At 37.5% G+C, this 288,358-nt stretch overlaps 3 protein-coding genes across 10 annotated transcripts; 1 reads left to right on the forward strand and 2 right to left on the reverse strand.

Annotated features, from left to right (window-relative positions):
• Positions 1–9,585: 9,585 nt before the first annotated feature.
• CEP350 (centrosomal protein 350) lies at positions 9,586–167,048 on the reverse strand. Its single transcript, XM_078156464.1, is given in 40 exon segments — positions 9,586–13,505; positions 16,381–16,503; positions 18,843–18,989; positions 19,086–19,496; positions 20,547–22,615; positions 23,813–23,895; positions 24,387–24,523; positions 30,329–30,489; positions 33,491–33,635; positions 46,043–46,257; positions 47,494–47,693; positions 56,181–56,338; positions 61,904–62,050; positions 63,884–63,971; positions 67,327–67,511; positions 69,823–70,019; positions 73,864–74,027; positions 78,910–79,032; positions 80,111–80,247; positions 83,314–83,454; positions 84,609–84,719; positions 85,626–85,789; positions 86,722–86,942; positions 90,243–90,429; positions 99,592–99,731; positions 100,851–101,001; positions 105,021–106,075; positions 109,381–109,387; positions 111,192–111,309; positions 111,937–111,949; positions 111,951–112,596; positions 114,104–114,250; positions 123,108–123,221; positions 127,227–127,340; positions 130,245–130,867; positions 135,368–135,530; positions 136,449–136,563; positions 138,070–138,116; positions 140,293–140,375; positions 166,900–167,048. Coding segments are annotated over 39 exon segments (9,402 nt in total). The 5' UTR covers positions 140,363–140,375; positions 166,900–167,048; the 3' UTR covers positions 9,586–13,340.
• A 24,560-nt stretch (positions 167,049–191,608) lies between these two features.
• Positions 191,609–230,692, reverse strand: TOR1AIP1 (torsin 1A interacting protein 1). Of its 5 annotated transcripts, none has more exons than XM_020984341.2 (11): positions 230,239–230,692; positions 226,362–226,439; positions 218,035–218,100; positions 217,455–217,502; positions 212,869–212,907; positions 211,780–211,875; positions 206,468–206,509; positions 205,701–205,769; positions 197,554–197,598; positions 195,352–195,408; positions 191,609–194,044 (listed from the first exon to the last, which is right to left on the reverse strand). In XM_020984341.2, the coding sequence occupies exons 1-11, from the start codon at positions 230,690–230,692 to the stop codon at positions 193,266–193,268; spliced, it is 1,773 nt and encodes a 590-aa protein (XP_020840000.1). In that variant the 3' UTR covers positions 191,609–193,265. The 5 variants fall into 5 exon arrangements, with proteins under 5 accessions (XP_020840000.1, XP_020839999.1, XP_020839998.1 ...); XM_020984340.2 differs by having other exon boundaries at positions 191,609–194,041; positions 230,206–230,692; XM_020984339.2 differs by having other exon boundaries at positions 230,206–230,692.
• TOR1AIP2 (torsin 1A interacting protein 2) lies at positions 230,312–254,649 on the forward strand. 4 transcript variants are annotated; one of them, XM_078156466.1, is made up of 6 exons: positions 230,320–230,398; positions 239,141–239,605; positions 242,455–242,612; positions 243,955–244,458; positions 247,168–247,326; positions 247,722–254,649. In XM_078156466.1, exons 3-6 carry the CDS (start codon positions 242,579–242,581, stop codon positions 248,483–248,485), a joined length of 1,461 nt encoding a protein of 486 aa, XP_078012592.1. In that variant the 5' UTR covers positions 230,320–230,398; positions 239,141–239,605; positions 242,455–242,578; the 3' UTR covers positions 248,486–254,649. The 4 variants fall into 4 exon arrangements, with proteins under 4 accessions (XP_020840005.1, XP_078012592.1, XP_020840006.1 ...); XM_020984347.2 differs by having other exon boundaries at positions 247,168–247,302; XM_078156467.1 differs by having other exon boundaries at positions 239,141–239,601.
• Positions 254,650–288,358: the final 33,709 nt, after the last annotated feature.

The raw sequence follows: 288,358 nt of genomic DNA on the forward strand, positions 1-288,358 counted from the left end.
ACATCCATTCTTTCTCTGGAAGTGAATAGCATTTTTCGTCATTGAGTCCTTTGGAATTGTCTTAGATCATTGTATTGCTGAGAATAGCTAAGTCTGTTGATTGTCATACAATATTTCTGTTACTGTGTACAATGTTCTCCTGGTTGCACTTACTTCACTTTGCATCAGTTCATGTAAGTCTTTCCAAGTTTTTCTGAAAGCATTCTGCACCTCATTTCTTATAGCACAATAGTATTCCATCATACTCATATACCAGAACTTGTTCAGTCATTTCCCAATTGATGGGCATGCCCTCAATTTCCAATTCTTTGCCACAACAAAAAGAGCTGATATAAATATTTTTGTACAAGTATATCCTTTTCCTTATTTTTTTTATCTCCTTGGGATGCAGACCTAGTAGTACTATTGCTGGGTCAAAGGGTATGCACATTTTTGTAGCCCTTTGGGCATAGTTCCAAATTGTTCTCCAGAATGTTTGGATCAGTTCACAACTCCACCAACAGTGTCCCAATTTTCCCACATCCCCTCCAACATTTATCATTTTCATTTTCTGTTAGCCAATCTGATAGGTGTGAAGTCATACCTTAGAGTTCTTTTGATTTGAATTTCTCTAATCAATAATGATTTAGAGTATTTTTTCATATGACTATAGATAGCTTTGATTTCTTTATCTGAAAATTGCTTATTTATATCCTTTGACCATTCATCATTTGGGGAATGACTTGCATTCTTATAAATTTGACTCTGTTCTCTATATATTTGAGAAAGAAGGCCTTTATTAGAAAAACTTGCTGTCAAATTTCCTCCCTAGTTTTCTAGCTTTCCTTCTAATTTTGGCTACATTGGTTTTGTTTGTGCAAAACATTTTTTATTTAATGTAATCAAAATTATCCATTACATATCCCATAATGTTCTGTCTCTTGTTTGGTCATAAATTCTTCTTTTATCCATAGATCTGACAAATAAACTATTCCATGCTCCCTTAATTTGCTTATGGTATTATCCTTTATGTCTAAACCATGTACCCATTTTGACCTTATCTTCGCATACAGTGTCAGATGTCTTTAATTAGTTTCTGCCAAATTGCTTTCTAGCTTTCCCAAATAGTTTTTCTCAAATAGTAAGTTCTTGTCCCCAAACCTTGGATATTTGCATTTATCAAATACTAGATTACTATGGTCATTTGCTACTGTGTATTGTGTACCTAATCTATTCCACTGATCCATCACTCTATTTCTTAGCTGGCACCAGATTATTTTGATGATTACTGCTTTTTAATACAGCTTTAGATCTGGTATGGCTAACCCACCTGCTTTCACATTTTTTCCCTGGATATTCTTGAACTTTTGTTCTTCCAAATGAATTTTGTTACTATTTTTTCTAGTTCTATAAAATAACTTTGGTAGTTTTATTGGTATGGCACTGAACAAGTAAAATTAATTTAGGTAGAATTGATATTTTTATTATATTGGCTCAGTATACCTATGAGCAATGAATAGTTTTCCAGTTGTTTACATCTGACTATTCGTGTGAGAAGTATATTGTAATTGTGTTCCTGTGTTTGTCTTGACTCCCAAGTATTTTTTATTGTCTACAGTTATTTTAAATGGAATTTCTCTTTCTCTTTCTTGCGGCTGGGTTTTGTTGGTAATATATAGAAATGTTGATGATTTGGGGGGGGTTATTTTATATACTTCAATTTTCCTAAAGTTGTTGTTTCAATTAATTTTTTAGATGATTCTCTAGGATTCTCAAAATATATCATCATACATCTGTAAAGAGTGATATTTTATTTCTTCATTGCCTATTCTTTCAATTTCTTTCTTTTATCTTATTTCTATAGCTAGTATTTCTAAAACAATATTAAATAATACTGGTGGCAGTGGGCATACTTGCTTCACCCTTGATCTTATTGAAAAGGCTTCCAGCTTATCCTCATTATTGATAATGCTTGCTCATCATTTTAGACAGAAACTACTTGTCATTTTTAAAGAAACCTCCATTTATTCCTACACTTTATAGTGTGTTTATTAGGAAAAAATGTTGTATTTTGTCAAGAGCTTTTTCTGCATCTAGTTAGATAACTATATGATTTTTGTTGTTTTTGTTACTGATATGGTCAATTATGCTGATAGTTTTCCTAATATTGAACCAGCCTTGCATTCCTGGTATAAATTCTACCTGATCATGGTATGATTTTTTTTTTGATATATTGCTGTAATCTTGCCAGTATTTTGTTTAAAATTTCAGCACCAATATTCATTAAAGAAATTGGTCTATAGTTTTCTTTCTCTGTTTTTGCTCTTCCTAGTTTAGATATCAGCACCATCATATTTCATTCTTAAAATATTTCAGCATTTACAAAAATCTTCCAACCATAATTTGGAAATTTGCAGCAAAGATATTACATTTCAGTTACAAATTTAGTCTCTAGTTTATAGTGCCATAAATTTCTACAAACCAGAAAAAGGTTTTCCTTTCTTTGCATGTCTGACTTTATCTCTGTAACCCTCTCTGGTCAGGGGTGAAATAACAGAGAGTAAGTATCTTACAGGTTTTTTCCTACCTAAAAACTTATCTCTATCTGAAAGTCTAAAGTGGGAGTAATTATCTGCTTACTGGGATGGAGAGTTTAGCATCAGATTACAGAAAGCTGGGAGAACTGTTTCAAATATGAAACTCCATTAATCTTCCCCAGCATTCTGAATTCTCTAGCTGCAGTTTTAAATAGCATTTTCCCCTTAGAAATCTTCCAAGTTAGCAAAATCTATAAACACTGGACATGACACAAGACAAAAATTTTGCCTGAGAAGCTCCTGCAGAGGGTAGAGAGAGAGAAAAAGAGGAGTTCCTTATTGGTGGGTCACGAGCATTTGGCCCACAGAAGTCTCAATCCTGGACAACAGTTTATTTTGACTAATACACATACAAGCTCCCCTTATTAATCTGGTGACTAGCTCTTCTCAATCAATCAACTAAATGGATAAAGGATTTCTTCCTGGAAGGTCACACAGTTCAATTGATGGCCCTTGCATTTGTTGCCACCAGCACACGTTACAGACTAGATATTTGGTTTATTTTCTAAGAGTCAAGGGAGGGTAAGAGAAGTACAGAAAGAGAAAGAGGAAAGAGTGAAGAAAAAGAAAAAGATCTGCAAGAAGACTGGATAAATTAACAGATGGCATATCTTTCCCCCCTCCCCCAAAACTCTTGGTTGATCAGTGCAAAAGAAATACTCATTTCCCCATTAGGATGCCAGGATAGTTCTAACCTTCTCTGAGTAATTCCCCGGGTCAAGATGACACACATCCTCCTGCTCTCTGTACACTTGAAATCCTTAGTTCTGAGACCCAGTCTGAGGCCATGGATGACTTGACAGTGTTTCATCTGAACCACAGGAGTATTCAGTTCTGGCTGTGCAGAATGATCTTATCTAGGTCAAATTCCCACCTGTTTGGTCAACCATCAAAGATCCCATTCCTGACAATTTTTTTTTCCAGCTGAGAACAAAAGATTCCTAAAATGAAATAATTTAAAAAGAAGTTTGTTGGGTTGTCCCACAGATGTGAGGGCTGAAAAAGAGTGGCCTATTTACTCCGTGTCTGTAAGTTATACATTATATAGGATTCAAACAAAGGAAAAGGAAATGGAGACAGTTTTCAGATAAGACCATGAGTTGCTTGAGATGCACTCTTTATGGTCCTTGCATCAGTCCTTGGATCTGACTGGGTTTCTGGTCAGCATAATCTAGGTCTTGAGATAAGCATTAAAAAAGTCTAGTCTTTAAGCAACAGGTCTAGTTTCCCAGCCATGAAGGGCTAGGTTCAAATAATGTAATAAAAATTTCTCACACCATATACCAAAATAAAGTCAAAATGGGTTCAGTACTTAGATATAAAGGCTGATACCATAAGCAAGCTGGGAGAACAAGGAAGAGTTTACCTATCAGATCTATGGAGAACAGAAGAATTCATGACCAAACAGGAGATAGAGAACATTAAGAAAAGCAAAATGGATAATTTTGATTACATTAAATTGAAAAGTTTTTGCACAAACAAAGCCAATGCAACTAAGATTAGAAGGAAGGTAGAAAATTGGGAAAGAATTTTTACAACCAGTCTCTCTGATAAAGGCCTCATTTCTAAAATATATAGAGAATTAAGACAAATGTATAAGAACACAAGCCATCCCTCAACTGATAAATGGTCAAAGGATATGAACAGGCAGTTCTCAGATGAAGAAATTAAAGCCATCTATAGTCATATGAAAAAATGCTCTAAATCGTTATTGATTAGAGAAATGCAAATCAAAACAACTCTGAGGTACCACATCACACCTATCAGATTGGCCAACATGACAAAACAGGAAAATGATAAATGTTGGAGAGGATGTGGGAAAATTGGAACGCTAATACATTGTTGGTGGAATTGTGAAATGATCCAACCATTTTGGAGAACAATTTGGAACTATGCCCAAAGGGCTACAAAAATGTGCATACCCTTTGATCCAGCAATAGCACTTCTAGGGCTATATCCCAAAGAGATCAAACAAATGGGAAAAGGACCCACATGTGCAAAAATATTCATAGCAGCTCTTTTTGTGGTGGCAAAGAATTGGAAATTGAGAGGATGCCCATCAATTGGGGAATGGCTGAGCAAGTTGTGGTATATGAATGTAATGGAATACTATTGTGCTATAAGAAATGATGAACAGGCTGACTTCAGAAAAACCTGGAAAGACTTGTATGGTCTGATGCTGAGTGAAGTGAGCAGATCCAAGAGGACTTTGTACACAATAACAGACACGTTATGCAATGACTAAGATTGTTAAACTGAACCCTTCTGAGCATTATGAGGATCTAAGACATCTCCAGAGGCCTCGGGATGGAAAATGCTGTCCACATCCAAAGAAAGAACTATGGAAGTTGAATCACTATCACTTATTTTTACCTTCTGTTGAGTTTTGTTTCATCTTTCTGATGGTTCCTCCTATTGGTTTTAATTTGTACTTACAACTTCACTGATGTGAAAATATGTTAAATGGGTATGTAAACGTAAAGCCTATATCAGATTGTGTGCCGTCTTGGGGAGGGTGGGGGGGAGGAAAAGGGAGAAAAATTTTCAACTCAAAAGCATGTGGAAAAAATTTTAAAAAATACATAAAAAATTTCTCACAGAATCAATTGAGATAATAATTGTAAAGTGCTTAGCCTTGTAAAGTGCCTGGCACATAGTTTGTTTTAGTATAGTTGTATCCAACTCTTCATGATCCCTTTTAGGGTTTTCTTGGCAGAGATACTGGAATGGTTTGCCATTTTTTCTCCAGCTCATTTCACAGATGAGGAAACTGAGACAGTGTTAAGTGACTTGCCCAGGGTCACACAGCTAGTAAATGTCTGCGGCCAGATTTGAATTTAAGAAGATGAGTCTTCCTGATGCTGGGGGCCAGTACTCTATCCAGTGCACCCCTGTATACAGTAAGCCCTATAGCTATTATTATCGTAATTATTTATTAAGTACTTAGGATATAAACATTAAAAAAAATGGACCCTTCCTTCAAACAGCTTACATTCTACTGGGGATACAACACTTACACAGATAAATTAGTACAAGATAATTTGACTCAGAGAAAACTGATGGGGAAGGCTTCTCATTGGAAGTGACAAGAGTTGAGCATTAAAATGTAAGGGTGGCTTCTTTATTATTCCACACACTTAAAAGTAATTACTTTTGTTAGGTAAGCACATTTCTTCAGTGACTCAATCCATCAGACTCTGCCTGGGGCTTTAGTACCTCTTAGAATCAAGCAAAGACATTATGTGAGAATTAGTCATACTTTGGAACTATAGAGTGATTGATTCCTAAGGTGTGGGCAGCTAAGTGGCATGGTGGATAGAGTACTGGGCCTGAAGTCAGGAAGACTTCCTGAGTTCAAATCCAGCTGGAGAAGGAAATGGTAAACCACCCTAGTGTCTTTGCCAAGAAAACCCTAAATGGGATCATGAGGTCATACAGACCTGAGCCAAGAACTGGCACCTGTCAGGCAACCAGAAAAAGGAGAAAGAAAAGATAGGACTGCGCTGTGGTAGAGAAGGGAGACCCTGAGGAGGTCATCAGCTCTAAAGGCATCTCAGAGCACAAGATCCAAGTTGATCTCTTTAGTGCTTACTCAAAGGCTGAGGGAACTAGCAAGAAAACCCTGCTTTTCCTCCCAACACCCCCTCCACAGTGACGATCTTATACATAGATGTTAAAATAATCATCTGCTGTTTTGTTATCCAAATGTCCAGTAAAATTTTCCTAAATTTTCCTGAATTTTTGCTTCAACTACAGAAATGGCTACAAATGTCAATTTAGACAGAGAGCTCAATCTCTGCCTAAATGTAAGGAATTTTCCTGAGGGCTCAGAACAATTGTATGAAACTCATAATTTTATGTAAAACAAACTAAAGCCACAAAAGAGGACGTTATGCGAGGATCTGAAGAGTCAGATGGAGTACATTCCAGGCATATAGGACAGCTCGTTCAAAGGCACAGGTAGGGGGATGGAATGATAAGTCTGGATGAAAAGTTTGAGAGGAACAAGAAATTTGTGAAGGGCAGGATTATAATCTGATATGAATCTGGACAGGTAGACTGGAGATGTATTATATAGGGCTTTCAATGTCAAATTGAGGAGTTGGTACTTTATTTTAGTGGCAATAGGGGAGTCCCTGAAGATCCCTGAACCCAGAGAGTAACATAGGATAATAACGATCCTAGGTAACATACATACTTTGATTGCAAATGATTTACGTGTATTATCTCATGTGATCCTCACAAGAATTCTTTGAAAGTAGTGCTCTCATTATCCCATTTATAGATGAGGAAACAAGCTGAGAGAAGTTAAGTAATTTGTCCAATGTCATAGTTAGTGTCTGGGACAGGATTCTAATTCAGGTATTCCTCACTTCAAGTTCAATACGTTATTAATTTTGCCAAAGTTCACACATCTGGAAGGGTCCTAAATCTAACTCCTACACTTTACAGATGAGGAAACTGAGGCCCAAGAGAGGTTAAGTGACTTGCCCAAGAACATACAGTTGATAGAACCAGGACCTGAACTCAGGAACTTGTGGTGTAGTGGGGAAGAGCACTGTTTCTGGGAGACAGAATACCTGGGGTTTAAATCTCACTTCTTACATTTTGTATGAGATCTGGGCAAAGTCACAATCTCCCTTGGCCAGTTTCTTCATCTACAAAATAATAGTGTTATACTAGATGGTCTGAATTCCCTTTCAGCTCTAGATCTTACAATTCCAAATACAGAGTATCAGACCTGTGCCTTTGGCAGCTCTATAGAGGTTGTACTGGAGAGAAAAAAAGGAGACAAATTGGGACTCTATTGCACTAATCCAGGTGAAAGGTGATGAGGTCTTCAATTAGGTTGGTGGTCCCATGAATGAAGAAAAGGGATGGAAGTGAGAAGTGATGTGGAAGTGGAATTGACAATACATAGCAACCAATCAGATATAGGGGTTGAGAAAGAGTGAAGAGTTGACGATGACTGTGAATTTGCAAACTTGGGCAGCTGAGAGGATGCTAGTACCTCTACAGAAATAGATAAGTATGGAAATTAGGTATATCTGAGGGCAAGATAATTAATTTTGTTATGGACATGTTGAGCTTGAGATACCCTCAGAACTCAAGGTAGAGATATCCAACAGTCAAACTCCAATAGCCCACCCTATCTACTCTCTGGCCATAAACACTATAGACTATGTGTCAGTTTCACATCCCATTCAGTTTATCATTTCACTATCTTCTTGCTAATCATCCCCACATGGACCAGCACCTTCTACATAAGACCTAGGGTTTGGACCTCTATTTCCAGTCTTCCAGAATCCATGTTCCTAATCCCTGGAGAAGTTAATCCACTTATCTTTGCATTGCAACCTAGTTGATTGGTGACTCAGGGTATGCAAAAGCAGTCCATGTAGCCCACTATACCTAATCCCTTGTCCAGAACTTGCTTCAATTTCAATAACCCACCTAGCCAACTAACTGGATCTACCTAGGCTATCTCACCATTTACATGCCATTGTGAGCATTCCTGCATCCCTTTCTCATAACAAAACCCCCTTCCTTCATCACCTTTCCCCTATGTATGTTGTCTTCTATTAGAATGTTTCTTTTGAAGAAAATCTTTGTATCCTTAGTATCTGGCACATAGTAGACAGTGGGTAAATGCTTTTTCATTCATTTGTTGATGCAGGATTAGAGGCTGGGATACACAGATTGGGGAATGTGCAAAAATGATTGAATCCACTGGAGTTGAGATCATTCAGGATTGAGGGGATGGGGGAGGGAAAGGTGACAATCTAGTAAAGAAGACGTGCTCAGCGTTATGAAAGTCAATTCTTTCTGTACACTAGAATATAGTTGCTCTGAGATTGGTGTCTTTAACTTGAGAAGCAAAGTGGTTATTTCCCAAATCATTTTGGGTTTCAACTCACCATTAAGAATTTTTTTGTTTTTGTTTTTCTATTCTGAAGATTATTCATGACAGAAAGAGCTACAATAGTAGTTTTGCCTTCTTTGTAACATCAGTTATCTTCATATCCACCTCAAGATGGATATTATCCAATATCGTTCTCCCCTCCCCCACCAAAAATGCCTTTAAGGATCAAAGAAAGGACCACAGCTTGAGGTGCAATGGATGAGAATACCTGATTTTGAAGGCAGAATAAAAATGGCTAGTGAAGGGGCATTCCCATGCCAACAGATTTTTTTTCTAAGAATGGAATTACATGAGACCCTGGTTGCCATACACCATCTCTATAACTTTTGACATTTTGACAATGTCTGAACTTTGTACCATGGTTAAACTTCTAAGGATTCATCAAATTACTTCAAGATTATCTCTTTCTCAGAATATGTTGAAGTCTATACTCAGTTAAAAATTTTTTTACTTATGTTTTTTTCCTGAGATTTCTTAAACAGTTTTGATTGTTTATTAGTATATTCAACATTCAAAAATACTCAATACTTTGGTAAGTCTCATTCACAGTTTGTAGTTAGTTGTTTCCTTATTTTTCTCACTGTATTAAAGATGCTTTATTCTCTTGACTTCTCCTGAATTCCCAATCCTGGGGCAGAGTTGTTGTGTGCACTACACCTTCTACTTTCACATCACACATGTTCCTAGGAATATAGATTGAAGGCCAGCAAATTACAGTTTCTTTTCTACCTTCTATGGCTAGTCAACAAACAACTATCTTTTGGTCTAATTGGGTATGACATTTCCTTAATGTGCAAGATGCATTGTGGCTAGAAGTTGTCACATGACTTCTGATTTCACTATATTTAGGGATTGTAAAATGCTTCATGCAAAATCCAAAAAATCCTACACTGCAGCTATATAACGGTATAAGCTGTTAATGGGTATTTGTTTAAATTGATCAACAGTTTGTTTCTGAACTGCTAAAGCACCAGTTGTCTCACACTGAAATAAGTGATCAGAAATTAGTGAATTTTATAAGGAACATAGAAGCTTTTTATAATATTATTCCTTTTTAGGTATGAAAAATGCACAACTTGAATGAAGTTAATTTATAAATCAGTTTATTTACAGATTTTATCTTTTTTAAAGTACATTTCAGTTAATAAAGATATTTACACTGGTATACACAGGGAATCATCCCAGTTATTTTACAGTTCATACTTACAAACCACACCCTTAAGTCGGCTGTGCAAAACTGCACTGGATGTGATGATTGGCTGAAAATGGCCTGAAAACCAGACCTATTTACAAATACACAGTAAACAGGTTTATTTTTTTTAATATCTGCACAATACAGTACACACACGGAGGCGAGGCCCCCCCCAGAGAAGGCTTTGCAATGTGTATCAAGGAGGCTTTGCAAAGCCTGGAAGGAAAAGCTATTAAACATGGGTTAATTAAAATGACAGTACCCCTATTATATCAGTTTACATTTTTCTTGGAATTTTAAAAATACAAACAAAACCTCTTGAATTGTTGCGCAACCAGTATAAGATGATTTGTAAACACGTAAATTCCCACAATTTGCATTAAACATCATTGTAGTTTCTATCATTTCTTTACTTAAAATTAATGCTTCACTCACTAGTCTTCTTAAGGTAGTAAAAGGGAGATGAAAATCAGACTTGAATTCCTTGCAGAAAAGTTAACGGTCTCTACTGCTGTGCTACAGAAATTCTTTTGCAGGTACACACTTTTATTCAAGTATTGCAAAGAGCTAAGGCCACTTTTTTCAAGAAAAGAATGTGTATAGACTTTTTTTTAACAAGCCACAACACTCTAATGAACACCACAATCTTTTCTGAAAGATGTCTTAAATCTGTAGTTAGAGAAATACATTTTTTTTTGTGAAACAAAATCACCGTTCATATTTACTTTTGAGATTTTCTCAACTTTTTCCTAACGCGTTATTATTCAGTCCTAAAAAAGGACTGAGGAACCCTGTGTTGTTTTCTAGAGTTTAACATTATCCCAGATAGCACAAATTATTTTGGACTCAGGAGCCACAGCTCCATTCAATATCAAATTCTGATGGTGCCAATCTTCAAGAGTTTAATTCTAATTTCATGATCTTATTCTCGGAGGAAAGACAAGGTCAGAGTGAAAGAGAGGACAGAGGGAAACAACAAACATTGGAGGGGAGTGTCTATGTTCAATAGAGGCAGGGCTTTGTAAAAAGGATCTAACCCTGAGATGATCAGTCTCTGTGTCTATCAGTCCTAAATCCTAACAATGCACCCATTCCTAATCACCCCTAAAACAGTGGACAGGGAAATAAAAATTTAAGTTTCCTTGCTCAGTTCGATGTTGTGCCTTGGACTTGTCAAAAGAACATAAATGATCACTTCTTTCAAGGACTAAGACCATTATTTCCCCTACTTTCCATCCAGAACCTAGAAATAGGTTGTATTCTCAAGGTAGTAAAGAGAAATTGTGATATTAAAGACAGGTATGGTATTTTAAGATCAAAATGTACAGGATCAGTACTAAATTTTCTTGGCAGTATTTCTTATTATACAGGCCTACACGATATACTTACTCTACATACTCGATGGACTGGCTATGCAGATTTCTCCCCAGCAACAGTACTGTTTTATTTGTAAAAATTAGGAATGAATATAGCAGACTTTATTCTTAAGACACAGTTTTAGGACCAGATGAGAATCTGGGATAAACTGTTTTCCTATTTTAACATTTCCACAGTAGTGCATCAAAAATTTATGCTAGTCATATGTTTCAGCATCATAATAAATGTGTATAAAATGCATGTCTGCCTTCTACCCTCCTGCATAAAACAGTAACCCTAAAGCATACAGAAAACCAACCATCTGACACTCACATTCCTATAGTTTAAAAAAGTTACTATGTTAATAACTCTAACCACCCTTCCCCCTTATTTTCTTCTTGTTAACTTGCCCATTATGGCTAGATGGCCACAGTATAAGGCTCAGATGAGTGCTGATCAATACATCTGAGAACTTCAATGGACCAAAATGCAACATTTCAGTTCTGCTCCTAATGTTCAGGAAATACCACTTACCAGTCATTGTGCAAAATGCAAAGATTCCAATGATTATTTCATTAACTTATTAATAAAGGAAATATGGAATCAGAGAAAGTCAAAATGGAGGTATGCATAGTGAAAATTTTAAGGATTAAGGACAGGTTTGGAGGAAAATATAGAAATGAATGTATATGCACATTTAAAGATATAGCATCTTTGGGGATTTCCTAACATGTTTTGGAGTCCATCAACTCCAAGATGTTTGGAATATTTAATCAGTTGAGGTCTCATGTCATGTTTCTAGTTCAGAACCCTTGAATTTAAGGCATCTACATTCAAGCCTAGGGTTATCTATATCCTAACATGAAGAGGGACAGTATTGAATCCTATAAACCAGTCAAAAGGCAGGGTACTGAGGTCAGAGAAGAGCACCACACATACTCTAACATAGCAGCTGGGTGGTATATAATTCCTCTAGACAAGGTAACAGTTGTAATGAGCAATGTAAGGAGAGGCAGAATTTTACCTTACACACTGTCTTAAATCATTTCTCAACTCCTGCACACTGAAATTTGTCTCGGTAAAGTTCTTTCACCCTATTAATAGCCTCTTCATAACTTCTCCAACATTTGTGTACGGTTTTATTCAAACCTCCAGTTTTATCATATAAGCTTTCAGGCTACAAATTTAAACTAACACACAAAGCACCTTTTGTAGGTTCTGTGGTTTCAATGTCAAAGGTGGCCGTGCAACCAACCTTGCAGAAGACACACTTCAAACTTAATAATTTATCATAAAATAAATTAAGTAAAGTTCTACAAGCGCAATACAAGCACACAAGCAATGGGCATAACTTTTTTTGGTCTTTGGTGCATATACTCATTTCCTAAATCATTCAAGTAAAAGTTTCTCCGATTTCTTGGGTGAACACGGGGATCGAGGGAGGGAAGGCCCATATGAGCAATGTCCACTTCTGCCTGCCTGGATGCCTGAGACAGTCCTGAGTATCCATGATTCTAGGAGCAGCTGGTGGTGATTCAAAATGAGAAAGAAAAGCAGGGGGTGGGGACAAGGATAGAAAGACCTGACCCTGGGTGAGTCTTTTGTGCACAGTCTTCAAGAAGGGCATTTCTTTGTTCTCATGCCCAAAAGTAGAAAACTGGAAAAGATTCAAGGGTTTCAAATTGTCTCTACAGAGAACAGAAAGCAAGGTCACTCATTTTCTTCTGTTAACCTGACAAACCACTTGTGCTCCTAAACTTCAGAAACAGAAGAAAATTAGCTCCAGAGTGTAAAACTGATGTACATTGTTAGAGCTGTCCATCAAAAAGTGGTGAAGAGCTTAACGCTGCTTAAGTACTGTACTATCCATTTATTACAACCAGATTGTGTAGGCCAGTAAGATTCCAAAATATGTGATACTTCTATTTATAACTCCCTCTTGACTTAGAACTTGAGTAAACTGGTACCCTAGTCTAAACTAAGAGGTAATTCTGGTGTTTCCAGCCCTCATCTAAGACCATTTGGGATGCTGAAAAGTGGTGATTAGAAACATGCCTGTGTGTTAGCAGCCAGCGTGCAACCTTGCTCACTGAAAACAACCGATATGTTTAGTGAACAGTATCTAAAGGCAAAGGCTGTACCAGATTGCTCCTGGGATTCCATGTGAGCTGTCTTTAAAACCAGGTACAAGGGCCAGCAGCATTCTTGCTATGATGGAGATGTAGTATATATCAGGAGGCAGAAAGGCCCACAACTCAAATTGTCACAATGTTTTCGGTTTATTTGGAAGGTGTCACACAAGCAGCATTCTCCCCTGTTTTTCATTGATCTGGTTCAGAACATCAATAGTATCCCTGATTAAGGTCTCAAAGATCCCATCAGCTAGCTGCATCTTTACGCAGAGTTCATCTTCATCATAGTTCACCCACTGAGCCTCCTCTTCATGGAGCTCTTGTACCTGGGATTTAAAAAGAATTTTAAAAATTACTATCATATAATTCTTACTTGTTCTGACGTATAGTTCTTTGGGATACCTAAATTAAATTAAAACTGAAGCAGAAAGTGGGAAACAATAGCCAAAGATCTATTTCTCTATGTAACGCATCAAGTGTATTTCTGTGAACACAGGAATACAGTCACCAAAGAAATATGTCAAATTTTAGTGCACATGCCAATACATGCTACCAGGGATATTTTAAGCATAATCCTGCCTTAAACAAAGAATGAACCAGATAAAGATTTACTTTCAAAGGCTGCTGTATATAAAGGATAACCAAACATTTTACAGAAAAGGAAATCAAGGCTCAGAAAGGTTAAAAGACTGGTCCAGGGTCACAGAATGAACTTGTGACTGATGTGGAACAACCTCCAAGGTCTCCTGGCCTCCCAGGCCAGTGTTTGTTTTGCTACAATATACACATTCCACAAAGTTCTGTCCTCAGGTTTGTCTCCTGTTCCTACATTCTCTTTTGGAAATCTCATTTATTGTCACAGCTTCAATTACTACCTCTACTTCTATTAAGATGACTTCCAAGCTCTAGATCTATGTTTCCAACTACTGCTAGATATCTCTACATGTCTGTCCAATTGTAACCTTAAACTGCACATGTTAAAAACTAAACTTAAGGCAGTTAGATGGCACAGTAGACAGAGTACTAGTCCCAGAATCAGGAGGACCTGAGTTCAAATTTGGCTCAGCTGTGTAACTCTGGGCAAGTCACTTAACCCCACTTGCCTCCTAAAACAAAATACTAAACACACTGTTCTTCTCCATCAAAAGAAACTTTCCCCAGACTTTTCGTTAGGTACTACTTTTTTCCTAGCCACCTATTCTTGAAATCTCACTTTTTATTCCTTCCTCTTCTTCTTCTTCTTCTCAATTCTCTTTTATTCAGTTGCCAAGAAGATTCTACGTTCCCAATGTTACTTGCATCTGCTCCCTACTCACCATTGTTCCTCCCCTAGTTCAGGCCCTCACCATCTATCCTGGGCTACTGCAATAAATCTCTTAACAAGCTTTCCTCCTTTCAATTTTTCTTTCACAGAGCTACCAGATTAATCTTCCCAAAACACAGATATTACGTGCATTATTCAACTGGCAGTTGGTACCCAATGAAACAGGAATCAAGCCCCACATTCTTACCCTGGTATTCACAGCTCCACAAACTGGCTCTGACCTGCCTTCTCAGCCTTACGTCATAATGCTGTTCTGCATACTCTAGCCAAACTGGATACCTTTCTATGTTCCTTAAGTATTTGCCGTTTCATCTTTATGCCTTTGATTATGTTGTTCCACAAGTATAGCATGTACACTATCTCATCTCTGTCTGTTGAAATGCTGCCTATCTTTCAAGATTCAGTCCAAATTCCACATCCTCTATTAAGATTAACTCGATATCTTTAGTACTTCATCCAATCCCCCTACCTTAAAGATAAGTAAAAATTTGTTCCAGACAAACTAAGTTATTTGCTCAAGGAAATTACACATATTAAGTATCAGAAGTATCACAACTAGGAACCAAAATTCAGTGCCCTCCTCCCTATATAATAATAGGAATAGCTAGTTTCATAAGTACTTGTTATTAATCTAATTAATCAAAATTACTTTGGCTTATACTTTACTTAAAACATTAATCAAGTGCACTGAAACAACAAGTTGGCTGGGAAGTATACAAGAAACTTTTATACTCAAAGGGGAAAAGTTCCCTGCATATATAAAGCATCCATCACATATTAATGTGATGCAGTGGACAGAGCAAAGAACTTCATGCTAGAAGACCCGAGTCTGAATCCTGTTTCAGACATTTACTAAGCTCCATGACCCTGGGCAAGTCACTTAACCTCTGTCTGCCTCAGTTTCCTCATTATCAGTCACACACACACACACACACACACACACACACACATACACACACACACACACACACACAAATGGGTTAATTTAAGCATGGCCTAAAAACTAACAAAGTTTTTCTTTTTATTGCCTAGGAGTTTGTAAAAGCACAAGAACTCTAAGTTGAAAAAAACTTGTAAGTCAATCTATAAGCCAAAATAAAGTTTGTTTCAGACTTTGGGAGGAGGGGGCCATAGTGTTATATATGTGGAAAGTCCAGCTCAGGTCCAACACGAAGTCTTCTTAATCCATTAGCTAAAAGTGCTTCAGATCCGAAAGCTCCTTGAATTCTTTCTATCTCTAGTGCCTTGCACAAACTATTAAGGACAACTATGGCTGCTGTTTAACTAATATTTGTTCAAAGAACTGAATGAAGGAATGAAGATGGAGAAATTATTTTTAAATTTAAGGATACCACTACAACTAATAGAATATGTACACAGATGATGCACTCAACAAAGGCTTGAAACGACTGTATTACCTAGTTTGCAATGCTAGGATAGATACTCCTTTACTGCAGACGAAGTTAAATCTGGGCTGTAGTTGACAGAACCTTCTGGCCTCAGGGAGACCTGGCATCAAGTCCTTCTTCTGACTCACAAATGGGTCAATTTATTTATCCCTCAGTGCCATAAAGAAACTCTCTAAGAATATACAAGCTGTGGAGCAGGTGCTGATTTCTATCGTTAGAGGAAGTTTCCTCAATGGGAATTCCTTACACAACTGGAATAATTAGTCTAGTTGAAAAAATTTATATACATATAATTAGTGTAAATGAAAGTGGTCTCCAAAATAAGAAGCTAGAAACACAATGAATAGAAGATTTAAGATTTTAGTTAAAACCAATCATTTAGGACCAATTTTAGTAGCCCAGGTCAAAAGTTCATGGATTTGGACAATGTTCATAAAAATCAAACATTGATTGGCTTTGGTCACTAACCAGGATGTGATCAACTCGGTCTCTCTTCTTCCGTCCAAATTTCATCATTTTCTGCCAATCTGTTTTGTGATTCGGTTCCTTTTTAAGGCTGAACAGCTTGAGTACTTCAGTAGCTATAAATTTCTGGGGAAAGGAAAGAGGAGGAATGGATGAAGGAGAAACATTATAGTAATGATATGACTAAAATTTAAGTGTACAATTACTAGATAAATACTATGTTCTGTCTAACATGAGATCACAAAACAAGCCTTTTATTTATAATTTCACTTATTGATTCTGAGTGAAACATTTCAATTAGTCATACTTCAATAAGTTAATTTATATTTTTGCATGATATGTTAATGTATACACATATTGACAATTACCATTACTTCTGACAAAATAATGAACAGTACTGATTTTAACAGTCATTTGTAATAATGGGAACAATTTAAATTGTCCCTACTGTGATTATGTAATCTCAAGCTGGCACAACCTCCCAGCTAAACAATTCTTGAAAGTAAGCGAAAGATGGATCTTGTAATCTGCCATTAAATCACAAAAAGTTTGAGGACAGGTATAATGTTGTAAAAGACAAATTCAAGACTTTGGCTTGGACCAAAAAAAAGCATAACTGCTGCTACTAAGAACCACCAGTGAACTGTCACTTTCCTAAGAAAAATGTATCTATATTAAAAAAAAAGTCATTTCAGTATTAAAATTAGTGATGAAGTTCTGGGGAGAGAAGGAAGAAGGGAGGGAAAGAAGGAAAGGGAACATGTGAAATAGATATGTGGAGTTTCTATGGATAAGCTTCAAAAAGTTTTATACTTTTATTAACTGAAAAAATGGTGCTAGCAGGGCTCTTTTATTCTTATTCTTCCTTGTCTTTTGTATTTTCCATTGTAGACTACATCCTTCAACCAAGCGTATAACTGATTTTCAGTAATTAGAGTAGCTCTCACAGATTGAGAGGATTTGAATCAAGGAGGTATTATTGTAAAAATTTTATGGTCTTCCAGATCTCTAATAATACTCTATACATTTTTTGAACTGGCAAAACTTCTCAAATAGGTAGTAAGGTGTTACGAGTGCATTCCTATTACCATAGGGGCAGCATGGTAAAATGGATAGAGTCATTCTCAGAGTCCTCCTCAACATAAAGTGATTTATGATCCTGGACAAGTCACTTAACTGTGTTCCCAGATAACTCTACACTGTGAAACAGTTTCCTGTTTCAATGGAAGAGGGAAGTTCCTCACTAGGTCCAAAGGAAAGCAAAATAATAACAATTGTATTTTTTTTTAAATTGGTCAAGGACCTTTTAAATTTTTTTTTTTTACTATATTTTTTTGGGGGGAGGCTAGGCAATGGGGTTAAGTGACTTGCCAAGGGTCACACAGCTAGTAAGTGTTATATGTCTGAGGCCAGATTTGAACTCAGGTCCTCCTGAATCCAGGGCCAGTGCTCTATCCACTGTGCCACCCAGCTGCCCCAACAATCGTATTTTAAAGTCTAAAAAATGCCTCACGTATGTAATCTCGTTTAATTAAAAAAAACCAAACAAACCTTGTTTATTGAGGCCTTTTTTACTGCTGAAACCTTTAGTTTTACAGAAGACTCCAGGGTACTTTAGGGTACATAGGTACCACCTATGACTAAAGCATTACAGGGTTTGTTTTTTGTTTGTTTGTTTTTAATGTTTAACTAACCCTTTCATGTGAAGATAACACCAACAATTTGGTCCTCTCAAAATTAGAAATCCCATGGGACCAACTATGGCTTAGATTTGTGTCTACAAACTGATATGGCTGCAAAGATTAGTCTATTGAGAATTTTTCAAAGATAGGTCCCACACATGTTCTGTGTCCAAAATTTGTATTTTAAAACATGGATGCTTAACTTAGGATCTGTGAACATTTTTTTGTTTAAAATTTTGACAACTTTATTTCAATATAATTGGCTTCTTTTGTAGTCCTTTATACTTTATTTTATGCATTTAAAAACATTATTCTGATAAAGGTTTCACTAGACTACCAAAGTGGTCCATGACACAAAAACACATTAAGAATCCCTATTGTAAAGAGGTTACATATCCCCTTAGAAGGGTATAAATAACTGATGAGAGGGAATGGACCCATGATTTTATTGATTATAGGGAACTAATTTATGAGGAAACTCCAACTACTCAAAGTAGGCTGGCACCTTTTCTGCAACTTATAGCCTCAGAGGTTATTGGAAAGGCTGTATAGTATTCTAAAATCACTATTAAGTAAATCTTAAAATTTTTATATGCTATACTAATTAATAAATTTTCTTTAAATTCCCCAATTTTTCTTAAGTGAATGGAATGTCAGTGTAGATACCAGTATAATTAAAAATAACACTTTTTTTTTAAAAAGGGTTCGAAGTTGCTTTTCAATTATATCCCTTCACTGCTTACTAACAAGTTAGAAGGGGATATTTTACAATTTTTTTCCTACCTTGATTTCATCAAGGTCACTTGGATTTTTTACTCTTCGGAAGTAACTGGAGTTCATCCTACATGGTTTCATCCAGATAGGCTGATTCAGATTGGGATCTTCAGCAAATATTTCTCCAAAAATCTCTTTTGTCAAATCAAAGACCGCCTTGACAAAGGGGGGGGGGGGAAACAGCAAAGTTAAGAATCCAAAATTTGGTCAATATGAGATCTTCCCAAATTAGATGTGTCCTAAAAAACATACCTGCTTGTAGACTCTTTTACTGGCGCTTTCCACATCTTGACCCCTACAAGCACTGCCTAGTAGTTTTGTGGGAATGCTTATGCTTTGAAGATCATGGCCCATCTCTTTCCATTTCCAAAGTTCCTCAGCTGCAGCATGAACTAGTGCTTCTACCTCTTCTGCAGTGTGTGGAACAGCCAATAATGTCTCACATGGCTTTGGAGGTAGTACTTTTTTTGATTCTGCCATTGGTGGCACAATTGGTTCTTCTACCTTATTTTGTTGGACCTGGTGGGAGGAACTCAAGCCAAAGTCTTCATCAAACCAGTCCTGGTCATCTCCTAATGCACTTAGGAACTCCCGGCTGATTTCAAGCTCTGCAAGCCTCTTAGCAAGTTCTTCCTGCCCACTGGCACCAAAGACGGGGCTCTCCTACAGAAGATAAAACACCATTTAGCAATCTCAAAACCTTTGACAGAAATATTTAAGGAAAAAAAGCAAGTTTACTTTCAACTACTTCTCTACATTATTCTTTCTATATATGTTTCCAAACAGGAAAAACAGAATAGTGGCTATTAATAATAACTAGCTTCTTTAAACATTCCATTTTAAAACAATTTTGCTTACATGTCTTATGACTAGATTTTTTTAAAAAATTACTGGTTAGAGTTTTTTGCATCACAAATCTTCTGTGTTGTTGTAAATTTGGAAATAGGATGTGGATTTTCTCACCTCTGGTGTGAATCTGGTTCAGGTTACTAAAAAGCATTACTTCTGTTCAATTGTCCAAGAACAACCTAAATAACTGATGGTCCTGATGTATGTCATAGTGGACATATATCCATTTAACCAGACTCATCATCATAATAAAAGCTGACATTTATATAGCGCTTTAAGGTTTACAAAGCGCTTTACATACATTTTCTGATTTGTTCATCGTAACTGGCAGTCTCTGCACAAAAACCATGACTGAATAGCTAGTTAGGCAAATAGCTCTCAAGTGTCTCTTCAACGGTAAAGTTCAGAACCACTAGTAAGGCAATATAGAATAAGCTTGCACAGTGATCTATTTGGACACCTAAGCTGGGAACAGTATGTGAGACAGTCAACTTTGCAGTTTTTAATGTATACTATAATCCTCACAAATCTATCATGTGTTTGTGACATCTCTAAAATAACTCCTTGTGATGTAACAGAGGACAGTTACTTCAGAAAGAAAAAAGCTACAAAGCACTCAAAAACAATGATTCTGTTTGCTTGTAAATATCATGACTTCAATGGAGTAACAAATTCAGAAAACAAGAATCTCCTCTGACTTTCTAAAAAAGATTCCGTGTAGGTAATTCATTAGTTACCTAATAGGGACAATGCTGAAGGGAGAAAAATGATCAGGATTTGTATGTACACAATTTACAGTGTAACATTAGATTTCAGTCTATGGTAACTTACTGACAGTATTTTTCTTATGTGAGAAATACTCACTGGTCTGGGGCACATATCTGGAGAGGAAACTTCTCTTTCTTCATCTACTTCAGCCTTCAAATACAGACTTGGCAAATTACTAGGTGACTGCTCTTCATGATAATTAGATGGGACTGTGGAAAATACCTTCTCTTGGTCATCATCATGGAGCTCCTGGTTGCTAAGTTGGATTTTCTCATTCTTAATTTTCTTAATTTGTTGCAACTGATCAACTGTATCCTTCACGAAGGCTGTTAGCAGGCTATCTGTCAGTAAGCTGACAGTTTCCAATTTTTTTGATTTTTCTTCCACACTAAGGGATGACCTCAACTGAGCTTCCAATTGGTTTTTTTCCTTAGTTAAAAGGTCCAGGAGTGGGGTTGAAGGTTTTCCCAAAACTTGTGGAGATAAACTCTCTTTCTTTTCAGGCAATCCTTTTGTCCAATACTCTTCCTGCCTTTTCAATTCTTCAGAGAGGACAATATCTAAAGTATCTTCCAACACAAAAGTAATGACTTTTTCTATGGCACCAGAAACAAAAGGGGAAATATTACTCTCATCTTTTATGGAACAAACTATAGAATCTACTAAAGATTGCTCTTGAGCAACTGATTCAGTAGCCACAGAAATCTCCTGTGTGTGGTCTACTTTAGATATGGATTCAGTCTTACTGCTTCTCTCCATTGAGGTTTCCACCATGTGTATGCTCACTGGAGATTTCTCCTGGAGATGTTCAATTGAATCTTTTTCCCTATTAGACTCAGGCATCTCTCTGTCTTTCTGTTCTTGTTTTTGATGCTGATTATATTGTTCATTAGAGAAAGCATCTTCATTTTCATCTACAACAATAACAAAATTTTCTGGAATGTGAGAAATTTTCTGTGGGGGAGCAAAAATCCCATACTTCTCTTTACACTTAAAGTATGTAATTCCAGCATAAGTTCCATTGTTATTTCCTTCAGGCTTGTCCAGCTCTACTCCAGCCCAAAATCCTTTAGCAAACTCTGTCAAGCCTTTGAATCGAAGAGTGCCAGGCTGAACATTGCTGATGAGGACTCTATCACCAAGATGGAAATTAAGCAGTTTGTCGGCTTCAGCAGTAGAAGCAGAGGCCCATGATGGTGCTTCAGTGACACCAGGTTCATTCTCCACATCACTCCATTCCTTACTTTTCATAAGTTCTGTTGGGGATCTGAGTTCTAACAGTCTGCCAGAATGGACACTTCCAGAAATGGACAGACTTTTCTCACTAAGGCATTCACTGATTTCATCATCACTACCAAAGCTGGTGGCTTTACTTCTCGAGTTCTTTGTCAGGGGCAATTTTTCCTTCTGTGATTGAGAGTCCCTTTTGGGAGATAACACAGGTGATAATTCACAGTCATCTTTGTACAATTCAGCAGGTGTTTCTTCAACCGAAGTTTCTTTCTTGGGAGAAGACACCTCAAAGTCATCTGAGTAGGACATGTCTCTAAGAGCAGAAAGTTGCTCTGAAAAAGATAAGTCCTGTTCCTCTGCAATCTTTTGTCTGCAGGAGGCTTGTTCTGATTTTGCACTCAGATCCTTCTCCCCATCATCTCTGTCCATTTGTGCCTCTTTTATCATTTCCTCTTTTTTCTGAAGTTTTTCTACGGCTACTAGGCTATGTGAATCTTTTGGGGCATTTTTAGAGTCTAAATGAAGACTTTTCTTCGAGAGAATATCAGGTGAATCTCCCTGCTCCAGGTCTAGTTTCAACAAGACACAAGATTGTCCAGAGAGTTTAGAATAAGTATTTTCAATCTCATTCTCTTCTGATTTTGCATATTCCACCATCTCTTCTTGGATCTCAGATTTATGACTATACTCTTCTTCTAACCTAATATCCAATACGCTGGAGATTCTGTCAGTGTTTAGATCTTTGAAAGGAGATAATAAAGGCACATTTTCCAGATAATCCCCAGATTCTGCTCTGACTCTCCTTGATATTTTAAGGTTTGGAGATGGGTTTGGAGTATGTTCTACACGAATATCCAAGTCAGCAGGTCTCTTGGCAGATGAAGACAAAGATCTCTCAGAAAAAGATTTTTCAGAACTTGAGGGTGAAGCATCTGAAAGACATAAAACAGAAAGTATAACATCAAAGTTATCAAAACACATTCTTTCAGTTACATATTAGCCATGTACAAATAATATTGGTAGCCAAAGCAATTACAGCGAAGAAGAAAAACGAAAACTTTGGCAACAATAGCTAATGAAAACTCTTCTACCAGGAGAGGTTTTTTGTTTTTGAATAAAGGATACCCAACAAGAATTAAAACAAATTTGGAAGAACCTTTGGAAGAACCATCTTAAAAACTTAAAAAAAAAAAAGACAAATAGGCATATACTGGGGGAGACTATTTTCTGTTTACAATTAGAAACTGGTCAAAAGCAAAACTGTACAATGAATATACCATAAACTATTCTTATTTTCAGGTCTTATAACTATACTAAAAGGTAGAAGTTAGGAAGAGATAGAATTTAATGTGAACATCTACAATTATCTGGCAGCTAGGTGGCACAGTGGATAGAGTGCTGGGCTTGGAGTCAGGAAAACTTGAATTCAAATATAGCCTCAGATACTTACTAACTGTGTGACCTTGGGCAAGTCACTTCTCTGTTTGTCTCAATTTCCTCATCTGTAAAATGGGGATGATAATAATAGCACCTATCTCCCAGAGTTGTTGTAAGAATCAAATGAGGTAATAATTTTAAAGTACTCAGCATAATACCTGGCACGTGGCATAGGCACTATATAAATGTTAGTAATCACTATTATTTCAAATACACATTTTAGAATATGTTTCTTTGGTGATCTTAAAGCTCTCTAAAAAGATGAAACCCAAATAAGATTTTTTTCAGCTTTTTTTTTGGGGGGGGAAGCCTTACAACATAAAAATTCCAATTTTACAAATATCAGAATTCAAATAAGAGGGAAAATTATGACCTAAGCTGGCCATTTTTCAATAAATAAAGAAAATGTGGCTCTACGGGCTTGACAGCTCTATGTATGTTAAATGTATACTTTGTCATTATCTTGCCATGTAACCTTTTCCATAACTTAGTTTTCTCATCAAAAGGAGTAAATGAAAATAGCTTCACATGAATGCTATAAATTAGTAATGCACTTCACAAATGAAAAAGAATTTTATAGAGCAGACTATAAAACAGCCATCCATTGTTGCTAAGGTATTCATTATAGAATAAAATTAAGCAGGTATAGACTTTCGTATGTTCTGCACAAATCCTTAAATACCATTACATACCGAGATGTTCAGCAATAGACTCTAGGGATCCTCTGGACCGTTCTGACTCAGTCAGTGATTTCCAGTTCTTTGCTGCTTCAGGCCTGAGGTAGAAAAGTTAATAAATGAAGAGAAGCACAGAGCTCTATGATGGCAGCATATCTAGTCAAACAGAAAAGGGGAATGCTTAGAAGTTCCCAAGAAGGGTGGGAAATTCTCATTCAACTTCTAAAGAACTCTATGAGCAATTCACCTAGAGGCCCAACTCCAACTTAGCACCTCAGTATGTTCTAATCTTTGTTATAAACATTCAGGACAGATTTAAACTGTTCCTACACTCAGTTTCATGGTACGCTTTAATATACTGCTATTATAAAGCTTTTGGGGTGGGGGTTGCCTCAGGCAGAAAAAGACAACTTTAGCAAAATAAGAGAGGCATATTTGTTTTTAGAAAAAATTGTAAAATAAGCTAATATTGCAGTACAACTGTCAATACTTTCCTTTTCCCATTTGTTTCAAACCCTTTACCTCAATCTTAGCATATTTTATTATCAGACTGGACAGTGCAGAAAATAAACGATGAAAAAAGTCCAACCTGTGAAGCGGTGGAGGCTTGATCTTGGGCCTCTCAGTAGCTGAAGAGGGAGTTTTAATTTGAGGTTTAGCTGTTGGTGATGTCTCCAGGTCCCGACTTAACTCTGCTTCTGTTTTCTTGATAAATTCATCATAAGACTACGTTTTGAGAAATTAAAGCTGTAGTTAGTATTCAGAATTAAGACTTTTCAGAAGTCTAATAATCAAGAACTTTAATCACTTTCAGTTTAAATCTAAGAAGCAATAAATTCATATTCTGGCATTATATACATTTTTGGAAAAGGGTTATTTATTTTATCTTTATGATGTGATCTAATGCTGTTTTTAATATTTAAATTCATAAACCTACTCTGGTAAAGTGGCTGACTTCTGGAAAAAAAGCTACCAATGAGTTTAATGCCCCAAGTCTTAATTTTATTTAGTATTTTATTTTTCCCCAGTTCCACATAAAAACAATTTTTAACTTTTGTTTTTAAAACTTTTGAGTTCCAAATTCTCTCCCTTCCTCTCTCCCCACTCCCCTTCCCCCATCGAGAAGGCAAGCAATTTCATATAGGTTACACATGTATAGTCATGCAAAACAGATTCATAATAGTCATGTTGTAAAATTCCCTATTATTTGTTGAGGGTACTAATCCTCCCAGTTACCTAGGCTCAAAACCTCAGTATTATCTTTAACTCTTTTCTCTCACATTTCATATATAATCAACTGTCAAGGCCTGTTTTATTTCTATCTTCACAATATCTCACATATACCCCCTTCTTTCTTTTGACATTGCTACCACTCTAGTCCAAGACCTAATCATTTCATGCTTGGTCTACTGCAATAGCCTGCTGGTTGGTCTACTTGCCCCAAATTTCTCCCCACTCCAGTCCATCATCTACTTAGCTGTCAAACTGATCTTTCTAATACTCAGGTTTATATCACCTCCTCTATTCAATAAACTCTAGTAGCTCTGTATTACCTCCAAGATCAAATGTAAAATCCTCTGGTGCTCAAAACTCTTTATAACTTAGCCCCACTCTTACCTTTCCAGTGTTCTTGTACCTCATTCCCAAACATGTACTCTGTGATCCAATAACACTGGCCTTCCTGGCTGTTCTTTGCACTCCATCTCTTAACTCCAAGTATTTTCGCTGTCCCCCATGCCTGTAATTCTCTCCCTTCCACCTTCCCTAGTATTCTTTAAGTCTCAGCTAAAGTCCCATGTTCTACAAAAAACCTTTTCAAGCTCTCCTTAATCTTAGTGCCTTCCCTCTTTATTATCTGTAATTTATCCTGTATATATAACTTGCATGTTGTTTCCCTCATGAGAGTGTGAGTTCTTTGAAAGCAGGGAACATTTTCGGCCTTTCTTTGTATCCCTAAGGCCTGGCATACAGTAGGTGTTAATAAGTGCCAATTGATTACTAAAATTTTTTTAAAGCTGTATCTTAGGTCTCTAACAGTTCTCGGTATGAGTTCTCTTAAATTAATATACCTGCTGTATAAAATAGTATGTCCTTTAATTCTTCATCTAATTTTAATATTCTAGGACTTGTTGCAGAAGGCTCTTTTTCACTGGATTTCTAGGTCAGGAGATCAGAAAAAAAAAGCTGTGGTCTGCCTTGACTATACAAGACATTTGTCAAAGTCTCTAGAACAATTTTTGTGGGCAAGACAGAGATCTAGGCTCCACAAGAGTAATGTTATATGGATTCAGGACTACATGTAGATATTAATGGTTTAATGTCAATTTGGAAAAGTCAAGTGTCCCAGAGATCTATGCTTAGTTCTGTACAACTTTATATCTTAATCAATGACTTGAGGGTATTCTTTGATTTGCTTATCCAAACTGAAGATAACACAAATCTAAGAGTAATGGCTAATAGGCTAAATGACAGAACCAGGATCCAATTAGGCTAAATCTAAATCTAAAAAATTGAAATGCAATACAAATGAAATGTAAACTCTTACACTTGGCTTTAAAAAATCAACTTCATAAATGGTAAGGAATGGCTAGACAATAGTTTGCAAAAGATCTGGGTGTTCTGGTGGACCAATGGCTTGATACGAGTCAACAATATGGTACAGTGCGAAAAAACTACTGCAATTTTTGGCAGCACTGAGAGGCACCCAGGACTCAGAGGAGGGTAATGCTGCTGTACTCTGCTCCAATCAAACCGTATCTGGAGTAATTCTTTAAATTCTGAGCTATTTTAGGAAGGGCACTAAAAACCTGGAAAGTTTTCAAAGGAGGCACCCAGGAAGGTAAAAGGTCTTGAGGTTATGAAACATGAACGTAATCCTGATGCTGAGGCCCTCTCATTGAAGTATTCAAGAGAAGGCTAAATGAGCACTTATCAGGCATATGGTAGATGATTACTTTTCAGGTATTGGTTGATTGCCACCAAAGTCTCTTCCTCCTCTGAAATTCTTGTGATCTCCCCAGATCAAAATTTACTTCCCATTCTCATATTTTCCTTGGAGCATTTTGCTTGCATCCCTCTCCTATTATTCTCCCCATCACATTCTACTTTGTATTATACTTATCTGTGCACATGTCATATCATAGTATGGGCTCAATGAGGGGAGGAACTGTCTTTTTAGTCTTGTAATACTGATGTGTAGCACAGAGGCTTGCAAACAGGAGGCACTTAAATATTTGTTGAATTAAAATATGTGTTCTTCTTCCAACCTCATTACTTCTCCAAGTGGCACCATAATTCACCCAATCTTCCATTTCTGAAACTTTGGCATTGTCTTTGATTCTTCTCTCTCCATCTCCTTTCAGTTATCAATCAATCAATAAACATTTATTAAGTGCCTACTAAGGCACTGTGCTAAGTGCTGGGAATACCAACAACAACAAAAAAAGGAGCTTGTAAAAGACAGTCCCAGCCTTTAAGGAGCTCAAAATCTAATGATTATCAAGTTCTTGATACTCTATTTCCATAATAACACTTGCACTTGTGCCTTCTTCTCTATTCCTACTGTCACTCTATTATGAACAGGTTCTCATTACCATCTTGGACTGATGCAGTAGGTCTTCCTACCTCTGGTCTTTCCTCCCTTCAATCCATCCTTCACATCAATGAGACATTTAATTTCTTTAAAGCAATTATCTAATTGTGTTATTCCTTTAACACAACTCTTTAAAGGTGCCCTAGAACCTACTGAATAAGGTTCAGATTCTGGCCTAGAACTCAAGGCTGTTTACAAACTGGTACTACCAAACCTTTTCAGCCTTACCTAATGATTGTCTTCTCTTCTAAGCTCCAGTCAAATTATTTGCCATCCTCTATACATTTCTCTGTTTTTATACTTTTCTGTCTTTGCTTTTACTCACTTTGTTCTCTCTGGAAATTCTTTTAATGGATGAACTCCCCCCTAAAGTCCTCCCCAAAGGTCACTTTTCTCATGAAGCCTCCAACTGACAATGACCTTTCTCCCAAGCCCAAACTGGCACTCAGCAACATTTTGGGTACCTAGGTAATTTTTTACATTCTCATTATTTGTCTGTCACATAGAATCATAGGTTCTCAGAGAGTCATCAGGTTAAAATCATACCTCAGTTAAGAATATTCTGTAGTTACCCAACTTCTGCTTGTAGGTCTCCAAGGAACAAAGCATGGACCTTTTTCTGAGGCAGCCCATTTCACTTGTGAACATCTTTAATAATTACTGGGGCCTTTTGCCTTATATCAAGCCAAAATAGTTGCATTGTTCCTAGTTCTGCCCTCGTGGACTAAGAAACAAGGCTAATTTCTCTTCCATATGACATTCCATCAAATACATGGAGACAGTTATAATGCGTCACTCTTCCAAGTTATCTTTCAGGACAAACACTAGTTCATCAACTGGTCACTGTATGACAACATGTTTGCTGAACTGAATCTGAAGTTATTTAGGGCATCACGTAATGTGTATGTTTTCAGTCCCCTCATCAGTCTATTGACACTCTTCAGAACATGCTTAGCTTATCAACTTCCTAAAACATCGACACCAGAATTGTACACAATGCCCACATGTGGTCTTGACCAAAGTGGAACACAGAGTGTTCTACCATTTTGCATACTAACTACATTGTTATTAACTTAGCCTAAGACACTTTTCCTTTTTTGGCAACCACATCATACTACTGACTGATACTGATCCTGCAGTTTACACTGATCCTATATTTGTGAAACTGACTTGTAGAAATTTATAGGTAAATTTCATCTTATCCTATTTGTCTCAACTAGATTCCAATTTTATCATATAACTAGGATTAACTAGTCTTCCCATTTTCAATTATTGATAAATTTGATAATCATGTCATCTATGTGTGCCTTCATCCAAGGCCTCAGTCTATATAACAGGAGGAAATCATGTCTTATTTAAATTTTTTATCCGTGTTCTGCTTACCACAGTCCCACACATGTCAATAAATACTTAATACGTGTTTGCTGAATTGAATCTGAAGTTATTAAGGGCATCATGCAATGTGATTTAGGATGTCTTCTATGTAGACAAAAGTAGAAAGCAAATGAGGTGAAATATATTATAATGTGAACTGTAGTTTTTTTCATGTGTATATAACCCAATAGGATAGAGTAGCAAAAATTCTCTTATTCTATTTTGCTTTTCCAGGATAATATAATTAACTACAAATCTCAAAAATGGAAACTCTTTCTGGGTAATCAAGATATTTTTGTTTATTTTACTTTGCCATATTACAAACTGTGGAAGATCCACAAATGTTTTAAAAAGACTAAATTCTAGTATCTGTAAGTGGGTATGCCCTCAAATCTTCAAGAAAATTGGTGATCTACTTCAAACCTTTTTACCTACCACAGTCACAAAACTTGATAACCAGTTTACACATACCTTAGACATCATCACTCAAAATTACATCAGAGTGATGACATGATCCTTTGCCTACTACTTCCTTGTAACTGAACAGCTAGATCAAAGTTGCTAAACCTTGCATATTTACTAAAATAGGGCACTGGACTTGTGATTTCATTTTGGCAATTCCAAGATTAGGAGATTCCCTTTACCAATGTAAGTCAGCACCTTCTCTTCAATTTATAGTATTAAAGAGTTGCCTTGAACGTTGAGAGGTTACACAGCCTGCCAGCATTATATAGCCAGTGTATATCAGAGATAGGACTTGAATCCACATCTTCCTAAGCTTCAAGGCTAGCTCTCTTTCCATGATGTCATGGAGCTGGCTCTAAAAAGATTTCCTAAAAAATTCTTATTATTGACAAATCTAAGGAATGAGTTTCCATAGGAGAAATTCATTCTGAGGTGGTGATTCTTCTATAAAACCAGATTCTAGTTTTACTATTGGCATGAGGGTAGAACCAATTAGTTTATATACTCTGTCAACTTCATCTCCTGTCATTCTTTAATGCCTATTTTTGCTATTAGGCATTTTATAACACGACAGTCAAATTTATCAAAGATATATCCAGTGAGCATTTTCCTAGTAAACATTATTGTTAATAATGATGATGGTGATCATGATAATAACTATTTGGATAAAGTACTAAGATGTACTTGAAAAACAATAGGAAACCATGGAAGGAGTTGTCAAATGTCTGACTAGTAAATATCAAGGAGCTTTCTGGCATCAAACTCACAATTCCATGGCGGTTTTTAAATTTTTTTAAATGGTGCTTTGTATTGTTTAATTGGATAAAGCACGTTGTTGTTTAACTTAAGGTACCTTGTCTGGCACTACAAAATAATCATTGTCCCTTGCTTATTAAAAAAAAATCATTCAAGTTTAATCCTTTGTACAAGAGCTTAGATTTCCTCAGATTAAAAAAAAAAACACCCAGCATAAAATGCAGTACCAATCAGTGATGGAAAATTTCTAATCAATTATCTCTTTGTTAATATTTTTACATTTTGGATTTCGTGTATGCATTAGCCTCAGTACCATATTACCCCTCTCCCATCCATTTTCTAACCTCTAACTGTTTGATCAGACTGGCTTCCTGGGCTTTCAGCCTCTCTTTCTGCCTTTTTTTCTGTTCCTTTTTCAGCTGATCAACAACTGATTTTCTCTTCCGAAGTTCATCTTTTAGAGCTCTGATTCTACCTTCAATGTCACTCTGGTCAGAAGTAGGTTCTGAAAGAGATATAATTAAAGCAATTTAAAATATATAGGTAAATCACTTTGTATGATCTACACTGGGTGTTTCTTTCATTTTTCCTCAGGTGATAAAGTTCACCCATGGCCCTAAACCATATATTGTAAAATTTTACCTACAAAAAAAAAATTTCCTAAACCACTACAATCAAATAAATTTACAAAACCATGAAAACCTTCATTTTTAAAGTTAATTATTCAAAACAATTCAAAAGAGAACCTCATTTAAACAGAGCCAATATAATAAAATTCTCACAAATTAAGGAATAAAAAAGTGCTACAGGCTAGATATCCTTTCTTTTTCAATGGTCTGTTCATTCATTTCCTTATTTTCAGGTTTCATTTCTGCCATTTGAAACTGCAAATAAAACCCTAGCAGTGGTATTACTAGCTCAAAGAGTATAAACAGTTTAGTGACTTTCCAGGATGGTTGGACCAAGTCACAGCTGCCCTAACAGTACATGAATCACATCCTGCTCACGTAAGGAGACGCTTTAGTTAGACAACAGAAGACAACTTTAAATACAAATCAGAAGACATATTTATACACTAAAAATCTTAACTTATGAATAAGAAGAGTATATCTAGCATTCCAGAATTAATTTTAGAACTGCTGAATACCACAGAACTAATTATGGCATTTCTTTAAATGGAGTTAGAAGGTCATATATATTCTCTCTTTAAAGAGAGAGAGACTAGGACTGATCCAAATAAGCTTTTAATATGGAATGAGGAACCCCAAGTTTAGTCACAACTCCAATGACTTGCAGGGTGACACTGGGCATGTTACATTCATTTATGTTGGCACCCAGAAACTCTTGGCAAAACCCAGCAGATTTCAGTATTTATTAATTTGCAAATCACTAAAATGTTAAGTAATATTATTTTTATCTAACTCCATAAAGATATCATGAAGATAAAGAGAATCTTATATGAATTCCATCTGCTATGCAGGTGTTATGATTAGCCTCTTCTCTTTCTCTAAATAGTGCTTTGCTATGTGTCAGGCACTATGCTTAAGCCCTTTACAATTATTATCTCATTTGATTCTCACAACCACCTTGGGATTCAAGCACTATTATTACCCCCATTTTACAAATGAGAAAACAAAGGCAAATAGAGGTTAAGTGATTTGCCCATGGTCACACAGCCAGTCAATGTCTGAAGCTGGATTTGAACTCAGGTCTTCCTTGACTCCAGGCCTGGCACTCTATTCACAGTGCCACCTAGCTTCCCATTAAAGTTTGTTTTAATGCAAACATTTTTTTTCTTAGCAAAAAGACTTCTTAATATCAAAAAATTTTGAGTTACTCACACAAGACAATAATTGTACTATTAGTATCCACTTGAGAAAATTCATAATAGCAAAATGCTACTATGGATTTAGTACATTTTAAAATGAATTTATATTTTATTAATTACAATAGTATCTATGTAACATTTAAAATTAGTAACACATATATGTGTGAGACATTTAGTTAGGTAATAGATGGTATGTTTATTATTAATTTAGAAGTACCCAAAACAACTCTGAAGCTTCTCAGAGGTCTATACAGCACAGGCTGGGAACCATTGATTTAATAAAAAATAAGGGCAAAAGAATTTATTTCCATGTATTTTTGCATTCTAAATAAGATACTGAAGGTTTACAATCTTAAGTCTTTATTTAATGATAGACTTACACTAAAAGACTAGTTAGTAGCTGATGATTCCAAGCTACTACATTATGAACAGGAAATCTGTGTGGCATAAGCTAAAAACTTATCTTTCTAAAATTTAATCAATATCAATGTTTTTTAAACTAAATTATTTGTTGTGCTTTTTAGTCAAACTACCAAGTGTCTGAAGGTTGAAAAATTATTTTTATGATGTTTTTTATGATGAAGACGACCAATGATTTAATTAAAAGTTCACAAGAAGTGAATATATCAGGCAAGAAAAATCCTATCAGTAGTGATTTTCTAAGACAAAATATAATTATGTTATTATTTTTAAATCACCTGAGGTTGGTAAAAAGCTTTAATGAAATCTAGAAGAAATAATAAAAAATATAATAAGTAAAACACAAGAAAATTACAGTGGCTTATACTCTACTGTCAACTCATAAAGACAGACATAAAAACAAAGTATTTTCCCCTGGCCAGAGAGGCCAAGGACTATTAGGCCATAATATTGTATCTATACTGTCAGATGCAGTCACTCTCAGATCTCTGTGCTTAATTTAAGCTTTTCTTGGATATATGAAAAGGTCTGATCTTAAGAGATGTATATGTGAAAAAATTTTAAAGACATGTAAGAAAATGTATTAAAAATAAACAAAAATATTGAAAAATGAAAAACAAAACAGAACAACCCCTGAGTATTATCAGGGTCAGGCTAAGGCCTAATGAAAATGAAAAATATACTATTCTCTGTCAAATCACAGCAGTGTCACTGAGTATGTACAGATAAGTGGAAATTACGTCATCGTCTATAACTTCGTGATGTTCTATAGTTTTATAGGAATTATCTGCTTTAAGAAAGTTTGTTGCATTTATTAATTCTGAAGCCTTTTGGTCCACTGAATAAAATAAAAAAAGATAATTCAGCAAATAACCTTCAATGAAACTGACAGGAGAAAAATCAAGGCAATTTTGCTGAAAAGATAACTTGATAAGGAAAGTTAAATTACTGGCTGTTTGATAATATTAACTATTACTAACCTAGGTGTGATAGTGGTAAAATAACCATCTCAATTACCCTCAGCTACTTAAATAATCACAGTATTATCATTTAGCTTCGTTGCTTATGGCATTCTTTGCCAATAAAAAAGTACAACATTGTCCATTAACAGATGATATTCTACTCTTTTGAGGGACTTGTAATGTCCCTCAAAAAGAAAAACCTCCCAAGTTCAAGCAAAAGCTTAGAATAGTGAGTTGTTCCTTCACAGAAAGATAAAATTTACTGAAATAATATATTTAAAGATTACTAGTCTTACCTGATTGTGTCATAGATAATGATTCATCTGACCAACTATGAGAGAGTTGATGCGATTTCCCAGATAAGCGAGACTGTCCTCCAGTTCTGTGACTTCCTTTACTGGAATCATGCTTTGATAAAGATGCACAGCTTTTCGAAGGTGACTGTTCAAATATGGAAGCAAAGAGGGTAAATTTACTAATCTATTTAAAAAACTCTTTTTGAAAAGGGAACATTATATGAGGGTAAAGTTCAATTTTGAAAGGGGAAAGGGAAGAAAAGGGGAGCATTTCTAGAAATGATTGTAACAAAAGAACAAAAAGCATCAATCAATCATACACACACAAACACGTATATGTATAGAAAGTAAATCAATCAATAAACATTTATAAAGCACCTACTACATGCCAGGCATAGAGCTAAGCAATGGGGATTAAAAAAAGCAAAAACCAAAGTTCGAAAGGCAAAAAGCAGTCCTTGCCCTCAAAGAGCTCACAATCTAATGGGGAGGGGATAACAAGCAAACAGACATGTAATAAATAAGCTTTATATAAAAATAAATAAGAAATGATTAAGAGAAAAAAGGTGCTAGAATTAAGAGTTCAGTTTTCTTGCTAATCACTATTCTATTTTTGTGTCAAGGAAATCTGTTATCCCTGAAGGATACAGGTAAATGCCAGGGAGTCTGGCCTATGACTTCTGCAACACTGGCTGTCCTTCAAAAAAGTCTGGTCTGTTATGAGTGCAACACTAACTAGTCTTGCAGTTAGACACTACCAATGAACTTTCCAGAGCGACAAGATGGAAGGGGTTGTTGCTAGTCCAGCACCCCAAATTTCCAGTCAATCATATTGTTTCCCCATCTATGATGCTCCATCTAGTTTTTGGATGTTCCTCCTTTTGTCCATAAAGACGTTGGGCCAGCCCTCATTCACAGTCTTTTGGCTTGCTAAGGAGCTAAAGATCCCTTTTATTGGTAACTGCTAATCTTACCAATAAACTGAACATGCTTGGAATTGTATTACCCCAGTTTACCTTAATTTCAATAGCAACAGCTCTTAGAAGGAATCTAATTTTATAAATAGAGGGTCTTGATATGATTCCATTATGTTTGGATGATCTTAAAAGAACGGAAGGATAGGGAAGAGAAAGGCACTGGATGGAGGGAGAGGAGAAAAATGGGGGAAATTATCTACATAAATTAGTTGCACAAGTAAGAGTTTCTATAATGCAGGTGGCAGGTGAAGGGAGTGGACAATTCTTGAACCACACTTTCATTTGAACTGTTTCAAAGAGGAAAAAATAAACATACATACACAACTGGGTACAGAAACTCATATTACCCAACAGAGAAGTAGGAAGGAAAGTGGTTAGGAAAACGGAACTGGGGGTGAAGGGTGATAAGAGGGAAGGTAGATTAAGGGAGGCAGTGGTCAGAAGCAAAATAGAGGGACTTAAAGAGGGACAAGATAAAAAAAGGGAAGGATCCTAAGCACAAAAGAACAGAATGAAGAGAAACACACAGTTAGGAATCATAACTGTGAATGTGAATGGGATGAACTCACCCACAAAATGGAGGAGGACAACAGAATGGAGGAGAAACCAGAATCCAACAATATGTTGTTTACAAGAAACACACTTGAAACAAAAAGAGCTACACAGATTTAAAGTCAAGAACTAGAGCAGAATCTATTATGCTTCAGCTGAGGTAAAAAAGACATGGGTGGCAATCATGATCTCAGACAAAGCAAAGGCAAAAATAGATCTCATTAAATGAGATAAACAGGGAAATGACATTTTACTAAAAGGTACCATAGACAATGAATTAATATTAATACTAACCATAGATGCACTAAACGGCACAGCATGTAAATTAAATTTTTAAAACAAATTTATTATTTATTCTAAGCATTCTTCCTTTTTAAATTTTGAGTTCCAAATTCTTTTCCTCCCTCTTACCCCTCCCCACCCACTGAGAAAGCAAGCAAAATGATATAAATTACACAGGTGAAATCATGCAAAACAAATTTCCATAGCAGCCATGTTGAAAAAAAAAAGCAAAGAACGTGTAAAGAAAGCAAGAAAATCATACTCAATTTGCACAGAGGTTCATCAGTTCTCTCTCTGGGAATATACATTTTTTTCACCATGAATTGTCTTGGATCACTGCATTGATCAGAGTAGCCAAGTCTTTCATAGTTCATCATCATTACAACATTGTTGTTATTGTGTGCTTCCTGGTAAGTCTCACTTCATTGTGCATCAGCTCATATAAGTCTTCCCATGGTTTTTTCTGAAATTACCACTGTCATTTCTTTTTTTTTTTTTTTTTGGCTAGGCAATGGGGCTAAGCCTAGCATCACACAGCTAGTGTTATGTGTCTGAGGCCGGATTTGAACTCATGTCCTCTTGAATCCAGGGCCGGTGTTGATCCACTGTGCCACCTAGCTGCCCCCACTGTCATTTCTTATAGCACAATATTCCATCACAATCATATGCCGCAACTATTTCAGCCATTCTCCAAATGATAGTATACTCTCAATTTCCAATTCTTACCCAAAAAAAGCTGCTAGGAATATTTTTGTACATATAGTTCCTTTTCCTTTTTCTTTGATCTCTTTGGGATACAGACCCAGAAGTAGTATTTTTGTGTCAAAGGGCATGAACAGTTATATAGCACTTTAGACATAGTTACAATTGTTCTCCAGAACGACTGGACAAGTTCACAATTCCACCAACGGTTTACTGGTATACTCATTTTTTCTCATTCCCTCCACCATTTGTCATTTCTGATAGCTGTGAGTTGGTACCTCAGAGCTACTTTAATTTAATGAATAGTTATTTAGAGCATTTTTTCATATGACATATTTTTTCCATATGATAGCTTAGGTTTCTTTCTCTGAAAACTGCCTATCCATATCTCTTGACCATTTATCAACTGGAGAATGACTCTAATGTTTATAAATTTGACTCAGCTCCCTATATATTTGAGAAATAAGACTTTTATAAGAGAAATTTGCCATAAAATGTTTTGATATTACTTTATTACCTATAGTACCTTTTATGTAGTTTCCCTTATTATTGCTTTTAATTAGGTCTATTTTTGCTTTTACTTTGTCTGAAATCATGATTACTACCTCTGCCTTTTTTAATTTCAGTTAAATCATAACAGATTCTGCTCTAGCCCTTCATTTTAATTCTATGTGGATCTCTGTTTCAAGTGTGTGTCTCTTATAAACAACATATTGCTGGATTCTGATTTCTAAGCCATTTGCTAATTACTTCTGTTTTATGGGGAACACATCCCATTCAAATCCATAGTTATAATTTCTAACAGTGTAATTCCCTCCATCCTATTTTCTTCTGTTTATCCTTCTCTCCCTCTTTTTATAATGTCCCTCCTTAAAAGTCTGTTTTGCTTCAGATCACTGCTACCCTTAATCCACTCTCTCTTTTATCATTCCCCTCATACCCACATCTCTTATCTCCTCCTATTTCCTATTGGGTAAGATAAGATAGATTTCTATACCCAACTGAGTATGTTCCTCCTTCTTTGAAAACCATTCCCAGAGAGTGAAGTTTAAGCATTGCCTGCCACCCTTTTCTCCTCCCCCTATTTTACCTTCCACTATAAAAGTTCTTCCTTGCATACTTCTTTTATGTAAGAAAAAATTTTCGATTCCACCTCTTCCTTCCCCTTCTCCCAATGCATATCTCTTTCCCTTTTTGGGGGGTAGGGGGGAAGATCATCCCAACATAATCAACTCACATTCATATCCTTTTAATATAAGCATCCAAATTCTTAAAGAAAAAGTTTTAAGAATAAATACTAATATTATAATAGCCCCTCAATCAGTAAGAAAGAAGTTTAGGAGATGAATAGAATTTTAGAAAAGTTAGATATGATGGACCTCTGGAGAATACTGAATGAAAACAAAAAAGGAATATACCTATTTCTCAGCCATGAATGGCATATTCACAAATTTGATCATGGACTGCAGCATAAAAACCTCAAAAATAAATGCAGAAAAGCAGAAATATTAAGTGCATCTTTATCTAATTATAAAGCAATAAAAACTACACTTAACAAAAGACCTTTGAAGCACAGATTAAAAGTTGGTTAGAAACTAAATAACTCAATCACAAAGGCTAGATCAAAGAACAAATCACAGAAATAATCAGTAATTTCACTAAAGATAAGGACAACAATGAAACAACATACCAAATTTGTGAGATGAAGCCAAAGCAGCACTCAGGAGAAAATTTATATCTCTGAATGCTTTCAACAATAACAGAGAAAGGGTAGATCAACAAATTTGGAATACAACTAAAAAAATTAGAAAACCAACACATTAAAACCTCCCAATTAAACATCAAAATAGAAACTCTGAAAATCAAAGGAGAGATCAACAAAACTGAAAAGTTAAAAAAACCACTTAATAAAACAAAGAGCTAGAGTTTTTAGGGGAAAAAAACAATAAAACAGATAAATCACTTAGCTAATTTGATCAAAAAAGAGAAAACTAAATTGCGAGAATCAAAAATGAAAAAGATGAATTCAAAATCAAATGAAGATAAAATAAAACCAATTTTAAGGAGCTATTTTGCCTAACTATATGACAATAAAAATAACAATCTAAATAAAATAGATGAATATTTACAAAAATTGAAATTCCCCAGATCAATAGAAGAGAAAATAAAATATACAAGTAACCCATCTTAGAAAAAAGTAATTGAACAAGCCAAAAATTAACTCCCTAAAGGGGGAGGAGGAGCAGGGAAAAACCCAGGAACAAGTAGATATCCAAGGGAATTTTACTACCTAAAACAGGGAGAGTCAAAACAGAAAAAGAATAATTGTAGACTAATTTCCTAAAGAATAGTGATGCTAATTTAAGAAAATACTAAAAAAAAAAGAAAGGAAAAGAAAAGAAAAAGAAAAAGAAAATACTAGGAAAGAGATAACAGCAATATACCACAAAGATAACCAGGCTACAACAGGAATGCTGGGTTGGTTCAATATTAGGAAAACTACAAACATAACTGACTGCATTAACACACAGAAAAAATCCTATGATTATTTCAACAGATGCAGAAGAAGCTGTTGACCAAATACAACATTTATTCCTGTTTTTAAAAAAACCAAACCCTTTATTCCAGTTAGAAAGCACAGCAGTAAATGGAGCATTCCTTAAAATGACAAATAATATCTATCTGAAACCAACAGAAAACACTGATCAGTAATGGGGATAAACTAGAAGTATTTCCAAAAAGATCGAGGTTTGTGAAGTAAGCATGTCCACTGCCACCATTTCTATACTAGAAATATACTCTGTACTTGAAATGTGACAGAGCAATAAGGCAAGAAAAAAAATTTAAAGGAATAGATACAGGCAATGAGAAAGCAAAAACTATCACTTTTTACAGATAATGTGTTGATTTGCTTAGAAAACCCTAGAGATTCAACTAAAAAAACAAACTAATCAAAACAAACAACGTCAGCAACATTGCAAGACACAAATGCACACTAATTAACTACATTTCTGTAATAATACAGAAAAATCTAGCAGAAAGAGATAGAAAATTTCAATTTAAAGTAACTACACACAGCATAAAATACTTGACAGTCTACCTGCCAAGACACACAGGAGCTATATGAGCACAATCATAAAACACTCTTCACACAAATACAGAACTCAGAGAAATATTCACCATTCCTGCATAAGCCAAGTCTATATAATAAAGATGACAATATTAAATCTACTTATTCAGTGCTATACCAATGAAATTACCAAAGAATTATTTTATAGAGTCAGTAAAAATCTTAACCAAATTCATCCGGAAGAACAAAAGGTCAAGAATATGTAGGGAATTGGGGGCAGCTAGTTGGCACAGTGTATAGAGCTCTGGCCTTGGAGACAGGAGGACCTGAGTTCAAATCCAGTCTCAGACACATAACACTTACTAGCTGTGTGATCCCAGGCAAGTCACTTAACCCTGACTGCCTCATCCAAAAAAAAAAAAAAAGACTACGTAGGGAATTAATGAAAGAAATTGAGAAGGAAGGGGATCTAACAGTACGAGATCTCAAACCACACTACAAAGCTGCAATTGTAAAAATAATTTGTTATTGAGTAAGAAATGTCAGAAACATCACATCATGTTTTGAAATTATGTGCAAAAAGCTATTAAACTGTACATACCCTTGACCCAGTAATACTGCTACTAAGTCTATATCCCAAAGAGATAAAAGCAAGAGGAAAAGGACTCATACATACAAAAATATTTATAGCAGCTCTTTTTTCTGGTATCAAAGAACTGGAAATGGAGAGGATGCCCACTGATTTGGGAATGGCTGAACAAGTTATAGTATATGAATGTGATGGAATACTACTGTGCTAAAAGAAATTATGAAGTGGATAGTTTCAGAAAAACATGGAAAGACGTGTATGAACTGATGCCAAGTGATGAGAGCAGAACCAGAATAATTTATACAGGAACAGCAATATCATAAAGATAATTGACTGTGAAATATCTAGTAACTCTGAACAACACAAGGACCAAACACGATTCCAAAGGACTCATGCTATTCACCTCCAGATAAGAAAACTGATGGACTGAGAGTACAGATTGAAGCATATTTTCTTCTATTTCTTTATCTCTTTTTTTTTTGAGGGGGGGGATGACTAATGTGGAATTTAGTTTTGCATGACTACATACCTGTAAAGGTTTTTATTTTTCTTGCTTTCTCAAGGTTTGGGGGTAGGGAGAGTATTTGGAACTGAAAATAAAATTGAATTTAAAAGCTTAAAAAATGTATTTACATCTGTCTTTATTTCTGCAAAGGGGTTTATAGTTGGATTCATATGGTTTCTGGATGTATCTTGGTAGCTATATTCCCAAATGTTGTATAGGTCATGGAGGTTAAAGAAGAATTTCTCTTTCTTGCTCTTCTTTCTGGGTATAATGTTGTTTGTTTATTAACTGCAATTAATTCAATTTAATTAATGAAGTTATTGTTAAAATTAATTTTTGGTGGATGTATTAAGCTTTTCAAAGTATATCATTTGCAAAAAATAACTTTGTCCCTTTTTACTTATGCTCATTACTTCTGTTTATTTATTTTTCTGGTCTTATTGCTATGGCTAGCATTTCTAGGAACATGTTAAATGCTAATGATGATAATGGGCATCTGTCCTTTACCTCTGATATTGGGAAGGCCTTCTAATTTTTCTCTATTATATATGATGTTTACTTCTGCTTTAGAAACACATTATTTAGTGCATTAAATAAAGGTCTTTTATTCCTCTTTTTTAGATAGGAAAAGGTGCTGGATTTTGTCAAAAGCCCTTTTAGTATCTATTGATACAGTAATGGGGTTTTAAAATTATGTAACATGTTTTATTATATTTGTAGCTTTCCAACCCTATGTTTCTTGCATAAGTCCAATTTGGTCATAGTGTATAATCTTTTTAATATGGTGGTGTACCCTCTTTGCTGTTATTTTACATAAACTTGTTTGCATCAAAGTTCATTAAGGATATTGTTCTATAATTTTCTTCCTGTTTTGCCTCTTCTGGTTTAGATACTAATATTATATTTGGATAACAGAAAGATGGAGGAGTGCCTTTTTTCTTATTATTATAGCAAAAAGTTTGAGTAATATAGGAAATAATTTTTCTAAATGTCTGACAGAATTTGATAGAATACCTAGTCTGTCTGCTTTTCCCAAGAACACCAAAACAAAAAAAAACCACCCTTGGGTCCTTCGTCATATTTATCTTTCTCTATGACTCTTAAAGATATTAGCATTTTGAGAAGACATTTGCTTCTTATTCTGCTATTAAAATGTAAACAATTAATTTCTACATATTTCCCTCCAATTAACCACTTAAGTATATCTTTCATTATTTCTCCTTGTTCTTATGTTTCCATTTCAAAATGTCAACTCAATTCTGATCTTTTCAGATCAGACAGACTGTAACAGATAGTTCTCACACTACGGAAATTCACATTATGCAAATCTTGACTTCAGGTAAAAAATTCTGAAACAAACCTACATTCCAAAAGAACACTTACATTAACTTTACTGTACAGTACTGTGCTGCTCTTTATATCTGCTCGGTGCTCTGTAATCTCCTAACCCCTAACCAAAAAACTAAAACCCAAAACCTTCAAGTGAGAACAGAACATAGACCACTGCTGCTGCCAGACCAGGGACTTGACCTGAGACCTCTAACGCCAAGAGAAGAGATCTTTGCCCTGCTCTGCCCACCTGTATATGTGTTTGTCCCCCACGTGTCTGTCTTCTGTCTGTGCTGAGGTATTGTATGTTTGTCCCCCATCCCCCCATGTTGCCCATCCTCTCCTCTCTGTGCCTGGCCCCTATATATTTGGCGCTCATGTATTCCTCCTCCTGTTTTTGCTTCTCTGTCCCCAGTCCAATGTGAGTCCTGGAACCATGCTGTAAGGCCTCCTCCCTGCACAGGTATGTGGTGGCCCTCTTCCTGCCTCCTTCTCTCCATTCTTTTTTTTTTCCCCCCAGTCAGAGACAGGGTTTATTAAAACACCAATTGAGGTGGGCCACACCATTAAGGAGTCTGAGCAGAGACAAGGTTTATTAAATCACCAATAGAAGCAGGCCAGATTCTTAAGGAATCTGAGCCCTTCTCTCCATTCTTTCCTCACTTCCACAGACAAATTCACATTATGTAAAAATCGCTTTACCTAGAGGTGTGTGGAAGAGTCCACTTACATAAAGTGAGAACTGTCTATAACTGGAAATCTATTTCCTTAAATACTCATTTCTTTTCCCTATAGGATTGTATTTAGTTTTGCCAGATGTTATTCATGGTTGTAAGCCTTTATCTTTTGCCTTTTAGAATAATAGATTCCAAGTTCTTTCTCTTCTATAGTGGTGCCTGCCAGACTTCTATGATCCTGTGATTACTTGGTATTTGTAGTCTTTCCTTTTGGCTGCTTGTAACATTTTTTTCAATAACCTAGGAGCTCTGGATTTTGACTATGACATTACATTCCTAGGACTTATCATTTTAGGTTTTCTTTCAAGAAGCAACCAGTAGATTCTTTATATTTTTCACTCTGCTCTCTGTTCCTAAGAATTCTAGTGAGTTTTCATCTATAATTTCTTGGACTATGGTAACAAAAAGATGTGGTATATTCTGTAAAATTATGGCACGCTTAAAAACTTTTAATCACATCAAGTCAAGAGGATATTTCATAATACATTTCAGTGCAAATAAACATAAGGCTTACTTCTGTGAGCTATTAGACTATTTTTGTACACACAAAAATGAATCTCTCTTTCCAGGACACAGATGCCCAGAAATATCCTGTAGACCCTCTAAATATATTTCATTTTCACGTAGCGTTGGCTCCTGACCATTTCTGATTGCCTATTACATGGTATCAGAGTCATTTTAATATCTATACTTCATGGGAAGTGGGGGGGGGATTAATTTCCTGTCCAATTATTTCTCTTCAATTAGATGTAGACTTTTATTTGGTCATGATTTTCAGATAATATAATAATTCTTAAGTTATCTCTTGACCTTTTTTCCAGGTTGTTTTTGATACCATTATTTCTTACATTTTTTTCCTCTCCCTTCCCAATTTTATGATTTTGTTTTAATATTTCTTCTTGTATTACTGAGTTGTTTTCTGTTTGGCTCATTCTAATTTTCAGGGTATTCAGCTCCTGGATGAAGTTTTCCATTGTCTGTTCTAAAGTGTCCATTTTTCTTGTCATTTTTTTTCCCTAGCCTAGTTATTCCATTTTGTATCTTGTATGATCTCTCTTAGATAGCCTTATGGTCCTCCTGGCCAGAACATTTTTTTTTCTCTTTAGTTTTAACTGGAGTTGTGGAGTTGGTTTCTTCCTCTAGGTTTACCCACTGGGAATTTCTGTCCAAAGTATTTCTTCTTAATATTTGGCATGTTTGTTCATCTTAGCAGCCTCAGTGTTGGGAGGTTGGTACAACCCATGATTGGGTCCTGCTCCTGTACTCCTAAATGGAATAGACAGGCTGTAGCTGGTCTTGAGCATGGTGGCCAAAATTAGGTTCCTCTTTCAAGGGACTCCAGTACTGCTCCCTCTTGCCAGAGAGGTCTAGGCTGTCCCCCTATACTGTGCTCTACCTGACTGGGCTCCTGCCATGGTGGTTATCTGAGCTGGCTTTTTCTAGTGCTCTTCTTCTGCCACTGAGGTTGGCCACATCTATCTTTATTGGGTGCTAGACTGTAGAAGACTTCCCCTGTTGATCAAAAGCAGCTTTGAGCTGTGCTTTAGAACTAACTGTCCCAGACTATCTTCTTTGCCATACCTAGAGTACTCTGGTGGTACCTCTGTGAACCTTTGGGTTGGATGGACAAATCTACAGGTATATTTTCCTTATTTCAGCAGTTAATGGTACATTTTTAGGTTTTACTGTGGTAATTACAAAGGATCTAGGCTCCTCTAAAGTTCTAGCATGCCATCACCTTCCCACAATTCCCCCAATATGTCTTTTTTAAAAAATCAGTTTTGTTGTCCTTAGTTTTCCCTACCAGGCTCAACTCACCATGACCATTAACATTCCTAACACTATGTCTTTAAAATTATTTTAAAATTGATATCTTTTGTTTAATATCATCTAAATTTCCCCTTGTATTTCTCCTAGAGAGCTTTTCCTTATAAAAAAAGAGTTCGGGTTTTTTTATTTGGTTAGGCAATGGGGTTAAGTGACTTGCCAAGGGTCATACAACTAGTGTTATGTGTCTCAGGCTGCATTTGAACTCAGGTCCTCCTGAATCCAGGGCCGGTGCTCTATCCACTGCATCACCTAGCTGTCCTACGAGTTTTTTTTTTTTTAAGAAAAAGGAAAAGAACTGCAACCCCCCCCAAAAAAAAAAAGTCAGGAAAACTAACCAATACATTGAAAAACAGCTGACAATATGTGCAATGTTCCATACCTGTGGACCACCCACCTCTACAAATGATTGGGGGGAGGTATTTCTTCATATCTCTTCATGAAGGCTAAGCTTGTTTTAAGTAATTGTAAAACACTAATTTCCATTGTTTTGAAGTTACTCTTTCTATTTACCTTACTATACTCATCAAGTATATATATGGTTTTCTTGGCTCTGCTTACTTCATTTTGCATTAGTTCATGTTAATCTTTTCATGCTGCTGACACCATCTTTTGAAAGGACTACTCTACACTTGTATTCAATTTCTATTACCTGCCTTTGCTCCCATCTTCTATATGGTTTTAAAAATCTAAACCTAAATGAAAAGAACAATAAAACAAAACTAAGTACTGTGTTATTATAATGATAGATTTTGGTCCCAGAGAAGAGATGAAGAAATGAGAAGTGCAGGACTATGGATACTGAATGTTGTATGTACTGTTAGCTGTAGACAATGTGTGAGTCTATTTTTTTTTCCTGGTTACAAGGGAAGACTCATGAGGAAGAAGGATTTGGGAGATGAGTAGGGGAAAGAAGCATTTTGGAAAATGTTTGTGATATAAAAAGTAAAGTCACAATAAAACAATCAAAAATAAATAAAATCCAAGTCAATTCATTTTGTGCATTTGTCTGTGAATTTGTGAGAAAAAACATATCTTTACTTTCACTAACCTCTAACTGAAATCTAGCATTTCCTTCAATGATTAAATAACCTTCTCTCTTCTGCTTGATTCTGTAGATAATGCCTCCATCTTGAAATAAATCTCCTTCGAGGTCAAGCAGTTCAATCTCAAAAAAGAGGGTTCCATTCAAGGAAATGTGGGAGGACACTGCCAGCAGAACTATATGCACATTCTGTTTTACACAGTAAGTGGCAAATATCTCCTTTCTTCCTTATAGTAACTCCAATGTCCCATTCCTTGATAATATGACCTTTGACATGACTAAAGACAAATTTTAGTTCATTTCTCTCATGACTGGAATCACCTTTTCCATTGGACAATTTTCCTTTGTAATGGATATGAATCTCATCTCCAATCTTTGGTGTTTCCTTATTATTCCCCACTCTTTCGACCATCTTTAGGACACTTTGGTGTTTTCTGCGAGTAATTTCCTCTCTTTGCTCAGCAAGAACACTGCTGGATTCTCTCCATCATTCTTTGTGACATCTTGGTAGTCACCATCTTTTATAATGGGAATTCCAAGAATGTTACAGGGCTTAGTTTCTCCAAATGCTCAGTCACTCTTGGAGTTCTGATCTGATAAGATACTTCTTCCAGCCCCTGACTGAACAGACAACAGCACTGGACACTGGTTACCTAGATGAGGCAAATTCCTTCAACAGGTCTGCTGCTGTGCTCATTCTTTCTTTCTTGCTTGCACCCCCACGTTCAGACATCAGCCTGCTGCCATTTCTGACTGGTGAAGCCCAAGAGCCAACCAGAGTCTTCCTCAATCTCCCTTCCTACAGAGTGAGTCCCATAAGGGGAGAGATTTTTTGCCTGGCATACAGTAAGTGCTAAATACATGCTTCCTGATGGATTGCTTAACAACAATACTCTATAAACACTCTGATATAAAGTATAATTATACTTTCACTTACATGCTTGGTAGCTGAGGCAGTAGACAACTCTAAGTCCTGTGAATAAACCATTTCTTCAGTAAGTATGCTGTGATTTAGGTTCCCAGGCTGCCCCTGAGCTATAGTTTCGGATGCTACAGGTTCAGCAGGTGGACTGCCTAATTCTTCTGGGATAGAGCTTTCACTGTTTAGATTAGAGCAAGAAGGTGCTGGTGACTCCTCTTCACTGGCTGTTTCTGGAAAGGGGAAGAAAAGTGTAAGAGAAAAATATGTTTAATAAAGGTTTAACCCTGAATTTTCTTCTTAGCATTTGTATTTGAATGAATAAACGGACAACAAGAAGAAGTTGAAATGAAGATTTATTAGCTTAAGAAGACTGTCAGAGGCACAGAATATTTCAGGACACTTTAATGCATTTGTTTTCTAATTTTATAGGCATTTTACTCATTTAACCAAACAGATATTGTGTGTAATAGCACCAGAAATTAAAACAGGCCACTTTCTAAATTCTAAAGCTCTGTTTTTTCTGCTCCTGGGGCTCCCTTAGTTTTTTCAACCAACAGGCCTTTCTTGCACATACATCCAAACTCAATTCAAACATTAAGTAGCTACTTTGTACAAAGCACCCCGAAAAGAACGGGAAATACAAAACAAAAAGGAGATAGCGTCTGCCCTTGAGACAGCTTTCAGTTTGTTCCATGACATATTACACGTACACACACACACACACAAAGCAAACAGAGGAGGGAGAGAACACTAAGAACTGAGAACCATGCTATTTACTTATTCAGACATTTTCAATCTCTGAACAGATGAAATGTCAAAGTTTTTATAAGTTGCTAATGATGTAATCCATTTAGAAGTCAAAGAAGTTTTCAGATTCTATTTTATATATATGTATATATATAAAAATGCCTTGCTTTATCAATGACCAATCCCAAGGTTTGCACCAAGGCCTGTGCCTTGCCTGAGTAAGGGAGGAAGGAATGGAATTTTATACACTCTGGCTTGACTTCTGAAAACAGGTTTATAAATGCTCTTTCTTTTCCACTTTCCACAATTCATGCCATGACAATATTCTATCAAGTGAGTATTTAAAGACTTGAGTTTAAATTTTTTATATAAATTTTTACTTTGCAAATCTTAAAAGCACTCTATAAAAGATAAATAGCACTGCTAGTTATTATCTCAACTCTTTGGAAGCAGCTGCAAAGTACAGTGAGAAGAAGACTGAACATGGATTTACAAGACCTGGGTTTGGATCATGCCAATTAATGTTTGTGTGAGCTTAGGAGAGTCACCTGAACTTTCTGGGCTGCAGGTTACTCATCCATAAAAAAAAAGAGGGAGGGGACTGGACTGGATGGTTAGATGGCCTCTAAGGTCCCTTTTCAGCTGTAGACCTATGATCTTATAACTTTTAAAAAAATTTTTTTAAAAATGTGCAAATCCAAGAATAATGTTAGCATTACCTTTTTGCTCTCTTCTCTCATCTCCCAAGTCTTTCTTGGATGTTTTAGATTTCATAAGCTCTTTGTCCCATGCTGCCAAAGCTTGTTTTTCCATTCGACGAATCTCTGCTTCCTCAGCATCTAAACGTCGTTTCCACTCCAGCAGTTCCTCTGCATGCTGTCGTCGCTGCATCAATTTCTGTTCTCGTTTAGTAAGAAACCTATGGTCACATTATGAACAATGAGAAAACAAGATGAGAGACATCTATAGCCAGAAGTCCTGTGAATATTCTATCTTACCATAAAGCTGTGTAAGACAGAACATTCATAAAAAATCTCAAAAGTTGTTTCGATGTAATAGGTTCCAGAGATTAAATATTCAGAAAACAAGAAATTTTATTCACAAGTTTATAAAACCAATATGCAAAGGCAAATGAAATAATACCTGGGTAGCCATGCCTGTTAATGCTCGCAATTTAGTGTTACATTATTTTTCATACGTGCTTCTTTCTCATTTAAAAAAAAAAAGGCAGTTCCATTCTTAAGCCTCTGACTTAAAAAACAAAAACCCAAATAATGTGCTCATCAGTGACTTTGTGCTCACTTAAATTACCTGGGAATGTGCTTATAACAGATAATGATTTACCTGGTTTGATGTCTTTAAGATTTTTGCATCTCAAATACTTTATCTATAGAATTAGCATATTTATACTTTTTACTTTCAAGTAAAAAATGTGCATGGCTGCTCAGTAAAACAAGACAAAAAAACAAAACTCACAGGAAATCAAACATGCTTTTGTCCATTCTAGCCTAGCTTTGTTTCAAATCAACTGAGTTCTGTTCATTTCACCTTTTGGGATGCAATGTCAGATGATCTATTTTTCCACACTGGGAGAATCCTCAGTACTACAGTTACCTGTCCTTTTTGTCATCTGTCCTTTAGTTAAGTCAGACATGTTTTTGTTCACAATTGCACAGGGATGTACCAAATACCTTAAATTTCTGAAGCTAGCCAAATTTTTAAACTCAAATGGTACATCATTTTATCCCTAGCTTTAAAAGGTTAAGAAAAGCTAATAAAATTGAATAGTTTAAAAAATTATAATATTCTCATCACATATAGATAGATGCCACAACCATCTAAAAAGGGTAAGATGTTCAGATTTCTGGTCACAGTTCTTAGTGGTCATAAGGTAATTTAAATGCACAAGAACAATTGTAATTGTCATACTACCTCTTTAGAATCAACAGCATATCAGATTAATATGGTAATAGTGAGAGTAAAATCTATGGGAAACCTACCAGTCTCCAGGATGTTAAAAAACTGAACAGAGCATGCTCTATCAAAGAGTGCACTGAAAAAGGTGCAAAGTTACCTGACCAACTGGTTGTAGATATACAGCTGGAATTTGGGATGGAGGTTGGGAAAACAGACACTGAGAGAGGCCCAGTGATGAGACGTAAAGACAGAGAAGAAGTAGTGAACAGGAGAGCAGTGTCTACAAAATAAGGAGGAAGAGTTTAAAACCAAGAGAACAAAGAGGCAGAAAGAACGAGAAAGGGAAAGCAAAAGATCTGATTGAGGAACTTTTAATATGCTCTTAGGTAACATATAGACTATCTAGTTAAACCCTGCTAGATTCTATAACAAAAGAACTCCACATATATGTAATAAAAATTAATTCTGAATATGCACTAATTCTTAGATTGCTGCTTAGTTATCTAAATTTTTTCACATGGGAGAATCCTGAATACTATAGTCCTTTGTCCTTTAGTTATTATTATTATTGTTATTTCAGTAAACTTATCTAACTATGTATGACAAAGTAAGAACCTGGTTGGGTGCTAAGTAAATGATCCTGCAGAACTCTGCCATCCTACTTATCTTTGCGAACGTGAAACATAACTATTATGACTCTGCACCCAACATATGACCAATACTACTTTACCAAAGTATCTAATCATACATTCTACACTTCACTAAGGAAACAGACGGCAACTATGTTAATATGACCATACCACTTAACTTTAAAGTAATGAAATGGTTAAGAAAAATTATCCTCTGCTGAAAAAAAAATTTTAAATATTATGATACGATACTTATTATCTTTTATTTTCTGTTAGGACTTACCCTAAGGTATCTACCTTTATACTCAATATGGGCCTATCTAAAATTTGAGAACAGTGTTAAAAATGTGATAAGGCAAAATGTTTGAAGCTACAGTTAAGAATAAATTGAGTAAGTTGTCTCTACAGATCACACTCAATGAACAATGTTCCTTTAATTTAAGGAAGAAAACTCAGTATGTTAAATTACAAAAGAAGGAATAAGCCCAACCCATTATTAGTTCCTCTCTTCTTAATGGCACATTGATCACAACATTCTATGTGCAAAGGTTTGGGTTCTATGGCAACAGTTTGTTAATTCTCTTTGACAGAGCACACTCCTGTTCACACACTCACACACCCCGTCCCCCCCCCCCATAACAACAACTTGCATGTCAAGACAACTTTTACTGCCCTTGAGGAGCAAGGAAAAGTAACACACTGCCAGAAAAGTGAGAAAATCTAAGTATAAATCCAGCATTCTCCCTTTGATTTTGAAGTAAAGGACTTTTCTAACTTATCTTTCTTTATTCTCTTTCAAGAACACAGAGTGTTCTTGAATTTTTATCATCTGGTCTACAAAGAGATGCAAGAGATAATTTCAAATGTTGCTTTTTAAGTAATTTGGTATATTCCCTATCCCAACAGGATCACAAAACATCTTGGGGAACATTATTTTGCTGGATTGCTTTGATTTTCTGCACTATGGAATTTAAGGGAAAACATTCTTGCCAAGTTCCATTAAAAAACTGTACATCTTCCTTGCCATTCTTTGTCAATATACAGTAAGTTTCTTTTTGTGCCAATTATTAAAGTATTACTCTACTTGGCAAAAGGTTCCACAGATCTATTTATAATATATATATATCACCCACCCTCTTAAATGAACAACTGCTAAATGCATGCAAGACCTAGTACAAAAAAAGTTACAAAACAATATAGGAACATGTAAAACAAAACTATAAAGGTACAATTTACATTTCTTTTAATCTATCTCCATAACAAAGGGCAGTTATTTCTTCCTGTTAGTATATCTTTCTTTAAAGATTAGATAGTCTCATCAGATCTAACTTTTGGAAATGAAAAGCGAAATAAAATGTTTACTATATGAATTTAAAATAAAATACAGTGTAATAAAACATCCATAAATTAAGTACTGGAGTTAGGTTGAGGAGGAAATTCCTTTGCATGGAAAAATACAGGTACACCTTGCCCAACAGATATTTACTAAATAGAATTAAGGGCATCCTTTGAAATCTGAGCAAGATAAGCTTAGGACAAATATAACAAAGTACAACATAGTGGATAACCTCAGGGAATTTACTATTCCAAGAGATGATATAAGCAAGAAAAATATAAATAGAGGTTGGACAAATCTGTCAACAACAATCATAAATGTTTACTCTTAATAAAAGCTGACTATAACTAGCTTTAAGGAGAATAATCATGCCCTCTAGCAGGGTCTCTATTTGCAACAGAATATTAAACTGGATGGACTACTGCTATACTCCAATTTGGCAATTTCTATTTTTCTATGAACACAAAATTATAGTTACGTGTCACATATTTTTCTAAGTAACAGCCCAGTTGGACTTGAATTACTATTTAAGTTTTGGTACTCAGCTGTTTGATAATGTTTAATACTTTTCTAGATCAACAAATACTATCTTGATGGGCTAGCTGTCCCTAATGAGGAAGATACAGGCCAAGCTGTCATGTAGTTAAAGATTTTTACAGAATCATAGACTGTTAAGCTAGACAGAACCTGAGAGCTCCTCCAATCCAGTCCCTGCACTTTACACATGAGGAAACCAACACCTTGAAAGCTGAAGTAACCAGCCTACACTCATAGCATCAGTAAATGGTAGAATCTGGGTTTGAATCCTGACTCTTTGAGCCCACTCCTAAATACACCTGTTAATGTGCTTAGTATCACACATTCAACAAGATAACCTGTGTGTCTTAATCGACACTGCAGCAAATCTCTCTCACTCAAAAAGGTCCTTAAGAACACAGTGTAGTGGAAGGAGTGTAAGCCCTAGAGTCAGAGACGCTGGAATTGCAGCTCTCTTCTGTTATTTACAAGCTGTCTGTCTGTGGACAGATTCCTTCAGCTTTCTGAGTTTCAGGCTCCTCCCTATAAAACTAAAGGGGTTTAACAGATGATCCTCCCCAGACTGCTTTCAACTTTCATGTAAGGGCATAAGGAGCAGCTTCTGCGATGTGGTCCTAGAAAGTGTATTAAAATAAATTAACTTCAGGGGGCAGCTAGGTTGCAAAATGGATAGAGCTCTGCCCTTGGTGTCAGGAGGACCTGAGTTCAAATCCAGCCTCAGACACTTGACACTTACTAGCTGTGTGACCCTGGGCAAGTCACTTAACCCAACTGCCTCACCAAAAAGCAATAACTAACTAACTAATCAATTAATTAATTAACTTCAGAAAGTAAGCAGAACTGTTACAAATGGTTTAAGTTACAGGGATACAAACTTTAGCGCAAGTTGAGGAACAACTCTTTTATTAGAGCTGTCTAAAAATGTCATAAGCTATTATGTAGTGACCACCCTTTCATTAGAGGTCTTTGAGCTAGATGACAATGTGTTGAGGGTTTCAAGTAGTAGTTCTTCTAGGTAAACTCTAAGCTTACAACTCTTAAGATTTTGCAATTTCCCAAAAGAACAATTTTATAATTCAAGAAATGAGTTCTGAAGGACTACGACCAAAATAAAACATGGATCTAACAATATGTTATAAAAGCAAACTACCTATAAACTGCTATAATTTAAAAACAGAAAAATTATGTTTGTCTCATAAAATCAAGGAAAAATGTACTACATACTACATAAAACACCCTCAATGTGCTATTTGATTTATTTTTATTTTAAAATACATACCTTTTAAATACTTGTACATTGGGGATGTTTACATAATATACAATTAGCACATAAAACATCAAATCTAATATAAAACATATCTGACTTACCTAAAACAGCCTAGTTATAATAAATAGCATGGTAGAGCTGAGTCTAAAAAATTTGGATATGATGTCTAAATAACTTGGTTCAAGTCCTGATTCTGCTTTTTACTAGCCACATGGCCCTAAGAAAGTCAAAGAGCCTCACTGAGTCTCAGTAAGAGGAATGATAATACTTACATGACTGAGGTCATAAAGGTGTTGTAAAGGATCAAATGGGATAATGGATTGGAACTATAAAAGTGCAGTATTCATCCATTTGGTATATCAACATAAGCTGCTATTACAATTATTAGTTAGAATGAATAATAACCAACATTATATTTAAGAATTTTTGCGCCTTGTTAGAATTTTGAAGGACTTTGCAGTGATGACCATGCACCCTTCAAAACATTTGTAAGAGGAAATCTAAGCTGATACCTTTTCCTCATAAATTTTCCTATAGCATAGGGATTCAAAATCATTCCAATGACTTAAAGCCAGTGCTCATGGCATAGATAAGAGCCTCAAGAATTCTTTGGTGAAGCTTCTTTCCCAAGTCATTTTCTAGTTAACAGCAACTGAGACTGTACCAAATGAGGCAGTAAAGGAAGCAAAACTTGGAATATAATGTTTATTAGGGTACACTAAAAAAGCAGAGCATCAAAATGAATAGCTAAGAGAATGGGAGACCATCTAGACTATACCAAACCACATCAATATTTCCATATAGTTTTAAGAAAAGGGAAAGTACACCAAAGAGGATGCATATAAAGCCAAAATTATTAAGAGTTTGAAGTTTATAAAAATGTTACTCAAAAACTGCTACCTCTATGAAAACAATATTAGAGAGTGGATGAGGCAAATATTCAAGCTACCACAATTTTTTATTATTATATTTTTTTCTTTTGACTTTTTTTATTGGGACTTAGCAAGTCCAACAAAATAATACTGTTAGTTTTTCTTTTAACTATGTGATCTTTTAAAAGATCTATCGCATGTGACTATTACTTGACTTACTTCTAGGAACCAATTTCCCCCCCAAAGAAACACATTTTGAAATGTATAATATTATGAAAACATGACACAATTAACCTCTACAGACTATCAAGCTAAGTGATGAATAGCTAAACTTACAAGCTCACATCATGGTGTTACGTTATGAGTAAATCAATGGCTCGAAAAATGAAAACTATGCGATATAAAGAAAACAGTAAAGGACTAAAATCAAAGATTGTTTTTATTGTTACTTTAGCCACTAACTAGCTATATGACGTTGGGTAGTAAGTTTCTTTAACTTCTTTGGGTCTCAGGTTCCTCTTATATAAAATATGGGGGTTGAACTTAAATGAATTTTAAGGTTCTCTCCATTTCCAAAATTCCCTCCCTCCCTCCAGCCAAAAAAGGAACAGACTGCTTTTAATTGTAAATTGAATTAATTCTTTCACATTTTTATCAGACTTAATTTTATTAATAGAGGTAAAGTGAAAAATTTTTCTATTATAAGAAGTAAACAAATTTTCTTATTCTGTTGCTCTGTCTCTATCAGCCCAGTGAAAGATTACAAGGTTTCTGTCTCAAATGTAAGAGGTATAACCACTCTAATAACATAAAAGGTACGAAGGTTCCCTTTGTGCTCCTGAATTAAGGCAATAATATTCATTACATGTTTTAAAGGAACTTTAGTATGACTTACTTAAGTGTAACTACATCTCTGAGTTAAGAGGAAAAGTCTTAACTAAGCTTTCTTAAAGACAAGAGACTCACATATGGTATTTTCATGCTTATGTGAAACAAAGTAACATACAGCAGCCACACCAGTAAACATGTATTGTTAACTCTTGATTTCTCAGGAACTGATTAGTATTATGCTTTTTTGTTTTTTACCAAATGGTAGAAAATGTAACCCAAATCTGTCAATTTTTTACTTTGTTAGTAGCTTCTAACTTGGTTAAAGAGGTGACGAATATTTAAAATGATGCTTAGGAGATTTTTTCCAAGCTACCCTGGTATGTTAATTAGGAGAGAGAAATGAGTTAATTTTACCTATATAATTTGTTCTTCCCATTATACAAGGAAGAAATGTTTCCAAATTCAAATTTAACATTCCCAGGAACCTAAGTGTTTTTATAGGTCTAGTGATAAAATTAAAGAAAAAAAACCTAAGATTTTAACAGATGACCATAATATAATGTCTCCTTTTTAATGATACTTTGGAATAATGGAAATCCATCACAGAGAGAAACTCCCCTTCCTATGCTACATTTTATTCAGGATATAGCTTCTTCACAAAACATAATGTAACGATTACCTGTCTATATGTTCCATGATAACTTTCAAAAGAGCTGGGTTTTTTTCTTTTTTATGAAAATTGGTACACAAATAATAGATACATCTGAAGTAATGATGTCTCATCAAGGAAGTAGCTGAAAAAATATCTTCTATAATGTACAGATTTCTTCAAAGAAATTTGCTATACAGGTTAAAGACTACATATAGCATTAAATGGTTACCTAGAAAAATGGGCTAAGCAACTATTAGCTTATTTTATAGACTAGACTTTAGGTCTTAAAACTATAAGAAACGCTCAGTAAGGAAACTTCCTTTACAATACAGTCTTTGAAAACTGCCTGGCCCCTGGGGCATACTGGTTAAGTGACTTGTCCAGCGTCACCATAGTCAACAAGGCGTCAGAACTGGGACTTGAACCCAGGTCTTCCTAACTCCAAGGCTAGCTATTTATCTACTATGCCACGTTGCCCCTTGCTGCCAGTTTATAATGGAAATATGTTGAGTGTAAACCTGAGGGCTAATTTTCCATTTAAATGGCATTTTATATGGTCAAAGCTCTAGTCATATCTAAATGTCAAATTCCCTTTGATTAAAATAGGCCATGAAAAGAGAATCCAAGAAACAAAGACTGCAAATTCATTCAATATTGCAGGAAAAAACTTAGCTTTCCTCCTAATGAGAAAAAAAAGCATCCCAAATCTATTTACACAGTTTAAATTTGAGCACTGTTCCAATTAGTTTTGAATCAGTAAATGGAATCAAATAGGACCTCAAGTTTAGTCCTGTTCTATCAGTAATTTCATTTCCAAAGAGCTCATGCCTGGCACAAGTGTACTCAGGTTTCAGAGTAAAAGAGATAGTTTTTCTTTTTAAAGTTTTAAATCAAAGAAGCCAAGAGACACTGCCGTGACTAAATGCAAAAACATTAAGATTTGCAGAAGTTTATCTGTAAGAACAACAACAATAATAATATCTCATCTATCATCATCAATTAATTGTACCAAAACAAGATTTGGGGGATGCAGTGAATCAATTAGTTTCACAGGAAAAAAAAAGTACAAGTGGGTGACCAGCAAGTAATGTTAAAATTGTACTGAATTCTGTGATCTGACAGTAAATTATGTGGTTATACTGAACTAATAACTTCATTTCAAATTAATATTGGTCAGTTGTGATTATAAATTAAGATGCTTGCATATATAGATTGACTTCTAACTTGAAGTAATAATTCTGCTGTAATGCTACTGTGCCTAATAAAAAGATATCCCAACAATCTTGCCTAGCAGTCATGAAACAAGATAAATTGCATGTACTTAAAACTATTTACTTAAATATTTTTATTACAAAAACAAATTACTTTTCATCCATGCGGCTGCGCATTTTCTTGAGTTTCTGCATGATGCTGCTGGTCTCACTACTAGAAATGGAGACGGGAGAAGGACTTCGGGTTTCCAAGTCAGTCGGAGCTGGACTAGATGCCTTACTTTGCTTTGTCTCATCCTCACTATGAGGCTCCTGCAAATCAAAGAAAGGGGTAAGATATAAAAATCTTATAGCAAATAAACTGAAATATTCTTGAACATTTCCCTTTCAAATAATTCTAAAAAAAGTTATTAGTAAAATTATGTCCATAGTTAAAGTTTCAAGGTAATCTATTAATACTCAATATAGTCAATATATTACCTTCTAATTCAAGGGAAAAAAAACAACACTACTACCAGTGCTTTATATACTACTACCTTAAAACATTTCTGTTGGTAAGGGGAGACAGAAATATTTTATTTTACAGGTAAGAAAATCAAGGCATTCAGGCTTTGTGACTTCAAATAAAAGTTAATCTGCTAGGAAGTCCAGGTATTCTGACTCCTAAACTACTACCTTATTTTATTGCTTAATAATTTATTATTTTGTCATTGTTCAATCATGTCCAACTTTTCGTGACTCCATGGACCACAGCATGCCAGGCCCTTCCATCCTCCACTACATCCTGAATACTGTCCAAGTCCCTGCTCATTATTTCCACGTCACTATCCATCTCACCCTCTGTCATCCCTTTCTCCTTCTGCCATCAATCTTTCCCAGCATCAAAGTCTTTTTAATGAATCCTGTCTTCTCATTATATGGCCAAAGTGCTTAAGCTTTAGCTTCAGTATTTGTCCTTCCAATGAATTGTCTGAATTAATCGAAATATTGACTCATTTGATCTCCTTGCTGTATAAGCAACTCTCAAAAGTCTTCTTCAGCACCACAAGTTGAAAATGCCAACTCTTCAGTGCCCAGCTTTTCTTATAGTCCAACTATCACAACCCTACATTACTACTGGGAAGAGCAAAGTTTTGACTATAAACACCTTTGTCAGCAAGGTGATGTCTCTGTTTTTACATATGCTGTCCAGATTTTTCATAGCTTTCCTCCCAAGGTGCAAGTGTTTTTTAATTTCATGGCTGCAGTCACCATCTTCACTGATCTTTGAGCCCAAGAATATACAATCTGACACTGCCTCCATTTCTTCTCCCTCTATCTGTCACAAAGTAATGTGTTCATCTTAGTTGCTATGATCTTAGGTTTTTTTTTTAATGTTAAGCTTCAAACCAGCTTTTACACTCTCCTCTCTTTCCTTCATGAGAGGCTTCTTAATTCCTCTTCACTTTCTGCCATCAGAGTAGTATCATCTGCATATCTGAGATTACTGATATTTCTCCTGGCAACCTTAATTCTGGTTTTTGATTCATCCAGACTGGCATTTTGCATGATGTATTTCATATATAAGTTAAGTAAATAAGGCGACAATATATAGTTTTGTCCTACTCCTTTCTCAGTCTTACACCAATCAGCTGTTTCATGTTTGGTACTGTTGTTTCTTGACTGACATACAGGAGACAAGTAAGATGACCTGGTATTCCCATCTCTTTGAAGACTTGTCACATTTCGTTGTGGTCTACACACAGGCTTTAGTGTAGTCAGTGAAGCAGAAGCAGATGTTTTTCTGGAACTCCTTTGCTTTCTCCATAATCCAGTGAATGTTGGCAATTTGGTCTCTAGCTCCTTTGCCTTTTAAGAAACCAGCCAGGACTTCTGGTAATTCTTGGTTCACATACTGCTGAAGCCTAGCTTGTAGAATCTAAAGCATAATCTTCCTGGCATGTGAAATGAGTTGCAGCTGTTTGGTAATTTGAACATTCTTTGGTACTGCCCTTCTTTAGGATTGGGATGTAAACCGATCTTTTCCAAACCAGTGGCCACTGTCGAATTTTCCAAATTTGCTGGCATATAAGCGCAGCACTTCAACAGCATTTCTTTTAGGATTTTAAACAGTTGGAATCCCATAACCTCCATTAGCCTTATTGTTAGGAATGTTTCCGAAAGCCCACTTGACTTCTTTATCCAGGATGTATGGCTCTAGATCAGTAACCACACCGTCATGGTTATTGGTGATGTTAAGTTCTTTCTTGTGTTTTTTCTGTATATTCTTGCTACCTCTTCTTAATCTCTTCTATTTCTGTTAAGTCCCTACCATTTTTGTCTTTTATCATGCCCATTTCTGTATGAAACATCCCCTTGATATCTCTAATTTTCTTGAAGAGATCTCGTCTTTCCCATTCTATTGTTTTCTTCTATTTTTTGCATAATTCATTTAAGAAAACCTTCTTATCTCTCCTTGCTGTTCTCTGGAATTCTGCATTAAGTCGGGTACATCTTTCTTTTTCTCCTTTACTTTTCATTCTGTTCTTTCCTCAGATATTTGTAAAGATTTATTAGACAGCCATTTTGCTTTCTTACTCTTCTTTATCTTTGAGATTTTTTTTTGTTGCTGCCTTATGTACAATATTGTGAACATCTGCATGTAGTTCTTCAGATATTCTCCTTAAATCTGCTCATCACCTGCACTTCATATTCATAAAGGATGTTATTTAGGTCATACCTATACAGTCTGATGGCTTTCCCTACTTTCTTCAATTTAAGTCTAAATGTTGCAATAAGAAGCTAATGATCTGAACCACAGTCAGCTCCAGATCTTGTATTAACTGACAGTATAGAGCTTTTCCACCTTCAATTGCAAATTATATAATCAATCTGATTTCTACGGTGGCCATCTGGTAATGTCCATGTGTAGAGTCGCCATTTGGGTTGTTGAAAAAGAATGCTTTGCTATAATCAGAGAGCTACCTTGACAAAACTCTATTAGACTCTGCCCTGCTTCATTTTCTACTCCAAGGCCAAACTTGACTGTTATTCCAATTAGCTCTTGATTTCCTAGTTTAACATTCCAATCCCCTATGATGAATGTGAAATCTTTTTTTGGTAATATTTTTAAATGTTGTAGGTCATCATAGAATTGAGCAACTTTGGCTTCTCTGGCACCAGTAGTTGGACCATAGACTTGGATAACTGTGATGCTGAACCATTTGCCTTGGATTCCAACATATGTCATTGTCATTTCTGAGAACATACCTCAGCACTGCTTATTCTCACCCTTTTGTTGACAATGAGGGTTACTCCATTTCTTCTAAGAGAGTCTTGCCCACAACAGTATATATAATAAATTAGATTCACCTTTTCCCATCCATTTAAGTTCACTGACACCCAAGATGTGGCTGTTCAAACTTTCCATCTCTTGTTCCAGATTCTTATACAATACTGATGTTTATAGCATGGAATTTTCCCTTTGTTACCAAGCACATCCATAGCTGAGCTTCCTTTTGGCTTTGACCCAGTTGCTTTATTCTTTCTAGAGCTACCTGTAGTTGTCTCCAGTAATATTTTGGACACCTTCTGAGCTGAGAGGCTCATCTTCTGATGTCATATCTATTATTTTAATACTGTCCATGAGGTTTTCTTGGCAAAAATACTGGAGTGGTATACCATTTCCTTCTCCAATATTAAGAATTCTTCACTATGACCTGTCCATTCTTGGTAACCCTGCACAGCATAGCACATAGTTCTACTGAACTACTGTCCAGTTTGAACTCAGGTCTTGCTAGCTCTGAAACCAGTTCTCAGTCTACTAGTTTGCTTGCGTCCCTAAACATTTATTGTCTATTACAAGCAAGGTTCTGCGCTAGGCTGCCCTGAGTAAACATACTCTACTGAGAGAAGGTAACATATACAGATAAATAGAGATAATTTGAGATGAGAGGGAACAATAACCACAGGGGATCAATTAAGGTTTTTGGGTTTGTTAGGTTTTTTTTGCTTTTTGGTGAGGCAATTAGGGTTAAGTGACTTGCCCAGAGTCACACAGCTAATTAGTGTCAAGTGTCTGAGGTCAAATTTGAACTCAGGTCCTCCTGACTCCAAGGTCAGAGCTCTATCTACTGCGCCATCTAGCTACCCCAGATCAAGTAAGGTTTTATGGATGATTCCTTGGAGATCAACTCTGAGAGGTAAGAATAAGGAAGTAGTTCATTGGAAAGATAAAGACAGATTGTGAAAGGACAGAGGCAGGGCACATGAAGGTTGAAGAAAAGCTAACACTCTGCTTTGAACATATAGTGCCAGAAGGTGAGTAATAAGGAATAAGGCTAGAAAGGTGGCACAGAGCCAGACCGAGGGTCTAAAATGCTCAACACAGGAATTTCTATTTTATTCTAGAGGCAATAGGGAACCACTGAAGGTTTTTAAACGGGGAGTGATGTGGTCTTACTTTTTAATTAGGAAGATGATTTTGGCAGCTTAGTGGAAGACAAACTAGAAGGGATAGAGATTAGAAGCATAGAGAACCATGTAAGAGGTTGTTACAGTAATCTAGATTGGAGAGAACTGATCATGTGAATGGCAAATGGATGTAAGAGATGCTGCTGAGGTAAACTAAGATTTGGTTACTGACAAGGGCTAAAGGAAAGAAAAGGGTGTCAGAGAAGATAGTTGTGTCTTCAAAAGAAATAGCTTAGTTTAGAAGAGGGGTAGCTTTGTGGGGAAGATAATAAGCTTCTTTTTTTTTTCTAATATGAAGCAACTGTGGTTAAGTGACTTGCCCAGAGTCACACAGCTAGTGAGTGTTATGTGTCTGGGCTGGATTTGAACTCAGGTCCTCCTGACTCCAGTGCCGGTGCTCTATCCACTGTGCCACCTAGCTGCCCCATGAGCTTCATTTTGGATATGTTAAGTTGGAGATGCCAGTGTCATATCCAGATTGATGTGCAAAGTACACAGATGGCAAGCTATATTCATGTTTAGGTGTGAGTTCAGGACTGAAGACATAGATGTGAAAGCCACTGAAGTGGCTGAGACTACCAAGGGAGAGAGTATAGAATAGTAATTTTTTTCTCCCTTATATGGTTACAATAAATTAGATAGTTTATATGGATGCCATATCAAAAGCATCAACATTCTTCTCATTATTTCTCTTGTGATATTTCTGTATTGGCGAGTGAAACCAAGCAGTTTAAGTGGCCTACAGGATCTCTGGCCCAAAGCAGTCTATGAATGAAAAAAACATGAGAACAAGTTTACTAAGACTGATATCTTTGTTCCATCTCCATCAAAACTAAAATTTGTCATGAAAAACATCTTATAGAGAAACTATTCAAAAAGTGAGGATACATACACGTTTAAGTTTCTTTCTTGTTTGTACTTTACTGTAATATTAGAATGAAAATAACCTGCATATTAGAGATATGAACTGGAACTGTGGTTTCATTGACCTATGGAACTCCAAATGAGAAAACTCTCTCTACCAATCCAGGATGGTGCCTTCTCTACAACTTAAGAATCTTCTGGTTTCCCAGAGCACAGAGAGTTAAGTGACTTGACCAGGGACAAACACCATCTTCACCTTTTAAGAAGCTTAAAACTGCACTAAAACTTTTGGGACACGCTGTGTATTTGTCACAAGTGGGACCTGAACCTAGGTTTTTCTGGCCGGCTCTTTATCCACTCAGTCAATGATAAACATTTATTAAGTACCTACTACGTGAAATACACTGTGCTAAGCACTATCCACTATGCTGGCACAGCTGCCTTTGTATCATATTAGAAGAGAAGCTTAACAAATTCATTTGAAGACTTCAGATAGCAGAGATGGAAGCAAACAACATCCTTAAAGAAGAAAACAAACTGACTTAAATCTTTTCAATTTACCAATTTATTTTCTCCTGCAGACTTCAATTTCTCCTGAAGCTTAAATGTGGTTTGGCGGATTCTTTCTATTTCCTCTTGCTGTTTAAGAATCAGTTGTCTTTCCTTCCGAGCTGCCTTGTTGGCTTCCTGAAGACGCTTAATTTCTGCCTAGGGGTGAGAAAAGTTAGCAATGCAAAGGAGATGTAAAGATTCCAAAGTAATACAAAGGAAAGGCCATTGTAGTATAGAGGAAAATATTTTAAAAAATAAACTATCTTAAAATAACTATGAATCTTTCTTATTTCAATGATAAGTTTTAATGTGAAATTACTAAGAATCTCCAAATTAAACTATAATTGTAAAAATAGTTTACACAATTTGTCCAACTTTCCTATTTCAATTATGGGACAACTTATTTTTTTGCTCCTCTGCCTTTTTGCTATAAGCACCAAACCTATGCATATATTAGTTCTTGAAAAAAGTAAAAACACCTACACATTTATTAACCGAACTGTTTATAACTAAGAAAACTAGTTTCTGTTTTTTTTGGCAAAAGCAATCCATAAGCAGCGAGATACAATGAAAAGCACCCTGCTCTTCCACTTCAATAAAAGTGACGATGAGTGACTTACCAAATCTTTCTGAACCTCAATTTCCTCAAATTTAAAAGAAGAATATAATAACAGAAATACTGACCTTACAAGGTTATTGTAAGACTCAAAAGAGCTGATGTGTGTAAAGTATTTTTAAGTACTATATAAAACCAGTTATTATTCTTGTTATTATTGGAGTTCAGATAAAAACAATCCTGATACAAGTCACTATCCTACTATCATTCTTTTCCATTTAATTTTCTATGAACTACTGCACAGATGGATAAAATGGCCTTTTGTAGTTGAATAAAAGTGCTATTCTTATTGTCAGTATTATCTTCTACATCATGAGATTATGAAGAAAGTGGTTTGTAAACTAGAAAAATTTATATAAATACGAGTTACTCTTATTATTGGAATTTTGTAGATAACCTTTCCTACTTAAAGAAAACAAAAAACACAAACTAAGTTTCTCCCTCCCCATGATCCACAGAAGTTGAAGACTGAAATGAAGCTATTAGAATACATATATACATACAGCACATGCATACAACAAACCTGATGGTTTCTAAATAAAAGGACTATCTAGGATTATGAAATTTGATTCATATTTCAATTCAACAAATATTTACCACATGCTTGCTACATACAAAGCAAAAAGTGCTAGACAATGGGGAAACAAAGATGAAAAAATAAGAGACTCTCTGTTCCAAGAGCCCACAACTTAGTAGGGAGATGAAATGCATTAAGATAAGCATGATACAGTATAGTATCATAGGTAGTATACTATGTGGTAGTATAAGGAGAAAGAAGTCTAGAGGCCTAAGAAAGTGAAGTAGGTTGTCAGTACTGTGTATACTTTATAAGCTAATTTACTCAGCTCTACAAAGGCAGAGAGATTGTTAGTATATTCAGCAATTCAACAAGGCCACAGACACAATCAAATTTTAGCAAAAATCTGTTACCAACATAATAACAAAGTAGTTCACATTTACCTAGCACTTTGGGTTCTAACAATGAATGTCTCTGTTTTTTTTTCTTTTTTTCACTTATGTAGCATTTTAAGGCTTACAAGATGCTTCAGAAACATCTCATTTGGTCCTCAAAATAACTATGGAAGATTAAGTGCTATAGATATTACTATCCATATATTACATATGAGGGTCAGAGAGGTTAAGCAACTTGCCAATAGTCACATAGTGTCTGAAGCAGGATTCAAACTCAAGTCTCCTTGATTCTGAGTCCAATGCATTTTACATTACTCCACACTCCTACTGATAAAAGCATTAACTATGCTAGGTATAAAGAAAATCTAATAGTGTTATCAAAAATTACAGAAAAAAAAATGAAATCTATTTACTAGTTTAACCTTAGTAAATTTCCTTTAGAAATGCTTTTTTCTTCTCACCTTCTCCTGCTGCAATTTCAACAGCAAGCCACGCTGTCTCTTCCGGAGAGGGGGCATTTTATCATCTTCTCCTTTGTCTCGTAGATGTCTGCATATATATATACACACACATACATGTAAACATAAATTAAGACAGAATATCTTTATTAAATTCTAATTTCAAGAGTTTCTTTTCATTAGTAAGCCTATAGTCTATCATGCTTCTTCAATATACCAAGGATCCATGACTTTACCAGTATGAGTAATATCCTTCAATGATGCAAATGCCAACTCCACATAAATGGTTTCAAGACTCCCTGTGACCAAAACAAAATCTTAGCACCTAGTAACCAACTTTTTAATCATAAGACTCTCCTAATTCAGCAAGTTTAGTCCTTAGGCAACAGATATTTAGGATCCATCAACTCTAAATCTGAAATTTTTCCACCTTGGTAGATCTACCAGATCTTGAGCTACATTGGCTTCCTTAGGCTCCCAGAACTCTGGGTCATCTCCTAGTCACAATAAAACATCAAAGAAAAATTTCAATAAAGAATAATCTAGCACAGCATTTCCAAATTAGAGCAAAACAGCTATATGTACCCACATACTAAAAACAAAAAACTTACAGGTAAAAAGCAGCCTTATGCAGTTCAGGTAAATTATCATACAATTATTAACTGCTGGAGCTGGAAAAGACTTTAAAAGTAATCTAGTCCTCTGTGATGAATCTGACAGATGGTAACTAAGTATCATGTCTTAAGGTCAAAGAATTCAATCTCATAAAGTACCTCATTTCAATTTTTGAAGAGTTCTAATCTATAGAAAGTTCTTCTTCATAACTGAACTAAAAAGTTGCTTTCCTTTAATTTTGACCCACTGTTTCTAGCTTTAGCCTCTGGAGCCTGACAGAATAAATCTAATACCACTTCTACAGACAGCACTTCAGATATCTGACAGCTATTAGTCATCATCTTCCCCACTCCTACCTCTCATATGTTCTCTTCTTCAGTTCCTTATTCCTTCTATAATGTCATGTTTGAGCACCCATGCTATCCTGGTCATCTCCCTCTAATGCCCAGTTTGTCAATGTACTCAATAAGTGAGGCTCAGAACTAAACAGAACATTATTACAGACATGGTAAGACCAGGGAAGAGTACATTTTCTTCCCTTATTCTAGACATTATAGTTCTTTATAAATATAGTCTAATACTAAATTAATTTTTTGTCCACACAGCCATTTCATACCTATTATTGGCTTTACTTGATGATTTGGGATTAGTCAAACAAAAGTCCCAATTTTTTTCTTATGAGTAGAAATTTACTTTTTTGAACCAAGCTAGGTGATTTATATTTATCAACATGAAAATTTAATCCTGTGATTTGGCTGATTATTCCAGTTGGTTGAGATTTTTTGGATGCCAATTCTGCCATCTTATGTATGTCTTCAACCAAGTCACTAATTAAAGTGTTGACTGGAGCAAGGCCTAAAATTGAGACCTATAATACACAAATAAAACTGTTATTAATTAATAATCTTCAGATATAGTTGATTAACTAGCTACCAATTCACCTAAATTTATTAACTTCCAGATCACATTTCTCCATTTCACCCACAAAGATAGTCTGAGACAGAATGTCAAATGTGTTACTGAAATCCATATAAATCATGCTTATAATCAGGGGTGTGTGTAGAAGCCAGCTTGAACCAGCTTGGGAAAAACCACTGTTAAAATTTCCAGTGACAGCATGTTTTACACATACATATATACATATATATACATATGTGTATTTAGATTTAAGAAAGGAATGATGAAAATGTTAGTAATTCAGACTAAACAAAGTGTGTCAGGCATACTGCTTTTTTTCTTTCAGAGAACCAATTGGTAAACATTGATCAGAACATTCTTGCCTATAATTTCTGTGCCCTGTTAATTTGGAAACTATCAAAAAGTGGAAATGAAACTGGCTCCATATAAATTTTTCTTAGTGAATCCATGTTAATTCTACATAATTACCACTTTTATAGTGCTTATGTACTGCATGATTGCCATTTTCCATTTTCAACAGCTCACAAACTGTTTAATAATCCATTTTAGAATTTTGCTGGAGATTGTCATTAAGCTCATTTCTGGAGACATCTAAAATTTCCAGGAGCTGTCTTTTTGCAAAAAAGCATCTGCCAAACTACAATCTTTTGGTACCTCTCTTATTTGCCAAGATTTCTCAAAAAATATTTAAAGGTGTTAAAAGATCACACCCACAAATTCTTTTAGTACCATGGATATAATTTATATGGACCAGATAACTTAATCTCATTTTAAAGCAATCGGTTATTCTTACTTCTTCTTCTTCTTCTTTTTTTTTTTTTGGCTTTTTGGTGAGGCAATCTGTGTTAAGTGACTTGCCCAGAGTCACAAAGGTAGTAAGTGTCAAGTGTCTGAGGCTGGCTTTATCTCATCTATTTTGATCTTACCACTTAGCCATGTATGCAATACCTGTTCCAATATAAAGTTCACACTCATTGACAAAAAGATGAAAAAGAATTAAGTATTAAATAGTACTGTTTTCTGTCATCATCCATTCCACCAACTATCAGAAGTAACAGGCTCATCCCTTCCTTTCTTATTTTATGTTCTTGACATAGCCCCAAAAGTCTTAGTTATTTATTGTCCTTAGCACTTTTCAAAGGTCTGAGGCCATACAGGGCTCTGGACTTCATGACATTATTCTTACAGGTTTATTATTTATTCTTGGACATGGGCCCCTCCTTCCACCTTTTGTCCATCTATTTAAATGAACTAAATTAAATAGTAATTCATTGGAGAGCTCCCTGTATATTCACAAAGATTTCTTCAGATGCCTTTGCCTTTTCTTTCTCTCCATAATTATTTATGATTATATTATCAAGATTTTAAAAGTTTCATCTTTTTTGAACGAATATTAATTTCACTAAATTTTTTCAAAGTCACAAAACAAATAGAATTTAAATAAGAATGTTAATGGGAGCAACATAAAATGGCCCAATAGGGAGACATTTCAATTTATTCATGTATAAACTCCACAAGGACATGAGCTATATCCAATTCACCTTTGTATTCTCTTCATAGAACCTAGCACAGTGTCTTGTGCTCAACAGATCCTGAAAGAATTTAGCATATTAAAAAATTCCTACTATTTATCAAGAATCTTAAAAGTAAAGAGGAAAAAAAAGTCCAAAGTAACAAATCGATCCTAATATGGCTTTATGCATTACAGCAGAGTCAGGAGTAGAATCTAGATTTCATGACTTCCAATTCAATACACTCTAGGTATCTCATTAGAGCAGTATCTTTTCTAGTTAGCAGCCATGTTTCCTTAAGCAAGCAATGGTATAAATATGAAAGGCCATTTTTATTACAAATCACAAAGCTAGCATTCTTTAAGAAGAAGTATTACTTTTCAGTTTTCAGAATGTCCTTACTTTTTCTGGTGTTCCAGCCAGGCTAGCTCTGCTTTAGCTTTCTCCTTCAGGGCTTTCTCACGGAGTCGTAATAATGAAGACTGGTGAGCTGCCCTCATTTCCTCTTCTTTCATGTATTGACGCACCATTTCCATCGTGAATTTAGAAAAACTATCCTGCCCTCCTGAGAATGGCATACTCAGCTCCTGAAATGAAGAGTTTAATCCAATTTATTACCTTCTAAAACCTCACATAAATTTGTTTATAGATCCAAGTTAATTATAAAAGTAAATAGGTATTATACAAGGAATAAATTAAGTACTTATCCAAAGTTGCCAACCATATAAGAAAATGCTCTGGAAAAAAGAATGTCCAGAAAAGAATAATACAAGGAAAAGCCTGCCAGTAGTCTAATAATGCAAATTTATAAACAATTCAATTAGGTGGCAATATTACACTTAATTCAACTACTGCAGCTGATATGGAAGACATACTTGGCAATATAGGTCGCTGGTCTTCAAAAATAAAGGTTAAAAACAGATGATTCCAAATGCGATTCCAAGGCCACTTATACCTTTTATCTTATCCCCTCCCTAAGGCACAGATCTAATTATATCACTCACTTGTTAAAAAAAAAAATTAGTGGTTGCCTCAAGGATAAAATAAAACTTTCTTGCTAAGAATTTAACACACACACACAACTAACAAACACACATGAGACCAAAAGCTACTACCTAATACAGTACCTTTTTCTGACTATTAGGTGATTAAACAATGGAATGAGCAATTGCAATGGGATGGGGAGAGAAAAGAGACATGTGTCTTATTACAGATTCCCCATTCAAACAGACTGATCATTATGGAAAAAATAATTATTTATGGGGGATGGTTTAGTGCTTAAAGGTGAAAGAGCTAGGCCAGAAGATTCAATTAAATTTGTAATCAAATTAAATTTGCAATGTTCTAACTCTTTTGTTCCACAACATATGAACAGATAATACATAAAGTATTAAACTCAAATAAAAGTCTGGCAGAGCTGTAGAATAATTCCTAATCACATTGATGTGAGGCTTCCTTTTCCCTCTCTCTAAGTTGTTAGCAATTCCTCACTCCTGTTCTGCCTCATCAAAATTACTCTGCATGTTTTCTATTTACTTATCTATTATGTATGTGTTGTTTCCTTGGTTTTCATTTTTGTACTTCTATCTTCAGTACCTTGTACAGGGTCAGGTACACAGCAGGCATTCAATAAATGCTCTTTAACTGAACTGAGAACATGGTACCATACAAAATAACAATTAATTCTTATAATCCATAGTTTCCATGGTTTTGTTTACAAACATTTCATCCTACAGGTGAACCCTGTTTCAAGCAAATTTGATTTAGGCATTTTCCTACTTACAAACACCATATATATTTAAATGCTTGCTGCTTGTCTTGACTTGTCACTTGAGCCTTCTCTAGACACTACAATGTGAATTCCCTAGGTACTAGAACCCCTCTCTCTTTCTTCCTTTGGTACAAGTCCCAGGCCGAAGTCAGAGATGAGATTCTCTGGCAGGTCTTGGATTCAACATTACTCTTAGAACTACAATTCAGCTACATTAGGGATTAAACTAGCTTTTGTAAGGTATAGCTTAGAAACTAAACCTTATTGAAAATATTTTTTTCTAAGGGAAAATATATACCAAGTTCCAGACTTTATGAACATAATCTATTAATAAACTGGGAACTACTTGTACATAATAATGTGGATTTATGAACAAGGTAAACTATACGGCAATTACTCACTTTGAATTATCTTATGGGATTCCTTTAAATGTGATCTCCCTTTGCTGCATTTTATATTATAATTCAATTTATAAAATTTTAACTTAGACAAAACTGTTGTGCTTGGCACACAGTAGGTACTAAATAAATGTTTGGTGAATGATTAATACATATTACATAAAGGTTTATTTATCTTGAACAGGCACCATGTACATTATTAGCCCTAGTTAAATAACAACCTAGGACACAAATAAAGCGCATCAAGAAGTAAGCTCCTCAGGGTCCTAGTATTCACACTCCTTAGATCAATACTCTTCTCAGCATCATTTCTGACCAAACACTTCAAAAGGCTCATAAATAAGAGTCACCTTTTTGTAAAGGCCAAAATTTAATTCTGGAATGTAATTTAAACTTCTTAAGTGTAGATGCTAGCAATCATGTGAATCTGAATTTGAGTTTAGAAAAGTGACAACAGAAATAGAAGAAATTTTTTAAACTGCTGGATAGTCTTTGAAATACACTAACATGAACCAGTTATGTCCATTAAATTAATAGATTCTTTTTTGCACAGTATTTAAATCAACTTAGGCACTCATAAATATTCCTACATACATAACTCTCCTTTGAGCCTAACAAGGTGGACGATTCAGCCTAAATTCATTATTAACTAACTAATAATGCTCCTTTGAGAAAGGCCAACCACAAAACTTGTCCATGAATTATACACACAGATAAAAAGCAATTGACCTTGACAGCAGACAGAGCAGTCTTTTCTGGGGAAGCCTCCTCATCAGAATCATCACGATGACCCCTTTTCTTTTCCATGTTAAATCGGCGATGACTCTCTGAGGGTAATAAAGACCTAAAAGATTTTTCTTCTATTTCATCTTCTGTCATGGACTCATCAAATTTGAGGGAATACTCAGTTGCAATAGAAGTTGAGTCTAAAAGAAAGCAAAGAAAAAGCAAATTTTTACTATTCTATCACACACAGTTCTTAGTAGGTCTTTAACTTGTACCTGAGACCTTGAAGCACATTCAGCATTTTTATGGGTTGATTACCAGTTATTAACAAAAGACACAACAGGATGAAAAAAATTCCCAAACAAAAATCCCTCTAGGAGAAACTGTTATGTGACTGAAACTTTAATTATTATAGAGCAAGGTATTTTGAGCATATCAGAGAATAAGAAGAAAAATTCACTGAAGTCTTAAACTTAAATCATAAGAATAATATTGAAATAAAAATATTTTCAATACAGTAACACTTCTTTTATCTAGATAACAAGATAATTTTCCAAAGGGAATTTTCTAGTTAAATGATGGCAAAACTGGTTGTTTGAATCATTTTTGATGGAGATCTTTCTAAATTTTTTTTTAAAAATTCTCTCCCTTTCAAAAATCAAATTTACTGAACTTCACTTAATCTTTCGTTTCATGATTCAGTGCTATCATTATTAACAAGTATTATATTTGATGTCTGTGACAAGCACTGCCTTTCAAGGTTAAGAAAGTGCCTAGAACTGGGTGTCCTCACATTAAATGTCACCAAACCACCAAGTTTTATTTAATTTCTGCTTTTAATTCAGGGTTTTTTCTCTTCTTTCTTTCACATCAGGTGGTCATTTATTATAGCCAGAGTCAATTTTTGTTGTTTCACAGCATCTCTTACATACATCCCCTTTTCTTCACTCACACAACCACTATCCTACTACAACAGGCCTGACACCTCTCACTTGACCTACTGCAATAGCTTTTTAATTGATCTCTCTAACTCACTCCAATTCATCTTCTACTTAGTTGCCAAAGTGATTTTTTAGGTCTGACCATGTCACCCTTCTAATCAAAAACCTACCTCCAGGATCAAATACAAAGTTAATTCTCTTCACAACCATGCCCTTTCCCACCTTTCCAATCTTCTCATATTTTATTTCCTTCCAAGCACTTTTACAATACAGATACAATGGTGTACTTGCTATTCCTTGATGATACTTTATCTCCTGATTGTGTCTAGGCACAGTCTTCCCCTCTCAGTGCTTGGAATATACTCACTCCTCCCTCTGCTTCTTGACTTCCTTAGCTTTCTTCAAGATATGGCTCAAATCCCACCTTCTACAGGAAGTCTTTCCTTTTTCTTCCCAACTTATCCCACTGAAGCAGGGGTACAGAACTTCTTTGTAAACAGTTTATGTTATAACCTCCATTAAAATAAGCCCCTTGAGGCAGGGACAATGTTTTTGCTTTTCTTTGTATCCCCAGCACAGTGCCTGGCATAAAGTAGGCCCTTAGCATATGTCGTCTGACTTGTCAACTGAATGGAATGGCACACTTGGATCCTTTAGGACTCCATGGTTCATGCTTATTTTTGGAGGATTGAGACTGCCAGAAATCTGACTTACCTAAATAGAGCATGTCATATCGACAGTTTTTCAGTATTTTTCCAGCAGTTTTCACCACCAAGTATTAAAACACTTTACCAGTTTGTCAAGGCACACTGTACTCCCAGCAGGTAGCAGTTTGGAATTTTAGATATCACAGTATTTAGTGAGCAATGAACATGGTGTCAGAATACATGGTTTTGAATCCCAGTTCCACCACTTATTTGTTGTGTGAAATTTGGGTAAGTTAAAGATTACCGAATTTTTTTAGATGAAAGGAACTTTTAAGATAATCTAGACCAATTTAACCACTCAGCACACAAGAAAACTGAAGCCAAGGGTAAGAAAAGCAATTCACCCAAGGTCACTCAACAAGTCATTAACCCAAGATCACTCAACAAGCCAGGCCTTGTACAAGAATATGTCCAATATTCTTTCTCTGTTCCAGATGCTCACTGAAGTTATATGCCACCCAGGATTTTAATTTCCTCATCTGAAAAATGAGGATAATAAAACCTGTAATGTCTCCCACCCTCAAAGGGTTACAGCAAGAATCATGAGAAGATAGATGTGACTGAGGCATAAAATACTCTTTTTTTTTTTGATACAGCAGTTCCATTTAATTAAATTCAAAGAATATATTATGGGCCTACTATGTGCCAAGTACTAGAGATATAAAGAAAAAATGAAACATTTTATTTCCCTAAGGAGCTTACATTCTATGAAAAAAAATTTTGTTTTTGCTAAGATGCCAATAAACAAGTACATAATATTAGACTAACTTTAAATCATGTTTTATGTTCCTCATGAGTACTGAAGAGTAATCAAGTGTTCTGAGATAAGTTCATTTGTCGTAGAAAAAAGAGGAAATATTTTTATCTTTTAGACAAATACTAAAACTTAAATACATAATAAGAAAAGAAAAAGCATATTATAAACTTAAATATAAAATAAGAAAAGGAAAAATAGCATGTCATGTGCACAGCAGAACATAGAGAAGATTCAGAATATATAGCAATAACTTTCCATGTCAAGAAAGCCTATATATTAAATGCTATGTGTTATGTTGAAAGCTGTCCATCTTTTTTTTGCTTCCTTGTAGGTTTCTTTTGTTCTCTGCTGTACACTTTTTATTTTGTTCTTTTTTACCCCTTCCTCCCTCTTCTCCCCACCCCCAGCTACAATTAAGCATGGATATATTTATATCCATGATATATTTTTATATATAGATATATACAAACATGTATACATACATACATGTATACATACATACATAAACCTATACTTTCCCAAAGAAATGCTACTCCTAAGCTTTGTTTTTTTAATTAATTTATTTTTAGTTTTCAACATTCACTTCCATAAGCTCAAATACTCTTTCAATTACTATAAAGCAAAGCACAATAGTTTCCAACTGTCATATATTATTTCCATATATAATCCTTTAATAAATTTTTACAGCAACAGAATTTAAACACTATTGAAAAAGAACCAGCAATGTGCTTATAGAAAACAAAACATTTAAATTTCATTTTCTTTGAAGAATTAAAGAATTAAAACTTTAAATTAGAATCCTCTGCTCATGACAATTTTAATTATTCCAAATTAAAAATTTGTCATCACCACCTATTCCATTACAAAATTTCTCTTCTGGTTAAACTAGACCAACAAGAATAACTTGACAGGTGGGCTCTAGATTTACATTCCTTGAATTCTACAGTGATTCATAAATCATCAATTGTAGGAAAAATATACCAAGATGTCATCTGATATTCCCTAGATTATCATATACAATGGTACTTTCGTGAGCTACTTATGTAACAATAAGTTATGGAATTGAAGGTATTGACTTTCCAGGTCAATTCTAGAAGCCACTACTTTGCCTTAGTTTTCTTAGCTATCATTATTCTCCATTCAGGATTTCTAAAAATTGATGTTTCACTGCTTAAGTATAATTGGAAAATTAATCTAGTGACTTTAGCACATATAAAAGTAATTTAAATGTAGTTACTGTGGCTATTTTGACAATTAACACTAGGTAAAAAACTATGTTATGGTTTTATTTGTTAAACAGAATTAAAATGTGATTTTCCTTTTCTGATAATATTGACCATCCAATATATACTCCCAATATCAATCCTTGACCAATAATACAGAACTATGAGATAAGTGGCTGGATATTTAATACAGTCTGCCATCTTAGTTTCTCTCTAGATAAAACTAATTGGCTACATCTGGCCAATACTGGATCAAAATCATGACTTGCTCCTCATTAGCAACAAAGTCCAACCAAATGAGGTAACCCACCCAGGTGAAAAGAAAGCAATGTCTGTTACTATCTCCAAGGGGTTAAGAAGACTCAGATTAAAAAATAATTCAAGGATTTAGTGGTAATGTACAAAGGAAGAGCTACCTTTCTCATCAGGCAATGATGGAATGCTATCACTCTGGAGGGAATCATCCACAGCAGTATGAACTTGTTCTTCAATAAGGCTCTCTATCTTTTCAGAGGCAGGTTTCTTCTCATTTTCCTTAGACAACAGAACTGAAGGGCTTTCTTGTCGGCTGTTACTGGTTCTGCTCCACGGATTTTCATGACAGCAAAATTAATAAACAAACAAAATGCAAGTTAATTAAATGATGACCCTGACCTCTGACAGTACAAAATGAAGAAAAAATGCAAAATAACAAATTTCAAAAGTTACAGTGCCTTATTTTTCTATCAGCCTGAAAGGAACTTTGTGTAAGTCAGCTAATGAAATCCAGCAGCAATTTATTAACCACTTGCTGTGTACTACAGATACAAAGAAAAAAAAAAAGAAAACTAGTCCTATTTTCCAGGAATCAAATGCTCTTAGAAAATAAAGGTTTAGAGGCTGTAGGAGGAAAGATGATTTGTCATTAAGGCAATAAACAAGGAAATAATTATGCAGAGAAACTTTTGAAAAAAATGTTACAAAAAAAAAATTCCTGCAATACAAAGTTTTTCTAATTGGTGCCCAGGACATGGAAGGTGCCTAACAAATAAGTGCTGACCACTTTAATGAAATTTTACTACCATGTGATCATGGAGACAGTCTAGTCTTCACTTGACTTGTAGATACCCTCTATGGAAAAGCAGCATGCTATACTTGTACTATACAGGGTTGTTGTGTGGATCAAATGAGGCAGTACGTATATAAAGTGCTCTGTAAACTTTAAAGCACTATCTAGCCAATATAAGTAACACATATTTTTATTATGACTTTTATTACAGGGTAAAATGGTAAAGGGAAGTGTGAAGGTTAGGACTAAAATTCTTCCCATGACTTAATAGTAATTCCACATTCCTTTTTTTGTCTGTTGTTACTGTTGAATCATTTTAGTAGTCTCTGACTCTCTGTGACCCCATTTAGAGTTTTCTTGTCAAAGATAATGGAAGGGGCAGCTAGGTGGTACAGTGGATAGAGCTCTGGCCTTGGAGTCAAGAGGACCTGAGTTCAAATGTGGCCTCAGACACTTGACACTTACTTGCTGTGTGACCCTGGGCAAGTCACTTAACCCCAATTGCCTCACCCAAAAAAAAGATAATGGAGTGGTTTGTCCTTTTCTTCTCCAGCTCCTTTTACAGATAAGGAAACTGAGGAAAACAGGGTGAAGTGACTTGCCCAGGGTCACACAGCTAGTAAGTGTCTGAGATCAGATCTGAACTCAGGAAGAGGAGTCCTCCTGACTCCAGGCCTGGCACTCTATACACTTCACTACCTAACTGCCCTTTTTAAAAATCTAGTAATTGAGTAAATATATGGAGATACGAACCCAACTACTATATTTTATATAGAAGTTTAATTACTGGGGGAGGGAGGAACAATTACTTTCATAGACAAATATTTTATTTGGATTAATGAAAATACATACTTCAACAAATCTATGATTTCACTCATGTGAGTACTCCCTCGAACAGCAACTCTTACATGCTTTCTCATCCTGGGCAACTCTTGTTCATGTCTTCCCATAAGTCCTCTATAGGGGACAACCTAAATTTTGGAGGCCTTCTTCTAGATTTCTTGACACAGGATAGATGCCAATACACACATGAGCTGTCCATCTGGTATCCTGTGTTCTCAGAATTTAAAGGGATACCAGAAGCCATCTAGTACAACACTAAACCTGGGACCCTGCTGGCTGGGACTTGGAGGCCACTTGTTCTTCCCCTAGGTGACAAACCTTGGAATTATCAAGGAAAAGAATTAAAAGTCTGAATAGTTAATATAGTAAATTATTAATAACACTGTATGCATAGTCCACTTACTCTTCCAGGAATACATCTATGTCCTCCACGACATTCTTTACACAGTTCTTGGTGTGTTTCCCTGATAATATGCTACAGCTCATTTACACCTGGAAAGAGGTGTCTCTTCATTGCCCTTTTTTGGGTAACCATAACCTCAACACTTTGGTGAAGGCAATAGGATATGATTTACAGCAATACAGTAACACTGTAACAATACTAGTGTTTAAAAGATGGATTCTTCCTCAGGAAGAAGCTCAGGGCCATTAAGAGCACAACACAATTTCCCAAAAGCAATCCAGTCCAAATTCTTCCTCCTATTTAATTCTGGGCACAATTCAATGTCCACCTACAGTATCTATCCATGATGACTGAATGAATAAAGCATTTATTAAGCACTTACAAAGTGCAAAACCCTGTGCTAAGTGCCAAATACAAACAGAAAGGTAAGAAAGTTCTTGTTCTCAAAGACCTTACATTCTAATGGGGGAGACAACACATATGGAAAGTTTCAGCTGCAAGCCAGATAAAAAGGTCCTGAAGTCTTTAGAGTGCAGCAGTAAAATAGATGTTAATGCCTCTGCTTTAATGTCATTTCCCCTAATAAAATGATATCAGCTTCTGATATTGAACCATTTGACAGTAACAAAGGCTTTGGTGATAAGTGCTCTCTCTTCTGGGTCTTCAATGGATGTAGCTATGGCACTTGCAGGAGCAGTGGCCAGGCTGCATCCCCACAGGGGTTGCTTCTCAGAATGATGGCTGTGAGTACTGGGCTGCCCTGGGCTATCTCTATGTGTGGCAGCTGGTGAGGACGGCTGGCCTCTTTTTCACATTAGTTCCCTTCTTGAGTGACGGCCATGAAGACTAGTTTAGAAGCAGGATTGGTGATCTGGGGAATGCTGCCACTCTCAGAGCTCCTGTGCATATCTGCCTGTTAGGGGCACCTGGTCAGCTGGTATTGATGAGGAAAGTGAGTGTCTTCTCCACAATTATTTTTCCCTTCCATAAAGGTTGTGGGAGTTGGGCTGGAAGCAGGTCTAGTTGTTTGGGGGACACTGCTATTCCCAAGGCTTTTGAGTTCAGAGCCTTGGGCTGTCTCTATCAGGATTCGAGGGGAGATGGTGATCAAGGTGGTGGTGGAGACTCACTTGCTGGGCACATGCTGCTTGTCTCTCCCTACATTCTATATATGTACAGATAGACTAGCTCTACTGGATCTCCTGTTGAGTTCCCTTCTCCCCTTCGCTACATCTCAAAATGCTTCGACATCAGTCCCTATTCTCTCTTTCTTTACTCCTCTCTGATAAAGAGGTATTCCTTTTCTTTTGACAAGGATCATACCTCAGTCAATCAATTTAATCAGCCAACTAGTATTTATTAGGAATCTACTTTATGCCAGGTACTATGCTAAGCACTGGAGATACAAAGGCCATAAAATAGTCTGCTTTCAGAGCTCAAACTCTAATAGGGGAGACAACATGCAAACATGTCCAAAAAATACATATGCAGGATAAACTGGGGGTGATCTCAGACATAAGACAGTAAGATTAAGGACTGAGAAAGACTTCTTGCAGAAGGAGGGACTTAGATAGCCAGGATGCCAGTGTCACTGGATCACAGAGTATATACAATGGATTAAGATGTAAGAAGACAGGACAAATTAGCAGGGGGACAGGTTATGAAGGGCTTTGAAAGGCTGAGGAATTTCTATTGGATTTTGGGGGTACTACAGCACCTTCTACCTGACGCCTTTCCTGATCCCCCAAGCTGCTAGTGCCTCCCTCCCAAATTACTCATTTATTTTATTTGTACTTATATATGTATATGCTGTCTCCTTTGTAAGCTTTTTGAGGGCAGAGACAGTTTCATTTTGGTCTTTGTGTCACCATTACCTGGCACCAGGTGGGTCCTTAACAAATTTTTGTGAATTGGCTGATTGAATGCCCTGTTTATACCTGGACATCAGCCTTTAGCCATTTGGGGGTTTTTGTGCAGATAATCTGAGCACACGCTTCTGAATTATTAAGGCTCTCATTTAGGAGGCTCTGGAAAGTAATGGGAAGTGATGTAATTAGCTCAATGTCAATATAAATGGGAGTATCTTGAAGATTTTATCACCTGTTGGGAATTCTCTTCCATTTGGACTCTGCACCAGAAATCCTTCATGACACTGGGAGATATCTTTAATGAGCATATATTCATTGTGTCACACCTTATATGAAATTTATAAATCAAAATATCAGTTACATATGCTCTTACATCTTTCAAATAACCATAGATGATTTTAAAGAATTCATGGAAGATACCTTGTTAACAAGTCTCTCACACAGCATTTTGTTCTACCTAATTAAACTATTTTTTATAGTCAAGAAGCAAAATGCATCTTTTATTACCTGTACCTTTAAGTTAAGTGGATGACTATAAAGATGTGGCATATGCTATGAAACATAATCTGCAAAGGTCTGTATGTTTTTTTCTTATAATTTCATCAACAATGCTCAAACATGAATGTAGATTATTCTCATCAAGATTTAATTGAATGAGAAAACAGATATATGGAATCACAGCTACTGACATTTTCTTGAATGACCTTTATGGGTAATAATAAGGTCTTTGTTTTTTTCCCCAAGCATGAGGTATCTTTTTTTTTTCTTTTTGGTGAGGCAACTGGCATTAAGTGACTTGTCCAGGGTCACACAGCTAGTAAGTGTCGTGTCTGAGACTGGATTTGAACTCGGGTCCTCCTGACTCCAAGGCCCAAGCTCTATCTACTGCACCACTTAACTGCCCCAAGCATGGCGTATCTTCCCTTGACACTCAAAAAACTGTGCCACCTCAGGTATGGATCTTCTCTGTGTATACTTGGTCTGGTCCAGTGGTTCTTCTTACTTCCATATTCAGCACACAAGAGACTATGTGATGTTACTCAACAAACTTGAGTTTAAGTCTTATTTCTAACTGGCTATGGCATCCTGGCTAAGTCACTTAATCCTTAACTGCCCTATGCAATTTTCTAAGACTATAAATTTCTAAACAGGTGCCAATCTTCATTGGTAGAGGGAGTTTCCTCACTGGGAGTTTTCTAAATAATCAAATCACAAGACCACCTCACCCTCCCAATAACCATTATTTAATTTATATGTTATGATACTGATTATAAAATAAAGTTGAATTGCTCTCCTTTACCTCTGATCATGAGTTTTGGATTTTGAGGCCTCTGAATAATTATCAAAAGATGGGGAATACTTTTGATTCTTTGAGTCAGAAGTTTCTTCTTTACTCTGAGAAATTATAACGGATTCACTTTTCCTATTAAAAAAAAATAGGAAGAAAACGTCTTTAGGAAGAAAAAGGTTTTTAAAATTGTTTAAAAGTAGTATGAAATTAAAAGCACAGAAAGAATAAACTGCATACATAACATGAAACCAAAGACAGGCCAAACCGTGTGTGTGTGTGTGTGTGTGTGTGTGTGTGTCTGTGTACGTATAAAAACAGATGAAAGAATATCTTCCAGGTGACTAAAGAGGAACAAAAGAAGATACTTTTAAATGGATAGCAATGTATTCTTCAACAAGAGCATAATTTGTATAAAAACTTAAATCAGTGTTTCAAATAAAAACAATTCATACTCATACTACTGCTCCCATCAGCTCTGGACACTGCAGTAGCAAAGCATAGACAGAACTTTAATAAAACAAAGATAATGCCACAGATAATGCATCCACTTTCCACAAGGAAACCACTGACAAAGAAGACAGAATGAGAATAAAAATACAAAATAGTTTAATATTTTTGGTTATATATCAATAACATAAGCTTACTACATCTACTTTTCTAAAATATTTTAAAGATTTAGGTCACTCTTTTGCAGATTTCCTAAAATGTAACACCTTACAAACAAAAAAAGTCCAGTCAATAATTAAGACAAAACAATCAGTGACAAATCTGTGACACAATGGTTCATATACTTAATAAACTGGGAACATTTGTGCACATACTAGCATATATTATATTTTTGTTTGTTTTTACATTCAATTTTTATCTTTTTTCCTCAAGTACATGTAAGCAAAAAATTTTTAACATCAGTTTTTTTAAATTTTGAGTTCCAAATTCTCTCCCTCCTTGAGAAGGCAAGCAATTTGATATAGATTATGTGTGTAGTTACACAAAACATTTCCATATTAGCCATACTGCAAAAGAAAATGCAGGGAAAAAGCACAAGAACAATAAAGTTTAAAAAGTACTTATCATATATTATACAACAGAACATGATTTAAACTGAATTTATAAAATTGTTTTTCATAAACCACTTTCATTTCAGCTATTTAAAGATATTAATGACTTCTACTAGCAACAAGATTTTTAAAAGATTAATAAACAATATTACCTGTCTATATCAGTTCTGGCTCTCAACTGTTTCATGAACTCTGAATGCTGTTGCCGCTGGTGATCAATAAGAGCTGTTATTGGTGCTGCTGAAACTGTGACAGCATCTGATATCTGGTTTCGTGCCAATTCTGTCATCTAAATGTGGGACCATAAAACAAAGAGTAAAAGTAAATGTATATAGCTGTGGCAATACTATAACAAAATTAAGGAAAATGTTATGGTAAAGTCATCTGTGCAACCTGGAAGCAAAACCTTTAACTTCTCTCAGTTTCAGTGTCTTTAACTGTCAAACGATCTCCCTTCTAGCTCTGAATCTAAGATCCTATGAATTAAATTCTACCTGTTCCACAAAACCCTAGTGTGGGGAACCTGTGGCCTTCTAGGTCTTTGAGTATGGCCTTTTGACTGAGTCCAAGTTTTGCAGAACAAAGTTGTTGTTTCTGTTGCTCTGAAATACATTCTCCCAGTCTCTCCAGTTTGCAAGCCAGAAGTCACCCTGGCTTCTTCACTATCTCTCATCTTGCCCCCCTTCCCCACTTCCACCTAAGCTGCTGCCAAGGCCTGACAATTTAACCTTCACAATATCTCTCCGATATATCCCTTTCTTTCCTCTGACAATGTCACAACTCTAGTCAGGCCATCATCTCATGTCTGCACTACTGCAACAGTCTGCTGGTGGATCTGCCAGCCTCAAATCTCTCCTCACTCCAATCCATTCTCATTCAGTCATTAAAGTGATCTTCCTTAAATGCAGATCCGATCATGTTACCCCCTTACTCAATAAACTCCAAGGGCTTCCTATTGCCTTCAAGACTGAATACAAAATGTTTTATTTGGCATTCAAAGCCCTTTATAACAAAGCCCCCTATCTTTCCAGTCTTCTCATACTTTACTCCCCAACATGTATTCTTTGATCCAGTGACACTGGCGTCCTGGATATTCTATGAATAAGACACTCCATCTCTAGGCTCCAGGCATTTTCTCTCACTGTCCCTCATGCCAGGAAAGCTCGCCTTCCTCTGCTGTAACTATTGACCTCCCTGTCTTCCTTTAAGTTCCAACTAAAATTCCACCTGCTACAGAAAGCTCTTCCTAACCTGGCTTTAATTCCAGTGCTTTCCCTCTTTTAATTATTCCTTCTCTATCCTGTATATATAGCTTGCTTTATATATATTTGCATGTTGTCTCCTCCATTAGACTGTAAGCTCCCTGAGGGTAGGTACTGTCTTTTGCCAATTTTTGTATCCCCAGAATTTAACCTGGCACACAGTAGGTGGTTTTTAAATATCTTACCTTTTAACTTTTTACATGTTTATCTCATCCACCAAACTAGATTGTAAGCTTTTAGAGGGAAAAGATCATGTCCTATGTTTCCCTCCCCAAACCCTTATAGCACTTATATTAATGCCTGGCACACTGTAAGTGCTTTATAAACACTTACTATTTTGATAATAATATGCCTAATGAAAATCAATTTTTTATGGATACACAAAAAAACTTTATTATTCATAACAGTGGATATTAATTTAAATTTCCCTTTTGTCAAGCGAGATAAAATTTGTCCAAAAGCCAAATACTGGGAAAAGTGTTGAAAAGCGTATTAATGCGTATTTACTCATCCATTTTCCAAGGACCAACCTAGCTAAGTACAGAAGTGAACATCACCAGTAGGCTGGCCACCTGGTGATGAATTTTGGCTGCATAGCAACTCATAAAAAGCAGAAAAATACAAAACAGTTTTCAGTCCTTCATGATTTCTCTACTTATGCAGTACCAGTAGCAAAGTGCTAGGAAAAAGGACATGGGGTATTAAGAATCACATGGCTTTTAATCTATCAATAAGATTTGAATGAATAAATGAAGTACTTATTAAACACTCATTATGTGTAAAGCATTGTGTTAAGTATACTGGAGATACAAACAGAAAAGAAAGTTTTCAAGGAGCTCACATTCTAATGGAGGAAACAACATTTGTATTGATATTTTAACTGTGAGATCCCTGTCCAATGACTTGTGACTGTATGTACTGCTGAAGGAACTGAATCATATCAGTCTTGACATTCTTGCTATAAACCAAAGCAAAAGAAATAAGGAAGTTACAGCTCAACAGAAGTCTGGGTTACAAGTATTTCCTGGATAGAGGAAAAAAATTTGGTGAAACAGGTTTTACCAAAAATTTAATGGCAACAGGAAACACGTACAGCAGATAAATAAAGGATGAGGACTGAGAAAAGACCAGGACATTTGGCAATTAAGAGACTGCTGGTAATTTTGGAGAGATGATAAACGATGAAGTTGAAAGCCAGACTGCAAAAGGCTGAGGTGCGAGAGAAGAATTTTCAAAAAATTTGGCTGAGAAAGGGAGAAAACAACTGCTAAAGGGGGTAGTAATGTCAAGTGAAGATTTTTTAAAGATGGAGGAAGACTTTAACACATCTGAAGGCAGTAAGGAACAAGGAAGGTTGGGGGTAGGGGGCTGCCAATCTGCAAGAGAAGACAGAATAAGAAGGGATTGAGTGTACATACAGAAGCACTGGCCTTAACAAGGGAAAGGGTCATGTCCTTATCTGAGACTGGAAAAAAGGAGGGGAGAGGTTCTGTCAAAAGGTTTTGAGATAAAGACAAGAGGAAGAGGGACCCTAAGGTGAATGAGTGGTCTCAATCTTCTCAGAGAAAGTAAGAAAGTCCTCAGCTGAGAGGGGAAGGAGAGGTACAGAAGGGTTAAAGAGACAAAAAAAAGATTTGAATAGCTTCTGTGGGTAGCGAGACAGGGAATCAGTTAAGGAGGAATAAAAGGATTTCCTTGCTACAGAGAAGAATCAGTTGGAATTAGATAACATATATTTGTAATATACCCTATCAGCATGGTTATGTGATGACTTTCTCCCGATCTAGTCAGCAGCATGTGTTTAGGAGGAGGTAGGTTTGGCAAGAGATGAGTGGCAATAGGGCAAGTGGGCTAGGGATTCAAGAGTAAAATGTAGAACTGAACTGGTTAATCATAAGGCAAAATCTGGAAAGGGAGGAAAGGGAAGTCAGAGTAGGGACCTGAGAAAAGTACTGGGGGATTTGAAAACCACATCTACCAAACCTAAAATTATGTAGCTAATCAAGAAAAGACTAACAGGCAGAAAAGTAATTTCATTGTCAATTAACATCTGTGAATCCTTAAAAGCAGAATATTTCTTCCTTGAACCTCACCTCACGGATCTGTCGTGCGGCATCGGTGGTGAGCCGAGCTGCCTCTGCCTGCTGGGCAGCTATCTTACATGTTGTCTCCTGTAGTGCTTCAGTGGCTTCCTGTCTTGACTGAACCAGCTGCTGTAGAGATTCTGCATGGGCCTACACAAAAAAGGCAAAACACTTTGATAACCTGGGCTTAATAAATGTATAAGCCTTCTCAAAAGTAAAGGAGTTTAATCTAAAATTTTGGTATGTAGGCCAAATGCCTGATGTCTTTCACTTTTGTATTTTTTTAAAAATTTCTATATAATTCAATAATCTTCATGATTATAGACTGGCATAGAGCTTGAATAGTTCTGCAGTATAAAACCTCAAAGATTCTTAACGTTAGAGGACAACTAATCTAACAACATTCACTACCAAGTAATCACCTGGCCTCTCCTTGAAGATGCTTCAGTGATAGGAAAGGCTTTACCCTTGGGGCAGCCCATTCTACCTCTGGATGCTTTAAACAAAGTTAATGGGCTGTACAGATTCAGAGGTCTTGTAGTCCAAGTAGGAGCTTCACTCAAACTAAACCAGAAAGATGGGTGACAGATCTTCTTAAGTTAAGAATGAGGCTATGTACTTTCTATGGGGAATATAGTTCCGAGCCCTGGAACTTTCCACTAAAAGAAAAACAAAAGAGTTTTTAAAGCCCTTCCTGTGAGCCTACTGAGTCAATTCTTCAATTTAACAACAAATATTTATTAAACATCTACTATGTATAACACACTCTGGTGGGAAATAGAAATACAAAGGCATTACTGAAACAGTCTTGCCCTCAAGAAGCTTATTACATTCTACTGGGATACGGAGCACAACATGTACATAAATAAATAGGAACAGGGACTAGACTTGTGACTTCACTGGTATAGGAAACTCCCTCCACCAAAGCAGATCAGCACCTTCTCTGCAGCCCAGATTACTGGAGCCCTTAGAGGTTAAGTGACCTGCCCAGAGTCCCACAGCCAGGATGGATCAGAAGTGGGTCTTAAACTAGGTCTTTCTAGATTAGGAAGCCAGCTCTCCACACCCTCCATCACACTGCCTCTCTCTCTATTTTGTAAACACAAAGGATATACAAAATGATACAAAGCAATTTCATGAGGAAGAGAACAAAGCAAGCTGGGCTGTACGGTGGGGAATCCCAAAAGTCCCTAAGAGTCCTAGCTTTAGGGACTCGGTGAAGCTTGATGCCTGCTTGTTACAACACTGACAAGGCAAGGGTTCCTAGGAAGAAGGATGGACATGCCCATAATAATTAACATCACCTGAGCTGCTTTGTGTCGGGCCTCCTCCAGCTGTCTCTGACTTTCCAGGGCCTCGTGTTCAGCCTTCAACTTCAAAAGTGCTAGGTCTCGTTCATGACGCTGCTGCTGTGCCTGTATGTAACATTGGGTCAAATCTGCGTTACAATACAGGTAATAACTGTAACAGACTTACTCCTAATACGTGAATACATCAAGGATTTATGATTTCATCACAGACTTGTTTAAAAATACTCTATCTTTAATCTTCATTTTTTAAAAAAAAAATTTGTGTTAATGTTTATAGGACTGATTATGATGTATATAATAGTAAGCTGACTACCCTCTAGAAAAGTGTGCTACAATGCCCATCAATTGGGGAATGGCTGAGCAAGTTGTGGTATGTGAATGTAATGGAATACTATTGTGCTATAAGAAATGATGAACAGGTTGACTTCAGAAAAACCTGGAAAGACTTATATGGTCTGATGCTGAGTGAAGTGAGCAGAACCAAGAGGACTTGGTACACAACAACAGCCACGTCATGTGATGACTAATATTGTTAAACTGAACTCTTCTCAGCATCGCAAGGAGCTGACATCTTCAGAGGCCTCGGGATGGAAAATGCTGTCCACATCCAAAGAAAGAACTATGGAAGTCGAATCGCTATCACTTATTTTTACCTTCTGTTGAGTTTTGTTTCATCTTTCTGATGGTTCCTCCTATTGGTTTTAATTTTTACTCACAACTTCACAAATGTGAAAATATGTTTAATGGGAATGTATATGTAAAGCCTATATCAGATTGTGCGCCGTCTTGGGGAGGGTGGGGGGGGAGGAATGGGGAGAAAAAATTTCAACTCAAAAGCATATGGAAGTGACTGTTGATAAATCAAAATAAATTAATAAAATTTAAAAAAACAACAACAAAAAAAGAAAAGTGTGTTACAGTAAAAGATGATTTAACTCATCTATAATACCGCTTGAGGGAAATGAAAACAGAGAGTGAAAGAAAACAGAAGAAGGGAATCGTAAGGGATACCTTTAGGATCTGAGCCAAGGAGACAGTCTCCTGCTGGGCCAGTGATATGCCTCGAACTCTTTCTACATCTGTCAACTGGCGCACAGACTCCTCAATGGCACTTAAGTAGCTAAGCTCTGCTGTCATACGATGCTGAAGGCCAGCAGGAGAAAAGCGCGTGACACCTGAAAGATCGTAAGACATAAGAGACAAATGTAAAAAGCTCACAAGCAACTATTTCTAAATTAACACTTAAATTAAAAAAAAATTTTTTGGATCAGACCTGTGATTTTATTGGCATAAAGAACTCCCCAGGTGAAGAATCCCTTTACCAATGCAGATCAGCACCTCTTTTGAAACTGATGGTCTTAAGAGGGTTATCTAGGGCACTGAGAGGTCAAGTGGGCTGGGATTTTCAAACTCCATGGCTGCATCTCCACTATAGCAGGCTGCTTCTCTCAATGCTCATTGTAAAAGCCAAAAAAACAATTTTCCATTTTCTCTGAATTTGGCAATTACTAAACATTGCCAGAGATTTTAATGTCAATGCTAGGGATGTGAAAAAAAATTGGAATTTCAAGTTCTTGGCAAATTTTACTGGAAAAGCTTCTAATCCCTCTTGAATCCTTTTTCTTTTCAATGTTTAGATTAATATTATAAAATTTATGTTTCATCTTTCAAAAATATTTATAGAATAACAGAATCTTAGAGATGGTATGAAACTCATGTTATCAATTCGAGTCAATGCTGAACTATAAAGTCTCTCTCTTATACCCCCAAGTGGCCACCTAGAACCTCACTCCTTTCTGAATCAGTCAATTTCATGACTGGACTGCTTGAATTGTCAGGCAGTATTCATCTACAATGGCTTAACTCTATGACCCTTTTAACATTTGCCTATTGGTCTTGGTTTTGCCTTCTGGGGCACTAAGTAAAACAAAACTATTACCTCTCTTAGATGATTTTCAAACAATATACCTAAACAGAATTAATCTTCACTTAAAAAAATTTTTCTAGCATTCAACACAGGAAAAGTAGTTTTCTTTAACTGGAAAGCAAAGGTAAATTCAAACTCATGTTTTATGTAAAAAGTTACAATTGTATGAAATACACTTGCCTGGGGTTGAAGGTGTTCCTGCTGTTGCCTTACTACCTGCCAGATTCATATCTGAGAAGGCAGCACTGGGTTTGAATGCTGATGGTGTTGGAGGCAAGACTGACGGGGATCTAGTCCTCTCCACTGAGTTTGCTGGAAGGTCAAATTGTGGAAGTTTCTGGGAGCTTGGAGACAACGGAGAAGTTGGAGTTCTCTGCGATCTTCCCTTATCTGATGAGAGACTAAAAACATTTTTTAAGCTAAAACAAAGTTGTACTTTGATATTAGACATTAGATATTTAAAAAAGATATTTGTACCTGTAATAACTTTTTTCTCTTCTTTACCAGAATAGTTATTTCATTGGTATAGGGGATTCCCAATGTGAGGAAGCTATCTGCCAATAGATCAGAAACTCTTACCAGGGAGCTTCTAGAGGTTGCCCAGAATCACACAGCCAGTATGGGTCATAGGTGGGACTTGAAACCTGATCATCATGACTTGGTAGCCTATCGTTCAGGCAATTCATAACAGCATAATAATTCATTTTTGTTTAACAGATACTTTACAAAGCACTGATCAAAAGTAAAGGGGAATCTAGTGTTTGATGCTGAAACTCTATTTTTTCCCTACAACATATAGGTGCTATCCTTCTTCACACAGCAGTTCATTTTGAGCATTTTGTGGCATTCAATTTAGTGTTAAAACAAAGGGTTCAATATATTTTCTTCTTAAATACCAATTAAAAGATTCACACACAAAATGAGAAGATGAGTAATACACAAAAGGATAAATGTTTAAAAACAGCAATAGAATAAAAATATCAAGATTTCTCCAACAAAGAATAGCATGCTCTTTTTGTGGTGGCAAAGAACTGGAAATAGAGGAGATGCCTATCAATTGCGGAATGGCTGCACAAACTGTGGGATATGAATGTAATGGAATACTATTGTTCCATAAGAAATGGTGAGCAGGTGGACTTCAGAAAAATCTGAAAAGACTCACATGAACTGATGCTGAGCAGAACCAGGTGAAAACTGTACACAATAACAGCAACATTGTACAATGACCAACATCATTAGACTTAGCTCTTCTGAGCAATGCAATAATCTAAGACAATTCCAAAAGACTCATGATGGAAAACGCTATTCACATCCAGATAAAGAACTATGGATTCTGAATGCAGACTGAAAACATACTATTTTCTCTTTCTTTTGTTGTTTTTTGTTTTTTCTCTCATGGTTTTTCCCTTTTGTTCTGATTCTTCTTTCACAACATGACTAATATGGAAATGTTTAGTATGATCATACATGCATAGCCTTTGTCAGATTGCATGCCTTCTTGAGGAGGGGAGAATAAAGGGAAGGAGGAAAATTTAGAACTCACAATGTCATAAAAGCGAGTTTTAAAAATTAATTAATTTAAAAAAAGAAAGAACAGCATGCCAAGAAGATTTCTCTATTGTTTTAATTTTACCCATATTCTTAAGCAGTATTTTAACTCTATTTCTAAACATCCTCTGCTTTTTTATATGCATTTGTTTCCCTAATGATGCATATACTATTCCACTCAATTTTTGCAAAACTAAAAAGCATTTTAAAAATTATTTTAAAAACTTCCTATAAAATCATCTACAGACTTAACTGGGGCAATAGGGTAACACAGTAGATAGAGCACTTGGCTTGGAATCAGGATGACTCATCTTCATGAGTTCAAATCCAGCCTCAGACATTTATTAGCTGTGTGACCCTGACCCTGGGGGAAAGTCACTTAACTCTGTTTGCCTCAATTCCCCACCTTTAAAATGAACTGGGGAAGCAAATGGCAAATCACTCCAGTATCTCTGCCATGAAAACTCACAAAGGAGATAATAATAAATCACAAATAAGGCATAAATAAAATTAGGCATTATACTACATAACAATCATGAATATATACATGAAAACATATCTGCACATCTAGTTTCTGAATAGAATTAATGCCATGGGAAGTACTCATTCATTTTCAGTGAACTTAATTTTCTCTTGATGAAGGAACAATATTAACTAGTTATAGTGGTCAAACAATTTCATTCAGTAGACAAACAAAAAGATTTATTTTTAAATTGACTTCCCCATAACTTCTATTCTCCCTTTACATTTCCACCACTGGAACAGCCCTTCTCCATACTCAATAATAGCACTCTAGAATTATCTGTCTCTTCCCAAGCCAGGAGCCATTTTTTTTTCTTTTTGCCAAAATTACATTTTTGTGGCTTCTACTAGAAGAGTTTACAGCAGTTTTTCAACTTCAGAGTTCACAGAGTTCCAAATGGGTGTGAATACGGAAGACACAACCCATGTAACAAGAACAAAGAGAAATCAGTGTTTTCTTCCAATCACCTTAGGAAATTTAAAGAGGTGATATTGCAGAAACTGTTTGAAGGACTTAATGACCTGGAAGGGGGAGATCATGTTTGGCATGATCTGCAAAGAGGCTAAAAGAATATGACAATCAGACCTAAAGCATATGGAGATTTGCTAAAAGGCAGAGTTATTATGTGGAGACCAGCAGTGAGGAGGTACCCACTAGTTCCTGAAGCATCCAATTACATTTCTGGATAGCTGAAACAATCAGGAAATGATTATTTGTATCCAGCATTAATTGGCCTCATGTAACTCCCGTTTAATGCTCAGAGTTCTGCCTTCTGGGCTAACCAGAACCAGTCTAATTACTTCTCCACATGAAAATCTTTACAGTTACAAAAGGACAACACTACAGGAGTGGTCCACCCAGGGCAGAGCACAGGGACTACTACCTCCTTATGCCTAGAAACTACACCTTTTCCAATTCAGAACAAACAAGATCCCATTCTAGTTCTTGGCTGCCATAGCCCACTGTTGACTCACACTGAGCTTCCAGTAAAACCCTTAGAACCTTTTCAGACAAACCGTATAACACGTTTCTTATGCTTTCAAAGTCAATTTGTTGAACTCATGTAGGATTTTATATTTATCTTCATTGAATTTCATCTTACTGAATTCAACTCAATGTTTTCTTCCTCAAAATCATTTTGGAAATTTGGAGATATCCAAATGTTTTGGATATCCAGAATATTTTGGAGATTTAGATATGTCCTAATCCCTACAAGAGGACAGAATATGTCATTCAACTTGTACTATCACTGCCAGCTTTGAGTTTTCTACAAAGGCATTAATGTAAGATACATACAGAGTAGATGGAAGGTAACCTCAAAGTGGAAGATTCTCCTTATAATAGAAGTGACTAGAAGCAAACACTGCTGTAACAAGGAATCTGATGAGGAGGCTCTAACAGGCTAGGTAAAAGATGATCAGAATAAGGTTATGACTGTAAGGATAAACAGGAGAGAGTAAATTCAAAAGATGACAAAAGAGGAAAAAAGCACATGATTCTGCAACATGCTTAATAGGAAGGATTGTGCCAAGCCGGAAATTATCTCAAGGCTTCTTATTTGTAAAATAAATGATATGATAAGCACTAAGCTTTAATAATATATAAATTAAATATGTAAAATAATCTTTACCTCACAGATTGCCCAGAAAGATTTTCCAAAGTGCTATCAGTATCAGAATACTGCTCATAATCATTAATGGGAATTTTGCTACTAATCACAGGCTTCTTTCCCTTGTGAGACCCACGATCTGAACTAGACTGTGTTCTTTCTTCTTCATGCAGAATGTCTTGAGCACCACCAGTAAACGACGCTAACCCTGAAATACAAAATACTTGTAAGCCAGATTCCAAATGCCAATATAAAAGAGACAGCAAGTCACAGTGAACAGAGAGTTAGATTTGAAGTCATGATAAAGACAAGGACAATCCTTAGGTTCAATCCTTCCTCTGACATTTAGCACTTGTGTGAAATTCATTTAACCTGAGTCTCAGTTCCTTCTTATGGAAAACCGGAATAATAACTGTGATGTTTACCTCATATGATTGTAATGAGACTCAAAATATATATATAAAACACTTTACAAAATATAAATAATTATGTAAATATCAGTTATTGTTAGCAGTAAATGTTATTAATAACACAATTACAATAGCCATAAAATCAATTTAATGAACATTTATTAAGGACCTATTATGTGGCAGGCAAGCTCTAGGGATAGATCAAGAGGCAAAAGACAGTCCTTGCAAAAACAAGTACACTAATGAACTGCTGGTAGAGAAGTTAACTGGTCCAACTATTATGGAAAACAACGTGGAATTATGCCCCAAAGGCATAAACTGTATAATACCACTACTAGCTCTGTATCCTAAAGAGATCAAAGGAAAAGGACTACAAAACTATTTATAGCAGCTCTTTTTGTGGTAGCAAAGAACTGGAAACCAAGTGGATATTCATCAATTGGAGAATGGATGAACAAGTTGTGGTATTTGATTGTGATAGAGTACTACTGTGCTATAAGAATGAAGAGGGAGGTGGTTTCAGAAAAACCATGGCAAGAACTACATGAATTGACTTAAAGTGAAATGAGAAGAAATAGGAGATCACCTTGAACGGTAACAGCAATGTTGTAATGATGATCAATTATGAAAGACTTGGCTACACTGAACAATACCATGATCCAAGAAAATTCCAAAAGACTCATGATGAAAAAATGCTATTCACCTCCAGAGAGAGAAATGATGAACTCTGAGTTCAAACTGAAGTACATTTTTCCCACTTTTTAAAATTTTCTTGCTTTTTTGGGAAATATGGAAATATCTTTTGCATGATTTCCCAAATATAATTAATATCTTATTGCTTGCCTTCTCGGTAGGTGTCTGAGAGGATGGAAGGGAGAATGTGGAATTCAAGATTTAAAAAGAAAGTTAAAAAAAATAAAAATGTTCAAAAAAAAAACAGTCCTTGCCTTCAAACAGTTCACAATCTAATGGGTGAGACAACATGTAAACAATTATATACAAACAAGCTATATTCAGGACAAATAGGAAATAATTAACAGAGAGAAGATACTACAATTAAGAGGAGTTGGGAAAGGCTTCCTCTAAAAGATGGGATATGAGTTAGGATTTAAAAGATATCATGGGAGTCAGTAAACAAAGCTGAAGGAGAGTCTCCTAGGTATGGGGGACAGTCAGAGAAAATGCCTAGAGCTGAGAGATGGAATGTCTTGTTTGTGCAACAGATAAGAGGCCTGTGTCACCGGACTGAAGAGTATATAGCAAAGAGTAATATATAATAGAAAAGTTGGAAGGGACTAAGTTATGAAGGGCTTTGAATGACAAACAGTAGATTTGGTATTTGATCCTGGAAGTGATATGGAACTGCTGAAGTTAAGTATGGAATCACTTTGGTGGCTGAATGGAGGATGAATTGGAAGGGAGCAGGCATGCCTACCAAGAGACTATTTCCAACAATCTAGGGCTAGGCATAAGGTGATATGGGCCTACATCAGGGTGGGGACAGTGTCAGAGGAGAGGTGTATTTGAAAGATGCTGCAAAGGTGAAATTGACAGGTCTTGGCAACAGATTAGATATCAGGGACAAGTGATAATGAGGAATCAAGGGATGACTCCTAGTTCGGGGGCATGAGGAACTGGGAGGATGATGTTTCCTTCTATAATAAAAAGGAAGGGGTGGAGGAAGGGTAGAGGGAAAGATAATGAGTTTTGTTTTGGGCAAAATGTCTACTGGACATCCAGTTTGAGATGCCTGAAAAGGCAGTTGGAGATGCGAGGTCAACAGAGAGGCTGGGGCAGGAAAGGTGTATTGAAGAATCATCAGCACAGAGATGGGCTGATGAGATCACCAAGTGGAGTAATATAGAGGGGGAAAAGAAGAGGGCTCAGGACAGAACCCTGTGAGACACCTAGGGTTAGAGTATATGACCTGAATAATAAGGATCCAGCAAAGGAGACTAAGGAGAGGTCAGAGAGGTAGGAGAAGAACTAGGAAAGAGTGGTATCTAGAGAGAAGAGATTATCAAGAAGGAAAGAGGGACCAACAGTGTCAAAAGCGGCAGAGGCTCTGAGAATATGAAGACTGAGAAAAGGCCACTAGTTTGGGTAATTAAAAGATCATTGGTAACTTTGGAGAGAGAGCAGTTCCAGTGGAATGATAAAATTAAAAGCTGGATTAAAAGGATTTAAAAAGAGAGTGAGATGAGAGATAGTGGAGGCACTTATTACAACACAGCCTTTTCAAGGAATTTAGCTACAAAAGGTAGAAGAGATGTAAGACAATAGTTAGTGGGGATGAAAAGATGAAGTGAAGGTTTTTCAAGATGGAGGAGACACGGAAATGTTTGTAGACAGCAGGGGGGAAGCAGGAAACAAAAAGAAATTGAAAATGAGTGAGGATGACAGAGGAGGCAATGTGTTAGAGGAATGGGAATGGAATGGGACTGCTCGAGTAGGCAGACAGGTCAGCGCTGGTGAGGAGTAAATCTACCTTATCATGTGAGAAAGGAGTTAAGGATGAGATAATTGCAAAAGGCTCTTGAGCAACAGAGGAGGGAGAGGGAAAAGTGGGGAGCTCACAATGAATGGCCTCAATTTTTTTTCTGTAAAATATGGGGCAAGATTCTCAGCTGAGAGGGTGGGGAAAGAGAGCCATGGGAGGTTTGAGAAGGGATGAAAACTTTTAGAAGAATCGTTGTGGAGAGTAGGATAGTGAGTTGATAAGGCAGGTATAAAAAGATTGATTGCCTAGCGGCAGTGAGGGCCCAGTTGAGGTTATATAACATAAATTTGTAGTGGATTCAATCAGGAGAATTGTATCATTTTCTACACCTTCCTTCAGCAGCACTTGTGTAGGAGCTAAGGTGAAAAATGGTGGGAGCGATCCAAGGTTGAGGCTTGGTAGGGTGTAATCAGCAAAATGATAAGAGGGTAAGGATTCATATTTGTATGCAAAATGTAATTATTCCAAAAGGCATTTACACAGATCATGGAAACTGATGAAACAAGGGCTCAAACTCACGAAGAGTAATAGGTGCTTTTTAGACATTATTAGATATACAACTCATTAAAGATTTGGGACTCTGTATTTTTGTAGTTACATATGTAAGAAAGAATGAAGAGTCCATTTAACCTTTATATTGATGATATCTACAAATGCTTTTTTTTTTCTTAAACCATATCATAAAATAACAAAATGGTAGAGCAAGAAAGAACTTTAAAATTCTCTGGCTGATATTCTGGTAATAACTCACATTTACATAATGTTTTAAGGCTTATTTCCTCAGAACAATACTGTGAGGTAGGTACTACAAGTACATACTATAGGGTCCAGTCAAATTGGCGTTCTCAGTGCTCCTCACATACAGCACTCCATTTCCTGTCTCTCCAAGCCTGGGCACTCGCTAGAATGTACTTTTCATCCTCTCTGCCTGTTAGTCTCTCTCATTTCCTTTCAAGACTCAGCTCAGGCATGAGTCCCTTCTTAATTCTCCCAATTTCTCGTGTTCCCCCCGAAATCATTTTGTATCTATTTTGGATCTCTTTTGCAGACACTTATATAGATACCTGTTTTCCTGACAGAATATAAGCTCCTTTGGGGCAGGTAGGCTTACTTTGCCTTCGTATTCTAGCCCCTAGAAAAATACCTACCACAGAAGAGATGTTTAATAAATGTTTGTTGGCTGTTTGATCTACAACCTCTGAAAAGTTGTAGCTTGCCAAGGATCATAGGAAGAATTCAGAGGAAGAATTCAAATTCAGATCTCCTGGATTCTAAGCCTTATGTATTCTTCCCTATACAACATTGCCTGCTTCTCATTTCTTAACCTGATTTTTAAGTACTGGCAATCTGGAAAGAATACTAAATGAGGAATAAGTAGGATTAAGTTCTAGTTTCAGTTTTTGCCATTAACACAGGTTGTCTCTTAATCACCTCTCTGTGTCTCAGTTTTCATAGCTATAAAACAACAATGGTAGATGTAAGATCCTTCTATCTCTAAAGTTCTGTGAGTCTATAATTATTATTATTACAATAACCCATTGTTACATGGTGCTCTAATATTTACAAAGATTCTAAGTAGGCTACCAGATAATAAGGTTCTGCTGAGCTGTCACTGAAGAAATAATTCCCCTGCATGCCTTTTCCCCTAAAAGGCTTTTTCTGAGATTAAGAGACTGTCAGTCATTAGACTTTCTGACAACTCCCTGCCACCCCTGATCTAAAGCAACAAACTACAGTCAGAGTATTATTTTTTGATAGTTCTGGAGTCTATTTACATACTGAGAGATCTCCTAAAGGAGAGGTAGTAGTTATACATACAGAGAAAATGCCAGTAAATTGATTTGATAAGACATCTATGTTCAACCTATTTCTGCTATATTGTGACATATCTGATAATGATTTTTGCTAGGCCTTTGACCCAAACACAGTATATGTCACAATCTAGGTATCCACATAACTTTAATATTTACAGGGAACACTCCTCTGGTTATCACTTGCACCTGCACCTGATGATGGAATGGTAAGAACATCAGACGATGATGTCAGAAGACCTAAGTTACAGTGTTTTAATCTCTACTGCCAAATGAAGGTAGAAATGTCAAAAGACTAAGGCAGATTTGGAAAATAAATAGCTATGCAAGAAAATGGTGTCTAATAAATAGATCTGGAGTTCTGGACCATGGCATAAAGATAAAGGATTAATGAGCCCTTCACCAGGAATGAACAGCAACAGATAAGGGGTGGTAAAGACATTTTTTACCTCAAAACTTATAAATCTGATTCAAGGTATCTAAACTGAAAATGGAAGAAGGAGAAAACTATCTGTCTGTCAAAGAAGGCACAACACAGTGTAACAAGTATGATATAGGAAGAAGAGTAGAGAGTAGAATACTTTCAGAGAAAATAATACCTAAGAAAAGGGACAACAAAAACTACAGCCTCAGATGTGTGTGTGTGTCAAAACACACAAAGTATGTTCTAAAAAAAACACAGTGAATAAAAAAATTATGTAAGGAAGAGAATTCAACTTCATAAGACTTCACTGAGATTTGTTAGGATATAATTCAAGACTAGAATAAGGTTACACTTGAAGAATATACTGTACTTAGAAGGAACAGATTAGATAAAGGAGGTGGTAAAGCAGCACTTTTTTTAGTACTATAAATTAAGAAAATAAACTCACGAATAAAACACAAACTGGAGCATTGAAGTATTACAGACAGCACTTGAATGAGGATCAGTGGAGCAAGACACAGAATTGATATTGTGGTTGTCATATAATATAGACCACCTAACCAAAGAAGAAATAGGTAAGTTCAGGAGACTAAACCCAAAACTGTCATGGAGGTATGATGTAGTTTTGATGGGGGAGGGAGGGATTCAACTACTTAAGATACTCCTTGAACCTGTCTCTCTGTTAAAAAGGAAGCTGGTAGGGGCAGCCAGGTGGCGCAGTGGATAGAGCACTGGCCCTGAAGTCAGGAGGACCTGGGTTCAAATCCAGACTCAGACTAAACACTTAACACTAGCTGTGTGACCCTGGGCAAGTCACTTAACCCCAAATTGCCTAAAAATAAAAAAAAAATAGAGTAGCTGACAAATACTTCACTTGCCTCTCTGATAATTTCATTCTCCAAAAAAGATGGATATTATGGGCCTGATTCTGACTAACATGGAAAAACTGGCTGATGTTATAATTATCAAACTGTTAAGAGAAAACATCCACCACACTGTAACATTCATGATAGATACAGAGGGAAAAGCTGGACACAGTGTAATATGGAGTACATATATGGGGTGAATAGATTTCAAATTTCAGAAAATGTTCAGATAAAGGATCTCATAGCCTAAAAATCTAAAGAGGAATCTGCTTCAAGAGCATTGGGAAGCCTTTAATTCTGAAAACACAAATTCATGATTATAGTGAGGAAAAAAAGTAAGAGCTCTTTAAAGAAACTAAGCCCACTAAGGTGAATGCGAAGGGAAATCATCAACCAACTTAAAATTTTAAAAGATATTAACAGAAGACAGAAACAAAGGCAAGTAAGTGATGAATATAAATGTGATACTCATTACAAGAACAGTGTAAGAAATTATTAAAATTCAGTAAAATTGACACACTAGCAATGAATTTTAAAAGCAACAAAAATGGGGCTTTTTAGCTATGTTGGAAGCAAGAGAAAGATTAAAGAGGGGGAAAGAATCAATGCTTGAGGTGGATGGGATCATAACAGATGACATAATGCAAAACTTCTTGTTCAGTCATTTCAGTCGTGTCCAACTTTCTGTGACTTCATTTGGGTTTTTCTTGGTAAAGATACTGGAGTAGTTTGTCATTTTCTTCTCCAGCCCATTTCACAGATGAAGAAACTGAAGCAAATAGGGTTAAATGACCTTCCCAGGGTCACAAAGCTAGTAAGTGTCCGAGGCCAGATTTGAACTCGGGAAGGTGAGTCTTCCTGACTCCAGGACTGACACTCTATACTCTGTACAAGCTAACTGCCCAATGCAAAATTTGTGTTGTTCAGTTGTTTCAGTTGTGTCTGACTTTACAACCCCATTTAGGGTTTTCTTGACAAAGATAATGGAGTGGTCTGTCATTTCCTGCTTCAGTTTATTTAATAGATGAGGAAACTGAGGCTTGTTTTCTCTTCCAAGGATAATGATCTTAGGCCTGAGAACAGAACAAAAATGGATAGTAGGATACTGAAACACAAAATAAGGAGGAAAATGGAAGGAGAGCACCAGATTGTCTTCAATGACTTCAAAGCACCAATTCCACATAAACTACATCTTATGGAATTAAAAGAACTGGCAGATTTTATTGCTGAACTATGAAAACAATGCAGAGAATAGGAGAAGGGTCACAGGCCTGAAAACAGGCAAATGTTGTCCCAATGTTTAAAAAAGGAAAGGAGATTGATTGATTCTACACACTGTAGTAAATTTGACATTAATTTCAGACAAAATTGTTGAACATATTATTAAAAGGATGTTTTATGATGACTAAGTCATCACAGGCTCTTCAAGAACAGATCATGCCTGAATATTCTCACTTCTTTTTCTGACAGAGCTGAAAGACTGATAGATCAAGAGAATGTTGTAGAGATAGAGTATTTGGATTTCAGGCAGGTATTTTGCAAAATCTCTCATTATATACTTTGGGGCTAAAATGGAAAGGTATAAGCAAATAGTACAGTTAAGTAGATTTGGAAATTACTGAATGACAATCTAAAGACTGTAATCAATGGATCACTGTTAACCTAGATGGAGGTTTCATATGCCTCAGAGATGTTACCAGTCCTGTGCTATTTAATGTTGTCAATGACTTGAAAATAGGATTAAATGCTATCTTTACTGAATATTCAAAGAAACTAAGCTGGAGATTATTATATCACTGTGTAATAGTCAAAAACCAAAAAGATCTTTATGCATTACAATAGGCCAAATCAATTAAGATGGAAATGAACATCTTAAAGTGTTGTTGTCCCCAACCCCCGCCACAAAGATTAAAGTTGAAGACCCCCTGAAGGACAATGGAGAAAAATAGAGTAAGGGCATAAACAAGCTGCAATACATTGTAAACTTGGAAAAGTGATATAAAAAAAGTCAGAGAAATGTATGACCAGAAAGAAGCATAAACTGGCAAGAAGAGCAAGGCATAATGAAATACTCTACTCATACACATGTGAAGTCAAAAGAATACAAAGAAGGCTTCCAGAATGATAGTTAGGTAGATGTATAATAGAATCTAGATAAGAGCTGCACAGGCTAGGCAGATATGAATGGATTACAATATGTATCAATGGAGGGAATACCTACATTGATGAGACCGTAAATCCAACAAAATAGCTAAGCAAATATAAAGTGTTACATTCAGGTTAAAAAAAAAATCAACCTCAAAGTTCAGACAAGATCAACATGAATCAACAGTGTAACATAGTGACCGAAAAAGTGAGAGTGATCTTAAGATGAATTTTTAAAATTTCCACATTTAAAGTAAGGAAAATAACAGTTCCACTGCACTCTACACTTTGTTCAAAATGAGTTCTGAGCACCACATTTCAGAAAGGACATTAGAGAACGTCCAAGGAAGAGAAACCAGGACATTAAGAGAACAGATCATGCCACACAAAGATTCCAGAATGTAGAAGAAAAGACTTAGTAGAGACATGACAGATGTCAAGTATTTGAAGGAATAAAAGAAGGGATGCAGGCTTGCTTTGCTTGTCACCAGAAAACAGAACCTCAAAAAAATGGAAGCTAGAGATAGCTTAGCATAAGAAAAAACATAATTAAACTGTCTTAAAGTGAAATTGACTACTTCAAAGAATAGTGGATTCATTAATCACATATGTCTTCAAAAGGATGCTAGATGGATATTTGGTCTAGCAGATCACAGAGGGAATACATGTTTGGGTATGGGCTACACTCAACAACTCTGTTAACTTCTGAGATTCCTCCAATTCTGTGATTTAATCAAATTAAACAAGATAATATATGCAAAGCATTCTGCAATCCTTAAAGTGTTACAGAAATGTCAGCTATTACTATTATTATTACTTTATAAACATTAAAACACTAAGTATATTTTCTTATTACTGAAAGTGAATAACAACATTCATTTCTCAGAATGAATCATAAAGCGTTAGTTATTGTATTAATATTATAAAAAGGCATTTCTTAAAGTTTTAGTTGTAACAAAAGACATTCTGTTAAAAAGGTTTACTACTAAGATAATTATACCAATGCCTTATTAAAAAAATTAGTACATAAGAAAGTGATTAAATATTTGAAAGTGTACTTTTTTAAAATAGCAGGAAATAGCACTAAGAATCCTATACTTTCCTTACTAGACTTTTACATTTCTGACTTTTCCTCATTCCCTTATACAAAAATAATGGATGTTTAAGAGTTATCATAAACTATAAGGTGCTCTCTACAAGTGTAGAGCACTTACATTCTTTCTTTTCCTTTCTTCCTTTCTTTCCTTTGGAAGAAGTAGATGAACGAGATGATGTGACAGACTGAGTCCCTGCTGAATGTTGAGATTTCCTGCTAGAAGGCTCTTCCTGTGTGCTCGAATTGCTACTACTCATACTGTGATAAAATAGGTAACATTGTTTTAAAAAAATTTTTTAAAAGCCATTAAATATTCACACATTACAACACACACACACACACACACACACACACACACACACACATATTCCACTTAGCCTATAGAAAGGACTGAAATCAAGGAAGAGATGCATTTTACTTCTTTTTTTTAATTAAAGTCTTACTATCACTATGCCTTCACCTTTCCTAAGTAAAGGAAGCCACCTATATCTAGGCCATTATGGCATAACAGAAATCAAATTCAGATTGTAGGAGTTAGCCATTTTCCCCCTACTAATGGGCTTTCTGTACTCTGATGAGGGAATCTATTTTATTCTAGGGTTATAATACATTTAACCATGTATTTATCAAACAACAGCATATCACTGCTGTGCAAAATAGACTTTCTATAAATGAGGTCTCATTAAAAAGTTCAGTTTTACACATTTTCTTTGTAGCTTTCTCTATAATAATCTTAATAACCATTATTTAACAATTTTGATAATTTCTTTAATTCTGTATTCTGAGCAACAGTATACCAAAAAAAAGGCTGCTGCTAAATATGACAAGAAAATCATATAATGACAAATTAATGGGGAGAAAAATCTTTGTAGCAAATCTAAAGAAAGTGAAAAAAGAATCTGATCTACCCAAACTCTATCACAGAAATTCAATTTTTTAGTTTATTTGTTTTTGGACATTGTGTTTTCCTATTTCCCCCAGGCTGCAAGTGCAGTGGCCAATCATGGGCTGAATCTCAATACCAATCAAAACCGAAGTTTTTCTGCCCTAGGCCAGTTCACCCCTCTGGGAAGCTCACCATAAGGGTACCATAAAAACACCCAATCATCTTTACCTTATTGTAGCTCAAAACTCTCAACTCAAGAGACATACCCGTCTCAACCTATCCAAGTGTTAAAGATTACAGTAGTGAGCTACTATGTCCAGTACAGAAATTCAATTTTACTTTTGTTCCATAAATAAAGTTTCTTTGTGGCACCCCTTAGCAGACATACTAACATGAATAATTTTGAAAAGTAAATCTGACTAATTTCAAACCATTAGTCTTGTGTAATTTTCTTTTTCATATTTCAATTCACAGTCTCAAAATAGTCTTACATAGGTTCATAAGCAGATTTTTTTTCTGTCAATGTTCCATTTGCTGAAGAGGATACAAAATCATCTTCATATGAAATACTGCCTGCAGGGGTTGTAATGGGAAGCAAAGGCCGCAACACTGGTGATCCTTTATCCAACATGTCTTCAAAACCTGTCAAAAAGATATTATCAAGATGGGTAAATATGAACCATAGGCACTCCTCAATGAGAAGATGCTCTCCAAGTAATTCAAACTTTCAAACTAACAGAGATGGTTTTCAAAATAGATCCACAGCAATTTAATAGAACAGGAGGGCTGTAAGGAAATGAGGCTAGGTGGTAAGTAACTGGAGTTTTAGACAAAGAGTCAGGAAGAACTAAATTAATACCCAGCCTCAGACACTTACCAGTTGTGTAACCTTGAACAAGTCATTTAATCTGTGTGCCTCAGTTTCCTCAACTGTAAAATGGGGATAATAACAACATCTACCTCTCAAGGTTGTTGTGAGGATCAAATAAAATATTATTTATAAAGCATTTAACACAGAGTCTGGTATAAAACAGGTGCCATATAAACACTAAATAAAATTTTATTAATGGTATAGCTATTATTAAAAGAAGTATTCTTAGAGCAAATAAAAATCACATACTACATCTAACATTGTTTTATTTTTAAATTTTAGAAAAATTTTTAAAAATAACATAAGAACCACTTTAAACCATTAACATCAGTTGTCTTCCTGGAAGAATACGTAACAAAGCAAAGCAACAGAGGATATAAACTCACTCAAGCACAGAAAATAATGTCTTCCACACATTCAAAGAATGTTAGACCTAGAAAGAAGCTCAGAGAGCACCTAGTCCAATCCCTATTATTTTACACTGAGAAAAATGCAGCCCATAGGTCACAAAGTGCCTAAGTAATACAGGTATGACTAGATAACCGACATCTTCTGAATCCTAGTTCAGTATTCTCACCAATACTGAATCCTAAAATAAATGCAAGCAGCAAAAGCTACCCAGGATGCAGTGATAGCTCCTACAAAGCACAGATGAAACTCGAGGTGGGAAATCTGTAGGCACGTCAGCAAGAGTTCGATGGAATCCAGGTAGAGAAGACAGTACTTGAAGTAGATCCTTTAAAAGGACTTAGAGCCAAATAGGCAATCACAACTTCACAAAACTTACATGAAAACTAGGTTTATTACAAGAGAAATGAACACGCATGTGGAACCCAAAGAGTCTGCAATCCACATAGAAGTTTGCATTTTTATAACAGCAAGACAAAGGGAGGAAGGAGGTACCAGAAATCTTCACCTAAAGGGGCATGATATGGGAGGGGGAAAGGTGCAGTAAAGGTGGGAGAAGAACAAAACCCCTCCTGAAATGGAGGACAGCAAGGTGATGACAAAAGCCACATTCTTTTCCCTTGGGAACTGCTAGACTATGAAAACAGGATGATCTGCTTATCTACAAGGGTCCTAGCTGAACATGCTATTTCTTAGCCTAGTACAGACTAACTGGCTCCCAACTTGATTCCCAAGGATACACAGGGTAGTCTAGCTTGGGATGCAAATAATATATTATGTCCATGGGGAGGTGGGGGACAGCTACTTTGCTCTTGACACATTCAGGGCCTCCTGCATACTCTGGGTCCAGTGTTTCTGGAAAATATGGCAACTCAAGAAGACAAGCTGAAGGTACCCTTAGCATTCCTTAACACGTGGGAGAAGAAAAGAGGTAAAAGGGACAGGGACAAATACTGTAAAAAATTTTTGTCTGTAGTCTCAAAATTTCTGGCTATGTCATAAATTAGTATACAAAGTCTGACTACAACATTTTCAAATAACAAAAAACAACTAAATTTATTTCTCTCTCACAATCCACTAACCCTAACCTACTCCCAACATCATCTACCACAATTCAAATTTATCAATCAACAGATTCTATTTAGGTTCATAACTCTGTTTTTTTTTTTGTTTTTTTAACTTTTGAGGCATTTGGGATTAAGTGACTTGCCCAGGGTCACACAGCTAATACGTGTCAAGTGTTTGGTCTGAGGCCGGATTTGAACTCAGGTCCTCCTGACTTCAGGGCCGGTGCTCTATCCACTGCACCATCTAGCTGCCCCAAGGTTCATAACTCTGAACAGAAGAACTAAGAACCATACTATCTACTTCAGTCACTTTAAATTTCATCTGAACTAGACCATCTATTTCAGAAGTCAATTCCTCTACATTTCTACCACTGTCTTATGAGAAGAAATGAAAACATAAAGAATACACTTTCATTAATTAGAAGACTATTTGTTAAATATCATATTACTCATATTTTAGTGGAGGTTTATGAATAATTCAGACGATGACCAGTATGGTCACTAGTAAGAGATCACTATTTGAAAATATGTTCATTTCAAGTATGTTATATGTAAGCACAATGATAGAATAGAGACAGAATTGTCTTCAGAGGTAAGGAAACCTAAATTCCACTCCTGACTCTTAAATATACTGGCTGTGAGACCATGAGAAAATCACTTAACTTCTGCAACTGACAAATGGTCAAAAGATATGAACAGATGCCCATCAACTGGAGAATGGCTGAACAAGTTGTGATATATAGTAATGGAATATTATTACACTATAAGAAATGACAAGCAGGATGATTTCAGAAAAACCTGGAAGGACTCACATGAACTGATGCAGAGTGAAGTGAGCAAAACCAGGAGAACATTGCACACAGCAACAGCAATACTGCATGATGAACAACTGTGAATAACTCAGATATTCTCAGCAATCCCAAAGGACTCATGATGAAAAATACTACCCATCTCCAGAGAAAGAACTGATGGAATCTGAATACAGATCACTTTCTTTCCTTCTTTTTATTTTTTTTTGGTTTGAGTTTTCTTCCACATAATAACTAATATAGAAATATGTTTTACATGACTGTACATGTATAACCTATATCAGATTGCTTACCATTTCAGGGAGGGACGAGGGAAGGGAAGGAGAGAGAGAAAATTTAAAACTCAAAATTTAAAAAAAAAATCCAAAATATTTTTACATGTAATTGGGAGAAAATGTCATTAAAAAAAGATATCAACAGGCATTTTTAGAGAAAGAAATCCAACGTATCAAATAATATGTAAAAATGCTCTAAATCACTAAGAATTAGGGAAATGCAAATTAAAACAACTCTGAGGTACCGCCTCACACCCATAAAATTGGCAAAGTTGACAAAAACATATGACAAATGCTGGAGGGAATGTGGGAAATCAGGTACATTAATGCACTGTTAGTGAAGCTTTGAATTGGTATAGTCATTCTAGAAAGCAATTTGAACCACACCCAAAAAGCTACTGACTTTTAGGTCTAAACACCAAAAAGATTAAAGGAAGAAGAATAGGAATATATATACAACAATATTTACACCTTTTTTTTTATGGGGACAAAGAATTAGAAACTGAAGGTGGTGCCCATCATTTGGGGAATGAATGAATAAGTTATAGTATGTGAATTTGGATACTATTATGCTGTAAGAAATGAAGAAGGGGATGGTTTTAGAAAAACCTGGGAAGATGTGTATGAACTGATGCAAGATGAAGGCAGCAGAATCAGTGGGAACAAGTTCTACGATAACAGCAATATTTTAAGGACAACCCTTTGAAAGACTTAGGATCTTTGATCAGTGTAAAGACCAACCACAGTTTCCAGAGGACTCACAATGAAACATGCTATTCACCTTTAGAGAGAGAAGTGATGGACTCAAGACTGTACTTTGAAGCATATTTTGCCCAGGAGTAGGGGAAGGAGATGATTATTATGGTTAATTTGTTTTGCTTGGCTATACACGTTTATACTGGGTTTTATTTCTCATGCTTTCGGGGGGGGGGCAGGGTTGTTAAGAGGAAATGGGAGAGAATTCTGATATGAAAATAAAACTGATTTTTTTAAAAATTCACTTAATCTCTCAGTGCTCTAGACAGCTAAAAGTCTATAAATTCCAGAGCAGGTGCTGACTTCCATTGGAAGAAGGAGTTTCCCTATCAATAGTTCCTAATATCAATGAAATTCTAGATCCAGTTCTCCCCCTCCTCCCTCCCTGTAAATGAAACACATATATATAGTATGGAAATTAAACATTATCTTAAGGTAAGGTGCAAATAAGAAAAGATTTACTGACTTTTCTCACCTTTTCCATAGAGTTGATAAGACTTTGCAAAAATGTTAATGACACTATGTGGACTTCCTTTTGCCAGTTCCTCCCATGATCCTTTGCTTTGTGTGCCACTTGTTTGTCCAAAAAGTGGTAAGAATTTCTCAGCATCTTTTTGAAACTCTTTGATAGGTTCATAGGTGTTTCTTTCCCCAGCACAGAATTCCTTTTCCTTGAAGATTTCTGTCATCATCTTCAGAGGGGAGTGCCCACCCTTACCCTCCTCTTCCTCAGAGAGGCTCCCCTCACTAAGAAGAGGCCCTTCACTAACTGAATCGGTGCTTGAATCATGAGATATTTTGGCTTTGTCTTGACCACAAACCTGGGTGTCAGAGGCAGGAGAATCAGTTTGCCTCTTATTTAACTGTGCTAGTAGTCCTTCTGGTTTATGAGGAGATCGCAATCCAAAGCTTGATACAGAACTGTGAGGCCTAATCATCTCAGGAAGTTTTTTAAACTCACTAAGGTTTCCCACTCCAGGAAGATTATCATCAAAGCCTGTGTGAGATACGCAGGTTCCAAGCATCTTTTGAATTCTGGAAGAAAAAATATCTTCATTATCCTCTCTCACAGGTGGACTCACAGGCTTAGTCCAGTGTCCATCCTCCTGGGCACCCTGCTGCACATCATAGTCAGTGTTCCATGTTGTTCCGTAGTTAATGTTGGCGCCAGCTAATTTCTTGGCTTCACTTTCAATTCTGCTGGACAAAGAAGCTGCTGTTGCTTTTAGGGCTTCAATTCGATCTAACTTACTTCTGTACTGTTTTGGACTAGGCTTTATCAAGGCATCTTGCTGTGTAGTTGTTGAGGTCGTGTACTGTTGTGGCGTCAAAGTCCACGGCCCTATGCCTACACCTTGGTTTCTCCTGGTTGACAATATAGACTCAAAGTCCTTCTGCAAAGTCCCTATATGCTCTAGGTCCAAAAGCTGAGAGAGTAAACACCCAGTTGCTTCAATAAGTGGCTGCTGGGGAGGATGAGTCCTTGGGCTCAACCTGTCTGGCTGAATCCATGCTGGTTCTACCAAATCACTTCTGGAAAAAAAAATACCAATGAGGTTAACTAATGTATATCTTTATAATTGAGGCAACATATTTAAAACTATGGATTATAGAATATCTAAATCATAAAATATAGGTAGATTAAAATTTTTAACTGAGTACATCTGAGATCCATAAATATCATGTGGAAAAATTTTAAGATTGCTACATATTAATATGAATATTATACTCAGATGCAAATTAAATTCAGTAAATATCTATTCCTAGAATGAAATATAAGTGCCTTGAGGGTAGGGACAATTTCTGTTTATATTTGTATCCCCAGTGCTTATCACATAGTAAGAATTTAATAAATGCTTACTGATTAATTGATATAGGGGATTAAAAAACGTTTTAAAACATGGTTCCTATCTGTAAGGAGGTTAAAATCAAGATAAGGAGAAATACTTAGATGTATTAAGCAAACTGGAGCACCTAGGTGGATGGAGTGCTGGCCCTGAGTTAGGAGGACCTGAGTTCAAATCCAGCCCCAGGCACTTACTAGCTGTGTAACCCTGGGCAAGTTACCTAACCCTGTTTGCCACAGTTTCCTCCTCTATAAAATGAGCTAGAGATGGAAATGGCAAACTACTCCAGTATCTTTGCCATGAAAATCCCAAAAATTGGGTCACAAAGAGTTGAACACAACTTACTAACTAAACACCATCACTAATCAAATAATAAACAAATAAATTGTTTAATTACGTAGTCCTAAATATAAAAACAAAGTGATATTAAATGGCTTTCAAGATGGCTCAATAAAAATATTATTCAGTGTCGATCTGGAATAAGCACCAAATCCTTATGAAATGCCAAACACTATTATCATGAGTGATACAGTGGCCCAGAGACTACAAATGCTAAAAACTGGGAATAATGGAAGTCTAGGCAAGAATTAGCTAAGGTAAAAGGGCCCTCAGGGCTACAGGCTTCAAAGAAACTGGAGACTACACATTCATTTTATTCTAAACTTTGTTTTGTAAAAGATGTAACTACATTCTAAGGACTGATGATAAGGTATCTGGGGACAGCGATGGAGGAGAAAAGGTATTTATAAAGCATTATGACTACTGCTAAGAGATAAAGGGCAGCAGGACATAATGGTAAATCCAAAAAGAACAGCATCTGCAAGAAGCCAACTTGTAACCAGTCATGTTAGCGACCATAGAGTTTGGGGGTTCTTAAATTTTTTTGCGTCATGGATCCCTTTGGCAGTCTAGTGAAGCCTACAGATCCATTCTCAGCATAATGGTTTCAAATGCATAAAATATCCAGGATTACAAAGGAAACTAATCACATTGAAATAAAATTATCAAAAAAATTTTTTTTAAGAACACAAGTTCACAAACCCCAAGTTATACCAAATAAGGGGAAGGATATCCAGGTCTGATGGTGATGATGATAGCTGACATGTTTCTAGCTCTTTAAGGTTTACAACGTGCTTTACATACCTGATACATACCAATCAGGCCTCTATACTAAGTCTGGCAGCAAGCTGGGGGAGGGATGGGTGGGGAGAGAACAGCCAAGAGGAGAAAGAGCAGGGAGAACAGACATCAGACCGCCAAAAGAGAGACAAATTTGTCCACATTGGAAATAGAGCAGGTAGAATCCTCCCTGCCTATCAGCAATGGGATTAGGTCCACACATGATCACTGCACTTAAGAGTCTGGGTGAGACAGAAAGACCCAGTCCCAAATATAACAAAAATGAAGTCCTTTACATATATTATCCCATTAGGTTCTCACAACCACCTTGTAATGTAGGTACCATTTCCCTCATTTTACAGTTGAGGAAACTGAGACTCAGAACATTAAAGCGAGATGCCAGAATCATACACAGCTAGTGTCAGAGGCACTATGTTAATTCAGGTCTTCCCAACTCTAAGCACTTTCTTCTCATTGATTACAGGATGGCATGGGGAAGTGTGAGGGGGAAAGGGAGGGGGCAATAGAAGGGAATAATCTGCATACAGCTAAAAAGAAAAATGTATACTAATATGGCTGAATATAATGTCATATCTTTGGATGCCAAGTTGGAATAAGTACGTTAAATGTGTTCGTGTTCGTATGGTTCACTACAGGATGTAGACAAAAGGGAGAAATGGAAAGGCCAAAACAGTAAAGGGTCTCAAAAGGAAAGAGTACTAGGCCTCTAGTTAGAAGAGGCCAGTTCAGTTCCTGAATCTGACACTCTCTGTATAAACTAAGGCAAGTCAGTCAGCCCCTTTAAGTTAGTTTCCTCACCTATCAGATAAGGATAATATCTACAATAACTCTTAGGATTGTTGTTAGGAAGGCAATTTGCAAACCTTGATTAAACATACAAATGAAGTTGTTGTTGTTGTTATTATTATTTTTTTATTAGTTCTGTCCAGTTCAAAACTTTTATCAATAACTATGATGAAGACATAGAAGAAATAGTTGTCAAAAAGATTCAAAAATATTTGGACGTGAATGAACTCTGGGTCAAAAGCAACAAAATAAAATTCAACAGGGATAATTATGAAGTCTCAAAACTCAGTACTGTCTTATTTTTACTTTTTAATGTACAATTAAAAGTGGATAAAGAAGACTGAGCATAGTAGTAGCTCGTACGAAAACAAACCTGGGGTGTTTTAACTGACCCCAAGCTTAAGCTGAGTCAATAATATGCCTTCAAAGAAAAAAGTTAACTCAATCTTAGATTGTATTAATATAAACATAAAATCCAAATCATAGGCAGGAAGTAAAGATGCACGGTAGTTTGTGCTCATCTGAAACAACTGAAGAACTATGTTCAGTTCTGAGTATTACATTTTCATTTTACGAAGCACACTGACATAAGAGAAAACATCCAAAGAAGAATATCTGTAATCATACAGTCTGAAAATCATGATATATGATCAATGACTCAAGAAATGAGGCAGTCAGTCTATAAAAAAGAATAGGAGACATGGTACACCTCTCTTCAAGTATGTGAAGGGCTTCCAAGCAGACATAAGGAGAGTCACTCTGTGTTGCCCACTGGCCAAACTAAGACCAAATGGTAGATGTTACAGAAGGGAAGATTTCAATAAATACAAAAATATTTTCTATCAACAATGGAAATATACTGAGCACAGGGGGCCTAGAGATAGGGACTAGACTTGTGGTTTCATTGGTACAGGGAACACCTATGTGAAAAAACTCCTTCTATCAATGCAGTTTGGCATCGTGTATGAAACTTGATATCTCAGAAAAGCTGCCTAGAGCATTGAGAGGTTGTGCCTATGCTAGAGTCACACAGTCATATGCACAAGAAGCAGAACTCAGGACTTTCTGGCTCCAAATCTCTCTCTCAAGCCACTGTACAACACTATATAATTTTACTATGTATAGAGATGCAAAATATACAAATGCTGTTGTTGAGACATTTTAGGTAGTCTGCATGTTACTAAATATTACCGTTGGTCAAGGAAAAGATTTCTCTCTCTGCTTAAGAAATTTCTAAAGATAACCTTTCTCTATGCTTGAAACCTTTTGATTTTTGAGTCCTCCAAACCCAGAGAATGAGCTCCAACAGCAGCTAATAACCTCCAGTTAGATATCATGGGCTTGTAACAGTCTCCCGTGTAGGAAAGCATAGAAATCCATACTCTAATGGAGAGAACCATAGCATTTAACGTAATTTATAGAGTACCTATTATAGCAAGTACTAGAAAACTATCCTTATTCCCATTTTAAAGATAAGGAAACAAGATCACAGAAATTAGATGACTTGCCTATGATCATGCAGCTAAGAAGGAGTTCAACTGGATTTCTGGACTCCCACTCTAGAACTTCTTCCACTACAGGGGGCCTTTTGAGTGACAGGATCATCGATTCAGAGTAGGAAGGGATCTTCAAGTTTACAAAACTGGGAGTCACAAGAATGTGCCACTGATGGTGGTAGAGGAATCTGAGAGAGTGCACCTGACTTCTAGAGCTGCTTTCAGATTTTAAATTAAGTTTCAGGTGCTGATTAGACATCAAAGACACAACAGGGTATAATAATTCTAAGGAAGATTAGAAAGTTTATATGAACTACAGTTAACCTCAACAGGAATATTAAAATGCTATCTGTATTAAACAACTACATAATGTTCCAAAATCATTAATAAAAATAAAAAAATAAAAATTAGGAAGACAGACACCTTAATAGTTGGTAGAATTATGAAAGGTGCAATCCTTCTGGGAAACAATTTGGAATTACAGGGCAAAAAGTTAGTAAAATGTTCTTATTCTTTGACTGAGGGATCCTACTACAAAGCATATGCCCCAAGGAAGGCAATAATAAAAAGCAAAGTTCCATACATAACAAAATATTCATATCAGCATTCTGTTGCAGCAAAACATCTGAAAAGAAAATGGTTATCCACTAACTGGGTAAGAGTTTAATAAATTATAGTCTTTCATTATATTGGGAAGCTAGGTACTACAAGACCAGAGTCAGGAAAATCTGAGTTCAAATCTAGCCTCACACACTTATTATCTGTGTGACCGTGGGCAAGTCGCTTCACCCTGTTTGCCTCAGTTTCCTCATCTGTAAAATGAGCTGGAAAAGGAAATGGCATACAACTCCGGTATCTTTGCCAAATGGGACATGACTGAAAACAACTAAACAACATATACCATTATAACAGAGTATTACTACACCACAAGAAATGACAAATATGAAAAACTCAGAGAAACATGAAAACATGAACTGATACAAAGAAGATATCAAGTAAATATAAAGAGTAAAGATACATTTTCACAATGAAGACAACATTAAAAGGCAGCCTTACTCAGATTAGGGCAATAACCAAACAGTCCCAAAGAACAAATTAAACACACTTCTCTCCTCTCAGTAGATGAGGTGATTGAGATGGGGTATGGAAGAGAGTTACACAATGGGTATTACACAATGGATACAAAATGGCATATACCTTATCAGACATAGCAGTTGTCAGCTGAGTTTCACTGATCTGTTTATCCGTGTTACGAGAAAGGGCTAATGGTGGGAACAGGGAATACTGGGAGATTAACATTATGTAAAAAACAAAAGGTGCAGTAAAGCTTTTTTTAAATGTTACATTAAACTTCCTATTTTACACATCTTACCTTACAAGTGGGCTGCAGAGGTTCCGAGAGAGACATGTCACTACTAGAAGATGCACTGGGGGGGCGTTCTTGCACTTTATTTTCTTTGTCAGATTCTCCAGATGGTTGGTACCCTGGTCTTACCTACAAGAAGGTCAAATTTATGTTAGCCTTATCAAAATGGGAAATTCTTTAAAAAGAAAAACAAAACTGGTGCCACTTCAGCTTTAGTCCATATGTGTGCATGTATTTAAAAGACCAATTAAATTTAGCTTTCCTTTAAGTGAGGGTTTAAATAAAAATAATAGCCATTAACAGCATTTTGCTCTCATTCAAGTATCATAAAATAAAACATTACAATGATCAAAGTTAAATGTTCATATTACCATAAGTCATGCTCTAGATAACAGCATAAAAAGCCACAAAACTACATTCATTATTAATACAGTCTAACTTTCTCCATCAAGACTTTGAGAGAAACCTGGCCAGAATATAATTAATAGCCTTGATAATGAATACAAAGATTAATATCCATCCCAAGAAAATTCAATTTTAGTTTTTATTTTCCATTACTTTTATTTATTCCCTAACTCTCCCTATCTTAGTTAATACATAAGGGGTCATTATCATTACCCAATATTTTCTGAATGACTGACACCTGGAATATTAGGAGCTATAGGTCATTTTATATCAAGCAGAAAATAACCCAAGTTTTTCTGAAACGTGATTTCCTCTCCCACTATATTTTTATCCTTAAAAGTATAAAACTACCTGTGGTTCTTGTAACATGTAGTTGATGAGATGGCTCTTCTAATAAGGCTTGTTCTAACAGTAATTTAGAATAAGTTTCCTGTAACCTCCTGGCTGCTGAAGGCTCAGAAGATGGCACATTTTTCACTTTACTAAACGCTTCCTTCTGTTTCCGGTAAAGTTCCTGCAATCGTTTGTTCTTTTGTTCAGTTGCCTCTTTTTGAGCCTTCTTCTCTTCATTCTGCCTCCTCTTTCTTTCCTCTTGTTGTCTTACAATGTACTGGCGTACTTCATCTGTATCATAGTGCCTTTTTTTAGAAATAACAGGAGGATCTTCATTAGCTGTCAACTTGTCTGGTTTTCTTTTAACAGGGCTATGACTCCTAGAAGTTTGGGCTGGTCCCACAGGCTTTTGATTCTGCCGATCCCCAGTTTCTTGCTTTATAGCCTGGGGTGCAGAATCTAGCTGAAGATCATCAAGAATTCCACGAATTTCAACTGGCAAAAAGTCCTTATTTAAAGTGTCTTCCTCTGGTTTACTATCTGGGAGAGAAGCAGGGAATTTCTTTAAGTTGTTCTCAAGCCGAACCCTACTTCGTGAACGTTCTGTGTTTCGTGGATGACGACGCTTATGTGACATATCCAATCTAGGATCAGATTCTGCTCTTCCAATTTGGCCAACTGCAAAATAAAGATTATTAGTACAGTAGTATACTATAAAATGTATTGCTAGTAATTTGCTGCACTAAAAATAAATTAGGCAATTTCTTTTCATCATCACAAGCACATAATCAAGTAACCAATGAAAAGTCATCTATAAGTCTTAATGGAAAGAGAAATGCTAGCTTCTTTGCAAAAAAAAGGAGAGAATAACTATTTAAAAATTAAATTTGGAAAATCTGCATTAAAAACATCTAAGCCCTGCAAACATAAACATGTACCTACATGCCAAAGCTAAACCATAAAGACACCAAATGAAGCCCTCTTTAAGTAAAAGTCTAAAATACTAACAAAGCCACATAAAAAGGCACTAAGTTTAGGGGATGAAATGCATATGATATGCCACAGAATTTCCAAAAGAGCCACATTTCTTTAAAAGTTTGTCATAATTTGATGTCTGGTACAAAAAATTGAAACGAACCTCCAACTACCCAATTTACCTATATAATTATGTTTATGTTTTAATAACACCTGTAGAAAACAAATGTTTCTATTTCTAAGGAATAGCTTAAATATAATTTTAAATTATGCTCTGTGAAGGAAGGACCTCACATAGCACTTTGCTTAAACTCTCATCGCACAGTATTTTGTATTTGCCATATCTTCCTTCTAGACTAAGTTTCACAACACAAGAGAATGTCTCTTATTTAACTATACTTTCACTCAGAACCTAGCACAGTGCTTTCTACATAGGAGATATTTAATAAATGCTTGTTTAATTGAACTGGATAATTTCTAACTGGGGTTAACTTTCAATCTACTTAGAACAGAACAGAGGGAGAATGGCTACAATTGCAATTTAGGCTCTTAGGATTTGTATCTGTCTACTTTCAGAATTGGTTGAAAATATTACACTGAAAAAAATTATGTATCCCATATGTATATTATTTTATACAGAGTGGCCCAAAAGTCTTAGTGATGTTTTAAGCTATTATGCTTAAAGTGGCACCAAGACTTCTAGGACACCCTGCACTCACTGTTCTACATAGACACCTATTTCATTTCTTCCAGAATCTTTTCCTGAAATTAAAATTAAATAATATTCCTATTCAGGAAGACTTTGTAGCTTAGAAACATAGTTAATATGTGAATATTTTAAAACATAAATAAAGCTGGAACATACACTCACTAAATGTAGAACACCCACTATTTTAAATTTCAGCCAAGACCCTGGCAACAACATAAAGTGCTTTCATGTTCATATATGACACGGGAATAAAAATAATAAAGATGATAGTGGTAAAGAAAATTGCAGAAGAAAGCACTACCCACATCATTTCTTTTGGACAAGACCACCCCTAGACGAGATCAAATTTAATTCTTTTTTGGGTATCTCCAAACTACTATAATGCCCTAGTCCTGAATACTCCCAAATGAGTGTTTCACCATAAAAAAGAGTGTGTGTATGTGAATTTCTAAAGCTAATTCAATTGCCCTTTCCCCTATTATAATAATCATAACACCTCACCAGATTTAGTAGTCTTGTCTTTTCCATTTCTATCGCTTGACTCTGTCCTTCGCTCTCTTTGTTCTATTCTGGGTGCTGGACCCAAAATCTTCTTTACTAACTTCTGTCCATCTCTCCAAGACGATGTACTTATCATACGGCTACCACCTACAACACAAAATTACACTGAATTTGAAGTACTTAACTCTGAAAAAATTAATCTATTAAGCCACATGGGTTTAGCAATTTGTCTTATATTTATCCACTGTCAACAAGAAGCTCAAATTTGATGACTTCCATCTGTATGTCAAATACCCAAATGATTTAAGGGTAATATGTTTAAATCTTGTTTCATCATCAATTAAACCAGTACCTTGAAAATAATGTCATGGGTATGATGGGAATTTTTTTTTGCATGAATATACATATTTGTAATGGGTCTTGTTTTTCTTGCCTCCTCATTGAGTGAAGGAGGGAGAGAAGAGGGAAAGAGAATTCAGAACTGAAAATAAAACTGAATTTAAAAAAAGAGAAAGTAATGCAAGAAATATTCTCTTTCAGTATAAAGCCTCCATAAATGCTGAAGTTTAGGCAGAAAATCCAACTAAGATCTAAATGTTAAATAGAGTAAGTACTGTGTCAAGATTTTTTTAAATGCTGCTCTCATAAGTAACAAATATTGCTTGTATTTATTAAGAAATTTCTAATACATAAGTTAAATAAAAAGAATTTCATGGAAGTGAAGCCTAAATAAAGACCAACATCTATTCTAAAAGTTAAAACAATCTGTGCTTTTTTTAGAATATGATCCAATTAAACATTTGTTGACTTTACACTTACGAACAAGACAGGGAATAATATTTTGTGACACTTCCTAACTTGAAACAGCTCATCAGGAACTTTAAAAAGAGACATACCACCAAAGACTCTTTTGCTTTTATGTTACTACACAAAGAATCTGGGAAGAAGCTCATCTTCAATTTTAGCTTAGTTACCAAATGTGACACGCAATTATTTGTAGTTCTTCACTTCTGGGAACAATTTGTTACTTGTGGGAAACAGAGACATTCACTTATAACCTGATGTTCTTTTGTTTTTTTGTTTTATTTTGGGGTTTTTTTTGTATTTGGAGAACTTTATTTGATAAAATGTTACAAAAGTCTATGTGGATTTGCTGGCTCTTGTCATTTTAGAAGTGTCTATTCTTCAATGGAGACATAGAGAAAGTTTTCATTTGGTTACTTCACAAAACAAAGTTTAAAATGGAATAAAACCACTGCCCATCAGTGCTGCTTTATCAAAGTCAACAATCATACAAGAAAATGTCACATTATCCTAGGTTTACCACAAAACACATAGCACAGTTTTATGCCCAAACAGAAGATTTGAAGTGACTCCAGAAAGATCTTTAAAAGTAAAATATTCTAGGGAAAACCAGCTTAAGTCATGATTAAGATATTTTGGGGAGTTACCTTCAGGATTTCCCTCATCTTTTAGTTAGAGTATATTTTAAAAATACAATGTACGATATTTTAACTTATTCCACACAAGCATCATGGCATTTAAAGAAGGTATCTCCATAGTGACATTATCCTATCTTAGCCATAGTATGTCACCTGAAATAAAACAAATAACTATGCAGACTAGGCTGACACTGAAAATATTCACATTTTGTGACATCATTTTGGAACCTCTCCTAGGCTGACAGTGAAAATATTCATACTTTGTGACATCATTTTGGAACCTCTTCTAAGAATGTCTAATTCTATTCGTCTTCAACAAAAGGTCAATGAATGAGTCATAACACTGAAGAACATTTGAAGAAAAGCTGTGCCCCTTCCTCCTCCCCAATATTGGAGATCAGTAGGTCTGTGTTGCTACCATAGAATAAGCCCCAGAGGCAGGCCCCAGAAGCCTTCATTTCCAATAGCTACCCAACAGAATAGGGGTCCAGCACATTTGTTAAACATAAAGTATCCCCAAACTTTAAAATGACAGTCTATTCCTTTCCAAGGCTTCTGCCTGGGTATTTATTGAATAAAAACTAAAGAAGTTTGTGGAAGAAATCTTCATTTGCTAATGGCAAATTAGGGGTGGCCAGAAAATAATACATTTAAAAATAAGTAAAAAACTAGCTCTTCAAAGGAAAGACTCTATTTTTACCCATGACCAATTCTAACAGAAAGTGACAACCTAATTGGTAGGTGAGAATTTCTGTTTATCACCTCAAGGATGTTTATGATTTCCAGATTCTGGTAATAAATTTGTAGAAAAATATAAAATTTTCTTCAAAGACAAAAAATATTTTTCTTTAGCAAATATCACTATTTTTAAAATTTCATTTTTAGATTCTAGGCCATAAAAAGGTTTGCTTTCTGGGAACTGTTACATACTTAATATTTCCATTGGAAGGAGACTTCTTCAAAAAACAAGCTGTATATAAACAGGCTGCTATGTCAGGGAGCTGAGGATTCAAAGAGCTTGGTTTGAATTAGTGTCTTGGATTATTAAGATTAAAATCATTTACTTCTGTTAACTCTTCATTCTCTTTCACATATAAATATTTCAGAATGTGATTCTTACCTCCTGAAAAATCTTTCTGAGTAGCATCTATTATAAGACCAAGTAAGAAATTTTCTTGTCAATATGATTTATTCCAGATACATTTTGAAGTGGATATGTTATCTTTCTCTTGAAGAATCCTCCAGAGTTTTGGAGACTCAAAGCAAAATTGCTTCCTTTATAGGTCTGCAGCTAGTATTTTTTTATTATGCTTTTGTAGAAATTAGTATAAGGTGCAAGTATCCTTTGTCATTTGTTGTATGAGTACTTTTTTTTTCTTTTGACTTTGTTTTATTGTGTTTTGATATCTCATGGAGTCATTAGCTTTCATTTTCCCAAATTTAATTTTTAAGGAGTTATTTTCTTGAGTAAGCTTTTTACTTCTTTTCCCATTTTGCCAATTCTGCTTTTTAAGTATTATTTTCTTTTTTAATTAATTTATTTTGATTTATCAACAATCACTTCCATATGCTTTTGAGCTTAAAATTTTTCTCTCCCTCCCTCCCCACCCTCTCCAAGATCAAGATCACAATCTGATATAGGCTATACATATACATTCCTATTAAACATATTTTCACATTAGTCATGTTGTAAGGAAGAATTAGAACCAATAGGAGGAACCACCAGAAAGAGGAAACAAAATTCAACAAAAGAAAAAAAAATGGCAAATAGTATGCCTTGATCTGCATTCAAACTCCATAGTTCTTTCTTTGGATATGGATAGCATTTTCCATCATGACGCCTTTTGAGATGCCTTAAATCCTTGTACTGCTGGGAAGGGTTATGTTTATCAATATTAGTTATCTTACAACATGGCTGTTATTGTCTACAACATTCTCCTGGTTCTGCTCACTTCACTCAGCATCAGACTATAAAAGTTTAAGGATTATTTTCATCAGTTAAATTTTGTACCTTTTTTTTTTGCATTTGGCCAATTACGGTTTTTGATCTTCTGTTTTTCAGTATTTCTGTGCCTCTTTTACCAGCTGTTAATTTTTCTTCAGATTTTTTTCCCTTTGTTTTAATTCAATTACCTAATTTTTCTTCTATCACTTTTATACTATTTTCAATGTCATTTTTTTAGCTGTTTTAGGAATTCTTTTTTTTAATATAAATTTATTTTCAGTTTTCAATATTTACTTCCACAAGATTTTGAGTTCCAAATTTTCACCCCATCTCACCCTCCCCACCCCAAGATGGCATGCATTCTGAATATCCCTTCCCCTAGTCTGTCCTCTCTTCTATCTCTTCCCCCTTCTCTTATCCCCCTTCCCCTTCTATTTTCCTGTAGGGCAGGACAGACTTCTGTACCCATTTCCTGTATTTCTTATTTCCCAGTAGCATGTGAAAACATTTTTTTAAACATTTTTAAAACTTTAGGTTTCAAATTTCTCTCTCCTCCTCCCCACCCACCCTCATTGAAAAGGCAAGCAACTCAATATAGGTTATACATGTGCAGTTATGCAAAACACTTCCATAGTAGACATGTTGTGAAAAACTAACTCTATTTCCCTTAATCCTATCCTGCCCTCCCATTTATTCTATTCTTTCTTTTGACCCTGTCCCTCCTCAGAAGTATTTGCTTCTGATTACCCCCTTTCCCAATCTGCCCTCCTCTCTATCATCCCCCTGCTCTCTTGCCCCTTCTCCCCCTATTTTCCTGTAGGGTAAGACAGATTTCCATACCCAATTGAATGTGTATGTTATTCCCTCCTTAAGCCAAATCCTATGAGAATAAGATTCACTCATTCCCTCTCACCTTCCCCCATTTCCCCTCCACTGTAAGAGCATTTCTTTTCTGTTTTTTTTTGTGAGATAATTTACCCCATTCTACCTCTCCCTTTCTTCTTCTCCAAGTATAATCCTCTCTCATCCCTTAATTTTATTCTCCAGATATGACCCCTTAATCTTCAACTCACCCTGTGCCCTCTTCTATCTATCTATCTATCTATCTATCTATCTATCTATCTATCTATCTATCTATCTTCTATATCTATCTATATCTATACATATATAATTTTTTTCCTCCAACTACCCTAATACTGACAAAGGTCTCATGAGTTATAAATATCATCTTTCCATGCAGGAATGTAAACAGTTCAACCTTAATAAGTCTCTTATGATTTCTCTTTCCTGTTTACCTCTTCATGTTCCACTTGAGTCTTGTATTTGAAAGTCAAATTTTCTATTCAGCTCTGGTCTTTTCATCAAGAATGCTTGAAAGTCCTCTATTTCACTGAATGACCATTTTTTCCCCTGAAGGATTATACTCAGTTTTGCTGGGTAGGTGATTCTTGGTTGTAATCCTATCTCCTTTGCCTTCCGAAATATTATATTCCATGCCCTGAGGTCCTCTAATGTAGAAGCTGCTAAATCTTGTGTTATCCTGATTGTGTTTCCACAGTACTTGAATTGTTTCTTTCTGGCAGCTTGTAATATTTTCTCCTTGACCTGGGAACTCTGGAATTTGGCTATAATATTCCTAGGAGTTTTCCTTTAGGGATCTCTTTCAGGAGGAGATTAGTGGATTCTTTCAATTTCTATTTTGCCCTCTGGTTCTAAAATATCAGGGCAGTTTTCCTTGATAATTTCTTGAAAGATGATGTCTAGGCTCTTTTTTTGATCATGGCTTTCAGATAGTCCAATAATTTTTAAATTCTCTCTCCTGGATCTATTTTCCAGGTCAGTTATTTTTCCAATGAGATATTTCACATTCTCTTCTATTTTTTCATTCTTTTGGATTTGTTTTACAGTGTCTTGATTTCTCATAAAGCCACTAGCTTCCAATCACTCTACCCTAACTTTGAAGGAAGTATTTTCTTCAATAATCTTTTGGACTTTCTTTTCCATTTGGCCAATTTTTCTTTTTAGGGCATTTTTTCTCCTCATTGGCTTTTTGGACCTCTTTTGCCATTTGGGTTATGCTATTTTTTAAGGTGTTATTTTCTTCAGTATTTTTTTGGGTCTCCTTTAGCAAGCTGTTGAGTTATTTTTCATGATTTTCTTGCATCACTCTCATTTCTCTTCCCAGTTTTTCCCTCTACTTCTCTTACTTGCTTCTCAAAATCCCTTCTGAGCTCTTCCAAGGCCTGGGACTGATTCATATTTTTCTTGGAGGCTTTGGATGTAGGAGCTCTGACTTTGTTGTCTTCTTCTGGTTGTATATTTTGACTCTTTTTGCACTGCTTGCTCATGATCCCAGCCAATTACCTGAGTTTTAAACACTTCGTTAAGGTAAGAGTCTGCTTCAAATGTGGAGAATGTACTGTCCCAAGCTTCGGGGGTTTATATAGCTGTTTTCAGAGATAATTCTAGGGGCCCATAAATTTTCAGTTCTTCAAAGATGGTATGATAAGGGGCAAGGAGTTTACTCCTTTCCTGGCCTGTGCTGTGGTCTATTAGTGACCACAAGCACTCTTTTCTGTACTGGAACTGTGAGGAAGGTTTCCTGTCCACAGCCACTACAAGCTCCACCGTGCCAGCACTCCTCCTCACCCCAGGACCCCCGCCCAGAATTGTGACCCAGATCTAAGCACGAGCAAAGCAAGAGATTCCTACCTCAGCACCACCAGAGAGATCCCTGCAATCCCCCTCTAATCAGCCACTCAATTTCCCCTCAGTCTGTGAGCTGGAAGCTCGGGAAGCAGCTGCCTACCCCAGGGCCGCATTCTCAGGGAACTGGAGCTGAGATCCCACCTTCTTCTCTCAGCACCGCAGAAACAGATTTTTCCCACTGACCTTCTAAATTGTCTTTGGCATTCGTCGATTGAGGAGTCTGGAAACCGTCACAGCTGCCCGCGATTCAGTCCTCTGAGGCCTGCGCACCCAGGCTGAGCTGCACTCTGCTCCCAGCCCAGAAATGATATACCTTTCTGATCAATCATCCAGGTTGTCTTAGGCTGGAAATTTGTTTCACTCTGTCTTTTTGTGGGTTCTGCTGCCTTAGAATTTGTTTAGAGACATTTTTATAGATATTTGGAGGGGTTTGGGGGAGAGCTCAAACAAGTTGCTGCTTTCACTCTGCCATCTTGGCTCTGCCCCATCATGAGTACTTCTTAAAACACAAGCTTAGAAACATTCTCTTGGCTGAGATTGGCCTTAAGAGGTGAAAATGCAACAGTTTCCATCATACTAGGTAAACAATCAGACTGTAAACAACCTCAAGAGGTTATATGTGACATCCATTTAAATCCACATGGATGTTGTAATGGCAGAAATGACAAAATCTGCCAAATGACTGGCTATGTGGAGTGAAGGAGAGTAGGGAGTCCAGGATGATGCCAAGACTGGAAGACTGGAAGAATGGTAATACCTTTAACAAATTTTTGTTGTTTTCTGTTTGTTTCAGTCATGTCCAACTCTTTGTGATTCCAGATTTTTTTTGACCTCAGGGTTTTCTTGGCAAAGATACTGAAGTGGTTTGCCATTTCCTTCTCCAGCTCATTTTACAAATGAGGAACTGAGGCAAATAGGTTTAAGTGACTTGCCCAGGGTCACACATCTAGCAAGTGTCTTGAGGCCAGATCTGAACTCAGGAACATGAGTCTTCCCGATTGCAAGCTCTGTGCTCCATCCACTGCACTACCTACCTGGCTCTCAAGAAGTTACCGGAAAAAAAAAAGTTTTATGGGGAAAGAGAAGTCAAATTTTAGACATGTTGAATTAGAGATGTCTCTGGAACATCCAGTTTGAAAAGTCCAACAGGCAAGTGATGACAGGGGATTCAAGATGAGGGGAGATAATGTGGCTAGTTACATAAAGCTGAGAGCCCTCTGCACAGAGATAACAGTTAAACCCATGAGATCTGATGAGGTTATCAAGACAGAGAATATAAAGAGAAAAAAAGACCTAGTATAGAACCTTATGGAATACTCACAGATGAGTGATATAATGAGGATATGTCAGCAGAAGTGGATGAGGAGAGGTCAGTTAGGTAGAAGAACCACCAAGAGACAGTGGTGTCACGAAAACTGAGATCAAGAAAGTATCCAGGATACAGTAGTCAGTATTGTTGAGAAAAGATCATTAGATTTGGCAATGAAGAGCTCACTGGTAAGTTTGGAAAAGAGTAGTTTCACTTGAAGTTGGAAGCCAGATTGCAAAGTGTTCACTGAGGAGTGAGAGGAGGAGGGGAAACAGCAACTGGCATCTGTATAGAGCATTAAAGTCTGCAATGGTTTGTATAGCCTCTCTTTCAAGCCTGACTGCAACTTTGTGAATTAGGTACAAGAGGTTTACTTAAATCCATTTTACAGAAGAGGACAATTCTCACAGAGACTAAATGACTTACCCAAAGACAGGATTCACACCTAGGTTCCTCTTGACTCCAAATGCAGCAATCTTTCCCACTACATCACACTGTCTCTGGCTAAGAGGCAACATCTATATAATGCTTTAAAAGCTAATTAATTATGTTTTCTTCAAAGAATCTCAGAAAAAGAATTCAAGAATTTCTAGACTTAACCCCAAATGCCTCACCAAAAAAAAAAGATTTTTGTAGAATATCATATAAATCAAATAACTCTAAGAAGCCATATGAGAGCTTGGGAGTTATATGTGACACTTAAGGGTGTCTTGTACTCTCTCTATACAATCAATACAACTTCAGACTACTCGGCAGCTAACGAATGTTAAGGGCAGGACACAAATCTAGGTGTCCCAGATGCCACTGAAGAGATAAAGGGAGAGGAAAGGGGAAGGAGGAAGGGAAGTGAAAGAAAGAAGGCCTCCAATGGGATACAAATACCTATGTGCAAATTCCCAACACTAACTCTGATACTTGACTACTTCCAAGGGGAATTTTACTATCAAAGAAACAGATCCCATGAGAACTATGGGGTAAATATAGGATTATTTGACATCTTTGCTTTACAGCCCTAGACAGCAAGGTGCAGGAGCTGGTATCCTGTCCAATTTTGGCAGAGGACTACAAATGTACACTTATAGATTTCATTAATATGAAAAATGTCCCCATGGTGGGAATATTTTCTGCTACTCTATTCAATCAAGTGCTATCTATGGGATTTCCCTAATACATTCCAAATCATAAAGTGTTTGTTGTTGTCCATATTTTTCCTTAAATCCCCAAAAAGATATTCAATGAACAAAATTATGCACAAGTGATAAATGCTACAAGTTTAAGAGAATAACATAGTGAACTGGTATCTGTTAACATGAGTTCAAATATATAAAATAATCATTTTCATTTTTTTCCCATAGCTTTTTAAAGTTTACTATATGTTTTTATTTTAAGACCTTGTTAAAACCAATCACATTGCTCCGAACATACAAAATGCACGAGAAGAAGTTATTATCCAAGTCAAGGTAAATGACTTACCCTTGATTTACCTAGAACAGTACTGATCAAAACTCATGATACTTTGTTTCATTCATTAATTCCCATGCTAACCTATTCCAAAAGCTGTGTTCTCAGTATAGATCTGATGAGAGAACATATACTAACCTGACTTGCAATCTGGGCTTGATGATTGTGTTACCTTTTGTATTTTTCTAACTGGTCTGACTGCTTTCTTCTCCTTACTTTTTTCAGTAAGCTTCTCTTTTACTGAGACATCTTCTGAAAGGCAAAAAATCACATACCATACACAAGACAACAATTGTTATCATACCAATGAAAATTTAAAAAAAAACCTAAAAAACTAAAAAGTAAATGCAAAGCATAGGAAGTAAAAGGCCAATTTTATGCTGTGGCTACTTATTACTTTGATTTTTATAAATATAATTTTTAAAATTCTCGGCTCCAATTTTTTTATGAAAAGGTTTATAAGTCGATGTTTTAGGTACTACAGAATGGATTCACATGTTGAATTTAAATTTGTTATTTCATTTTCCCAATAAGGCAAATGGGAGCATCACCTAATTTTTATAAGCTTCACAATGCTACAATAAGTTTTGTCAACTACAATTACAATTTATACCTCGATAGAATCTTAGTTTATTTTAAGAAAAAAGTATGCTCTACTTGAACTTAATTATTACTGAAATCCTGAGATCAAATTTCATGTGGTAATTTTCAGAGAAACAATTCTCATTCTCCTTATGAAGTACATCTTATCATTTTACCTATAAATTGACAGCTGAATTATTTTTAAACTCCAATCCAGTGAATGCATTTAACTACATATATACAAATACTAAACAGCTGGCCTCTCAAATGTAGATTTAAGTGATAGGTACTTTTGTAATACAGACAAAACTTCTAACAATTTGCTAAGAATCAGGAGTTTAATAAGATTTTAGACAAAAATACAACTTTAATGTGGATCAGGAGACCTAAATTATGTCAAACTTCCTATGTATTTTAAGGGTTAAAAAAAAAAGACTCATGGATTACTAGAGCTGAAAGTGACTTTAGAAATCAGCTGCTCTAAGCTGCTCATTTTACACAAAGAAAGAAGTCCTAAGAGGGCCCAACATCATATAGCTAAATACTGGCAGATTTCCAACTTAATTCTACATTTCCTCACTCTTAGTCTAATGTTCTTTCCACTACATAACCTTCCTTCCTAAATTGGTCTATAAACAGAGAAAATCCCAGAAGGTTGACCCAAATATATACTTTCTAATGGCGAACAATTTCAATGACAACATATTTAAGGCATTTGGTTTCAAAACAAGAGAAACAATACAGCAAAGTTAAATTTAATGTTTTGTTTTTGTTTCTTTAAGGTATAAGAAAGGAGTAAAGGACAAATCATCTTCATCCTTTGATGCAAGGGTGGGGAACCTTCTAAGTCCTTGGGTGTGGCCTTTTGATCAATTCCAAGTTTTATAGAACAAATCCTTTTATTAAGGATTTTTAGATTCAATCAAAAGGTCACACTTGAGGACCTAGAGGGCCAGATGTGGTCTCAAGGCTGCAGGTTCCCCATCCCTACTTTAGGGTTTTCTAGTGCTGGTCTGTGAACTCAAGTATTCCTTGGCATTCTCCAATATGATCTCTAATATAGTCTATAATACAAAAAGTTTGATACACAAATATACAAGCCAGCAGAATTAATTTAGTCTCTGATATATATGATATTCCTCAAATTTAAAATGGGGGCAGCTAGGTGACATAGTGGATAGAGCACCAGCCTTGAAGTCAGGAGGACCTGAGTTCAAATCCGTCTTCAGACATATAACACCAGCTGTGTGACTCTGGGCAAGTCACTTAACCACAACTGCTTCACCAAAAAAATTTTTTAAATGAAGCACAGAATGTTAGAAAAGCAATTCTCCAAACCATCGGTTTTTAAAATTTGGTAAACATTCTAGTATTATACAATGGAAAACAACCTTGGAAGGTCACTTAGTATTTTCCTATTGCTTCCAGGTATTCATATATATAAATCATCCAAGTCAGAATAATGTTTAACTTATCTGAAAAGAACTTCAGGAATAGGGCCTTCACAAATCCTTCTACCATTTATTCTAATTTTTAATCATCTTTATAAACAATTTTTTCCTTAATCTAGTTGAATTCTCCCAATACAACTGAGGTTCATAAACTAAAATTTAATCCTACAAAAGATTCAATGAGGGTCCACCAAGAGTGCCTTTAGTCTGAGGGGCAGCTAGGTGGCGCAGTGGATAGAGCACCAGCACTGAAGTCAGGAGGACCTCAGTTCAAATGTGCCATCAGACCAAACACTTGACCCTTACTAGCTGTGTGACCCTGGGCAAGTCACTTAACCCCAATTGCCTAAAAACAAACAAACAAACCAAAAAAACCCCAAAAACAATAAAATTCATTTAAAAAAAAAAGAGTGCCTTTAGTCTGACAAAAGTAAAAATTATGTTTTATGCAGAGCCCTCATATAGTTAATTTCAAAAAAGCATGAGGTATTAGCCTAAAAATCCTCTAAAATCCCTCATAAATTCTATAATCCATTATGGATTTATAATATATGATGAATCCATGAGAGAAAGCTTTATCAACAACTTTAAAAATCACTTTTATTATACTTACTTTGGTCCAGTCAAACAAAAAGATGGAAATAACTGCTACCTTTTTAAAACTGAGATAAAATAAAAAGCCAATGTTAACTCTCATCATTCTGAAGCCCAAGTTACCTGACCTTAGATATTAAGCTATCTTGACTTTTCAGGTTTCAAAATAAAGATAAGGCTAAAATGTTTTTGATAATTAAGTATTAAAAAAATAAGAAATTAAACAATCGCTTAATGAGGAAATTAATGGCCTCTACCTTCCTTGTAACCGTTAGCCCTCTCATGACAATACTGCTATGTCTTATCTTCTAAATGAATGAAAAAGCATTTATTATGTGCTCATTACTATGAGAAAGCACTACACCAAAAGTGAGATATAATTACAAAATGCAAGACAAGACTGATGTTGCTCTCAAGGAGCTCAAACTAAAATCACGTGAGGGAAATGATACAAAAACAAATTCAACTGATGGGCAGATGGAAAGGCCCAGAAGTCTTAAGAGTGCATCAGCTAGGGTAGATGGCAAGGTCCAAAAATCTTTAGACCACAACAGTAGGTCAATTGATAGCAATAGGATATAGTGCTAGGCCACAGGATAAGACCTAGTGGTTTGTCAGCTCACTAGAAGGAAAAGAGCTGGTAATTCCCATTTCCTATAAGGCCATGTGAGCTGCCAAGCAGCCCAGATGGGTTCTGGGACAGCTCAGGGTGTGGGATGAGAATGAAGGGAGAAAGGGTGTCCCCTTCCTATCACCACTGTCCTATGTACTTTCTCTAGTCTAATTCTCCCCTATAATGTATCTTCTTTCTCCTTCTCAATCTCAACAGAGCATTTTTTTCACCAGTAGCATGACAGATTATTGAGAAACTCAAGGATAGAAAAGATCTAGAAGAAATATACTTTACTCATTTCTTTCAGAAGACTAGTACAACTCAGCATTTTTAAATGGCTTGGTTTCTACCTTGCCAGTTTTAGTCCTGTAATAGATTAAAAAGAAGGTATTTATGGAGTCGGCAAAATACTGGACTTGGAATAAGGAAGATCTGGGCCAAACCCCACATTCCAATACTTACTAGCTATGTGACTACAAACATTTAACTTCTAAACCTCAGTTTCTTAATCTATAAAATAGGGAGAATATTGATAGTACTTACCTATACCTATCACACAGGGTTTAAGACAGATTCAAATGAGATAATATTCATAAAGAACTTTAGAAACCTAAGACACTTGAATAGATCTGTAGCTCCCTTAATTTAAATTCTTCCTTCAGTGATGCAGACAATATATTCATGCCTGCCAATCCTTAAGTAATTCTTAATTTTACCCATTCTTTGTAATTCTACATGAGCTATAAACCTAAAAGTTAACTACTATAAGTGATAAAGAGTGCTCTGTAGTTGAAACTCATGTTCTGTTATAGGTCTAATATTGAGTCAGAAATGGCAAGTGATACGAAGTGACAGAAAAAAATCTTTTCTACCATACTAGATTCCTTTTTGGTTTTGCTTCCATTTTAGATCTGATTATGGTAAAGACAGTAGGAGGAAATGCAGGAACGGGTCATATGGATCCAATCACGCATACAAAATCTTCAAATCATATTTTTTTAAAAATGTGCTTCTTACCACCAAAGTGTAATCCAAGATCTCTATATAACTCTCTACTCATATTATGAAACACTGCTTCAGGCCACACCTTTCCATCAGGAGTTCGAATTTTAGTTTCTGCAGGGTTGAAGCCTGTGATAAACCAACAAGATAGAACACACTTAAGATCTGTCAGAGTTACCTCAGAAGGCTGGGGTTTTTCCTAGGGAAAAAAATGGATCACATACTACACAATATGTTGTCACATACTGTGTCATAAAAATGATACAGCAAGAGAAAGCAGCATATGATAATCTTTAAACTGCATAATAAAAACAAAATATATTAAATTCAATCTATATATACAGTCTTGTGGATATGTAGATAAAAAAGTGACAGTCACTGCCTTAATAAAGAACTTCCATTCTTCTGGGGGATATAGCAGGTAAACATATAATTTAAATACATGGTAAGGTGTCATTCAAACATTTCAAAGAAGAAGTGCAGAAAAAGAGTTCTAGGAAAATTGAGGAGGGAGAGAACAGTTTAAGCTATGGAGGGGTTCTCTATGATTCCTATGATTAGAAAATATATGCAAAGAAAGTAATGTGAAAGGAAAATTATTCTTATACAAAGATTTTTATAGATATATAATAATATAATAGCAAAAAAAAGTAGAAGCTAAGTATACAGAATTGAGAAAAGGCTTAACTGAGTACATTATCTCCATAATGAACAATATGAAGATATGTAAAAATATGAAAAGATCTAGGCAAAATAATAAAAAGCAAAATCAAAACTGGAAACACTATATACAAATTTACAACTATGCAAAATATGTATCCACATATATATGAACATATAAATCATAAAGTTAGGAAGGAGCTACAGAATAAACTCTGAGTTGTCACTGATAAACTATAAAACTATAAAACTACTGTAAAATTCATTAAACAAGACAAAACTGAGGAAAAAATTTAAATAGGTCTTGGAGAAAGAAAATGTTTTGGCACAAGAGGGAAACGATCCTATTCCTCCTTCGTCTCTGCAAATTCTCAAAATGCTGTGTGCCCCCAATCTCAAATATAAAGTCTATCATGGTCACCATCTTTCTGTTTTGTCATTGTAAGATTGTAGCTTTGTGTCAAAAAGTGTAAGAAAAGGCCCTTTAAAACCTATTTCTTCAATCTTCCATATATATATATCATTAATCATCAAAAAATCCCTTGTACCTCAATTACTAGCCCTTAAGAGAATACTACAACTGATAATCATTCATCATGGCAATACAAAGATGTCTTATTTTAGAATTGATCAGCATTTCAGAGATTTCAATTTTGTGAGTTTATGAGTTAGTTTGCTCTTGGCCAATATTAAATACTAAAATATTGAACAGAATGTTTCCTTTGATTAGGAAGAACATAAGGGAATATGCAATAAAATTCAGAGATCCTGGATAATTCTGTCAATTTTATATTGAATTAATCACTAATTAATGAAACTACTCAAACCAAAACATGGACAAATTTTGACTTAAATAACTAAATCTGACATCTGATAAGACAGACTGAGAAATTCATTGCCATGCACAGCATAAAATAACGATGAACAACTGCGGATTTTGCAAAGGTTTGACGTAAGGTAGAATATGGGGGTGGGGGAAGAGGACAGTAATTTCCATCCAGCCATTGGCTAATTTCATGCAGTTCATGGACAAGCACCAAGAAATGAGATCTCTATTTGTATCTAAGGCTTAAAAAGTCAACACAGTTTTTAAGTCTTAAGCAGAAGAAAGTATGTCTCTTTTAACTCTCTGTGCCTATATCTAAATCCATTCCTCCATGTGTACATCCTAGTCTGTCTACATTCTCACTTTGTTTCTTATTCCCCCTTTCTTTTTCCTTCCCTCTTAACTCTCTCTTTTAAATATAATATGTTACTTTTCAATTTTTAAAGTGGTTTAGTGAAATATTCTATTTTCCTCTAAAGAAAACAACACTAAATTAAGCTTTTTCTTTCCCCACTTAGACGGTTCTCAATTTTTTTCTGCGTATCAACAGCGCTTGAAAGAAAAAAGGTTGAAATACGCAAAGTCAAAAAAAATATTTGTTTTAGGAGTAATATATCTGCCACAGGAGGAAATCTGGTATAGCAGATAGAGATCTAGATTTGGAGAAAAGAAGATCTGAGTTCAAGTCCTGCCATACTGGCTGTGTGATCATGGGCAAATCAACCTTTCAGTGCTCCCAGGCAGCCCTTTAAAAATATTAGTTATGGAACAGTTGCTGATCTGCACTGGTAAAGTTTCATCACCAGAGTTCATTACACCAATGAAATCAGAGGTCTAGAGGTACACACACATATATGCACACGCGCACACAAACACATATATACACACGCACATGTTAATGTTGTAATTACAAGTTCAACAAAATGGAAATCCTATCTTTAACCAAGTGTTTATTTCATACAAAAGCAAACAGTAGGCACTGTATGAATATCTGCTGATTAAATGTATAACTGTATTTAATATAGTAAAAATACTTGTGGAAAAAGTTTCAGATAACACATTGTGATTAAAACATTTAATAAGTTAAAAAAAAAAAGAAATCAGTAAGAATGATGCTATTTTTTTTTTAAGGTGAGGTGAGGCAGTCGGATTAAGTGATTTGCCCAGGGTCACACAACTAGTACGTGTCAAGCGTCTGAGGTTGCATTTGAACTCAGGTCCTCCTGACTCCAAGGCCAGGGCTCTATCCACTACACCACATAGCTGCCCCAAGAATGGTACTATTTTCAAGGTACAGAAAGAAATGTTACTCTTATTATAATTAACGCTGTTAAATGTGATCCCAATAAAAACTCTGCTTAGAGTATAACAAATTCAATTGAGTCAACTTCACACATTAGTAAATATTATCATTTCTCCATCAATTATGTCAATCTACTATCAAATAGCCTCAACAAGTTAAACCAGTGAAAAATAAATTATTTTAATATATTATCCAAAAGAAGGTGCTCATCTCTGTTAAAGTACATATTGGGAGGTACACAAACCTTTATATACTGGAGCAGGTGGTGCTGTTGCCACTTTCCGAACTTTTGCTGTCACGCCACCATCAACATTGGTTATCATTACTGGCTGGTCAACATGTCCCAGATACTGACCCCTGCCACTCACATCTTCTGAGTTCTCCCACTGTTTTCTAATCCGCTCCTTGAGTTTTTCTAGTTTGGAATCATGCTGTCGCCGCTTTAAGATATCTAATCTGGCACTAGTAGTACTAGTAGACGATGGAGAAGAATCACTTGCTCTTGACACTTTCATATCAATATCACGGTTTATGTTACTCACTGAAGTCTTCTCATTTATTTTCAACCCATTAGTTTTTTCTTCCTCAGTTCTTATAGGAGCTACTGCCCTGAACAAAGCTTCTGAATTCTGCAAGGCATCAATTGCTGGTCTATCATTTAAATACCTAACAACAGTTTCATTTACAGCTGATGACTGAGAGCTGTCAAAATCTTGGCAACGTATATCCCGGTCATCCCGATTATATATCATCCGACTTCCTCCAACAGTTGTCTCTTCTGTTTTAGTGGTGCTGTCCAAACCATACAAATGTTTGACATCCGGCTGGCTAGAACTTATACTGGATGGAGCAACAAAGGTCTCCCCCCTTTGATGTAATTAAAAGGAAAAAGGTCAGTTTGAGAGTAAATCTAACATACAATCATCTGCTAGACAATAAAATTGAGTTTAGAATTCTGTTACCATATGATTACAAAGAACTTAAAAGCTAAAAAAACACCTTTAGAAATACTGATTCAAAAAACATAAAGTTGGGAGAAAATTACTTAGAATTTAAAAAGGACAAAACATACTAAAGCTAAGTTGAGAGACTTCCTTGAGGGTCCCAGGACACAGAATCAGAACTTAACTTCTTAGCCCCAAATACATAAAATCTATAACCAAATTACATTATAAAATATTAGCTACCCAAATAAATTCACTTTAAGTAACAAATATCTGAAAAAAAATATAAACAGAAGAAATATAATGTGACTCCTCCAGTAAACGTATTAAATAAGCTTCAAAATTCCAAAATAAAGGAAAAAGTATCAACCAAAAAAACCCACAAAACAAAAAAAAAACACCCCACCTCTGAATAACCAAAATATATCTTACCAAGTCCATGAACTTATTTTATTAAAAGAAGAATACTTCGAGGTCTCCTCACTTATAGTCTATTTACTCTTATTTATGCACAAATTCAATAAACTTGGCTATCTGATCTTCTAGGCAACAACAGAATAGTGGTAAAAGATTAGAAGAGTCTTCTTTCTAGAAGTGACAGCTGAGTTCAAGAGAAGAGACAGAAAAACTACAAAAAGCAGGCATAAGAAGCCCCTCCCTCAAAAACAAACAAACAAACAAACCCAAAACATTCTGGGCCTTTTAGTTCAGAGGCAAAGATCTCAACACCTTATTAAATGCTGAGGTTATCAATATATAATAATCAAAATACAATAGCTATCCAAATGAAGACACTGAGTCATCAAGAAAAATTTTAATTATGTTTCAAGGCAAGAATGGCACAAAATATTTTTGAAAATTTTCCATTAAAACTGAAATAGCCACACATGGTAGCATACCCCTGTAATACCTGCTACTGGAAAAGCTGAGGCTGGCAGATTTCTCAAGCTCAGAAATTTTGAGCTACAATGGGCTGAGCTAATCAAGCATCTATACCAAGTCCAGCAGTAGTATGTTGTTCCCTTCCCCCCCAACACCTCGACCCCCACCCCCCCTTGCCTAGGGAGGGCCAAACTGCCTGGTTCCAAAGCAGAGCAAGAATTTAGCTCCTATACTGACTGGCAGTGCTACCGAGCCTATGAGTGGTTCCTGTATTTCAGGCCTGGACAAGACAGGAAGACCAATTCTCAAAGAAAAAAAAGGTGAAAGGGGAAGAGGAAGGAAAGAAGGAAGGAGGAAAGGCAGGCAGACTTAAAAGATTAAGTTTCAATTATTTAGAAAGTAATTTATGTGAAACTTATTCATGATACCGTCAGCTAACATTTTAATACTATTTAAGCAGATTTCTAATTAGCAAACGTATATTCTGAATAACTTCATTATTCTCAATTTTAAACAAACTTTAGGAACATATAATCTATAGAAATGTAGAGAAAGTACTATAGTAAAAATAAAACCAATGATAATGTTTAGCTAATTACATCATTAAGAAAATAAAAGATATAAAGTGATAGGTGGAGGTTAATAATGTCTAAAAGACAAAAATAGCTAGCTTATGACAACTGGTAAAATATGTTCTCATATAGCTACCCTAGGGTTCTTTTTTTTCTTTCTTTTTTTAAATTCTGTACCTTTGATGTCTTCTGGAGAGACCAGGATAGAAACTCCCTTACTAAAGCAGATCAGCAACTACTCTGAAACACATAGCCTTACAGAGTTGTCTGAGGATACTAAGAAGTTAAGTGGCTTGCCTGTGATCACACAACTAGCATATGTCAGAGGCAGATATTCCCAACTCTAAAGCCACTCCTCCATTCACTGTGTTGCACTGCTTCTCTTTTCTTAAAGTTTCCAAATTCTAAACATTAGCTGGTATGACAGAAGATGGTGGGCATTAGATTGAATCAGAGTCCTTGTCTCTAGCTCCAGACCACTGAAGGTATACCCCTGGGAAAACAATTTATCAATTATGTGCTTAGGAATTCCCCCTAATCACTTCCCTATCTTATTTGCCAACTCCCCTTCCTTTTTTCCTCCCTATGTGTATTTCCCAAGGTTCATTTCTTAACCTCTTGATTTTGTTCTCGTTCTCTCTCTCTCTCTCTCTCTCTCTCAAATATCTCCTTTTCTTCCCAATAGCCTAGTCATTGTTATAGCATCCACTAATGTTCTTCATATGAAGGTTCCTGATAAATGGTCTCCACTCTATTATCTCCAAATGCCTATTTCCATTTGGATGTCTTTTTGTAACCTTAAGCTAAATACATCCAAACTCAACTTATCATCTCCCAAAACCATTTCCCTTTCTCAGTTTCCCTGTCTCTAACACTGAAACAAACCTTCTCTTAAGTCACCCAATGTTCAGTATCAAAAAAGATAATTCATATTCAGCTGAACCACAGATTTAGAGCTGGAAGGGAACTAAAAAGTCAGAATCCAACCTTCTCATTTGAAAGATAGGGAAGCTGTGTCACAAACAGCATAAGTGACTTGCCAAAGAACATACAGGTGACAAATGGCAGCACTAGAATTTGAACCCAGATCCCAAAGCTAATGTTCCTTCTAGTTTTGGAGTTAGAAGGTACCTCAAAGGTTATGAAATCCAATCATATCTGGATCCTGACAGCTATTCCTATTTCTAGATTCCTAATCTTTAAGTCATCGTTAAAAGATTTCAAAGACTAAAAGACCAATGTTCTAAATTATAATTAGTGCTCATAAAAGAAATAAAAAATATGGCCAGAGATCTAGTATTCATATGGATTCTTCCCTACTCATTACTGATATACTATCCAGTGTGGAAGGCTACATGCTTTTGTAATATTATGTGGTCTGAATACTCCATTATGAGATGTACACAACACCTTATTATCTACTCTGTATCCCTTATACTGCAAAACTTAAACATCAATTTCTGGATGCTATGGAAAATATCTGACAAAAGCAGGAAAAAGCATTAAAAAGATTCAGTATTTTTATAAGAAGAATGTACTTTTACTAAGGTGATAATAAATCAATACTGGAAAAATCTATTATTTCACCCACAGAGACACACTGTCCACTGACAGAAATTGCAACTACTTGACATGACATTAGAAAGCAATCATAAGTTGCTGTAGCTTAAAATAACATCATCATGTAGTAGCTGATTTTCTGGCAATAGGGCTCTCCAAATTTTAGTTAAGTTTGTCTTCAAACAGAACAAGATCCATTGATCCATCTCTAAGATACACTTTCAAGATTTGTGATTTGGTAGGCCCTGATATTTAGAGCTTTAAGAGATCTTAGAGATCATCTAGTCTAACCCTCTCATTTTTAAAACAAGCAAATAGAAGACCAGAGATGTTAGGTGACTTGCTAAAGGTCACAATAGTGGTAAGAATCCTAGTAAAGAACCAGGATTTGAACTTAGCCTTCCTTGCTCTGGAAACGTAACTGACAACAACTACAACGACTACTACTACCACTACTACTACTGTAACAACAAAAAGTTCAAGTCTTATTCCTGGTTCATTACAGAAAAGTTCACTTCAGATGCCATCTAAAAGGGTCATTAAAATTTTCAGATAATGGATAAAAAAGATATTTATTGTAAAAATAATATTCTATTAATAATACTACTATATCTCCTCTATCTAGATGGGCATAGTGGATAGCATGCTGGGCCTATAGCCAATTAGACCTCAGTTCAAAGTAGCTTCAGACACTTAATAGTTGTATGACTTTAAGCAAGTCACTTAACTTCTGTATGTTTCAGTTTCCTCCACTGTAAAATAGGGATAACATAGTACCTACCTCTAAGGGCTGTTTTGAGGATCAAATGAGATATTTGTAAAAAAAACTTGACATAATGTTTGGCACATAGTAGATCCTATATAATCGTGTGTCTTTCCATTTTCTCTACACTACCTCTTTGCTCTATATTACCCCTTTAAAAAAAAAAAAACACTGTCGAGACACACCAGTAGAAAATTCACAACTTATCAAACTAACATAGAACCTGTTAGATTTTTTTACAGTTTTCATTTCCCATGCAAATCTAACTGTGAGACCCTTTAATTTATTTGATGGCAAAATACTGGTATATTTCAAAATCTACCACAGGAGAGAATGGTTAAAAGTAAAATCCTAATAAATTATAAACAAAGGCTTCATGCTAGAAAAGGAAATCAAATTCGGTGGTGTAAAAAGTCCCATTAATACTTCCCTCCCCTCCCCCACCACACACCCAAAGAACACGCCTAAAAAGGGCAGCATTTAATTTGTTGGGGGTTTTTGCTCTGTTTCTTTGTAAAGAATCAAAAGAGTAATTTAAAGGCCAAAGTGCTATTAAAAACTTGCTAAATAAATTATAGCTTTACCACATATGGTCTAATATTAAAGACTAAACTTATTAACAAATTTAATTTATTTCAACACTAACCTAAATGAAGTTAAGGGTTCACGGAATTCCACATGGTTATTCTTTTTCACATTGCTCTCTAAGGTGGTGGCTCGAAGAGGACTTCTAGAGGATTTTTCTTTCCGTGATTTGGATGTCTTGTTGGATGGAGCAATACCCAAACAATCCTCTAGATATCTACCATCTGAAGAAAAAGAAAATCTTTGAGGCTATGTGATTTACACATAATGTAAATAACCCTGTATTGGTTAGTATTCAAGAAATTAATATTCTTTAGTAGCTCTAGATCACTAGAGTTAATATCTCTAGCAGAATGTTAGAAGTTCTAAGTAAATGAAAAACATTCAGAACAAATTATTGTACTACTTTTTAACTCTAATCTACAAAAGGACTCCTGGGAAACCAGATATTAAATAAAATTCTATATGTAACATTCCCTGATTGTCTAGAAGACTTCTCGTTCATTTAGCAATAAGAATCTGGGGAAGATCAGAAATCTGAGAGAAATCAATCTAGCTGATTATTCTTCATAGTCAGCAAACATATGAGACTGGGTAGAATAGTAAAGAGACTCTTCTACATCACAGATCAAGAAAGTACAGAATAAAACACTTTAAAATTACAGTCAAAAAAACCAGTGGAAAATTCATATCTTACTAAGCTAACATAGAATCTGTTAAGATTTTTTACACTTTTCATTTCCCATACAAAACTAACTACAAGAAACTTCCATTTAATTTACCTGATGGCAAAATACTTGTGTATTTCAAAATCCACCACAAAAGGAAATAGTTAAAAGTGACCTAATAAATTATAAACAAAGGCTTCATGCTGAAAAAGGAAATCACATTTGCTGGTGTAAAAGTCCCAATCAAAACTATCAAAATCATCATCTTCCATCAAATTAAAAAAAAAATGGTACCCAAAGGTTACTTTACAACTATTTAGTTGTCCACAGAGAACTTTTTAAAGCTCAATATTGAATACTCATACCAAATAAATATGCAAGTCTATGGGAAGAAAATAGCTTGAAAGAAAGTTAACTTCAAAAGCTTATACTAGTTTCTCACATTATCTCTAGAATTAGATTGTTCACACATACCTTTCCTACTTATTTTCCTGGTAGCATTAGTAGAAGATTTCTTGGTATCCATGATAGAATCAAACACAGCTGTGCTGGTGGGAGTTACTTCTAATTTGTTCTCAATGTGTCTCAACTAAAGTTTCAGACAAAATCAAAACACACATGTTAATTTCTAAAATAGTACAGGTTTGCACATTTAAAACTATATGGAATAATAACAATAAGTATTAATGGCTTCAAGGTTTGCAGAGCACTTAATCCCAGTCTTCCACAGAGCAGAAAGCACACGGAAAAAATGTTACATTAATTTTAAAATTATATTTTATTCAGATGCAAGAGAATCAAGTTACAGAGCATCCAAATTTGGGTTGGGGGGGAACAAATAATGTGCCAAAGACTCTGCTTTTTGATCTGGGTTTTGATTTGGTGCTTTTTTTTTTTAAACAGGAAACTATTTGAAATGGTATGGCACACATTATAATGATATTCTATGTGATACACTCCACCTGGCAGTCATGAGGAAAAAATGATTCAGCAAAACAAGAGTTTTTGACCAGACAATCATGGTTTCTTTCTGTGGATATGCTCATGAATTATGTCTTCATGGCTGACAACTAAGACATCATTTATGAAATGAAATTTAGATTTCACAGATATATTAAAGTGTCAATCAACCTTTTCTACATCACTAACACTTCCAGCAGTTTTTAAAAGTTAACAGTATAAATTAAATTATATCATCACCATTATTATAATCCTTGTGTTGGAGGTGAAGAAAACTACCACATTATAGGCTTAAAAAGCTATAATAAGAGAGCTAAACTATATTCACAAGAGATCTAATTTGATCCTGTTTAACCAAAGAATACAGACTTTATCATAGGAGTTTAGTATATATCTTTTCCAAGCCTATTTTCACTTCCTGATTTAAAACAAAGCAAGGTCTGAACAGAAAAATATTCAGATAGTAATTAGATGCGGGAATTTGGCATCAAATAAGGCACTAGCTGAAACAGGACTGCTATATAAAAGTGAGATGATTATAGCAGATTAGAAAAGTACAAATTTCCCTATAAAACTATACAGGTAGGAGAAAAGAATTTCCATTCAAATGAAGGCTGTGAATTTGTCAAATGTGGGCTGCTAAACTCAAAGAGACTGAGCAGGATTCAGTTACTCATTGTTCTGTGGGAATAAGAAAAACTGAGCTTTCTATTGTGAAAAAAAAAAGTTAACTACCAGCAGTATTTTAAAGGCCACTGAAGGAAATGTTATCCCCTTCAACTTATCATCTATTTTATTCCCTCCTTAACACTCTATTGTCCATCCCCTGTTTTCTTAAATCTTCTATAGTTTTTTTTAATTCAAATGTGAAAATATGAAAAAAACACAACAAATTTAAGCACTCTTATACAAGTGTTAAAGGATAATCCCTGCATTTATAAATTACAAACAAATAACATTTATAATTAAAATTACTATTGTAATGGCATCTCCTACGTAAAATTGTGACTCCCTTATTCATGAGGCAAAAAGTACCTCTGCTTATTTTATAGTACAACAAAGAAAAATATAAATCAATTACATTATAATAATTTTAAATCATGAAAGGACAAAATTGAAAAATATTAATACTTACAGCAGCCTTAGTCTGAGAAAGTGAATCCCATGATGTCATTACATCTGCTGAGTAAAAACAATAGATTAATACATACAAGTTTTTTTAGATTACATACAAATTGCTTTTAGCTTTTTAAACAATTTTTCCAAAGTTCTATTGTGACACCTCACTGTGACAATGAGGGTAAACCTAGGCTCCTTAAGCTTATCCCAGAAGTGCACAAGCTCTGACAAATCTACCACACTGGAAAATTCTGAGTATAGTTGCAGCAAAAGATTATGTCTGCTTTCTGAGGAGCACTCTCACTAAGTGGAAAAAGGTTTGATACTAAAAGCCTGAAACAGTAGGTGATGAATTCTTTTGCAACAGCAATCCATGAAACAAAGAAAATTATAAAATGGTCCTTGGTCACATGCAGCCCTCTTGAGCTTGAGACGTGACAGTGGTAGAAGTGGAAGAGGCAGCAAAGGGTATTAAGAGCCATGAAGTTTTTAGACAAAACTATAAATATGGGATGTAGTGAGGTAAAGTGGAAAGAGTGCTAGATTTTAATTCAGAGGATGTTGATTTAAATCCCATATCTGTCACTTTCCACATGTGTGGCAAGTCACTTAATTTCAATGAGCTTCAATTTTCCTCATTTGTTAAGATTAGAAGTCAGCCTAGGTGACCTCAAAGGTCCCTTTCAGTTCTAATTCTATGGCCCTATTAACTTAGCTTTTAGTACTCTAAATATGAGATCCTTGTCCAAAGACCAATTAGCAGACTACAGGAAGTGAATCAATTAGTCCTGACTTTCTTGATATTAATAACAAGAAGACAAAAGGAAATTGCAGCCAAATAAAAGAATGCCTCACAGGTTCTAAGAAAAACTGAGCTTTCTATTGTGAAAAAAAAAAAGCTAACTACCAGCAGTATTTTAAAGGCCACTGAAGGAAATGTTATCCCCTTTAACTTATCATCTATTTTATTCCCTCCTTAACACTCTATTGTCCAGAAAAGAAAAGGACTTAGCAGAGTTGATTTTATCATGTGTCCAGAGGAAAGAAGAAAGACCATCTTTCTTTCTCTCATTTCTTGAGCCACTGAAGTGACTATTACAAGGATTTAGAAAAATGCCTCCATGAAACAATTACAACTGAAGACCAAACATCTGTTTCAGATGGGAAGGGGAAAGGATGAGAAGTACAGAGAAATCCTATGAAGTTGAAAACCTTCCAAATTAAATTCAATTATTCTTTACCTATGAAGAGACTGGGATGTAGCAAGTATGTCAGCAAGGGGAGACTTATTAGATTGGGAGTAGGGGAGAGACAATAACAAAATAATCTCTGCTCTAAAGGAACTTAAGAGTCTACTTGGGGGTGGTTGGGAGGGGAGAAGGCAACAAGTACAAAGATCTGTAAATATAAAGTATGAAAAGAAAAGAACAAAAGGACAAAAAATATGAGCAAATAGTTCTCAGGGAAGAAATCTGAGCTATCAATAACAGTATGAAAAAAGTTTAAAATCACTAATAATTAGGGAAAAGCAAATTAAATCAATAAATTGTTTTTAAAGTAATTTTGGAATGAATCTTGTGTAATCACAATAACCAATCTTCACCTTTTAGAAGAGATGAGGAAATCTGTCTCTCTCCTTTCACTGTAAATGTGAAGGACTATGATTGTAAAACAATGCATATGCTGTCAGATGTTTAATGTGCTGCTTGATTTGGCTTAATTATTTTTCACTTGTGCTTTGTTACACAGCTTCCTCACAAGCCTCATCAGGTGGGATACTGGAATATTTGGAAATGGCTGAGATGTAATATTCCCAATTGCTTCTATACTAAAATGCAAACCCCTACACTTAGCATTTAAAGCCCTGTCACAAATTCATTTTAGTCTGACATCAATTTACCACCTATGGTTACATATGTAAGTTGACTACTATTCTTAAAATCTCAGAATGTTAAGGACTGGAGTGGTTCATATAAGTGATCTAGTTCTTCCTTCCACTTCACGGAAATCTGCTCCAGAAAATCCTTGATAGACACGCTGGACTTTAATTTAAAAACAACAACAACAAAAAACTTCCAGCATACACTGCCTCAAAGGCATCCCACTCATTTAATTGCTTCTCACTGCTGGAAACCTCTTTATATTGAAACAAATGAGGTGAAATGTTATCACATATTAGGTTATGTTAACACTTAAGGTCTAAACAAGATATTAAGTTCAGTAACAAAAAAATCCATACCTCGAACAGTATCCTTATGAAGATTTCTTGAGTTTGGTAAAGGCACCTCTTTCATCTTGCCACTCCACATTTTGCCAATTTACCTAAAATCACAATAGATACATTTCAATTTTAAGCTCAAACTGTGGTAAAAAATAAGTTAAGAAAATCATCTAATTCCCAAACAATGTTATTTTGGCTTTCATTCAAGTCAGAAAAGGAATTAGAAAAAAAAAAGTCAGAAAAGAAATCTAGGAAAGATTTCTGTACCTTTAGGAGTCATATATGCTTAAAGGTTCCTTTAACTGCTGGAACTGTGAAATGATTCAACCATTTTGGAGAACAATTTGGAACTATGCCCAAAGGGCTATAAAAATGTGCATACCCTTTAATCTAGCAATAGCACTTCTAGGGCTATATCCCAAAGAGATCACACAGATGGGAAAAGGACCCGACCCACATGTACAAAAATATTCATAGCAGCTCTTTTTGCGGTGGCAAAGAATTGGAAATTGAGAGGATGCTCATCAACTGGGGAATGGCTGAGCAAGCTGTGGTATATGAATGTAATGGAATACTACTGTGCTATAAGAAATGATGAACAGGTTGACTTCAGAAAAACCTGGAAAGACTTATATGGTCTGATGCTGAGTGAAGTGAGCAGAACCAAGAGAATGTTGTACACAATAACAACCATGCTGTGCGATGACTAATATTGATAAACTTAACCCTTCTCAGCATTACAAGGATCTAAGATATCTCCAGAGGCCTCGTGATGGAAAATGCTATCCACATCCAAAAAAAGAACTATGGAAGTTGAATTGCTATCATTTTTTTTCTCTTCTGTTGAGTTTTGTTTCCTCTTTCTGATGGTTCCTCCTATTGGTTTTAATTTTTACTTACAACTTCACTAATGTGAAAATATGTTTAATAGGAATGTAAATGTACAGCCTATATCAGATTGTGTGCCATATTGGGGAGGGTGGTGGGGAGGAAGGGGGAGAAAAATTTTCAATTCAAAAGCACATGGAAGTGATTGTTGATCAATCAAACTAATAAAATTAAAAAATAAAATAAAATAAAGGTTCCTTTAAAGGAAAGGTATTACCTTTCCTTCAATAAAAGTAGCCCCTAAAGACAGCTCGTGTTGTAATGGTTACTGTGAAGAGAAATAGCATATACTTCAATAATTGCAGGCATTATCTTTTTGTTAATAACTCACCAGTGTGAACAACATGTTGCATCTCTCCAGTAAAATGTAAGCTCCTTGGGAACAGTAATTATTTTCCAATTTGTATCCCCAGGATCTAGAAACAGTGCCTTCCATGCAGCAGCCACTTAAGAAAGGCTTGTTGGATAGGACTGGTATCTGATACAGCAGAAAGGTGCTAAAACTTGGAGTCCCAAGAGACCTGGACTAAAAATCATCCCAGGCCAACACACTTGGAGCAAGCAATTTCACTTTTTATGAACCCCAGTTTACTCAACTATAAAACAACAGTTATCGATAAAACAACCTACTTCACAACAGAATCCTTTGAGGAAAGCGCTTTGTAAACTTTAAGGTGCTGTATGAGTTGGTTTTGTGCATTAAACACATTTTCCAAAGCCAGAAAATGGCAGAGCTGTGACTACAACCCAGGTCTTTCCACTGTATTCTATGGCTACAACTCTAAAGTACATCATTAAATTTAAGGCCTAAAAGCCAAAGAGAAGATATATTTATCCAATATACCTGATGCAAGTAGACATAACAAATGTACGACTACAGGCTGCCCTGAATACAATCTACAATTCTCAAAATGAAACTGCTTTCAAAGGAAAAAAAAATGCAACTACAAAATGAAAAAGAATACTAATTATAGTTGGCACTTAGATTTTACACAAACCAAATTGTGGTGATAAGGGTGGGAGGAGCAGGAATAGCTTCTTTTCAGATCAATACCGTAATTAATGACACAAGAAAAAAAACTTCAGATAATTTTAGCCAATAGTTTATTATATTAGTCAAATAGATCTGTGATTACAGTGATGTGAATGCTTCCTCTAACAATACAGATTGGCCATCTAATCTGGATAACCAGTCAAAGTTTTATTTGGGTAGAAGTCTTACTCTTTTAAAATAAAAACATGTTGGGGCAGCTAGGTGACACAGTGGATAGAGCACCCGCTCTGAAGTCAGGAGGACCTGAGTTCAAATCCAGCCTCAGACCAAACATTTGACACTTACTAGCTGTGTGATCCTGGGCAAGTCACTTAACCCCAACTGCCTTAAAAAAAAAAAAAGTTAAGATAATGATCTCACACTAGAAAGAAGAGATAAAATGACCCTAAAGTACTCTTTTATATCTAATCTCCTATTAAATCTATACATGGTAAACTTAGAAAATAATGTTAATGAGGTTACAGAGCTCATAGAATTTGTATGGGAAATGGTGAAAAATTTACCTTCCATAAAAGAAGATTCAAAAATGAAAGCCTTAATAAAGTGAATCCAGTGGTATTAATTCCATCCCACAAATCAAAATATTTATTAAGTACTTACAGCATAAGGCACTATGTTAGGTATTCAAAGACAAAAAACAAAAACAGCCCCTATCCTCAAGAACTTCTATTCTTCCTGACTATTAACATTTAAACAGCAAACAGGAACAAGTACATTTTGTTACATAAGAAAAATTAAAATTCAATTTTTTTTTGAAATTTAAGTTAGATTTTAATACACAACAAAATCTCCCTTTTTTTTCCCTTTTCTTCTTCATAACTAACCTGCCTGGCTTCACTTTTCTCTTTATTCTCAACACACCCAAAGCACTATACATTTCAATTCATCCAACTGTGCAATACTACAAGTTTTTGCTCTCCTTCCTCATACTCCTTTATTTTTCAATTACACATTTACAGACCTTGTGATTACCCCATTTATGATTTTTTAAAAAGTTACAAAATAGGTACATTTTTTAAGAAGAGTAATTATGATACATATAATAGGGTAACTGATCTACATGAATACTGGAAAGAGGACAATTAATGAGAAAGCTCTTTCCTGGGTGAAAGCTTACAATCATAAAAGGAGTTTTCCTGATCTTTCAAAAAATCTATTCTTTATCAAGGTATAAACTGAAGTGCTTTCTTTAAAAATACCCATTAAAATAATACTTACTAAAATATTCTGAAAAATAAATAAATAAAATGAATGACTATCTGCACTTGCATATTTTTCCCAAAAATTTCAAGGTGCTTGTAGAAAAAGGACAAGTAAGTCCAACTGGTCTAATTTTAAACCAATAATCTTACAAAATCATGGAATCTCAGAGTTGGAAGGGAATTCAGAGGCCATCAAGTACAACTCATATCTAATACAATTCTATAATTATCCTTATAAGCAGCCATCTAACTTTTGTTTTAAAACCTATAATGAAAACCATTACCTCCTGAGGCAGTCCACCCCATTTTAGGATAGCTCTAATTATAAGGAACTTTTTCCTTAAATGAAACAAATCTTCTCTACAACTTCCATCCATTACTCCTATTCTCTTCTTTCCAAGTCAATGCTTTATCAAAACTCTACTCTTGAGAAGTCACATTAAAATCATGGGTTTTAGTTTTGAGGTTTTAAAAAACAAGTTTTTAAATATATGAGAAGGTTACTACATAAAGGATCACTAAGGATCAATATAATTTGAGACATAAAACAGAGACATGTTTGCCAAAGGTACAAATAGAAGAGGGAATGGTGAGACTTTCACAGACATTCCTGTTTGTGGAAGACTGACAAACAATGCAGATTTTTGAATGTGCCTAACTTGATGTATGTGCCAGCAGGACATCAATTAACAAGCAATTATTACTAAGCACTTGCAGACACTATCTTAGGCACTGAGGATATAAAGAAAAATGGAAAACATGTGGCAGTGTCCTTTAAGTGGTTGGAAATAAGTTCAAGGACAAGCGATAATATATTTGGGAATCACATTCATAAAGGAAATAGGTGAAGCTATAAGTAAATACGACAAAAAGGGACAAATATAGGACCTGTGATTTCACTGATCCAGGGAATTAATTACAAGGTGAAAAAACTCCCTTTATCAAGACAAAGAGCCACCTTCTTTTCAACTAACAGTTTTAGAGAACTGCCTAGACCCTAGAGGATGAAGGAGTTAGGTGACTTGCCCAGGGTCACAAATGCAATCTATGTCAGAAGTAGAACTTGAAATCAGGTCTTTCTGACTTGGAGGCCTGCTCTTTATGCACCATTCCATGCTGCTGCTAAAGATGAATAAAGAGATATAAATAATATCACTGTCAAAGTGATTTTGAATTTGAAGTCTTAAAACTGTTAAATGTCATACAAATCAATCATCCAACAAATGCTTACTGGGAGCCTCTCTTTTTGCAAGGTATTATGTGAAGAGTATCCTGCCCACAAAGAACATACAATTTAGTTGAGGAGACTATATATACAATCTCAAACTCAATCAATCAATCAATCAATCAATCAATCAACCTCTCTCTCTCTCTCTCTCTCTTTCTCTCTCTCATACACACACACAAAATACCCCTGTTTCTCTACCTTTTAACATTTTTAAAACGCTCTCCTCATAATAGCCCTGTGGAATGGGTAGTGCAACTACTGAATTAATTACGACTTACAGATGAAGAAACTAATGAAATCCACAGGGGGAAAGTCAAATTGCTCGAGGCCACAATAAACCCTCCTGATTTCCCTTACAGAGTGGTGTAGCATTTTATTAGTAGTGTACTTAGAGGCAGCAAAATCTAATAGATAAAGTGCCTGACTGAGATCAAGAGACCTAGATTTGAGTCTGGCCTCAGATCCTTACTAGCTGTGTGATCATGGGCTAGTCACTTAAACTCTGTGGGCCTCAATCTCCTTATTTAAGAAACAAAAATGGTAATCCTAACACTCCCTGAAAGGCCTATATGTCTGGAGATCTTCATCCAGAGAGATAAAGCTGATAGAGCACTGTCAGGCAGGCAGCAAGAGGTGGCCAGAATATGGCACAGTAGCTGGAACTCCAAACTTCCTAGGGCAGCCACTCACTACACTGCTTTTGAAAGGCAGTTACTTGCCTCTAACTGGGCCCTACTTCAATGAAAAAACATTTATAAAGCACCTATGATGTGCCAGGAAGTTAGGTGACAAAGTGGACAGAGCAGTGAGCCTGAAGTCAGGAAGATCTGAGTTCAAATCCAGCCTCAAACACGGAGCAAGTCGCTTTACTCATATTTGTCTCAGTTCCTCATCTGTAAAATGGGGACATACTGGAAAAAGAAATGGCAAACCACGCCAATATCTTTGCCAAGAAAAACCCATGAACAAAAAAAAAGTCCATGGGATCATGTTGAGTCAGATACAACTGAACAACAATGTTCCATACACTGTGTACACAAAAAGATACAAAAGACAATCCATACAAGCTGTATACAGGATAAACAGGAAATATACATATACACAGTTGGGTATAAAAATACATTTCACTCAGCAGGAAGACAGAAGGAGAAGAAGGAAAGAGGGAAGATAGGCTAAGGGAGGGACTAATCCTAGGCAAAACAAACTTAACTAAAAATGTACAAAAATATTTATAGCTCTTTTTGAGGTGGAAAAGAATGAGACTGCAGGGGTGGCCATCAATTGGTTAATGACTGATTGAGCTACAGTACATAAATGTGACAGAATACCACTGTGATATAAGAAATGATGAAGGGGACGGTTTCAGAGAAACCTAGGAAGATTTGTATAAACTGATGTAGACTGAAATAAACAGAACCATGAATAATTTATACATGACAACAGTACTGTGAAGACAACTCTAAAAGACTTAGGAACTCTGTTCAATGTAATTACCAACCACAATTCCAGAGGACTCATGATGAAATATGTTATCAACCTCTTGAGAGAGGTAAAACATTCACACTAATGCAGCATATATGTATGTACATATTTCTGTACATGTTTTACATAGTTTGTAAATTATACATATTTTTCTTTTGAACATGGCCAGTGTGGAAATTTGTTTTGCTCAACTACACATTTGTAAAAAAGGGTTTATTTTTCTTCAGATTTTTGCCAACTGAGAAAAATTTTATTTGAAAAAAGAGAGAAAAGATTACATTTGGGATTCCTATAGGAGTATAGCTTGTAATAGGAAAGACAGGAGGACAGAGGACAACCAAGGAGCAGTCAAACAAGAAAGAAGAAGAACCAAGAAAGAGCAATGACACAAAAACCCAGAGAGGAAACAATACCCAGGAACAGAGGGGGATAAAATGTAAATGCTACAGAAAGGTGAGGAAGGCCAACAGATTTGACAATTAAGAGATCATGGCTGACATTAATGATAGCAGTTACAGCTGAATAATGAGGTCAGAAGTCAAACTGAAGAGGATTTAGAAGAGAGTAAGAGGAAAAAGAAGTAAAGAAAAATCAATGAATACACACTGTTTTTTCTAGGATCTACACCTATCTTCTACTCCCTAACACTGAATGTTCCCTAAGGCCCCATCCTAGGCTCTTTTCTCCTTCTCTAATCTCCCTCTCCAGAATCTCAAAAGATTCCATGGATTCCTAAGTCTTTCAGAGTTGTTTGTCTTTAAGACATTGTTGTCATTCTATTCATGGCTGAACTTTTTTTTTTTAAGGCAATTAGGGTTAAGTGACTTGCCCAGGGTCACACAGCTAGTAAGCGTCCAGTGTTTGGTCTGAGGTCACATTTGAACTCAGGTCCTCCTGACTTCAGGGCTGGTGCTCTACCCACTGCACCACCTAGCTACCTCCATTGTTGTCATTCTATAAACTGTTCTCAGTTCTGTTCATTTCTATATCAGTTTATACAAGTCTTCCTAGGTTTCTCCAAAACTATCCCCTTTATCATTTCTTCTCTCACAGTAGTATTCCATCACATTTATATACAACTCATCTCTATGCAGTCAATTTGCTGATGTTATCTAGTCCTTTCTTGTGGGATCTAGTTGTGCACATTTCCAACTGGATTACTGTAGGTATTTCAAACTCAACATATCCAAAACAGAATTTATTACACTATCTCAAAATCAACTGGGCTAAAACATAACTCATTATACTTCCCACAAAAACATGCCCATCTTCCAAACTTTCACGTTTGTGTTGAAGACACCACCATTGTTCTGGTCATTCGAGTTTGCAGCCTCTAAGTCATCCTGGATTTCTTCACTCCTCCCTTCAGGCAATCAATGACCTATTTTCATTAGATTCTATTTCCACATCTCTTGCATCCATTCCTTTTCTCTGCACTCACACAAACACTACACCATCATTCAGGGACTACATCCTCTCTCACCTGATTACTGCAATACCCTCCCAATATTCCTAAAGCACAGATCTGACTATATAATTTTCCTTTTCAAGAAGCTCCATTTACTACCTACTGTCACTAAGCTAAAATACAAAGTTCTCTACTTGGCAATTAAAAGCCTTCACAATCTGCCATGCACTAAAGCCTTTCCAGTCTCATAACACACTACCCTCCCTTCATTCACTCTATGCTACAGTTAGATTGACCTACCTGTTGTTGCCCTGTATATTTCAACCCTAGTGTACACGCTTTTACACAGACTGCCCCCTCATGCCTGGAATGCACCATCTCCTCACTTCTGTCTTTCAAAATCCTTAACTTCCTTCAGAGATTAGTTCAAATGGCGCCTCCTACTTAAAAAGTCTTTCCTGATCCCCAAGTTGTTAGGGTTCTTCCTCACTGGGATCAATTCACCTTCAATTCAATCTCCTATTCCTTATTTAAAAAAATTATTGAGGTTCATCAGTCTTTACATCATAGTTATTTCCCACCTACTACCTCCCAAAGGAACCCTTCCTTTTGACAAAGAAAAGCAATTAAGCAAAAATAGTCAATATGAAGACCATACCTGACAATGTATACAATATTCTATCCTGGCAGTCTTCTACTCCTATGCTAAAGAAGATAGAATCTTCTATATTTTTAAACTTTATAACAGATACTGTACATTAGCAATTCAATTGAGCAAACATTTAACAAGCACTTAATATGTCCAAGTTGCTGTGGTAGGAGGCTCTGGAGATACAACGAGATAGAAGACAAACTGTCCTCAAAATGCTTCTAACATATAACGGCAACTCTACGACAGAAAGGAAAAGTGGGTATCAACAAGCCTATGTTAAGCGCTTACTATGTTATGAACTCTGTGCTAGACTCCAGTAAAGATATAAAACTCACACTACCTCTCTCAAATACTCCATCAGCTCAATTAATGGCAAAGGATTCCTACATTCTAAGAAATTAAACAGTAGACAACCACCTTGCTTCTATTTGTATAAGGGCTATAAAACCCTATAGATAGATAAAAACAACAAAGTCTATGAATCTTTGAAAGATACTTTTAAGAGACTATGGCTTCTTCTCTAATACAGTTAGTCAATGTCCAGTGCTCTGTAAGATGAGTATGACATGACAAATCACCCGAAGTGTCCTGAAATCCCTACAAAATGAAATTCCAAACAATTCTATTAACAATTTTTAATGAGTCGATTAAAAGTGTGTTGTTATTTTAAAATAACTAACATATTCTTGTTTGCTACCAATAAAATAAATTTGGACCATGAAAAATCTATCTGCTAAGGGTATTTGAAAAAAAATACACACACACACACACACACACACACACACACACACACACACGTGTGTGTGTTTATATTTACTTAGGACTAAGCAGACTAATTAGTCAACAAGCATTTATTAAAAGCCTACTATGTTCCTGGCACTGTACAAAGTATTGACAATACAAAGAAAAGCAAAAACAAAAGCAAACAAAAAACCAGTCACTGCTCTTAAGGAGTTCCCAATAATAGAGGGAGCCAACAAACAAGAAAAATGCAGGATAAATTGGAGATAAAAGCTAAAGAGAGGAATTTATATTTTATACTAGAGGCAATAGAGAGCTACTAAAGTTGGTTGAGTAGGGGAATCACATAATCATATATGAACTCAAAAAAAATTACTTTGGCAACAGTGTGTAGGATGGACTGGAGTGGTGAGAGACTTGAAGGAGGAAGACCAATTATAGGCTACTGCAATAAGTCAGGTGAAAAATAATGAGAGACTGAACCAAAGTAATAGTTGTGTGAGTACAGAGGAGTCAGATGCAAGAGATGCTGTAAAGACAGAAATGTTGAGATTTGGCAACCGATTGGCTATGGGAGGAAGCAGAAGGGAGGAAGAGTGAGAAGTTAAAGACAAAGCTGAAATTATGAATATGTAACACTAAAAGGATGAGAGTGCCTTCCACAGAAACAGAGAAGTTTGGAAGTGGAGAGAGTTTAGAGGAACAAATAATTCTGATTTGAATATGTTTAGTTTGAGAGGTCTCTGGGTCATCCAGTTTGAAATATTCAATAGGCAACTGATGATATAAAGTTCAAGGGAAAGATAAGAGCAAACTATATAGATCTATGAGTCATGTGCATAAAGATGACAGTGAAATCCATGGAAACTGATGAAGTCACCAAGTATGCAGAAGAAAAAAAGAAGAGGTCTAAGACAGAATCTTAGGGCACAGTCACAGTGGGATGATGAGCCAGGAAAGGAGGTGGAGAAAGACTTGTCAAATATAGTCACAAAATCCAGAAAAGAAAAATCATTTAGGAGAAGATGGTTAAGAGTGCAAACTGCAACTGATAAGTCAGGGAGGATAAGGATGGAGAAAAGACTATCAGCTATGATAATTGAGAGAACAGTGATGAAGATGCTAGGACCTAGAGCAGCCCAAATCAGCAACCTCCCCCCCAATAAAAATGCACTATTAAGTGGCATAAACTTCTCCACTTAGTTCAAGGGTGCACAGAAGGACTGCAATTACCCAAGTATACTAAAGAAGACAAGCCCAGGTAGGTCTAAAGCAATGGTAAAACATTCGCAGGCCAACTAGAAAAGGCCAGCACAGCCTAAAGTGCAGTAATCTCTGTGCCAGAGGAGGTACTCCAAGGCCACTAGTAGGAGAGAAGGGTCATAGACAAAGATGAATTCAAGAAGACCTTGACTTCCTGTAGCAGGGGGCCCAGTGACGCCAGAACCCAGTAAGGTGGGGAGTTAGGAGAAGAAAGACCTCAGATCCTAAAGCAACCTAATTCCTGTGGCAAAAGGGCCAATTTAGCCAGAGCAACCCTGGCAGCAAGGGGGAAGAGCTGTTGTAAAATGGAGGGCTTAGGCACAGCTGAGAGTCAGGACAGCCCCAAGCAGCACCTTGAGGTGGAGCTTAGTCTCGGCCAGCACAATCAGGCCCAATCAAGGCCTACCTATTCCATTCAAGAATGCAGGAACACAGTTTCTCTCAACCTCCTAACATTAAGGCTGTTAAAATGATCAAACCAAGAAAAACGCTAAATCCTATAAGGAAACACCCTGGGGATTGAGAGATACTCAGTGGATAAACCCTGAGGAAGAGGGCAACTTTACAAAAAGCCCAAATAAAACTTCAGAGGAAAAAAAAAGTCCCAGTTACAAAGACTGCAAGATTATCCAGAAATCAAAAAAGAAATGCAAAATGAAATAACTACAGAGAAAAAATGACATTTTAGAACAGACAGTAGAAAATCTCATCCAAGAACTGAATGCCCAACTCAACGAGACAAGAAATGTTAAAACAAAATCATAAAATTGAAAAAAAGGAGGAAAATATAAAAAATATAATATCAAAAACAAATAACATGGAGAACGAGTCAAGGTGAAATAATCTAATAATTATTGAACTATCAAAAAATTATGACAAAAAAAAGCCTTGATATCATGTTTCAAGAAATTTTAAATGAAAACTGTCTATAACTCTTAGACACAGAGGGCAAAGTGAAAAAAAGAAAACTCCACTGGTCACCTCTACAAAGAAACTCCAAGATGAAAACTCCTAGGAATGTCATAGCCAAACTCCATAGCCAGAACACCCAGGTCAAAGGAGGAAAAATACTAAAAATACTACATGCAGCCAAAAAGAAAGATCTCAAATACCAAGGAAAACACAATTAGGATCACAAAAGTTTGAAGGCTCCCACTATATAGAAAAGCTTGGAATCTGATATCCTAAAGGCAAAAAAAAAGATAAAGGATTACAACCAAGAATAACCTATTTCACATAAATATGCATGATCCTATGGGGAAAAGAAATGGATATTTAATGAAATAAAGTATTTCCAAGCATTCCTGATGAAAAGGTCAAAACTGATTTGACATTTTGCAATGGGAATACAGGAACCAAGAGAAATATAGAAAGACATGCACATTATATACAAACACCAAATAGCACAGCATCTAAATACTTAAAGTCAACAAATATTTATAAAGAGATATGCAGGCACAGTGCTAAGCACCAGGGATACCCAAAGAGGCAAAAGACAATTCTTATCATCAGGGAGCTCACAATATAATGGGAGACACAACAAATATGTACAATAATCTATACGCTAGATAAATAAGAAAGAATTAAGAGAGGGAAGACACTAGAAATAAGAGGAACTGAGAATGGTTTCCTGTAGAAGATGGGATTTTAGCTAGGATTTAAAGGAAGCCAATAGGTAGAGATGAGGTGAGAAAGCATTCTAGGTATAGGGGACAACCAGAGAAGATGCTTGGAACCAAGACATGGTGTATTTTATTTATGGAACAGTCAGGAGTCCAGTGTCACTAGAGCAAAGAGTGCATGGTAAGCCTGGGAAGACTTCCATGAACTGACACAAACTGAACTGAGCAGAACCAGAACACTGTACACAGTAACAATAATATTATAGCAATAATCAACTGTGAAATATTTCATTATTCTGATCAATACAAGGATATACAACAATTCCAAAAGACTCATAATGAAAAATGTTATTCACTTCCAGATAGAGACCTGATGATCTCTGAGTGCAGAATAAAACATATTTTTTTCCCACTTTATTCTTCATGGTTTTCTTTTTTGGGGGGCGGGGATATGACTAATTTGTTAATATATTTTGCATGACTTCAAATATATAATGTACTGCCTGCTCAGTGGGTGGAGGGAGAGGCTAAAGAGAGGGAAAGAACTTGGAACTTAAAATTTTTAAATTAATGTAAAAAAAGAATGAATTCATGAATGGCACAAATGTTAACAGTTCAGGCTAATTTGGTACAGTTACAACCCCTGACTGTGAAACAGCTTTCTTTGCTTTTTTGTTGTAAAAATCTATTCATAAAAGTTCTAGAAAAGTATCTATAATGTCATCATTTTAAATTCAACTTTACAAATTTGTGCCAAGTTCTTCAATGTTCTTTTTCTATACTTCAACAAACTCAGGGCATGCGGGCTGTTCCATTAAGTCATTAAATATTAAATGAACTAAAGTAAGTTTGAAAATTTAACCTCAAGTTATTTTCCCATCTTAGGTCTCAAATACAGACATATTGAGAGAGGGAGGGAAAGAGGGAGAGACACACAGAAAATATAAACAAACGTGGTAGGAAGTAAGGCACAAGCAGACTGGAAAAGTCAGAGGGAATTAGATTGTGAAGTGCTTTGAATGCCAGGGACATAATTTCGTACTTGATCCAGAAGGTAGAAATAGAGTCATTGGAGTTTACTGAGTAAGGGGTAATACAGCCGACTTGCAGTTTAGGAAAATTACCTTGGTAGCTAAATGAAGCATGGATTAGAATGTAAAAAGACTTGGGTAGGAAGACTTACCAGAGGACTATTGCAATAGATTTAGGCTTGAGGTGATGAGTACTCATGCCAGAATTGTGGCATGTCAAAGGAGAAAAGAGTATTCAAGAGACACTGCGAAGGTGAAATCAAAAGGCCTTTGTAAAAGACTGGATGTGATATAGCCTAAATCAGATTACATGCCATCTTGGGGAGGGATTTTAGAACTTAAAATCTTATGAAAGTGAATGTTGAAAACTAAAAATAAATAATTAATTTTTAAAAAATCAAGATTGGACATCAGGGGTAAGAGTAGTGAGGAGCTGAGGAATACACCTAGTTTACAAGCCTGAGGGACTGAAAGTATAAGGTTGCCCTCAACAGCAATAGGAAAGTTGGGGCAGGGGATGGAATGGATGAAAGATAAAGAGTTTAGTTTCAGACATGTTGAGTTTAAGGGGGCTACTGGACATCCAGTTTGAAATAACTGAAAGACAGCTGAAGATTTGTGATTGGAAGTCAAAAGAGAGGATGGGGCGGGACAGGTAAATTTAGGGGCAGGTAGGTGGCACAGTGGATAGAGCACCAGCCCTGGAGTCAGGAGGACCTGAGTTCAAATCCGACCCCAGACACATAACACTTACTGTGTGACCCCCGGCAAGTCACTTAACCCCATTGCTTAGCCAAAAAAAAAAAAAAGATAGGTAAATTTAAGAATCATCAGCATAGAGTTGGCAAAGTTAATGGAAAAGTTCATCAAATTGGAGGGATAGCAGTAAAACTATAATAATGGAGAATCTCAATGGACCTCTTTCAGATCTAGACAAAATTAACCAAAAGATAAACAAGAAGGACCTGAATAAAATTTTGGAAAAATTACAGACGATTGATTTCTGATTACTAAGTGAAAATAGAAAGGATAAAGTATTTCTAAGTATTCCAACATACTCTCAATTGCAGATGGCATCTTTACAAAAATTGAGCATGTATTGGTGATTAAAGACCTCATCAAAAAATATTAAAAAAAAATACTGAAAACATCATTTACTGACCACAACGCAATAAAAATTAAATTCAATAATGAGCCTTCAGGATAGAATTAAAAAGTAATTGGAAACTAACAATTTTAAATTATGGGTCAAAGAACAAATTACAGAAACAAAAGACAACATCATCAAAGACAAGGACAATTAAGTCAACATATCAAGATTTATGGGATACAGCTAAAACAAATCTTAGGAGAATACTTACATATTTAAACACTTGCTAATAAAGGAAAAAAGAATAAAAAGAGAAAATCAATGAATTAGGGGCAGCTAGGTGGTGAAATGGATAGAGCACCGGCCCTGAAGTCAGGGGTACCTGAGTTCAAATCCAGCCTCAGATCAAACACTTGACACTTACTAGCTGTGTAACCCTGGGAAGTCACTTAACCCCAATTGCCTAAAAACAAACAAAAAAATCAATGAATTGGACATTCAATTCAAAAAGCTTGAATACCAAAAATTTCCAGCCAAGCAAGAAAGTAGAGATTCTGAAAAGATGAGATTAATAAAACTGAAAGCAAAACACCCCATTGAACTGATAAATCTATTAATGGATTGACTAAAGAAGTTGTGGCATATGAATATAATGGAATATTATGTTATGAGCAACAATGAGATGAACCGTTTCAAAGAAAATTATGAAGACCTCTATGATCCAATGCAGAGTAAAGCGAGCAGATTGACAACAATTTACACAACTACCATTGTAGGGGGGAAAAAAAACAACTTTGAAAGACTTTAAAACTCTGACTAATGCAATGATAAACCATGAGTCTGGAGGACTGAAGATGAATCACACCACCCACATACTGCCAGAGACATGATGGACTTAAAATTCAGAATAAAACATGCCTCTGCTTAGCACAGTGCCTGGCACATACAAGGCACTTAAACATTTGTTTACTGAGCTGAATATCTGAATATAGCCAATGTGGGGATTTGTTTTGCTGTACTACGTGTATTTATTGTGAAGGTTTTGCTTTGGGGAGTTTAAAAAAATTTCTTCTATGGGGGAAGGAAATAGGGAAAAATAATAAATGCTTGAATAAATTTAAATAAAATAGAATGCTAAAATATAAAGTAGGGCTTGCAATTTGATCATTAACTTGCCAAAACAGAGTAGGCAATAAAAAGATTTGCTTACATGGGATCCACACAAAATAATCAACTTTATGGAACAGGAGTGAAGGATAACAGATGGGACACCCCAAGTGCTGCATTAATATCCATTAAATATTTTTAAAACAAGAATAAGAACTTCAGTGAATTAAGTGGGTATTTTATAAATGGATCTGGACAAGAATTGAACAGGATAAGAAAGCATGGAAGGGCTGCATTCTCTGAGTAGTAGCAGTATCTACCACAATGGGATCACAGATCCACTAAAATGTCAAAGTATTAAATTAAGAAGCATATATTGAATGTTTAATACACACTAGTTAGGAGATACAAGATATAATAATAATTAAAAAAAACCAACAACCAGCATTTACATAGCACTTTAAGGCTGCAAACACTTTACACATGTACAGGCAACTGTGTGATGATATGTATATTACTATTCCCATTTTTGCAGATGAAGAAACTGACGCTGAGAGGTTAAGTGACTTGCCCAAGGTCAGCCAGCTAAGTGTCTGAGGCAGAATTTGATCTCAAGTCTTCCTGATTTCAAATCCAAAACTCTCTGCACTGCCACCTTAGCTGCCCAAAAGAAGTGGGAAACATGTTCCCTGCCCATAGGAGGATTACACAAATACATACAATGGCAGATCATGTCAAAGACTGACCTTGGAGTCATAAGAAGCTGGTTGGGTTCAAATCTTACCTCTTAGTTTTACCACCAATGTGACTCCTGAGGAAGTCACAATCTCCCTGTGCCTTAATTTCTTCAACTGTAAAACAAAAGGTTTGGACTGGAGGGTCTAGATCTATACTCCTATGTACCTATTGATTTGGGTTACAGACAACATGCTATGTAACCCTAGACATTTCACAATCTCTAGATCTTAGTTTTTTATCTGCAAAATCAGTGGGTTGGCCAGATGACTAAGTTCCTGAACAGGGAAGGAATGGAATGAAAATGACGGATAAAGCCAGTGGGAAGAGAAAAGAAGGAACAAAATGTGAAAGGCATTAAAAAGAAGAAACAATCCTGAATTTGGTAACTAACTGGTTATGGGGCAAGGGAACAATCGAAGATGACTCCCAGGTTATTAGCCTAGGTGACAGATAACACATGAAAAATAAATCTGGAAAAGCATTTCTATTTTGCAAAAGGTGAAACAGCAACTCACTGACACTTGGTGACTCAGTGAAATAAAGTGGCCATTTGCCCAAGAACAATATCTCAATTGAAGTTTCTAGAAACAAAGTTTCTCTATAAAAATTCAACCAAAAGCTACACACAATTCTAAAGTAGAAAGAAAAAGAGGGAAATATCCTTCTATTCATATAGTTAATCCTAACCACAATCCCTAAATACAATAAAATGCAGGGGCTTTATAAGGGAGTAAGGTAAGACTGGAAAATAAAAGACAAGGTACCACTACCACCAACTTCCTGGAAAAAAGAAACTGGGAACCAACTTTGTCGGTGAAAAAGGGAGACAGAAAAAGAGGGAAGGGAATTGGGAAGGAGAAAATAAATGAGGGGAAAAAAATAACAAATAAATAAATAAATAAATAAAAGAGAGAGGAATAAGACTTGAAGTTAGAAAGGATTTTATAGGTCATCTAGTCCAATCTCCTGTTACAGATGAGGAAACTGAGGTCCAGAGAGGTTAAGTGACCGTCCAAAATCACATTAGCTAATAAATGGAAGTGGTGAACCCAACATCTTCTGACTTGATTTCTATCATTCTTCCCCTTATACCACAGGGAAAAGGAAAAGAATATCAACCAAGGTTGAGCTGTATGACCTATAAGTCAATACTCATGTATATGGTAGGAGAAACCCTCAGGTTTATGGACAGTTTCTAAAATATTTTATTATCTTGTTGACACTTCAGGTTTCTCTTATTTTATACAACAACTAATCTTGGAAGGTTTAAGAAAAGACAGTTATTTTCATTTGGTGTCTGAACAACAAGCTATTTATTTAGCATAAAATGAGTAAAAGGATGGAACAATGGTCACAATGGGGAAATTGAAAAGTTCCCTAGCTCTTCCTTAGCCAACTATAACATGCTTCATGATTTTTTTAAGCTAAACTTTCCGATGTAACATATTCACATATTACTGTACAAAACACATTCCAGATCATCCACTATTTTGAGTTGTTCATTTAGCAATCTGAAAAGTCAAGCTCTACCAGCCACTGTTCTCCCACACAAACCCTAGGCCTTTCTAGCCACCTCAATTTTAACTGTGCCCTTTTTCACCCAGACATACCCTCACTTACAAAAGTTGGTAGTAGTTATTATGAAGTATGTGGTATTCATCTGGCCCCCAGAGGGAGCAAAGAGCAAGTGAAGGGATGAAAAAAGCTGAATGGCACCTGGCCAAAGTTAATGTCAAATCTCCAGCCCTCTCATGGAAAAAAGGGAGAAAACTACAGACCAGGTAGCAGCAATGATAAGGAAAATGTAGTGGCAATGGTCTTTTTTATCCAGTATTCTTCCCAGCTTGCTTGCCATTCCATATATACAACATTCCATCTTCCATGTCCATCTCTTTACGTGGCCTGTTTCCTATGCCTAGAATGCACTTCTTTTCATCTCTTCCTTAAGACTCCCTTGCTCCCTTCAAAGCTAAGCTGTGTCACCTCCAATATGATGAGGCCTTTCCAGATTACCCCTAACCACTAATGCCTTCCCTAAATTATACTCTGCATTCACCATGAATTCAATTTTCATTTACCTCAACAATCCTCAACATTCACACATTCAACATTCAAGCATTCGTGACTTTATTTTCACTTTTGAGTTGGCAACCTCATACATTCATAGCTATTTGCAGTAGAGAAAAAAAATGACAGTCAAAATATATGCAGATTTGTGGAGCAGCTGGTATGCTACTAGTCTCTTCACTCACTGCATATTTTCATTGTTTGCCTTTAAAACTCAAGTTCTGTGTTGCAATTATGCCCCCAAAGTGTAGTGCAAGCCCTTTGGGCTCTAAAGTGATGCTAAGACCTCTTCCAACAGCAGAGACTAAACTAAGGTCTCATCAACCTCTCCCTTGATTTTCAGAAGGCAGCCAATGTAGAGGTTTATAGCAGTATACAACACCCTCACACAACCACTTAACACAGTAGAAGGCAAGATTCAAGTTGAAAATGTTCAGCTTTAAGAATTTTATTTGTTGTTCAGTATTTATGGTACTGTGGATTTCATGTGTTAAGATAAGTGAAAAGTGTCTGAAATAAAAAAAAAATTTTAATTGAGAAAGCACAAAAGATCACAGAATTCTAGGAAATTACGAGTGAGAAAAAAATGTTTTACATATTGCCAAATTTTTTGTGTACTGCATTTTATGGGTTATTTCATAGTTACTGGGTTAGGAAAAGTGCATATTATCAGAATATATGTACATGTTGTTTTTCCCCAAGGAATATAACTTTCTTGAGGGCAGGGATTGATTATTTCATTTTTTGTCTTAGTATCTCCTACCACACCTCCCCACCCCCAAGTAGATAGTAGGCACTTAATTGTTCAATTCTTGCCCCTAGGCTAATGCTTAAGGGACCAGTCTCAAACTCTTATTTCCACATCTCAGTAACTTATTTTGCTTTTGGAATATTAAAATTTGTGCATAAATGCTGGTTTTCACATCCAAACCTCACTTGTAAACACTGTATATGCGAGAAGATCAAGATGATTATTACAAGACAATTTTTAGATTAAATCCTGACATATATTTTCTCAATTATACTAAGAATCTGAACTCACAAATGCAAGTCAAGAATTTATCCTACGCAAATATACTAAAAATTTCCAGGCGAAAAATTTCTCATTCTGTCATATGTAGTTAAAGCATAAATTGTCAATGACCATAAATGTTCATGCTTAAATAACTATCAACCCTAAAACAGAAAACTTTTCTACAACGGAATATTAAAATGTTGCTTTATACACATTTAGACATAGCAACCACGAATGAAGTCAATTATTTTTCAAAGACATTATTCATTAAATGTGACTCCCTTACTTGATTTTAAAGTATAAATGTTTTTAAGATTTTAAACTTTGATTGGGAGAAGGGGTGTCCTATAAGTCCCTAACTACAATGAACAAAAATTACATGTGCTTCTTGTTTTATGAAAACTTAATTTACTAAAATCTAAATTTTTTTAAACCAAAAATTTATGATCTGACTTTCTTTTAGAAATGGGCTCTTCCCTTCTAAAAATATTTCCTTTAAATAGTTACTTCTCCCTAGTGTATTTTAAAGGATACAATATACAAAATGCAGATTACACACAATTTTAAGGAAGATATCTATTATTATGTATATAATGTGAGCCATAGCTATACTAATGGTACTGTAAAGGAAACAACCTTGGGGTAACAGGTGGTAGGTAAATTGGTCTTGTAGTAGGCACAAAGGGATAACAGCTGAGCAACTCCCATACTCCAGTGATACCCATCAAGATTTAGTGCAGAAGTTATCAAACTTTTTCTTATTATGGATCCTCTTTGGCAATATGATGAAACCCATGAACCCCTTTCTCAGAATAATATTTTTAAATACATAACGTGCATAAGATTACAAAGGAAACCAATGACACTGAAATACAGTCATCATTTTTTTTTAATTTATAGACTCCAGATTAAAAATCCCTGATCTAAGAGGAAGTTCTCCAGTGGAGGATTTATGAGAAGAATCAAATAGACTGAGAAGGCATATAGGGGAAGAATGGGTTTCCATCTGCACCACTGAAGAGTATACCACAATTTATGGGGAGTACTGAAGTCTTGGAGAGATACATACATTAACTTTATAACCTGAGCATCTTAACTCATTTTTTTTTCCCAAAGAAATTTAGGCAGCCCCTTTGAGAACAGATTATTGGATTTCATATACAAAACACATCTATCATACGAAATAATTTTAAACAGCATAATGTGTAAAACCACTAGTTATCACACTCTTAGCTTTCTCCACTTTTATTTATTTATTTTTTTATCTTCTTATCTTAACTTCCACTCTCTAATTGAGCTCCCTCAGCATCAATTGCCACCCTCCCCTTCCTCCTAGATTCTTCCTTCCTGGGTCTTCATTGCTCTCTGCTGACTGTTCTTCCACCCCTCTGGCCACAGCTTCTTAATCTCTTTCTCAATCAACATCCATACCCAGCTCCCTATCTCAAGCTGTGCCTTAGGACTCCGTCATTAGCCTTCACAGGTTTCATGAGTTCTAAGTGACTCCCAGATCTATCTCTAGTCTATCTTCTAAGCTTCCATCCCAACCGGCCCCTGCACATTTCCAACTGAATATCTCATAAGCATGTAAAACTCAAAATATCCAAAATAAAATTTATCTTTCCCCCCAAAATTCTCCCCCTCTCTCCACAACTTCCCTATTTCTATATAAGGTACCACAATCTTTCCAATCACCCAGGTTCAAAATCGTGGATTCTCAATTCTTCCTTATCCCTTACCTCCCATATGCAATCAGCTACCGAGTCTTCAAGATTTTACTCCACAACATCTCTTCTATTACCTCCTATGTGGATAATTGCAAAAACCTGCTAAGTTATTTCCCTGTCTCCATCTGGTTTCCTCTCTATTCCACCCTCCATACAGCTGCCAAAATAACATTTCTTTTTTTTTTCCCTCAGGACACTAAGTGCCTTTTATTTTAAAGTCCAAATTCTGTTCAAACATATATATGAATACACTTTATTCCATAGCCTCACCTGGTTACACATTAGACATGTAACCAAAAAAAAAAAAGCAACTAATTCCAAGACATTTGTTTTTTAATTAAAAAAAACTTAATGGATTCTTACTTTAAAAAAAACAAAACTCTTCTATTATTATTCTCTTGCTCAAAAGTTCCAGCGGCTCCCTATTGCCACTAAGAAAAAATACAAACTCAGTTCAGCATTTAAAGCCCTTCACAACTGCCTCCACACCCTATCTTTTTAGGTTTATTATATATAACTCACCTCCACATATTCTCCATTCCAAACAAATTGACTTATTTGCTGTTTCCCTTGTAGGATATTTATCTATAGTCTTCATACCTTTACACAAGCTGTCCACTTGGTCAGCATTACATTACCTTATTACTTTTAGTTTTGCCTCTTAGCCTTCAAAGTCATCTCCTATGCAAGGCCCATCCTGATCTCCTCCCCCGAAATTACTATTCCTCTCCAAAATATTCCTTAGTGTTTACTTTTCATATACATTTAGTTTACTTATAGCTGTAGCTGTTGTTTCCCCCAGTAGAAGTAAGTTGTTTAAGGCCAGGGGTTATTTAATTTTTGTATTTTTATCACTAGGGTCTAGCAGAGTGCCTGGTACATGTGTGCTGATGGAATGTTTTTTTAAATGAAGTATAAGCAGTCATCTGAATTAATAACTAGTCTAATACTTTTTAGCTGGTGAAAATTGCAAGAGATCACTGCTACTTTTCCCCTTTTCTAGGTACCAAAACTGACAGGCATAATAATCTCTAACAGACGTGATCTTCACGACTCCCAAGCTAAGAGCCACACTTGAATCAGATCAATTTTTATTTACTTAAATCAATCTGACAGATCAAATAAATACAGATTCATAGCAGAGAGGAAACAAAATTGGATCGGAAGCTAGTAAAACAGAGTTCTGGACTCCACTGATACTTTCTTATCCTTAGGCAAATCATTTTAACCTCTCTTGAGTCTTGAATTCTTCATCTGTAGTATCAAGAAGTTCAATAAGATCATCTTTAAGGCCCCTTTCAGCTCTAAATTTCTATAATTCTGTGAATAAGAGGAAGTGATTTACAGATATTATAATGTTGTATACAGAGACACATCAGGGCTATCTTAAGTCCACTTTTTATCACATTAGGGTGACTATCGCCAAAACAAATATATCACAATTAACCATATGTAGATTTTCTAGAGCAAATATTTCATACTCAGTTGCTTTCCAAACACATTTAAACATACTTCTACTTGGTAAACCCCACCACAAGTTGCTATGTACTCAGGGAGAAAAGCAAACCAGTTTTTAACATCAGCCTAAGAAAACTGTTAGAAGAATTAAGCTAATGCACAAAAAGTCATTAAATTCCAAACCCAAACAATCTTTTGATAATATAATCTCTTAAGGTTATCTATGATAACACAACTTTAATAAGAATTATCTTTACGGAGAAAAACACACAATTAATTTTTAAAACTTGTCTCCAACAACAGAAATAGTACATTTTCTCATCATAATTGCAGGCTGTATGGGGAAGCTAGGTGGCGCAGTGGACAGAGCACTGGCCCTGAAGTCAGGAGTACCTGAGTTCAAACCTGGTCTCAGATCAAACACTTGACACTTACTAGCTGTGTGACCCTGGGCAAGTCACTTAACCCCAATTGCCCCCCCCCAAAAAAGATACTATAATTGCAGGCTGTAGTGGGAAGCCAAATCAATCAACCTTTATTCATGTACCTACTATGGGACAGGGACTATACTAGTCCCTGGGGATACAAAGATAAAAATAAAACAGTCTCTGTTCTCATGGAGTTTACAATCTATCGGGGAAAATTACATGTACCCATATGAATAAATACAAAATAAATACAAGATAACGTGGAAAGGAGATCAGAAGAGGATTCATGTAAGGAGGTGGCATTTGACCTGAGCTTTGAAGAAAGCTAGGGATTCTAAAAGACAAAGATGAAGAGAGAGACAGTCTGTGCAAAGACCCAGAGATGGGAGATGAGGCACAGCAAATAGGTCAACTTGGCTAGAGCTAGGCAGAAGCAGTTAAAAAAAAGTAATAAATATTAATTCTGGAAATGTATACAGTCTGGCTAAAGCCAGATTGTGAATGGCTTTAAATGCCAAACAAATTTGTATTTTATACCAGAGGCAACAGTGAGCCACTGTAGCTTTCCGAATAGAGTGGTAGGTAACAAGGTTAAACCTTTGCTTTAGGACTACCACTTTACTGCCCCATGAAGGACAGAGTGCAGACAAAAGAGATTTGAGGCATGGAGATGAATTAAATAAATACTGCAATATTCAGGACACTAGACTTTGAATCAAAGGACCCAAGATTCCACTCCAGGCACAGATTAATTCACTTAATTTTGGAGCCTGTTTCCTCATCTATAAAATGGTAAAAATAAAATTCACAACTGCCTATATCCTTGAGTGGTTATAAAGGAAACATTTAGTAAACTATTAAAAGCTATAAGAATGTAGGCTATTATTATTATGGCTATGGTTATTACTGGATACAGTTAAGTTTCAGAAGATTTGTGTTTTCTAAAATTTAAAAAAAATAAAATAACCCAACCAAAAGTCTATGGCTTTTTAGTTATGTTGTTGATGTTGTGGCCTAGCTTCACATTTAAGCAAAACTGTCAAATTTTCTGAAGTACAAGAAATAAAATTATTAGCATTATCAAAAGAAAATGTCAGCCCTATTTCAGGGACTGTGGTATAGTAAACAAGAAAACTGGATAGTCAGGAGACCAGGGTATGAATCCCAAGTCTGACACTTGCTAGCTATGTGAAATGACATACAAATCAATCTCTCTGGGTTTCAGCTTCCTCACCTGTAAAATTATGATAAGCATTTGTGACCTTCAAGCACTATCTAAATGTATTATCATCAGTATTCCACTTCTTGGCAGGAGTGCACTAATGTCTTAAATAATTTCCTGATCTGAGCCTTTCCCCATTTCTAAGCCATCCTTCATTCAGGATGCCAAAGATATCTCAAAAACTTCTACTGATCCTCATTACCTCCCCAATAAAACAGAAGCTTGATCCAGCCTAATTTTCTAGGTTATTTCATCATATTCCCTTTTATATACTCTATATTCTGGGCAAACTGGATTACTTCCCAGTTCCCCAATCTCATTCTGCTCTCTTTCATCTTCATTTCATGTCTATTTACATCCTTCAAGACTCTGCTCAGGAGACACTGAAAATAATGTTCTTAATATGAAACACAGCTATTTGTGTACATATTCCACTCCTCTTCCTAGACTAAAAGATCCCTGAAGGTAGATGAAATCACAGTACACACCACTTTCTCTTCTCCCCCAAAAAAGTTTCATCCAGCTCTTGATAATTTGTACTGTTAGAAAAGTGGAATATCAAATGTAAATAGATGTGTTAAACTTTTTTATGTTTCTATTTCCTCAACTGAAAAAAAATACCTCACAAAGTTATTGTGAGTCAAATGAAAAAAATGTATATGAAAGCATAATGAAAAATATAGTTTCTATGAGATGTGATTTCTCCCTCTTCACAACATTTTGTCACAGGATTTTGTTTATTTTTATGTTATTTTCCATAACATTGTGCACCCTCACTGCAATCACATTTCAGGCAATAAACTTTTAAGATTGGATTATCTCGCTCATCTTTGTACTAACAACCCTCTCTCCTCTTCAGCCTACCACAGTTATCTTGCAAATAGCAGAGGCTAAACATATGTTGACTAAAGTCATCCCCAAAGAATACCATTTAATTCAATCAAAAGCTTCAACTTCCTACCCCACCAAATCTTCTAAAGAACTAATAAGCAGTAAACTTGTTTTTTAGTTTTGATTAGACTCTTTCTGCCAGTAATGTGATGGAGAAGCAAAGTTTAAAAAACAAAAACAAAAACTAATGAACAGAGGAAAAAGAAAATGCAAAGAACTTAGATCAGCATTCCCCAAAGTAATCCAGACTCAAAATACTCTTGGGCTCAAACTGTCAACAGAACATACAAATGCTGACACAGGAATATAAAATACTCCTAGGATAACGTAGTAGCGACATTTTTGAATGAAAGTTAAACCTATTTTATTAATGTTAAATTACTTAACATAATTTTGACACAATTTCATATTTCAGAGAACTATCAATAAAATCAAAATTTTCATGAAAGAGGAGTTTCTTTTTCAGATATGGTTTGGACTGAATAGTCATTGAGGTCCCTCCCAATTCCTTCTGTGAACCCCTATTCACATCTCAAAGAACACCAGGTTCCCCCGGACATAGTTTGGGAAATATTGCCTTAAACTACTAAACCATCAATGCCTGAAAAAAATCTACCAATAATGCTCACAAGCAATGTGAATAAAAATTATAGAAATCAATTCTCACACAGTCACTGACTAATTATACATAATGTAAAACTTATCAGAGAGGTTATTTACATTGTTAGGTTGTTCTTAATAACATTAGGTTAAGAATTTAGAATTATTATTACATATTGGAAAGACGTAAACAAAAATATCATTCCTACTCTTAAATCATCCAGTCGTACAAAAGTGTGCATATTTTTTAAAAAAGTATAAAATTGTGGAAATCTACTTATGTAGAAAGCATAATCATAATACTTATTTCTGAAGCAGGAGACAAGTATATTTAATATTCTTCTATTAAAATGAACTGTGACACCAAAGTAGTGAAATACTAACTTTTATTCACTTGTTATAGTTCTATACTTATAAACCGAGTACTGGTATGTCAACAGGACAGCCTTATATAGAAGTGTATTTTTAGTTGATGTCTGTCAAGGAGCATTTCTCAAGTAGCTACTATGTGCCTAGAAGTGCACTAAGCAATCTTTGCTCAAAAGAAAATCTCATTTTCTGCCTTACATACTATAATTTTAATGCAGTCAGCTTACTTGTTCAGTTTTGCCTGATTACAACAAATAAGATTTGTACATACAGAATATCAGAATAAAAGGTAATAAACATAGGTTTGAAGCAACTTCTAATACAGCATAAAAACATATCAAGTCGGGTTTCCTTGTAAATTAGCAGCATAAAGCCATTTCGTTCAAAACGTCTTAACTACAAATGCATTCAAAAAAGGGCTGTTTTATTATTGTTTTCACAGAGTTGTTCAGATTGTTACCGAATGTCTAAAGATACAATCATCCCAGAAATTTTCAAATGTAGAAAAGAGTAACATTATGTCAATCTCCAGACATAACCATAAGACTTCTCCAAACTTAATAATTTAAGGAAGTCAGTCAATCAACAAGCATTTATTGCCTGTCATGAGCCAAATAAAGTAAAAATAAGTTTAAAAAAAAGTAGGAGAGAGGGAAGGGAAAAAGTCTAACAAGTCATGTCAACTAGCAGTCACTGGCACAGAGTCGCTTAATAAATGTTTACAGATTGTTTACAGTTAATCGACTGACCGGTCTACTATGTGGCAGGCACTGTGCTAAAATGCTAGGTACACAAAAAGGTGGCAACAACCAACTTGCTTTCAAGGAACGTTCTTCTAGACCAAAGATTTCTGCTACACGACACCCACATTTCATCTACAGTTGAGGGGGGAGCTCAACCTCCTTGCCCTACAAGACCCCGGACCTTGAAATTGTCCAGCCCCGCTCGCTGCCTATCAATGCCGAGAAGTAAGAGCCGAAGCTGTGAGTCTCGGGCTGCCTAATGAGGGCGAGAAAGCCCCTAACCCGTTTCTCCGTGGGACCTCTCTTAAAGTCTGGCCCCAGCTTCCCGAACACTTGCGAACAGCCTCAAGCCCAAGTCCAGCAGCTGCGAGGCCTCTACCGAGACGGTTTGTCAGCCCCGAGGCTGGGGACGGGAACCGGCTCGCCACTACGGGACTTTCCCGAGAGAAGGGCTGCGGGCCCCCGGCAGGTGCCTCGCTCCGCTCGGGGCTCCAAGGACCAGCTGAGACGGGAGAGCGGTGCCGGACAGGGGTCTGTCCCGCCTCCGACTCGCGGCCTCGCTCCCACCCCACGCCCCCTCCTCGCCCCGCGCCGCTCACCTGAGAGTGTCGCCTCCGGCCCCGGCTGCGCCGGCTCATCCCGTGGGGCCCGGCGGAAGGAGCAGCGACGACGGCCCCGCCCGGCCTGTCCGCTGGGTCGGGACGAGCGGCCGGCCCGGCCCGGCCCGGCCTGGCACCGGCTCCCTCCTCGACCCGCCGGCCGGCGGGGAGGGAGCGACGCTGAGAAGGGAGAAGCTGGCTTCCCCTCCCGCGACAGCGCAGCCTCCGGCGCTTCGGCTCCCCCGGACTCCCTCTGGCTCCGGCCCGGCTTCACTCCTCCCGCCGGGAGTCACTTCGGCGGCGGCAGGGGCGGCGGAGGCGACGGCGGCAGCTCGGTCGCCATTACAGACCAACAACTGACACGGAGGAGGAGCTGCGGCGGCGACGGCGGCGGAGGCGGAGGCGGCGGCGGCGGAGGCGGCGGCAGGCGCGAGGCAGGGCGGGAGCAGTCCCGGCCCCGGAAACCTCGCGAGGACTTCTCCGAGACTCCCTGCGCCAGCCGCAACTTTCCGCGACGGCCATGATGAGTGTGGCCGAAAAGTGAGGACCGGCGCGGAGGGAGCCCTCGGACGCCATGTTAGGAGTGGCTCATGTTTGAACACCTAGTAAGGCGAGTCTAAATTCGGTCTGCATCCGAGTGCTAGTGTTGCTTCTTCCCCTCTTGCGCATCTCACCCTGAGGGGCAGGGAGGCGGGTTTTGTACTGTGACTGGCAAGCTTGGAAACCACAAAACTAAAACTGACAAGATTTAAAGGTACGAGGCGATGGTGTTGTACTTATTGGCTACGGGATGTACCAGGAAGAAGGATGCATTTTGGACTCCAGAGGACTCCGGGTTCGACTCCCGCACTCTGCTACTGCTAACCTTTCTGGAACTCAGTTTCCCCATCGGTAAAATGAGAATAGCTAGACTAGATCCTCTGCGGTTTCTTCCAAAGTTAATTCCATTATCCCGTGGCCCTCGTCCAGGATTTTACCATTCTGTGTTTGATCAATGCAGAGGACTCCCAGACCCAGGATAGTAGGTAGTTAAGCGTTGCTGCCGATATTTTGATTCTGTTACTTAAATGTCAGTCCCTAAGAACTCAAAATCATCTTGACATGAATCGAGGACAGCAGGAGAAGGAGAAAGAAGAAGGAGGAGGAGGAGGAACCACCATCTTCACTTAACATCCTCTTCTTCTTGACCTTTCTGCAGCCTTTGACACTGTTGATCACACCCTCTTCTCCTTGAAACTCCTCTCTAGGTTTTTGGGCACCACTCTCATCTTGGTTCTCTTCCTACCTATCTATCTGAATGCTGCTTCTCTCTCTCTCCTTTGCTGGGTCCTCGTCCAGATCACACATTCCAATGGTAAGTGTTCCTCAGGGTTCTGTCCTAGGACCTCCTCTTCTTCTTTACTATTTACATGGTGATGAAATCAGCTCCCATGGATTTAACTGTCATGTCTATGCTGATAATTCTCAAATCTACCTCTCCTGCCCTGACCTCTCTACCGCCCTCCTTTCAGACGTCTCAAACTGAATGTAAAGTAGATATCTTAAACTCAACATGTCCAAAACAGCATTCATAATTGTTTCCCCTAACCCTTCCCTATTACTATTAGCACACCATCTTCCCAGTCTCCCAGTCTTGAAACCTAAGAGTCATCCTGGATTCCTCACCATCTCTCATATTTCATATCCAATCTATTGGGAAGGTCTTTTGATTTCATCTTTGCAGCATCTCTCCAATAAGCCTCCTAGTTTCTCTGATACTGCCACCACTCTGGTGCAGGCCCTCATCAACTTACACCTAGACCATTGCAATAGGCTTGTGGAGGGGATCTGCCTTCAAGTCTCTTCAAACTCCAATCCATTCAACCACTAATTCAACCATCTATTCAACCACTAAAATTATTTTCCTAAAGTTCAGACCTGGCCATGTCACTCCCTACTAAACTGCAGTGGCTTTCCATTGCCTCCAGAATCATAAACAAAATACTCTCCATCTGGAATTCAAAGCTCTTCATAACTTAGCCCTCCCCTTCCTTTCCAGTCTTCTTACACCATTCCATCCCCCCCCCAACTTTGATCTAGTAATACTGGCCTCTTTGTTGTTACATGAACAAGACACTCAGCTCTGGGTATTTTTTTCTTTGGCTGTCCCTCATAACTAGAATGTTCTCCCTCCTCATCTTCACCCTCTGGCTTCCCTGGCTTCCTTCAAGTCCTAACTAAGAGCCCATCTTCTCCAGGCAGTCTTTCCCAACCCCTTTTAATTCTAGAGCCTTCCCTCTGTTATTTCCTTTTTATCCTAAATATGTTTATACATATTTACTTGCTTATTGTCTCCCCCATTCTATTATGAGCTTTTAGAGAGTAATGACTCTCTTTTGCCTCTTTTTGTGTGGCCAGTATCTATTACAGTGCCTGGCATATAATAGGCATTTAATAATTGCTTATTAACTTACTGAGGGAAGATTCCAAACCAGGATTTACTGATTCCAAGTCCAGTGTTTGATCTATTGAACCCAGTGTTGTACCCAACCTGTAGGCAACAACCTAATCAGAACAGTAAAAGTCTATAAATCCATACATAAGCAAATGCACCTTCTGTAGACTGAGCCCCAGCCCCATACCACTAGCTAATCTATTAAACATTTCCAACAGAATGTCCAATAGGTATCTCAAGATAAATATGTCCGAAACAGTTGAGTTGATCCTCAAAAGCCTACCTATTTTTCTAGCTTCCATTTTTCCATTGAAACTATCCTACTGTTGACCCAGGTTTACAGCCTCAAAGTCATCCTCAACTCTTCCCTCTCCATCACCATCCATATCCAATTAGGTGCTAAGTGTTGCTAATTTTACATTTATAAATCCCTTGGATCCATTCTCCCTACTCACACAGCCTCTCTTTTAGTTCTGGCCAGTATCATTTTTTGATTGGATTATCACAATAGCTCCCTAATTGTTCTCAAAGCCTTTACCCATCTCCCTTCGCACAGCCATCGAAGTGATATTCCTGATGCACAGTCTGACCACATATCACAGCCTTGCTCAAGAAACTCCAGTGGCTTTATACATTCCCCATAAGAATGTGAGCTCCCTGAAGTCAAGGAGTATGTTTTCTGCCTTTCTTTGTATCCTGAATGCTTAGTCAACAAACATTTATTAAGTGGCAAGTGTATGCCAAGCCCTGTGCTAAACAGTGGGGATACAAAGAAAAGCAAAAAACATCCCTTGTTCTCAAGTCTAATGGGAAAGACAACATGCAAACAAGTTTGTACAAACAAGCTATGTACAGGATAAGTTGGAAAATATTAAACAGAGGGAAGGCACTGGAATTAACAGGGATTGGGAAAAGCTTCCTATAGATGTGAGATTTTATCTGGAGCTTAAAGGAAGCCAAGAGGCCGAGATGGGGAAAGAAAGAACTCCAGATATGAGGGTAACCACTAAAAATTACTGGAGTTAGGAAATGGAGTATCTTGTTTGACAGAAAGCTAGGAGACCATAGATCATAGAGTATATGGTGAGATGGAGGTGTAAGGTGGAATGGAAAGGTAAGAGGGGGCTGGGTTAAAGAGACTTTGAATGCCCAACAGAGGATTTTGTATTTGACTCTGGAGGGGATAAGGAACATGATACACAGTAAATGCTTAATAAATGATTGTTGATTAATTGATTGTCTCTAGGATAAAAGAGAAACTTCTGCGTTTGGCATACAAAGCCTTTCACAGTGTGCCTGCAGCCTATCTTTCCGAGCTTATTATACATTACTTCTTATCACAGGCTCCTGTAGCTCCACCAGGGTTGGCCTTGAAGGTGTCCAGGCATTGTCTGTGTGCCATACCATCCTCCACCCCAAAATGCTTTGCAGCTGCCTGATGCTGTAACCTAGGACAACTCTACTGGAGAAGAAATCCCCATGAATAATGATAACCTATTGGAACTCATTCCTCAGTGATTAATGTATTTTCCCCCTATCATACCCAGCCCATGATTCCAAAGCTCCAGTTGCCATTATTCAGATCCCATTATCCATGCCCCACTGACCTCTCCTTTATTTATATCACTTTTAACCCAGCTCCACCAACCTTTCACTGTAAAGCTACCCAACCCTTCTACTGTGCTTTCTGGAATGCCTGCTCCATAGGTAACAAACTAAATTTTGTCTTAAACCTTTTTCTTTATCACTCCTTCCATCTTCTTTCACTCAGTAGCTCCTTCCTGATCTACAGCTTCCTTGACTACCCTTTCCAGCAAGGTTGCACTTTCACTCATACCACCAGCTCACTGGTCTTGGGAGAAGCAGATCACTCCTTGTTACACATTGCCATTTACAGGCTCTCCCTCTAACACCATTACTCAATAACCTCTCCTCCTCTGAGATTCATTCAATCTATATCTATCACACAAGATTCTGGTAGCTGTTTTCTGTAGACTTCCAAGACATTCTCCTTCCTTCCTCAATGAGTTAAGAACCTGGCTCACAGTCTTCCTCTCCTCCCCAACTACTTCATACTAGGGCACTTCAGCATACATATTGGTACTCCTTCAAATACCCTAACTTCCCATTTCCTCAATTTACTCAAAACTTTAACTGCCCAATTCTTTGGTTTACTCATTTCCCTTCCATTCCACCATAGCTATACACAGGGGGTATATGGGGTGTTCAAGGAGAACTAGTACATTTGGTGGTGATAGCTTGCCAAACCCTTTTCAGGGCTGCTCATCCACTTTTGGTGTCTACCTGGCCCTTAACTCTCAGCTGTGGTTCCAAGAAACTGTAGCATGCACAACAGCCACCCCCTGGCACACTATTGAAGGTAACCAACAGGCCTCAAACCGTCAATGAGTCAGGGGAGTGTCTACTCCAAATATGTGAAGACGTCCTCCTGCAGAATGGGGGGATGAGAATAATTTGTTCCAATGGCTATGAAGACAGCTAAAACAGGTACTGTGGAACACTTAGAGCTTAAAACACTTCAAACATTGAAGACAACAAGGTCATCCATGGCTATCTCCAATCAATCTGACTTTTGTCTTGCCCGTGGATTTCAAGGACTCTGGAAGAAAGAGTGAGGCTGATGACTTTGTGCAAATCTGCATCAATTAAATCTAATTTACCCCATGATGTCATTGGTCTTCCTCAAAAAGGAAGGACAAACAATTGCTACACACAGATGTTTATACCTTTGATCTTGCCATCACCTAGAAGTCTTCCATATCCATATTCACTAACTCTGAAATTCTACATGTTAGGTTTGACCATATCATTTCTCCCAACTTCCATCCAGTAAACTCCAGTGACTCTGTGTTATCTCCAGTATAAAATATAAAAGACTCTGGCATTCAAAGTCCTTCATAACCCAGCACACTCCTACCTTTTCATTTTTCTTATGTCCCCACATACTGTGATATCCAAGCACACAGGCCTCCTTGCTGTTCCTCTTACTCAATCTACTGACTCCCAAGTATTTTCACTAGATATCCTCCATGCCTAGAATTCTCTTCCCCCTCATCTCTACCTCTTGTTTTCTCTGGCTTTCTTTAAGTCTCAGGTAATGCCCCACATTCTGCAAAAAGTCTTTCCATTCCTACTTAATCTTAGTGCCTTCCTTATGAGATCACCCCTAATTTATACCACATATCTTTTGTTCATCCAGAGGGTTGGAATTGGGCTGCATCTTGAGGGAAGCCAAGAAAACTAACAGGCAGAGGTAAAGGGACAAAGCTTCTCAGGCATGACAGACAGCTAGTACAAAGGCATGGAATACCCTTTCGCCTCCTCTCTGCCGCGGCTTCCTTCAAGGCCCTTCTAAAATCTCTTCTAAGCCATTCCCAATCCCCCCTTATCGATTATCCCATTATATATGGATATAGCTTATTTGTTGTTTATGTGTTGTCTCCCCCATTAGACAGTGAGCTCCTTGAGAACAAGGACTGTTTTTTTTTTAAATATTCCCAGCATGTATACCTGGCACATAGTAGACACTTAATACATGCCATTTGATGCTGGAGGGGATGTGGGAAAATTGGGACGCTACTGCATTGTTGGTGGAGTTGTAAACTACTCTAAATATTCTGGAGAACAATTTGGAACTTTGCCCAAAGAGCTATAAAACTGCATACCCTTTGACCCAGCAATAGCACTACAAGGTCTATATCCCAAAGAGATTAAAAAAAAAAAGGAAAAGGACCTATTTATACAAAAATATTTGTAGCACCTCTTTTTGTGGTGGCAAAGAATTGGAAATCAAGGGGATGCCCATTAATTGGGGAATGGCTGAACACGTTGTGGTATATGATTTTATGATAGAATACTGTTGTGGTATAAGAAATGATGAGCAAGACATATGAACCCATGCAAAATGAAGTGAACAGATCCAAGAGAATATTGTACATAGTAACAGCAATATTGCAAGGATGATCAGTTGTGAAAGACTTGGCTGCTCTGATCAAGACCATGGTCCAAGATGAATCCAAAAAGCCCATGATGAAAAATGCTATACACCTCCAGAGAGAAAACTGATGAACCCTGACTTCAGGTTGAAGCATACTTTTTTTTAAAAAATTCTCTTTTTCTTGTTTTATTTTTGGGCTGTGTTTTCTTTTACAACACGGCTAATATGGAAGTATGTTTTGCATGAGTTCAGAAGTATAATCGATATCAAATTGCTTGCTTTCTTAAGGAGGGAGGAAGGGAATTTGGAATTAAATTTTTTAAAATTATGCTTAAAATGTTCACATGATATTAAGAAACGCTTAATGAAAAAAATAAAAATATGTTTAAAAAAAATGCTACTTGACTGAATGACACTCTATGTTCCAGCAAAACTGGCCTCCTTATTGTTTCCCAAACCTATCATTTCATCTCCTGTCTCCATGCCTTTGCACTGGCTGCCCCCATGCCTGGAACGCATACCCTCTTCACCCTTGACTCTTAGAATTCTGGATTCCTTGAAGACCCTGCTCAGCTGCCTCCTTCTACATGGATAAATTCTTGTTAACTGAGACTACCTGATGCCTTCCTTGATTTTCTTGGCTGCTACAACCTTCTCCCACTTTCCCCCCCAAATTACTTTGTGTTTACCCCGTTCTTATATATATACATGTTGTTTCTTTCAGTAGAACATGCTCCTTGAAAGAAGGAACTATTTCACTTTTGTCTTTGTATATCCCCAATGGCTCCTGTGATGCCTTGGTGCATAGACATAGCGATGTTTTCTGTCAAACTCATTCTTTGTTGTGAGTCTAAATGACATATTTTTACTGAGTTGAAGGCAGGCATGATGGGCAAACTGTGGAGGAGCTAGAACTGATTAATAAGGGCTTTCTTTGATAAGGAATAAGATAAAGGAATATAGATTTGATATGAGCCACTCAGAAAGAAGATAGCCAGAGAATTCTTTAGCACATCAAGTTAGGATAGAGAAAATAGACTAGATAGGGGGAATAAGCTAAAGAAAGAAGAAAACCAAATTTGAACTTTGTGAGATCATGGTCACAAAAGGGACTTATTCCAATAAAAAGGTTGCACGCACACACGCACACACACACACATACACACACACACACACACACACAAACTCATGCAAAATTCGAAAACTTTGAACCCAACACATTCAAAACACTAGGAAGGAATCAGGCAAAATCTTAAACTAGGAGATCCTAACTCAAATGTTAACCCACAAGAAAGGATGGAGTGATAGAAAGGAAATGGGTGAGAGGAAGAAGGCAAGAAGGTAGCAGCAATAGCCCACCTGAATAAAGAGTAAAAAGTAACATGAATGACTAGCAGCAGAGAAGACCCAGAATGAAGAAAGCAGTCTCTTGGAAGGAAGAGAGAGTAGAGAAGAACAAAAGTATCACTACAATAAGTCTAGATGTCATCAAGCCGCACACACTGAGGGTCGCAGAGCACAGAACCCCTCTGAATCTATTAACAATGGGTAAGGAACTAAACCTGCTTCTCGTACAAAGGTTCACACTCCTAGCAAAGGGAGAGCAGCTCCAGATAGTTGCCTGGAAGAAAAGCGTACGTGATTTGTCCTAACAATCAAGGGAAGTTTTTAACCTTGAGGAGAATGGGGTACATTCCCACCAGTCTCCTATTACAGTAGAGCTGCCTCTTACCCACTCATAGCAATAAGCTGAAGTCCCACGCACCCTTCCAAGAGAAAGGATCAACATGCTTTTCTCCTCCAACGCTGTCCCCTTGGTCTCTTCTACAATAAAGATGCTAGGAACCTATACTAATATCCCGAATAGTCAAAAAGTATTAGACTCACTACTGATCCTAAATATGGAGATATGGGGCATAGCTAGAGTTGTCTAGATCTGGGTCAATTTGGAACAGATAATGAAAGTACTTTATCTCATATCCTTTTGTCAAAAACTTTCTGATCCATGGGGCAGCTAGGTGGCACGGTGGATAGAGCACGAGCCCTGAAGTCAGGAGGACCTGAGTTCAAATCCGGCCTCAGACCAAACACTTGACACTTACTAGTTGTGTGACCCTGGACAAGTCACTTAACCCCAATTGCCTGAAAAAGAAAACAACCTTTCTGATCCAAACATGGGCTGTTACTTCAGCAAACTTACATTTATATAGTAAAAGAATGGCAAATAGAAGCTAGGATACCGTGAAATAGTGATTATGAGATATATCTCTACTGCAGGCATTGTATTAAGCATTTCGGAGTAGTAATTGTAGATAACTCCCCTTAGAGTCTTACTCCGAAGCTTCATCATGGTGTGGAGATAACTCTGCGTTCCCAAATACCATGACAGTGCTCTTATAGGCTCCATCATTTTGAAAAAGCTTCAGGTATGAGCCCAGTGACAGACAGTATGCCTATCATCTGAGGGCTATTGTAAATTCAGAGAGCCACCAAGGGGTTTGGTTATCAGGCAATGATTTCTAAACCACATCAGTTCAATAAACTGTCTACTAAAGCATGGAACAGGTTTCAATTTGCATCAGTGGATGGAGCCACAGATCCTTGAATACTGAAATACTTTTGAAAATAACTATAAAATGCATGCATTTTATTCCAGGGGATGAAAAATATACTTTTTTTGCAAATCACAATTGTTCTATTTCTTGTTACTTGTATATTCCATTTGCTTTTTTTTTTTACTTAAGTATTTGTATTTAGTAAAACTTGGTGGGGGGTGATTAATAAATGTGAGGAATTCCTGGTGTGAAAACACTGTCCACAGATACAGATTAGAAACTCATCTGTAATTTATATTCTTAGAGGGTTTCCAGGGGTGCTGAGAGGTAAACTGACTTGCTGCCTCAGACATCACTAATATATGTCAGAGACAAGATTTGAACTCATGTCTTCCTGACTCCAAGGCTAGCCCTCTATTCACTGTGTTGTCTGTCTTAGTCAGAATGCACCTAAGTTAAAGTCAGCTGTTCACTTGATGAGGTTTCCAGTAAAAATGAATGCTCAACAAAACCAACGTCCTGGCTGTACTCATGACTGATACGACTCATTGTTAAGGCCATGAGTCAGACATGATGAATAGTCCTAAAATAATGATGTGTAGTGACAAGCATACTGTGTGATACTTACACAACTGTGATACTTAATTCCATAATGCAGAACATCCTTTGACTTTCTCTGAAGAGTGTTGCCCCAGCTGTGCTTACAAGTCATCTGTAATTGCATCACTTTTAATTACCATAGATATTGAGTCTAAAAAGGGGAAGAGGATCCTTATGGACGGACCACAGATCTGACCCAGAATGGAAAGTCCCATGTGAGCCCTATAATTACCAAATGTTTTAGTAAATAGGAAGCTAGAATTAAGAGTTGGCCGGTGGATCCCCAAGGAGGCATTCAAACTTCTCAAAAATTGAGCAAGAGCGCTTGATTGACCACCCCACAAGACAGCAGCTTGAGATAGGGAAACGTGTTATTGAACAGTTGAGAAAAACGAAAACAGAACACTCTTCGTATCTGGATTTGGTTTATTACATATTATTGACCCATGCACAGTCATCATAGGGCACTGAATGGTAGGGGTCCTGATGGAAAACTCCCAGCTCTTGCTCCCCTTTTCCTTGGTATTCAGAGTTGACATCTACTGAAGTGAAAACACTTTTCTCCCCCACTCCTTCTCCTCATACTCTCGTCTCTATTCACATCGACCCTATCCTCTGGAGTCCATACCTTCCTCTGCCCTTTCATTCTGCTGTGCCCTCAGAAACTTCTGCTCCGTTGTTAACAAACACCCATTCATTCTGGATCTTTTCACTGCCCACTTTTTTTAACTTCTTGAATTAAAGAAACCTGAAGAGGAATAACAATAACTCTTGCTTCTCGATGCCACTTCCAGATTGTCCCTTTGGCATAGTTGCTCAGCAACTTCTGTTGGAGATTTGATCTCTCCAGATATGTGAAGTCCAGCTCTGTGTTGCAGTAGAAAAGAAAACTTCTTTTTCAAGATGTTTAATACCTAGCCCACAGCTTTCCTCTTCACCCTATTCCCTGCCTTCATACTAGGGACTTCAATACATACTTCATCGTCCCTTCAAATACTCGAGTGTTTCTCTACCACTTCACTTCTCCTAACCTACCTGCATCTCAAGTTCACCTCATTTGTTCTTAGGGATGCTCATGCCTTTGATTTCATCATTATCTTTAACTATGCTCCCTCTACCATACAGAATTCTGAAATTCCTTCCACTGATCACAACCACTCACCCTTCCATCTCTCCCCTGCCTTCGTGGTTCATTCACTCAACCAGCATGTATTAGGCGTCTTCTATGAGTCTGACCAGCAAGGGGCACTGCTGGCTACTTACGTGATCCTGTTTAACCAGAAGGACCAGAAATCAGCAATCACATTCCATCCAGCATCAAAGAGAAACAGGCTCCAGGTGATTCTCAGAAAGCTGATAACTTCCATTCTTTAGGTCCACTCCCTTTTTAGGTGACAAGGTCTATTTGTTAGTCTAGGAGTGGGATTTGTGTGGAATTCACTGCTATTTTTCTTGGCTCAATCCCCGCTTACTAGGACACTTTGCTTTCTTTTTTGATCCTGTGTTTTAATGAACATTGATCATGTGATTGTGGCAAAATGATGTGGACCATGTAAACATGGCTTAACAATGTAATTCACAGAACCAAAAAGCAAAAGCAATAAATCAAATATATTACAACAACTCCCATATGTATACCTCTGGCTCCTCCCAAATCCAGATAATCCTAAACAAATCTATAGGCATATCCCTAACCCAATAGTTCAAGGGACACATTTCAAGGGCTTAGACTCATCCCCCATGTCAGTCATTCCTGCTTGGGAGCTAGCCACTGTCTCCTGGCTGCTTTTCCATTCATGGCCTTCCAAAGGGTCAGTGTCCAGTCAGCAGGGCACCGATTATTCTTCCTCACAATTTTTCTTATTCAGCACTCGGTCACTGGCTTGGATCTCTGATCCTGCTTTTTAACCACTTTCTGGAGCAACTGGCTTGTCAGCTGAATTATACAGGATCTGAATTATTCCTTGAAGCTTGTTCATTGCTAGTAGAGTGATGGAGTGTGCTCAAAGATAGACATTGGCATGGAGACTCTTCCCATACCCACACTGCATTCTCCTGTCCTGGATACTCCCTCTCCTTGGATTACTCGACCTCTATCATTTCTGCCCCAGTTGTCACACTTGATAACAGATAAGGTTTGATCATTCCCTTTTCATCTTCCTCCTCCTGTTTCATAACTACATTCCTATCCTATTAGTCAAGTAGGTAAAGCAAAGAGCTAGGACATGTGCAAGACACTACGTTAGATGCCAAGGATGCAAAGAAAACAATGAAACCATTCCTTGTCCTCAAGAAGCTTACGTTCTGGAGGGAAACAACACAGATAAATTGATGTACACACACACACACACACACACACACACACACACATATATACACACACACACATATATACACACATATATAAACTTGTATATGTAAAATATATAAACTATTATAAACACATTAAACTGGGGGAGTACTAATACGCAGAAGGATCAGGAAGAGTCTTGGGTAGGCGGTGGCACCCAAGCTGAGCCTTAAAAACTAGGTATCAGCAGAGACAGAGGTGAGGATGGAATGCTTTCTAAACCTGGAGGACAATCTGTGCAAAGAAAGGAGATGAAATGTCAGTAGACCAATTTGGCCAGAACACTGTGAGGGGAAATAATATTAAATCAACTTGGAAAGATTTCTAAATCCTTTCTTTGTTCTCAGTCATTCCTGCTCTGGTATGACTTTCCACCCTTCACTGTTTTGACCCTGTGTTTAGCTTGATCAGTTATATACTATCCTCTACCCTTGAATCCCCTGCACCTATCTCCTATTGCCAGACATACCTTGCAAAACCTCAACTTTGGTTTATTCCCATCATCCACCTTGTCCACTTCTGCTCTCATGCAGCTTGATGTTAATGGGGAAAGTATACCGCCATGCTGACTGGTTTCATTACAGATTTATATTATCTAATCTCAAATGATCCCTCATTACTGCATAGAAATTCTTTTATTCTTCCCTTATTGACTCTCAAATTTTCCCAATCAGTTACTGTAAATCACATCACATCTTCAATCTTCAACACTCCTTCCCTCTCCAGAGAGCAATTTGGCTCCTTCCTTAATGAAAACATAGAGACCATCTGATGTCAACTACCTCTTCTACCCTACTGTATGCCTCAACACACCTATCATCCCCATTCTTTGTTTCATTGCTTCAGTCTCAGAGGAAGAGGTGATACTGCTTGCCAAAACCAGCTCCACTACTTATGCTCTTGCCCTTAATTCCCCCAAATGTCTTCAAGAACCTTACCCTTGGGGCAGCTAGGTGGTGCAGTGGATAGAGCTTTGGCCTTGGAGTCAGGAGGACCTGAATTCAAATCTGGCCTCAGACACTTGACACTTACTAGCAAGTCACTTAATCCTGATTACCTCACCAAAAAACAAAAACAAAAACCTTATCCTTTCAGTTACCTGCTCCTATGGGTTTCATTATTATTTGGATATCTTCCACATCTATCTATCTAGTCCCTATTTCTTTCCTGAACTTTGGTACTACAATATCAACTATTGTCCCAGAATCTTAAAATTAATAAGTCTAAAATGGAACTAATTATATTCCCCCAAAATTCATCCCTCCTCCAAACTTCCTTATTTCTGTTGAGGTTATCACGACTCTTCCAGTGACCCAAGTTTGCAATTTCTGAGTCATCTTAAACTTTTCTTTCTTCCTCATTCCCCACATTCAGTTAATTGCCAAGTCTTGTCAATTTTATCTTTATAACATCCTCTTTTTGATATTTATATAGCCCCTATCCTAGTTCATCATTGGTCCTCTGGAATGGTGATTGGTCATTGAATTGATCAGATTTCTTAAGTCTTTCAAATTTGTTTCTCTTTACAATGTTGTTATTATTGTGTAAAAGCTCCAGGTTTTACTCAGTTCATTCTGTACCAGTTCATACAATTCTTCCCAGGTTTCTTTAAACTGATCACTTTGGTCTTTTCTGATGGTACAGTCACATTCCATAACACTCATGTACAATAATCTATTTAGTCATTCCCAAATTAGCTTCTTCTTTGCTATTACAAAAAGAGCTGCTATAGTTTTGGTTTTTTTGGTATGTAGGCAGCCAGGTGGCGCAGTGGATAGAGCCTTGGACTTGGAGACAGGAAGAAGTAAGTTTCAAATATGACCTCAAATACTTACTAACTCTGTGACCCTGGGCAAGTCACTTAACCTCTCTTTGCCTCAGTTTCCTAATCTGTAAATTAGGAGGTATAGTAGGATAATAATTGCACTTACCTACCACAGTTGCTATAAAGATCAAATGAGATAATATTTGTAAAGTGCTTAGCGTAAGTGCTTGGCTAATAAATGCTTGCTAAATCTAAATCTAGTTAAATGCACCATAAATTTAAGCAGATGAAGGATTTTTAAAATTATTATTTCATTGGACACTGCTATTCCTAGATGACATTTTGTTGATGTGAAGCACCTAGTGGCACAGTGGATAGAACTCTGGGCCTGGAGTCAGGAAGACCTAAGTTCAAATCTGGCCTTAGACACTTGCTAGCTGTGTGACCCTGGGCAAGTGACTTAATCACTATTTATCTTAGTTCCTCATCTGTAAAATGGGGATAATAATAGCATCTATCTCCCAGGCTTGTTGTAAGGATCATATGAGATATGACTTGTAAAAGTGCTTAACATAAAAAAAAAGTGCTTAACCTAGAGCCCAACACACACCAGACGTTTTATAAAGGTTTATTCTCCTTTTTTCCCCCATTGATTGCATCAAGCCCTGAAACATTTTACAGTCTCCTAAATGAGATTCATAATCACTCCAAGGAATTTTTCTTGACTGTATATACAGTATTAAAGCAAAAAGATAAAGAGTGTCTCTTGTCCAGACTATGAGATGGTATTGGACTGACAATTCATACATCCAGGAGGTGGGTGGCGTACATCATCACTGGACGTTTGGAATGGCAATTGGTCATTGCATTGATCAGAAAACACACATATTTTGGACAGAAGCTGCAAGTGGACAGTAGGCTGGACCCAGAATTGAAGAGGGAGCACAGCGAGGCAGATTGCTCTTGAGAAAATGTACCATGTTTTTATGACCACAAGCTTCTCCTTGAAACAAAGACCCATCTTTTTAGTAATATCATTCCAGTGATACTCTCCAACTTTGAGATACAGAATACTATATTCTCTGAAGAACTAACTCAGAGGACTTAATTAAACCTGAGGGTCACCTAAAGTGTCATGGAGAAATGCAATATTAGATGAGCAAGCCTAGACATATTAAAAATGAAGAATTGCCTACAAGAAGTGGCATAAAGGATGTCATCAGACAGATGTATGTATGACTGGAAAACAAAGATGAACAAAAGGAAGGTCCTCAGCCTGTGATAACGGATCTTCTATGGGAGAATTTGGGCCAGAGTGGCACACAATGAGTAGGCGCAGATGAATTGCTATATGCATCACTGGAGGGAGTACCACATCAGTAAGAACACGGATCATTACAGATAAGTCTCCTGATGATTATCACAAACCTTAATTATGAAAATATCTTTGAAATCTGATATTTCCATCAAATTAACTAAATCAGAATTTCCCATATTCAGTCTCCATGTAGAACTTACAAGTCTCTCCAAAGATTTCTATTTAATGGTCAGCAGTGAGAAAAAAAAAGGCAGCATCTCCTTTTCTTCAAGAAATCGGAAGACATGATTTGGAGTCAGAAGACTTGGGTCAGAGTTGTAGTTCTATTCCTTACTACTTATGTGATCTTGGGCAAGTGACTAACCACGGGTGGGGAACCTGTGGCCTCAGGGCCACATGAGGCCTTCTAGGTCCTTGGGGACGGCCTTTTGATAGAGTCCAACTCTTACAGAGCAAATCCTTTTATTGAGGGGATTTGTTCTGTGAAGTTTGGATTCAGTCAGAGGGCTGCACTAATCTTTTAAGGCCTCAGTCTTCTTATCTGTAAAATGAGGAAACTAGACTCAATGATCTCCAAGGTTCTTCCCAATTCTAAATCTAATTCTGAGATTTCTTGCTGGCATCTCCTTTAAATAATATAATCAATAAATATGGCAGTTCATTTAACCATAGGCAGAGTAAACACTATAGAAAATGAGTTCATACAAGTTTCAGGACTGTCTATACAAACAAGTGGTAAAAAGGCAATATGTTGTGGAACATCATTTAGCAAGACAGCTGCATTTCTAAAGAAATGAAAATGTTTAACAATGTGAAGCTGCCAGGGGCCATGTGTAATGAGACCAGGCCATATTTTGCAGGATGATCTTTCCCTGCTTCAACAGGCAGTGGGAAGTAGTCGACTCTTGGCAGGCGATCTGTGTTACCCTTCTAAAAATAGAAAGTGGCAGCTGGGTGCCAGTTCTGAAAGAAGACCCACAGGTTTTAATGAGGCGTATCCGTTATTGAAAATGCTCCTGGAATTCTGAGCTTGGGTGCCTCCACCTGTTGAATGAGAACAAGTGAGCATTTAGTTGCAAATCCAGCTTCATTCTCTAATAGAAAGTCTGGGAAATATAAAAAGGGAGCAGAGGTAGCTAAAATCAGACAAAGAATGGAGAGGTAATGCAGACTTGGTTGGTTTTAGAACAAAGTACAATTTTTTAATGTATGAATTGAATTGAATTGAAAAGCGTGCACAAAATAAATAGTATTTTATTCTAACTAGACACCATTCTAACAAGCCAGATGATGTTCAAATAACATTAACCCATAAAGGAGGCTGCGGGGTAGTGGAGAGAGAACCCACCCTAGAGTAGAGGAGACCTGGGTCCAAGTCTTACCTCTAACGCGTGCTGGCTGGAGGACCCTGGCCAAATCACTTAAGCTCTCATAGCCTCAGGCAACTCTCTAAAACTATAAATTGCAGAGGAATTGTTAATTTGCATTAGTAGAGTGGTCCCCTCACCAGGAGCAACCTACATCAATGAAATCACAGGTCTATAATTTAAAAAAAAACAAAACCAACAATTAATCTAATTTGTGTAACTTTATTGAGGGAGCCAGGGTAGGTGATCTCAAAAGTCCCTTCCAACCTGAAGTCTCTTGGGAGTGAGAACATGCCTCAGTGGAAAGAGTAGTTTTAGATCTGGGAGTCAGAGGACCTGAGTTTCAATCTCAGCTCCTACATAAAACTTGGGTTCCCCTAGGCCAATCACTCAATTGCTTTAAGCCTCAGTCTTTTCATTTGTGGAACAGGTGGTTAGGTAATGGTGGCTAGGTGACCTCTGGGGTCTATCCCCAGCTCTCAGGAAAAAAAGAGAAGCAATTTGGTACAATGAATACAGGACTGAACTTGGAGTCAGGAAGAGGTGAATTATAGGCAGGTCGCAATCAGCCTGGTGTTCTCACACTGACAAAGGCATAGCTTAATAAGGTACAAATACGCATGGCATTTTGAAAAATTTTTATGATATGTTTTGTTTTTATATCGCCCATATTTCCAAATTTATCCTCATTTTCTTCCCCAGCAAGCTGTCTCATATAGTGAAGAATAAAAAAGAAACCAGGAAAAAAAAACCAGTAGTTAGGACTAAAACATATATATGTGTGTGTGTGTGTGTGTGTGTGTGTGTGTGTGTGTGTGTGTATGTTTTCTTGCCAGATTGTAAGCTCCTTGATGTCAAAAACTATGTCTTGGTACCTCATAATAATAACTGATATTTATATAGTGCTTTAAAGTTTGCAAAGTTTTGCAAACTGTTTAAGGTCTGCAAGATGTTTCTTATGTTGCTTCATTTGTCTCTAGCCAGTGACCAAAATCTCTCAAATTGATTAAGGACCTATTTCACACATTATAGGAAATTCCTTACCATTTATTTTACACTTTGTGATTAAATTCTAGGCCTGTTGTTTGGTTGACTGAGTCTATGGTTAGTTACATTTATGGTGAGTTTGGGACAGGATGGAACTACATCATCCCTCCCTTACATTTAACATCTTGTGATTACGTTCTGGGTTTTCTGTGATTTCATTATTGAAACAGGATAGAGTGGAACACTTCCCTCCTTCTTGCCACACACACTGTCTTACTTGAACCTCATTGTATCACTATGCTAGGCTGCTTAATCTACATTGAATTGAATTGGAACTATGTGTGCAGTTTCATTGTTATTTATTTTATATATACAACATTGCATCAAAGCATTTATTTCATACATACAACATTGCACCAAAGCATTTTACATCCAGAATGTTTGAGGGTAATAAGCATGTATGTGGATTTCACCACAAATGAGCAGTGACCTGAAAAAGATGCTAGTCACTGGTGTGCTAGTCATTGGGAAAACATGCTAGTGGTGTTGGAAGAAGACCCTTTCTGTTTATTGAGCTTATTTCTCCCTTCCCTTGCTGCCTATCCATCAGTTTGTACATGAGAGGGAAAAACAAAAGAGTACAATACAAGAAATGTCTATGCTCACACAAAGAAAACATCTGGAAATCAATTTTGCCATGCCTGCAGATCTAGAGCTAAGAATGCTGCATTTACTCCCAATAATATCAAACACTTGAAAAGGTGAGTGCTGAAAAAAGTGAGTCTATCCAGAGACATGGATATACAATTCCTTGCACTGGTTCAGGACCTGTTGCTGTCAGTGGCTGCTAAAAAAAAAAATCTTTAATCCTTTCCTCAGGCCTTAGCAAAGAAGGAATTCATTTTTGAATGCTCCATCTAAAAATATACGTAGAGTTCACATTTAATTGCATACGGTACCTCAAGTACTTCATTTTTTATCCTGTTTTTCCAGTTTAACATTAGCCCCAAAATCTGGTGCAAAGATCATTTAAACTGTATGTTTACTCGTGATATTTTTTTAAATGAGCAGGGTTATTGTGAATATGGAAACTTGTTTTTTCCAAGACAGGATGAAAAAAAAAAGACCTATGAGAAAGTCCTTACTAAAGAGGAATGGTGAGTAGACTTCTTGAAGCAGTAATAAGTAAGGTTATTTTTTTTCTCCTATCCTTGGCCTCTTGGTCTCATGACATTTGCAGGATCCAGTCAGAATCTGTAAAGGGTCCTAGGTATAGGGCAATCTCTAGGCTTTTTTTCTCCCAAAAAAAAAAAAAACACTGGAAACATTGAAGACAAAATGATGAGATTCCATCGCATCTCAAGAGTAAAACCTCTGAGTCAGTTTTATTAAAACAACCTGAAGTAAGGGATTCCATCTTCAATAATTAGCTCCTCTAATTCCCTCCCTGTCACAAGGAGCAATTGTGCCTGGAAATAGACGTGCTAAATTTAATTATGGTAGAATGTATTAGGGTGGTTTTTTTTAAGCAGGTTTATGAAAATCCATGTAAATGATTTCCTTTTCTATTTTAAGAGTTTGGGAAGGTCCCCCTTTTGTGATTAAGTCATAGACAAAGGAACCTGAAATCCTGGATGACATTATTTCCAGCTCCGATTACTGACTCATTCTATTTTCTTAGGCAAGCCTTTTAATCTCTTGGTTATCTTGGTTTATCCACCTATAAAATGTGAGTAATAACATTTACTATGAGATAGTGTCAGTGAAGTGCCTAGAAATCCTCAGATGAAAGGCGCCAGAAGTATTTTGTTATCTGAGGTATGACTTCACATTGCATGAGAAATGGAATATGTTCAGCTTCCCGATTTGCCTAGCACTTTACTTAAACACTCTTTCTAAGTCGGGAAGATTACTTTTTCTGTTCTGCATAGTTCTCAGCTTCACTTGTGTCTATTTGCACAGTTGGTAATTTTTTTTTTGTAGAGAGCGGATTGCTTTGGGGAAAACTTGAAAAATGACTTTGCTTTTCTCTATTTTGTAGAAGTTACATTCTGGCATTTAAGATGTTTGAACAGTTTTCAAACAAGGGGAGATAGCTATAGTAGACTGAGTTCTAATAAGCTTTTATCCATCATAGAATCATACAATTTTTTTCTTTTTTTGCTTTTTGGTGAGGCAGTCAGGGTTAAGTGACTTGCCCAGGGTCACGCAGCTAGTTAAGTGGCAAGTATCTGAGGCTGGATTTGAACTCAAGTCCTCCTGACTGCAAGGCTGAAGCTCTATCCACTGTGCTGCCTAGCTGCCCCTGAATCATACAATTTTTAAGGTAAAAGACCACAGAGTCCAAACCCATCAACACCTCTAATTAATTAATTACTTTTTACTGTGTTTTAATATCTGTAACAATGCTCTGGAGCTACTATCCCAGTGCCCACTCACACTGAGAAGTGGGGTCCCCTAACCATGACTATTACAACCCATGAGGGCTCTAGGGTTAGCCCTGGGAGATTGTTTTTCTAATACTTAAAGGCATGTAAATCTATATGTTCTGAAGGACCTCATCTCAGCTTAGTCCTCCAGAGGACCCCGCTAAGGGTATCCCAGTGGAACAATAGGGTGATTCTTCTCATACTGTCAGCCTGATCCCCCATTTGCTTGTCCTAGTGAGGGATGAATTAGAAACTCCAATTGGATCAGCTTGTAATGGCAGGGATGCATTGGGAAAAATTTCAGGTGCTCTTTGGTATAGAAACCCAGGGAAAATTTTCCTAGAACTCCAAAGGGATAGCTTATGTTACATGGATCCCTAGAGAAAAATTGGTGTGCCTGGTGTAGAAAGAGACACTAAGAAATGTTGTGTGGACTGGGAAGGAAATGTTCAGACAGATCCAGGAGGAATAATATTACAGAAACCTCAAGAGGAGAGCCTGTCAAGGAGAAGACAGTGATAAAATATTGTCAATAGCTACAGAGAGGTCAAGAAGGATGAGGCCTGAGAAAAGGCCATTAGATTGGGCAATTAAGAATTCATTAGTAATTTTGGAGAGAGCAATTTCAGTTGAATGATGAGGTGAAAAGTCAGAATGTAGAGTTAACAAGATAGTGAGAGGAAAGAAAGCAGGGGCATCAATTGTAGATAGCTTTCTCAAGGAGTTGAACCACAAAAGGGAGGAAAGATATGGGATGATACCTAGTGGGGATGGAACAAATGAAGGGGTTTTTTTGAGGATAGAGGAGACTGGGCATGTTTGCAAGAAACATGGAAGCAGCCAGTAGATAGTGAGAGATTGAAGAAAAGTAAAAGAATGTGGATGATAGAAAGGGCAATCAGATGGTAAAGACAGGATGGAATGGGATTGCTTTTGCAGATAGAGGGCTTGGCAAGGAGAAGGGCCACCTCCTCACGTGGGACAGAGCTGAAGAAGAGATCTTGGCAGGGGGCATAGGAATGAGGGAGCAGACTCAGATGGAGGCTCAACCTGATGGCAGTAGAAGAAAAGAGACTAAACCTTAAAATCATGAAGGGGAGACATAGCTGGCCTCGTCAGACAGATGCCTAGACCTAAATCTATGATCACTTTGGATCTCCTAAAAACCAAAAGGTGAGAAGTTAAAGACGTTTTAGAAACAGAAAGTGGCTTTTGTCACTTAATAACAGTGGTATAGTGTTCAAGACTCAGGCAAAATTAGAGGTCTGGGGAGATGCATTGCCCTGGGACTAATGAACTTTACACCTTCTCTTGGGCTTAAGCAGGCTTGACAATTACAAACCAGCTTATCTGGAGGGAGCAGAAATATTTCAGAGAGATGAACCTTTGGAACAAACCAGTTTATGTCACAAGGTACTATCTTTTGTAAATCTTATCATGGTGTGATATTTCTGCCACCTAAGAAGTTTTCTTAAAAGTCCCGCCCTTCCAGATTATCAAATTCAAACACTATGAGTCATTGATGAAGTCATGAAGCCACAGAGAGTGAAGGGTCATGAAGTTACCAGAAGGGCCTTTCAAGTAAGCTTGTTACCCAAGGACCTGGTAATTCCTGACTCATGGATTTCCCGGATGCTGTGGTCCCAGCTGGTTCCCAACTCAGGAAACAACACATGCCTCTCTAAATTTCTAGCCTTTTTCACTGGGCAGTGGCTTATTATAGGCACCCAAATAACCTTTTGAATTGAGTTATTCTTCATGTTCTTGGCATATTTCCATAACTAATTGTTATATTTCTTTTAAAAATATATATTTACTTAAAAATTTTCCCCAGTTACATGTAAAAACAATTTTTAACATCCATTTTTAAAACTCTGAGTTCCAAATTCTCTCTCTTCTTCCCTCCTCCCCCCCAATTGTTATATTTCTAACACAGAAGGTTAAATGTTTAGCAGGAATTCAAGTGATTTCTGGAATGAGTCTTTTGATGTTTTTGCTCTTTGTGAAATTGAAATTATTATATAATAATGATGGTGATGATGATGATGTATATTCTCTCTAGGTTTGTAGATGACAGCAAGATTTTTACTGAGGGCCTTTGGCAAATAACTGCACTTATTTTTTCAGCTAAGAAAGCTCAGACAAGGAGAATGGAAACAATAATACTACCAACAATAATTCTAGTTGTTGTGATAAATTGTAACTCTTAAACTTCTAATCTTTGGTTGTTCAGTAAGGATATTTTGGTTATAATTATTGTTATATTACCTATTTATGAGGCATGATTGGCTGAAATACCATTAATATACGTACATGTACACAAACAGATTTTATCAGATTTATCCTGTTCAAGTCCTACCCTTGACACTATCTGTGTGACCCTGGGCAAGTCACTTAACCACTTGGAAAATCCAAGGCAACCATTTAAGAATGTTAGTTGCTTATGTGTTAATGATCTATATCCATGGAAGGATTTTCCATAAATTGTTGCTGATGCTAATGAAATCACAGGTTTCTACAAGAAAAAAAAATTGTATATGCGTGTATATAGGGGTAGCTAGGTGGCACAGTGGATAGAGTGCAGGGCCTAGAGTCAGGAAGACCTGATTTTAAATCTGGCCTCAAACACTTTAATAGCTATGTGATCCTGGACAAGTCACTTAGCCCTGTTTGCCTTATTTTCCTCATTGTAAAATGTGCTGGTCAAAAACATGGTAAACCACTCCAGTATCTTTGCCAACTAGGATCACAAAGAGTTGGACATGACTGAAAATGACTAAACAACAACAAAAGTGTGTGTGTGTGTGTGTGTGTGTATTTATATATACCTATGTAAGTTCCTATTGAGAGGCAACATGGGGTGGTCATTCCAGTCTGGCACTGGATTAAGGAGCACTTGAATTCAAATTCTGTCTTAAGATACTAGTTGTGCAATTCTAATTAAGTCTTCTAACCATTCAAGCTCTTTTTTCATCTGTAAAATGGGGATAATAGTATCTAGTACATCTCATAGGGTTGTGAGGATCAAATATGTAAAGAGCTTTTGCAAACCTTAAGTGCTACATAAATGTTAATGATTACTATCTTGATAGAATATGCTTCTTGAGTACAAGGAATTTCATTTTTTTCTCTGTATTCCCAGTGTCTAGCACATTAGCAGGTCCTTAATACATTGTAATTTTCACATTATACTTTATATTAAAAAATGTGTACATACATCTTGTCCACCCTGTTTAGATTTTAAGCTTTTTTTTTTTTCAGTGAATTTCCCTAAGGTACCTAGCATAGAACTTTGCACATAGCAGGGGCATAATAAATATTTAACAATTTTAATTTCCAGGACCTTCCTGTTTGGTATGTTTATTTATTAAAAATCAAGTCTGTTTTATAGCTATATCTTTTAACATACACTAAAAAACATCATGGATAAGTTCTGTCAGAATAATTACTTTGTCTTCACTTGATTCCCATCTTGGCATGATGAATTACCACTATGAAGCCCATTTTGACAAGGTATGCTACTATCATCAAGAATCCTGGGCTTTACAACACTGTGTGATGACTAGCTTTGATATACTTACCTCTTCTTAGTAATGCAAGGATCTAAGACAACTCCAAAAGACTCATGAAGGAAAATGCTATCTATATCCAGAAAAAGAACTATGGAGTCTGAATACAAATCAAAGCGTACTATTTACTCTTTTTATTTCTTCTTTTGTGTGGTTCGTTTTTACAACATGACTAATGTGAAAATATTTAATGTGAATGCATACGTAAAGCCTATATCAGATTGCACGTAGTCTTGGGGTGAGGGGAGGGAGAGAAAATTTGGAAGTGAATGCTGAAAACTAAAAATAAATATTTTTCAAAAAAAGAATCCTGGGCTTTAGCTCTTACTCCCATGCAAGAGGCCTGTACAGCTCCAAGGAAGGGCTATACAAGTTATTTCACCTGTCCCAACTACACTTTCCTCTCAATGAAGGGAATAAAATTTGCCTCTTTTTTTTGAAGATCAGAGGTCATTTTAAACTCATCTTACCCAAGAGATGACCAATACGAAAATTACATAAACAAAAGCTCAACGGTAAAATCTGACAATTCTTAAGTTGTAATCAATTGTCTTGTTTTCCTCAATGAAAATTATTCAACCAATTCTCTGGATTCAGAACTTTGAACTGAAACTTACAGGGATGTTCTTTAGCTCCTTTCTCCTGAAGAGGACTATGAGGTTCATACCTTATTAGTAAGTCAATATGCCCCCTACATCTTTGCCTACCAAAATCCTCCCTTCATGGTCCAACCCTGGTGCCACCTCTTCCATGAAGTCTCCCAAGGTCCATCCAGCTAAAAAGGGATCACTCTATTTCCAATTCTCTCGTCCTCATACATAGTAGGCCCTTGGTATTTGTTGAATTGAATGATTTTTATGAAGGATACCCAATTTTTTTTAGTTTTAATGTCTCTTAGCAAGAGTCACCAAAATGAATTACTCCAAATAAACAAGCCCATTCAAGAACTGTTTAATTCAATTCAACAAATATTTATTAAGCACTTACTGTGTGTAAAGGCTCTGCTGGCTGCTGGGGATACAAAGAAAAAAATGAAGTGGGCCTGCTCTCAAGAAGCTCACATTCTACTGAGGGATTATTACAGGCACATAGATAAACAAATGCATAATTATATAAAGCAATTTCAAGAGGGAGATAGGACTAACCAACTTGTAGGAGGAGACAAGGAAGAGCTTGCTATAGAAGGTGGCATCTGAGCTGTACTTTGGAGGACATTAAAGACTTCAAGAGACCAAGGTGAGGAGAGAGTGTATTTCAGACGTGGAGAACCACATGCAAAGGAACAGAGGTGACAGAGGGAACGTGATAGAGGACGAAGCAGAGGAGAACAAGGAATGTGTTCAAGTGCTTGTCATTAAGTTCATATCACACTCTGAATAAAAACCAAAAGAGTAAATTTATTTAAATTACTAAAATAGTTTTGAAAGTCATTTTTACAAATCAGCTGCTACAATTAATGTTTCCAAAAGGTACAATAAGTAGCATATTAATCACTTAAAATTATTTGGTCAGCAAAATATTTAATAAAAACATTTACCTCCCCACCCAATACTTTTTGTATGTATAAAATGACAATTTTTTTTTATCACTTCCTGTTCATTTGGGAATTTTTTTGGGAAAATAATTCAAATAATATGACTTTGGATTGTCAGAAAATCATTTTAATAAGGATGTGTGATTTATGAACGTAGGCAGCCTCACCAAAGAAGAATTAAACCATCTATCCATTTGCTATCAAATACAGGTCATTCAAAGGCAGTTATGAAACCAATGTCTAGCTCTAATAACACTCTGAAAGAAAACAAGAATAGAGATTTTCCAAGTTTCACAAACAAAAAAAAACCAACCCTAGGTCACTCCATAATTACAAGAATCTAAGAAAAACTATAGCAACTTAAGAGACTAGAATACTATAAATTACAGATTGAAAGATAAAACTGAAATATATAAGTACATTAAATATACATTTAAAAATTCTTCATCTGTGGTATTTTTATTTTCTTTTTGGCATGAGGCACTCAAAATAAACTTATATGCATAGTAAATCTTCATATTCTTCATGGAGTTTCATTAAATGACTCAGAATAAAACACATATACAGACAGAGAAGTTAATATTATTTACTGATCCTGCAATTTTAGATTTTCATTAAAATCAAAAGCTTTAACATATATGTTTAGAATAAACTACCCAGAATTTGCCCAGCCTTCAAGGGGTAACATTGAACTTACTGTCTCATGATATATTGCCTTCCAAATCTTATTGCAGGATCAGAAATTTCTTATGGGAAGAATATTTTGAGATGGCTATACTAAAAAGGAAAGACTGAATTATTAACTGGGATGATAAGGATGCTAAAAACATCTAGATCATCCAAGTCGCAATGGCTTATTGTTAAAATTTAATTTTGTGCAAGATTTTTTCCCCCATTTCCCCAACCCTTGAAAACTTTCAGTGCTTCTGTTATTCTAAGAAATAGTTAAGAGGGTAAATCCACACCTAAAATGTGCTAAAGGAAAGGGAACAGGAAAGCCCATAGCTATGTGTGAGGAGCTGTCATACCATTAGGCCAATGAATCAGGGGTAGGGAGTGGGGAGGGCAGGGGCAGGAGCAGGGGAGGTGGCAGGGAAAGCTTTGGAAGAAAATACCTAAACTAAAAAATTAGAAAACTTAATGGGAAAGAAGTCTATCAATTCATTAATCAGACAAAACCTATAATGATTCTGCTCCAGGTTCTCAAAGAGAACTCTTTGTGGAACCTGCAAACTAACTGCAACTCTAAGGTGCAGCCTTCACTGTTCTGTATGTAACGAAGAAAAAAAATTCTCTTCAGGATAACAGACCATATTAAGATGACTAAGAAATTAAAAGCATTTACAGTGCTTTGTATTCACTATGTCCTATGTTTACAACAGAACTTTAATTTCCTTTAAAAAGAAAATAGTTCTTGCAAAAAGAGCTCTGATTCTTATTACTGGTCAGAAGGCTTGAGAAGTTCTTGGGACATGAGGCATATTTCCTTTTCTGCCACAGTTATAAGCACACCCCACTTTTCAGGGAATTTTCAGGCTGAACAGGTAATACCAGGTGGGAGATACGGCTCCATAGTCCACTTAGTTTGTCTGAATCCATGTGATTATAGGAGTTAGGGGTGTCAGAACTGGTAAACTTGGCCTTGAGGAAATCCCTCACTTTCTCTTCAATCTCCTTTAGGCCTAAGTCAGTTCCCAGGGTCTTTTCTTCCAGTAGGACTGTAAGAATCAGGGCCACATCTTTGAAGGCAGCATTTTCATGATCACAATATTTGTAGAAGATGAGAGTGGAGCCTGCGGGGAGTGATTCAAAACGATGAACCACAGCTGCATTCTGGCCATTCTTGAATCCATCAGTCAGTTTCTGATCTACTTCCAGCTTGACATAATCACTGTCTTGGGTGGATCTGCCAGTCCCATTAATTCGGATTGCACGAACCCTATTGAAGGAGGAGTAGGCGTCTGCAATCTGTTCGCTCAGACACCTAAGCGTTTCTTCAGCATCCTGGGCAGCAGTCAGCAACAAGATGGCGGGCTGGGGCCGAGGGTGGGAACTATTCAAGTGTTTCTCCAGGAACGTCTGGCTCCTTTTCCATAACTTTTCATCCTGACTTCGGTACTTATTCATAAGCTTTTTCATCTGGTTCTGGAATTTCTGCACAGCAGTGGTTTCTACACTTGTGGTTGAAGTCCAATTTATGTAGAAAAAACTGGAGGCAACAAGAATTACTAATACCAGCAGCCACGCTATGACAGAAGACTTCTTTCTGGACTCATCTACTTAGGAATAACAGAAGGGACAAACATAAACATCACTTTCTCAGCTTCACAGAAGAATTGTTACATTTTTAAAAATAAAGTTACACGTGTGCAAAAATATTCAAGGTTACATATGCAAATATGTGTATGTGTTTCTTTAGACATGGTACTGGGTAATAGGTGATGATTTCTAAGGCTTATTCTAGCTCTAAAATGCTAAAACTGCAGAAATGATTAAAAAAAAATAGCCTTATAGTAATAAATAGAAAAATGCTTCAAGCAGTTTAGAACAGCACACAGCATACCTAAATATCGTTTATTTCTGCTGCGGCACAGGACAATATGAAATTGGAAAAGAATAATATTAGATCAAATTTATGAAATGATTTGTTACAGAAAATTAGCAGTTCATATTACACCCAAAAAGTAGACTATTTTAAATTAAATGTTTTCTAATATTGCAACTGTAATATGAGAATAAAAATAAAAGGATAATTTAAATTAATCTCTTCCATATATTACTAATAACAGCTGTGATTTTCTTTTATATTCAGGCACCTATGATACCCAGTTTTTCCAGTTGCTAGTGCTTTCCCCCTTCCCAAATTATCTTGTATCTTTTGTATATACCTATATATGTACATAGGACCCTAGAATATGTACTTATTATTAGCCCTCCTCAAGGGGAAGGACTGTTTTCACTTTGGTCTTCACATACCCTGGGTCTTGGTGCACCTGTGCTCTGCACATTAGCAGGTGCATAATAAATACTTGCCAGTTTTTTGGAATCACAGGCTCATTCTATTTTTCCCACGATACAATATAATTTAACAGTAGCAAAACTGAGTTTGGAATTTTCTCATTCTCGATTACAAACCATGAGAAGGGTGCTGTTTTGCTTTCCAGCTTTGCAGCATTCTGAAACGTCCAGCATAAGTGCTCATCAACATTGAATGTATCACAAAATCTGTCCCAGTCTGTTCACTTGCTACATCCTTTTGACTATGAGGCCAACAGAGTTTAAAGGGGAGATCCCAACATGTGGCTTTTCTTATATTAAACACAGACTCTAAAATCAATGTTTTCCTAAAGAGCTCCAGCCATGTTTCTTCAAAAGCAGTAGTTTTAACTATCTGATTATTAAAATATAGAAAACTTAATTGTAGAATAATTAGAAAGGAGTCTTGGTAAGGTCTAAGGTACAGAATAAAATAGGTGGTCTCTAAGGTTCATTTCAATTCTGAGATTTTATACTTCTGTGAATGAGCTTTATCACCAACATAGTTTCACTGAAGAATAAGGTCAAGTAGGAATCAAGAGGTACTTACTTTGGTTGACAGATAATAACGATTTGTTTCTAAGGTCTGATTTATGGAAGTTATCATCTGTTGAAAAGATTGAGAAAGAAGTATAATCATTCAATTTAGGTTTTAAAATTTAGGTATTTCCCTCTAATGAAGATAAGAAAAATAAAAGCTCTATCATATGGCAAAAGAAAGAACTTTACAAGGAGACCAAGAGCGTGCAGTCATAGCTTTCAACTCGAGTTTCTGTCTCTACCCATTTTTTCCATCTTCCCATTTGTCTAAGAGGAGGTAATACTCCTTCCCCAAACTAACCCCTTCATTTATGCCTTCAATCACCTCTGCCTCCCACTTCCTTTCTTTTGACTCTGTTTCTCCATGGAGTTAATTTTATCGTATTGACAAACATTTTAAAAGAACAGTCATCCAATGCCTCTATTTCCTCACCACCTACTCATTTCTCAATATCTTTCAATATGAATTCCAGTTTTGCCCTCTACCTCAACTGACTCTCCCTAACTACTTTCTTAAAAGTTACCAGAGACCTTCAAAAACTCAAGCGCCTTCTCAATCCTAAACGCTTTTGACAGCTCAGTAGCATCTGGTAATACTATCTCTACCCTCATTTCTGATTCTACCTCTTGCCTTCACCTTCATATAACAGAACAAACATTTAAGTCAGGGGTTCTTAATCTAGGGTCCATGAACTTGTTTTAAAAAAAAAAAACTTTGATAATGAAATGTGAATATAATTGGGTTTCCTTTGTAACCTTCTATATTTTATGTATTTAAAAACATGATTCTGAGAAGGGGTCCAGTGTTCACCAGACTGCCAAAGGGGTCTTGCAGCACAAACAAAGTTAAGAACCCTTACTGTAAGTCTTTACCAAAGTAAGCACTTTCCATGGCTGAGCACTGCTGGGGAGAAATTCTTCCTTGCACCACAGTGCTTCCAGTTAACGTGGTTTCTCCCTCCTAGAATTTCTAATATATATTTTTCCACTTTATTAAACAGCATGACCTGTGTTGCATCCTATTGTTGCTGCGTCTTTAGAGCCTAGCATGGTGCTTTGTATATATTTTAGGTACTTAGGAAATATTTCCTTAACTAAATTTGACCTCTATATATTCAATATTGAGCTCGTCATCATTCGCTCAAATTCTATTCCCCTTTTTGCTTTCCCTATTTCCATTAATAGCCTCACCATCATCCCAGTCACCATGGCTAGAAACTTTAGAGCTATGGGCACAACATTCTATAGCAAGTCTCAGGGTGGACATTCCCTGAGTAACTAAGGCAACCAAGCAAATATCCCCAAACATAAACATGAAGAGACTACAAAAATAAGCCCCAGGGAAAGAGGGCTCCATACCTGGACCCTGTGAGGCTAGGGGTCAGCTATGGAACAAGGATGATAGGCAGGCAGGGACAGCTGCAACATATGATGGAAAGAGTATTGGATCTGAAGTCAGGGGACCTGGGTTTGAAGCCTAGCTCTGTTACTTACTAACTGAATGACCTTGGGTAAGTTACATCGACTTCTTTGTGCCTCAGTTTCCTCATCTGCAAAATGGGGGGTGGGGTGGGTGGACTACATGGCTGTAGTTCCTAAAGATGAGGCAGGTATTGACTGGCCTTGAGAGTAAAACTTGGGACCAGATGATGACTGGGTTCAAATCCTGGTTTTTCCACTGACTCCTTTTGGGACTAGAGGTAAGTGACTTCCCTGGGCCTCAGTTTCCTCATCTATAAAATGAGGGGGTTGGACCAAGTGACCTTTTTAAAGTTCTTTCCAGCTCTAAATCTCAGATTTTATGATCTAGACCCCCCCCCAAATCCAAACTGGAAATAAGCTATTTTTCTTCTGATTTCCCTATTAGTTTATAATATTTTATGTCTTGTTTATCTTTGTACCTCTTTCAGGGCCTAGAATAATGCTGTGTACACAGTAGGTATTCAATATGTTTGTCAAATGAAATATTAAACTGCCCAGCAAATTATAAAATTGTATAAAACTAGATCCCCACATTATCTACATAAAGTAGTTACAAATAAAATTTGAAGATCCAATACTGAATGTTGTGATGAGGTCTTTTAAGTCAATTAAAGTATCACTATCCTACCTTACTCTTAATTATTTAACAGGAGTAGAGAATGTTCTGGGACAAGTCAAAGGAAAGAAGAAAAGAGGTCAAGCACATGATAAAATTTAATATACATCATACCATCTGAAAAATGATCATGAATCAAAGTCTGGCCTACTGTAGATGCTGCAAGGAACAAGAAAGAATTGAATGTAGGCTACTTAGAGACTTTTTCAAATAAACTTTGATGTCTGGTGTCTGTATCACTCAAATCCTGAATGCTTTCAAATTTTTTTCTTTAAAACTAACATTGGATTTTTTTTTCCAGATAAAGGAAAGTGATTAGTTGGTTTTCCAAACATTCCTCAAACCCATATACTATCGAGGTTAAGAATTCCTGGAACAGATAGATAAATTTTTGGCCTCAAGACCAAAAAGCAAAAAATGAATATACTCCCCTTAAAAAAAATCCCAAATGCCTCAAGGCCATTATGAACTTGCTAGAGCTAGTCATCAAAATAAGTCTAGACTGGGATAACTCATCCCCTATAACAGCTCTTACTCAAACTATGATTGAACTTAGATATTACAGAGACTCTTAATTTTTAAAAAATTTCCCATCATGATGAGGTGTCCATAATAGTTGTTATTAAGTAACACACCTAGGATTTACCTAATTAAAAAACCAGAGCTGACACACATTCTACAGTTACCACTCCCAAACGACCGATATACAATATCATTGATAAGGCAGGACATCCTTTAAAATCAGTTTATGGAACACATTACATTAAGAATAACATTCTTAATAGCAAAATTAAAATTCTTAATAACAAACTTAAAATATTGAAAGTAGCACAAATTTCCAGAATGAAACTTTTATGGGGTAGGGCCCATATTCTTCCCGCCTAAAGGGTGGAATGATAATTAGTCACTGCCCACACAGTAATAAGCAGATGACTGTGATCCTTTTATCCTCATCAATAACAGATAGCTCTCTAAGGAGAAGACAAGTTATTAACACATTAACATGGAAAACACACAGTAGCAGCACATAGCTCCAGGAAATGTAGAAAACACTGGACTGGAAGAAAGCAGACCTCAGTTCAAGTCTCAACCTTTCCACTTACTAATTGTGTGAACGTGGGCTTGGCCAGCTACTTTTTCTCCCTAGACTCAAGCTTCCTTGTCTATAAAAAATGAGGGGGAGGGGGTTGGAGTAGATGACCTCTATGGTCCTTTCCAACTTTAATCAGACATGGGTTTGAGGCCTGGGCTCCAACACTTATTAGCTTTGTAACTTTGAGTATATCTCTGAACCTCAGTTTCTTTATCTGCAAAACAGCAATAATATTTGGCTAAATAGGAGATTATCATCATTATTATACAGTGACTTACATGACATCGCAATCTGAAGGGACAAGTATCAGCTGAAAAACTCATGAACTATGTTTTCGCCCATTCATTTCTCTGCTCTTTGCTATTTTGGAAGTTGGGTAACTGGAGGAAATGCCCTTGGCTAGTGGGAAATAGACATGTCATCTACCCTGAAATACTGGTGGAGTGGTACTAAATCACTGGTGACAATAGTATAGTACTGCTTTCTATCTGAGCTGACAAAATTATGCAGTCAGATTGTGAGGCATGAATGTTGGAATGCTAAGCAAAGGAAAGAAAGTCATTAGGTTGGGGTAGGAGTGAAGAAAGGAAAAAGGAAATCTGTGCTGTCTGTTTTGAAGTAAATATAGAATTGTCCTTCCCCAAATGAACAGACTTCTTATTGTTATTACTATTGTTATTATTATTATTATTACCACTGCAGGTACTACAGTTTGAAGCTATAGTACACCTAGGATTTTTATTTCCTACTCCATATTTGCATTAAGGTGTTTTCTTTGTTTCCAAGGCACTTATGAAACACTTTAAAATGATATCATGGACTGGTCATATATGTTATAAACTCCACACACATAGTAATTTAATTTTCTATAATGTTGAACTGCAAGCCTGGTGTGGTATTAAAGTATTTTTGGGGGGTACTTTAGGCTCACTATAATATAATAAGATGTCTTTTAGGCAACTGACACTGTTCTTGGGAAACAGCAGCTACAGAAATTAGCTATGAGTAGCAAGGGAGGGAAGAAGAATAGACTGAGCCAAAAAGGAATTTTTAAAAAAAAATTTATTTATTTTTGGTTTTCACTTCCACAAGATTTTGAGTTCCAGATTTTCTCTCCATCTCATCCCTCCCCCAACCCCAAGACAGTGTGCATTCTGAATACCCTTTCCCCTAATCTGCCCTCCCTTCTATCTCTCCCGCCCTTCTCTTATCCCCTTCTTCTTCTATTTTCCTGTAGGGCAGGATAGATTTCTATACCCCACTGCCTATGTATCTTATTTCTCAGTTGCATGTGAAAACAATTTTTTAACATTTGTTTTTAAAACTTTGGGTTCCAAATTTTCTCCCTCCCTCCCTCCCCACCCACCCTCATTGAGAAGGCAAGCAACTTGATACAGGTTATACATGTGTAGTTATGCAAAACACTTCCATAGTAGTCATTCTGTGGAAAATTACTATATTTCCCTTCATCCTGTCCCGCCCCCCCCCTTAATTCTAGTCTCTCTTTTGACCCTGTCCCTCCTTAGAAGTGTTTTGCTTCTGATTACCCCCTTCCCCAATCTGCCCTCCCCTCTATCATCCCCCCACTCTCTTATTCCCTTCCCCCCTATTTTCCTATAGGGTAAAATAGCTTTCCATACCCAATTGAATGTGTATGTTATTCCCTCCTTAAGCCAAATCCGATGAGAATAAGATTCACTCATTCCCTCTCACCTTCCTCCACTTCCCTTCCACTGTAAAAGCCTTTTCTTGTCTGTTTTACGTGAGATAATTTACCCCATCCTACCTCTCCCTTTCTCCTTCTCCCAAGTATAATCCTCTCTCACCCCTTAATTTTATTCTCCAGATAGCACCCATTCATCTTCAACTCACCCTATGCCCTCTATCTATCAATCTATCTATACATATAATTTTTTTCCCCTCCAACTATCCTAATACTGACAAAGGTCTCATGAATTACAAATATCATCTTTCCATGTAGGAATGTAAACAGTTCAACCTTAATAAGTCCCTTATGATTTCTCTTTCCTGTTTACCTCTTCATGCTTCTCTCTCTCTTTTTTTTAATTTCACTTTTATTTGCATTCTTATGTCATATTTACTCAGGTGCCGTAAGCTTTTGTTTCTTCAGTTTCTTCTGGGATATCTTTTTCTTTTGAGCAGCCTCCTCTTCTGGTTTAGGAACAATTTGTTCCTTTTCAGTAAGTATCATCTCAACATGGCAAGGAGAACTCATGTATGGGTTAATTTGACCATGAGCCCTGTAAGTATGCCATCGCACTTTGAGAGCCTTGTTAACCTGGATATGCTCAATGACAAGAGAATCACATCCAAACCCTTCAGTTCTGCGTTACTCTCTGCATTTTTAAGCATATGCAGCAAGAATTCAGCACTCTTTTTGGGCCAACGACCGTAGGCTGGGCGCACCTGCTAACTCCACCATTATATTGCCTGAAGGGGAACACATTGTTACTTCAATGTGACATCTTTCAAATACTTTGTAGCTTTTCAGATATGCATGGCCTTGATAGCTTGGGCTGTTTCATGGGTGTTCTTGAAGTAGACCCGGAGATTTGAACCCCCTGACTTGCCTGATTTTGTGGGGTTCTCTGGATTAAGAGAGTATCTCACCATTTTAAATGATTACGTAGGATGAGTCAAGGGAAGAGCTTCATGCTTCTCTTGAGTCTTGTATTTGAAAGTCAAATTTTCTATTCAGCTCTGGTCTTTTTATGAAGAATGCTTGAAAGTCCTTTATTTTACTGACTATCCATTTTTTTCCCCTGAAGGATTATACTCAGTTTTGCTGGGTGGGTGATTCTTGGCTGCAATCTTATGTCCTTTGACCTCTGGAATATCATATTCTAAGCCCTGCAGTCCCTTAATGTAGAAGCTGCTAAATCCTGTGTTATCTTGATTGCGTTTCCATAATACTTGAATTATTTCTTTCTGGCTGCTTGCAATATTTTCTCCTTGACTTGGGAACTCTGAAATTTGGCTACAACATTCCTAAGAGTTTTCCTTTGGGAATCTCAGGAAGTGGTCAGTACATTCTTTCAATTTCTATTTTACCCTGCAGTTCTAGACTATCGGGGCAATTTTCCTTGATAATTTCTTGAAAGATGATGTTGAGGCTCCTGTTTTTGATCATGGCTTTCAGATACTCCAATAATTTTTAAATTCTCTCTCTTGAATCTATTTTCCAAGTCAGTTGTTTTCCCAATGAGATAGTTCACACTGTCTTCTATTTTTTCATGCTTTCGGTTTTGTTTCATAATGTCTTGATTTCTCATAAAGTCACTAGCTTCCAATTGCTCCATTCTAATTTTTAAGGAGGTATTTTCTTCAGTGAGCTTTTGGACTTCCTTTTCCATTTGGCCAATTCTGCTTTTGAAGGCATTCTTCTCCTCATTGGCTTTTTGGACCTCTTTTGCCATTTGGGTTATGCTATTTTTTAAAAAAAATTAATTTATTTTGAATTATCAACAATCACTTCCATAAGCTTTTGAGTTTTAAATTTTTCTCCCCTTCCTTCCCCACCTCCCTCCCCAAGATGGCCCACAATCTGATATCGGCTTTACATATACATTCCTATTAAACATATTTTCACATTAGTGATGTCGTAAGAAAGAATTAGAGCCAATAGGAGGAACCACCAGAAAGAGGAAACAAAACACGAGAAGAAAAAAAATAGCAAATAGTATGCTTCTATTTGCATTCAAACTCCATAATTCTTTCTTTGTGGATAGCATTTTCCATCATGAGGCCTTTGGAGATGTCTTAGATCCTTGTATTGCTGAGAAGGCTTAAGTCTATCAATATTAGTCACTGCAAAATGTGGCTGTTACTGTGTACAATGTTCTCCTGGTTCTGCTCACTTCACTCAGCATCAGACCATACAAGTCTTTCCAGGTTTTTCTGAAGTCAGCCTGTTCTTCATTTCTTATAGTACAATAGTATTCCATTACATTCATATATCACAACTTGTTCAGCCATTCTCCAACTGATGGGCATCCTTTCAATTTCCAATTCTTTGCCACTAGAAAAAGAGCTGCTATAAATATTTTTCTACACGTGGGTCCTTTTTCCATTTGTATGATCTCTTTTGGATATAGCCCTAGAAGTGCTATTGCTGGGTCAAAGGATATGCACATTTTTGTAGCCCTTCGGGCATAGTTCCAAATTGCTCTCCAAAATGGGTGGATCATTTTACAACTCCACCAACAATGCATTAGTGTTCCAATTTTTCCGAATCTTTTCCAACATCAATCATTTTCTTGTTTTGTCAAGTTGGCCAATCTGATAGGTGTGATGTGGTACCTCAGAGTTCTTCTGATTTGCATTTCTCTAATCAATAATGATTTAGAGCATTTTTTCATATGACTATAGATGGCTTTAATTTCGTCATCTGAACACTGACTGTTCATATCCTTTGACCATTTATCAACTGGGGAATGACTTGTATTCTTATAAATTTGTCTGGTATATTTTAGAAATGAGGTCCTTATCAGAGAGACTGGTTGTAAAAATTCTTTCCCAATTTTCTACTTTCCTTCTAATCTTGGTTGGATTGGCTTTGTTTGTCCAAAAACTTTTCAATTTAATGTAATCACAATTATCTATGTTGCTTTACATAATGTTCTCTGTCTCCCGTTTGGTCATGAATTCTTCTGCTCTCCATAAATCTGATAGCTAAACTATTCCTTGCTCTCTCAGTTTGCTTATAGTATCAGCCTTTATATCTAAATCATGAATCCATTTTGATTTTATTTTGGTATATAGTATGAGATTTTGATGGGTTAGGCTATTTTTAAGGTGTTAGTTTCTTCAGTATTTTTTTGGGTCTCCTTTAGCAAGCTGTTGAGTTATTTTTCATGATTTTCTTGCATCACTCTCATTTCTCTCCCCAGTTTTTCCTCTACTTCTCTTACTTGCTTCTCAAAATCCTTTTTGAGCTCTTCCACGGCCTGGGACTGATTCATATTTTTCTTGGAGGCTTTGGATGTAGGAGCTTTGACTTTGTTGTCTTCTTCTGGTTGTATGTTCTGATTTTCTTTGTCACCAAAGAAAGATTCTATGATCTGACTTTTTTTGTACAGTTTGATCATGATCCCAGCCAATTTCTTGAATTTTAAACTCTTTGTTAAGGTAGGGGGATCTGCTTCTAGTGTGGAGAATGTACTATCCCAAGCTTAGGGGGTTTTGTGCAGCTGTTTTCAGAGAGACTCCTAGGGACCTGTAAGTTTTCAGTTCTTCCAAGGTGGTATGATCAAGGGCGAGGTGTTTACTCCTTTCCTGGCCTGTGCTCTGGTCTATGAGCACTCTTTTCTGCCTTGGAACTGTGAGGAGGATTTTCTCTGCACCACCACTACAATCTCCACACCAGCACTCCTCCTCGCCCCAGGTGATCCAGGATCACCACTCAGAACTGTGACCCAGATCCAATCACAAGCAAAGCAAGAGAATCCTGCCTTAGTACCAGCAAAGAGATCTCTGCAATCCCCCTCTGATCAGTCACTTGATTCCCTTCAGTCTGTGGGCTGGAAGCTCCCAAAGCAGCTGCCACCCCATGGTTGCACGGGAACTGGGGCTAGGAACGAGTTTCTCTCTCACCATAGTCACAAACTTTTCTACTGACCTTCTAAGTTGTCTTTGGCATTTGTGGGTTGAGAAAGTTTGGAAACCACCACAGCTGCCCATGATTCAGTCCTCTGAGGCCTGCTCCAGGTTCGCTGAAGCCTAATCTTTGCCTGCTCGCGCACCCATGCTGAACTGCATTTCTCTCCCAGTCCAGCGCAATAGACCTTTCTAATCAACCATCCAGGTTGTCTTAGTCTGGAAATTTGTTTCACTCTGTCTTTTTGTGGGTTCTGCTGCTCTAGAATTTGTTTAGAGCCATTTTTTAAAGGTATTTGGAGGGGTTTGGGGGACAGCTCAAGCAAGTCACTACTTTTATTCCTCCATCCCCCAAAAAGGAATGTTAAGAACATCTACCAAATCTGTCTCAAAGCCTGATAAGTAGCAGCAAACAGTAGGAACATAAAATAAGGAGAAACATAGGGAGACCATGCTGTACTGAACAGAACAGAAAAGACAGAGATGCTCTAGGGGTAAGAGACAATAAGAAATATTAACAACTCATAAATATACACACACAAGTAATCAGGAGAATGTAATAGCAACTAGCAAGACTTAACAATGATAGCCAATGATACCTACATTATATACTTAAGCCCAATTATAATAAAATACAGGTATGGATTATGAAAAGGTTTAACTGAAGAAGGCCAACTTTATTCCAAAGTCCAATTCTTACTTTGTGGGAAAAACATGGGTAATGCAACCTAGATAATAAATTGTACCTTCTCTGTATACTCTACATCCCATTCACTCATCTAGCTTCAGGAGACTCACAGTGGCATGGACCTCTATGAAATCTAAGGGGACTTACTTGGCCTAGGCCCTAGATGAATGAATGCAGAATAGACACTTAGATTGAATGTCACTTCAGACTTAAGTACTATATCAATTTTCCTCTAAAAACAAGATTTTACTTTTGACTTATTTTTGCTGAAAGTATTGTGCACACTGAGTTTTTAATATGACTCTAATCCATGATGAAAATGTAAAGCATTTCTTAAGTTCTTTAAAAACAGATAAAATAAGTTACCCCAAACGTATAACTGCAAACAAAATCCAAAGGCTGTAACCATTATTACTTCAAACTGTGGTAATGAAGGTATGTTATGCAAACTAAACTCGAATGTCTTACTGGAGAAGGATCCTACAGAAAAAGGTGTCATCAGTAAAGAAATGGCAATACAGTATGGCAACAATGTACCACTGGAATTGTCATTCTGTCCATTTAAAAAGAGCCAAGGCATCTTACATGTCATTCCAAGTCTATAGAGCAAGTCAGAGCCCAATTGGAATTTTGTTTTGTTTTCTGCTCATCATGCAACCAAATTCTTATAACACTATCACTAACCTATTAACAACCAAACACTGGCAATAAAGAACCAAATATTCTTTTTAAAAAGCTTTTTTATCCTCAACTTAACCCAAAAAATTAACATTTCCATAGACAAAGTAGAACTTTAAGAAGATTCTATCTCTTAGCAAATAACCTTAAGAACATTTTATAACAAGCTGAAATTTATCTACTTACTTGGTGATTTTATCCGTAGTCTTGCATTTTGTCCAGGCCATTCCTGAGGTTTTATTGGAACTTGGGATGCTGGAGTAAAAACATCAAGATTTCTATGCACAGATTTTTAGAAACAATTATGTCCATTAAGACTACAGTGTTATGAGGTTAGTGACTCAGAAAGGCCAAAACAAGACAACTACTGGCAGTAAGCTCAGAAATAAAGGTAAAAGGCAAGAGTAGGGGGAGGGCCAGGGTCAATGATATGTGAGGCAGGATACCAAGATAAGGTTAGGTAAAACCTCTTAATCCCCATCTGACGTGCTCCTTACATAACCCATGTATTTACTCTACTCATCCTTAAATGTCATGGCACTAGTTAGGCAGAAAATACATATCTAATCAGGGAGGGACCACATTTTTAACTGAGAATGAATGATACAAATAAAATTCTATTTTCATCTTCCAGTGTTAATTTTTAACAAATGGGATGCATTTAATGACTTGTAGATAAATTGCCCATGAATTATGGACCCTTCCCATTTTTCCATCCTGCTGTCCCACTTTGAAACAAAAAAAACCTCCAAGATTAGTCTGGATGACACACGATAATACATCCATACTACAAAAGTAATTGCCACATACAGTGCATCTCTGATGTACCTATGATTTAAGAGGAAAAAGAAGTCAAATAATTTGAGGTCCTATTTGTGATACTTTTTGTGGAAAGAAAGCAAGATTATTCCCTTTGCCAGCAGAAAAAAAAGCAAACACATTCATGTACTTACTTAGCAATGGTGACGGCTTATTGGGAAGTTTTACTTCTTGGCCTGCAACAGAAAGCAGAGGTAGAAAAAATACAATACTTAAAGGCTAAAAACAAAAGTGTTCTTACAGACCAGAATTTGGCATTTGTTGTTTTATTTTTTCATTTTAAAGACCAGAAAATAACAAAATAATGGTCCCAAGATTTTTACTGGCCCAAGGTGACCAGACAGCTGCCTCTAGGTCTTTCTAATTCCAAGAACTAGCCCTCTCTCCCTGTCTTAGGAGGCCAGGACTCAGGCTTCTTCAATACTCCACCTGTCCAATATTAATAACATTTTCATCATATGATTGGTACCTTAGCATAAACATGAGGAAACTATGTCCAGGGTCACACAACGCTTTGTCAATTAGACACCCTGGATGTTACCAATAAGCAACTTTGTAGCCATTGCCAGATAAGTCACAAGGTAAGAGTTATGTTACTCTACCATGTGAAGCTTCTAGGTGATAGTTATGAACCATAAAATTTGTATGACCAAGTATGAAAATCTTGATGTTACCAAGGCATGATTTATTGTAACAAGTTTCCCTGAAAAGTACTTACATGGGTAACATTTGGACATTTGGTATAAAGACAGACTGAAATCTAAAATCCAAGATCTTAGAAGCAAAAGGCACATAAAGATAATGGAGGATTTAGAAAAGCAGTTTTTTCAAATGTTCTTATTCCATTCTGAGCATTATCTCTATCTTGCTATGTCTGAGCTAAAATTCAGGCACTAGGTGAATGAAAGAACAAAACCAAAATCTGTAAAGAAGGTTATAAAAGAAACAATTCAACCCTCAAGGTTTCTTGAATTAGATTACAATAAAGAAGGGAATTGGGGAATAAACTTCCAACATGTGTGGAATTTTACATACAGAGTACTTTGGGGGTTGCCTAATAATTACACCAAATTTTTTTGTGCATCCTACCCAAGAAAGTAGAGCAAAGAAGTTATTCTTTTCCTAACCAAAGTACATAAGGTTCAAACTGTTTTATGGTCAATGTAATCAAAAGCAATGAATAAAATCACAAGGCCACTATCAACATGAATCAATGCCTATGAAGGTCACAGAAAGTGATATATTTTTTTTAAATTTCAAATTCAAGCCTGGGAATAGATATAGGGAATTCAAGAAATTCAGACACTTTAAGATGCACACTATTCCCTCTCACCTCATTTCTCACTGATTTATTTTTACTGTTTGCTATACTTAAAACTGCAATAGATGACCTGGAAAAAACAAGAACAGCACCTGAACCTACCTGTAAACAGAAAGGTAAGAAGGAGGAAAGAAGGAAACATGCCTAAAAAACATACTCTTGCATGACTGCCAATGAAATTCTGCACACTGACTAGGAGATCTAAAAAATACAGGCAGACATACTGAAATCAAGACATATTTCATGTTTTAAAAGCACAGTTCCACAGTTAAAAAACAAACAAACCATACCACAAGGCAATGATTGAATCTATCATGGTACCTGAAGGTATTTGCTAGAACTGTGTAACACACTGTTTATGGAGCTGTGAGTTGGTCCTACCATTCTGATAAACAATAATTTGGAATTATACTATAAAAGTCACTGAACTGTATCTATATTATGTCTGACCCAGTGATACTGGCATTAGGCATAATTGTGACTACAAAGGTCAAAGATGGCAGGAAAGATCTCATATATTAAAAAAATGTTTAAAGTAGCTGAGAACAAAAGGGGATGCTCATTCTCTGGGAGCGGGCTGAACAAACTCATATACGAACTTGATGGAAAATTATTTCATCATAAGAAATAGCCTAGATGAAGAATTCAGAGAAGCATGGGAAGACAAGTCTGAATGGATGCAGATCAAAGTAAGCAGAGTAATGAGGACAATTTACACAATGAACACATTAATGTCAAGGAAAACAATACTGAAAGTCCTCAGAATGCTGACTGATGCAGTGAACAGGAATGATTTTTGATGACTGATGGGAAAAGCATACTTTTATCTCTTGTCAGAGAGGTGAAAAGCTATGGATGAAGAAGGCATACATTTTCAGGCATGGCTGACATGCTGACTTGTTTCTCTTCACTGTACTTATTTGTTACCAAGATGGGTGTGATGGTGGGTAGGAGAAGTCACAGGAAGTCCCAGTTATATAAAAAAAAGTAATAGATGGTTTTGGCCTTTTCCCTAGTATTACTCTTTGGAGATAATTGTAATAAGACACAGAATATGGCATAGAGGAGGGGTGATTAAAAATCTTTTAGTTGTGAAAAATTCTAATAATTCAAAATGACAAGGCTACAGCAGAACATGAGAACATTAGAGGAGGAAGGGATCTGAGAGGTTCTCTAATTTAACTCACTCATTTCATAAATGAGAAAATTGAGGCTCAGAGAAAGGATATGACTTCTCCAGGTAATATAAGGAGTTAATGGTAGAGCTGAGAGTGGAACCCAGGATCCAGATCTGTGTTGTTTTTCTTTTAAGTATATACAAGTAAACAAAGAAAGATTTAGATTTAGAAATAACATAAATGTATAGCCTATATCGGATTGTGAGCCGTCTTGGGGAGGGTGGTGGGGAGGAAGGGGAAGAAAAATTTTGAACTCAAAAGCATATGGAAGTGATTGTTGATAAATCAAAATAAATTAATAAAATAAAAAAAATAAATAACATAAAGTTAGCAAACTACTGAAAGTTTAATACATCACACAGAATAATGACTCCTGGAGGAAAAAAAATTCATGTTGATGAAGAAGTGGATCAGGAAGTAAGGCTACAGTTGTCTTTGTCTTTTATGTTCAACTACCTAAAATGGAGGTGCTATTTGTGGAACTGTTTTATTAATCCTTGAGATTCAGTTACTATATACTTCAAATAACTCTTAACTGGTATCATATTCTGTGAGACCTCAACTGATTTAGGTTGTTGATCATTTAAACACAGTAAGATTTTTGGATCCTTGAGCTTCAGAGAAATGACAAATTCCTTGAGCCTGTGGTCAAAGAAAGTTATGGTTTTAATCTGAGTTTTCCCATTTTACGGTAAGATTCTGAACATTCACAAAGTAATAAATAAAAAATAAGTAAATAAATAAAAAAAGTATTACTTTCCTACATGCTTGAGGACTTTCATGTTTGTGATATATTATGCTGCAATATAGTCTATTTTGGTTTAAAACTAATTTACTTAATTTTACTTGTTAATTGCCACTATATGTAATCTTCCTTTAGAGTCTGTACTATATTAGTGTCTGAATTAACTTCAAAATGATAAAACTAAAATTTCCTTTACACATAAGAAATTTTTAAGGTAATAAATTCACATTTCTATAGTACTTATAGATTTACAAAGTGCTTTAACTATAGTCTAAGTCAGAGAGATGGCAGGCAAATACTAAGTCATCTGTGGATCATTAAAAAATTCCAAAACCCGTTCCATTAGATTCAAGAAAAAGTTCTGAACAGCTCAGTGCTGCTGAGTAATGAGAGCTGGCATTTATAGAAGGCATTAAGATTTGCAAAGCACTATACACACATTATCTCATTTAGTCCTCACAATTCTGTGAAGGTAGGTAGTATTACTGTTCCCATTTCACAGACCAAGAAAGCTGAGGCAGAAAGGGTTAAGTGACTTGCTCAGTGTCACATAGCTAATGTCTCAGGCTGAGTCTGAACTTGGGCCTTCCTGACTTTAACTCTAGCGCTACATCATATAAGTTGCCCAATTATTATATATTGCTAGAAGATGAAGCAGGTTAGTCACCTTCAAGGTGGCACCATTAAACATACCTAGATAATGCAGCAATATCTCTCCTCTGTCAATCAACATGCTCCATTTCTCTTCTATAGAAATATTCTTCCTACCTATCTTAGTGTAAAAGATTCACTTCAAATCAGTGGCATTTTTCAAGCCCTTAGACAATGTCCTAGGAGTTGGGAATACAAAGACACAGGGTACCTTCTCAAGGAGCTTAGCTGCTACTGCAAAAAGAGGAGGAAGGGACAACATTAAGGCAGATAAACAGTCAGCCACATCACTGGGGACAATCACTAGCAGAGGAACAAAGCCTTGTCCAGGCTATGGAAAGCCTTGAGAAGTCTCAGGGAGTTACAGACTCCCCTAGATAAGCAATGGCATAAAACTACTAATGGCCGGTCACCTCCTTCAAGCTCCCAGAGCTTCGTTCTCTGGCTTCACCCTCTAAAAAAATCTGGTTTGCTATTAAGAGGGATGACAGAAACACAGACCACTGACTCAAACTGTCACTCACTAGTAACAGCTATAAGACAAAACTATGAGCTTTTTATTTGAATGCAGAAGGGACTGCAGTGCTTTCACAGGGATTGTGGGAGAAAAGTCTGAGAATCAACACTGTGGAGGGACTAAAGTCTTAGACTACTGGTTCTTTTTAGAGATTCAAAATTTTTTGACTTGTGTTTGAGCATCTTGTTAATATCACTGGTACTTTTCTCTCTTTGGATAAATTCTCCCTGGATCAGGAGCCTGAACAACTGAAAAGACCATTATGGTATGGTGCAAAGAGCACCCAGCTTTGGAATCAAAGCCTGGGTTCAAATCCCTCCTTTTGACACTTACCCCAAGTGACCTTGGACAGATCATTTCCCTTCTCTTTGGCCTCAGTTTCCTCATATGTAAGATGAAGGAGTTGGACTTGATGGTCTGCAAGGTACCTGCCAACTCTAGACTCATGAACCACAGAATAACAATCGCTGATGTGAGGCTGAATTTAAACCAGAACTTAGGGATAAAATTTTGGCTAAAACCATTATCAATTTCTTAAAGCCACAAAACTCTTTAGAAACTGGAGTACCAATATCAACATAATTTCTCTAACTTTTTGAAAATCAGCATAATGGCAAAATAATTTTTTACTCACACACTTAAGTTAGATATTTTTCCCAATAATGAGAGGCAATATGATAGAGGGGAGAGAACACTTGTAGTCGAAGGACTGGGTTCAAACCCTGGTCCTACCTCCTTACTACCTGTGGGACCTCACTGGGTAACTTACCATCTCTCTGCACCTCTGTTCCTTCATGGGTAAAATGAGGGGAGTAGGGAAGGTCCCTCTCAGCTCTATGATCCTGTGATGGTTAACTTGCTCAAACATTATGATTCATCTCATCAGGTTACTCCAAAATATAAATGGACCAAAAACTTTTAACAAATGTTCATTTAACATGTAAAATTCATGCCAAAGCGGTTTTCGTAATTTGCCAAATATCTATATGCTTTCTATAAAAAGGTCAACAAGATAATCAGACACCGTCATTTACCTCTTGACTTAGTAGAATCCTCATCGCTATGGCTGGGAGTATTCATGTCACTGTCGGAGATGTTGTGGTGTTCTGCCTCCTCCTCTTCAGTTTCCCCTGGGATTGCATAATAATTTGTTTAAAGAATTGTTGGTAGAAAGAGCTTACAGTCCAATGTTCAAAAGCCTCAATTTGATTATGTTTCTAGGAAACTGAGGCATTTATCAATATAGATAAAGCCCATTTTTTCATCACGCTATATACAGAAATGCTTTTTCATTTATTATGCTTATTTTTTGTCGTTGTTGCAGTGTGTATGTCAACTAATTTTTTTTCACCAAAAGGATCTTGGTTTTTTAAACACGACTAGAGATTAGTCATACTTTGTAATTAACAGGAACACACATGAGACGTGGTTTACAAATGCTGTCTGTGCCCTTGCCATCTACTTTGAATGGGCTAACCACACACGGCCAGCCACATCCATTCTGTGGTGCTGGAGGCGTCTATTACCTGAACAAACATTTATAGACAAATCTAAAAGATTAACTTCACAAAGCTCACCATGGAAACCACAGAGAGAAGGAAAAGACACTAGGTATTAGAAATGTGAGCCTACAGTGTAATACATAACTGAGATTCTGACAAGACCAGTAGGCATGCCAGTTATGGGTCGATCAATCCAGATTACAGTTGAAAATGAGGACTCGAAAAGACTAAATATAACTTGTGACCTATTCAAAAACAGACTGATATGAAACCTTGGAATATATGATTTAAAAAAATTATAGTAATCAAATTCAGGATATACCAGGAGTTTCTGGTTTCCCAGAACTAATTCATTTTGAGAAAGATTCTACATATATAACAGAGTGGTAACTATCAATTCCTAAAAACTATTTTTATTTATCTGCTCATTTGCACCTTGTAAAAGTATCCGGAAAAAGAAATGCATGCAAGCCCAAGCAGACACCCACTCACCATCCCTTTTCTATGAATTTCGACCCCAAAGGACATTTTGTTTTCTGTCTTAGCCCAGTCTCTGGGTGTAATGTTACTTATAACCAGTATTAAATTGCTTGTGAGATAACAGATGCATGAAGACAGTACCTTCTTCAGAGAAATCAACCTTCTGCATTCTAGTGACTCCTAGGGGAAGAAAGGAAAGTCACATCTGAGTTGAATGTAGTTTCAAAAGTTTCAGTGGCAAAAAATAAAAGTTGCAATTATACCTAGATTAGTAATAATTATGCAAAGTAAAAATGAAGATGACTCTAATCACATTTTCAGTTGGATAAACTATTAATGTACTCCAGAGTTATTTCAAGACTCAACCAGAAATCTTTGCTGATGGCAGCTAGATGGCACAGTAGATAGAGCTCTGGTCTTGCAGTCAGGTAGACCTGAGTTCAAATCCACCCTTAGACATTTGACACTTACTACTGTGTGACCCTGGGCAAGTCACTTAACTCCGAATGTCAAGAAAGAAAGAAAAAAAGAAAGAGAAAGAAAGAAAGAAATCTTTGCTAGGTGACACAATGGATAGAGTGCTGGGTACCTAGAGTCAGAAAACCTGAGTTTAAATTTAGTGTGACCCTGGAAAAATCACTTGAATACTGCTGACCTCAGTTTCCTCATCTGTAAAATGAGGATAATTATAGCACCTGCCTCCCAGAGGTGGTTGCGAGGATCAAATTAGATAATATTTGTAAAGTGCTTGCAAGACTGGCTGGCACATAGTAGGCTTTATGTAAATGCTGGCTTTTATTATTATTAGATGTGTACTTGGCTGATTTAGAAACTGCCCTGGAGGATGCTTATGATGGTACTAACAAATTTTTGCTCCTATGCGTAACAGTGACAGCAATTCCCACTGATACGTTAAATTTCTGATTACAAATAAGAAACAGAAGTTCTAAAGGGAAAAATAATTAGCATAAGGATTAGGAATGAGGACATGCGCTGTTGTATTTTTTAGGGGCTGCTAGGTAGCACAGTAGATAAGACTGTCAATCCTGGAGTCATGAGGACCTGAGTTCAAATGTGGCCTCAGACACTATCTGTGTGACCCTGGTTAAGTGTCTTAATTCTGTTTGCCTCAGTTTTCTCATCTGTAAAATGAGCTGGAGAAGGAAATGGCAAACTGAGTCAGTGTCTTTGCCAAGAAAACCCCAAATGGGATCAATGAAGAGTTGGACACAACTGACTGATCTACTAAACAACAACTATAGCATAAGCAAGTTAGATTTAAAAAAAAAAAAACTAGACGAGGGGCCAAAAGAACTGATTTTTCTGATGAAACTGTCACCGTAATCAACTAATGCATCACAAAGGAAGAGAGAAGACAAGTTTCTTGTAGTGTAAGCACAAGTTTATGCCTAGTGCTTCTCTCTGGACTGTTGATAGAACAACTTATTTGACCAAGAATAATGAATTTACCTAATGTGCAAAAAATCCAGCAATTATAAATGAAGCATTTTATTTTAGTTGCAAGAAAAGCTTTTTTACACAATGCATTTTGTTTTTACATCACATTCATTACTGAATATATTCCTTCCCCTCTCCTGTATGTTTAATGAGCTTTTTCTTGTAGTAAAGATTAATGATACTAGAAAATTAATCAAGAGTAAAGATGATCATTGACAGAATTTTTTGAAATCCCCCAAAAGCAAATATTTTGCCAGCCTATTTCTATTTCATTGCATATGCCTGAAAGTAACAAAATCATAGTATTTTTAAAAGATACAATAATTCAGACTTTTCCTTAGTTTAGACACTCAATCAAAAAGTGTTTATTTAAGCACCTACTACATTCTAGGTGCTGGGAATACAAATACAAAAATACAAAAACAATCCCTACTCTCAAAGAGATTACATCCTAACATAGCTGTTTAACTAGGTATTCTCAGAGTATTCAACTGAGAACAGGATACTAGGTAGTGAATGAGGTTATCTGGCAATGTATTATTTAACTGGTCTTATCTAGTTTTTAGATAAACCATTTAAAATTTAATAGAGTTAGAAATCCTATGTTAGTAAATAAAAATTCCAAGTCAAATCTGATATAGACTCTCATGCCGAAAATGAATTCCTATAATGGTTATGGTTAAATTAAAAATGCTATCTTATTACAAAGAATGAATTAATTTCTCATATTTCATAGCCCCTAAAGGTCTTCAAGAAGTATTTCTGGAATTGGTATAAGAAAGCTCACTTTATAATTTTAGGATCATGATACAGCAATTCCTGGATACAGTTTGGTCATTTGCTATAAAGCCATATCACAAATAGTGGTGGGAAAGATAATTTTGCCTGTATTTTAAAGACTCTTACGCAACAGGAGGCAGTGGCTAGAAACAAGAAAAGCACCATCCAACAGGCTAAGGTTGGGCTCAGAGCTCAGATTTAATGCAGGTTTCAAATGCAATCTCTGATTTAATGAAATTTACAAAAACTATTCACAAATACAAATATTTAAAAGTAAAACTGACCATGAATTGGCAACTTCTCAGTCTAATTAAGTTTCCATTTCACTTCCCTAACAGCTATTTCGGCTTTCTATATTTCAGCTGTGCTAGGTACTGGCGCTAAGAGATTTTTTAAATCACACAGGTGCTTGCACAGGGGAGATTACAATCTGTTGGGTGTGGCGGGGGAAGTAAGATACACAGCTGAACAGGTCAGGATGTGATGTGGGCAAAGGCAGACTCACAAAAAAGTGCTCTAGGAAAACTCGAAGAGGGAGAGAGAATTTTCAGCTGGGGGTTAATATCAGCAGAGATGTCACAGAGAAGATGACATCCAGATAAGCCTTAAAGGAAGATGGGGATCCTGAAAAATAGAGTTAACATAGTCATTCAAAGCCCTCAGGGTGGCCTAAACAAATGCAAGAAGACAAAGGAAAGCAGGAGTCCAGCACCACTCAGTCCAGTCTGGCTAGATGTGGCCAAGTATATGAAGCGAAGTAACACAAAACACAGTTAGGAAGGTTGGTTAAAAAGGAGAGTTAAAAGATACATTCAGGGCTAGTCGTGCCTTAAAGAAAAAAGTGGGTATTTGTGTTTGGTGGGGGGCGGGCCGTGGGGACAGAAGGGGTACAACATTTGTGGAAATCATTTCCACTGAAGCTTAATGTTCCTATCATATATTCCTGGTTGCACTGAAACTGGGGTACAATTAATCAGGAGGCACCACTACAGAACAATTTTACTTTAGTGTTTTAAACAGTGACTTATATTTGTTTTAGTTGTAAAGAATAGTTTAAAAAAACTATTTGTAAATGCTCATCTGCAAAATAAGGGCACTGGAGTAGATGATCCCTGAGGCCCTTTCTCAAGGGCCACCTTCAGTGCTCAGTAGCCACAAGAGGGCAGTTTTGGAAGAAAGTGACACTTTTGTTCAACTCTAAGCTGAGCTTCACACCAAAAAACAGTTTCTTAAAGAAAACCCCAACTCTTTCCTTTTGTGACTCATTGCGAAATTAAGCTGTTCCATGATAAGAATTGAAACTAATGTTCCTAGCAGCTTCCCCAATGAAAGCAGCTTCACCTCAATGCAAGTCAGCCTGGCAGGATACAAAGAATCACAGGCTTAAAATTGGGAAGGGATCAAAGAAGCCAGCTAGTCCAAAAACTCCTGCTTAAATCATGAATCTTTTCTTCCAAATCACAAACAAGTAGTTATCTAACCTCCTTCTGAACCTAAGAGAAAACTCAATTACTTTCTGAGACAATATTATAAAAAAGTCAAATTGGATGAACTTCTGGGAGATTTTTAGGTGGAAGAAACCCTAGCTTCTACCCCAGTCCAAGTCCTCTTCTGCAGGGTACTTAGCCGACAAAGCCTGGCCTTTCTTCCAAATATCTGACAACTATCTTGTGGGGCTCTGTGATGTTCTGTGGCATTGCAGGACCTGGATTGTCATGTGAGCTCTATCATGTATGGCCTACCTGACCTCAAACAGGTGACTTTGCCTCTTCTCTGTAAAGCAAGAAGGTTGGGCTAGATGCCTTTTTTTAAAGTCTAAACCCAAAACCTAAGATTCCCTGTCCCTGCCTCCCACTGCCAGGTCTTCTCTTCTTCAGATTAAACATATCCCAAGTTCCTTAAACTACTCCAAATGGCAGCTTCTAGTCCCTTTGTCATCCTGCTTGCTCTCTTCTCTGAATGTGTCTGTTTGTCAAAAGCCCTGCTAAGATGTGTTCCAGAACTGGCCACTGTACTCCAAATGGGGCCTGACTTGGAGGCCACATCAGGACTGTCACCTCCCTCACTCTGGACTTAAGCTTCTTTTAATGTGGCATTAAATTACATGGACGTTTTTGCGGGATGCAGCCTGCATCAGTAGATGCCTATTGAGCTGCAGATTCAAGAATTCCTAGGTCTTTTTCATATTAGCTGCTTCCTAGCCAGGTCATTTACCCCTCCTTCTCCTCAATACTGTGAATTTGAAAAAGGGTAAAATGAATGAAACCTTTTTGTGTGAACTCATGAGTTTAAACAAAAGTTTAACGGACAAACTTGTTATCTCATACTTGCCTATTTTGTAAAGCTGAAATCAAAACTTACAAGTCAGGATGCTGTTGTAATAAAGAATATCTTATTCATGGTACAGTAAGCCCTGAAACCTCATTTATATTCATATAGCCACAAATCAGAACTTCCACAAAGAACAAATTAAAAGCAGAGTCACCAACCTGTTTCCTTCATCTTAGTATTTCCATTTGTCCCAAATGAGGAGTAATCTGCAACAAAGAGCAAAAAATTATTAGAGCCCAGAAGAAACAAAGCCACACATAAAGAAGCAAGAAGCAATGTCCTTCTAAAAAAAAAATGGTAGAATATGCAATTTAAAAAGAAAAAAGGAAGGAGGACAAGGAGGCAGAAACCCTCTGAAAGGAAAGTAAGGTGTCTTTTCAATTCATCTGATATCAGTACAGTCACAGCATGACCATATCTTTTAGTACCAGTCAATATACTGACATTAAGTAGAGATATATGCTTATAAGGAATATTTTAGGTTTTTTTCCCTTCCAGATAGGAAAGCAACTCATAGCCAATACAATTATTTAAAAAGTTTTAGTTATAAAATGCATGTAGCAAAGGCATATATTTGATTACTCTGCATAAGATAATTTTAGGGTTCTAAGACAAAATCTTCAACCTTTTGTTTTTCATTACCCAGATAACTAATAGAGATGAAAATCCTTTTCTTAGTCTTAAAATCACCATAGTAATAAATGGAACTGTAGAAACATATAGAAAATAAGCTCTTACCAGATCCTGAACTTTTTATAGGTGGTCTACGAAGGTCAGCTAGAATTGCAGAACTCTCATTAGCAACTAGCATAGAAAAAAAATACATTTAAGTGATTAGAAATAGTAAATATACCACACATATATGCTCTCCTCACTTCTAACCAACTCTAAATTTGCCACATGGCAAAGAATAATTTAATGTCAAAAGATCTGTGATTTAATACTGTGTTTAAACCTGAGGTAGGTCACTTCATAATCTGCTCCCTCCCCCTAGCCCCCAATCAAACTGCCCTTTGCTAGGCTCACCCTTAGACAACAGGCAGAGTCTTTGCTGTCCTGTGCTTAAAAGTCTTTCCAAAGCTTGCCAATATTTGTACTTTGTGGACATTTAACATCTCTATACCATGATGGAAAAGGGACAATAGTGAAGGAACAACACTACACTGACAAAAGGGAACACTGAATATAAGTCCTTTATTTTCCTCAACTCAAAAAATTTTTTAAAATCCTAAAATATATAACTCAATACGAAATTTATCCCATATGTTTGTCATTATCTGCTTTACGGATTATCTATGGAAACTTTAAATTCAAGTTTGTTTTCCAAGTGCCTAGCACATTCTTATTCTACTTGATTAGCCTGAACACACTCAGGAAATGCAAATTAATTTTAATTATTAAAATTTTAATATTAAGTTAGGGGAAACAGCATTACAAAGGTCATTTGTTCAAAACAAAACAAAAATGGCTCCTCCCCCCAATTTAAAGTATTCTCAAACCGAATATAACACGTCTCTTAGTTTAGCTAATGCTTTACACTAATCATTAGCATTTAAGAAACTATCAAACACCTTTTTTCTATATGAATTTTTGCCAGGTACTATCCTTAAAGTGCTATTCCAGCATTTCAATGAGTCAAGTGGGTGGTACAATAGTTAGATCACTGGACCTGGAGTCAGGAAGACCACGGTTCAAATCCAGCTTCAGACACTTACTAGCTATATGATCCTGGGCAAGTCACTAGACTTTTGTCTACCTCAGTTTCCTCAAAACTGTAAAATGGGAATAATAATAGCACCTATTCCCCCAGGGTTGTTTTAAGGATCAAATCAGAGATTGTTTGTAAAGTGCTTAGCACAGTGCCTGGCACACAGCTGGAGCTTAATAAATGCTTGTGTTTCCTTCCTTCCTTCATTAGGGCAAAGTGCTTGATTTGGGGTTCTTATGGCCAGTGGAATGCAAGACCTGCTAAGTACTATCAATCTGCAAAGGCTTTTCATATAGACCAATGATGATCTGAAGACTAATTCACATCAGTTTGGTGAGATTCATCACAAAGCTGGCTTCACTTCAGGGTGATGAATTTTTTGGCTGCAGCAACTGTTGTAAGACCTTCTAAGAATCGGTTCTGCACTGACTGCATCACTTCCCTAGCTCTACAGCACAGATAACAGAGTTGACTATATATAATTTAAAAATATATATCCTTCATATTAATACTTTTTATTAAACTAAAATGCTCAACTAAGCAACATTAATTAATGACATATTATGTGCCTTATTCCGTGCTAGATGCTGGAGATACAGAGGAGAAATGGCATCAGTCCTGAATAGGGGATCTGACATAACCATAGTAAATAAAAGGTAGAATATGATAGGAAAAAAGGAGGGAGCCAGAAAAACACAGTTCAGTACAGAACACTTTCAGCTCCATAACAACATGACTTCAACCTACCTTTGTGAGGCTTATTTCATGTTAACTCCTTTCTCCAAATGCTTTCTACGTTCTAGACAAATGGCCTACACGGCATCGCTATGACCATGCATTTATACGGGCTGTTCATGGCCAGAAGAGGCCCCCACCTTTCCAACGCCTCACGGAGTTCTTGGCTTCATTCAGGGCTCAGAGCAGAGCCACCTCTCCACATGAAATCTTTGCTTTCTCCCGTCTCACTCCCCTTCCTATCTTTGGATAACAAAATAAGATAACAAGACCAGACACCTTGAGTTGGAAGAGGTTATCTAGTCCAACCCCTCAATATTATGTCAACTTCTTAATGACAGGGTTTGTTTTTTATCTCTGTGTCACCAGCACCTAGCGAGGCGCCTCACATAGAGTCAGGGCTTAATAAGTGTTTGTTGAACCGAACTGGAGGAAGTAGCACCTGGATTGAGCTTTGAAGGAAGAATTTCTTCAGCAGGCAAAGCTAGGAAGGGAGTTTCAGGCCTATGGGGAATGTGGATAGTTTACACAAATGCAGGGAAGTGGAACGATACAAGACAAGATGGAAGAAAACCTTGTAAGTCATCCTAAGAGTATGTACAGGAGAGTCGTGTAAAATACTAGTAAGGTAAGTTGGTCCCATGTTGTAGAGGACCCAAGATTTCAATTATCATTTATGCTACTGGTTCACTAATCTACTTATTTAGCCCTGACCTCCAGTCTTTTATCTCCAACTTCCCACTGCGCATCTCAAAGTGGATGGCCTGATGACATCTGAAATTCAACACGTACAAAACTGAACTATCTTTCTCCCTGAGCTCTTGCCTTCCCAAGCTTCCCTATTACTGTTGAGGGTACCACATCCTTCCCAATTCCCCAGGCTCAAAACCTAGGTACCGTCTTTGACTCCTCACTCTCTTATCAACCCTCCCCACCCCATATCAAATCTGTTGTCAAGTCCTGCTCTTTGAACCTTTGTAACATCGCTCATATATTCCCCCACCACCCCCCTTCTCTCTTCTGATGTTGCTACCTGGTGTAGGCCCTTCTCACCTCATGCCTGATCTACTGAAATAGCCTACTGGTTGGTCTCCCTGCTACAAGCCTCTCCCCAATTCAGTTCAACTTCTATTCAGTTGTCAAACTGCTCTTCTTAAAAAGCAGCTCTGATCATATCACACCTCTGCTCAATAAACTTCAATGCCTCCCTATTTTCACCTTCAGGATCAATTATAATATCCTCTGTCTGGCTTTCAAAGCCCCATATAACCCTACATAATCGGGCCTTTTCCCTACCTTTCTAGTGCTCTCTATACTCCCCCACACTCTCTGATCCAGCGACACCGGCTTCCTTGCTGCTCCTTGCACAAGATCCCCACCCCCTGACTGCAGGCATTTTCTCTGGTGGTCCCCAGGCATGCCAGGCTCTCCCTCCTCACCTCTGCCTCTTGGCTTCCCTGGCTCCCATCCCCAGCACTTAGTACCTGGCACATAATAAGTGCTAACAAATTTTTACCGATGTCAGAGTTTGCATTGTGCTCCACTGGCAACAGGGAGCCACTGAGGTCAGGGGTGTGACATGGTCAGATCTGTGCATCAGAAAGATTTGGGCAGCTGTGCTAAGGACAGATGGAAGACAGGAACAACTCTAGGCTAGGGAGCCTATTTTGGAGGCTATTCCAATGGCCCAACAGAGAGAGGATAAAGGCTTGACTGGACTGAAGTGGGGGAAGCACAAAGATGCCACATGAGAGATACTGCAGGGGTCAAATCCATAGGACAAAGTGGATTTAACTTTGTTCTCAACAGAGCTTTTAACCAGCATTCAACAGTCTATTTCGAGTCCCATTTCAACTCTTTCAACCCTCCACATTTCAATATGCCTAGGAGTTCTAGAAGAAATTCTGAAAGGAAGCCTGTACTTGAGGGTACTCCTAGTTTGTGACCATTTCTCTCCTATCTTACTAGGCAGTTTTCCCTATTACTACTGCCCCCCCCTTTTAGGTTTTAGGAACCACTTTTAGGTTCAATTAAATATAATACTCAAGGTATATATGCCTTCTTTGCTCTCTTTTTTTTCAGAGCTGAGCAACTAACAGCTTTAGAGAGTACTTTTCAATTAGATTACCTCCAATCCACAGCTATCAATTAGACAAATATTTAAATGAGTGGCTACTATGTATATGGTTACTGTGCCCAGTGCTGAGGAATGATTTACAGAAGCAGTGTACAGTTCTCTCTCATGTGGAGGTGGTGTGAGGATGGGGATCATTAGCAAAGACCTCATTAGAAAGTTAGGAGAAGAGGACAATGGAGAGATCAGCTTTGGCTGAAGCAGAGGTACTTAGGGAAGTAGAGAGGACTCAAACTCTAGAATGCCCAAGAAGCTGGGGGAGAAGAGGAACAAGGGGGTGGGATTTCAGGCCCTGAGCTTGATTTCAGTCAGTCCTCAGGGTGATCTTACTATGGTCACCAGTGGTGGAAAGACTCATTTCTGTATTACTGAAATACTCTTATTATCTTTCCTATTGAGCCTCTCTACAAGTCTGACTAGAAGAGAAATGAGAAAATTTAATATTTCAAGGCTCAGTTGATGGGAAGGCAGCATGGTACAGTAAAAGACTCTGGGGCCAGAGGACATGGGTTCAAATGCCTATGGGTGTATGCCTATTCCTTTTGCAACATTAGGCAAATTACTCAATCTTCCTGGTCCTCAGTTCCTCATCTGTAAAATGAGGATGTTGAACTAAATGATGTTCTGAGGTTCCTGCAAGTTCTAAATCTATGCTCCTCTGACTGGAGACTCCCTGGGAATTTCAGGGAATGGGTTCTGCCTCTGGCCCTCTCTCCACTTTGAACCCATTTCTTATTTCCTACACACCCTGACCCTACTCTGACTCCTTAGAAGTGTTGTCTTTCCCTATTAGAATGACAGTTTCTAAAGGGCAAGGACAATATTACTTGTTTGCATTTATATCCCTAGCACTTAATAAAAGCTTTTTCATTCATTTGTTTATTTCTCTAAGGCAGGGGTTAGTACCCGTTTTGGTGGCATAGACTTCTTAGAATAACATTTTTAAATGCACAATATGAAACATATAGGATTACAAAGGAAACCAATTATCCTGAAATACAGTTATTAAAATATTAACATACTTTAAAAATATCTGGTTATATAAATATCTGTTTGTGTAAAATATCTGGTTTCCCAGATTTAAGTGATAATATAAACAGATGTATGTATCATTTTGGCCATAGTCTGGGAACCAATTTGGTGTCAGAGAGCTGGTGAGACTTTGAAGTATGTATAACATTAGTAATAATAAACTTGCATGCTCTAAAGCAGGGGTGGGAAACCTTCAGCATTGAGGCCACGTGTGGTCCTCTATGTCCTCAAGTGTGGCCCTTTGACTGAATCCAAACTTCACAGAACAAATCCTTTTATTAAACGGATTCAGAGTCTAAAGCATTCCATAAATCACCTCATTTGATCCTTACAGCAACTCGGTGTGACAGGCAATACAAGCACCATTATCCCCACTTTATATATAAAAAGCTGAGGCTTACAGAGGCAATCTTTACAGAACTTCCACTGGAAGAACTCTCAGTGGCATCTACTCTAATTTAACCTGAATGAGAAGCCCCACAACAGCACCCATGACCAGTGGCCATTCCATCTTTGCCTGAAGATTTCCAATTTGGGTAGAAGGGAGAGTAGAGCTAGAGGTGCAGTTGAAAGAAAACCAAGAGTGACGAGGGTTGTTCATTTTACTTTTAGGGAATTATCATTGTTAATAGCCCTCACCTTGGGTTAATGAGTGGCAGAGTGCTAAGATCTGGACCCAAGCTTTTGGATTCCAGATCTACTGTTCTTTCCATAATGAAACACCCCTAACTAAATAGTCGCCTTATGTATCAAACATCTCCCCAAGGCTCTTCTCTTCTCCCATAATCTCTCTACCTCTTTGATCATAACATGGAACTGATTTTTTTTAAACATCTCTTGTACTTATTGAATTCTTTCTATGTTTCTTGTCCTTAATTTAATATTACTGAGTTGAATATTTTATTTTCTCTGAGAAAGAAAATATATTAAATTATGCTGCTTTATATATGAGGGAATGGAAATTGAGAGTCTCTCTACGATTCTCATGTGATCTTGATTTTTTTTTCCTTGTAGGAAAGTTGCTCCAGGTAATTAAAGAGTAACACTATGTAATAGGCTTTTAGGAAGATTAATCTGGTGGCAGTGGGGAGACTGCTGCATTAATTCAGACATGAGAAGATGAAAACTTGAAGAAGGTAGGTAGCAGATGAAATGGGAAGGGTGGAATGTGACAGATTTTTAAGGAAGAATTATTAGGCTTGTTGACTATAAAGGAGGACTTTTCATGGTATATGGAGGAAGAGGAGGAGGGATTCAATTATTACTTAAATTTTTTGAGCCTAGATACCTCAGAGAATAGTGGTGAAACTAACAATAATGCATTTGGCTCAGTGTATGTAGAATTTGAGTTGTAAATAACAATAACAACAACACCAATAAGCATTACATAGCTTTTTAAAGTTTGCAAAGTGTTTTAAATATATGGAATCATTTGATCTTCACAACAACCTGAGGAGGCAGGTGTTATCACTACTCCCATTTTACAGGTGAGGAAACTGAGGCAGATGGAGGTGGAGGGATCTGCAGGGAATCACGTAGTTACTATGTCTTGGAGGCCACCTCTGAACTCAGATCTTCCTGACTCTAAGTCTAGCACTTTGGATACTGTGCCACCAAGTAGAAATGCTTGTCCACATTGGAAGATGGGTAGTAGAACTTATGGTACGGCTTTTAATATGCCAAATTAGCTCAATAAATAATTCAAATTTAAAACTTGGGGGAAATAAAAGGCTGTTAACATTCAAGCCCAGATAACAGATGTTCCATAAAAACACACTGATTAGTTAACTAGAAAGCAACAAAAATGTGTAAATCTCAACTAAAGTCCTACTCAGATATTTTGTTATAAAATAGAGCTGACTTTGGATTTTCATCAAAAGCTACACTAGCAGAGTACAAAATTTAGTAGGCTCTACTAATCTAGAAAGGCTTTAAGTATAAGACGTCAATGAATTGTGGCTACTGTCCAAGGACCAGCACAGAGTGGCTTGTCACCATAAGACTAACAATTACATGACAATATTCTTGGCCGCAGCAAGTCACAGAAACAGTTTACTAAAGCAGAGAGGGATTCCAATCTGCATTGGTGGATAGAGGTCCCACACTGAAAAACAGTTGTGAAGTACAAGTATTTACATTAATAACTCTAAAAAGATTCTCCAAATTATTTTGTTACGTTGAAATTTTGCTATACTGATTAAGTGAGTCGCATATGCTAGGAATCAAAATTCTAAAGATTCTTCTACTGTTATGATATGGACAGTTAGGTGTTATAGTGAATGGAGCTCAGGACTTGGAGTCAGGAAGACCTAAGTTCGACACCTGCCTGGCATTCACTAGTTGTATGACCTTGGGCAAATTACTTGACCTCAGCCTCAGTTTCCTCATATGTAAAATGGGAATAATGATAGCCATTACCTCTCAGTATGGTTGTGAGGATGAGATAATATTTATAAAGTCTTTTGCAAACCTTAAAGTAATATATAAATGCAAGCTATTATTATTATCATTATGAGCTGATGTGGGAACTGACTGCTCTCGTTGATGATACAGCGCTGTTATGCTGGATAAAGCAGCATCTTTCAAGAAGATAACACAATGTGTATCATCATCATGTTATGTTTTACTCTGTCAGTCATCGATCCTTACTGGGTACATGACACAGCAGTTGTTATTCTAGTTCTCCTTCAAACTCCCACTTACAATAATAATTGACAGCTAACATTTATATATTGCTTTAAGATTTGCAAAGTGCTTTATATATAGGGAGTGATACATTTGGTCAGACTTAAAAAGAGAATGTTTTTCTGTAACCATTCAGTAATATATTTCAGTCACCCACTGGCCAAGGATAACAATTTACAGTTTTAATAATTGGCCTTCTTTATTCTGAAGTAGGCCTTACGCTGGCTCCACTATAAGATAAATTTAAAATTGCATAGGTTTTGTCAAATATTATCTTGCTAATAAAACTAGATCAAGCATTTTATTTAAAAAAAAAGAGTCAGCAAAAAAGCTAATTAGCAATGGGTCTGTGAGATCTTCCAATTCAACAAACATAAATTAGCCTTCTTTCATTACCTACCCACTACCCTGTATCATCTCATTGCATCTATAAACTCTCATTTTCTCTGTCTAGTTTATCAATGACTATATTTCAATGGTCTAGTGGGATGTTCTTTGTTAGCATTATCATTAGTATCAACAGGAAGCAGGAAAAATATTTGCAAGTTTTTTTTTTCAAAACACACTTAACAAAATAGGAAGATAGCAATGGTACTTAAATGCAAAGCAACATCATAAATGCAGTCAAACTCCATCTGGAATAATGTGTCTAGTTTTCTGGGTGCCATAGTTCAGGAAGGATATTGTTAAGCTTGAGAGCATGCCAGGCCAGAAATAATAACAGTAGAGAACAGTAAAGAAGGATAAGAAAGAAAAGAAGACCTTTCTTACCTGTAATCTCTTGTAGTCTCCTGACTGATTTCTTTGACACTGTCTGGCTTATGATGGTTTGGGAAGATGGTTCATCCTCTAAAGAACAAAACATGTTAACAGTTAAAACTGAGACAGAGAGAGAGAGGGAGAGAGGGAGGGAGGGAGGGAGGGAAAGAGGGAGAGAGGGAGAGAGGGAGGGGGAGGGGAGGAGAGAGAGAGAGAGAGAGAGAGAGAGAGAGTGTGTGTGTGTGTGTGTATGTGTGTGTGTGTGTGTGTGTAAAAACACAACACACCCCCATTCAGCTCAGGTGCCACCTCTTTAATGAAGCCTAATCCTTGGGCTGAAAGCATTGCTCTCTCCTCAACATTTTTTTTTAAACAAAACTTCATCTCTACCTTGCTCTATCACATTCCACTTTGTATTATACTTATTTGTTATATGCCTCGTCCTCCTCCTTGAGGAAAAAAATTGTACAATTTTTCATGTATCTGTAGCTCTGAAGTGCCTTGCACATAGTAGCTGTTGAATAATTGCTGAATGCAATATCTTCTGCACTTATGTTAAAATTTTAAAGATTTGATGTTAATGTTTTAAAGCGACTTCTCTAAGTGTCTCCTGCAGGGCCACCAACTAGAAGGCTTTATTCACTTATATTCTTTGTAGCACCTAGCACAATACTTTGCACACAGTGTAGGGACTCAGTAAATTTTAATTACATTAAGGTTAAACAAAAAAAGTCAGAAACACTGCAAGCAGTAGTGAAGACATATGAAAGTGGTCACAAAGAGAAAATATTTCTATATATTGAGGTTTACTAGCAAAGTATGTAGAAGTAGTACTAAAGAAGTGAAACTGGTATTTCCTTCTGGAGGCTCTATGTGTACAAGAAGGGAAAGGAAGGATGGGCTACAATCAGCACTGAAGGACTATATGCTCAAGTTGGTGAGATGAAAGATCCACTAAAGAGTAGAAAACACAATCATCCTTTTATTTTTCTCATTCAGTGACTACCAATTGAACACTCATTATGTGCACAGGTGCTGGGGGTAGGATCCAGAAAAAATGACAGGACCCCAGCCTTGCCCTTAAGTGTGTGATCTTGCTGAACACACACACACACACACACACACACAAAAAAAAATTAATAAAATATTTTAGAGAAAACATACAAAACAGGTAATAATCATGCAAACTTGAGTGAACATCTCTAAAATCAACAAGCTTTTAAATGTCACCAAATGTCCATAAAGAATAACATAGCTCACATTTATAATGAGCTTTACTCCCAACACCCTTTTAACAGACAGCAAGGCTAAAGAACTGACCTGGAATTTTACCCATTATCACAGAACCTGGGGGAGGGAGCTACTCCCGCAAGGCAGGGCAGCATTCTACCTTCTTGGCAACTTACAGTATTAGAAAGCTGCCTAGAGTAGTGAGGGGTTAAATGACTTCCAGGGTCACAAAGTCAGTTTATGTGAGAGGAAGGACTTGAATCCGGATTTCCTGGCTTCAAGGACAGCTGGATAGATATCCACTACCTCCCTTTGCCTCTCCTGATGCAGATAAGGCCTATACTTACTTTCATTTTACTTACGATGAACTTGAAATTGAGATCCAGAGATTCCATTAGACTGTGAACTCCTTGAGGGCAGGGACTGTTTTTTTACCTCTTTTTGCTTGACACATAGAAAGAGCTTAATAAATGTTTAATAACTGACACTGACAGAGATGTTAAATCAGGGGTGGGGAGCCTTCAGCCTTGAGACCACATGTAGCCCTGTAGTCCTCAACTTCGGCCTTTTGACTAAGTCCAAGTTTTATAGAACAAATCCCTTTATTAAAGGCATTTGTTCTGTGAAGTTTGGGTTCAGTCAAAAGGCTACACTTGAGGACCTAGAGGGCCACATATGGCCTCTCAAAGCTGAAGGTTCCCCACCTCTGGGTTAAAGGATTTGCCAAAATGATCTTCATAAAGCACGGATCATTCTCCTACTCAATAAATTTCAGTGGCTCCCTACTACCTTCAGGATCAAATATAAAATCTTTTGGTTTTTAAAGCCCTTTATAACCTGGCCCCTCCCCACTTTTCAAGTCTTGCACTTTACTAGTCTCCACAAGATCAGGCAACACCAGCCTTGCTGCTATTCCTTGGGCACAATTTCTCTTCTCTGTGCCTTTTCATCACCTGTTCCATATTCCTGGAATTTTTTTTCTCCTTTCTGCCTCTTGGCTCCCTTCAAGACTCAAGGTCCAAATCCTATCTCGGGCAAGTTGCCTTTGCTGCCCCCTCCCCTCAATGTACAGTGACTCCTCTCTGAGATTACTTCCAATTTACCCTGCAAATATATTTTTGTGTTAATATATATTTTTATCTTGCACTTTGATAGTGGTTTACATGTTGTTTCACCAATTAAAATGTGAGATACTTGATGGCAGGGGCTGTTTTTAATCTTTCTTTGTATCTCTAGCACTTTGCACTGTGGCTGGCATATAATAAGTGCTTAATAAACACACCAATCAATGCAACTTACCACATCACCTTGTAATTCAACCCCCTGTGTCTGTCAAACCTCAATGGTGACTCATATCCTTTGCATGACATTTTGCCTATGAGTCAGTGTCAAACCCACCTCCCATTCCCCAATACACACCTTGGGGTAATTCCCTACCTCAAATGTACCTGGAATTACAAACCCAGGTGTATCCCCCTCTCCTCTATACATGGACATTTAGCACAGTGGCTGACATAACAGGCACATGCTTCCTGACTTGACTTCACCTTGGGTCAGGTTTCTTCATAACTAGAGTGGGTTCTCATTTCTCCTTCTCTTCCTTCACAACCATAGGGACCCCTCCTCTGCCGCCCCCCAAATCTTTCAGGGCAAGGCCATATTACTTTAGGAAGGAGATCTCATAAAGAGGAAAAGGGTAATTAACTCAAGTTTACCGGGTTTAGTGAAACTGGCCACTCCATCTCCATCTCCATCCTCGGGCATTTTCATTGGCTGATCCCCACGCCCGGTTCACTCTTCCCTCCTCATCTCAGCCTCCTGGTTTACTCCAAGTCCCAGCTAAGACCCCACCTTCTACCAGAAGGCGTTCCTGGTCCCCCTTAACGCTAGCACCTTCCCTCTGATGATTATCTTCAGTTTATCCTGCTCTCGTCTGTACCTACTCGTTTTCCTGCTCTCTCCCGTCAGACTGTGAGCTCCTTGACAGCTGGGATGTCTTTTGCTTTTCTTTGATTCCCCAGCGCTTAGCACGGGGCCGGCACATAGCAGGCGCTTAGGAAATACTTATTGATTGAGTCCAAGAGGTCTCTCAAGAATCAAGACAAATGTCAAAATTCTCACTGAGCCTGGGGTGGGGCCAGTGCCCCCCTGCCAAGCAGAACACAAGTGCCCTTGCTCTCCCACTCTCGGGGGGCTACTGCCCCCTGCCCCCTCCTCTCTTTTCTTTCTTCCTCTATGGAGGGTGGGGAAGGATGACAAGTGGGGGTGGGGTCACTAGCCTGAGCATGCAGGGGACCCCCTTCGCGAGGAAACGCGCCCCGGGAGCCCCGGCGAGGTGGGGGGCTGCTGAAACGGTTTGTTCCGTCTACGCCATCCCCGTCCCTCTTTTCTCTCCCTACCGGGACGGCCCGCATCCTCCTCGGGACCCAGGTGCCCATCCCGCCCCACCAACTTCCGAGTAATGCCCTCCTCCACCTTGGGTCTCCCAGCCGGGAGCCCATTCCTCGCGAGAGGCCGAGAGCGGCGCGAGAAGAGGACCCCCCCCCCGCAGGGCGCGGAGCGGTGCCCGCTCGAGGCGGGAAACCTCCCTCCCACGCTGGGCGCGCGCGCCTCTCCAGCCCGTTACCTCGGCGGCGGCGACCGCCTCCGCCGCCCTCACCTTCCGAGGACTGCAGATCCCGCAGCCCTCTCCTGGTAGTGGCCGGCGAGGGCTGCGGCGGCGGCTGAGCCTCCTGCTGCTGCTGGAGCCGGGTCGTTCTCCTCGTATTCATCTCTCCAAGTCGCGGGCGCGAGAGATGAGCGTGTTGCCGAGACCTAAGGTAATAATAGGCTCTGTCCTCCACTTCCTCTTTGTCGGATACAGGGCGGAACTCTTGTGTCTGGGTCCCCTTTTCCACCCGGGCACTTCCGCTGGACGCAAGCGGCTCGAAGTCGCCGTACACTTGGGGCGGGAGCTCAGAGAACCTCACTTCCCGCCGGCGACTGTGCCGAGTCGAGGGGCTTCCGTACGCAAGCACTTCCCTTCCGCCGCCATCTTGAGGGGCGAGCGAGCGTCTCCCTTGTCGTAGAGGGGCCCTGGGCGTGACGTGCTCTGCCCAGCCCTCGCCTGCCATGGTCGGCGGGCCCGGGCTGGCTGGCCGGGCCCCTCGCTGGAACGGCGGCGGGGGCTCCGCGCCCGTCAGGGAGGCAGCTGGGAGTCGCCGGGACTGCCGCCGCCGCCGCTCTCGTCACTGTAGCCGCCGCAGCGTCCGGCCTCCTCCGGGCCCATGGTAGCTCCCGAGGGTTATGAGGCAGCAGTGCCCGGGCTCGGTCAGCTGCTGCTGGCTGGGTGTCACCCCCCGCCCTCCTGGCTGGAGGCCCGAAAGAGGAGGAGAAGGGAGAGCCTGGCCCTCCTGCTCGGGGGGCGGGGAGGGGCCCGGCCGGAACCTCGTCCTGAAGCGAGAGTCAGCGGTGGCTCTCGAGGCCGTAGACCGGCTGTGGCGCCGCATTCCTGAGCCCGGCCGCCTTGTCCGAGGCCTTCCCGAGACTCCCCGACGGGCGGCCGTGCTCAGAGGGAGCCCGGGAGAGCGCAGCCGCGCCTTTAAAGTCCGATCTGCTTTATTACTGTCCCTCCCTCATTTTATTAAACCTGAACAGTCGGCAAGAACTCCGGGTTCGTAGCGTTAAGTGCCCGCGCTGACAGTCCCACCATCAGCTGGAGCCGGCTCCGTCACCCCCGAATCTCTCTTACCCACCTCCCGACTCTGGTGAATGGTTCGAGGTTCCGGCGGAGACGTTGACATTTTTGGACTTGAATAATTCGGGGATTCATCTTTTGCTTTGACTGCCTATTGAAGGGATTTCCCCCCTCCCCTCCCTCCCCATCCCCCGCCTCGGGTAAATTAGGGGTGGGAGAGGGAAAAAATTATTGTTAATTGAAAAAATAAAATAAACTTGTAAAGTGGAGCTGTGTATGCCCCATCATGGTGAAATGTTTGTATTTTCATACACTCAGTGAAGGCAAAAGCTACTCGGTTTTTGACTTTGAAGTCGACTGTTAAGAATATGGGAAATCTCTTTCTACCCGAAGAACGAAAGCAATATATGAGTATTATAAGAAATGAAAAAAAAGTTTATCCGACAACCATATCGTGATACTAAAATGATTCAGAAGAGTCTTGCTTACAAATGTGCCAGCGGATTACAGACAGAAAACATTTGTAAAACTAGGTGCTTGGTACCGTGGAAGGAGTCGGAGAAGCTGACTTAAGTTCTGCAGCTTGACTACTTTCACTTAGTCCTGCTGGGCGCCTCACTTCCTCATCTTTAAAATTAAGAAGTTGTTTACGTTCCTTCGAGCTCTAACTCTGTGGTCTTTTTGGAAACTGACATTCCTCTAATGTGAAATTAAGGAGAGCTTTCTGCTTCATTAACGACTTAGTAAATTCACCTGTATGCTAATTTTTTTTCCTTTTTTAAATCTGCATTTATTAAGTACCGAATCTGTGCCAGAGACTAGAATACAAAATGTTAAAAACTAGGTAGAACCAAAATAGTAAATAATCCACATAACACCATACTCATATTAAACAAAACCAATCATTTTTATGTATGTGACAAATCCTTGAGTATGCTTTGAAATTAGTTTAAGGAATTTAAAGTTATTGCAATCTTGTTTAAACTGCTCTGTTGGTAAATATAAACCTCCATATCTCAACTTTTGTTCAGATAATCATAAATTCAGAATTAGTGCATACAAACCTTGATGTTCTATGATTTTTATCATAAACAAAATATAGACTGTAAATAGCATTGGCAAAGAATATTCTTTGTGTTAGGTAACATAATACAGGAACATAATAGTGTCCATGATAGTGCTTTTAAAAATCTGTGACTCATTTTTTTACATATTTGGTATGAACACTAGTCTGCAGTAAAATAATAGAACAAAAGACAGAAAAAGAGAGAGCACTAAGAAAGAAATAGCTCTTTGTTGCTTTTTGCTTTTTATTGCCTTCAGAAAGGGAAAATGAAAGTGGTCTATGTTAGCCTAAGGGATAGATAACATGAGACCACAAGTTTTTTTTGCTGCTTTTAAAATTATTCAAAAGTATAAAATAAGTAGTTAACTAGGATTTGGTATTTTAGAAATCTCTTCTAAAAAGAGTATGTTATTAACATTAAAAACCCACTGTTATTAGTTGACTATTAAATATTATTAAATTACACTGTGTATCATAAATCAAATGATCTACTGAATAGACATTGTCAAAAGAGCCCTCAAGGGCCTCTTTTTTTTTTTAACAGTAGGTTAATATAAGCAAAAATAATAGAGGTATGAAAAACTTACCTTTGGGCCCTTTTTGTTGTGGAGGGTATTTCCTTAATTTCTTTTATGTGTGGTCTAGAAAGGAAGGGGTTCATCTACTATTCTGCTTACTGGTGCACTGCCAAAAAGAACTCAAGAATGGCTTCCTCAAAGAAATGAAACTTAAAAAAAAATGGCACAAATAATTTTGGACAGAAGTTTGCTTGTTTGTGGCCTTGGTCTACCTGGGAGGACCGCTTATATCCTGGCCCCTCTCTTTGTGAGGTGGCAACAGAAGCTGCAGATGCCTAACAATATATGTGTTTCACCCAGCAACCCCTTAAAGCTCAACCTAGAGAAAAGTTTTAGTGACAGAGCTGTCCAGCAGTGGAATTGGCTGACTTCAGCAGTGAAATTCCTATTGAGATGATAGATTTAGAGATGGAAAGGACTACAGAAGCCATGCAGTCCAACCCCTTATTTTACAGATAAGGAAACAGGCCCAGAGAGATCAAGTGACTTGAAGGTTTACAGGTAATCAGAGATGAGATTTGAGCCACAGCCTCTGATTCCAAAGCCAGTGTAATTTGTGTACCCTACCGGAGACTTTCTCTCTTAGGTTTGGGGAAGAGATTTCTTCATTTCATATTAGCTTATGACCAGAATAAACTTGTCATTTTAGTTACCAATCGCTGAAAATTACTATAACACCCCCTAACAAGGGATTGGCTAGGATCTGTAGTTCTCCATTGGGAAAGGCTGCAATCCCTGTTTCTTCTTAAATTGCGAAGAACTAAAGATCTCAGTGGATTTTGTGGCCAGCCGATCTCTTGCTAGGGGTTGTTTGATTACAATTTTGAAATATTTCTTAGTTAAGCGCCTAGAATGTCATGGAGAAAAATTTCAGCTTTCAAAGCACTGAATTAAATTCCGTTCTGAATTTCACTCTTACTGTAGAGGGACAATGCCCTCTCCCCAGTCATTCAGGTTCAAAACATTGTTGGCTTGGCCATTTGTTACTCCTCACTCGTCCTTCATGCTCAGTCTGTTGTCAAATTTTGTCATTTCTACCTTCATGACATCTCTTATACATCCCATTTTCTCTACTCATGCAGCCAGAACTCCAGTTCAAGTCTCTTCTCAATGCAATCTATCTCTACTCAACTGCTGGAGTAGTTTTTTTTCTAAAGTATGGACCTAACTCTGACACAACATTGGGTTCTGTGGCTCCTTGCAAGATCAAATTAAAGATTTCAGTCTGGCTTTTAAAGCTCTTCATAATCTGTCCCCTTCCTCTTTAAAATCTTACACTTTACTCGATTCTACACACAATGTGATCTAACTACACTGACCTCAAAATTCTTTGGTCATGACACTCTGTCTCATTACCATGCCTGGCGGTCAGTCTCTCATTCTCTCGGACCTTAGAGATGGCTGCCATTAGACACAAAGAGGTTTATAGATGTAAAATTATTTTATGCACACTATCAGTTCTTTCTCTGGATGCAGAGAACATCTTTTTTGTATGTCCTTTATTTTTTTATTTGTGTATAACAATGAAAATGACTTAGTCGCTCAAAGTCTTTCTTAAAACAATATTGCTGTTATTGCATGCAACATTTTCTTGGTTCTGCTCACTTCACTCTTCATTTCATACAAATCTTTCCATGCTTTCTAAGATCATTGAGCTCATCATTTCTTATATAGCACAATAGTGTTCCATCACAACCATACACCACACTTTGTTCAGCCATTCCCTAACTGATGGACGTCCCCCTTCAATTTGCAGTTCTTGCCACCACAAAGAGAGCTGCAATAAACATTTCACTCACATTCAAAGTTCTAATTACTATTTGTGAATTTCTAGCCATCTTATTTTTACTCACTATTTTATTTCTCGGCCTCTCTTTTTACCAAATCTGTGTTACCTTATCTTCTCTTCCCCACCTTCTCACCCTTTACTTCACCCACCCCTCTGTATCCCCCCCATCCCTCCAATGTATGTCCCTCTAAAAGTCTTTCCCTGATCCTGTCCCTAATTTTCTCACTTTTACATGTTCAGAAGACTCTACACTCTTCTGGAATGTTTTTTCCTGTCATCTCTGCCTCTTAGTCTTTCTGGCTTCCTTCAAGACTGAGTTCAAAACCCATGGGAAGTCTTTCCCCTGCCTCACCTCTGCACCTACCCCCAAATGTGAATGGCTTCTGCCTTTGATATTACCTCCCATCTACTCCGTATAGATTGTGTATGCACCTAGTTATTTGTTATTATCTACCCATTAGACTGTAAGTTCCTTGAAGGCAAAGGATTCCCCTCCCCCCCCATTCTTTGTATACCCAGTGGATAGCACAGTGGGAAGCACACAGTAAACACTTAAATGCTAGTTGTTTGATACTAAGAGTACATTTAACACTGGAGAATGTAACTAGTGAGGCAGTATCTTCTGAAGAAATGGGAAGCCAGGTTTCTGAGTCCAAGAAGTTGGAAAGACTAAGAGGAAGCCATTTAAGAGGAAGTGAAGTTAATCTGCAATAGGTGCAGAGGTGTATGAAGATTTTCAACTTGGCAGATGGTGACAATCACAAACATGCTTAGGTCTGGCCAATAATTAAAACAGTAACAGTAAAACTGTTGCAATAGCATTTATATAGGTCTTTAAAATTTGCAAAGCACTTCACAAAATGTTTTCTAATTTTATCCTCACAACAACCTTGGGAGATAGGTGCTATTATTATCCCCATTTTACAGATGAAGGAAGCTGAGGCAGACAGGTGTCAAGTGGCTTGTCCAGGGTCACAGGCGCAGCTAGTAAATATCTTAAGGCTAGATTTGACCCAGATGTACCTGACTTGTAGTCTAATGTTCTATTATTGTACTGTCTAGCAACAGCAGCAAATGACCGTTGATTCCTCTGCTCTCTCCATCTACTAACTACTATCCCATGTCTGTGTAGTAGACATAATTTACCACTATGTAATGAAATAATTGGTTTCAGTTGTAAATATGATATGAAATTGTATAAAGAGCAAGTTTAGTAACTCAGCATTTTTTTAAAAAAATTATTTTTTGTTAGATTTTGAGTTCCTCCCTCTTTCCCCACCTTGCAGTAGAGAAGGCCACTATTTGACACAGATATATACATATATCTGTATATCTGTATATATACACATATATGTAAAACTATATTATGCATACTTCTAGTTACCAGTTCTTTCTCTGGAGGTAAATAGAGTCTTCCTTCATAGGTCCCTTGTAGTTGATTTGAGTGTTTATAATACTCGGAATAACTAGGAACGACTAAGTGTGTATGTAACTTAGTTGTTCCTAGCTATTTGCGACATTGCTGTTGCCATATACAACTTCCACTTGGTTCTGCTCATTTTACCCCTCATTATTTCATGCAAGTCTTTCTGTATTTTTCCAAAATCAACCTGCTCATCATTTCTTACAGCACAGCAGTTTCCCAATATAATCATATATTACAATTTGTTTAGCCATTCCCCAGTTGACGGGCATTCCCTCAATTTCCAGTTCTTTGCCACCAGAAAGGGAGCTGCTGTAAATATTTTAGAACATATGGGTTGTTTTTCTTTTTCCCTGATCACCTATGAAACAGACCTAATAGTGATATTGCTAGGTCAAAGGGCATACACAGTTTTATAACTCTTTCGACATAATTTCAGTTGCTCTCCAAAATGATTGGATCAGGTCACAGTTCCACCAACAGTGTGTGTCCCAATTTTTCCATATCCACTCCAACATTTGTAATTTTCCCCATCTATCATTTAAGCCAATCTGATACATGTAAGATGATATCTCAAAGTTGTTTTAACTTGTATTTCTCTGATCAATAATGATTTAGAGCATTTTTTATATGACTATATATAGCTTTTATTTCTTCATTGAAAAACTGTCTATTTATATCCTTTGATCATTTATCAGTTGAGGAATGACTCTTATAAATTTGACAAAATTCTCTATTTTAGATATGAGACCTATGTCTGAGAAGCTGTCTGTAAATTTTTTTGCACAATTTTCTGCTTTCCTCCTAATCTTGGCTACATCGGTTTTATTTGTACAAACCCTTTTTAATTTAATGTAATAAAATTATCCATTTTACATTTCCCAATGCTCTCTATCTCTTGTTTATTCGTAAATTCTTCTTTTCATAAGTCTGATAGGTAATATGTTCCATGTACTTCTAATTTACTTATATCTCCCTTTATATTTAGGTCATGTATCCATTTTGACTTTATCTTGGTAAATGGCATAAGATATTGGTCTCTACCCAATTTCTGCCAGACTGCTTTCCAGTTTTCCCAACTTTTTTTTTTTTACCAAATAGTCAATCCTTATCCCATAAGTTTAAATCTTTACATTTGTCAAACCTAAGGTTACTATAATCATTTACTACCCTGTATTTTATGTCTACTCTGTTCTACTGACCACTTTTCTATTTCTTTTTTTTTTAATTTTTATTTTTTGTTTTTTTTTTTTTGGTGAGGGCAATTGGGGTTAAGTGACTTGCCCAGGGTCACACAGCTAGTGAGTGTTATGTGTCTGAGGGCAAATTTGAAGTCAGGTCTTCCTGACTCTAGGGCCGGTGCTCTATCCACCACACCATCTAGCTGCCCCTCACTTTTCTATTTCTTAGCTAGTACCAGACAGTTTTGATAATTACTGCCTTATAATACAGTTTAAGATCTGGTTAAACCTCTTTCCTTTGCAATTTTTTTCCCATTAATTCTTTAGATATTCTTGACCTTTTGTTCTTCCAAATGAATTTTATTATTTTTTTCTACCTCAATAAAATACTTTTTTGGTAATTTAATTGGGATGGCATTGAATAAATAGATTAGGTAAAATTGTCATTTTTTTATGTTGTCTCTGACCACAAATGAATAATTAATATTCCTCCAATTATTTAAATCTGACTTTATTTGTATAAAATGTTTTATAATTATGTTTATATAGTTCTTCAGGTATTTATGCAGTCTGGTTATTTTATCTCTTACATTTTTTCTTTCAGGGTTTTGTTGGTGATATAGTAACTCCAAACTTTTAAGTGAAAGATGAACTGAGCTGTTAGTCTTAGCCTTCTGCCCTTCTTTCTTTTTCATTTCAGGGTGGTTGATCCTTTATTTATTTTACATGAATAACATTATATGCTTTATTGAATACTTTGCTACAATTAAGTGAACTATACTGATAGCATCCTCCATATCAGATTATTAACCCTGTCAAAAAGGAACTTAGTTTTCTGTCTTGCTGATTTACTAACATATTTCTCAAAAAAGCTCTTTATTCCCAATGCCCTAAGTTCCTTGATTACCTGTACTTTTGTTATTTGAATTTTTGACCCAATCAGTCTGACTGGAATTGCTGTCTCAAAAAAATGCTAGTGACTACCAAAGTGCCTAATATAACCTTTTACTCCAGTGGTAATTACTTGCCTTACCTAATTACCTATACCTCTATGAAGGATCTAGACACTCTTGACCACCTTTTCCTTCTAGATACTCTCCCTGTCCTTATGGATGTTATGTTCTTGCTTGTTGTTACTGTCATAATGTGTATATACTGCTTTGAGGTTCATAAAGAGCTTTCTTCACAACAGTACTGTCACGAGTAGTTCAGTAGTTCAGTTGTTATCCCCACTTTGTGGATATAGAGGTGAAGGCTCTCAAGGGCAAGTGACTTGTTTGTGGTCCTCCAACTAGTAAGTCTGATAAGCAGTCGAAGGAAATGGGATTGTTTATCCTGAAGAAGAGAGAAGATTTGAAGGTAAGCAGGGAGAGGAATGTTACAGCTGTGTTCAAGTATTTAAAGGCTTGTCACCTGGAAGAGTGTTATATTCCTTTTTTGCTTGGCTCCAGGGGAAGAACTGGGATTACTAGGTAAAAAAAAAAAAGATGTAAAAGGGAAAACTGGGTCTTTACATAAGGAAAATTTTCCTCATAATTCAAGTATCCAAAAGTGGTATGGGCTTTTTCAGAATGTAATGGGTACTACCTTCATTGGAGGTTTCAAGGGGTCCTTTTTCGTGTTTGGATTGGGATCTTCCACCTCTGAAATTCTGTGATTCTATACATTTAAAGTGACCAGAAAAATTTAGAGTACATACTTTCTAGGTTGGAAGGTAGTTAAAGAATTAATAATAGCTATCATTTATGTAATGCTTTCAGATTTGCAAAGAACTTTAGATACAATATACATGTAAACTCTCTTGATTCTCACAGCATCCTTGTGAGGTAAGTGCTATTATTATTCTAGAACTGAGGAAGCTCAGGCTGAGAGAAGCGATGGGACTTGTCTGAAGATTGCCTAGTTAATAAACGGACTAATGACAACTATCGAATGCCCACAGAAGATGGGAGCATATCTTTAGAATATTCACAATTTTCTGAAAATAAGAATTTTGAAAGTGCTGCTTAATAAGCAAAATGAGGCAAGTATGTGTTGTTGATAGTCGTAACCTGTAGTTACATAATCTTCCTTATAGGAAGGGTGGAAAAACTACTACTCCCAGCATGCCACTGGAGGCCTTTTCCTTGGGGCAGAGTTCACTGTCACATTGACCAGGGAAGGATTTGAGGCCCTGGGTGTGTGTAGCTACCTGTTTTTCTAGTCCGGATTGAAAACCAAAAAGTTTCATGCCTTTGGAATTTGATTATTGAAGTGGTCTTTGATTCAGAATCCACTATTAAGAACGCTTTTCCTGTCATCAAGAATCTGTGAGTAAGTAAACTCAATTTCTTCATCTGAAACATAAAGGGGTTAGATTAATTGAGCTTTAAAGTCCCAGCTCTAACAATTATGTGATTAAAATTAACATTCAACTCTACATTGTTTCAGTTTCTAGAATGCTTGCTTTTCACTGTTGCCCTTTTACCAACCCCAGCTCCCCTCCCCCTTCAAAAAAAGTTACCAAATAAGGAAGAATGTGTTATTTTGTATTTTGGTGGAAAGGTGGAAAAAGGGGAATTTTTATAGATTTTAGAGAATGAACTGGAAACCTAGTTCCTGGGTCTGGTTGAAATCGATACTTAGTTTAGCTATGTAGTAAAATTAAGAATAGTGCAGAGTTGAAGACAGGACCTTTTGATGAACTTCTCTAAAGCTTAAGAGTTGAGAAAGAGCAAAGTTTGAAGAATTCTGGACACACAGGTTCTCCAAAGCATCTAACATTTTGATTATGTAATATTAATGTGCGATACCCTGTTTTGTCTCCAAATCACAGAAAGTTACTTTGTCCTCCTTCCTTACACGTGATATTTAGAATGACTTTGCGTTGTATCAGTCAATTAATAAGAATTTATTAATTACCTACTATGTGACAAGCACTGTGCAAAGTGGTGGAGATAGCTGAAAATGAAACAATCCTGCCCTCCTACTAGTATAGTATGTTTGTTGAACTGAATTGATTTTAATTATTTAAAACTCAGTTGGACCCCCCAAACCTATTATAACTCTTTCTGTTATTAGAAATACTAAATTGTGAAAATATATTTTTTTGACCAGACCTAATTTGTCATCTATATCAGTTCTCAATGAGGAACTCTTCCTATCAAAGCAGATCGGACCTGCAGTATATCTTATTGGTAGCTTATTGGCTTGGTTAAGTGACTTGCCCAAAGTCATACAGCCTATATGTGTAAGAGGCAGGACTTGAACCCAAGTCTTAGAGGCCAGCACTCTCTCAAAACTTTATATTTTTAATTTATTTATTAATTGTTATTTGTTAATTTGTTATTTGTTAACTAAAACGGATCCTCGCATCTGGCCAGACATTTTATATGTTGTTTCAGTTCTTATGTTAACAAAATAATAATCATAATATCAATAACAATAATAATATTAACTTATTTTCCCTATTCTCTTAAAATTAAGTTTGAAGCCTCTAACCTAACCCTTTTTTATGTACCTTATTGGTAAATATTGCCCATTGGATAATTTTATAAGTAAATATTGGGGTAATAAAAATTAAGTTACCTAACAGTGGGAGATGAAAAAAATTTTTTTAAACCTCACTAACCCAGTTCTTTGGGGCTTTCTGATGTGTTATTAACACTTTGAGGAAACAGAGTTACCAGACATGGTATAAAAACGTTTACAGTGAAGCACACCTTCTGGTATGGTAGCAGGTAGATCTGAATCGGATGACCAGTTATGCTGTGCATTTGTCATGTAACCTTTGGTTATGTGAGTCACAGATTGCTTATTTATTTGACTTTGTAATGTAGAGATAACAGCAATGGCCTGAAGAGCTTTGCTCTGTAATTGGCAGTAGGGTAGAAAGAGCATTGGCCTTGGAGTAAGAACCTATGGTACAAGTTGCCACGTGGATAATAAAGTGGCAGTCAGGATCTGAACCTAAGTTTCCGATTCCACATGGAGTGTTCTGTTACATCGTACTGCCTTGGAGCAGTTGTCAAAATGTGGACTAGGAAAGCCTTGAAAATTAAATATACCGTAGAGGAAATAAGTACACACATACGTATACACTTATATATGTATATGTGTACCTATATTTTATATATATCAATTTAAAAAATGTGAGTTCCAGATTCTCTCTTCTCTCACATTCCTCTCCTGTCCATTGAGAAGGCAAGCAGTATGATCCCCATTATACAGGTAAAGTCATGCAAAACATTTCCATGTTAGCCATGTTGCAACAACAATCAAAAAAGTCATGGAAAGTAAAGCGGGGGAAAATGTGCTTAAGTGTGTAGTCAGAGGTCATTAGTGCCCTCCTTGGAGGGGGACAGTGTTTTCCATCACGAGTGGATGACTCCTCTGAAAGAGAGGCTTACAACACATTCCATCATCTCTGACAAAGAAAGGTAAGGTAATAGATTCTGATACGTGGAATGGTTGGTATTGATGTGGTTATTTTCAATTGTGTTTATGATCTCAGGACTGTGAGTTTCATCTTCACAATAATTGGATGGTTTTTGTTTTCCTCAAAATGTTTCATAGTGGAAAGAAATCTTTTAAAGGACTAAAAACTTAATAATTAATTATTTTCACATTATGCCTATTTACTAGGCATCATGCAATATACAGAAGAAAGTACAGAGATAAATAATACACTACTGCCTCTGTCCCCAGTAGAAAAGAGAAAATATATTTGCAAATAGCTATAAAACAGAATGAATATGAAAAATTCAGAGTGCTAAGAGACTTCAGCAGTAAGGGGAAATTACTTTCACCTAGGAGAGTAGGAGGGATCAGTGAAGGTTTCATGGAGGGGATGGCCTTTAAGTAGGGCTTTAAAGGATAGATATTGTTTCAAAAGGAAGTAAAGCAGATGAGGAGCAAGGGTATTCTAGGCATAAGGAATGTAAATATTTCACTACAACTGATTGTTTTTATATCATCATGTGGATCGAAACTCATTAAATTATTTTGGTGTTTGCATTAATCAATTATATTTCTGTGTTTGCCTTAAGTGACTTTGAGTCATGGTCTCTGGCTCCAGAGAGGCATTAACTTATTTTTTAAAAATTTTTAAAATTAATTAATTTTTAGTTTTCAACATTCACTTCCACAAGATTTTGAGTTCCAAATTTTCTCCCCATCACAAGGTATGAACTTATTGAGATTGAGAGAGCTGTTTCTGAACCAAATAGAAGAAAGCAAGATATCATCATAAGAAAAACTAGAGGGTAAAACTGACTACATCACATCCAGAAAAGAGAGGGCACAAAAATGACTGACAATGGATATGGAAATCCTCAAGAAGGTATGTCTAGTCTTTGCAGTACTGAAATCTGAGGCTCATGGTCTGTATTCTAGGAAACAGGATGCATTAAGCCAGAAAATCACTGTCCATTAAGCACCTTTTTAAACAAAAATAATTGGGTTAGTATTTACAGTTTGGTACAGGCTAATTGGCTATGTCTACTATTATTTAAGTTTTGTCAAACATTAGAATGAAAGTAAGTACATGATAGATAATGTGTGGTGTAGCAGATAGAAGGCCAACCTTGGAGTCACGAACACTTAGGGTTAAGTCCTGCCTCTGACACGTTAGTTGTGTGACCATGTAGCTAGTCACTCTCGGTGCCTTGGGCAACTCTCTGATATTATACATTACAGAAAATGTGCATCTTCATTAGTGGAGGGAACATTTATACCAGGAATTCCCTATACTGATAAATCACAGGTTTAAGGAAAACAAAAAGAAAACTAAGCATTTTATCAGAATATAAGATAGAGATACATATACTATCTCTCTCTCTCTCTGTCTCTCTCTGTCTCTCTCTGTCTCTCTCTGTCTCTCTCTCTCTCTCTGCTTTTGTTTCCAAAGACTCTAAGAAGACTTGGCCAAATTGGTTATCTGTAATTTTGGATAATGATGATGAAAGTCAGAAATGATTGGTACATTAAAAGGAATGGTGGAGAGGCCAATAGGACAAAGTTTGTAAAGTCGAAAGGGCATTGGAATTTTGTGTATTTGGTGGGCTCTGATCATTTTAACAGCAGAAGAATTCAGTTCAAATGTTACAGACTGTCAATAGATATATAATAAATAGGTGAAGAGTCTTTCCAGGATAAAAACAATATATTTGATAGGTCACTTATTAAGTGCTTACTAAGTGCTAAATCTGGGGGATAAAAATATGAGCAAGCAACATAGTCTTTACCCTTGAGGAGCTTACATTCTTATGGGAGAAGATAATACGTGAAAGGGAGCAAGAACTGGGCAGGGGGTACCTAGGGGTAGAATCCAGGTTACTAATGGGGAGGAGGTAGAGATAAAAGGTCCAAATAGAGGAGGAGGTATGATATGGAGTGGGCCAGGAAGGGCTGTGGATACTGGGCCCTGGCAAGATAAGGTGAAAGCTCATCTAGCCAAGAAAATCAGGAGTAGAATCCAGGTTACTGGTCAAGTAAAGAAAACATGGCTCTGCCAAGCAAAAGTGGAATGACAATAATGTAAATATGATATTTAGGTAAAAGAAAACATTTAGTGGGAGGGGAAGTGGAGAATTTATACTAGAAACCAGTTTTTTAAAAGGCAGAGGGACATTTTCAGTCATTCTGAAGAAAGTACACTAAATTGTGATTTTTTTTCTAAACAGAATGTCAAATGAAAGAGAATCTGGAAAAAGACCCAACAGTAACTCCTCAGGCTCAGGAGGCCATCACAGTATCAAGTGCCATTGAAGAAACCCCTGCTGGATATCCTGTTTCTGGACTTAAGGATGCCCTTATGGATGTAGAAACAATAGGGTCGCAAAGCCTGGATACAGAAAATAAATCTGCAAGTGCTGGTGAAACAGATGAAGGGAACTCTCCAGAGATGGAACCAGAGCAGGGGGAAAGACAGGATGATCTCAGTGGTAAACAAGAGTATCCTCACAATTCAGAAGGCTCATGTGAAAGGCCCTTGGATCAAAACACTAACGGTTCTTTAAATGAAAAGGAAAGTCCAGCCCTTCCCCAGGAGAACAGCTCTGTAGTTCTCAGAGAAGATAATGAAGAATCCAGTACTCCACAGGACACTGTGGAAACCCAGAGCTCAGTTCCTGCTAAAGAAGTACCAGAGAATGATGTTATGGTGAGGAAACGAATTGGAGTAAAAGGTAAGAAAAAATAATTACATCAAATGAAGTAGCTAATCTACATTTTTTTAAACATTACTGTTAACATAATATGAATCAGTTCTCAAGCTGTCTCAAAACCCTAGTTGTTGGTGTTGTACCTATACCTACATTTCTTCTCAATTACTGACTAGTTAACTCTCACATGTGACATTCCATTTCCTCTGCGTTTGGATAGGCTGGCCCTCGTGCCTGGAATGCATTCCATTTTCACCTTAGCTTGTTAGAGTCCCCCAATTTAGTTTTATTCAAAGCTCAGTTCAAATAGGGTCACTTATATGAGGTCTTTCCTAGTCCTTCTTACTGCTATATCCTCCCACCCAAACAATTGATTTTATGTTTATTTTGTATTGTATATGGGGGAAAACCCATATATTATAACAATCCCATTTATACAAATCACCCAGAAAAAAAAGAATAATTCAATACAATATTTGGTTTATCCCTGAGTGTTTAGTGGATTTTTCGCTTGATACTTGTCTCATCAAAGGGAGGCCTGCCTGTCAATTTTGCCTCCTAAATGTCTCTCAAATTAAATCATTTAGGTGTATCTGCACTTTTCTTTCTAGAAGATCAATAGCCTGGTGGTAAGACTACATCCACATCTCCTGGTAAGCAGAAAGAACTGACATAGAACCTTTCCCCTCACGGATAAAAACTGATTGTTACTTTATCATTTACTTTGGAAGCTATTCATTAGTGTGAGTTATTGGGTGCACAAATTATCTATAAGCCGGAAACTAAATTTTGTTTACATCATATGGTAGAAAAAGCGCTGGAGAAGGAAGGTGTCAGGACACCTGGATCCTAGGCCTGGCTGTGCAGCAGCTTGAGTATATAATTTTTTTCACCCTCTCTGGACCTGAGTTACCTGATCTACAAGATAAGGAGATTGAACTGTCACATTGTAAAGTCAATTCGAATTCAAGATTAATTCAATCAATCAATAAACATTTATTAAGGTCTACTGTATATCAGGTACTGTGCTAGATGTTGGGGAGACAAAGACAGAAAGGAAATAGTTGGTGCCCTCAGATGGATTCTTTACTGTAAGGAGAGACTGTCCATCTACCCACACACCTAAGTGTATACAAAATGATACAGAGTTATTTGAGGAAGAGGCTGGGGGTGGGGGGACCAGGAAGTGGCATTTGAGCGGAGCTTCCAATGAAACTAAACCAGATATTCTGAGAGGGAAACTTAAGGAGGAGGAATGCATTCCAGGCATGGAGAGATAGAATGTCACATATGAAGGACATATTAAGAAGGACAGTTTGAGTAGGCTAGAGAGTGTGTGAATATAATAAGCTTGGAAAGGTAGGCCAGAGCCAGAAGGGGAAGGCTTTAATGCCAAACAGAGAAGGTTGTTATTTCATCCTAGAGCTAATAAGGCACTTTGATGGTCTATTAAGTCAGGCACTTTAGGAAAATCACATTGGCAACTGTGTGGGGAGTGGATTTGAGAAGGGAGAGGCTTGACTCAGGGAAGCCAATTAGGAGACTCTTGCCATAGTCTGGGCCAGAGGGCATGAGGACCCGAACTAGGGTGGGTGGCTGTGTAAGTGGAGAAAAGGGAACAGATGCAAGAGATGTTATGGAGATAACATCTATGAAGCTTGACGAATCGTCATGTATGTGGTGTGAGGGAGAGGGAGGAGTCAAGAATGACTCCAAGGCTGTGAACTGGTGTAACTAGAAGAATGATGGTGATCTCCACGGAAAGAAAAGAAGTTTGGAAGGGAGGTGAACTTGGAGGGAAAGGAGATCTCTCTATGTAACATTCAACTCAAAATTTCCAATAGATAGTTGGTGATATGAGACTGGCGCTCAGGAGAGAGAGAGGACTGGATATATAGATCTGGGAATAATCTACATAGAGCTGATGAAGTTGTTAAGAAAGGTTATGTAGAGAGAAGAGAGCTCAGTACAGAGCCTTGGGATATGCTCAGTGGTAGGGAGTAGGTTATGAATCCAGCAAAGGAGACTTAAAAATAGCAATTGGAGAGGTAGGAAGAGAATCAGTGTCATGAAAACCCAGTGGGGAGTAAATGGAGACTGAGAAAAAGCTGTAGGATTTGTGGTTCAGGAAGCACTGATAACTTTGGAGAGGGTAGTCAGAAGCAAGGGGCTGAAAAAGAAGAAGAGAGAAAGTGGAGGGAGCGAGCAAAGACAGTTTTTTCTGGGAGTTTGTGAAAGGTAGTAGAAAGATAGAGGAGAAGAAGGCAGTAGTTAAAGGGATGGTAGGGCTAGTTTTTTTAAGGATGGTGAGGCTGAGCATGAGATTCAAAGATAGAGTCTTATAGCTACATGACTTTGCAGATGCTTTTGCTGTTTCTTATTAAGCAGAAGAGCCACATGACTACTGTATGTATGCCCCATAGAATTAATATAATGTAAAACTCTAATACAGAAATTCAAAATCTGGATGTGGATAGCATTTTCCATCATGAGTCTTTTGGAATTGTCTTGTATCATTGTATTGCTAGGAAGAGCTAAGTCTATCAATAGTTGATGTCTCAAAATGTTGCTGTTACTGTGTACAATGTTCTCCTGAAAACCTTTCATTTTAGATCTATAGTGTTACAAAGTATAGAAATCCCTTGAGGAATCTAATCCCTTAGGTCAGTGATGGTTAGTAACTAAGTAGAATCCTTTTAGTGATTTGCTGTATTTTTCTTCTTTTGTTCCCAGAGGTTAAAAGTCAGCAGCAAGAACCAGGGGAAACACACACACCTGAAGAAAGCAAAGAGAGGACCCAGGATGTGGGAAAGAACCTTGAAAAGGATCTGTGGAGCAAATTAGCTGTTTATTACAAAATTACAAAAAGTAACTCAAAATATACATTTGTAGGTAAAAGAAAAAAAATATTGGCACATTAGATAATTGTGAGAATGGGTGTTACATTGAGATCTGGTGAGCAGTTTGCTGTGTGTAGCAATACGGAAGTTCCCAAAATAGGAAGGAAATGTCACAAGATATAAACTGAAAAGTAATCTTTTGTTAGTCGTTTTTAAATGCGTGCTGGCATTTTCCTCACCTGGCCCTTGTAGTGATTAGATTTTCTCAGAGCAGAGAATGGGTGACTTTGGGTAGAAAAAAGGTCAGAGGAATTAGGAAAAAGCCACTGGTGCCAGTAAAAATGGATGCGTAGTGGTACTGTCTTCATTGGTTCCTCTTTAACTTTGTCCCAAGATTTGTGCAGGATTCATGCTTTCTCTAATTTTCTTTCCTTTACCTTCTTGCAGGCCCTGTACTTGCTCTTTTGGCTATATTCCTTTCTGTGGTAGCCATCATTTCCTGGAGCGGTGGCTTCTCATCCCAGGCCCAGCATGTGCCCAAAAACCCTGCTTTGGAAGCCTTTTTGGATCAGTTCAGCCAACTGAAGGACAGATTTCCAGGCCAGAGCTCTTACCTCTGGCAGCGGGGGCGCAAGTTCCTCCAGAAGCACCTGAATGCTTCTAGCCCTACAGAGCCAGCCACTGTCATCTTTACAGCTGCTCAGGAGGGGAAAGAGACCTTGAAGTGCCTGAGCCACCACATTGCTGATGCCTACACATCCTCCCAGAATGTCACAGCCATCAGGATCGACGGTGCTCAGCGGACCTCCGAGGACAGTGACACTGTCAAGCTGTTGGTAGATATTGAGCTGACCACTGGGTTTGAGGTTGGACGAAAAGCAGCTGTGGTCCATCGCTTTGAGTCCCTTCCTGCAGGCTCCACTTTGATCTTCTACAAGTATTGTGACCATGAGAATGCAGCCTACAAGGATGTTGCCCTGGTGCTGACGGTTCTACTAGAAGAGGAGACACTAGATACAAGTGTGGGTCCAAGGGAAACTGAAGAAAAAGTGAGGGATTTGCTTTGGGCTAGATTCACTAATTCGGACACCCCCAGCTCCTTCAATCATATGGATTCAGACAAATTGAGTGGCCTATGGAGTCGCATCTCTCACCTGGTGCTGCCAGTCCAACCAGTCAAGAAGATAGAAGAAAAGGGTTGTTTTCTATAAAGCTAAGCACAGAATTCTATCAAGTATAGGCCTACACTAAGGACAACATTGGTATGATTGGTCTTTGAAAACTTTTGAGAGAACCACTCTGCAAAGCAGCATATTAATTTTAGGACAAATTTGCTCTTTTAAAATCTGTTTACTTCTTGTTAAAGCTTCCTAAATGAAAACTGATGAAACCAATCAGGTCTGAAATGCAGCACGATAGTTTTTTCAACTGAGAGTGCTTTTTAAATATGAAAAGATAACATCACAGGTCACTGCATTGGGAGAATATTCTTACTTCCAAGTGTTAACTACAGGGTCTTCATTACTGTCCCAAGGGAGAGCATGAGAAGGTACCTTCTCACCAGAGTTGATGTTCTCATTTAGAGGACTCTAGCCAAACAGACTGCAAAGTCTTGTTGAAGTAGACAGCACCGGGTGGCTAAGCTTGACAAACCAAGGGCCAGGCTTCCAGAGAGTTGAGTTGTTGTGCCCAGAACTCTGACTTAGCACTATCTGGGGAGCTGTTTGTGATGTGTGTGACCTCGTGATGGGGCTAATGTTTCTCTTTTTTGGGGGGCCACCTCATTTCTGTGTGTTCGTAGAGGCACCTAAGACAGCATAGAGAATGGTAGTTAAATGGATCAAAGGGGTGGGAAGATCTGGAGTTTGTTGAGAAAAGAAGATCCTGGAGTAAACTGAGATGTATTGTTGATACTTAAAAAGAGAACATAAGGATTTAAGGAAGTGTTTTTGGAAATAAGCATAATGGGAAAATACATACACTTTTAAATCAAGTCTCTTTTTTGCAGTTAGGCTCACTTTGGCAGGAGGTAGCTAGGCTTGAGTAGTTTATGTTTGTAATTTTTTGACTTCACGGTGGAATCTCATACTAATGAGGGAAGGTATGAACAGAAGCTTAAAGCGTTAGTGGCAATTAATATCCTCGTAGATGTAACATAAAAGCATAAAGAAAAAGAGGCAGAAAACATGATCTGGTATGTTTTGGTTCTCCCAGTATTTACCTATCATAGATGGCCTCAATATAAGTTAAACCAATGGTGCCTTGAAGAACTATTACATTGGTCCTCAGATATGAACTACCTCAGGTCTTATCTAAGGGGAGAACTAGGCTGGAGCACACATTTCTGTTAGGTCAGCATTTGAAGCTGGGATTAGTTCTTTTTTACTTTATTCAGTTCAACATTATTTTTCATCATGTCCACTTCAGGATGTGACCTAGAATTCTTGGGGATTTATTCATTGCTTTTGCTAAAACACACGCTTTTCCTCTCATTCTCTCGAGATGTTTGTCAAGTTTAAGTATTCAGTTTTAAAGACCATTTTAATAATAGCACTATATTAAGAGACCTTGTATCTTCTTATATGAGTAATATATTTTTTAAAGCTCAAAACCACATTTTTTAAAAACAAAAACTGACCAAAGCCTGTAATCTATCATAATCTCTTAAATTATTCTCAACAGATTCTTTTAAATGCTATTCAGATTTTTAAATGACTTGTTCATGCTACTTCCTGTTTCATAAATACTTATAATATGTTACTTGCTTGACTTACAGCATTGTTTCTTGGACATATGACATAGTACATAATATATGACCTACAGCTTTAAATTTTTTCATGTATACATCTGAAATATTTCCAGGTAACAGTGAATTTAAAAAACAAACATATACCCATAAATCAAGCCTTTTATATTAATGTTGCAAGAGAAACCAGGATTCACAAATCTTGTCTGTCAATTAAGACTCTTCCTTTATCCTGAACTTCAATTGTACATCTAGTGACTATTAGTACACTTGCTAGTAAACTTGCAAAAAAAAAAAAAAGAGGCTGCTGCTATCAGATTCATCTAGGAGAAGTTCCTGATATCCTTGAGCTAGCATCACTCGGATGACTTTGCAAGTGTGCCTTTTCTCTGGTTTATACGAAGTTCTAGATCTCAGGTTGTAACATATTTGATGATGAGGACTCAAATTCCCCAAGCCCTTTTGAAGACCACTTCATTAAACTCATTTCCACTTATACTGACCTTTACCTCTGACCCTGTATAATGGCATTTCTCAAACCTTTTTATTTTTTTTCCAAAATAAAGAACACAGTGTCAGTAAGCCAATATGAGAACATGAAAGCAAAACCAATTATGTTCTAAAATCCCTTTGTATTCGAAGGATAATTTGCAGATAATTAACAAAGAACTTCATAACATGTATTTATCCCTTCCCTTCCCAAATTGACCCCTTTCTTCCCAAATCATTTCTAGTGTGTTTTTCAGCTTGTATTTATTTTATGGAAAAACCCATAGATTGGTTACTGTAACCCAAGAAACATCCTTATACTCTTTCTCTTATTGAAAGAGCCAATTTTGTCCTCTCCAAAGATGATTTTTCTGATTAAAAAGAGCACCTAAGTGCTCTGAAGCAATACGTTAAGAAGCACTGCCATTGAAAAAAGACGGGATGTTTACCCTCAAACCAAATACATTCAATGATGTAAACTAAAAGAGTGGTGTCCGTGTTAATATCAAAATTCCCAATAGCGCCTGAGTCCTTTCATCGTTTCACCATTAGAGTGGCTGCTTTTGCATTTGTCTCTCTTGGATGATAAAGAATGTGCCTTACTCAATATAGTTTGTCATAACCAAAAATAAAGCCCAGTTATTTATTCTAATTGATTCTTGAGTGAGGCTGAAGAAATTGATACATTGCAGCTTTCAAGTTATTGTGTTATATTTTTCATTTGACAACTGTTGAGTCTAAAAAGAAGAGCCAAAAAATGTTAGCTGTATCAAGTCATTTGGTAATAATCAGCTTTGTAAGGACATCTATGCCTGGAGTCTACTGCTTTCATTCAGAGATCTTGTCTTCATTTAGCATCCCTCAGTGTAATAACTTTCTACCTGCTGTTGATCATATTAAATTGAATATGAAATAGCTTGTCTATAGTAAGGGTGGGTGATGGTTGTAAGTATTAAGGGAAGTGAGGTGATACTTAATGATCTGTGTTGCATCTAAGAGATGATGTTGAAGAAACAAGCCAGTTTGTAGCTCAGATGGAGCCTCATACATTCAGGGACTAGTCTTTAACTTTTCAGTTTCAGAAACTCCATTTTATCAGTTCATCCAGTAGGTGATCAGGCTCTAGGAGACTGGGTTACACTAACAAGATTCTTAAGAGACTCATTAATAAAGTAGGATATCAGTATATTACTTTGCAGCTGGGATATACCATTCCAGTGACCAGAATACTCATATTTGCTATCCTGAGCTCCTGGTTTTTCTTTTCATAGCATTTGGGAAACTAAATTATTATTAATAGTAATAGCTGACTAGCACAGTAAATTAAGCTTTACAAAGCATTTTATATGTATTATCTCATTTGTTTCTTGCTCTGCTATGAAGCAGATGTTATATTAGTATTCTCCCTTTTGCAGTTGAGGAACCTGAGACTCAGAGGAATTATGTGATGTGGTAAATGAGAGTCAAAGCCAATTTTTGCCTTCTTCCAGGTCTTACCCTCCTTCCACCATACCACTTCGGGTTTTTCTATCCAGGCTATGAGAATTTTCCGATTTTTCCTCTAAAGTATAGTTTCTTAAATGACTAGAATGCTTACATCCATCAGATAGAGTATTGCTTTCCCTTGAGCAATGCCAAATATGAACTGACAAATTCTTTATATCCAATTCTTTTTCAACATTCCTTATTAAGAATGAAAAGTTTGTCCTCATTCTGGAAAAACTTCCTATTGGAGTCTTATCATTCCCTATTCACTGACCACAAGATTTAGTTTATAGGAAAGTTTATATTTGTGTAATTTGCTTTAATGATCTTTTGGTGAAAAAAATGCTATATTCTTAGAAATAGGACTTGGCAGTAATATTGCCTAGCCATTATTAATTAAATGTGTTGGGTGCCCAGAATCTGACCTTCAGAGAAGACTTATGAAACATTTAAATGAAAAGGAGACCTCTATTGTCAAAATCTCTCACAAACTGTTCATAATATCATATCTGAGCATTCAGTCAAGCATAACATGAGTCTGAGGCACTATTTCTTTGTTCTTGATGTGTCCAATGGAATGATAAAGGCTAAATGATGAATTTCTCTTGTTTTATGCTAATGCCTATTGAACATATAGAAGCTATGCTGTATTCAGAAATGTCAAGACACGGTTTAAAATTACATAAAGCTAATCACTACTCAACCTTCTTAATAGCCAGCCTGTAAAGAAACAACGGGGCAGCTAGGTGATGCAGTGGAGAAAGCACTGGGGTTGGAACCAGAAAGACTGATCTTCTGGAGACACTCAGATACTTACTAGCTGTGTGACCCTGGGCAAGTCCCCTAACTCTACCTCAATTCCTCATCTGTAAAATGAGCTGGAGAAGAAAATGGCAAATCACTCTGTCAGGAAAACCCCAAATGGGGCCATGGAGTCAGACACAACTGAAAGATGACCTAGCAACAAAAAAGAAACTATCTCAGCAAAAAAGCTGGGAAATCACTTAGAACTATACCCTAGAATACTATCCATGAGAATTTCCTTACTTTGGTAGGCTACACCCCTGAGCTTTAAAATCAAAAGACCCTGGCTAGTATAGCTTCTTTACATGTGATGGCAGTGGTAAAGACAGGAGGTACCCTTCTCTACAACCCGGGTTAGAGCCTGTTACAGAAAGTTGCCCAAAGCAACACCATTTTAGATTATCAAGAAGCCCCGCCCTAAAGTTGGAGTTCCTTCTTTCAGCCAACCCTAGGATATGCAACTAGTTTAGCTTTCTTACCCAGTTTAAATCTTTATTCTTCACTTCTATTGCTAAGTATCACAGGGATATTTTAAGCACTTTATATGTATTTGGGGGAAGCGTCAGTTCCATTCAAAGACATTAAATTAATTTCACTTAATTGCTTTTGGACAAGACAGCAAGAAAAAAAATTGAGGGTTTTAAAAAACATAAACCTTAAGCCAAGTTTGTACAGGCTCAGTCACTATCACATTGATTGCCCTCAAAGGTGGATTAAGGTTATGTGACTGCTCAGGCTTGAGATCTAATCAATCTAATCCTTTTAGACGTTGCACCTAGGCTCACAACTTGTCCGTTGCTTAGTTACTTTTGAGATTTATGTTATACCCACCTCAGTGTTAGAGGATAATTTTTATTGTTATAGAAATAATATCCAAACTCATATGAGAGTTATTTGACACTAGAAGTCAGAGGTTTTCTGGGGAGAAAGGAGAAGCTCCTCCTATCTCCTTTCTACTGTCAGTGGTTTGTGTCTGCTAGCTGCCCTGCCCCTCTTCTCTCCCACAGGATCATGTCTGGGGCTGGAGGGGGCTCTTAGAGAGTATCTAGTACAGCCCCCTTATTTTACAGATTAGGAATCTGGAGAAGTAAAGTGACTTACCCTAGGTCACACAGGCAATAAGTTGTGGAACTGGGATTTGAATTCACATTCTGGGACTTCTCTGTACTAGCTGCCCACGTCTAGTTTCCCTCAGATGACAACGTGCCATATCTGATAGGGTTTATGAGCAGTCTTACTGAATCTAGGCCTAATATAGTTTCTGGTTTCTGTCAAGATTTCAGGGTTTTAATTTTGGCTACTTAGAAATGTATCTACCATTCATGATATCGAGGAAAATGTGTAATATGTTGCTATGGGATGAACTGCTTCTGGCAATGTTGTTTCACCTCAAGCTGTATTTTTGTGGGACCAATTCCTCCCAAAAAAACCCCAACAAAACTTAAATTGAGGTAGTTAGGTTAACTTGGGTTCAGCTCAGAGTGTGGCCTTACCTGAGGAAGCTTCTTTACAAGATGTAGTGATATAATAGTTGCTGCTTTGGGGAGATGTCATCAAAAGAGAGATGATCCCACTATGCTGGCATTTTAAATGGAAGGAATCTGGTAAAGAGATGTGATGTTGAAACATGGAAAAAATACTTGGAGAAGAGTGGGGAAGGGAGACACTAGAGATATCTGTTCTTGTCTCCCTCAGAGCCACATCCAGAAAGCCGTGATACGCTTGTGCTACTCTAGTCCCTTCAAGGTTCTTTGGATTCAAGGAAACAACTTATTCAGTTTAAGAGCTTGAAAATCAAAGTAAATTGAATTTTTTTTGGGTTACCAGAGCAAATAAAAGAGAATAAGTCAACCTCTACTTGACTTGGTTTATGAAATGTTAGGTATAAAAGTAAGACAAAAAAGAAAGTGATGTAGAACTCCCAGAGTGCTAATTCCTATATGCATAAAAGATTGTACAAGATGACCTTTGAGGTTTTGATTTTCTGTGAATAAGCATGGTCAAGGTAAAAGGTAAAATATTTCCATTTTGAGCATCAGACAAAATCAATAAAAAATTTACAATAATGACAAAATTTCAAATATATGGGCATTAACCTAAGATACAAGTATATAAAGAAAACTTTTAAGTTATTTTGACAAACATAAAGAACTGAACAAATGGAAAGATATACCACGAATGTGCCTGGGCCAAACCCAGTTAAGACTTTATAAAATGGTAAAATGTATATGGGAAAATAAAGTCAAGAATATCAAAGGGGAACCCAACAAAATAATTGATAAAGAGGGATTTTTGCCTTCACACATTTCAAAAGATACTGTAAAACTATAATTGCCAAAACTGTCTGGTACCAGGTAACAAAATAGAAAAAAAATCAAATAGAATAGAAAATGGATAACAAAAACCAAATATGTATAAAGCAGTAGTGCTTAATAAACTCGAGGTTTCACAACTTTAGGAGACAGGAAATATTCAATTAAAAAGTTGAAGAAATTGGATAGTTGTGGGGGGGGGAAGAGTTTTAGACTCATAGTTCAATTCATTTACTACAATAAATTCCACTTGGATCAAGAGCCTGAGTAACGATATGATGTGCTTAGTTCAGTGTTAAGCTATTAGAGTGTGATAGCTGACAGACAGACAGACAAACTGGAGAGACTCTTTAAAATGTAATGAATAAGCAGCTCTTCCAGTGGCCAGAACTCTGGCACAGTTCTATCTCCTGCTTCTGTCATAGAGACCAAAGGATAAATTAGTATTCCCTGATCGTGCATTTCCTTTAGCTAGAAGCTCAAGCACAGATCAATCAATAAACATTTATTAAGCATCTACTGTATACCAAGCACTGTGCTAAGCTCTGGAGATTCAAAGAGGAAAAAGACAATCCTTACCCTCAAGGAGCTCACAATCTAACAGAAGAGATAACGTGTAAACAATTATATACAAACAAGCTATATTCAGTATACATAGGAAATAATTAACAAGGGGAAGATAGTAGAATTAAGAGGGGTTGGCTTCCTGTAAAAGATATGAGTTGGGACTTAAAGGATACCATGGAATAGGCAGAGTTGGGAAGGGAGAGCATTTCAGGCATGGAAGACAAATGCCCAGAGCTAAGAGATGGAGTGTTTTGTTCATGGACCGAGGAGGCCAGTGTCACTGAATTGAAGAGTACGTGGCAGGGAGTAGGGTTCAAGAAGGCTGAAAGTCTGGCGGAGGCTATCTTATGAAGGGCTTTGAATGACTAACAGCACATTCGGTATTTGATCTTAGAGGCAATAGGGAGCCATTGGAGTTTATTGAGTAGCAGGTGGTGACATGGTCAGACCTGCCCGTTAGGAAAATCACTTTGGTGGATGATTGCAAGATGGATTAGAGTGGGGAGATAGAGACTTGAGGCAGGCAGACCCACCAGTAGGCTATTGCAATAGTCCAGCTGTGAGGTGATGAGGGCAAAGAATGTGATACATGTGGGTTAAGGTGAGGGCCCACAACCAGTTCTAGCGTGGGGTCAGATCATATCAGATCACTCCTCTGCTGAGCCAAGTCTTTTCGCTGTTAAGGTAGTGCTGTGTTTTTCCAGACTTGGAAGAAATTTCTAGTTTAGGATTTGCTGAAGTTTCTTCTGTTCTGTTCCCTTGGCTGGGCTCTGAAGAGTTTCCACCTTCCAGGCAGCAGATGGTAGTGCAAACAGGTACTATTGCCTATTTAGCACATAGCTCTCAAGTTTTTTCATAGACCCAGTTTCCTAGTTCAGATTTACACACTCCTTTTCCATCTTGACTTCTTGTTGAATAGTTCCGCTCTACACTGTCCTCTTGAATCCTTTGCCCCTATATCTTGTTGAAGACTTTGCCTTGCCAAACCTCAGCCTTGGATTACTCCCATCATCCTCTGCCTTCACTCCTACTCAGATGCTTTTGAACAGAGCTGGAGGAAATCTGTAAGTGCTGTGATTCCATTCCATCCCATCTTGTGCAGCAGTGTCCCCTTTCTCATCCCTACTCTAAGAGAAAGTTGTCCAAACCAATGCTATTTTATATCATCACTAAGCCTCCCCTTAAGGTCAGGGTTCCCTCCTTCAGCCAACCCCAGGATACAAAAACCAGCTTAGCTTTGCTGCTCAATTTCAATCTTTAATCTTCAATCAATTTGATTTTCAGTCTCTCCCTGTTTGCTGGCTACTTCCCCACTGCCTTCAAACATGCCCTTGTCTTCCCCCAACCTCAAAAAAACCTTCACTTGGTCCATTCATCCCAGTAGTTTTTGTCCCATATCTCTTCTCCCTTTTGTAAATAAACTCTTTGAGAAGACCATCTACAATATGTACCTCCACTTCTTTTCTTCTCTCTTCTTAAATCTTTGCAGTCTAGCTTCTGCCCTCATCATTCAACTGAAACTGCTGTCTCCAAATATACCCAGGATCTCTTAATTGCCAAAAATAATGGCCTTTTCTCAATCCTCAACCTTCTTGACCTCTCTACAGCTTTTAACGCTATCAGTCCCTCTCTTCTCTGATACTCTTTTTTGTTGTTACATCGCTTTCCCACAGTTATCATCCTACCTGTCTGACCACTCCTCCATCTCCTTTGCTGGATCTTCATTCAAGTTGTACCCACTAACTGTAAATGTCGCCTAAGGCCCTATCTTGGGACCTCTTCTCTTCTCTCTCTATACTGTTTTGCTTGATGATTTCATCAGCTTCTATGAATTCAACTGTCATCCCTATGCAAATGATTCTCAGCATTTATTCATCCAATTCTAACCTCTCTTCTGATTTACATTCTTGTATCTTTGCTTTTTGGACGTCTCAAACTAGATGTCTCATAGACTTCTTAAACTCGACATATCCAAAATTGAACTCGTTATCTTTCCCCTCAAACCCTGCCCTCTTTCTAACTTCTCTATTACTGTCAAGGCTACCACTAACATCCCAATCACCCAGTCTTGCAACCAAAGTATCATCCTCAACTCCTCTCTCTCTCTCTCAACACCCCCACATCCAATTTGTGGCCAAGTTTTGTCATTTCTACCTTTGTAACATCTTTCCCTGCTCTGTTCTGATAATGCTGCCACCCCATTAGTTCAGTCCCTCTTTACCTCATGCCTATACTACCAATAACCTCCCTGCCTCAGGTCTCTCCCTTCTCCAGTTCATCCTCCACTCAGCTATAATACTGATCATCCTTACTCAATAAAATCCAGTAATTATATATGTAATCCTTTGGTATTCAAAGCTCTTCATAACTGAACCCTGCCACACACACCTTTCTAGTCTATTTACATTTTTACACCTCCCCCAATATTCTCTGTAATCCAATGACGTTGTCCTCCTTGCTATTCCTGAAGTAAGACTCCATCTCTTGACTGAGCATTTTGACTGACTGCTTGCCATGTATGGAATTCTCTTCCTCCTCATCTCTACCTCCTGGCTTCCTTCAAGTCTTAGCTAAAATCCCACATTCTTCAGTCTTTCTTAATCTCAGTGCCTTCCTGCTGAAGTAATCTCTAATTTAATTTATCATATATATATATATATATATATAATGTGTGTATATATATATACATATACATACATACACATATATATATGTATGCATATATTTTGTTTCTACACAGTTGTTTTCATGTTGTCTCTCCCTTTAGACTGTGAGCTCCTTGAAGCAGGAACTTTTTTCCCCTTTCTTTGTATCCCCAGAACTTTGAACAGTGCCTGATACATAGGAGGTGCTTAAAAGATATTTACTTGGTTTTTATTTTAGGTAAGCTGACACAATTTCTCTAGGAGAGAGAATTGGGCTAAATTCAGATGGTCCCAGAAAGAAAGAAAGACTCTTTGGATGAGGGGAAAAACATGAGCTACATTAAAGTCATTAGGGAGGAGTTACAATCAAACCCAGTTTACTGGCACAGAATTCCAGTTCTGATGTAAGCACTTGTTTCTTACCAATATAATCTCTTTACTGAGTGACAGCGCCCCACATACTTGAAGATAATTGTCATGTTTTACTGTTTCTTCTCCAGTCTTTTCATTATGACATAATTTTGAGTTCTTTTCCCATCCTGATTATACTCTGAATAATTCCTAGCTAGCTGATTTCCTTCTCTAAATGTGTCTCACAGAATGCACTATTTCAAATGTGGTCCGATGAAGGCAGGGTACATCAGGATTATTTTACATTCTGTTTATTATCTCATATTTCATTCATGGAGAATAAAATTGAATTGGCCACTTTGCCTATTATGTTTCATACCACTCTTACTGAATTTGCAGTCTACTAAAACCTGGAAGCCCAGTTCATACACAACATAGTATCTTCCATTCTCTACTTGTGCAAGTTGGATTTTTGAACCTAAGTATAGTACTTTTATATTTATGCCTATTTAATTTCAGCTTATTAGATTTGACCCATTTTCTAGTCTTTTGAGGTCTTTTTTGTATCTCTATCCTGTAATGTGTTAATGGTCTCTTCCACATTTTGTGTCATCTTTAAATTTTACAAGCATGCCCTATCAGCAAGCAGACCACCCTGCAGCTTCCATGATTACAACCCACCTTAGCTATTCTGGTCTTTGGATGACAGACATGTAGTCTTTAAATGCTTTTCAATTCATGCATTCATTCTTGTATTCATTCATTGCCAGACCCATACATGAAACTTTTCAAATTGTATAGGACCTACTAGAGCTTGCTCCATTCCTGCACAACTTTCAAGAACCTGGAGTTACCTTTATGCTAGCGTAAGGCGTTGCAGTGGGGCTTTTAATGGAGGTGACCAGGCAGGTAACTTTGTCAAAAAAAAAAAAAAAGGAAATGTGCTTAGTCCAGCATGATATTTTTTTCTTTTTAAAAATTACATTTTATTGATGCTATTTGTTTTTGAGCACAGTAATTTCTCACTCCCTCTCCAGACTGAACTTTTCCTTGTGACAAAGAAAAATAATTAGGCAGACACATCCAATACAATGACCCTATGTGATAATATATATCATTCCCAGAAATCCTCCATCTGCCATGAGTGGGGAGATATGTCTCATTATCTGTTCTTCAGCATTTTCATTGGTGTTTCCAGTTACTTAGCGATCTTTTAATTTACCTTTTTATGACTGTTTTTTATATTATTCCCTTGGTTCTACTTATTTTATTCTGAAGACTCAGATTATGTGATTCTTTCAACATTTCTCTAAATTTCTCCTATTTTTGCATTCATTATTGTATAGTCAAATTACATTATATTAGTATAGAATAACTTTTTCATCCATTCCTCAATCACTCAATTTTTTTTTTTTTGACGAACTGATGCTGGCTCATAAGTAGCACTGCTTCCCTTTTTAAGTGTCTGCAAAATATCTTTTTAATAATGTGTTCTAGAATTTTGCCAGGAATCAAAGTCAAGCTTACCAAGCTATAGTTTGAAGGATCCCCCTTTATAAATGGTGCTCACAGGACTAAGAATTTAAGCTCATGCTACCATAACTGGAGGATGCTTTCACATGTCCCCTGAGTCTACCCAGCTTTGTAACGTCTCCTCATTGCCTACCTTTCCTTGCTATCTGAATTTTGGTTTTTTTGAGGGGAGAGAGAATGTGCAGCAGACACAGAAAAATCTCAAGTGATTCCAGGAAATATTCTCCTGTAATTCTTCAACCTTAATGCATTTGGGTAGCCTTGACTTTGTAGGAGGAATGGGTTCCTTTCCCTCTCTCTGAGAAATACGATGAAGAGGCTATGAGCACGGTAGAATATCTTCGTTTCTTCCTGCCATTTTTCCTTCTTGCTGCTTAGATACTAGTAAGGGATATGCTGTTCCAGACACTGAGAAGCAGAGAATGTAAATCACAAAGCTACAGGTTTTATTTACACAGGCCTTCAAGAGGACACCGTTAGTGTCTGGGTTTGGTTGCATTATGGATGATTTCCTGGACCACACATGTTGAACCTATCAAGCCTTACAGGTCAGTTCTCTAAATGGGTAATCATTTTTCCAGCTGGGACTTGGGGCTGTAAGTGACCTGAGGAGATTTCACCCGAAACACACAGACAAATGCACACCAAAGAGAATGATGAACAGGCCTCTGACAGATTTGAGTTGGCGAGCCTTGAAGACCCAGTGGGAGTGCACCAGCTGCTCTTCAGAAAGATCCTATATGCAGAGAGAAGTCATACAGAGTGTGCTGTGGATGAGAAAAAATGAATATCATTTAAAAAAATGAAAAAATGAATATCATGGGTTCTATTGTGTAAACAGCATCAAATGCCATTATTTAGTTCCTTCCTGCAATGGCCCAGTAAATTAGATAGTACTATGTATCTTTGATCCACAGATGGGGACCATAAAATAATAATTCATGTTTATATGTAAATTATATATTTAAATAAATATATTTATTATAGAATAAATTATTGATATAATTATATATTAATATAGAACATATATTAAATAAACATAAGTTATATATGAATTATATATATGTCTTTGAGGTTTGTAAAGCATTTTACAAATATTACTTCATTTGTTCCTCACGACAACCCTCTTGAGGTAGGCAGTGCAGGATATGGTTATTTTGTAGATGAAGTTAAATGACTCAGGGTCACATAGCCAGTATCTGAGGCAGGATTCAAACCGGGTCTTCCTGACAATAATTCCGTGGGTTCTATCTCTTATGCCACACTGCCTCACAATGAAGTAACTTGACATACAGGCAGCTGTTTAATGGTGACTATTTCATTCAATAAGACAAATGTCTACTATGTACAAAGCATATAAAAGAGGCACAAGTTACAAGAAACTTAAACTTCTGGTGTGCTGCCCCATTTTGAATTATGTCTTTCACAACTAGGTTTTCTATCTGCCTGGGGCACATCATCTTCCTCAGGAAATTTGAAAATCTGGGTGGAAATACATGAAATTAAGGCTGGAAGAAAAACTTTTGTGCTGAGAAGCTGCTTTCTGATTCTTTTGGAACAAGCAATAAACACTACTAGTCTACAGGTTTTATTATATTTAGTTTTTTTGTGTGTGCTATGCTCATTGTTCATTGGAGTCTGAGGACACACATATGATTAATGTTTATGAGGTTTAGCTACCAACTTTCCAGCAGACTGTAAAAGTAGTTATAACTTGAGTCACTGACTTCTGTTTAAATAATTCTGTTAATACATATGCAATTTCTCCCCTCTAGGTATAGCATTTCTTTCTGTGTAGGAATAGACTACCTATCCCACATCTGATGTATGTTTGTCCCATATCTGATTCATGTTTGTACATTGAATATCTCGGGACTATTCTCTTTAGGGACTCTATATTAGAGTCACACCTTAAGGCATAAATCTGATGCCACAGTGGAGGACTTAATGAGCTGAAGAGTGTGAGAATGGGGGGGTGGGGTTAATCCCCTTAATTAGAGGTCAGATTTCCCCAGAAGTGAACCCCAAACCAATCACAATGCTTGGACAGGACTCTGGGCCCTGAGGGACCAGTCGAGTGATTCCTATATGTTAGGTAGATGCTCAGAGGAGCATCTGTTCCTATGAAGAAGGTGATGTATATTTGTCCAAACTTGTGCTGTCCGTGTCTATAGTTTTAAAATTTGTTGTTGTTGTTCAGTCATGTCTGACTCTTCCTGACCCCATTTGGGGTTTTCTTAGCAAAGATACTGGAGTGGTTTGACATTTCCTTCTCCAGTTCATTTTACAGATGAGAAATTGAGGCAAACAGCTAAGTGACTTGCTTCCTCTGGATTAGATATTTGAGAAGAGTATCCAATTGTGGTATATAAAAATGAACTAATCAAAGGTTTTCCTCTTTCCTTTGGATTTCCAAACTGGAACACAGCAGAGCAGACTTTGCTCTTGGGGGTGAGGGATGGGATTGAGGAGGAGATTTCTCCTCTCCTGAGCCACCATGAGCAGAAATGGTGTCACAGAAAAAGCACATGGCAGTAGTCAACATATTCAGGAGAGTTTAAGAACACTAGTCCTAAACCCTAAACTGTGTAGAGGAAGAAGACTTTTAATTTCTTAGGCAATGTGATCTCAGAATCTAGCTTTCTAGCAAAAGAAGGGAAATTTCTTGGGCAACACCAGTCTGAGGAGTTTCCTTGTGAATGCCTCTGAGTCCAAGAGTCTGAGAGTTTGGTCACTGAACTTTCTAGTGTGTACTGACACGGTATAAACCTGGGAGAAAGAAGAACATAGATTAAACGGCCCTTTGAGATCCCTTCCAACTCTAAGATGCTCTTGCTTTCTTTAGATTCTCTCTACTTTCCCCTTTTCACTTTTTCCTTTCCTCTTCATGACCTCACTTCACCCCCTGAGGTCGGTAAGTGGTTCAGTGGACCTGGAGTCAGGAAGACTTGAGTTCAGATCTGGCCTCAGGTACTTACTAGCTGTGTAGCCCCATGTAAATCACTTAACCTTTAATTGTCATGGTGAACAGAGTGCTGGCTGGAGTCAGGAAGACCTCGGTTCAAATCCTGCTTCTGACACTAGCTTTGTTAGAGCCCAGACAGGACACTTACCTTCATAGATTTAAAACTGGAAGATCAGTCAGTCAGTAAACATTTAGTAAGCATCTACTACGTGTCCAGTATGATGGGCTTAGAGCTTGGTCAGACATAGAAGACACCAGGGTCATCTACTACATCCCAGGCCATTGCTCATTGTCCTGACTTTGGTTTTGCCACTGGACTCTGATGACTCAGGAAGTGAGGTTGATGGCTTTGTGCAACTCTGCCTCACTTAATTCCAATTCACACAGAAGTCAAAATAGTGTTCTGTGATGTCAGTAATGTAGGATGAACAGTAAGCCTTAATCTATTGGAGGAGGAAATGGCAAAACCACTCCAGAATCTTTGCCAAGAACACCCCATGGACAGGATGGTCCGTGGAATCATGAAGAGTTGGACACAACTGAACAACAACCTCTTTGCTCTGTCTTCTCAGTTCCTTCCTCCCCACTTTGCGTCTCTTTGACAGCTCCCTTGGGCTGATACATCCTTTTTTCTTCTTTGGTCATCTTTGGCTGCATTCCAGTCCATCCCCAACTTCAGCAAACTTCTTTGATCAGTAATTCCCAGCCCCTCCCTCTCTCAATGATTCCTCTTCTCTCTATCCCTGAGGCTAGAATGGGAGAGCAATGCTGATCAGTTTCCTTCACCGACTATGCCACATCTGGCATGCAGATCCATCCTCAGCTGAATCCCCCAACTGGAGGGCGAAACACCTGATTCCATTTTTCACCCTTTAAATCCTCAGTCTGCATCTGGAGCCAAGTCACAAAGGGACAGTTGAAGGCATGGAATCGTGGTGCACAGAACATGATGGTTATAAAAGAGCCAATTCAATAGCCATAGTGACAATAATGACAAGTGTTACAATAGAAGTCCATAAGAGAAAAAAATTGTACATTCTAGTCAATACCTCTTACCATAAGCAATATTTTATATTAGAAAATTAGTATATGACTGAAAAAGACAAGATATCCTTTGTAATTTATTATACTGGGATTTGCTGCATACGAGGTGCTACATACATAAATGCAAGGTAGAACAGTATATATGCATAAGTACTCAGGCATAAAAAAATAAGTAGAAATGCTGAGACAGTATGAAGTAAATCACTTTAGTGGAGTTGGGGAAGAGATGAATTTTGGGTTAGTTTTTTAAAAAAAGATGATAGACTGGGGGGAGGGGAGGACAACTAAGTGAGAGGAGAAGTGGGAATTCCAAGAATGAGGAAGTTATATAAGAGATGGCAAAGAGGGGCTAGGTTGAGGGGTAACCAGAGTTGAGGTTGACGATATTTTTCTTTTTAAAAAAAATTCAGTGTTTTATTAGAAGAAGGATAAAACACCAATTTGCTTAGTAATTACCCATATGTAAATTTATTAATATAAATACATAAATAATCATAACAGTTCCTCCATGTCACCATCAGGGTCCTTTGTCCACCAATCCCCATTCACTTATCCTCCTATAATTGTAATTAGCTATCACTTCATTCTTCTAGTTCTCCTTTGTTTGCCAAGAAAATCTTTGAACTGATAGGTTTTTTGGGGGGGGAGAGGGGAAGGGAGATGATATTGTTAGAGTACGTCCTAATAATGGAATTATTAGGTTAAAGGGTGTGACTATTTTTGTAACTTTTACTTCATACACTTAATCACATTGGTTTAAAAAAGCGATGAAAAATATTGGTAGGGTTGTGAAAGAATGAATATATTCATCCATTTCTGGTAGAATTGCAAACTTGTAGAATCTTTTTAAAAGTTGAAGATTTACTGGAAAGTCATTTGATATAGGGTTTTGATTAATAGGAATGTAATAATTATACACAAAGATAACTGAAAAATTTTTATGCTTCAACTTTTTCTAAATAGATATCTGTATGCATGCCTTGGAGACCTATAAAGGTAGCAATATGATATGGTATAAAATGTACTAGACTGGGTGTTAGTCTATCTGGGGTCTAATCCTGGTTCTGCTTTATTTTTAGACAAGCTCAGTTTCCTTATCTGTAAAATTAGGGAATTGGGTCATTTTATTTTGAAGTCTTCTTTGAACTTGAAAATATCTATGCATTATTAAGTGACACTTGATTCCTTGAGGAGGGGATGAGGGTAGCTTGTGCAAAAGCCCAGAAAGAGAGGTAGAGTGAAGACTTCAGCAAGCAGACCAGTTGAGTTGGAACAAAGAGAGTGTGAAGGGGAGAATTGTGGGTGGGTGGGGGGGAGTCTGAAAAAATAGACTGGACCCAGATGATGGAAATCTTTAATTGTTAGACCTAGGAATTTGAATTTTGTCCTATAGGCAAACAGGTAAACATAGGAATCACTGATGGGTCTTGAGCAGAACAGTGACATTCCAGCTTGCAAAGACAGACTTGAACATTAGGAAGACAATTTTGGGGATTGGACAGGAGAAAATGTGGAAGCAGAGAGTCTATTTAGAAGGTTATTAAATGTGGATGGAAAGAAGGAAATCAAAGTGAGAAACTATAGGGAGATGGAATTGGTAAGACCTGACAAATTGCATCTGGGGGTTAGTGAGAGGGAAATGTCAGGCATGACTCTAAGAGTCACCCCAGAAGGTAGAGACTGAAGGGAAAAGATTTTGTGTTGAGGGAAGGGAGAAGTGAACAAAGAGAATGATATTCAAATTTCTAAAGAGAAAGGATATTGTGGAGCAATGGGGACAGTGGACCAGCCCTCAAACTCTGCCCCAAACAAATATAAAGGAATCCAAGTCTGTTTCATAATGCACTCCTCTTGCAAAAATACCTAGTGATCTCATGATTCCTCTCAAACTCCATGGAATGCTTTCCCTTTCTTAGAGTAACCCATCTGGGCCTGCCCTCCTATGGGAGCACCCCACAGTCTCATCTTTCTTTATTTTCCTTACATCAAAACACATCTTTCAGAAGGCTTTATAAGTAGGTAGTATATGACTTGGAGGAAGACACTGTGACTAAAAGATTTCTCACTGCTTATTGTGGTACTTGAAATTCCATCATCAAATGTTCATTCCATTGGTTTTGGGAGATTTCAAGAATCCTTTATTAAAGTGGGAATATCATTGGAAGAGGTAACATCTAAAACGTTTGGGCTGACTCCTTGGTGGTGGCAAAGGGGCTGAGCGTGAGTTAGTTGACAGCTAATTGAAGGAGGGGGGACAGGGCAGTACTGTCCTGTAGATATTTATAAAGTGACTCTAGGGTCTTGAAGACAAACTAGCTACTTTTCAATATTATTGTTTTTGTTATTAGTATTAGAAATACTAATTGTTCCAAAGTTTTCTCTGAAGATCTGAAGAATGAGGTGTGGGAAGGGAGATTCTGCATCTTTGCTTTTCCTTTGCATAATAATAACCCACAGGGCTCTTTAAAGATAAGAAAACACTTTTTGTCCCAACCTTGTGAGGTCAGTGGTGCAAGCGTTATTACCTCCATTTTAAGGATGAGAAAACTGAGATTTAGAGAAGCTAAGGAATTTTTCAGGGAGTTACACAGGTAGTAAGTGTTAGAGCCAGGATTCAAATTCAGATCTCCTGATTCTAAGTCCAACACTTTTTTTTTACTCCATTGCACTATATCTCTTACTAGTCCATCTACCATAATCCCAGCTCTTTATCCTCGTGCTCACTATTTCATTTTTATGAAATTTCACTTTGAAGACCCATCCAAAGTCAGTACTTAGTAGGAACAGGTAGTAAGTAGTAAAGGTAGGATTTGAACCCAGGTCCTCTGACTCCAAATTCAATGCTCTGTTTACCACATCATATTTTTGTCTTTATTATTATCAATAGAAAAAAGGTACCTTGTTGGGACATAAACAATTTTTTTTATGGCTTCTCATTGGCTATTTTACATTTCCCTTCTACTGAGCAGCATCTGATCTAATGCCAACCTGGATCTTTTCTCTGGAGGTCTTTTCCTCTCTGATTTTAACTCTTCCCATGGCACCAGCCCATTTTCGTCATTATTTAGGGACTCTTACATCAGCAACTACTTTTCCAGGGAGTGTCACTTGCTGCTAACCTTCACTGCAAGAAACACTAACATGCTCTAAAAAGGTGGGATGGGGAGTGCAAGGCATCTTTGAAAGTTTGTATCCCCAGCACTTAACACAGGGCTTGGAGAACTCCCAGTATAGAATCTCCCTCATGCAATGCCGATCAGCAAATAACTCTGCAACTACATCTTAGAAAATAGCCTATGGCATTTGGTGGTGGGTGGGTAAATCATTCATCCAGGGTCACAGAGCTAGTATATAAAAAAGATCACACTTGAACATAGATCTTTCTGATTCCATGGGGCCAGCCCTTTGTCCGGTAAGGCCCTCAACCTCTCACCTCTCATATGATCAGCGGTTAATAAATGGGATCCCTGGGGCTTGTCTTCCCACAGCCCTTCCAACAAGTGATATCTCACATTTTTGTTACCTTTTGGTTACGGAATGTGGAACTTCAAAATTGTTTTAATTTCTCATATGGTTGGTGTTCTGGAGCATTTGTTCATATGATTGTTGATAACTTGCTTTTCTTCTTTTGAGATTTGTCCAAATTTTTTGACCATTTATGCAATAAGATACGGCTCTTGTTCTTATATATTGGTATCAATTCCCTTGGGTATCTTGAGTATCAGATTTTTATTGGAAAAACTTGCTGCAAAGATCCCCTCCCTCCTCCCCCCAGTAAACGGTTTCCCTTCTCATTCTAAGTGCATTGATTTTATTTGTGCAGAAGCGTTTCGGTGGTACATAATCAGAGTTCTGGGCGGTTACACAGCTCTCCCCCTCCCCACCCCACCCCACCCTACCCCACCTCACCCTACCTCCATTCCCACCTCCACCCCCTTTCTGTCCTTCTGACGCTGTTGTCTCCCCTAGATGCCTGATCCCCACAGCTCTCCCCACCCCATCTCGATCCTTCCCTCTTCTCTTGGGCTTGCAGGCCTGGGTGTCTCAGGGCTGCCTGTCAATCAACTCTTGTCGCGGGCCGCCCTGGCTCACAGGAGTGGAGCAGGTTGTAAAGTCATTAATTACTCAGCCATGCAGGTTTGCATTGAAGCCACTGCCAGGCTGCCGCCTCGCCTCGTTGCTCATGGAGCAGTAGTTACAGGATGGCCGCCCGCCTTCCTTCTGCCAGCCTCCGCCGCCTTCTCCTCCTTCTCTCCCTCCTGGTGCTGCTCCTAACTGGGCTTTCTCGGGCCGCTGCGGCAGTACTCCGAGCTAAGGTAAGAGCTATACAACCAGAATCACACAGCAGCAAGGGGATGGTGTGGGACGCTCACTTGAACTCCCTAGATCCCGGGTCTTTGGGCTGTTCTTTCCACCTAGCCTAGTTTGAATAGCCCCTGAGTCTGTAGAGGTCTTTTTGTTTGTTTGTTTGTTTGTTCCCCGTCCTTAATCTTTGAGCTCTAGACTGTCATGCAGCCTTGACCACAAAGGTGGCTTTGTCCCTTCTCTCTCCTCCCCATCTTCCCCCACTCTTCCCCCACCTCTTCATTTTCTCTTTTCTAAAATCAAGTTAATGTGGTTTCAGTGTGAGGAATTCTTATTGGTTTGTATTCCTTTTTTCTTTCTAAACGATAACGATTATTATTCCTCTTTCTCATCTTTTAAAACTAAATTTTATTTTAAAATTAACATTTATTTTCTCTCCTACCTTCCCTCTCTTAAAAAGAAGAAAAGAAAAACTAAACTCTTGTAAGAAATATGGATAGCTAAACAAAACAAAGTCACCCATTGGTGGGGTCTAAAAACGTGGCTCACTCTCTGTCCTGAGTCCATCATCTCTCTGTTAGGAAGTGGGGAGCAGGTTTCATCAAGAGTCCTCTGGAATCATGGTTGGTCATTGTGTTGATCAGAGTTTTGAAGTCTTTCAAAGTTTATCATTTTTTTACGTTTTTGTTGTTATTGTATATATTGTTCTGGATCTGCTCACTTCGTTCTTCATCAGTTCATACAAGTCTTACCAAATTTCTTTGAAACTCATCCCCTTCATCATTTCTTATAACACAGCAGTATTTAATTACATTCATATACCATAGCTTTGTTTGGTTATTACCCAATTGAATATTGGAATTAATTGTTCTTTAAATGTTTGGTAGAATTTGCTTGTATATTCACCTGGTCTCAGGCTTTTTTTTTTTTTACTTTTGGAACTCATTTATGACTTTTTCAATTTCTTTTTCCTAAAATTTGGTTATGTAAGTTCTGTAATTCTTGTTCTATTAATCTGGGCATTTTATAGTTTTGTAAATATTAATTCACTCTGCTTGGATTCTTACAGCTCTTCAGATGTCTCGGAAACTGTCCCTTTTGTCATTTCTTACAGAACAAATAATATTCCATGACATTACTATTACATAATTTGTTTATTGGGCTATATTCTTGTCGAGTTTTCCTATCCAGTGCTATCCTCTTTTTCATGCCCCATGTGAAAAATATAGTCACTGTTTTTTTCCCCTCTGACTCTCTCACTTGGCAAGGGGCTAGATGCAGGAGAAAAGGAGAATTTGAATAGTTGGGAAGAGAAGGTCCAGGCTTTGAACTCAATCCTTGAATACTTCAGATCACCCGAAGTGAGGTTTAATCATTTGTAGGCTGGTGTTTGATTGCTCCCTTTCTCTCTTTCTCCATCTCTTCCCCATAAAAGATATCTGTGTAAGATCAATATTTGGGAGCCCTTCTGGGGTCAGAGGCCTGGGGCAAATTTGGTCTTCTAATGCAGACACAGCTTAACTCTTGTCTAAGTCAGGCCAGGTGTTGGGGAAGAGAAACTATGCAACTGTGAGCGTAATTACTGTTTGTGTTGAATCCCCTGCTATTAGTGCTGGATTCCTCAAAATTAGCCTTCTTTCAGAAAGCTGCTTCAAATGAACCTGAGCTGGGAAACTGGGAGGGCACAACGGACAGGAACTTTTCCCCCAAGCAAATAAACCTCCCTTCTCAGACCCTCACCCAACTCAGAGAGAATTATCCTGGGAAAGAAGGGGGGAGGGTCATTCATCATCTTCCAGTTCTAAGTCTCAGGCTGTTGTTTCCCCCTCCCCCTTTCACTTACAAATGTATCTGCTGCTAAAGGAGATCTAATCTTCCGCCAGCTTGCTTTTAACCAGTTTCTAGGGAACAAAAATCACTTTGTTTGGGAAAAGATTATCTAAGCCCCACTGTTTTTGACATACTGCCACTTCATGAATAGGAATTTTTCAGTATGGCAATTTGTCATGCCCATCTGGGCTTTAAATGAACCCATCAGTTAGAATATGGTCAATTCTTTATTATCCTCAGATTATCTGTAAGCTTCCCTCCACTCTCCATCTGGTCATAGGGCTAGCTTCTCCTTGCTTGCATGGTTTTGGGCCAATTTTACTTTCACCAGCTGCATTGCAGGTAGGACACAATTCACTTTCTGCTCTTTCAAATTCTCCACATCATTCAGTAGGGCATATTTTCTGGAGTTGGCTGTATGTATTGTGTAACCAAGGAATATGGTATAGAAGTTGGAGAATGTGTGCGCAGAGGAGCTAAGTCACTGTTGAAGTGGTACAGCCTGGTTTACAGCAAGCCTTCCCAGCCCCGTCCACCTCAAGCCCCCAATCCCAATCATTAAAATCCTTCAGGAGGAGGAGGGAGATTCCTTTTGGCCATCCTCCTTTCTTTGGGAATTAGTTACTCCTGTCCTCCCATGGTTAATCAGTTAGAAAGGAAAACTACTTGATTCAATTCAGCCCAATTCAAATAAATTCAATTCCATAAATATTTATTTAAAATTTTGTTTTCAGTTAAAAATTTATTTCATTTTCCTCCCACCTCCCTCCTATTGGGGGGGGGAAAAAAGGAAAAACAAAACCTGGTCACAAATATGCATAGTCATCAACAAACATGTATTAAGTGGCTACCCTGTGTAAGGCACTGTGCTGGACATTAGGGCTACGAAGACAAAATGAATGAAATAGCTCCTGACTGCAAAGAGAGAGCTATTGGGTGGATCTACTCATTCCCAAGCCTTTCTACTCCAAGGTGGACTGTGAAGCAAACTTCTATTACCCAGGGCCCATTTCATTTGAGGGGTATGTGTGTGTGTGTGTGTGTGTGTGTGTGTGTGTAGACACTTCTAGTTGTGGCCTTTTGTAAGAGTAATAGAGTCTAGTCTTCAGTTAAAAAAAAAAAAGATCCCTAGTGGGACCTTTTCATAAGGTGTTCATTAGCCTGCTCTTCTGATGGCCTTGAGGCCTCCTCCCCCTTCCAAATCTTTTCCCTCTTTATAACCAATTCTCAGTAACCAGATTTAGATTTAGATACCACTTACTTGCTATCTTAACTTTAGAAGCAGAGTTTTAATTTCAGCCCCTGATTTCCTGGCTTACCAAGCTCAATTTCAACCTGTGGTTTTGTAGGGAAATTTTGGTGAGACTAATGGTTCTCCTGCTGCCCTTTTGTACTCAAGGTTTCAGCTTTTGAAGTTTAATAGACTCTGGGAAATTGAATACAGTGATATACTGGTTCCTTCTGGAAAGCTACAGCCTGTGTTTCAAGAACATTGATTGTCTGATATAAACTACAGTTGGATGAAAATTAGGGTCCACGATTCTCAGGGCTGCTATAGAGATGTCAATTCCTGCTCCCATGGTAGACACTCAATAAAATTTTATAGACCAGCAGTCTTGGTCAGTTAATGATTTTTCTCTCTCTAGTCTCCCCTTCCTCCAATATATCCTTCAGAAAGTTGGCAAAATAATCTTTCTAATGCATGAGTCTGAACAGGGTACTACCTGGCTTCAACGGCTCCACACTGGTGAAGTGAAAACTCGACACATTAGAGCTTCTGTTTTCTGGCCTCAATCTACCTTTCCAGTCTAGTTTCACTCAATTTCCCTTCATTCTGTCCACATTGCAGTCTAACTAGACCAGGGGTGGGGAGCCTTCAGCTTCGAGTCCACATGTGGCACTCTAGGTCCTCAAGTGAGGCCAAACTTCACAGCACAAATCCCCTTAATAAAAGGATTTGTTCTGTAAAACTTGGACTCAGTCAAAAGGCTGTCCCCAAGGCTCTAGAAGGCCACATGTGGCCTGCAGGCCACAGGTTCCCTACCCCTGAAGTGGACTGTTAGTTGTTTCCGTATCTCCTATCACCTCTTTGCATTCATGAAGACAACACCACCAACAAATCTTAGTCTCAGAAGGAAACAGACATTACCTAGCTCCATCCACACCTGACTAGTAATCTCTTCTATATCATATGCAACAAATGGTTATCTAGTTTCAATTTGAAAATACCCAGTGCAGCATGGGGTGGGGAGACCCTTTAGCTCCTGAGGTAGCCCGTAGTACTTTTATTTGGAAAGTACTAATTGTTAGAAAGATTTTCCTTATGTTGAATCTAAACTTTCCTCTTTGTAACTTCCAACCAGTTTTGCCCTCTGAGACCAGGGAAACCAAGTCTAATCCATCTGCTATATAATATAATAGCCCTTCAATAATATAAATGTAAATGTCACGCCTCTTTGAAATCTTCTCTTTGGACTAAATATCCTTAGTTATTTCCAACAACCTCATAGACAGTTCAGCAAGCATTTATTAACTGCCTGTCGTTTGAAAAGGACTGGGCTAGATTCTGGGTATAAAAAAATCAGAAAAAAAGACTAGCACCTGCCTTCAAGGAGATTATATTTTGTTTTGAGTCCCTTTATCATCCTGTTTATGTACTTTTGCACATGTACAAGTTTATCAGAATCTTTCCTGAAATGTGATACCAGACCTGAGCACAATATTCCTTCCAGATGTGGTATGATCACAGTAGTATAGGACTGTGCCCTCCTTAATTCTGGCACTATACATTTCATAGTGTGGCCAAAAATCACATTCATTTTTTTGGTTGTTATTTTGTACTGTTAATTCACTGAATTTTTAGTCTCCTAAAGTCCCCAGATCTTTATTTATAGGAATTCTTATCAAGCTACACTGCCCCCATTCTGTAATTGTAGAGGTTATTTCCTGAACATAGTATAGTATTTTACATTTACCCCTATTAAATTTTAGCTTATATTTGGTACATTGTTCCTACCTCTCAAGATCTTTTGGGATTCTGACATGTAGTTCAACACATTAGTAAGTCTTTTTAGCATTGTGTTACCTATAAATCTGAAAGCCTTTATCCAAATCACAGATAAAAATAGTTAACAGCTTAGGGGAAAGGATATGCTTCTGAACTAGCTAGACCTCCCTCCCAATCGACATTGCTCTCTTAGTAAGCACTGGTCATTTAACCAGCCCGGCATCTACCTAATAGTACTATTGTCTTTACCCTACATCTCTCCAACTTGCTAAGGAAGAAAGAATGATAGATTTTGTCAAATTCTTTGTAGATATTCCCTTGAATTACCAGTTGAGTACCTTGTCAGAAAAAGAAGAGAGTTTTTTCTGGCATAACCTGTTTCTGATGAAGCCATGCTGGCTTCTTAGTGACTACAGCTTCCCTTTCTAGATGTTAACGAAGCATCCTTTTAATAATATGCTGTAAAATCTTTTTAGGAATTGAAGTCGTTTATTGGCAAATTGTTTAAAAACTTTGCTTTTGTCCCTTTCTGTAAACTAAGCTGAATAAATTGTGGTATATGATATAAATGAGATAATATTTGTAAAGCGCTTAGCAAGATGCCTGGCACGTAGTAGGTGCTTAATAAATACTTATCCCTTCCCCCTTTGTTATTCCCTTCCCCTCGCCTAATGGAAATAATGACAAAAGAGTTACTCTCAAAGAAACCTAGGAAGACTTTTATGAACTGATATAGAATAAAATGAGCAGAACCAGAGAACAATTTATATAATAACTGTAACAATTTACAAAGACTTTGAAAGACACTAGAATCTTGATCAACTCAATGGCCAACAAAGATTTTAGGGAATCAATGATGAAGATTGTTACCTACTTCCTGAAAGAGAAGTAAAAGACTCAATATGCAGAATGAGACATATAGTTTTGGACCTGGCCAATGTGGGAATTTGTGTTACTTGATTATACATATTTATTAGAAGGGTTTTGTTTTTCTTTTTCACTAAGAAGAGGAAAATGAATGACTTTTAATTAAAAAAAAATTTAAAAAGCGGACAGCTAGGTGATGCAGTGGATAGAGCACTGGCCCTGGAGCCAGGAGGACCTAAGTTCAAATCTGGTCTCAGACCAGACATTTGACATTACTAGCTGTGTGACTCTGGACAAGTCACTTAACCCCAACTGCCTAACCAAAAACAAACAAATAAAATTAAAAAAGAAGAAAAATTAAGATAGCATTTGCTGATTACCAGGCCTGTAACAGCTCTATTCTCCATGATTTTCCAAGTTAGCAAATCAAGTCAACAAACATTTATTAAGCACTTCCTTCGTTCCAGTGTTAAGCACTAGGGATACAAATACAAGCAAAAAGAAAAATAAGCCCTGCTCTCATGGGTGTTAGAGATAGGACTTGAACCCAGGTCTTCATGTTTTGAGGCTTGCTCTTTATTCACTATGACACACTGCCTCTCACATTCCTTATAATATGTACTTATAAAATGTTTGTTGAATTTTATTGAATTGAACTCACATTGACAAGGGCAAGCGTTGGGACATCTGGAGGAATATCTGGAAGTACCCACTAGGAAGCAGGACATGTCCAGGATGCTCTGGGACCTGGGTGGCAGAAGTCACCAACTGAATAATAATTGTCCAGAGGGACAGGGTAACATACTCACTGGTTCCTCCAAAGTGAGCACCAGGCTAGGTAAACCCTCTCTCTTTTTTTCTTCATGGTAGCTTAGTGTCCAAGGAGCTGGATTCCTCCCTGAAGGAGACTTCTCACCTGGAGTTCTCTAGCTAACTGTCTTTTGTTTTGGTCAGGATAGCAGTGAGGTATCTGAAGGGACCATTGCCTGGGATGAAGATGTCCTGAAGTGGTGGGGGGAGTGGAGCTCCTGGTCAACTTGCTCACGTACCTGTGGAGGAGGGGTAATGTCTCGGGAGAGACACTGTCTTCAGCAGAGGTAAGACTTTGTAGTGGAGCGGAGGGAGGGACGGGGGAAGTTTAGAACTAAGGCAGTCCCAGGAAAGGAAAAGGGGGATGGGCCACCTTCTGGAACGAAGACCTTGGTCTACAGGGGGACTGCCTCAGAAGAGGACTAATGAGAAAGGACTTCTTTGCTAGCCTTTCTTTTAGGAAGTTGCTAAAACGAACCACGCCTGGCCTGGACCAGAGCTCTAATCTGATTGGTTGTTTTGTTTTGTGATGTCAAAGCTATAGGTTCTGTCATTCCTATTTTTGAGACCCTATTTTGAGGCCCCCAGCCTGAAATCTCAGTGCCTTCTTTGATCTCACAACCACCTTCTTGTGTGGCTCTTGACCAGAGGAGGACATCATCTGGTCCATCTTCTCTGCTTTCAAACTCTGACTCAAGGCTTAGCTCACCTCCCATATCCTTGGTTAAGCTTCTTTGACCAACCCAGCCTGAATCCCCCTCCTCTGAACTCTAACTTATTGTTCAGTTGTGTCTAACTTAAAACTTTGGTTTTGAGTATCCTTCCAGGGAAGCTTCCTTCTCTCTCTGTTAAGGAGTTAATAGCCAATAAAACATTTCAATACACCATGGAAGCGGGGTAACTAAAAGAACCTTCTAGTGAATCTTATTCTACCTCCGTAACATTTCTCAGAGTGGCTTTGTTACTGCTCCTCATACACAGCGCTCCATTTCCTGTCTCTATGACTTTGTATTGGCTGCACCCAAAGCCTGGCACACATTCCCTCTTCACCTTTGTCTCTTAGAAATACTAGCCTCTTCTAAGACTTAGTTTCAGTGCCCCCTTCTGCAGCTGGCCTTTCTTAATGTCCTTAGCTACTGCTGCCCTCTCTCTAAAAAACACTTGGTATCTATTTTGAATGCATACCTAAATATGTATGTGTTGTTTATCTTGATTAAATGTAGGCTTCTTGAGGACAGGAACTAATTGATGTTTACCTTAGTATTCCCCATGCGTTGAGCATAGTAGGCTCTTAATAAAGAGGTCTCTTAACCTCTGTATGCCTCAGTTTCCTCAGCTATAAAACAAGGATAATAATGGCACTCACCTTCCAATGTTGTGGTGAGAACCAAATGAGATAATATTTGTAAAGCCCTCGTTGACCAATCTCAAATCCATCCTTTTCTGTATACTCTATGGCAGTATCCTCATTCAAACCCTCATCACTTCTCTGGACTATTGCAATAGCCTCCTGATTGATCTTTCTGCTCCCACCCTCTTACCTCTCTGATCTGTCCTTCATGTAGCCTTGGAATTGATATTATTAAAGCACAGATCTGACTGTGTCATTCCTTTTCTCAAGAAGTTTCAGTGGCTCCCTATTGCCTCTAGACTAAAATGTAGACCCATAAGCTTGACTATTAAAACTCTTCACAGTCTGGCTCCAGCCCACTTTTCTACTCTTATTTCTTTTTATTCTCCTTCACATATATAACTTTTTATACAGACTGTCCTATTTATTGTTCCTTGAACTTGGCATTCCATCTCCTGCCTTTGTGACTTCACACCATGCCCACCATGCTGGGAAATAATTTCCTCCTTGCTTCTTTTTTTAGAATCCCTAGCTTCCTTTAAGGCTCAGTTTATGAACCCCCTTTCTCCCCTTGACCCCTACCATGGAATCCTCATGAAATTACTTTGTATTGATTCATGTGTGTACATGTTGTGTTCCCTCAGTAGAATGTAAGCTCCTTGAAGGCAGGAACTGTTTCCTTTTTTGTCTTTGTATCCTTAGCAACTTGCACAGTGCCTTGCCAATTGTTGTTAAGCTATTTTAGTTATGTCCAACTTCTCATGATCCCATTTGGGAGTGGTTTGCCATTTCCTTCTCCAACTCATTTTACAGATGAGGAAACTGAGGCAAACAGGGTTAAGTGACTTGCCCAGGGTCACATAGCTAGTAAATGTCTGAGGCTGGATTTGAACTCAGGCCCTCCTGACTCCATGCCTGGCACTCTATCCACTGTGCCACCTAGCTGCCTTCCTTGCCCCTTGTAGGGCTTAATAAATTGTAGGTACTTAATAAATGGCTATTGAACTGAAAATTTATAACCAAAGTGGACTTCTACCACAACACACACACACTCACACACACACACACACACACACACACACACACACACACACACCCCTTGACCTAAATTTAGCTGGAGCTGATTGGTGACTAGCCGCAGAAGATAGAGAGAGATATTGGTTGGCTGTCTTGCAGAGGGGTCCTTCCTTGTTCCCTGGGCACCATTTACCCACACGAAATAGTGGTATCTTTTCCTTCCTTCTTCTTCTGCCTGATTGTTTTATGTCTTTCAGGTTTCTTGCATCTCAGGGGATAAACAGTCATGTGTGCACAGGCCAGCCCAAGGACTACCACCTTTGCCACCAACAGGTAAGAGGCGATATCAGTATTTAGCATTTCTATAACCCACACTGAGTCCTTACTGAGACCAGATCTGAGGAGGAATAAGGCTGCTGGGAAGTTAAAAGTACCTGATAGTGAGGTGGGACAGTGGATAGAAAACCGGGCCTGGAGTTCAAATGTAGCTTCAGACACTTATTGGCTGTGTGATCCTGGGCAAGTCTCTGTCTCAGTTTCAATAATAGCACCTATCTTTTTTTTTTTAAGGCAATTGGGGTTAAGTGACTTGCCCAGGGTCACACAGCTAGTAAGTGTCAAGTGTTTGGTCTGAGGCCAAATTTGAACTCAGGTCCTCCTGACTTCAGGGCTGGTGCTCTATCCGCTGCGCCACCTAGCTGCCCCCTATAGCCCCTGTCTTCCAAGGCTGTGTTAAGGATCAATGGAGATAATATTTGTAAAGCACTTAGCACGGCGTATAGTGTATACAATAGGCACCTAATACATGCTTGTTTCCTTCCAAGGAAGGACAAGAGACTTGCCCATTGTAATGCGTTAGGGATGGTGTCTGGTCCCCCTGACTGATATTATCAGATCACACTTTCCTTCCTATTCCTCCTCATATGGGCTGTAGATTTCACAGTGTCATAGATGTATAGCTAGAAGGGATCTTAGATTCCATTGAGTCCAACATCCTCATTCTACAGATGAGGAAACTGAGGCTAAGAGATGAAATGACTTGCCCAAGGTCACACAGCTAGTTACTATCTGAGGCAGGATTTGAATTCAGGTCTTCCTGATGCCAAGTCCAGTGCTTGAGCTATGATATCATGCTGCCTTTCCCCTATCATTCCTTGGAAATCAGAAGTGAACCTTACCTTTTTTTATCTCCTGTACTTCCTAGGAAAAAAATACCCCATTGAGGTGTGAGGGTGCTCCTTCCTGTGTGCTTGGAAGGCCAGAATATGTCTTCTCTGTCTTGTAGCTAGCTGTCCTCTCTCTTTAGAGGTTTAGGTGATGTAATGCGTAGAACACAGGAAGACCTGAGTTCAAATCCTGCCTCAAATACTTACTAGCTGGGTGACCCTGGGCAAGTCACAGTCTTTGTCAGCCCCAGTTTTCCTCTCAGTAAGATGGGGTTCATAATAGCAGCCACCTCACAGGGTTGTTGTGAGTCTCAAGTGAGATAAGATGTTATCATTATTAGCTATCATTATCACTTTCCTTGTGTTTTGTAGCCTTGCCCAGCAAACTCGGACAGCTTTAAGCAACAGCAATGTGCCATTTTCAATGGCAAAGCCTTTGGGAAACACCACTACCACTGGATCCCTCTCTACCCAGGTAACCCTACAACTTCAGGCACCCCTCCTCTAAACACTGTTGACCTCTGGATCCTCAGACACAGGAGAAGCCAGAGTCAGAGTCCAGCCTTGACAGGTTGGGTGCACGGCCTGTGGGGTTGGTTGGGATGTAGAGCCTGGAGATGGAAGGAGTGAGAAAGGAAAAAGGAAAGAGAAAGAGAAAGGAAAGCAAACTTGTTGTCTATGGAGGAGGCATTCCAGAAAGCACAGCAGAAGGGAGAAGTAGGACAGGGAAGAACAGGATTGGTTTGAAGGGAATGGGAGTGTTGGCCACTGCAGGTTCAGAATCACTGGGTGGGAAGGAGATCAGGCAGGAGTTTGTAAAATCATTGAGGAATGAGTTTAGATAGATTTTCATCATACATATGGGTTTAATGAAAGGGTGGAGTCCTTTCAGGGCCTTAAGTAACCCAGGTGTGGGGGCAGGTACTTTGAGCTGTACACCATAGGGCATCTACACTGGAGTCCTTCCTTAATTTCTCCCAGCATCTCCAGGGTACCATTGGAACACTCACCCCTTGTTCTTGCCATGTGACCAGACCATCTTTTCTTTTAGTCATACAATTTCTCAATGAGCTCCTCTATATCTCCTCTTCCCCAGAATTTCTCACAGATAAGGAGCTGAGGCCCAGAGAGGTTCAAACTTACCTAGGGTCCCACAAGTGGTCAGTGGCAAAGCCACATCCTCTTACTCTAAAGCCATTGTTCCACGCTGCCTCCCCAGGAGGAACCTTGGAATAGGTGGCTTCAATCTTCTGACGAGAAATGGAAACGGGGAAGAGGGAGTGCCATGAAGGTGGTATTAGTTAACAGAGCCAAGATTTGAACCCATGTCCTCTCACTCCAAATCCATCCCACTTTCTGTTGTACTATGCTGCCTCCCGTTATAAGTCTGCATTTTCTTCCTTCCTACTCTTCCCTAACCCCAGATGATTACATCAGCATCTCTAACAGACCATGTGACCTCCAGTGTACCACCAAGAGTGGAGAGAGGCAGCTGATGGTACAAGCAAGAGATGGGACCTCCTGCAAGGACCGCATGTATCAAGGAGTCTGCATCAATGGCCAGTGTGAGGTGGGGTCCTCTAAGAGAAAAAACCCAAAAGCTACTTCCTCACCAGATGGAAAATTTATAGTGTTTAAGTAATCTGCTCTTGGTAGCCAGTTGCCGGGGCAGCTAGGTGGTGCCATAGTGCAAGAGTGCTGGGCCTGGAGTCAGGAAGATTCAAATTCCTGAGTACAAATCTGGCCTCGTACACTTACTAACTGTGTGACCCTGGGCAAGCTGCTTAAGCCCATGTGCCTCAGTTTCTTCATCTGTAAAATGAGCTGGAGAAGGAAATGGCATATCACTCTAGTATCTTTGTAAAAAAACAACCCCCAAATGGGGTCACAGAGAGTTGCACAAAACTGAACAACAACGAGCCAGTTGCTATCAAAATGAACATTTTAAATTTCCTGTCTGGCATTTCTAATAGCATCATAGATTCCAAAGATGGAAAGGATCTCAGAGGCCAACTGATCCAAACTACTCATTTTTCAGATGAGGAAACTGAGGTCCAGTTAGGTGAGAGTGGTCAAGTTCTCTTTCATGTCATCTCCATGTCTCTGGAACTTGCGTAGCAGAACAGATTAGGGAATATCCCTTTGGTCACCATAGGAATGGGGATAGGGAATCTAACAACCTCTCTTGAAGGCTTGACTCTCACTGACCTGGGCAAAACTGACCGTGTGATGACAAAACATATAACTGAGAGGGGAAACTCATCCCCTTTCTGCTCTCTTATTTAGAGCATTGACCATCCCTGGCATCACTCCAATAGTAATTTCTACATTCATGGGGTACAGGCATCAGGCCGTGCAAGAACTCTGCTCCCATCCTTTGGTGATCAATCAATCAAAAAATATTTATTTAGCACCTACCATGTGTCAGCCATTATGTTCTCAGTGCTGGAGATACAAAAGAGAGGCAAAAGACAGTCCTTGCCCTCAAGGAACTTACGAGCTAATGAGGGAGACAACATGAAAACAAGTATATACAAAGCAAGCTATGTACAGGATAGAGAGGAAACAATGAAAAGAGGGAAAGCGCTGGAATTAAGAGGGGTTAAGACTTCTCGTAGAAGGCGGGACTTTATTGGGGACTTAAAGAAAGCCAGGGAGGTCAAGGTCAGTAGGCAGAGGGGAGGGTCCTGAAAAACCATCTAGTTCAACTTCCTCATTTATAGATGAGGAAACTGAGGCTCAGAGGGGTTGTGACTTGTCCAGGGATTATGAAATCAATTATGAAATCAATCAGGCAACAAGCATTTATTCAGTGCCCGCTGTGTGCCGGGTACTATACCAGGCACTGGGGATACATAGACAATAAATGAAACAATCCCTGCTTATAAGGAATTTACATTCTAACCTGGAAACAATAACTATGTACAGAATAAATATACATAAATACAAAGTAATTGTTGTAGGTAATAGGTTACATATAAGATGGTTGAGAAGGAGGGAATTAGCAGTGGAGACCTCTGATCAGGAAAGTCTTCATGTGGAAGGTGATATTTTGAAGGAAAAGAGGGATCCTTGGAGATGTAGGTGAGGAAGAAGAGCATTTGAGGTAGTGAGAATAGCCAGTGTAAAGGCAAAGAGAAGTGAGATGGGAGCATCGTTTGTGAGGAGCAGAGAGAAGGCCAGTTTGGCTGGGTCAGAGTGTGGGAGCAGGAGTAATGTACAATGAGGATAGAAAGGTAAGTTTAGGACAAGGTTGTGAAGGGCTTTAAGAGCTAAAGAGAGGCATTTATATTTGATTTCTAGACGTAGTAGGAAGCTGCCTGACTTTAGTAATTAGGCTAAATCTGCACTAAAGAAAAATTGCTTTGGCAGCAGTGTGTAGGATGGCCTGAAGTAATGAGGGATTTGAGGCAGAGAGACCAATTCAGAAGTCATTGCAACAGTCCAAGTGAGATGTGATGAGGGCCTGAGCTAAGGTGGTGATTATGCTAGTAGTGAGTTGGGGTCAGATGCAAGAGATATAGTGGAAGTAGAGATGGTGGGATTGGGAGATAATTGGCTGTAAGGGATGAAGGAGAAGGAGGAGTTGAGGATAATGGTGAGGTTATTATCCTGGGAGACTGGAAATAAGGTATTATCTTCAGAAGGAATACAGAACTTTGAAAGAGCCCAGCATTTTAGGGAAAAGACAATGAGCTCTGTTTTAGACATGTTGAGTTTGAGATATTTCTTTTTTTTTTCCTTTTTGGTGAGGCAATTGGGATTAAGTGACTTGCCCAGGGTCACACAGCTAATAAGTATCAAGTGTCTGAGGCCAGATTTGAACTCAGGTCCTCCTGACTCCAAGGCTCCAGCTCTATCCACTGCTCCATGTAGCTACCCCAAGTTTGAGATGTTTCTGGGACATACGGTTTGAAATGTCTAATAGTTGATTGGTGAGGTGGGATTGATGGTCAGGTTAAGACTGGGGCTGGATAGATACATATTAGAGTAATTGGCATAGAGATGATAATTAAACCCATGGGAGTAGATGAAGTCACAAAAAGAAAGTATAGAAAGAGAAGAGCAGGGGACCCAGGATCAAGCTTTCTGGAATACACCCCTGGAGCGGGTGATTTAGATAATGAATCATCAAAGGAGACTGAGGAGAAATTAGACACGTAGTAAGTGTCAGTGGGGAGATTTGAACCCAAATCTTCCTGGTTCCATGTTCATTATTCTCTCTACTATGACATGCTGCCTTCTCTGGAGTGAGCATCACTGGAGGAAAACAGTCATTTTGGGAATAGTCCACTAGAAGCCTTAAAAAAATATAATCTTAGAGAAAAGATGCTATGGAAAAAATAACCTTTCCTAAGGACTCATAAGAGGGATCCTAAGTCAAGGTTAGACAAATGCTGGAAATCATTCTTTCTTCTTTTTGCAGCCAGTTGGGTGTGATGGTGGCCTCCACTCCTTCCAGACGATGGACAGGTGCCGAGTTTGTGGTGGGGATGGCAGCACTTGTTACCGGGTTTCAGGGAGCTTCCGAAAGGGGATCTCACAGTTAGGTACACCCCACTGATGATGTGCCAGGGTTCCTCAAAGGGCTGTGGGGAGGACAGGAGGAGGAGCTATATCAGCCTGGAGAGGGGGCAGAGCCCATACATCCTGTCTTCTGGCTCTGGGACTGGTCAGACTGTAGAAGAGGTGTCTTCAATTGTGGTTCTCTTCCCCTCTTCTCTTCCTGGTCTTAGGTCTTCATCTAGGTGGCCAATTTCCTTCTATGTAATTCTGACCTGTCTGGGTCACTGAAGAGGGCAGTGTGGTATAGATAGAAGAGTAAAGCCTTTGGAGACAGGAGACCTGGGCTGTAGTCCTGTCTTGGTCATCGTGTTACCTTTGGAAAGCCCCTTCATTTCTCTTGGCCTCAGATTCCTCATCTGTAATATAATAGGGCTGGACTAGGTGACCCCTCTGACCCTATCCAGGTCTGACATTGCCCAGGCAGCTAAGTGGCCTAGTGGATAGAGTGCTGGACTTGGAGTTAGGAAGGCGAGTTCAAATCCAGCCTTATCTAATTCTTAGCTTTGTCACCCTGGGTAAGTCACTTCACTTCTGTCTGCAACATCTGTAAAATGGGTATAATAAAAATCTTAAAGTTGTTGTGAGGATCAAATTAGGTAACATTTGTAGAGCACTTTGCAAACTTTAAAGTGATACCTACTAATACTACTACTATCACTATTACTAGTACTGCCACTACAATTACTAGGACTACCACCACCACCACCACTACTACTATCACCGCTTCTACTATTTTCATGACTACTATCACTAGCACTACTACTACTACTGTCACTATCTACGACTATTACTATGACTATCACTACTTCTACTATCACTACTACTATCACTAGAGCTATAACTAATATCATCACTACTGCTATTACTGTTATTACTACCACCACCACCACTACTATCACTACTACTACTACTACTACTACTACTATCACCATCACTACTACTATTACTTTGACTATCACTACTACTAATACTATCACCACTTCTACTTCTACTACTACTATTATAACTATCACTAGTACTATTACTAGTGCTACTACTACTATTACTACCACTATCACTGTTACTATCACTACAACTACTACTATTATCACCACTACTATTATCAGTACTGCTACCACCACCATTACTACTACTACTACTATTGCTACTATTATCAGTACTACTACTACTACCAGTACTATTACTCCTACTAGTAGTACTAGTATCACTACTACTACTGTTACTGCTACCTAAACCTTGCAATATATCTTGGGTTTTTTTTCTCTTCCCTACTTATTTATTGTATCATTTTTCCCCCCTAAAAACTGGGACAATTAACTTTTTCTTGTCACATGTAGTATCATTTATGATTTCTTGAAATACAGCTCTGGAAAACCAAGCTTTGAGAAAGCCCACTGGGATTCAAATAGGGCTACTTGACTATGCCTTCAATCCAAATCACTCTGGCTTTCACTGGTTGAGATCCTAGTCCAAGCCTCAATTAATCATTGTTTGGGTTTTGGTAGCTCAGAGTGAGTGTAAGTAGTGATTGTTTCTGTTCTGGCCAGAAATCCTGAGGGTCTTCCCCTCCCTGATTGATTCCCTCCCCCACCCCCACCCCCAGGCAAACTCAGCCATCTTCTGCCTCACTTCTTACCTCGCCTTGAATCACTGAATGGGTGTTGCCTCAGACAAACTGAGACCTGGGAAAGACCTTAACTTAAAAAGGCCAAGGTCTCCCACTGCATCTAGGGCCATTGCCAGTCGTCCTGATCTATTTCTTGCCACTGGACTCCAATGACTCTGGAGGAGAGAGTGAGGCTGATGACTGCACAGCTTTGCCTCGCTTAAATCCAGTTCACTTGCAAGTCAAGACATCACCCCGCTGATGTCATTGATCCTCTTCTAGAACGAAGGAACAACAACTATTCCTGCTACTGTTACTGCTACCATTGCAGTTCAATTGCTCCTTGGAGCTGTGTGTTCTCTTGGTAGTCTACTCTGAGTAGAACTACCTGATTCCTTTTCTTTGACTGCCTGAGACCACCAAGGGTCTGATGCTTAGCTTAGGGCCTGGCACATAGCAGGCACTTAATAAATGTTGATTGATGTGGGCTGCAGTGGTTCACGTCGCCTTTGCTGTGGTCCTGTGCTGAGTGGCTTGAGAAGCTTTTATAGGGTTAGAGATTTAGAGCTGAAAAGGAGCTCAGAGGTCACCTAGCCCAATCCCTTCACTTTGCAGCTTTCACCTGAAGCCCAAAGAGATTTAATGACTTGCCCAAAGCCACACAGAGGAAGGCCCTGACTTTAGTTCCTTTAACTAAATCCAGGGCTCTTCCTGTTGATGCACCCAATGCCTTTTGAGGCTTTCCCTTTCCTCTCCATTTGGTGCCCTTCAGTCAGAGGCTGATCCTTTTAACTAGCCTTTCTTTGAGCCCTTGGCTCCTCCCTTCACTTGATACTCAGCACTCTTAAGCTGAGTGTGGGACCCTTGTTCCACAACAGAGTAATTTCTCATCTTTCCAGGTTACGTATTTGTCACCAGTATCCCTGTTGGTGCTACTGATATCCTTATCATCGAGCGCCGGAAGACAGAAAACATCCTTGGTAAAGGATCCAGGGCCACGGGGCATGGGTCTGCCCTTCCTTAGGATACCAGCTCCATGCCCCTATGGTGCAACACCTTCTATCCACTGTGATCCCCCCTCTGATTGGATAATAGCCTTCACCTTAATTCAAATCCCTGGGTCTTCGCTACTCATTTGTAGAATGAGGGGGTTGGGCAAGCTGGGCTCTGAAGTCTTTTTCCAACTCAAAGCCTATGATCTTATGACTCCTGTCAGCTCCACCTCCGGCTCATGTTCAGGCTCCTCAGTGCAAAGAACCAGGTGCTGATCCTGGTGACTTTGGTGTGGGGACTGAGCAGACTTGGAGAAGGAGCCAAAGTTTGGAACCACTGGTTTCCTTTGACAGACTCCAAAGCAAATCTCTGTTGTCATCACAGCCTGTCTCTGGGCACTTGGTCGGGGATCTCCGAGAATCCCCTTAAAACCCCATCAGGAGATCCTCTGCCCTTGCTGACTGCCTATCTATTTGGTAGCTTTCTTACTCTGTTCTCTTGTGTCCTCTTTTCTTTATAGCACTGGCGGATGAAGCTGGGCACTTCTTCTTCAACGGGAATGCTGCTGTGGACCCTCCTCAGAACTTCCGAGTGGCCGGAACTGTGTTTAAGTACCGGCGCCCACCCAGCCTGCACTCAGAAGGCCTGGAGTACATTACAGCCCAGGGCCCCACCAACCAGTCCTTGAATGCCATGGTGTGTAAGGGAGACATTGACAGGGGTGGAGAAAGAAGAAATGTGCAGTGAGTGATTGGGCTGGCTGCAGTAGACTGTATAACCTGAAAAAAGTATGGGGAAGAAGTTAGTAAGAAGATGAAGGGGTTGGAGCTCTCTGCCTAGTGGTTAGAGCACTGGACCTAGAGTCAGGAAGACCTAATTTCAAATCTGGCCTCAGACACTTACTAACGGTGTCACCAACAAGTCACTAAACTTCCATCTGTCTCAGCTTCCTCAGCTATAAAATGGAGATAACATAGCCCTTACCCCATAGGGCTGTTAAGAGGATAACATTTGTAAAGACCTTAGCATAGTGCTTGGTACGCAGGTGGTACTTAATAAATGCTGATCTCTTGCCCTCCCCCTCTTTAAAATGATGGGTTTGGAGTTGATGATCACTCTAGTCCTTTCTGATTTGAAATCCATGCTCCTATGAGCTATGATTTTACCCATAATAATTCATTTTTTCCCTCCTGCGTCGGGGTTCACAAAACACTTTCCTTGCAGCCATCCTGTGATGGTATCATTATTCCCATTTAACAAAGAAGGAATCTGAGATTGAGAATGTAAGTGACTTAATATGACATGGACTGAGGATCTCAGATTTGGGTCTTGTGACTCAAAGACCTGGGAAACATGTCTGTGTTCCCTTTATGACTTCACAGATGATTTCATGAGTTGGCATGGTTAAAAAACCAACCAAACTACCAATCCACTATCTCCTGGTGTCCAGCCTCCTGGCAATTGTCTCTTCAACTTAGATTGTGGTCTGGCCCTGGAGTCAGGGAGATCTAGGTTCATTTTCTGTTTCTGATACATACCCTGTGTATCTATCACTAGCTTCTCAGTGCCCTGAGGAAACTCTCTAGAGTGTTAATTAATTAATTGCATTAATTAATTAAATTAATTGCAGACAAATTGCTAAGCTACAACAGTGGGGAGAGTTTCCATGCCAAGGATTCCTTACATTGGTAAATTACAGGCCCATATAAAAATATAAAATATAAATATTTTTGTGTCTCAAGTGAGAAGGATAAGATTATGTGAACTGGGGAAAGGGGAGTGTAATTTCTCTCAGGCCATGGCTGGCTTTACTAAAAACTTGCTTTCTGACTTTTACTTTCAGTATTATAATTTCAATGGGAAGGTACCCCACATATCTTATGACTTTACAGTTCCGAAGGTTCAGGGGCTAGCTGCTCCAGCTCCAGGGCCTCCTCTCTCTGTCCACGGCCCAGATTCCTATGGCCGCCAAAACCAGGATTTTGAGGCACCTGAGCTTGCACCAACTGCTGACTTCAATACCACTTGGATCTCTGCCATCGCCCCAAGGGAGGCGGATGGCCATATCTCACTGAAAGGAGACACCAGGAAGATCAACTTGGGTCACAGAAACTTTGTCCAAAGGAATGCTGCCGCTGCTCAGGATAGAGGTTGGGGCCAGTCCATGGGAGAGAAGGAAAAGAAGCTTCGTTTCCAAGCAGAACAAGTATATCCTACCATCAGGGGAGGAGAAGCAGAGATGGTAACTGTTGGTGGAGACACTAACTTGGGTACGTGAATTTCTTTGACCTCTGGTAGGGTGGGAAGCAATAGTAAGGTTTCTTGTGGACAGTAAATGAGATTTAGTATTAATATTTATATTTAGGTTTCTGCTCTTCAGTTCACTTGGTTATGGAACTAGCAAAGAGATAGTGTTGTATAATGGAAAGAGTATTGGATAGGTGACCTGAGTTCCTTCCAGTTCCTTGGGATTTGGATAAGTAAAAACACAAGTGAGGGTGATCTCCATGGGGAGAACCAAGGCAGGGAGGTAAGAATGAGCATTGACTGTGTGGAGAAAAGTGAAGAGGTCTATCTTATTGGAGCAGAGACGATGTATTGAAGAATTAGGAGTGAGTTACAAAT

Source organism: Phascolarctos cinereus, unplaced genomic scaffold, assembly GCF_003287225.1.
Source record: "Phascolarctos cinereus isolate Bilbo 61053 unplaced genomic scaffold, phaCin_HiC Scaffold_5;HRSCAF=322, whole genome shotgun sequence".
Lineage (NCBI taxonomy): Eukaryota > Metazoa > Chordata > Mammalia > Diprotodontia > Phascolarctidae > Phascolarctos > Phascolarctos cinereus.

Excerpts from the sequence above, each read along its gene's own strand:
- TOR1AIP1 (XM_020984339.2), bottom strand. The coding sequence starts at position 230,692 with ATGGCAGGCGAGGGCTGGGCAGAGCACGTCACGCCCAGGGCCCCTCTA. Across the intron at positions 206,510-211,779 it reads GGATTCTACTAAGTCAAGAG|GCCAAGAAGTAAAACTTCCC; the intron begins GTAAATGACGGT and ends TTTCTGTTGCAG. Across the intron at positions 194,045-195,351 it reads GTTATTATCTGTCAACCAAA|TAGATGAGTCCAGAAAGAAG; the intron begins GTAAGTACCTCT and ends GTTATTCCTAAG.
- TOR1AIP2 (XM_020984346.2), top strand. The coding sequence starts at position 242,579 with ATGACTGACAATGGATATGGAAATCCTCAAGAAG. Across the intron at positions 244,459-247,167 it reads GAAACGAATTGGAGTAAAAG|AGGTTAAAAGTCAGCAGCAA; the intron begins GTAAGAAAAAAT and ends TTTTGTTCCCAG. Across the intron at positions 247,327-247,721 it reads CTCAAAATATACATTTGTAG|GCCCTGTACTTGCTCTTTTG; the intron begins GTAAAAGAAAAA and ends ACCTTCTTGCAG.